Below are 288,358 nucleotides of genomic sequence, written 5' to 3'. Positions count from 1 at the left end.
ATCTGAAGTGGTGGTTTAACTTGCTGGCCACAATACCTACCCTGTTTAGTTCGTTTTAAATCCTAGCTGTCTCTTACAGGTCTTCAGGGTCTTTCCTCTTGATGGTAGCAGGTGTTCTGGGATCACTCCCCTGTCAAAAATCCCTCCTGTGAGTCGGAAAGCTATTACCTGTGACACCGGCATCCATATGAGCACTGGTTAGAGTCCCGGCTGTTCGACATCCCTTCCAGCTTTCAGCTACTGCACCTGGGCAGGCAGCAGATGATGTTCCAAGTGCTTAAGCCCCTGCCACCCACGTGGGAGACCTGGAAGGAGTTCCTGGCTCCTGGCTTTGGCCTGGCCTAGACTGGACCATTGCAGCCACTTGGGGACTAAAACAGAGAATAGTAGATCTCTCTGCATCTGTCTCTCTGTTTCTCTTCCTCGCTCTGTCATTCTGAGTTTCAAATAAATGAATAAAAAAAGCTCTCCTGTGATTTCTACTTCACAGATTGCTTTTGGATTGAAACACTGCCACTCTGTGGGCCAGGGACCTCCACTGGTGCTTCCTTGCTCCTAGGACAGAGCCCAGCCCTGCTCATGAAGGGCTTGGAGCCCCTGGGCTTTTCATCTTCTGATGCATGCCACAAAAACTGTCCAGCTTTGGTCTCCTCATCACATTGTCGGGACTGGCAAGTGGGCTCCGACCCCTCTTTAAGTTGCTTTCTGTACAACTTAAACATTCTGTTCTTTCCTTTCCTCTCTCCTTGCCCCTTTTCCTCCTCTTCCCTTCCTTCCTTACCTTCTTTTCTTCTGGACTGTTTTTAAGGGAAGAATATGTATTTGTTTAAGGCCGTGAGTCCCTAAACCAGTGGTTTTCACTTTTTCAGTGCATTAAGAAAGCATAGGTGCCTGTTACAAATGCAAATTCCTGGGCTCCACACTCAAGAGATCTGAATCCATTTGATGGGGCCAGAATCCATTGTGGGTGGTCTGGGGACCACACATTAAGATACAGTAATTCAATCAGCACATAATTTCTTATACTGTCTTTATGTGTTATTCTTTCTTTCTGGAATATTCTCTTTCCTCCATTAGACCTTTGTCTCTTTCCCTGGGAAGACGTGGTTGGCTATCTTTACAACACACATTCTCACTGAACACACATCTAGGTAATGTAACATAGTTCTATTAGCCAAGCATCTGACCATATGATAGGCGCTGGTTTTAGACAGAGGAACAAGGCATGCGTTGAAAGTTTGAAGGCACGTAATCTCACAGGATGCCTTTTCAACACAGGACTGCTGTTTGTGTTCCCAGACAATAAGCTCCTCCAGCACAGGCACAGTATTTCTTTGGGACCAACCACAGCTGCCATCCCAGGGCTGGGCATTGAGGAAGTGGTCAGTTGTTGCTAATGGGTAGAAACAAGTTTTGGTCCCGAGATTTGTTGGAGAGGGGAAGTGGACTCTTCCTTCTCAAATTCTCCCTCCAACAATAGTCCTAAGAAGGACCTTTCTTGACAATTGCCATTATACCCATTGTTTACAAATCCATCTCCCTCACCTTCACCTTGCTGTGGCTGTATTTGCTTGTACTTGCTGGTCTGGCTGCACAAACCAACTTACCCAAGGGTCTGGGCAGCCAGCCAGTGCTCCCAAGCCCTTCCATGCATTGTGTCTGACTTCCTCTTTGGTAAAAGTCCATGCAATTTTCATGCTTTGGAGGATTTGGGCCCTTCTGAAATCTCTTCTGGGGAATTAGCCACACTGAATTCCATGCTTTGTGTTTGTCTTCAGTGCTGGCAGGAGCCTCTATCATTTCATTCCCACGTCATCGCACTCCTTGGGACGCTGTGATGGTTCAGCTCAAGTTCATTTGGTATTCCCCTCTGAAATGTCACTGAGTTTCCCGCCGTTTGTTCTGCATTAACTAATAACAATGGCGGGAATCATTAGTATTCTGGGAAACATGATCAGAGGCATTGTGGGGTGAGCAGCCAACAGGGACCTCTTCTGGGCACCAGCTCCTGTTGCTGTTATGGCTACCAGTGCTTTTGCTAATTGCAGAATTGTGAAGGAAGGGGTCACTTGCCTGTGTGTGTTGGTCAGGTAGGGGAGATTTTAATGTGCATTCCCACGTAAGCAGCTTCCCTGGGGCATTTCCACCCTTACTGGATTGTCTTCTGTTGGATTTCAAGCTGAATGAAGACATGTTGCTTCCTGCCACTGGCAGGTTGGGAAAGATGTTTTTTCTTTGTGGACTAATTATCTGTTTCTGCAAAAATAAACTTGATTGGAAGAGCTACCATGAAGTGTCAGGCGTTGTCAGGCATTGTGTTAAGCATTTAGCAAGTGAATTAATCCTCCTTCCAAAAGCAATTCTTCAAAATAGATACTCTTATCCTGGGTTACAGAGACTGTAAGAGATGCCTGATGAGGGGCAGAGTTAGATTCAAACCCAGTTCTGCCTCTCTCTGCCACATCCAGATTCTTCTACTTCATGTTCCCTCTTAAGAATGCACATTTGCTAAGGTTTATTGACTTAAGAACTAGCTAGCTTTCTTTTTTTTTTCTTTCTTTTTTTTAAGACTTATTTATTTGAAAGGCAGAGTTATGGAGAGAGATAGGGAGAGACAGAGATATCTACTGTTCCCTGCTTCACTCCCCAAATGGCCACTAAGGCTGGGCTGGGCTAGGCTGAGCTAGGCTGAAGCCAGGAGCCCGGGGCTTCATCTGATTGTCCCACATGGATGCAGGGGCCCAAGCACTTCGGTCATTTTTGGCTGCTTTCCCAGGTGCATAAGTAGGGGGCTGGATCAGAAGTAGAGCAGCCAGGACACACCCATATGGGATGCCAGCATTGTGTGCGGCAGCTTAACCTGCCATGCCACAGTGCATGGCCTGATTTTAGAGTTTTTCTAACCGCCTCTACTGAGTGCGATGGTTTGAGCTCGTGAAAAGCCACGTTCTATTTGAAGTTTCATTCTCTCTGGGGATGAAGGTGGACTCCACGTGGAGAAGGAATCTTCTGAAAGCTGAAATTGATTTCATGTCCCACAGCTTCTGAATGCTAATATCGGGAGCCTAGAAATTCTGGCCTAAGGGTGTCTCAGAAAATTAAGAAGACCTGATCTTCAGTCACATATTTTGCTTGCTGGGGTTAATTGGCCTCAGAGTCTCTCTCGAGGTGCCTCTCCATGCTCTTAACAACACTACAGAGTACTAGAAGAACCACGATGGATATTTACAATAGCAACACATCTGAACCCATACTTGAGTAACAGAGACCATGTGTTTTTGGCCTTTTCAATTTGGAGTCAGTTTATCATCACTGTAAAAACATTTCAGATGAGGATGGAGGGAAGGGAGACCCTGGGGAACTGAGCAGGGTGTGCTTGGTTTGGATGGCTAAATGCTGGCCTGGGTTTGGTTCACTTCAGACTCAGGAGGTATGAAGGGAAGCGCTAATGTGAGCGTTTAATCTGTCTCAGCTGCCTTGGCCTTTTCCCTGAGCATTCCCACCTGTTTCACCGCTGGAATCCATGTGGTCGCTTAACAAATAAAACGTGTGTGTTCTGCACCAGACATGTCAGTTGAGAGAGAACGGGGTTCCATATATGGGCATCTTATATGGGCTGTCTAGTTTCCTTTCTTTTAAAGTTCTTTAAAGATAAAAATAGGGCAATAACTAAAGACGAAATTACTTCATTTTACATTTAAATTAAATGGAAAGTACTGGGCTCAGACTCCTCTTAAAAGAGACACACTCAGGAGCAGAGGAAAATTATCACTTCTGTCCTCTCCAGTTTTCTAGGGACACTGGGTAGCAAATGAGCATTTTAGGTTTTATGTCCTGGCCAGGAGGTCACAGTTGGAGGGAGAGTCTTCTCCTGACAGTAAAGACATCTTCAAGGGAAATGCACTTGCTGACACTTGCTTAGAATAATGAAATCATTTAGTTCTAGACTTGGGTTGGATGTTCGTTTCACAGATTAAAGTCAAACTCGGTGAAGGATCTGGGACTATGGATGCTATTGAGAATCACTCACTTCTGCAGCAGGCATGTGGCCTACTGGTTCAGATGCCCACATCCCTCAACATGCCTGGGTTTGAGTCCCAGTTCCACACCTACAAGTGATGCTTCAAGTACTTGGGTTCCTACTACCTACACAGGAAACTGCAGTTGAGTTTTGGGCTCCAGGCTTTGACCTGGCCCAACCCTAGCTATTACAGGCATTTGGAGAGTGAACCAAGGGATAGGAGCTCTGTTTCTTTCTCTGCCTCTCAAATAAGTTAAATAATTAATTAGAAAGGAAAGAAAAAAACCATTCATTTTTGGATCCTGTCACACTAGAATCTTCTAGATTTTCTCTGACATAAATAGGTCCCTGGAAACGCCTTAGTTCCTTGAAAAGGTCCCTTCTGTTATTGCATCTTAAATGTCAATGACCCCCAGACACATACCAGGCTTGGGAATCTCACTGGGTGGTTCTATCAAAACCCCCTGGTTTCTCTATTTAAAAACTAAGATCCCTCCCCACCCCCAATCAAATATCATGCTCTGCCAACTAAGCTAATGGGTGACCATCCTCCATCAAATCTATATCCCATTGTTTTCTTCTTTTTTTGTTGGACATGAGCTCCATGTATTGAAGTGTTGAGTCAACTTTTTCTTTCAGAAATACTCAAACTTGTTCAAAGTCTTCTGCTTCCTTCCCTTCCTGACCCCTCTGTTCTTGTGCAGAGCAACGCTCTGCCCTGAGCATTGTCTTCCACTTCTTCCCTCAGGTATCCCCAGTATATGAAGGGTCACCAAGTCTCATGGCTCACACCCCTGCATTGCTCTCTTGTATCTAAACCCTTGCCTCCAGGTCCATTCTCTTTTACAAGATTACTTATTTATTTCATTTATTTAAGAGGCAGAGCGAGTAACATAGAGAGCTAAAGTTTATATCCATTTGGTTTATTCCTCAAATGCCTGTAACAACCAGCTCTGGGTCAGACTGAAGCCAGGAGCAAGGCACTCAATCCAGGTCTCCCCCATGTGTGGTAGGGGCCCAACTAATTGAGCCATCACTTGCTGCCTCCCAAATTTCACATTGGTAGGAAGCAAGAATCAGGAGTACAGCCAAGATTTGAACCCAGGCACTCCAACATGGAACAGAAATGTCTTCTTCTTCTTTTTTTTAAGATTTATTTATTTGAGAGGCAGAGTTATGGGGGGGGAGGGGGGAGGGAGAGAGGGGGAGAGGTGGAGGTATCTTCCATAGGTTGGTTTACTCCTCAAATGGCCGCAACAGCTGGGGATGGGCCAATCCGGAGTCAGGAGCGTCTTTCTGGTCTTCCATGTGGGTGGCAGGAGCCCAAGCTTTTGGGCCATCTTCTGCTGCTTTCCCAGGTGCGTTAGTAGGGAGCTGGATTAGAATTGGAGCAGCTGGGACTTGAATGGGCACCCATACAGGATGCTGGTGCCACAGGCGGAGGCTTAACCCACTGTGCCACAGCGTTTGCCTCGGACATGAGTGTCTTAACTGGCATCTTAACTGCTAGGCCAAATGTGTACTGCTCCATGTCTGTTCTTTTAGGGGTGACTAGAATGTTCTTCCCTCTCTCACTCCCTCTGGTTCACTCTGCACACTGCTGCCACTGTGATCACTGATGAAATGTAAGAGTAACCATGTACCTTATCTGTTTAAAAGTCCTCCGAGCCTCCCCAGTGGGGTTCAGGATAAACATCAAACTCCTTAGCTGTCCACAAGGCCCTAAAGCTCTGCTTTAGACTACAGCCTCTAACACCCAAGCTGCAGCCATGCAAAATGTCTTGTTGCTAACAGCAATCACCGAGCTGTTTAGTGTTGATAAGCGCCTGCCCATGGTGCTTCTTTGGCTTGGAATTCATTTATTCACTCAGTTATTGAATTATTTCTTGGATGGATGTTTGTGGAGTGGTTACTCTGTGTTAGTGACCATTCAGTGCTTAGGGCTACAGCAGTGAATGGCAATGACAGTGGTCCTGCTGTCATGACAGGTGCATTCGGACAGATAAGACAGCAAACAAGCAGACAATGCATTTCCTGCAGCTCTATCGGTCATGAAGGTGATGAACCAGGGTAATAAGATAGAAAATACTAGCAGGTGTTTATGAATCTGCAGAAACTCTTCAGAGGAGGCCCTCTGGGAAGGTTCTCCTGAGAAGGCCGTTTTCATGGAGATCTTTGCTGGGAGGGGAGAGCCATGAAGTCTGGGGGACAGCAGGTGGAAAAGCCCTATGAGTCAAGAATGCCCTCAGTATTCTAGAGGGACATCTAGAAGGTCAATGCGATTTCAGTTCAGAGATTGAGGGAGGGTATGGTCAGAGAAAAAAGTGGAGCAGCAGACTGGTGTGCTAGTGTGGCGGTGTAGCAGGTTAAGTTGCTATTTGTGATGCTGGCATCCTGTATGAACATTGGTTTGAGTCCTGGCTGTTTTGCTTTTGATACAGCTCCCTGTTATTGTGCCCAGGAAAGCTTGGAAGATGGCCCCTGCCGCCTATGTTGGAGACATGGGTGGAGTTCTGGACTCCTGGCTGTACCAACATTGACCATTGTGGCCATTTGGGGAGTGAATCAGCAGATGGAAGATCTCTTTCTCCCCTATTCCAGTCACTATCAAATTAAAACATTTAAAGAAGCATGCTGATCAAATAGAAAAGAATTTTAAAAGTTCATGAAAAATGGAACTAAAGGGAAAATTTTTATTTATTTTTTGGCAGGCAGAGTTAGACAAAGAGAGAGAGACAGAGTTATAGACAGTGTGAGAGAGAAATGTCTTCCTTCAGTTGGTTCACTCCCATAATGGCTGCTACAGCTGGAGCTGCACCGATCCAAAGCCAGGAGCCAGGTGCTTCTTCCCGGTCTCCCATGCAGGTGCAGGGGCCCAAGCACTTGGGCCATCCTCCACTGCCTTCCCGGGCCACAGCAGAGCTAGACTGGAAGAGGAGCAGCTGGTACTAGAACCCGGCACCCATATGGGATGCCGGCACCGCAGGTGGAGGATTAACTAAGTGAGCCACGGCGCCAGCCCCTGGGAAAGTTTATTTTGATGTAAAACATAATGAAATACATGTATTTTTTTAAATATGCATTTTCCATGAATTTTTGAAGATCTCTCATAGAATTAGACTTAATAGGCTATGGTGAAGGATCTAATTTTTAATTTAAATAGGTGAGGATTATGATTACTTATGTTTTAAAAAGATTGTTCTAAAATAACATGTGTCGGCAGGATGGGGAGCAACTAGAAAATTCATATATTGCTGGTGGGAATGTAAAATGGTATAACCACTATGGGAAACAGTTTAATAGTTCCCCAAAGCTATCTCATGGAGTCACCATATTCACACCTAGATATGTAACCAAAATAATTGAAATCAAGTATGCAAACATGTATACTGATGTTTATAGCAGCATTACTTAAAATAGCCAGAAAATAAAAATAACCCAGTTATCTATTAATTAAACCATACAATGGCATATTATTTGGTCAAAAAAATGAATGAAATATTGATACATATTACAGCATAGGTTAACTTTGAAAACATCATGCTAAATGAAAGAAAAACAAAGACCACTCATTGTTCCATTTATGTGAATATCCAGGAAAGGCAAATTTATAAAGGTTGGAGGCAGATTAATAGTTCTCAGGGCTGGAGGGCATGGCAAACGGGAAGCGACTACTTAATGTGTGCAGGATTTCCTTTTGGCGTGAGGAACTAGTTGCTAGTGATGGTTGCACAAACTGTGAATGTACTCAATACCACTAAACTATACATTTTAAAATGATTAAAGTGGTAAATCTCATGTTTTATGTATCAGTCTGCTTGGGCTTTCGTAGCAAAATACCATGGTGGCTTGAACAACACAAATCCATTTTTTCCTAGTTCTGAAGTCTAGAAAGTACAAGATGAAGATGGCAGCAGGGTTGGTGCGTGGGGAGGACGCATCTCTTGAGTTGCAAATGGCTGCCTTCTTGTTCCTGGGTGCTCCTATGGATTCTCCTTGGTGTGTGCTTGGGTGGCTGTGGGGAGGGAGAGATGGGAGGAGAGGCAGTTTTCTAATGTCTCCTCTTACAAGGTGTCTCATCCTAGAATATCAAAGCCCCACTGTCACGAGCACCACTTGTCATGCAGTTCAACAAGGCTAATGCGACGTGTTGGAGCACGGGGAAGAATCCCACGGAATCATGATAGTCTTTTCAATATAATTTATTTAATAGTCAATACCACACATCTAAAGGTCAACACCACTCAATATGTCATTATCCACAGGTCATAACACACCTCTAGGAGTAAGGCAACTTTCAGAAATATCCAGCAGTAGTAATGAATATAACACATACAAAGCATAAAAGCATAGCCAATCTAAACACTCATGGCTAAGGATGTAATATGAATGCTGTGTTCTCAAGGTTGTATCACGGTCATGAAAAAGTCAAAGTTCAGAGTCCAAAGTCTCCGTTACCACTTGGAAAGCGGGATCTCAGAACAGTCACTTACGGGCAGGAGTCGTGGAGTGGCTGGCACTCTGGGTGGTAGGCTCGGAGTCCCCAGACGGACATCAGGTGAAGGGGTGGAGAGGTCCTCTGATGAGAGGTCTGGTCTGGCTCTGATATCAGCTCCGGCAGCAGCTGGGATGTCCCGGTGAGGCTGGCTCCAGCAGAGTGGCGAGCAGAGCTTCAGTCGGCGAAGACTCGGGCCGAGTTTCCCTTGCAATGAGCCATGGGGAATGCAGAGCAGTTGTGAGGCTTGCCTTTTCATCCCCGCTCTGGGGTAGGTGGGCAGTGAAGGTGCCCTGGGGTGTCACCAATCACAAACTCATCTTTTGGGGTGTCACCAGATGTTGGTGTCTGGGTGTGACCAATGGTGTTTTAGGGGTCTTCTGGGTATGGCCAATCGTGGTGCAGTAGTGTGGGTGATGTAATGCAGTAGCCAGCTGGTTGGCTGCTTCCTGTGATGTAATGTCCTCCAGTCCCTATCAGGCCTCACCACCTGAGTCTGTTCTGACAGATGGTCTGGACAGTTCCTGGTGCTTAGTGGCCTTAGCTTTAGTAACTCCATTTTGGTTTTGCTTTTTTTTTTTTTCTTTTTGGGTTAGCGGTGCGCTGTAACTCTTCTGGGACTCCTGTGGGATTTCTCACACCCACTCCTTTGACTTTATTTAACCTTAATGACCTTTTTACTCCAGTCACACTGGGGGCTTAGGGCTTCAACCTAAGATTTTTTTTTTTTGAGGAAGCAATTTTGTATATTTTATCATAATAAAAAAAAGATGATTCCAACTACTATGTGGAGCATGAACACAATGAAGTAGGGAGACCAGTTAAGAGACTATTACAGGCATGGAAGGGAGGGGTATGGTGGTGGTATTTGATTGGTAGTTGAAAGCCATTGGTCCACATTTTATTTATTTATTTTTTAAAGATTTATTTATTTGAAAGAGTTACAGAGAGAGGTAGAGACAGAGGTCTTCTATCCGCTGGTTCACTCCCCAGATGGCCAGAGCTGCGCCGATCTGAAGCCAGGATCCAGGAGCTTCTTCCGGGTCTCCCACGTGGGTGCAGGGGCCCAGGGACTTGGACCATTTTCTACTGCTTTCCCAGGCCATAGAAGAGAGCTGGATCGGAAGAGGAGCAGCCAATACTAGAACTGATGCCCATATGGGATGCTGGCACTTCAGGCCAGGGTGTTAACCTGCTGTGCCACAGCATGGGCCCTGGTCCACATTTATTTTTTAAGTTAAATTTTTAATTGACATAAAGATTCCACGTATTTATCTGGTAACATGTGATATTTTGGTACATGTATGCATTGCACATGGTACCAGATAAATACATATCTATATCTCAGTACTGTACTACTTTGTGGTGGGAGCATCCAATATCCTTTCTTCTAGCTATTGAGTACATTATTGTTATGTATAATCTCTACTGTGCAATAAAACACCAGAATGGACTTCTATCTGTGACTTAGTCCCCATTGATCAATGTTTCCCCGTCTCTCTCTCTTCTCTACTTGGTCCACTTTTTTTTTAAGATTTTATTTATTTGAGAGGTAGAGAGTTACAGACAGTGAGAGGGAGAGACAAAGAGAAAGGTCCTCCATCTGCTGGTTCAGTCCCCAAATGGCTGCAACGGCCGAAGCTGGGCCGATCTGAAGCCAGGAGCTTCTTCTGGGTTTCCCATGTGGGTGCAGGGGCCCCGGGACATCTACTGATTTCCCAGGCCATAGCAGAGAGTTGGATTGGAAGAGGAGCAACCAGGACCAGAACCGGCACTCATATGGAATGCCAGCACCACAGGTGGAGGATTAATGTACTGTGCCACGGCACTGGCCCTGGTCCACATTTACTGAACCATCTTATTAATAAAGTCAGAGGATTGGAGACTGCACTTTTTCTTCCCTCTGCTCTCAGCTGCAGCGTGAGATAATAAGCCTGTAGGTCAGACCCAAGCTTTCCACATGGAGTCAGTGCCCAGACTAGAGTGGGCAGGGCTTAGATGAGCAGGGATTGGGGTAGAGAGTGTTAGAGCAAGCTGACTACAAACTAAATGTTTTCCCAGTCAGCTTTGGCACACTAAGGGTGCTATTTAGACTTCATCTTTGAAGCTAACTTAGCCTACTCCAGAGTCTTCAAATCTCAGCTCCAGCGTTACCTTGTCTGAGAAAACTTCGGAGCTCCTCCTCACTCTCCAGCAGGAGGAATGTGCCGTTCCTCTGTTTTCCCATAGGCCCGTGTGCATTCCCCTAGCACCTGCTAAGCCGTACTGCAGTCACTTCGTAAGTGTCTTTTCTGACACAGATAAAGCTGCTGCATTCCACATACCCTTCACATTTCACACTGTTGGAATGCAGCCACTCTAAATATATTCAGCCTTTTACCAGTAAAGCCAGTGTCAATTTCTTCCCATTTCCCACACCTAATATGATGCCCGATATGTAAAATGTGTTCAATAATTCTGGATATACAACTCCAATAGGACATTTAGTATTCCTGGCTCATCTTTCTTTATAGAAGAGTCAGGAAACCTAAGAAAGTCTCCAAATCTTCCTGTCTTACTATCAAAAGTTAATTTGGATCACGAAAGAGATTGGACTCATAAAATGTATGTTGTGATTCAACTTATAGAAGATGTCCATTGAGGTAACTGGAGTTCTTTCACGTTTTTGGTAAACTTGCAAGCGTGATATTCAGCTGAGATCTGTGATCATGAAGTGATTTCTTCTTGGTGATAAAAAATGGGGTATATCAGATTGGCATGTAGTTTTAGTCCTTGGTATGGTGAGAGGTACCAGTGTTCTTGGGACACTGATATTCTTGGAAAAGTAGATAGAAGTACAAATATGACCAGCTATTAAGAGTTTTTTTAATGATTATCATTGAGGTTGGTGTTGTGGCATAGTGGGTAAAGCCACTGCCTGATATGCTGGCATCCAAATGGGCACTGCTTCAAGTCCCAGTTTGTCCATTTCAAATCCAGCTCCTTGCTTATGTGCCTGGGAAAGCAGCACCCACATGGGAGACCCGAAAGAAGCTCCTGGTTCCTGGCTGTTGGGGTTATTTGGGGAGTGAGCCAGTGGATGGAACATCTCTGTCTATTTCCATCTCCATCCCAGTAACTCTGCCTTTCAAATAAATACAATAATTCTTTTTTAAAAAAATGATAGTGATGATGGTAATGATTTGCTATCTTGAGCATACTTTCTCATCTCTAGCTTCCCTGTAACTAGCAACCTGCATGCTTTCTATACTTGGCAGGGCTCATGACTGTGGTCTGTGGCAGAGAAATGGGTTGGAGCCAGCTTGTTAACATGGCAGTTAAATCATTTGATTTGCATTAATTCGATTTGCATTCTCCAGCTAGTGAACTGTCTTGTCACAGATTACAAATAGCCTGAAAATTAAATGCTAAATCTATTTTGAGTTGTCAGACATCTTGAAAAATGTTGGTTGATTATGTATTTCTTAAGATAGTGTGCTGTCTAAAAAGATAAGAAAAATATTTTGTACACTATGCTGGTATTCAAATGAAATATAAGTAATGGATTGTGCATTTCCCTGGCAGCATGATATTTAAAAGAATCTGAGATTAGAAAGAGAAATTTACATCAGTGAATGTCATAATGAAGTGACTGTAATGTCTGCCACCATTGGTATGCTATGTAGGCTTCTGTTTAGTGGAAATAAGTTCCATTGTTGTAGGAGAATGCTGCATTATTGCTCTCTTATGGATCAAATGTAGCCCATTAATATGCATGTCCTTAATTGGAATCAAGATGTCTTTTAGCTACATTTTCTTTGAAGGTAGATAAAATGGTCCTTTTTTTTTTTTTTTTTAGTTTTTGACAGGCAGAGTGGACAGTGAGAGAGAGAGAGAGAGAAAGGTCTTCCTTTTTGCCGTTGGTTCACCCTCCAATGGCCGCCGCGGTAGGCGCGCTGCGGCCGGCGCACCGCGCTGATCCGATGGCAGGAGCCAGGTGCTTCTCCTGGTCTCCCATGGGGTGCAGGGCCCAAGGACTTGGGCCATCCTCCACTGTACTCCCTAGCCACAGCAGAGAGCTGGCTTGGAAGAGGGGCAACCGGGACAGGATCGGTGCCCCGACCGGGACTAGAACCCGGTGTGTTGGCACCACAAGGCGGAGGATTAGCCTATTGAGCCACGGCACCGGCCGATGAAATGGTCCTTGATTGGAGAGGTTGGTGTGAGGCTTAACAGGCATTCCTACAATTGCAGGCAGGTCCATTTCATTGTAAAACCAATTTAAATTAGAAGACACAGAATTAGTCTCTCCAGGAGCTTTTAATATTAATTAATATTAGTCTGTCCAGCTGTGATGGGCAGGCCAGAGCAGTGGTAAAAGGACACTTTGTGTCCAAAGTGATATAGTGTCTTCTAGGTTTTCCACAGAGGCAGTCAGATTTAGAAGGGCCTAGGATTCTTATGTTGTTGTACCCAATTATGAACTTCAAACTTCATTGATTACTGTAGCTTTAACAGAATGGTGAGAAACTTGGAGTTTCTTTTATTGATATCATTAAGTTTCATATCTTCTAAAAAGGGTTTGATGCATTCTCTCTGGCTTAATGTGCAGCTTTTATGAGGGGGCTTCAAAACTTTCACAGAAAAATAGAATTAAAAGATAATATAGGGGCAGGCATTGTGGAGCAGTGAGTTAAATCACTGCTTAGAATGCCAGCGTCCCATTTCTGATTGCTTGAGTTCAAGTCCCACTTCTGTTTCCCATCCAGCTTTCTAATATTTGGCATGGTGGTAGGCAGCAGATCATGGCTTCTACTCATTTGAGAGAACTAGTTGGAGTTCTTGGTTCCTGACTTTAACTTGGCTCTGCCCTGGCTATTGCGGGCATTTTGGGATTGAACCAATGGATGGAAGAGCTCTCTCTCTCTCTCTCTCTCTCTATATATATATATATACATTGCTCTGTCTTTCAAATAAATTAAAATGATAAATAAATTTAAATAAATAAATTTACGATAACTTTTTGGAGTATCCTCATGTTTAAAAATTATGGTGTTGCATCTGGGAATACACAGAAGGAAAGGCAGAATAATCAAGTAGATCAAAATGGAATCAATTGCCCCCCCCTTTTTTTTAGAAAGCTTATTTAATAAATACAAATTTCATAGGTATAGCTTTAGGAATATAGTAGTTCTTTCCCACATACCCACCTACCCACCCATTCTTGTTCCACCTCCTATTCTCTCTCTCTCATCCCATTCTTCAGTAAGATTCATTTTTAATTATCTTTATATACAGAACCAACTCTATACTAAGTAAAGATTTCAACAGTTTGCACTCATATAGACACACAAAGTATATAGTACTGTTTGAATACTATTTTACCGTTAATTTTCATAGTATAACTCATTAGGGACAGAGGTCCTACATGGGGAGCAAGTGCACAGTGACTCCTGTTGTTGCTTTAACAATTGACACTCTTATTTATGATGTCAGTGGTCACCTGAGGCTCTTGTCATGAGCTGCCAAGGCTATGGAAGCCTGTTGAGTCCACATTCCTTCAGTATTTAGACAGGGCCATAATCAAAGTGGAAGTTCTCTCCTCCCTTCTGAGAAAAGTGCCTCATTCTTTGAAGGTCCTTTCTTTCCTCTGGGATCTCAGAGAGCCTTCATGTGGATCCTTTTTTGACAGAGTGTCTTGGCTTTCCATGCCTGAAATGCTCTCATGGGCTTTTCAGCCAGATCTGAATGCCTCAAGGGCTGATTCTGAGGTCAGAGTGCTGTTTAGGGTGTTTGTCATATTATGAGTCTGCTGTGTGGCCTGCTTCCCATGTTGGATCATTCTCTCCTTCTTAATTACATCAATTATTATTAGCAGACACTTGTTCTTATTTATGTGATCCCTTTGACACTTATTCCCATCTATATGATCAGTTAAGCAATTAAAATGATCACTTTAACATGTAAGATGGCATAAGTACCACCAGCTTAATGGGACTTGGAGTCCCATGGCAAGTGTTTAGCTTTAACCTTAAGGGGTAAGTCCATGGGACCATGTGCTGAACTGTACATCTCATCCCTCTGTTTTTACTGGGGTCTATTTTCAGTTGGATTTAAACACATTAATAATTCTGTGTTAAGTGAAGAGTTCAACCAATGGTAGTAAGTAGAAAAAGAAAATAGTAAAAAAAAAAAAACAAACTGTCCCTCGATAGTCAGGACAAGGGCTGATAAAGTCATTGCTTCTCATAGTGTCAATTTCACTTCCACAAGATTTTCTTTTAGGTGCTCTGTTAGTTGTCACAGAGCAGGGAGAACATAGGATATTTGTCCCTTTGGGACTGGCTTATTTCACTAAGTGTGATGTTTTTTAGATTCAACCACTCTGTTGCAAATAACAAAATTTCAGTTTTTTTAACCACTGTGTAGTATTCCCTAGAGTACATAACCTATAATTTCTCTATCCAGTCTTCTGTCGATGGGCATTTAGGTTGATTCCATGTCTTAACTACTGTGAATTGAGCTGCAGTGAACATGGAGGTGCAGATCGTTCTTTTATTTGCCAATTTCTTTTCCCTTGATAAATTCTGAGGAGTGGGATGGCTGGGTTGTATGGTAGAACTATATTCAGTATTCTGAGGTATCTCCAAACTGTCTTCCATAGTGGCTTTACCAGTTTGCATTCCCACCAACAGTGGATTAGGATTCTTTTTTTCCCCACATCCTCACCAGCAATTGTTGTTGATTTCTGTATGAAAGCCATTGTAACCCAGGTGAGGTGAAACCTCATTGTGGTTTTGATTTGCATTTCCCTCATGGCTAGAGATCCTGAACATTTTTTTCATGTGTCAGTTGGCCATTTGGATTTCCTCTTTTGAAAAATGTCTAAGTCCTTAGCCCGTCTCTTAACTGGGTTGTTTGTTGTTGTGGAGTTTCTCATTCTTTTTGAAGATTCTGGTTATTAATCCTTTATCAGTTAATAGTTTGCAAATAATTTCTCCTATTTTGTTGGTTTCCTCTTCACTTTCCTGACTATTCCTTTTGCCATACAGAAACTTCCCAATTTGATGTAATACGATTTGTTAACTTTGGATTTGGCTGCCTATGCCTCTGGGGTCTTTTCCAAGAAATCTTTGCCTATGCCATGTCTTGCATGGTTTCTCCAATGTTCTCTAATAATTTGATGGTGTCGGGTCATAGATTTAGATCTTTAATCCATGTTGAGTGACTTTTTGTGTAAGGTATAAGGTAGAAGTCCTGCTTCATAGTTCTGCATGTGGAAATTCAGTTTTCCCAGCACCATTTGTTGAAGAGACTGCCCTTGTTTCCAGGATTGGTTTTAGCTCTTTGATCAAATATAAGTTGGTTGTATATGTTTGGATTGATTTCTGGTGTTTCTATTCTGTTCCATTGGTCTATCCATCTGTTATGTACCAGTACCAGGCTGTTTTGATTATAACTGCCCTGTAGTAAGTATTGAAATCTGGTATTGTGATGCTTCTGGCTTTGTATTTACTATATAAGATTGCTTCAACTATTAGAGGTCTCCTGTGCCTCCATATGAACTTCAGCATTTTTATCTAGATCTGAGAAGAATGTCTTGGGTAGTTTGATTTGTATTGCATTGAATATTTAAATTGCTTTTGGAAGAATGGACATTTTGCTGATATTCTTCTAATCCATGAACACGGAAGATTTTCCCATTTTTTTGTATCTTCTATTTCTTTCTTTTCTGTTTTGTGTTTCTTGCTGTAGAAACCTTTGACATCCTTGGTTAAATTTATTCCAAGGTATTTGATTTTTTTGCAGCTATTGTGATTGTGAATGGGATTGATCTTAGAAATTCTTTCTCAGCCATAGCATTGTCTGTGTATACAAATGCTGTTGATTTTTGTGCATTGATTTTATATCCTGCTACTTTACCAAATTCTTCTATGAGTTCCAATAGTTTCTTAGTGGAGTTTTTTGGATCCCCTATGTAAAGAATCATGTCATGTGCAAATAGGGATAGTTTGACTTCCTTCTTCTCAATTTGTATCCCTTTGATTTTCTTTTTCTTGCCTAATGGCTCTGGCTAAAACTTCCAGGATTATATTGAATAGCAATGGTGAGAGTGATCCCTGTCTGTTCGCAGATCTCAGTGGGAATTCTTCCAACTTTTCCCCATTCAAAAAGATGCTGGCCATGGGTTAGTCATAAATTGCCTTAATTGTGATGAGGAATGTTTCTTCTATACCCAATTTGCTTAGAGTTTTCATCGTGAAAAGGTGTTGTATTTCATCAAATGCTTTCTCTGCATCTATTGATAATCATTGTTTTTGTTCAGCAGTTTGTTAATTTGATGTAACACATTGATTTTGCAAATGTTGAACCATCCTTGCATACCAGGGATAAGTCTCACTTGGTCTGGGTGGATGATCTTTCTGATGTGTTGCTGGATTCTGTTTGTCGAGGATTTGTGTGTCTATGTTCATCAGGGGAATTGGTCTGTAATTCTGTTTCTCTGCATCTTTTTCAGGTTTAGGAATTAAGGTGATGCTGGCTTCCTAGAAAGAATTTGTGAGGATTCCCTCTCTTTCAATTGTTTTGAATAACTTGTGAAGTATTGGAGTTAGTTCTTAAAATGTCTGGTAGATTTCAGCAGTGAAGCCTTCCAGTCCTGGTCTTTTCTTTGTTGTGAGGGCCTTTATTGCTTATTGAAAATCCATCATGGTTATGGGCGTGTTTAGGTTTCCTATGCCTTCATGGCTCAAATTAGGTAGGTTGTATGTGTCCAGGAATTTATCCATTTCTTCTAGTTTTCCCAGTTTGCTGGCATACAACTCTTTGTAGTAATTTCTGATTCTTTTTATTTCTGTGGTGTCTGTTAAACTTCCTTCTTCACCTTTAATTTTATTGATTTGCGTATTCTCTCTCCTTTTTTTTGATTAGTTGACAATGGTGTGTCAATTTTGTTTCTTTTCAAAAAATCAGCTCTTCATTTTTTGCTTTTTTTGATTCGACTTTGTTCATCTCATTTTAATTATTTCTTTTCTCCTACTGGCGTTAGGTTTGGTTTACTCTACATTTTTTGCTTGTTTTTTGTATTTTTTTTGATTCAATTTTGTTCATTCTCTCATTTTAATTGTTTCTTTTCTCCTACTTGTTTTGGGTTTGGTTTTCTATTGTTTTTTAGATCCTTGAGATGTACTGATAGCTCATTTATTTGGTGATTTTCTAATTTCTTGATGTAGGCACTTATTGCTATAAACTTGCCTCTTAACACTGCTTTTGCTGTATCCCATAAGTTTTGATATGTTGTGTTGTTACCTTCATTTGCTTCCAGAAATATTTTTATTTCTTCTGTGACCCAGTGTTCATTCAGGAGCATGTTGTTCAGTCTCCATGTGTTTGCATATGCTCTAGAGATTCCTGAGTTGCTGATTTCCAGCTTTATTCCACTGTGGTTCATGAAGATGCATAGTATGATTTCCTTTTTTGAATTTGCTGAGACTTGCTTTATGGCCTAGTATGTGGTCAATCCTAGATAAAGTTCCATGCACTGCTGAGAAGAATGTGTATTCTGCTACTGTAGGATGAAAAGTTCTGTAGGTATCTGTCACATCCATTTGGTCTACAATGTTGATTAAATCTGTTTGCTTGTTGATTTTCTGTCTGGTTGATCTGTCCATTGCTGAAAGTTGAGTACTGTAGTCCCCCAATACTATTATATTGGAGTCTAAGTCTCCCTTTAAATCCCTTAATGTTGCTTTTAAATACCCAGGTGCCCTGTAATTGAGTTCATATACGTTTATAATAGTTACATCTTCCTGTTGAGTTGATCCTTTAATCATTATATAGTGCCTTTCTTTGTCTCTTAACAGTTTTGTGTTGAAGTCTATTTTGGGTAATTTTTTTTAACTTTTATTTAATGAATATAAATTTTCAGTGTACAGCTTATGGATTACAATGGCTTCCCCCTCCCATAACTTCCCTCCCACCCGCAACCCTCCCCTCTCCCGCTCCCTCTCCCCTTCCATTTGCATCGAGATTCATTTTCAATTCTCTTTATATACAGAAGATCAATTTAGTATAAAGATTTCAACAGTTTGCACCCACATAGAAACACAAAGTGAAACATACTGTTTGAGTACTAGTTATAGCATTAAATCACAATGTACAGCACATTAAGGACAGAGATCCCACATGAGGGGCAAGTGCACAGTGACTCCTGTTGTTGACCCAACAAATTGACACTCTAGTTTATGGCACCAGTAACCACCCTATGCTCTCGTCATGAGTTGCCAAGGCTATGGAAGCCTTCCAAGTTCGCCAACTCTGATCATATTTAGACAAGGTCATAAAAGACAGGGTGAGGATAGTAACCAATGATCTTAAGAGTGGCGTTAACCAGGTTTGAACAATTATACAGCATTAAGTGGGGAAGAGGACCATCAGTACACACAGGTTTGGAGTAGAGCCATTGGTGGTAGAGTGGAGGTTATGATTACAAAGGAATGAGGCCCAAGTGCACTAGACAGGGCCTAGAACAAAGGACAGAGTCATTATTAGAGGAGCTAAGAGAGGTGCTGTCTAAGCTACAATTAAGTTTTCTGATTGAGAGGCAAATAGAACCTGATAGAAGGGGCTTGATAATAATCTGGTGGGCTTTAGGCCTTGTAAGTTAAGAGGCCCAGACCTATCTATCTCTTCACATGGGGTACATCCTAAGAGAGGTGTGAACCTCCTAGGGGAAGGCACTCTGTTGACTTTCATTACTTGGCTGGCCTGGGAGGAGAGCTGGCCAGGTAAAGGCAGGTGGCATCTCTAACAAGAAATTTACATTCTGCCTTCAATGTTGCTGACCTTGCTTGGCCGTCCCCTCAGCTGCAGTGGTCACTTTGGAAGTTGGGCTGAGTGAAGGGCTTTTCAGCTTAGAGCCAATAAGATCTGTGGCTCTGACCTGGGCATCCTTCAACTCCAGGGCAGGTCTATTTCCAGTAATCCAACTCTTGGCAGAGCTGCCAGGTCTCTTCCCAAGCTGACTTCTGCTGAAGCCCAGGGTTATCACATTGAAAGCCACTGCAGTGGACTGGCCTGTTGGGTCTCCTTGAGGGCAGATCACTGTACAGATCAGCCATTAATAGGCCTGCCACCCATTGCTTCTGATGCCTAGCTTTCTTTTCCTCCTGGTTTTTGTTAAAGCAGACCAGAGGATGCAAGCCAAGGGAGTGCCCAAGTCCCATCTCTAATCTTCGGTGGCCTGAACTACAAGTCTGTAGTCACAGGCATGTTCTGTAGTACTTTTTCTAAGGTAGACAATGCCCATGAGGGAAATTATATTCTCACTTTAAAACTTTCTTTCCCTTTGGTCTGAAAGGGAGGTTTTATCTACTTACTGTTTACTTTGCTGATGACGAAGTAAATCTAGCTATGAGATTATAATTTAAGCTCTTATTTTGGCTATGCTATTACAGAAAAATGTTAGCCATCTCTTTTATAAGGTCCTACAGATTCCTTCATAATAGAATTAGTTTCCTACCTTGAGGAGAATAGAGAAATGAAAGAACAAGTTGGGCTTAGAATAGAGAAATGAGGGAGCAAGTCCTAGATTGCTTGCTGACAATAGCAATATCACATGAATACTTAGCAAACAGTTTCAACCATTAGATAACAACTTAAGAAAACATTTACCAGAAGGTGCAATGCCTTCTATAAATTTTAAGAATCATGTATTTGGAAACACCTCTTAACATGGTGAAGTTTGTTTAACAAGTAAACTTATGCACCAACATATAAAATGTTTTTACTTTCTTTCTACCAACAAGTATAAAACATATGATACAGAGATTCAGGTCACATGAATTAAAATGTATCTTTGATTAATTTTAGCAGCTTAAATTTATGGACAATCTTATCTATAAGCCAATTAAAATAAAATTCTTAATAAAATTTTCCCATGTGGACATACAATATGTACACACATATAACATAACATAATAGACCGATATAGCAATTTTAATAATAGCTTTTAAAATCTTTAACTCTTTTTGTAGATTGCCAATTGATTTGAATTGCTTTTTCTTTTTAGTAACCTCAGTTAACCATACTTTCTCTCAGTTGGTACTGTTAATACATTATTGGCTTCATCTGTTTACAGAGCCATCCCAAAGTACTGAATACAATAGAAGTGGCTGGAAAAAGTCCATAGGAACCTATAGGAGGACAGCTAAACACAGAACCAACAACGCTTTAGTTTTATGAGCAGCAAATCATATATAACTGTGGATGACAAAAGACTAAGTTGCCATGTTTAAAATTATAAACTCATCACTTGCTTACTTCACAGTATTTTTGAAAGCACCTGTAGGATTTTACAAGTATTTAACCCTTTAGGCCTCTGGGGCTTTCTCATTAAGATAACTATCATGTCTAGTAACTCAAGATCATTAGACTTTTTAATTCTCAAACATTTGTATTAATAGCATTTTCCATTATAGAAACTTAAAATTTAGTACCACGTCCCATCTTGACAGTACTTCTAATATAATCCAAATAGCCTGATTAGTTGGTGTCTCTATAAGATGAGAGACATAGGTCCTTCGATTTTTTTTCAGTTGGGCCCAAACTGGAAAAACCAAAGTCCAAGATTTACTGGAAATTTTAGAGTCCAGATTGTTTGAAACTTTGATTTTTTGAATGCCTGTCAAGAATGCCAAGAAGGCTCAAAATCCAAAATATCTGGTTGAAATAAGATTCCTTAAAATCATGACATAATATAGACCAAATTTGATCGTTGTTACAAGGTGATTATTCAAATCTTTGAAAATAAGCACATATTTAAATAACTATTTTGGGTAATTGTTAAGATAGCTATACCAGCTCTTTTATGGTTTCTGTTGGCATGGAATATGTTTTTCCATTTTTTCACCATCAGTCTGCATGTATCATTGTTGGTGAGATGTGTTTCTTGTAGGCAGCATACAGGGTTTTATTTTTTAATCCATTTAGCCAGTATCTGTCTTTTAACTGGGAGTTGAGGCCATTTACATTCAAGGTGATGATTAACAAGTAACAACTTTGCCCTCCCATTTTCCCAAAAATATTACTATTTTTTACTTTGAACTTTTATTGAATTTTTCTTCCTTTACCTTTTTTTTGATAGGCAGAGTTGGAGAGAGAGAAAGGTCTTCCTTCCATTGGTGTATCCCCCCCCGCCCCGAATGGCCCCCAAATGGCCAGGAGCCAGGTGCTTCCTTCTGGTTTCCCATGTGGGTGCAGGGCCCAAGGACTTGGGCCATCCTCCACTGCCCTCCCGGGCCACAGCAGAGAGCTGGACTGGAAGAGAAGCAACCAAGACAGAACCGGCACCCCAACCAGGATTAGAACTCGGAGTGCCGGAGCTGCAGGTGGAGGATTAGCCTAGTGAGCCGTGCACTGGCCCCTTTACCTTCTTTTGTAGTGATGACCATGTGTCTGTGTTTCTGTGTGCAACACATCCTTAAGCATCTTTTGTAGGGCTGGACATGTAGTGACAAATTTTTTCCATTTCTGTTTATTACGGAAGGTCTTTATTTCACCTTCATTAGCAAATGAGATCTTTGCAGGGTGTAATATTCTGGGATAACAGTTTTTTTTTTTTCTCTTAGACTTCGAAAATATCTCTCCATTCTCTCCTAGCCTGTAGGGTTTCTGATACGTCCACTGTGAGTCTAATTGGAGATCCTCTGAAAGTAATCTGGCATTTTTCTCGTGCACATTTTCGAATCTTCTCTATGTTTCACTGTGGTGAGTTTGATTACAATGCGTTGTGGCAAGGATTTTTTCTGATTATGTCTAGTTGGATTTCTGGGTGCCTCCTGTACTTGGATGTCCTTTCTTACTCCAAACCTGGGAAATTTTCTGCTATTACTTCACTAAAAAGGTCTTCCAATCCTTTGTCTCTCTTCTTGCCCTTAAGAACTCCTAAAACCTGTATTTTTTTAAATAGTATCCTGTAGATTTCCAACAGTGTTTTTTACTTTTCTAATTTCCTCATCTTGTCTTTGGTTTGACTGCATACTTTCCTGTGCTTTGTCTTATAAGTCCAATAGGTTCTCCACTGCATTTTTAAATTTGTTTTATTTAATTCTTCATTTCATTTTGATTTCTCTTTAAGATCTCAATTTCATTGGTAAAATTTTCTTTCATGTCCTGTATGGATTTCAGTAGCTTGTGCATTTGCTTCTGATTCCTTTCATGTAATCTTACCAAATTTTTAATTCCATTTCTTGCATTTCTTTTATCTCATCTAGTGTTTTTGGGGGTGTCATGTTATCTTCCTTATTCTCATTTCTTGAATTGGTGCATTTGTTGTTTGGTCCCCCCCCCCAGCAGCTTTTATCATTTATCATTTTATCTGTAGATAAGTAGAATATCTACTTTCTGTGACTCTCTAGAGACTTATAGTGATTGTGGCCAGAGAGCTCTGTTTAGTTCTCCAGGATTAAGGGCATACCTAAAATGACACACTCAAGTTTGGTGTGGTAAATCTCTCTCTTTTTTTAATCAGAAGGGAGGTTTATTCTGGTCAGGTGAATTCCTCTCCTCAGTGGAGCCCAGTGCCTGAGCACTAGCCCTAGTCCACTCTGTGCCAAGGGTTATACCAAGGGTCTGTGCAGTCCTCAGTGTAAGTTCAGATTCCCCAGCAGTGTCTCTCACCAGGTTACCAGGAACCCCCAAGCTTGTGGAGTCTCCCCCGTGACTGTTCAACATCCCAGCCACACTGAGATCTCCCATACACCCTCAGTTTTTTTCACAGTCTTGGTACAGAAGCTCCCACAGTCGCAAGCTTCTATCCCCCTGTTACTTCTCCCCACCAGAGTCAGGAGTCTCCATTTGGCTGGTTGCCAGATACAGACAGAAGCTGGCACAGCTGTTACATCCAATGTTATGTCCAAAATGATGCGCACTCTATTGGCTTGTTACTGGATGCCATTGTAATGTAATCAGGGAGAGAGAAGCGTGTCTGTCCCATCCTTTTTTTTTTTTTTTTTTTTTTTTAATCTCTCCTCTAGTTTGCTGGTACACTTTCCCCCATGGGACTCTAAGTCAGGTTCCCTCTAGGCTCTTCTTGCAGCTTTTTAGCCAGCAGCTTGAATTGCTGGGGTCTGGTCTCACCTCACTTTCCAACGCTGGTGCCTAGACTCTTGGCTGCTGGAGTCCCAAGCCGTGGGAGCCCACACCCTCCATGTGGGTCAACTGTGTCCCTCTAATTTTTGTAGAGTTTCCTCTGCTGCTTTCTCCCTCTTTCCTGAGACTACACTCTCTACACTTTTTTTTTTTTTTTAAACTATCTTCTCCTGGGCTAGAGCAGTAAGCTCCCTCCCTTCACCATCTTGGAACCACAGTTTTCCTATGTTTTTGTAACTCAAGTTTTGAACATTTAAGTATCTGTATCTCTTGAATAAAGGAAAAGCCATTTTGCATTGCTTTCTATATGGGGTCTCTTTTTGAAGTAAGCCCTCTAAATAAGAGAAAATACATTTTCCCGAAAGATGTGCCTTGCAGTTCAAGATTGATCATATATGGAGCACTTGTGAGTACATTGGGGGTTATGCGGGTATTTAGTGAAGAGGATACACATGAGTAAGAAGAAACTCATCCTAAGGGAAGAGAGAATAAAAGGTTGGATAAATACTGAAAGGTTGGTAAAACTCCATGGACTGATTTAAGAGAGAGATTATTCTAAATGTTAATGTAGATGGTAGTTGCTTCAGATAAGCCATGTCAATGCATTTCTTTTTGAAAATTTAAAAAATGTACTTGAGGTAAAGATGGGAAGGGGAGCAGGGGAGAGGGAGGGATGGAAGGAGAGAGAGAGGGAGAGAAAGAGAGATCCCATCTGCTGGTTCACTCCCTCAATTCCTGCAGTGTCTGGGACTGGGCCCAGTCAAAGCTGGGCTCTCAATTCATGTCTCTCTTTGGGTAAGTTACCACTTCTGCCCCCAAGGGTCTTCATTACAGGAAGCTGAAGTCAGGCTAGAGCCAGAAATGAAACCTAGGTACACAGATGTGGACACATGAGTCTTTTTTAATCACTGGGCTAAATGCCCATCCCATCAATGCATTTCTGAGTCCTAAAGAAAGAAGTTATTTCTCAAATGAATGAGAAAGAGTGATTTCATAAAAAGATGTGAGATTTTAGGACACAGACTGCCAGTTATACCGGCACCAGAAAACCAGTAGTTTCAGAAGACATTTTCCTTAGTTAACAGTACCCTCAAAAGACATGAATATTTATTAGGACTTTGTGGCCTTGGAACATAAATAGGTAGACACTTGTAGCAATACTATCGTTGCTGGGAGTGAGCACATCATGAACTTATCTCGTCTTGTTGCCTACTCTCTTGGGAGCTGTTATCAAGATTGGTGACTCAATATGTGCTGGATATTGACAGTGACGATGACAGCCTCTCTGGGCGTTGGTGGTTTTGACTTTGTGATGATTAATTTTAATTTTTAAAGTTTGAGAGGGAGAGAGAGACAAAGAGGTAGAAAGAGGGAGAGGAAGAGAGAAAGAGAATACAAATCTTCCCTCTGCTGGTTCATTCCTCAAATGGCTGCAGTGGCATGCTTAGAACTCCATCCAGGTCTTGCAAATGGGCTTGGACCATCTTCTCTGCATTTGCAGGCACGTTAACAAGGAGCTGGATTGGAAATGGAGCAGCCAGGACTTGAACCAGTGCTCATATAGGATGCTGGCATCACAGGCGGCTGCTTAGCCCACTGCACCACAGTGCCAGCCCTGAAATGCCTGTTCTTGCGATGGTTATTTTATGTGTTTACTAGGCCATGGAATGCCCAAATAGAGGATTAAACATTATCTGAAAGGTTTGTTTTAAACATTTCTGGAAGTGATTAGCATTTGAATTGGTGGACTGAGTAAACTGATGGCTGTCCCCATGGTGGCTGGGATTATCTAATCCACTGAGGGCCTGAATAGAACAAAACAGTGAAGGGAGCTTGGAGAGCTCTGCCTGATGGCTTGGGCTGGGTCTCCTGACTCTCAGGCCTTCACCCCTGCTCTGGAATCCGATTTTCCATGATTGTATGAGCAGTATTTCATAAATCTCTCCATCTCTCTATCAATACACATACATATTCACATATAAGATGATGCTTCAAAGAGGTTGTGAAAAATGGAACTAAGAGAAGTTTATTTTGGTTCAAAATTTTTTGTACAGTGTTTTTTGCAAAATGAATTCCCTATGAACTTTTTGAAAACTCATGCATGTATTTCAAAATCTCTTCATGTCAAAATAAATTTTTAAATGTTATTTTCCATAAACATTTTGGAGTACCCTTGTGTATTCTTTTGGTTGTATTTTTCCAGAGAATCTTAATTAGTATATATTCCATCTGGAATCTTGGCTTAAACTACTATTATTGGAATAAAGGGTTGTAGTAGCAAGCCTGTGAGAGAAGGTATTGTGGAACACATGTGGGAGATTTCTAGGGACGTAAAAGAGAATTGTAAAATATTTTAAGGGAAGCTGGAGTTCTTACACAACTGTTGTAGTCTTCTGTCTTTAATTGTGACCCCTTTTCATCACAGGTTAGAACAATCTAAGAATGATATTTGGTCAGTTGGGGCCAGGTACACAGCTTAAATTTTGGTGTTTGTGGTGTTCAGAGAATCAATGAATAAATCACTCCTTTTCTTTGAATCATTAAATTTTCCTTCTATTCATCTTAAAAATGCTTAACATTTCCTTATTTTTAAAATTTACAACTTTGTAAAGAGGCATTTATAAAAGGAAATATTTCATTTACGGTCTTTGCTGACATATAAAAAGAACATAATGAGGGTGAGTTTTATGCGTGCCCTACGGGCTGGACCCATCCAGATAGGTTCCTCCAAAATACATCATGGCTGTTACTCTGGAAACTGAGCATCACTGCTTTCCATTCTGCCATTCCACTCCTCAGTGGCCGAGTTCCAGGCTGATTGTTAGAATGAAACGTCACCTCCCAGTTTGGCAAACACCTGCGCTCTTCAGTTTAAGGTTAAATCCCATTCTGGCAAAGAAGGTGGCTCTGCTCATTCCAGAAGAGATGGATTGGATTGGGACAGTGTGCATGTCTGCCAGAGCAGCAGGGGTCAGAATGAAGGCCACAGTACATGGACTACGAGAGCTGACCACAGGGATGCAGGAGAAATCCATGGGCTTGAGAACCTGTGTGCTAGCAGATCAAACCTTCACATCTCAAGCCAACAAAACCCAATCATGGAACAATTGTACAGCATTGAGTCTTGGCACATTGCATCATATCCTCTGAAAACACTTAACCATGACAAGGGTTGGTATAGGTCAGTTCCAAATGAGACTAATGATAATGGTAATAATATGCTATCACTACCAGAAATAATTTAGGTAATATTGTATTAAACTAGCCATTACATAGCCATTATGAATTCACCAACTTGTTGCTTATTTGTTGATTAAACTTCTATGTGTTTAGTGATGTGTGATGGTAGCTAAAATTGAAACGAAATGACAACCTCCAGGCAGGTGCTGTGGCACAGCTGGTTAAACCACTACTTGGGACACCAGAAGGCAGTAGATGATAGCCCAAGTTCTTGGGTTTTTGCCACTTACATGGGAAGCTGGGATAGAGTTCCTGGCTCTTGGCTTCATTCTGGCCCATCCCTAGCTGATGCAAGTATTTGAGAAGTGAACCATCGGTTAGAAAATCAATCAATCAACCTCTCTTTTTTTTTCCCCTCCCTCCCTCCCTCCTTTGCAAATGAAATACTGAATAAATAAATCTACAAAAAACAAATTACAATCTCTGATTTTGAGAAGACAAGATATGCTTCACAAAATAAATGGAAGGTAATACAAGAATAAACTGAGTGTTAGAAGTTCCAAAAGTTAAAGATAATTATGAAAAAGAAAAAAACTTGTAAGGATGGGAGTAGTCAGGGAAGGGTACCTGAGTGTTTTGCACATCGTGAGGGAAATGTTTGGTTTTAGTTGGCAGGAAAGAGAGGATTTAGCTTTGCAGCATGGTAAACATTAGCAAAACTACGTAGGTAGGGAAAAGGATCCTGTGTGGATTGAAAGTAAAGGAAGAGGGATTGGGAGCTTGGACAGAGATTGTATTACTCAGTCTTCCTCCTATCATTGCAATCAGTCTGAAACTTTTCTTGGAACTAGTGTTTGGCCTAGTGGGTTAAGCTGATGCTTGGGACACCTACATCCCATATCTGAGTGTTTGGGTTCAAGTTCAGGCTCTACTCCATATTCAAGCTTCCTGCTAATGTCACCCTGGGAGGCAACAGTGGAGAGCCCAAGTGATAGAGTTCTTGCCACCTGTGTGGAAGACCTGGATTGAGTTCCTGCCTCCTGTCATCAGCCTGGTCCCATCCTAGTCATTATGGGCATTTGCAGAATGAACCAGTGGATTGGAGCTCTCTCTCTCTCTCCTCTGTTTCTCTGCCTCTTAAATAAAGCAAAGATTGAATGTTAGGTTCCATCTGATGGAAGATCTTAAGTGTCTGGCAAGGGTCTCTTGGTGATTATCCATCCACTCATTGACCCACGAATTCATTCATTTGATCATCTATCAAATGTCTCTGTGCTAGGTCCTGCAATGCACACAGAGGTGAATAAGAACAGTGCTTGCTTTCAGGAATTCATGATAGAGGAGAGTTGCACATAAACAATCTCTTACAACATGATGATAGCTCTAAAATTGGTCTGCAGAAAGCAGCCTAGTCATGAAGAATGATTTAAGCAGAAGATTGATTTTGCCTGGAATGGGAGCAGACCTGAAAAGTCTTGGGAAAAAGACATGTCTTTAGAAGACAAAACTGATGAAACAGGCTTGTAGGTGCTATTGTGGAATAATCCAGACTGCACAAGGACGGAGTGAGTGCTGTAACGTGAACTGCTCTGGGTAGCAGCTAAGTGGGCAGTAGGAGCAACCTGAAGATGCATTGAAGTTTAGGTGTGTGGAAGATCCAGGTTCGATCTGTTAGAAAAAGGCAGTGACCGCAGACAATTGGAAACCATTGACACTGTGAGTAGAGCCGAATCCTTGGCATCATTGCTATACGCTTTGTGGGAGAAAGCTGTTGGACTCTCACCCAGGTTCTGGTTCATGGAGGCAGCCTTCTGGGTCATTGCCCTTGATGGTTCTCTGTTACTTCTGGCATTTTTTTGCCTCTGAAGCTGAATAGTGTAGCTTATGAATGCCTGAAGCCACTTTCATCCTTCAGATGTCACCTCTGTAACACTAGAGGCAACCTTCACTCCTCTTGCTAAATATTTCTACTTTGCGTATTTGTTTACTCTGGCACTTACATCTTATTATATTTCATCATTTACGTGTAGATCTTGAGTGCTAGATTGCTCATTCTTCAAGGTCAGGAGCCGTGACTTATGAGTTTTCAACATGTTCATGAAAAATGCCTATTATGAAAAAGCTATTTACAGATTTCAATTTTTTTTGCAATAAATAAATAAAACTTATCCTATGATTACATTTCCCTCCAAACTTTTTGAACCACCCTTGTACTTATAACAAATGCAAGGATTGAGCTTAGTCTTGGCTCTCAGATTTTAAGAAACATAGTTAACTTTTTTTTGTTCCACTCTATTCATAAAACAAGGCAAATATTATCTAGCTAATTATATTACTAATCAACTAATATAATATACACATCACCTATCATAGTGACTGGCTTATTGAAATGAAATAAGCATTAATTTATCACTTTTTCTATTCACAATGCTCAGTTCAAAGCTTGATATGTAGTAGAAAGTCAATAAACTTTGGTTGAACTTACAAATGTTAGTTTATTGAATGCTGACCATATTTTGGTTCTGTTCTACATTCTGTAGACATTTATTAACTCACTGAATACTTTCCACAACACAATGAGGAAAGTGCCATGAACAGCCCCATTTTATGTATGTGGAAACCAAGACAAGAATGTAAATACTTCCTTAGGGCAGCCCAGTTAATAGAGGGCAGGAACCCAGGCAGATATAACTCTGAAACCCATGCTTATATCTTAATCATTGTTTTAAAGGTTGATTGTATGTAGTTTGCTTATGATGTAGAATCTTTGGGAAATTTCCTGTTGGTGATTGTCTTCCTCCTTCAGCATTCCAAAATTAGGATTGTAATATCTGTGTGCCTTGTACCAACTCATCCCTAGTATATACCCCAAGGGCTTCTGAATTGTTCTTAAATTCTCATGAGAAATTACTTCCCACAAGAGAAAAAGCCAATTCTGTCACAGGAGCTCCTCCACAAGTATAAGCCTTCATTCAAATTAGTTTATGAGTTGACTAAGTAACACATGCATCTGAGTCGTACTCAGCATTTGCTTGGTTGCTGTTATAGGGAAGCAGAAGACACTACAATTCCCCTTGATGCATAATCATTGCTACATTTCTGCCAGGTACCATTTACTGAGCTGCTATATGGAAAGCAGTGTAGAGTAAGTCCAGTCACAGCTCTGCTTTCAGCCGAGAAAATTGGAACTCCGAGAGGTAACAGATTGGCAGAAGATCACACAGTCAGCAAATATTTATAGCAGGGGCTGTCTGACTCAGGTCCTACTTGGGGAAACAAGAGCAGTTGATGATGGTACCACAGTGGCTTGTCCTCAGCTTGTCTTGGGAGAGGATAGAAGCTAGGGTATCAGTGTCCCCCAGGGAAGAGTTTTCACTAAATATCTGTATGGTATCCTTGGATACTGTATCTTGGGGAAGGAAACAGAAGAAAAAAATTTTTCTCCTCACCTGAGAAATAAAAATTATAAATAAAAAAATGTACACCAAAGAAATGTTCTTTTAATTTTTTCTGGTTGAAATATTAGTGCTGATTTTTAGCTTGAGCTAAATAATAATTATGTATCCTAAAAACTGAAGTTATTTTAAAGTCAGATTTTTTAAGAAAAGTAGATAAAGCTCCAAAGTAAATACATCTTTCATTTAGATGGATGAAAATTTTTCTGTAATAAATTTCACTTTAAGCAATAGGACTACAATAGTTTTCTCTTTGTCTAACTCACTAGGTAATTTTTCAGTTTGTGGGGAAGTCAGAAAATGAATCTCCTTGTAGGAAATGGAATGTTGTATAAATATTTTCTCAGCAGGGGCATGCACAGACAATATTAATTACAAGTGATGAAATGGTATAACCTCATGACATCTAATTTTGGTTGTGTTTTAGTATATTGATTGATGGAATCCAATTTCCTTTTTGCTTCATTTAAACCCATCTGTGTTTCCTGAGCAAAAACCTTAGAACTGAGCAAACATGATAAGTAAGAGTAATGTGCATGAAATATACTTTCCTTTCCAAACTGGAAAGAATATACATTCCTTGTTTCCCTACACTTGGCCAGCTAACTAAGCCCAGACTGCGCTAGTGCGTAAGTCACAAATAAAACCATAAATTTCAAATATGCGATGTTGAGCATTAATTGATATATTTGCATTTCTACTTGGGAAACATTCCAGAAAGCCAATATTAAAGATAAGTACAGAAATGGCTACGCCTCTCTCTCCTCGTTAGGGTCCCCTTGCTGCCAATTCTTTCTTTCCTGTCGGCATCGATGTGCTGCTGGAGTCTGCTAGAGAGAACTGTTCATGTCTGATGGATTGGGAGAGCTTGGGGGCAGGATTTGCTCTATGCTTTTTTATTTTTATTTTTATTTATTTTTTTGACAGGCAGAGTGGACAGTGAGAGAGAGAGACAGAGAGAAAGGTCTTCCTTTTCTGTTGGTTCACCCCCTAATGGCCATGATGGCCGGCGCGCTGCTGCCAGCGCACCACGCTGATCCGAAGCCAGGAGCCAGGTGCTTCCTCCTGGTCTCTCATGCGGGTGCAGGGCCCAAGGACTTGGGCCATCCTCCACTGCACTCCCAGGCCACAGCAGAGAGCTGGACTGGAAGAGGAGCAACTGGGACAGAATCCGGCGCCCTGACCAGGACTAGAACCCGGTGTGCCGGCGCCACAGGCAGAGGATTAGCCTAGTGAGCGGAGGTGCTAGCCTCTATGCTTTCTAACGCTATTGTTTTCGCACAGGATCTGTGTCTTTGTTCCGTGAGCACTAATTCTCAACACGACGAAACTGATCTAATTTTGTGTTTTTCAGTCTTTTTTTCCTTTCAAGCTGAAGGCTGCCTAGAAACAAGTGGGGAGAAAGCACCTGCTTCTATTTCACTGGTACTTCAGTGATTGCGTTTGCATAACTGGTGGGCCCTCAGCATTCCTGGAGAAGATAGGGGCTTGGAGCTGATCAGCACACTGGCCTCATTAGGCTGGATTCCACTCTTCCAGGTCTTGCTGGCCACCAGCCTCTCCAGCTCCCTGCGGTGGTCAGGGGTGTTGAATGGGCTTTCTCCTCCTGGTGGTCCCTTATCTCATGTTGAGCCAAAAACATCCCTCAGCAAAGCTCCCAGAGACCCCCTGTCTTTGATGACATCTCTGCTGGTGCTGCAGCCCTCAGTGCCAGATCCTTTCCATTCTTGTGGGTAGCTATTACCTTCTAGTGCGTGCACTGCCTCAGACTGGTGGGGGTCATGGCATGTCAGCATTTGCTGCACACTTGCCCCAAGGCAGGAAATCTCCTACATTACCTAGGTTCCGTCGCGGTGTCTGGATCCACCCTCCAGACATCCCTGCCCCATCCTTGGGATGGATGTGCCTGCTGTTGTTTTTCCCTTCTTGGGTCTTACCCAGGGTTACACTATTCCTCGTGTTGGTAGCTTTAGTCTTTCAACAGAAAGGGCCAGTCTCCTAATCTTACTTCTTGTAGCTGTCCCCGTTCTTAAATTGGTGTCTGCAAAATGAGATGCATAGGGGAAGGACGGCATCCAGATGGCTGTGTTGTTGGAAAGTGACAGCCTGTCTCCTCTCCCAGTGGGTCTAGGACTCCACTGGGAGTCCTAGTTACTCCCATGCTGGAACTTGTGAGCGGGTAACAAAGGGATGTCATTTAGATCCATATGGGGATGACTGGATACAAAATACAAGGGATCTTTAAAAAGTTCATGGAAAATGTGTATGATGAAAAGACTACACATATATTTCAAAAATATTTTCTTATCCAAATGCACTTGTCTTTTAATTCTGTTTTACCATGAACTTTTTATCCTTGTATAATGCTGCTTACCTATAGATAACTACTTCTGTTCTCAGGTGCTTTCTGAATAGATTACATTTTTTTTTTTTTTAAGATTTTTTTTTTAATCTGAAAGTCAGAGTTACACAGAAAGAGGAGAGGGAGGGAGAGAGAGAGAGAGACAGAGAGACAGAGAGACAGAGAGGCGAGGCAGAGAGAGGTCTTCCATCTGCTGGTTCACTCCCCAATTGGCTGCAATGGCTGGAGCTGTGCCAATCCAAAGCCAAGAGCCAGGAGCTTTCTCTGGGTCTCCCACATAGGTGCAGGGGCCCAAGGACTTGGGCCATCTTCTACTGCTTTCCCAGGCCACAGCAGAGAGCTGGATTGGAAGTGGAGCAGCCGGGACTTGAACCGGCGCCCATATGGGATGCCGATACTGCAGGTGGTGGCTTTACGCACTATGCCACAGTGCCAGCCCCAGTTTCCATTTAATTCTCTTCATGTGTTAAAAATCCATAACTGGAAGCCTGGCATTATGGCATAGTGGGTGCCAATGCCTGCGACATCAGCATCCCAAATGGGCACTGATTCCTGTCCTGGCTACTTCACTTCCAATCCAGCTCTCTGCTAATGGCCTGGGAAAGCAGCAGAAGATGGCCCATATGCTTGTGCCCCTGTACCCATGTGGACCATCCAGGTGCACTTGTTGGTTCCTGGCTTTTCCTGGCCTAGCCCTGGCCATTGAGGCTGTTTGGGGAATGAACCAGCAGATGGAAGACATGTCTGTCGGTTTCTCTCTCTGTCTCTTCTTTTCTCTCTGTAACTCTGCCTTTCAAACAAATAAGATTAAAAAAAAAATTCCGCAGCTGGTTTTGCTTGTCAGTGATGTGATGCTACAGGGATTCACTCCAAAATGCTACCATTCAGGTGGGGTTGTGCATCATGATGTCTTGATGTTGGGGTGATATTTCTCCCTGAAGTACTTAGCCTCATCTCTTAAGTATGCACCTGCTGCTCTGAGAATGAAGCTCTGGTTCTCAGATCTTAAAGGAATCTCCTTCAGTCAGGCTTCTGGTTCTGAGCCTCTGTCAGGAGCCACACCCTGCCCTCTGTGTAGTGAGGGAGTGTTTGCCAGTGTCTGTTCCTCACGATCAGGAATGAGCTGCAGGGAAAACGTAATCATTCCAGGCCAGAGACGAGCTTACTCTGGAAGTTCCAGACAGCTCTAGGAAGGGAAATGGTACTTAGCAGGGATAAAATAGCATTAGCCCATCAACACATTTGATAGTGAAGCAAAGCTTGCTACAGCTTTATGTGCTCCTTGGCGGGGTTTATGATAGTGCTTAAAGAAGAGCATTTTAGGGCAGAATGGAGCCCAGACAGTTACGCATATTGAGACAAGTGGCACTAGTGTTAGATATATAACACCTAGGGCTGTGACGAGTCTCAATACATGACACAACAGAGTGACCTTGGGGTTCCCATGATATGCAGGAACCAGTGTGTAAAAGACTGTGCTGAAATCCTTTGTCTTACTTCTGCAGATAAAACCATATTTAATATGGGGGAATTCTTTCATGATAAGAGGGATGTTGATCAGTGCAAATACTCATGATTTTCTTAGTTTTTATTTTTTGAGAGGCGGTGGTGGGGGGAGAGGGAGAGAGAGAAAGAGAGAGGGAGAGAGAGAAAGCAATCTTACTGCTGGTTCACTTTCCAAGTACCCGCAGCAGTCGGGGATGGACAGCACAAAGTCAGGAGCCCAGAACTCAATCTGGGCCTACTACATGCAAGGCAGGGACACAAGTACTTGAGCCACTACCTGTTGTCTCTCAGGATGCACATTACCAGGAAGCTGGATGCCACTTGGGCACTCGGATATAGGACGTGGGAGTCCTGACCAGCAGTGTAGCTGCTGGGGCAAATGCCCACCAACTCCTAATTCATTAAGTGATACTTTATAACGACTATCATTGAGACATAATTTGCATACAGCAAAAGGCATCCACTTAAAATGAATTGTTGGTTTAAAGGGCACAGCTAGCTGAGTTTTGACAGTGGTACACACCCATGCAGTCACTGCCACAGTGAAGACACAGATTTCCAGGACCCTGAAAGCTTCCTTTGTTCCTTTGAAATTCTTCTCTCCCTGTGTCCCCAGCCTTGGGCAACCACTGTTCTGCCTTTCAGCTCTTTGGACTTGGTTGACATTTTCTAGAATTTTTTGCCAACAGTATCCCATAGAGATGCCTGTGTCTGGTTTCTTTCATTCAGCGTAGTGGTTTTAAGATTCACCCACATAATTGCATAATTGCCACAACCCCTCACCACCTTTCCCTGTCTCTATTTTTTGGCTAAGTATTATTCTATCTACAACCTGTCACAGTTCGCTTATCCATACCTGCTGATGAATGTTATTTTTCACTTTTCATGATTATAAATACTGCTGTGAACATTCACGAACAAGTCTTTGAGTAGACATCTGTTTTCTGTCTCTTGGGTGGATACCTGTGAGGGGACTGGTTGGATCCTATGGAAGGCATAGTTCTCCTTCTTGAGAGATGGCCCTGTAGTGTTTCTGAATGCTTGTAATCATTTTGCATTCCTGCCAGCAGTGTTCAGGTGTTCTGGTTACTCCATATCTTCAGCATTAGGCAGTGTCCATGTGCATCACATTTTCTTAAGGTGTAACTTCATGCCAGTCAATGTGTATAAATATATAAAACTATGTATATTTCCAATAATTCTGTAGAAGTTTTGATTTTAGTGATGGAAGACGTGTTTGAGTCTCCTCTTTCCTGTTCTTTTCTGATGTTATATCAGACAGTTAGGAAAGAAACTTCCTATGTTTCAAGTCACCAGGGAGCCCTTTAACCCATTATGGATGTGGTTAAAAAAAGACATCACTTTTAGCAGTCTGCTATGAAAAATTTTATTTCTTAAATGTTTAAGTTCATCTGGGGGAATGGAGAAGAAAAAACGTGATTAGAAGTTGGGTGTGGAGGAGGGGAGACTAGGTTAGAAGGTGGTGATTCCCACAATAGTTAGGATCGTGTGTGGTCACATTGCTGACCGTAAACTTGAACTCCATGGACAGATTTCAAAGGCTGGCAGCCACACGGAGGCACACCACCCTGGAAAGCCCCTAGGATGCTCTGCCTCAGGTTTCCATGCTTCATAGTTGTCCTGGCCAAGCTAACAGGGTCTTCTAGGAGACCAGGGTTCATGAGAAGTTGGTAGCAACTGTGACGAATTCTCTACTTTGCCTCAAGGCTTTCTTGCTGCCCATTCCTGCCTGTTCCAGGAAGTTAACAGCAACCGGAAGTGGGGCGAAGCAGAGGGGTCCTGGGTGGGTAAGAAGACACACGTGGGCAGTCCCTGAAGTACCATTTGGCTATAGCAAGTGTACTGGGAAGGCTTGAGTGCAGTGTGGGCTCATGTTTAAGAGCACGTGGAGTTAGGATGTAAGATCTATGTGCAAAAGTGGAGGAGGAAAGAAAAGGAGAGGGACAGGAAAAAAGAAGGAAAAATCTATGATGAAAGAAAAAGCTTCTTAAAAATACAAAAACAAGGGATAGACATTCAGCCTAGTGGTTCAATTTTGGTTAAGACACCTGTGTCCCACATTGACGTGCTGAGGTTCAATTCCTGGCTCTGATCCCTGACTCCAGCTTCCTGCTAATGCGGACCCTGGGAGGCAGAGGCAATGGCTTAAGCAGCTGAGCTCCTGCCATCCTTATAGGAGAGTTCCATGAGCTCCCAGCTCCTGGCTTTGACCCAGCCTAGTCTTGGCCATTGTGGGCATTTGGAGAGTGAGTCAGTGAATGGGAGTGCTCTCTGTCTCTCTCCCTCTGTTCCTTAAAAAAATAAAAAGGTGACACACAACAATCTTTCTCAGTTTTATAGGAAAAATAGAAACCCCTCTCTCCCTCAGTATGCCATTGTGAAGATCGGTACAGGAGGGACCTGGGGGACCCGGATGTGTCGTCCCATCTGCGCATCCGTGGGGGAATGAGCCGTGCCTGGTGTGAGTCCAGAGCCTGGCTCTGCTGCTTCCTGACCCCACCTGGTGTGAGTCCAGAGCCTGGCTCTGCTGCTTCCTGACCCCACCTGGTGTGAGTCCAGAGCCTGGCCCTGCTGCTTCCTGACCCCACCTGGTGTGAGTCCAGAGCCTGGCTTTGCTGCTTCCTGACCCCACCTGGTGTGAGTCTGGAGCCTGGCCCTGCTGCTTCCCGACCCCACCTGGTGTGAGTCCAGAGCCTGGCCCTGCTGCTTCCCGACCCCACCTGGTGTGAGTCCGAGCCTGGCTCTGCTGCTTCCTGACCCCACCTGGTGTGAGTCCAGAGCCTGGCCCTGCTGCTTCCTGACCCCACCTGGTGTGAGTCCAGAGCCTGGCCCTGCTGCTTCCCGACCCCACCTGGTGTGGGCCGCGGTCCCCTTATCTGCCTGCAGCAGCGCTAGCATCCACATTGAAGGGCAGCGTGAGGATCCGAATGGCAGCCAGCGCTCACAGTATTGTCACACTTTCTGGTTTTGAAACAACATCTGTGAGAGTTCAATTCTGATCAGTCTCTTAATTGTCATATGTCTTCCAGAGCATAATGAGAAAATAGGATTAAAACAAAAAAAATTTCTGGGTGTCTAAGGTTACCCTTGAAGGAGCAAGATCCTGGTTAACAGACTCATTCCCTTCACTGGGTGACTCTCGGCATGTTTGACTTATCTGCGTTTTAGATTCATGTTACAGACTATGGCCTCAGCGAATTGCACCAAACCTGCCCTTTCCACTTGGAGACTCTGTAGTTTTTACGTAGTAAACCCTCTCATGACTTTGGTTACCAAGATGCCTGTTGTTTCCATGTCTACAAGTCCTGTTTTCCAAACTCGCTGTCCTCAGGCTGGCAAGAGTGAGCTGACTCAACTCCAGAAACATTCAAACTTCTTGCAAGATTAGATGGCTGGGAGCACTCCCACAGACCCTCGGCAGTGTTCTTTGTTAAGGTCAAGGTTTCTGCTTTCTATACAAATGGGATGATTTTCGATAATTCTGCATCTGAAACACAGCATCCATTGGCAGTTTTTCCAAAGCTGCTTCCAGCTAACAGGCCCATTTTCTCACTGTCCTGCCTTTTCTCTAATGCCCTGACCTCCAGCTGCTTTTCTGGTGATCCTAGTTTCCCGAAGTTCTACCTGTTCTAGATGAGCACCTGACTTTGAACTGCCGTGGCTGTGCTTGCATTTGATGGCAAGTCTGAGAAAAGCAAGTTGAACTCTGAAGCATTCTCGGAGGAAATCAAATCGGATAGTGTAACTCCAACGTAACTGGACTATTCTTGGTTATCTCGCAGATACCCGCGTGGCCAGACATCTCCATGTGCTGGTGAGATCATTTCTGGTCGTCTTTTAATCTGCTGGCTGCCGCCTTCTGCAAGCTGCTTGAGAAGTTTTTCCTTTCTCCTTGTGCCAAAGGCAGCCAGCAGTTTTGAAACTTTGCTCATTGGATTGTCATTTTCGACTTTCACAAGTCAAGTTCATTTTCTTTTCTTGCCTCCTTTCAGGCTTTATTTTGGGATAGGAGGTGGCTTTATTTTTCCCCAGCGGTTACTAAGAAAGAATCTTCTCTGTTTATAGACTGCTAACAAATAGTGGCAGCAGAAAGACAAATATGGTGCTGTCCCGGGGGGAGCCTGGGAGACGGCCAGGAATCAGCAGCCCTGGAGAACAAAGGCTCACAGTGAGGCCTTGCAGAGCAGTGGTTGGCGTTGTGGGTCCACAGATTGCTTGACATCTTGTGAAAAGGTGTTTTCCTTGTGCTTTCAGGGACAAATTTGTGTCCAGAAATCAGCCAGGGTTGTGTGACTTGATGGGACTGTCTTCTTTTGGATCTCAAAGATTTTGCTTAACAGGGATCAGAACTCAACATTTGTATCAATTTGCTTTAACTTTTGGGTCAGAGGTTGGGGTGTCAGGAACCCATAAAAGGAAGCCAGGGGTGGGTTCATTCATTTTCACCTCCTTTCCCCTTTGTTTGGCCGGATTTTGTTCATTCTGATGTTTCTAACCTGGATTAGGATGGTGGGGGATTGGACTGAAGTTCAGAAAATCATTATGCGACGAAAAGAGAGGAGGATGGTGTAGTGTCTTTATTTAACATCCATGTGTAAGTAGGTACGGTGGTTTGAATGTGCCATCCAAAGTTCGTGTGTTGGAAACTTAAAGCCCCAGTGCGACGGTGTTGACAGATGGGACCCGCAGGAAGTGATGAGCAAGCGCTCTCCCCTCGTGAATGGATGAAGGCCTTGACTGCACAGATGGGCTCCTGAGAAGAGGATGTTTGGCTCCTTTTCTCTCTCTTATGTGTGCATGTGCTCTCTTGCCCTTCTGCCTTCCACCATGGGGTGGCACAGCAAGAAGACCCTCACCAGATGAGAGCCCTCAACTGTGGGTCGCCCAGCCTCAAAACGGTGAAATATTTGTCCGTGCCTAAAGGTTGTACTGTACCACATAAAAATGACCAAATAAGGCAAACAATTTTAATAAATTATTAATAAATTTAATAAAAAAAATTTTAAAAAGAAACATCTGCTTCTTATATTACCCAGTCTCAGGTAATCTGTTAAAGTAGCATATAACGGACCAAGACAGAGGATATTTGGGTTCTTCATCTTAGAAATACAGTGCTTGCCTGGGACACAATAGAAGGCCCTGTAATGATGCTTATTAAGAAGGAGGCCTATGTGTGGGAGACCCGGAAGCATCTCCTGGATCCTGGCTTTGGATCAGCTCAGCTCCAGCTGTTGTGGCCATTTGAGAAGTGAACCAGCAGATGGAAGACTTCTCTCTCCCCCCCACCTCCCTCTCTCCCCCCCTTCCCCCTCTCCCTCTCTCCCTCTCTCCCTCTTTTGTGACTCTGTCTTAAAAATAAATGAATCTTGGCCAGCGCCGCGGCTCAATAGGCTAATCCTCCACCTTGTAGCACTGGCACACCGGGTTTTTTTTTTTTTTATAACTTTTATTTAATGAATATAAATTTTCAGTGTACACCTTATGGATTACAATGGCTTCCCCCTCCCATAACTTCCCTCCCACCCGCAACCCTCCCCTCTCCCGCTCCCTCTCCCCTTCCATTTGCATCAAGATTCATTTTCAATTCTCTTTATATACAGAAGATCAATTTAGTATAAAGATTTCAACAGTTTGCACCCACATAGAAACACAAAGTGAAACATACTGTTTGAGTACTAGTTATAGCATTAAATCACAATGTACAGCACATTAAGGACAGAGATCCCACATGAGGAGAAAGTGCACAGTGACTCCTGTTGTTGACCCAACAAATTGACACTCTAGTTTATGGCACCAGTAACCACCCTATGCTCTCGTCATGAGTTGCCAAGGCTATGGAAGCCTTCCAAGTTTGCCGACTCTGATCATATTTAGACAAGGTCATAAAAGACAGAGTGAGGATAGTAACCAATGATTCTAAGAGTGGCATTTACCAGGTTTGAACAATTATACAGCATTAAGTGGGGAAGAGGACCATCAGTACACACAGGTTGGGAGTAGAGCCATTGGTGGTAGAGTAGAGGTTATGATTACGAAGGAATGAGGCCCAAGTGCGCTAGACAGGGTCTAGAACAAAGGACAGAGTCATTATTAGAGGAGCTAAAAAAGGTGCTGTCTAAGCTACAATTAAGTTTTCTGATTGAGAGGCAAATAGAAGCTGATAGAAGGGGCTTGATAATAATCTGGTGGGCTTTAGGCCTTGTAAGTTAAGAGGCCCAGACCTATCTATCTCTTCACATGGGGTATATCCTAAGGGAGGTGTGAACCTCCTAGGGGAAGGCACTCTGTTGACTTTCATTACTTGGCTGGGGCACACCGGGTTCTAGTACTGGTCGGGGCGCCAGATTCTGTCCCGGTTGCCCCTCTTCTAGTCCAGCTCTCTGCTGTGGCCTGGGAGTGCAGTGGAGGATGACCCAGGTGCTTGGGCCCTGCACCCCATGAGAGACCAGGAAAAGCACCTGGCTCCTGGCTTTGGATCAGCGCGGTGTACCAGTCGCGGCGGCCATTGGAAGGTGAACCAACAGCAAAGGAAGACCTTTCTCTCTGTCTCTCTCTCTCTGTCCACTCTGCCTGTCAAAAAAAAAAAAAAAAAAGAATCTTAAAAAAGAAGCCTCACAGAGTAGGATAAGCACCTCACAGCACCAGATAAGAGTAGCGATGGATGATGGCTGTGTTGATGACACTGGATGATGTGCAGACAACAGCTGACAAGGTAGCAGGTACAATGCTAAGTGCTCTTGAGAGATACATCAACTCATTCCGTACTCAGGACAGCATTAGCCGATAGGTACTGTTTATTTTTTTAAAATATTATTTATTTGAGAGGTAGAGTTACAGTGAGAGGGAGAGACAGAGAGCAAGGTCTTCCATCCGCTGGTTCACTTCCCAAATGGCTGCAATGGCCAGAGCTGCACCGATCCGAAGCCAGGAGACAGGAGCTTCTTCTGGGTCTCCCGTGTGGGTGCAGGGACCCAAGGATTTGGGCCATCTTCCACTGCTTTCCCAGGCCACAGCAGAGAGCTAGATTGGAAGAGAAACAGTTGGGACTGGAACTGGCACCCACATGGGATGCTGGTGCCTCAGGCGGAGGATTAACCTACTGTGCCACGGTGCCAGCCCCTGGTAGGTAGTGTTCATTATGTTGTTCTACAAAGACACTGTGGCATAATTAACTCATTCAAAACACATAGTAGATGGTGAAGCTGTGGCCTGAGTCCATGCTTTGTGTCACAACTATACTCACAAGCACTGCACTACAATGCCCTCATTGGGATCCCATGGTCTCAGAGGCTGAAGCCTTTTCTTTCTTTCTTTTTTTTTTCATTTTTAGCAGTAGTCCACTACGTTTTTGGCTGACTTAATAGGTTAGAATGCCTTGATTGCTTTTGTGCTTTCCACATAAGCCTTCTCTAAGCATTGATTTTGTGTGCAGAATCCTGGAATGAATTTGCAGGGAACACATGGAACTTTGATGTGAAAAGAACACTGTAGGTTTTAATGTCAACTATCTTTTGTAAGTTTTTGAAAATTGTTTTTGAAAGGCAGAGTGTTGGGGGCAGGGAGTAGTGAAAATCTTTCATCCACTGGTTTACTTGTCAAATGCACACAACAGCCAAAACTAAGCCAGACTTTAAAACTCCATCTGGGTCTCCCATGTGGATGGCAGAGACCCAGCTATTTCAGCCATCATCTGCTGTCTCCCAGCACGCACATTAGTAGGAAGTTGGATCAGAAGTGGAGGCAGGGGACCAGTGCTGTGGTGTAGTGGGAAAAACTGCTTCCTGCAGTGGGAGCATGCCATGTGGGTGCTGGTTTGAGACCTGGCTGCTCCACTTCTGATCCAGCTCTCTGCTGTGGCCTGGGAAAGCAGTGGAAGATGGCCCAAGTCCTTGGACTCCTGCACCCATTTGGGAGACAGAGCAGAAGTTACTCACTTTGGATCGGCCCGGCTCTGGCTATTGCGGCCATTTGGACAGTGAATCAGAGTATGGAAGATATTCCTCTCTCTCTGTTTCTCTCTCTCTCTGTCTCTCTCTCTAACTTTGCCTTTCAAATAAAATAAATCTTTAAGAAAAATAAAAGGCTTGCAGGGCGCTGGTGTTGTGGTACAGTGGGCAAGGCCACTGCTTGTGACATCAGCATCTTATATCAGAGTACTAGTTTGAGTCCTGGCTACTCTGCTTCTTTAAAAAAAAAAAAAAAAAAAGGAGGCACAGGACTCAAACCCAGGTACTCAAATATGGGATGCACATGCACCAGTGGCAGCTTAAACTCGGCCACAGTGTTAACTTTTTAAAAACACAGCGCACAGTATGAAATCTGAGCTTCCTAATTCAGCACCAGATTTCCTTTTCTAACACACAAATGTCTGGGTTGGTTGTTTAGTCTGGGTCCTAAAAGATTTCAGGAGCCACCCCTAGATAAATAGTAGCAGTCATTAGTGGAAATAGTTGGGCTCCTATTGGTCAGCTTTTAGTCTCATGGGAAAGCTGAGCTACACACATGTCAGTAGAAAGCGATTCAGCAAGGTTTGTCATTACCTTCAAAATGCAACTGAGACCCTGCTGGCATAGCCCTGATTTGCCTTTTCGTTCTCTGACAAGTGGTTTTGCAAACATTTTCTCTGTCTGTAATTCTTTCCTGCCCTTCTTCCCCTAGAAACTTGTAGTGTAAATTTTCCCTTACGCCAACTCAGATGAACTAACAGTACCTTACACGTTTATTCAAAGACAACTGGAAGAGAAAAGTTCTGGAAATGGCATAAGCTTCCACGAGCAGGAGACTACTCAACACTGGCACTGTGTGCAGACTTACTTTCCATTTTATAAATCACTTCTGCCATCCGGTTATTTCATAAAATGTGCAGATTATAATTTTAAAGTGGAAATCTAGTTGATGAGAAATAATAAGCCTTCGATTAATTTTCTTTTAAGATTTATTTATCTGAAAGAGAGAGAGAGAGAGATCTATCTGCAGATTCACACCCCAGATGGCCACAATTGCTGGAGCTGTGCTGATCTGAAGCCAGGAGCCAGGAGCTTCTTCTGGGTCTCCCATGTGGGTTCAGGGGCCCAAGGACTTGGACCATCTTCCACTGCTTTCCCAGGCCACAGCAGAGAGCTGGATCAGAAGAAGAGGAGCAGCCAGGACTTGAACTTACACCCATATGGGATGCCACCACTGCAGGCAGTGGCTTTACCTGGTATGCCACAGTACCAGCCCCTCAGTTAATTCTCATTTATTGAACATATCATTTTTGTGGCAAAAATCTGAGTGAGGGTGGCCCAGAAAAGTTGCTCACCTGGGAGATGAGGGAGGAATGGGGTTCCTAGTGTATGAGAGGTGCACCCATACACCAGGCTCTTAGAGAACCTAATAAATGCTCCTCCATTGTAGCAGTCAGGTTAGCTTCTGAGAGCACGGAGGAGGTGCTGGGGAGAAGGATAGGTGCCTTAGAGATTCACAAAGGAGGGAATACTTTGAATTTTGAAGGATTCATTCACTGATTTCTAAAATACTGTTGAAGGCATCTGTATGCTGGACACTATGACAGGTGCAGAGGGGTACAATGGTGAGAAAGGAAGGCCCAGGCCCACCCTCAGAATAGACTCAGGGGTGCTGAGAGGACTGGGAGCTGGCAAGGCTCGGGGTTAGCCTGAGGAGACAGCCACCAGCAGGGAGCTTCATTGCTGGAGGTGTCAGGAGCAGAAGTCACCACTGGCAAAGAGTCCAGTGGGGACCAGTTTTATCCAAGGGGCGCTGATCCAGAGGCCAGCAGAGAAAACCGATAGCTCTCCCTCTGCTGCCAGGAGAACTCCCCAGATTTCCCCTGTACCCAGATCCACTTGGGAAGGAAGAAAGCAAAGGAAAAACAATCTATTAGTGAATATGCTTTAAGTGTAGCGAGTGTTGGCGAAATTAAATTGTAAACTGGAAAATCTGAGCTAAAACTGATGGCTAAATATGAGCTAAAGAAAATTTTTACTGCCGTGCAGCCTCATGGGGGTTGTTAGCATTTTTGTATGTCGTGTAGTGTGTGATTCCATTTGTGTGAAATATCTAAAGTAGACAATGCACAGAAGGCAGAAAGTAGATTGGTGGTTGCCAGTGGTTGGGTAGAAGGAGTGGGGAGCGACTGCTGGTGGGTAATGATGATGTTTGCACAGCTTTGTATCTTAAAACCACCCAATTGCCTCTCTGTCTCACTGTCTAACTCTGCCTGTAAAAAAAAAGTTGTATCTATAAATCACATTGAATCTGTTAAAAAAATTAAAAAAAAACACACCCAATTGTACCCAGAGTCTGTGGGTTATATCTCAAGCAAAATGCAGAAGGATTGGGTTCATTAAAGAAAACAAGGAAGCTATGATTTTATTCACCTGTTTGAATAGCAACACTGGTTTTTCAGATATACTAAACTTGTGCCATGTTGGATGTCAGAGTGTATAAGTTTACATTGTTTCTACTAAATAGTAAAGTTCATAAACAACTAGTAATCAGAACTTGATTAACTCTTCTGGCAAAAAAGCACTTGGATAATTGAAAAAAATCAATACACGAAGCATGTAATCTGTGAGACGGCATGTAATGTAAATCCAAATCCTTGTAGTTAAGTCAGTATTTTTTATATTTTTCATGCTTTGAAAATATGAAATTATGGGCTGGTGCTGTGATGCAGCAGGTTAAAGCCCTGGCCTGAAGCGTCAGCATCCCATATGGGCACTGTTTCTTGTCCCGGCTGCTCCTCTTCTGATCCAGCTCTCTGCTGTGGCCTGGGATAGCAGTGGAAGATGGCCCAAGTGCTTGGGCCCCTGTACCCGTGTGGGAGACCTGGAAGAAGCTCCTGGCTCCTGGCTTTGGATCGGCACAGCTCCAGCCGTTGCAGCCATCTGGGGAGTGAACCAGTGGATGCAAGACCTCTCTCTCTCTCCCTCTCTCTATAACTCTGTATTTCAAATAAATAAAATATGAAATTATAACATTTTCTAAATCAAAGTGCTTGTTTTTTTAAGAAAGCTTTTATTTAATACAAATTTCATAGATACAGCTTTTGGTATATAGCAGTTCTTCCCCCCATACATGCCCTCTCACCCCTACTCTCATCCCACCTCCTATTACCTCTCCCAAACCATTCTTTGGTCAGATTAATTCACAACAGCTAAGACATGAAATTGAGCTACAATAAACATGGAGGTGCCAATAGCTCTTTTATTTGCTGATTTTATTTCCCTTGGGTAAATTCCCAGGAGCGGGATGGTTGGGTCATATGGTAGGACTATATTCAGTATTCTGAGGTATCTCCAAACTGTCTTCCATAGTGGCTTTACCAGTTTGCATTCCCACCAACAGTGGATTAGGATTCCTTTTACCCCCATCCTTACCAGCATTTGTTGATTTTTTTTTTTTTATGAAAGCCATTGTAACCCAGGTGAGGTGAAACCTCATTGTGGTTTTGATTTGCATTTCCCTCATGGCTAGAGATCCTGAACATTTTTTTCATGTGTCAGTTGGCCATTTGGATTTCCTCTTTTGAAAAATGTCTGTTTAAGTCCTTAGCCCATCTCTTAACTGGGTTGTTTTGTTATTGTGGAGTTCCTTGATCTCTTTGAGGTTTCTGGTTATTAATCCTTTATCAGTTAATAGTTTGCAAATATTTTTTCCCATTCTGTCAGTTCCCTCTTCACTTTCCTATTGCTTTTGCCATATAGAAACTTCCCAATTTGTTAATTTTGGCTTTGTCTGCCTGTGCTTCTGGGATCTTTTCCAAAATCTTTGCCTGTGCCAATGTCTTGATGGGTTTCTCCAATGTTCTCTAATAATTTGATGATGTCAGGTCATAGATTTAGATTTTTAATCCATGTTCAGTGGATTTTTGTGTAAGGGTAAGGTAGGTGTCTTGCTTTATACTGCTGCATGTGGAAATCCAGTTTTCCCAGCACCATTTGTTGAATAGACTGTCCTTGCTCCAGGAATTGGTTTTAGCTCCTTGATCAAATATAAGTTGGTTGTAGATGTTTGGATTTGTTTATGTTGTTTCTATTCTGTTCCATTGGTCTATCCATCTGTTTTGTACCAGTACCAGGCTCTTCTAATTATAACTGCCCTGTAGAATATCTTGAAATCTGGTATGTGATGCCTCTGGCTTTGATTTTGTTGTAGAAGATTGCTTTAGGTATTTGAGATATCCTGTGCCTCCATACGAATTTCAACATAATTTTTTATAGATCTGAGAAGATTATCTTGGGTAGTTTGGTATTGCATTGAATCTTTAAATTGCTTTTGGAAGAATGGACATTTTGATGATATTGATTCTTCCAATGCATGAACATGGAAGATTTTTCCATTTTTTGTATCTTCTATTTCTTTCTTTAATGTTTTGTAATTCTCATTGTAGACATCTTTGACATCCTTGCTTAAATTTATTCCAAAGTATTTTTTTGTAGCTATTTTCAATGGGATTGATCTTAGGAGTTCTTTCTCAGCTGTGGCATTATCTGTGTATACAAAGCCTGTTGATTTTTGTGTATTGATTTTATATCCTGCTACTTTACCAAACTCTTCTATGAGTTCCAATAGTATTTTTTTTTGTCTTTTTTTTTTTTTTTTTGACAGGCAGAGTGGACAATGAAAGAGACGGAGAGAAAGGTCTTCCTTTGTCATTGGTTCACCCTCCAATGGCCGGTGTGCTGCGGCCAGCGCACCGCACTGATCCGAAGGCAGGAGCCAGGTGCTTATCCTGGTCTCCCATGGGGTGCAGGGCCCAGGCACCTGGGCCATCCTCCACTGCACTCCCTGGCCACAGCAAAGAGCTGGTCTGGAAGAGGGGCAACCGGAACAGAATCCGGTGCCCCGACTGGGACTAGAACCTGGTGTGCCGGCGCTGCAGGCGGAGGATTAGCCTATTGAACCGTGGCACCGGCCCCAATAGTCTTAGTGGAGCTTTTTGTTCCCTCTCTATAGAGAATCATGTCATCTGCAAATAGGGATTGTTTGACTTCCTCTTTACTAATTTGCATCCCTTTGATTTTCTTTTCCTTGCCTAATGATTCTGGCTAAAACTTTCAGGATTATGTTGAATAGCAATGGTTAGAGTGGGCATCCCTGTCTGGTCCCATATCAGTGGGAATACTTCCAACTTTCCCCCACTCAGTATGATGCTGGCCATGGATTTGTCCTAAATTGCCTTGATTGTCTTGAGGAATGTTCCTTCTATACCCAATTTGCTTAGAGTTTTCATCATGAAAAGGTGTTGTATTTTATCAAATGCTTTCTCTGCATTTATTGAGATAACCATATGGTTTTTGTTCAGCAGTTTGTTAATGTGTATCACATTGATTGATTTGCAAATGTTGAACTATCCCTGAATACCCGGGGTAAATCCCACTTGGTCTGAGTGAATGACCTTTCTGGTGTGTTGCTGGATTCTATTTGCTAGAATTTTTTTTTTTTTTTTGAAGATTTTTGTGTCTATGTTCATCAGGGGAATTGGTCTGTAATTCTGTTTCTCTACATATTTTTCAGGTTTAGGAATTAAGGTGATGCTGGCTTCCTAGGAAGAATTTGGGACAATTCCTTCTCTTCAGTTATTTGAATAACTTGTGAAGTATTGGAGTTCTTCTTTAAAAGTTTGGTAGAATTCAGCAGTGAATCTAACTGGTCCTGGTCTTTTTTGGGAAGGCCTTTATTACTGATTCAATTTCCATCTTGATTATGGATCTGTTTAGGTTTTCTATGTCTTTATGCCTCAAATTAGGTAGGTTGTATGTGTCCAGGAATTTATCCATTTCTGCTAGATTTCCCAGTTTGTTGGCATACAACTCTGATGATTCTTTTCATTTCTGTGGTGTCTTTGTTATATTTCATTTTTCATCTCTAATTTTATTGATTTGGGTCTTTTCTCTCCTTTTTTTGGTTAGTTTGGCCAATGGTGTGTCCATTTTTTAAAAATTTTTTTCAAAAAACCAGCTTCTCATCTTGCTGATTTTTTTTGTATTTTTTCTTTGCATTTGTTTATGTTTATTTCTTTAATTTTGATTATTTCTCCTTTATACTAGCTTTGGGTTTGGTTTGCTGTAGCTCTTCTAGATCCTTGAGATACATTGATAGCTCATTTATTTGGTGCCTTTCCAATTTCTTGATGTAGGCACCTAATGCTATAAACTTTCCTCTTAACACTGCTTTTGCTGTATTCCATAAGTTTTGATATGTTGTGTTATCCTCATTTACTTCCAGAAATTTTTTTATTTCTCTTTTGGTTTCTTATATGACCCAGTGTTCTTTCAGGAGCATGTTGTTCAGTCTTCATGTGTTTGCATATGCTCTAGAGATTCCTGAGTTGCATTTCCAGCTTTATTACACTGTAGGCTGAGAAGATGCATGGTATGATTTAAAAAAAAATTTTTTGACAGCTAGAGTTATAGACAGTAAGAGAGAGAGACAGAGAGAATGGTCCTCCTTCTGTTGGTTCACTCCCCAAATGGCTGCCACAGCTGGTGCTGCCCTGATCTGAAGCCAGGAGCCAGGTGCTTCTTCCTGGTCTCCCACGTAGGTGCAGGGGCCCAAGCACCTGGTCATCCTCCACCACCCTCCCAAGCCACAGCAGAGAGCTGGACTGGAAGAGGAGCAACCGGGACTAGAACCTGGCACCCATATGGGATGCCGGCACCGCAGGCGGATGATTAACCAAGTGAGCCATGGCGCCAGCCCCATGATATGATTTTGATTCTTTTGAATTTTCTGTGACTTGCTTTATGGCCTAGTATGTGGTCAATCCTATAGAAAGTTCCATGCACTGGTGAGAAGAATGTGTATTCTGCAACCATAGGATGAAAAGTTCTGTAGATATCTGTTTGGTCCATTTAGTCTATAGTGTCGATTAAATCTGCTGTTTCCTTATTCATTTTCTGTCTGGTTGATCTATCCATTGCTGAAAGCGGAATACTGATGTCCCCTAATACTTTTGTATTGTAGTCTGTCTCCCTTTAAATCTCTTAACATTTCTTTTAAATAGGCAGTTGCCTTGTAATTAGGTTCATATATGTTTGTAATAGTTAAATCTTCCTGTTGAGTTGATCCCTTAATCATTATATAGTGCACTTCTTTGTCTCTTTGAGCAGTTTTTGTGTTAAAGTCTATTTTGTGTGATTATTAAGATGGCTACACCAGCTCTTCTTTGGTTTGTGTTGGAATATAATGTCTTTTTCCATCCTTTCAGTTTCAGTCTGTATGCATGATTATTGGTGAGATGTGTTTGTATTGGCAGGAAATTGATGGGTTTTGTTTTTTGATCCATTCTGCCAGTCTATGTCTTTTAACTGGGAAGTTGAGGCCATTTACATTTAAGGTGACTATTAATAAGTGACGACTATGTTCTGCCATTTTTCCAAAAATATTACTATTTTTTACTTTTAATTTCCTTTGAGATTTTAGTGAGAGTTTTTCTTCCTTTACCTTCTTTTGTAGTGATGACCATGTTTCTGTGTGCAACACATCCTTAAGCATCTTTTGAAGGGCTGGATCGGTGGTGACAAATTCTTTCCATTTCTATTTGTTATGGAATTTCTTTATTTCACCTTCATTAACAAATGAGAGCTTTGCAGGGTATACTATTTTGGGATGGCAGTTTTTTTTTTTTTTTCTCTTAAGACTTGGACTACCTGCAGGGTTTCTGATGAGAAGTCTGCTGTGAGTCTAATTGGAGGTTCTCTGAAAGTAATCTGGTGTTTCTCTGGTGCACATTTTCAAATCTTCTCTATGTTTTACTGTGATGAGTTTCATTACAGTGTGTCCTGGTGAGGATATTTTCTGGTCATGTTTATTGGGATTTCTGTGTGCTTCCTGTACTTGGGTGTCCCTTTCTTTCTCCAAGCCTGGGAAATTTTCTGCTATTTCACCAAAAAATGCCTTCTAATTCTTTGTTTCTCCATGCCTTCAGGAACTCCTAGACCCTGTATGTTTTTTTTTTTTTATAGTATCCTGTAGATTCCCAACAGTGTTGTTTAGTTTTCTAATTTCCTCTTCTTGTCTTTGGTTTGGCAGTATACTTTGCTGTGCTTTGTTTTCTAAGTCCAATATCGTTTCTTCTGCTTGACTGATTTTTTTTTAAGGATTACCTCTGCATTTTTATTTGTTCTATTGAATTATTCATTTCACTTTGATTTCTTTTTAAGATCTCAATTTTATGTTCTGTTGAATTTTTCATTTCATTTTGATTCCTCTTTAAGGTCTCAATTTCATGGGAGAAATTTTCTTTCATGTCCATGGATTTCAGTAGTTCGTGCGTTTGCTTTTGATTACTTCTATGTAATCTTATGATCAATTTTTGAAGTCCATTTCTTGCATTTCTTCTACTCATCATCTTCACAATTTAGTCTTGAAGTGTCATGTTCTTTTGGGTGTCATGTTGTCTTCCTTATTCTTGTTTCTTGAATTGGTGCATTTGTTGTTTGGCATTTGTGGAGATACTCATTGGTTTCTTTTTTCTTTTTTCTTTCTTTTTTTTTTTTGCTGTGGCATCTTTATCTTTATAATATGACTCTGTAGATTAGTGGACTGTCTGCTTTCAGCGAATCTCTAGAGGCTTGTAGTGGGTGTGGCCAGAGTGCTCTGTTCAATTTTACAGGGTAAAGGGCGTTCCTAAGGTGACACACCCAGGTTTGCAAGGTAAATCTTTTTTTTTTTTTAATTTTAAAGATTTTATTTATTTTATTTGAGAGGTAGGGTTACTGACAGTGAGAGGGAGAGAGAGAAATGTCTTCCTTCTGTTGATTCACTCCTCAGATGGCCCCAACGGCTGGAGCTATGCCAATCTGAAGTCAGGAGCCTGGCATGGTCTCCTGTGTGGGTGCAGGGGCCCAAGGACTTGGGCCATCTTCTACTGCTTTCCCAGACCATAGCACAGAGCTAAATTGGAAGTGGAACAGCTGGGACTAGAACTGGCGCCCATATGGGATGCCAGTGCTATAAGTGGAGGATTAATCTTCTGTGCCATGGCACTGGCCCTTCTTTTTTTTTAATAGAAAGGCAGTTTTTTCTGCTCAGCTGAGTGCCTCTCTTCAATGGAGACCAGTGCCTGAGCGCTAGCCCCAGTTGGTATAATATTTGTCCGCTCTGTCCCAAGGACCATGCAAAGGATCTACGCAGTCCTCTGTGTAAGTTCAGATTCCCCAGCAATATCTCACCAGGTAACCAGGAACTTCCAAGCTTGTGGGGTCTCCCACTGAGACTGTTCAAAGTCCCATCCACACTGAATCCTTCCACACACCCTCAGGTTTTTTCATAGTCCTGGTTCAGAAGCTTTACATAGACCCAAGCTCCTACCCCACTGTTAGAGACTCCTGACTCTGGTGGGGACAACTACTTGGTTGGTTGTGGGGTGCAAACATGAGCTGGCGCAGTTGTTACATATGTCCAAAATGGCACCTGCTCTATTGGCTTGTTACAGGATGCCATTGTAAAGTGATCAGGGAGAGAGAAAGGTGTCTTTTTTTCCCTCCTCTAATTTGCTGGTATACTTTCCCCCACGGGGCTCTAACCTGGGTTCCCTGTAAGCTCTTCCTGCCACTTTTTTTTCCAGTGGCTTGGGCTGCTGCAGTCTGATCTCACCTCACTTTCCAGCGCTGGTGTGTAGGCTCTCGGCTGTTAGAGTCCTGAGCCATGGGTGCCCATGTCCTCCACGTAGGTCCACTGTGTCCCTCTAATTTTGATAGTTTCCTATGCCTTTTTATCCATAACTCTTCCCTGAAACTACACTATCTCCACTTTTATAAAACTATCTTCTGGGCTAGAGAAGTAAGCTCCCTCCCTACTCCCGCATCTTTGAACCACAAAGTGCTTGTTAAAGCCAAGTACATTGTACACTTTTGAAGACAATTTTTATTTTATCTATTTGAAAGGGAGAGAAAGAGAGAAATCTATGTCTCATCTACTTGTTCACTTCCAGTCCCCAAATACTGGTGACATCCAGGGCTAAGCCAGACACAAGCCAGGAGCCAGGAAGTCAGTCTGGGTTGCCCATGTGGTTGGCATGGGCCCAGGTACTTGAGCCATCAGTGCTGCCTCCGCAGCATATATTAGGAAGTTGAAATTGGAGTGAAGCCAGCTCCCAAAGCCAGGCAGGCTGTCCAATACGGGATGGGGGCAGCCTGTCCCACATTGTACTTTTTATTATTAAATATACTGGGTAAGTCAGAACAAATTTTTGTGTTTTTAGCATTTTTCTTCTTTACTTTCAGGCACGTTTATGTTTTAATGGAAAATTTGTATGTGAAAAATAAATGATTGTCATTTGGTGCTAAGGGAAAGATCAGAAGTGGCTTTTTTTGCCTTTATTTAATAAATACAAATTTCATAGCTACAGCTTTAGGAATATAGCACTTCTTCCCCCCATACCTGCCCTCCCACCCTCAATCCCGTCCCACTTCCTGCTCCCTCTCCTGTCACATTCTTAAAATTCATTTTTAATTATCTTTATATACAGAAGACCAACTCTATACTAAGACTTCAACAGTTTGTGCCCACACAGACACACAAAGTATAAAGTACTGTTTGAAGACAAGTTTTACCGTTAATTCTCATAGTACAACACATTAAGGACAGAGGTCCTACATGGGAAGCAAGTGCACAGTGACTCCTGTTGTTGATTTAACTATTGGCACTCTTATTGATAATGTCAGTCATCACCCAAGGCTCTTGCCCTGAGCTGCCATGACTGTGGAAGCCTTTTGAGTCCACAAACTCTGTCAGTGTTTAGACAGGGCCATAAGCAAAGTGGAAGCTCTCTTCTTCCTTCAGAGAAAGGTACCTTCTTCTTTGATGGCCCCTTTCCACTGGGATCTCACTCAGAGATCCTTCATGTAGATTCTTTTTTGCCACAGTGTCTTGGTTTTCCATGCCTGAAATGTTCTCATGAGCTTTAGCCAGATCTGAATGCCTTAAGGGCTGATTCTGAGGCCAGTGTGCTGTTTAGAGTGTTTGTCATACTATGAGTCTGCTGTGTGGCCTGCTTCTCATGTTGGATCATTGTCTCCTTGTTAATTCTATCTATTGTTATCATCAGACACTTGTTCTTATTTATGATCCCTTTGACACTTATTCCTATCTATATGATCAGTTACACACTTAAAATGATCACTTTAACATTAGTGACATTAGTACCACCTAATTTAATGGGATTTGGAGTCTGATGGCAAGTTTTTTAGATTTACCCTTGGGGTAAGTCCGTGGGAATGTGTGTAGCTGTTTCTTTTATAGTTTTCAGCATTCCTGCAGTGCCTGCTTCAAGCCTTGCCCCTCTCCCCTCTATTTCCTTTAATGCCTAAAGCCAACCTGTGGCCAAGTCTTGCTTATTGTATTTTTGTAAAAGCTCTCACATGTATGCCCACCACTGCGGCCCTGACTCAGATGATTGGTTCCCCCACTTGGACCACAACTGCTGTTGGCTTCTTGGCTTCCACCTTCCTTCTTTTGAAGCCTCCGGGATCATCTTCCCAAAATTTCTTGCTGCCTGAGTCACCTCTCACGGGTTCTCTTACCATGTTTGACTGATGAAACCATTATCCCCTGCCCTTTTAAAAAGAGTTTATTTATTTTGAAAGTCAGTTACAGAGAGAGGGAGAGGTGGGGAGAAAGAGAAGGGGGGAGAGAGAAAGGAATCTTCCATCTGTTGATTCACCCCCCTGATGTCCCCCATCAGCCCAGGCTGAGCCAGGTTGAAGCCAGGAGCCAGGAGCTTCACCTGATTCTTTCATGTGGGTAGCAGGGATCCAAACACTTGAGCCATTCCCTACTGCTTCCTCCCAGGTCATCAGTAGGGAGCTGGATTGGAAGTGGAGCAGCCAGGACAGGAACTGGCACCTACATGGGATACTGTCATCACAGACAGTAGCTTTACCTGCTTCGCCATGACTCTGACCCCTGTTTTCTTTTGTCTCTCCATTTTCTCTACAAAGTTACAATATTTTCAGCATGCTCTCTTTCATAGTTTTTTCTTTCTAAATTGAGCAATTCATTGTTTTCAATTACCTTTTCAGAAGAGTGCTTTTAAAGTTTCCTGATCACTTACTGTTCACTTCTCCCACAGAGTGACAGCATCTCTTTTAGCTGCCTGCAGTCTTTTCTGGAGTTAGAGATGTGGGCTCTGGTATCTTCATCATAAATCTTGGTCTTCCCAAAGTTTTATGCCCACAGATTATGTGCAGTGTAATTGCCGCTTTCTGAAGCAACTTGTGTACCTAGAGTATCAAAGTAAAACATATAGAGGCAGTGTACACTTGTGCATGTACACCTGCACCCCACATTAGAGTGCTAACTTCAAGTCCTGGCTACCCTGCTTCTGATCCAGCTTCCAGCTCCTGCACATCCTGGGAGGCAGCAAGTGATGACCTAGGTTCTTAGGTCCCTGCCACACACATGGGAGACCCGATTTCTGGTATTGGCCTGACCCAGACCTGGCTGTTGAGGGCATCTGGGGAGTGAACCATCGGATGAAAGATCTCTCTTTATCTGTCTGTGTCTTTTTCTTCTTTCCAAAATTAAAAAAAAAAAGAAATATCAAATGCCACTGGTGTCTAATTCGTCTTATAAAAATGGAGATGAATCTCCACACAAAAGGTTGTATTTTAGGATTACAGAGAATGGGATAGCAGCTTGACACACACACATAGGGGCCAGGGCAGCCCATGGTATGTTGGAGAAACAGAAACCCTGAAGCTTCATTAGCGGAAGAGAAGAGCTGTGTAAGGTGCATTGATTAAAAATTAGCTGGCACTACGGTGTTGGGCAGAGCTGGTGAGCTCTGGTTGGTGGTGGCCGCAGTCCCTTGGTATGGTTATTCTTAAAGTCCATTGGATTGGGCTTGTGAGACAGTTCCTGGAGCAGGTGTTTGTGTTCTGAATGTTTTCTGCACTGTATTTTATTGAGAATGACAGAGCTACATCAATTTGTACAATCGATTTTCATAAGACAAACACAAAATATTACAAATAAAAGTAGGTGAAGTGCTTTACTTCTTGTCTCTTGATTTTTCTCTATTTTTCAAGGTCAGGTGTCTTCATTAAGTTTCAGCATCCTGCACGTCTCACTTCAAAGCCTTTTCTTCCCTCTCCTGGTGTCACTGTTGTAGCCAGGTCTGTAGTTAGGCTGGCTCTTTTTTCTTAAACAACTGTATAATGGAGTTAAGGCTTTATTTTTTCTCTTTGAGTCCAAAGTCTTTGGTCTCTTCTGCACTCAGCATTCATCTGATGATAATTTTTTGTGGGAGCCAAACCAAAAGAAAGGCCAAGTTAATATTCAGTATTAACATCCTGTGGTTAAAATTAAAAGGATGATGTCAGCTGTTGTCTTGAGAAAGGATCCCTACAACTGAGGGCCATGAGCTCCTTCAAGAGGTTTTCATCATAAAGGAGGCCTCGCATACCTTCCCGGAGTAGGGAGGGTGGGGCTGATGGTTCTGGGGGATGCTAGAAAGATCTAGAAGGAGGAAAGAATGCAGAGAGAGAAATGCCTCTTGATTTCCCTCTGGAGGAATGTGTTTTAAGGTGCATTCATTTCAAGTGCAGTCTGGACCAGAGTCGTTGCAGCAGGAGCTCGGGGATCAGTGGGGTCAGGCAGAAAGGGGGCTGTGGAGTGTAGTCCAGCATGCCCTTGTTCTTCGAGTTGAGAAGTGCAGGATCTACAGGGCTGCGCACAGTGGTAGAGTGAGGTGAGCCTGCGTGTGCTGCCGGCCCAGGGGCTGGAGGAAGGGCATGGCGTACATTCAGGAGTCTGCAGGCTGCGGGCGCTCGCATGAGGCTGAGTCAGCAGGAAGTGATAATCCTGAGCACACGGAGGGAGGCCACATTACCAGTTACACCATGCTCAGATTTCAGCCTTTAAGGCCAAGAGACACCCCGGGGACAAGGAACACAGCCCCGGAGAACAGAAGGGATGGAGGGTATTGTGACCAAGAACCTAGGTTTTCCCCTCCACCATGAGTTTGTTACACTCTCCTTCTTGCCAGTCTCCTGGGAGAAGTTTGGGGAGGAAACATAGGCAGGGAGACTATTCTGAAAGGTCAAGCATTTTCATCCTGATGAGCAATTATTTCCTAATAGTTCCTTCAATCCCTGGGATACTAATTGGGCATTTGCTTAATTATAGTTGATACCCACCCATACACACACACTTTATTTTTCTATTAATCAGAGGGTGGGAACTTGAAAACCAGAGTAGTTAAGAAATTGTATATCTCAGGATTATTTGATTTATGTGTAAAAGAAATATTTGATCCCATTACAATTTTTTTTCTTATGCTAAGGAGATTCTTCTTAATTGCAAAAACGTTGTGTTACTGACCACAAGTTCTTTGGCTGACCTGCAAATAGAAACTAACAAGAGGCCAGTGTGAAACCCAGATAAGGTTCACTGAGGCCTTGTGCTTCAGCACAAAGGAGACAGCACGGTGGGAAGAGATTCTGTCCACTGGCTCTCTTACAGGAGCCGGGCAGTACTTGTATGAGACTGGGGAGGTGTGCTGGGCACCCTGTGGCTCACAGCACTTCGGTCTGCACCCAGTCTGTCATCTGGCTCACCTCCCGCAGCACAGGACACTTTGCTTTGGGCTTGCCTTGTTCTCCACAGGCGCTGTTGGTGTTGCTCACTACTGCCACCCCAGGGAGAGCACACATCGGTCATGTCAATCACATTGGGCTCTTCTGGGCATGTGTCTGGGAAGTCCCTAACCAGGCGGTCGGGGGTCTTCTGTGGTAAGGGTCAGGATGCTCCTGCTTGGTTTGGAGTTGGTGGCGGATCGCAAGGCAGGCAGGGAGATGGATGCATGGCAAGAGGGGCTTGTTCAGTGAGTCCTGCATCTGTCCTATCTCAGTGTCATGATTATGAAGATACAGCCATCGTCAACGTTTCTGTGAACATTTTTCAAGTCTGATTTCAATGTCTATGAAATTACTTGTATTTTACTGTTTTTAACTTACAGCTTTGGAGATTTCGTAGCGTCATCCTGATATACTTGGTGTAGACCTATGTGGGCACATACCCACACCTCACACCATATTCTACAATGTTCATATTGTAGTTTCCTTACAAAAATTAAGTCATATTGTTTTGTGGCTTTTTTTTCAATTAACAATGTGTTTTGAATCGTTGTATGTCATTAAATATTTTTCATAAAGCATATGTAAATGATTGCATGGTATTTCACAGTAAAAAGTGCTGTAATATATTAAGTAAATAATATAAAACATCTACTAGATAAAATACCTAAGTACTCATTACTAGATATTTATATTTTTAATAATTTGATGTCAGAAATAAGTTAATACATATACATATAGCTAAATATTTCAACAAGGTCATAGTTAATTCCTTAAAATAAATATCCAGAAATTACATCACTGGATCAATGAACATATAAAGTTTCATGAATTTTCAAATTTCATTGCCCATATTTCATCAATTTATTGTGGGCATTTAGCCTAGCAAATATCTGTGTCCAAAGTTGGAGTATCCAGGTTTAATATCTGGCTCTCGCTCCTGACTCTAGTTTCCCAATAATGTAGATCATGGAAAGCAATGGTGATGGCTCAAATACTTGGGGTCGTACCTCCCATGTGTTTGAACTGGATTGAGTTCCTGGCTCCCAGTTTTGGCCTTGGCCAAGTTCTGGCAGTTGCTGGAATTTGGGGAATTAATGAGCAGATGGGAGCTCTGTCTGTTTCTTGGTTTCTCAAATAAATAAATACATAAATAAATACTTTATCAATTTATATTCTGATGAATATGACGTGGAGACAAAATTTTGCAACTTGTTAGATCAAAACTATTTTGAGTCCTGCCATTGGATAATTATTCATATACTTAGTTTTTTTTTTTAAAGATTTAGTTTATTTAAAGTCAGAGTTACACAGAGAGAGTAGGGGAGGCGGGGGGGCGGGCAGTGGTGGTGGTGGTCTGGGAGGTCTTCCATCTGCTGGTTCACTCCCCAATTGGCTGCAACAGCTGGAACTGTGCCAATCCAAGGCCAGGAGCCAGGAGCTTCTTCCAGGTTTGCCACGCGGGTGCAGGTGCCCAAGGACTTGGGCCATCTTCTACTGTTTTCCCAGGACATAGCAGAGAGCTGGATTGGAAGTGGAGCAGACCAGAGAGCAATGGGTCTTGAATTGGCGCCCACATAGGATGCCTGCCCTGCAGGTGGTGACTTTACCCTGCTATGCCACAGCATGCCAGCCCCACTTACTAGTTCTATGCTTCTTTTATCTGCATCTTTTCTTCTTAGCAATTATCTCCTCCTCATTTGATGTACTCTTGACTGAACTTTCCATTATGGGCTGCTGAGCTCACAATCTGGCCTCTACCCTTATTTCTCATTTCTAGCCTCTGAATCAGTTTTTATGATTTTCTACTTCTTTAAGGTCTGCATGCAGTTTGCCACTTGGTCTGCTAATATTTCCCATAAAGTTTCATGGTCATATTAGAGAGAGAAGGATCTTGATGATTTAGCTGATCTTCGTTTTGTCAATTAGAATATTGATCTGTTGGCTATGCTATTCCTTTGTCAATGTCCAAGTCATATGTTTAATGCAGGACTCCATAATGCCAGACTCTAGACTTCAGTCCAGTTGTCCATTGTCGCCCCTCAGGCCCAATAGGGCTTCAGCAGCTTCTCAAAGATCAGGTCTCTGCCAGGCAACCATCACAATAGATAACTGAATGGTACTGCTGTATCCATATTTTCAGTTCTATTTTCTCTTTCTCTCTCTTTTTTAAAGACTTATTTATTTGAAAGTCAGAATTACACAGAGAGAAGGAAATGCAGAGTGGGGGAGGGAGGGACAGAGGGAGAGAGAGAGATGAACTACCCTATGCATTGGTTACTTCCCCAGTGCTCACAATGCCCATTACTGGGCCAGGCCCAAAGCTGGAAGATGGATAGTCCATCTGGGTCTCCTGCATGGGTGCCAGGGAGTCAACTACTTGAGCTATCACCTGCTGGCTCTCAGGTTGCACATTAGCAGGAAGCTGGGGAGCTGGGACTTGAACCCAGGCACTCCAATATGGGATGCTGGTGTCCCAAGCAGCTTATGTGCTGTGCCAAATGCTCACTTCTATCTCTTTTCCGTCTTTTGTTTTATCTATTTAAATGTCACTTACTTATTTTTTTTAATTTATTTATTTGAAAGAAATAGTTGTGCAGAGAGGAGAGGCAGAGAGAGAGAGAGAGGTCTTCCATCTGATGGTTCACTCCCCAGATGGCAGCAATGGCCAGAGCTGTGCCAATCCGAAGCCAGGAGCTTCTTTCCGGGTCTCCCACATGGGTGCAGGGGCCCAAGGACTTGGACCATCTTCTACTGCTTTCCCAGGCCATAGCAGAGAGCTGGATCAGAAAAGGAGCAGCCGGGACTAGAACCAGCGCCCATATGGGATGCTGGCACTTCAGGCCAGGGCTTTAACCCGCTGCACCACAGTGCCGACCCCTGTCGTTTACTTCTTTTTTCTATTTATTTTTTATTTTTATTTTTTTTGACAGAGTGGACAGTGAGAGAGAGACACAGAGAGAAAGGTCTTCCTTTTTCTGTTGGTTCACCCTCCAATGGCCGCTGCGGCCGGCGCACGGCACTGATCTGAAGCCAGGAGCCAGGTGCTTCTCCTGGTCTCCCATGCAGGTGCAGGGCCCAAGCACTTGGGCCATCCTCCGCAGCACTCCTGGGCCACAGCACTCCTGGGCCACAGCAGAGAGCTGGCCTGGAAGAGGGGCAACCAGGACAGAATCCGGCGCCCTGACCGGGACTAGAACCCAGTGTGCTGGCGCCGCAGGCAGAGGATTAGCCTAGTGAGCCGCGGTGCCGGCCCGCTTACTTCTTAAGAATTGATTAGCTACAGTGAAAAATTATAATACTTGTTTTATATTTATCTGCTTCAGAAATCTCTTCAGACATTTTGAAGTGCAATATTCCTTATGTCTTCTTCAAACAGTTAGGCTGATGAAACTTGGAAGTGTGGCCAAGAGGATCCCAAAAGTGAATTCAAATCTTGATGCTAATTAAAGTCAGCCAAAATGGTAACCTCAAAAGGAAGGGGAGAGCAGGGACTGGACCTTTGCTTGTCAAGTGCGTGGTAAACAGTTTGTCTACTTTATCTCATTCACTCATCAGGTAAACATTAGTGCTATTCGTTTATTATACCCCTTTTACAAGTAAATTGAAGTTGTCAGCAAATCAGGGCCACATCTTTAGAAACCCAAGTTTGAAAAAATATGAAGGTAATTAAAAACATTTGTAGAAAAATGGAATTGGAAGATAATGCCATACATATGAAGAGTTTTCAAAACAGGTCATGGAAAAATGTGTATTATGAAAAAATTAGGCATTGGATTTCAAAAATTTTTGCAACAAAACAAGCTATCTTTTAATCAATTTTTCCATGACTGTTTTGATGTACCCTTGTATGTTTTCCACTTTATTCATAGGAATTGTATTGGCAATGCAAGGCACTCACTGTCATACTTTTTCTTTTTGTAAACTCTGAATTCCACAACAGTCCTCAAATGTTATATCATTATCAGCATCTACCCAGTCAAAAAAGGAGGATTAGAAGCTTCTGGATTTGAAGTTTACACAGTGATCCTTGTTATTGCTTTAAGTGTTCTCGGGGGAAAAAGGGGGGTGCCAGAAGTAGAAAGATTATTCACGACCCCATTTAGAAACTAGGCCATCTCATCTGTGCTTCATCAGTGTCGAGAAGTGTGCTGTGGTTTTCAATACAGCTGTCCAGCAATTTATCTTTGATAGTGAAAGAAATACCCTGCCCATTAATCCATGAGCAGATGTCTACTAAGCTTTTTGTCATGTCATCTGACAGCTGACCAAAGGCACCAGTGTGTGTGTGCCTGTGCGTGTTGAGAGATGCTGGCTGGCTGGCTGGGAGGTCTCAATAGCTCTGAGCTCAGAGTCTATAATTATTTTGAGAAGGGAGGAGAGAAAAGTGAGTAAGAGTTGTAGTGGGGGAGGGAGAGAGATATTTTAGAGACCTCATAAATACTTTGAACAAATAGTACGTTATAAATACTTTGAACAAATAGTACCAGAATTTTTCCTAGGGAACAGGCCAAAGATAAACTCGCTAGTTCTAGCTCATTTCTGCCTGCCAGTAACCAGCTTTCTTTGCTGAAGGGTTAGGGGAAAAATGCCAGCGATTCTAGGGAGAAGTCTATGATATCAGCAAGTCCGATAAGCTGTCTAACAACTGGTTAGTTTATACAAGAGCTGCCTTTGAAAGGGTCATTCTTATTAAAAAAGAAAATAAGCAGATCTCACGCCAGTAGTCTGGTCTGTGATGACATATCAGGTTTTAAATAGCTTGATGTCTGTGTGCATGTTTTCTTTTGTTATGAATTAAATGTTCTATTGATATTGAGGCACTAAGATGAGCTCAGTGGAATTAGCACAAAAAGGCTTGTCCTGCTGAATCCAGAGCTCTGAGTCCCAGCTTCCAAAACCACTCGGTTAAGATGTTAGTGGCATCCAGTCAGGAATGACTGAGCAAAAATGCTTTGAATGCCAAGCGTGAGTGGAATTTTGGTATCAATATCCTATTCCTTATATTAAAGCACATCTGTAGAAAAGAAAAGCAGAGGCAGAGGTTCAAATACAAGCTGATGTCTTGGAGCAATGACAGTAAAAGTGCTACTGGTTGACATTGCATGACAGACCCAATAAAGTGAATGTTAGTCTAGGAACAATTTTACTCTCTCATTAAAGAACAGTCAATCATCAGAAAGTGCTGCTTGCTTGCCGTTTTGTCCAAGGGGATTTTTCTGGGATGAGTGTTTTCCATAGGTTCCTGAATGTATTGTTCATTGTGGCTCCATCTGTACTTGCTCTCTGGTGAAGAACAATGGTATTTCATATTTATCCAGTGAACAACTTCTGATATTAACTATCATTTCTTTTAATACTTTAGCACTTCCCTAAGTTGCATAAAAGTACTTATATTTTTAATGGCAAATATAGTTTACTAGATGCTTCAATGTCTCCCTCTGTCCCTCGTGAAAGGGAAACTAGCAGCCTGTTAAATTCCTTTGAAGCCTCTTCTGAGTGTGCATTTGAGACTGCTTCTTTAAACCAATGATTAGGGACATGCGTTGAGATAAAGTGGATCAAACAGTCTGGTCTTGTGGAATTAGGTGCCAACGAGAGATCTAAAAGAGTGATTGCCCGAGACACCATCTGAAGAGCTTTGGGAATTCGTTTCCTGTTTCTTTTTGTCTCTTCAGCACACCCTTTCCAAGGAAATGTGCTGTGTCTTTCACTGCTGGTGTGACCAGCATGGAATAGCCTCCCTCACAAATCTTTATGCTACACATTGAATCCTAGTGCTTCCCTCAGATTCATAGGTTAAATCCTAATCTTCAGTGTTGGAGTGGGGTATTTGGGAGATCATTTGGATGCGAGTGGGGTCCTCACAAGTGAGACGAATGTACTTCATAAATGAGGGGCCCAGGGGCCACCTTCCCCTTCGACCATGTGAGGACATAGTGAGAAGATGGTCTGTGAAAAAGTGGGCCGTCACCAACACCCAATCTGCTGTTGTCTTGCTCTTGGACTTCCCAGCCTCCAGTGCTGTGAGAAATAAACATCTGTTGTTTATTAGCTACCCAGTCCACGGTAGTTTGTTATGGTAGTCTGAGTGCACTGAGACTCTTGGGGCTTTGAGTTCTCAACAGTTGACAAGAGAGTTGCTATGGTTTGGATATTGGTTTGGGCGTTGCCCAAAGGTCCATGAGTTGAAGGCATGGTCCCCAAAGTAAACCAGTTATGGAGCTTAGGGATAAGTCCTTTGGGAAATGATTAGGTTGGATTTGGTTGTTAGAGTGGAGCATAACTGATGAGTGACAAGACTTTGCTAAATTTTTACTCTGCAGTTTCCTAGACTTTTCCGTATTATTGAAAATGCCACCAGTCGCATTTTGTTGGGCTGCTGTGTGTCTCTTTCTGTGTAAGGCAGAGGTATGTCCTCTCCATAGAACTATAAACTGAAGTACTCAAAAGGTATTCCCTGTTATCCCTGTTGTGCTTGTGTTCTACAGGAATCCCTTGAGCAAGAGATTGGGGTTTCAGTTATCCTCATCCTACATATGCTGCATATATGTCATCCCTTCAGAACAAGGGAGCAGAGAAGGCAAGGTCAGAGTGAGTGGTCCCAAGAGAAGGACTGTTAGTCTGCTTGGACACTGTAATAAACTATCAGACTTGGTGGCTTAAGCAACACAAATTAATTTCCTCATAGTTCTGGAGGGTAGGAGGTGTAGCTGAAGAGGTGAGCAGGGTTGGTTCCCTCTGGAGGCCTCCTCTCCTTGGCTTGCAGGTGGCCATCTTTCAGACATCTTACGTGGTCTTCTCTCTATGTATCTGTGTCCTAACTTCATCTTATAAGGGCACAAGTTATGTTGGATTAGGGCCCAACCAAATGCTCTCTTTGCACTTTAATTGCCTCTTTAAAGTCGTGTCTCCAATTATGGTCACATGCTGAGGTCTTGGGTATTAGGACTTCAGCAGATGGATTTTGAAGAGTGGACACAACTCAGTCCCTCTCAAAGACTGAGCTCCTGCTTTTGTGTTTAAGTACACAATCACTGTTGATGATAGATGAGAATATTCCTACTCCATTATTGACTGGGAACATAAGTGTGACTCTTATATTATGGATGGTGTGAGTGACTAGAGGGTCGTAACTGGGTCCCCTAAGTTAATTCTGACAAGGTGACAGCACTGGAGGTCTCACTCAGAGACCAGGTAGCCTTGTCATGAACTCTCTAAGGTCTGCGTGTCTTCTAGCAGGAGGTGGAGTCTTTCTGTCCCATCTGAGAACTGTGGCCAGCGTGCTAACAACAGAACCTATCTCACCTCACCTACCTTGCTCCTGCTGCACAGTGTCACCTCGGACTTCTGTGGGGCAGCCTTTCACAGAGGCCGTGTCACCCAGACACATCCTTTGGAGATGGAGTTATCTATAAGCACTCATTTAGTTGGCCTCACTGATGGTCTTACTCCTTTCTAGAAATACTCTGGCTTTCCCTCCAGAATCTGAGCGGAGGGACTGATTTCTCAAAGGAATGGATCTGCCAGGCAAAAGGCAGAACAGAGACCACTATGGTGATGGTACTCAGCTCTTCAATTCTGGATCACAATAAAAAAAAACTTTCCCCAAATGATTCACCATGTGATTCTCTTAGATCATACAAGTTGGCCAGGGCGGAACTTTTGAATTCCTACTACATATATTTAGAATTGGGTAATACTTAGCTGTGGGGCTGTCCTGGGCATTTTGAGAAGTTAGCAGCATTCTGGGCTTCTATACACCGGATGCCAGTAGCAATCCCAGATGTCCCATACATTTCCAAATGTCCCCTTAAAGAGGGACAAATTGCCCTCAGGTGAGAACCACTTGCCTAGGACATTATAAAAATACTTTACATCTAACTTTAATGAAACCTATCTTTTTTTTAAATCTTCCAAAATAAATGATCTGGGGCTGGGATTTTGGCACAGCAAGTTAAGATACTGGCTGTGACACTGGCATCCCATATAGGCACCAGTTTGAGCCCTGCTGCTCCTCTTCTGATCCAGCTCCCTGTTAATGCACCTAGGAAATCAGTGGAAGATGGTCCAAGTACTTGGGCCCCTGCCACCAATGTATGTAGCGGACCCAGATGGAGTTCCAGGCCGCTGGCTTTGGCTTGGCCAAGACCTGGCTGTTGTGGCCATATAGGGGAGTAAATCAACAGATGGAAGAGCTCTCTCTCTGTAAATTTCAAGTAAATAAATAAATCTTAAAAAAATTTATTTTCCTGTGGGCTTGGGTTGAAAACCGGTCACTCTGCTCGCCCTGGTGGCTTGGATGTTGTAGTCTGCAGCTCAGTTTTCTCAGGGTAACTTCCTGCTTCCCTTTGCCAGCCCAGGAGAGGCCTAATGTGTGTGATGACTTAGTGTAGAGAGCTAATAAACATAACTTGATTTTCTACTTCATGATTTCTTTCATTTCTCCACTAATTCCTTGGATTATAACCGATTTTCTAGTCTGATGGTAATTCTGTAATTCTTACCTTGGGTTTTTAGTTAATTTCATTTTCATGAATCCTGGAGATAGACTTTGACATTTCTTTGTTCTTTTTTATATATTTATTTTTGTTTATTTGAAAGGCAGAGATACAGAGAGAAGGAGAGAGAAAAACAGAGATCCACCTTCCATCTGCTGGTTCACTCCCCAAATGGCCGCAACAGCCTAAGCTGAGCTGATCCAAAGGCAGGAGCCAGGAGCTTCTTCTGGGTCTCCCATGTGAGTGCAGGGGCCTAAGCACTTGGGGCAGACTCTGCTGCTTTCCCAGGAGCATTAGCAGGCAGCTGTATTGGAAATGGAGCAGCCAGGACTTGAACCAGCGCCCGTAGGGGATGCCGGTGCTGTAGGCGGAGGCTTAACCTTCTATGCCACAGCTCTGCCCCCACTCCTTGTTCTTTTGAGAGACTGGAATTTAAAACATGATTTAGTCATTTTCAGAGTGCTTCTCAAGGGTAAATGCAGGCTGTAAAGCAGAGAGTTTAGGATGATTCCGTCGTGCCTACATACCATGCGCACACACACACACACATACACATCCATATTTAAACATGTACATGCAAAAAATATTGTGGGAGGATTTGTTGCAAAGTAGGATTTTGTATGTTAAATGAGACTCTTAGTGCAGCATCTGCATTTTCTTGTTCTGCTCATTTGCATTTTCTAATTTTGCTACAACAAGCATCTCCTGCTTATATAACCAAAAAAAGAAGTAAATGTTTTAACAAGTCATTCTCAAGGTTTCTGCAATGTCAGTGCAAGAAACGGTACCTGTCCACTGATGTGAATAATCACATGGATTTTATCTGAGATGGCACTTTGGTTTGGAAGACACAGGCACAATTGAGTCATCCATCGTATTTTAGGGAAAAGGATGAAACAAGAAACCCCAAAGGAACAGGTGAAGATTTGCTAGGCAGATGTTTGTCTTGTACTGAAAGTTTTTTGGGTCAAGATATATGTAAGTCTATGAGCTCAGATGGAACTTTCCTGAGCTACGAGGGGGCTGAATTTAGCAGTGAGCTAAGGCTCTGACTGAGCGAGCCATCCAGGAGAGCATGGCTAGTGTATCCTGGGGCTTTGTGTATTTTAAAGACGTCCTGTGAGCACACGGTGTTCCTAGAGCACACCGCGCTTGCCCGTCTCCAAGGGACTCAACAATACCCAGCACTTCCCCAGAGCACTGCCAGCTGCCCAGCTGACAGCAGCTGATAGAACTTACTGGATCCCAGCTCACAGACAGGCCCGTGTTCAGTTTGAACATGTCAGTCATTGAAATGATGTCCTCACTGGTTACCAGGCATCTTTGGAAAGGAAAGTTAGCAATATTATTGTGCCAGATGAGGCACACATCTTCTTGTCATCCTGTGCACAGTAGCATGCTGTTAGGAGGGGTGGCTCTCCTCAATCTCAGTTTGTGAGAACAGTGGATAGAGAAAGAGGTGGATGTATTCCGCACCAAGCTTGGGCTGTTAAAGAGTGGACACACCAGATTCTGAATCCAAATTCCATCACATGTTATGTATGACACCTTACACATATGGATAAAGTATTTAATCTCTGAGAGCCTCAGTTCCCTCATCTGTAAAATGGGCACACCGATCTCCTCTTAGATTTTTTTGTAAGGATAAAGACACAGAACACATGTAACAGACTAGCATGCAACAGGTGTTCGATTTCTGCTCCTTCGGGTCAATTTCCAAGTTTGTTGCTAACAGTTAACATAGATTGAAGCCTGCACATGTCTTTTCTGTGAAGGGACAGATAGTAAATATTTTAGGTTTCTGTGGTCAGGAGTATATTATATAAGTACTCTCCAATGATTTTTTTTAAAGATTTCTTTTATTCACTTGAAAGGCAGAGACAGAGAGAGGAGGGGAGAGAGAGTGAGAGATGGATCTTCCATCCACTGTTTCACTCCGCAAATGGCCACAACGGCTGGAGCTGGGTCAGGCAGAAACCAGGAGCCAGGATTTTCTTCTGGGTCTCCCACGTGGGTGCAGGGGCCCAAGCACTTGTACCCTTTTCTACTGCTTTCCCAGGCGCATTAACAGGGAGCTGTATTGGAAGGGAAGCAGTCAGGACTTGAACAGGCATACCTATGGGATGCTGGTACTGCAGGAGGTGGCTTTACCTACTGTGCCACAATGCCATTCCCTCTACTCATTTTTTTCTAAAGACTTATTTTAATTATTTGAAAGTCAGAGTTAGAGGTAGAGACAGAGAGTGAGAGGTCTTCCATGCGCTGGTTCACTCCCCAGATGGCCACAACAGCTGGAGCTGTGCTGATCCAAAGCCAGGAGCTTTTTCTGGGTCTCCCACACAGGTGCAGGGGCCCAAGGACGTGGGCCATCTTCCACTGCTATCGTAGGCCACAGCAGAGAGCTGGATTGGAAGAGGAGCAGCTAGGACAAGAACCAGTGCCCGTATGGCCAGGCACTTCAGGCCAGGGCATTAACCCGCTGCGCCACAGCGCTGGCCCCTCCACTGGTTTTTAATTGACTATCAGATGCATTCTCTGATATTTAGTAGTTAATATAGAATACCGAAAAACGTATAGGAGTAAAACAGACATCTTGTGAGTTGATTGTTGTTTTCAGCCTTGTTTATACTCCTGTGCAACTGTGGTCTCCCTGTTAGTCACTTGTTGAACATTATGGTTAGTGGTGCATTAAGCGTGACATGTGTCTGAATACTTGAGAGACAGACATGGGAAAGGGTTGGAACCTATGGAGCACTGAGGGAACAAAGTAGGTTAGGAAGGGTCCAAGCAGGAAAGCCAGCTTCTTACTTGGAGGACAGTGCAAAATGTTTGTGGAAAAATGGAACTAAAAGATTGGCTTATTTTAGTCTCTCCCAAATTTGAAATCCTGGCACAGTTTTTTATAATTCCACATTCCATGAACTTTTTGAAGTACTTATGCAACAGAAAGGAACTCGGTTGGGTGGTTTTTCATTTGTTTGTTACTACAGTGAGATACTCTAGAGAAGTTACTTATGAAGAAAAGAAAGCTGTTTAGCTCATGGCTTTGGGGTTCAAAGTCCTGGCCCTGGGGAGGGGCCGGTGCTGGGTGGTGGAGCATGCACACAGAAACCCTTGCTCAGTGTATACTAAGTTGATCTTCAGTGTATGAAGGTAATTGAAAATGAAACTTGATAAAGGACGGGATGGGAGAGAGAGAGGGGAGGGCTATGGGAGGTAGTGAGGTTGGTGGGGGGAGCCACAACAATACAAAAGTTGCACTTTGTAAATTCACATTTATGAAATGAAAAATAAAAGAGAAAACACACACACAAAAAGGAAAATCATACTGTTAGCTAGGATGCAGAGTGGTTGGGCCCAAACTTAGGTTTTTATAACCACCCTCTCAAGGATACTACCTGCTGAAGGCAGTGTTCCCAATGACGTTAGGGCTTCTAGCCCCAATTCTAATCTACCACATCACAGTAGCACCAGCCTGGAGACCAAGCCTCTAACATATGGAGCTTGAGGGGACATTGAGCATTCAAAGCACAGCAGCAAAGCTCCTACCATAGTGCATGGTTTGCAACTCAGTTGGAAGTTTGTGGGCATTGTAGATGCTGCCATGCCAATGGTATTAAAGCTGTTTAGGGCAAAGATTTTAAAATCTGAGATTGTTGAATTGAGAAAGTGTTTACAATTTCTTGTAATTATTTCCTCCTTGGAAACATAACTGTTTTGAGGCAAAATATTTTAGTATATATTCTTTTAGCTGAAGAGACATTTTTATTCAAAGAATGTTCAACAAATGAGCTTTGGGAGGGGGGTTCAAAAATATTTCTTCTCTGAGTTGATGCTAATATAGCTCTTCATTTGTATGCCACGGGAACATAGAGCAGATGCATTTTCTCTTAGTTAACTAAAAAATTGGAATACAGTACTCAATTTACCTAAGCAGAAATATCAAGAATAAAAACTGAAGGGTACTTTCCAAGCAAAATTTATTATATATCTATTCAAGAAAAACACAATGACCTTTGCTTGTAAGAATTCAAAGTCAATTACCTGAAACCCAGGTACGGATATATTTTTTCCTTTTAAAATCAGATACAGAGGGTAGAAACAGCAATTTTTCTCAAATATGACAGGCAACAGATATTGAAGTCTCTTCTCATAAACTGCATCAAAGAGAACTAGTCCTTTATCAGCAAAGTTGCATGCAGTTGACTTAATTTCAAACCCAACGCCTTTAAAATACAAAGCTGGTTGTGAACTTGACAGTAATCAAGCTAGGCTACTCAAAGATGTTTCTCCACCTCCTTCCTAAAGCAATTCTTCTGTAATCTATATTTATGTACATTTCAGTTTGGCTGCTAGGATCTCTTAAATTCACACACTTTTGCATAAATGCTATCTTACAGAATCATACTATCAAGGACTGATTGATCTGTGAGATAAGTGAAGGATAATCTGCTGAAAGTATTTTAGCTTAGTTTAGGTGAAGGATAAAGATCACATTAGGAAATTCCCCTGTTTTCTCAACAACTAAGTAGTCTGTACAAAAAAAAGAGCAAACATGTACAAAATTCTAGAGTCTACATCTTGTGAAAAGGTCAACCACTGTCCATGGAAGAAATGCCATAAAAAGTTTTATCTATAAGGTGCTCAAAAATCCAAAGATGAATAGTTCTTATGCAAAGTCATAAGAAATACAAAGCTAATTCTTGTGTTAGGTGTAGTTCAGGCACTGTGAACCACATTAAATCTTTCAGGCCCTAATATCATTTTATAAATTTCTGCTGTAGGGCAGAAAACAGAACCTGAATGATTTAACATTGTCTCTAAAAAGTGCCTACTTAATCCTAGGAGATATTTTATACACACCAGGAAAATCAGGCTCAACATATATTCCTGTCCTCAAATGTAGCCAGGATTCTGGGTTCCATAGAAGAAAAATAATTATCATAGTAAAAATAATTGTGTTGATTGCAATCCTTGCTAAAACCAACTTTAATACTTGCGATGCTTCTGAAATATTCTATTTCTATAAAATAATATGTGAGATTCTTCTACATTTCCATAAAATGTACAATGTATCATATGGATTAATGTTCTCATACAATCTCAAATGTGTATGTGTACACACAGTGAAATCTTACCTACGAATATTGCTTACAGATACTTTCAAGTGTCTATGTTAGAATAATTCTTTGCACCTCTCACTAACACTGCTTTTATTGAAATTCTATCAGATAAATAAAACACTAAGAGCTCATTGTTCATGATGCTGATGATTACATTTTAATATAAAATAGCAATGCAACTTTACAACACAATAGCTTTTCTCCCTTGCAGTCTAACTAAGCCTCTTATAGTTTCATGATTACTATCCAGGGTTCTTAGTCACTGTTTGCACTTCTAAAATGTACAAAAAATGTGCAGAAAAAACTTCTATTTGAAAACTCACATCCAGTCAACCAAATCACACTCATCCAAATGAACCTTCCTATTCTTGCTTTAGGTTTTGTAATCACTGTGCATATTGCAACATACGAGTGCAGGCAAACACTAGCTGAAGTACAGTTGTCATATCGTGTAAACCAGGACACTAGGCAAACGCGTGAAAGGGAAATCAACTGCCAAGCTAAGAATGTAAAAATGCAAACCACAGCATTTCAGAATAAACAATCTTCGGGCGGCCTGAGGGGAGAACATCTTAGAGACGCTGCAGGGCAGCCATGTAGCCAGAATATCTACTGGAGACCCTCTCTCTCTCTCCTTTTTTTTTTTTTTTTTTTTTTTGCTTCAAATATTTTACCCTTTTTAAGTATAATGATTTTCTTTCTGATCCCACACATCAACTTTTCAAAGTTGAGAGCAGAAAGCCAGAGAGGAAACCCTTTCGAGAGGAAGCAAGTCTGCCCTGTCTCCCCAGGGTGCACCACGGCAGTTACACTGCTGGTGGTTTGGTAGCAGCAGGTGCAGCAGGTGACGTCATACTGGAAACCATAAGGCATGACAACATGATGCCTGCAGGGATGTTTCAGGCAAGTTTATGCAGACGTGTTGCTGAAATGCGGCATAAATAACGAGGGAAATTGATTCACAGCCTCTTGACATAGTTCCCGGGGAAAGTACCAAAGAATTTGGTTCTTCTTGAGGTTCCTGAAAATAGAAGCAATACATGAAAAGGTGTAACGACAGTGAAGTGTCAGTTTGTATATGCGGGCTGAGACACTTTCCATTGACAAGGCTTCACCAGACAGCTGGTCCCAACAGCGCTCTCACAGAAGAAAGAGAACTCTAGGATGAGAGCAAGACAAAACAGGCACAGACTCAGCTTCCCTGCCTACTGCAGTGGAGGCCTCTTAGGCATACATGATGTGCCTCATCACAGGCTAAACAAAAACCCAGCCTGTCAGTCTGGAGGGAAAGGCAGCTCTGCTGAAGAGGTCAGAGAATGGAGTCACTAAGGCTGCTAAGCAAAAGGGAAGAATCGGAAATAAAGGGGAGGCTGGCAGTGTGAGAGGGGACTGGAAAAGCAGCAAAGCAAAGGCTGGCTCCGGGCAAGAGGCCTCTGACACACGTGTCACATGAAGCCATTATTTGGGACACTGTACCTACAAAACGGTCTCATCTCCTGAAAGATCACATCAATGCTACTTCGTAGACTTAATGGTAGCACTATCAGTCTTAGAAAATCATTCAAAATTTCTATGTTTTATCAAAGTAAAAAGAAGAAAAAGGTTAACCACTATTTGTAAGTGACGGCTTTGTCCCTGGGTGTAATTTCTGATATAGTGAGTTGAACCAAATGTATAAATGGCCATATAATTGTCTTTGATTTCAAATAATATGATTTCTAGGAAATTTGTTGTAAAGTTCGGTGTACTCATTCTTTAAGATTTGCAGTGCAAATAGAGTGAAGAGTCTTTCAACTTTCATCTCATTTACACTCTGAACTGATTGGGAGTGATTCCTGTTTTGCTTCATCCCCATGTATGTAAATCATTTGCTTTTCTTCTAGATCAAAATTAATATAAATAAACTCAGGGGCATGAGACCTCACATGTAGTCTTAGTTCTTCATATATATATTTTTTTCATAAACAGACCTGCCTGTGAGGATCCCTGACCACATAATCTTTTGCTTTTTTTTTTTCCTCCTCTTTTTATTTCTTTTCATCTCCTTCCTGTGTCCTGGTGTATGACACAGTTGACTATAAGGGTGTGTTTTTTTTTTTTTTTCTCAGAAAACCTAAGATGTGAAGAGTGGGATGACCTTTTTTTAATTTTTATTTATTTTTATTTATTTTTATTTATTTTTATTTTTTTGACAGGCAGAGTGGATAGTGAGAGAGAGAGAGACAGAGAGAAAGGTCTTCCTTTTTGCCGTTGGTTCACCTTCCAATGGCCGCCGCGGTTGGCGCGCTGCGGCCGGCGTACCGCGCTGATCCGATGGCAGGAGCCAGGTGCTTCTCCTGGTCTCCCATGGGGTGCAGGGCCCAAGCACTTGGGCCATCTTCCACTGCACTCCCTGGCCACAGCAGAGAGCTGGCCTGGAAGGGGGCAACCGGGACAGAATCCGGCGCCCCGACTGGGACTAGAACCCGGTGTGCCAGCGCCGCAAGGCGGAGGATTAGCCTAGTGAGCTGCGGCGCCGGCCATAGTGGGATGACCTTTTAAGTGGTAAGACAGGACGTTCTCTCCTCTTTTCATACAAATTAAAGCTAAGGTGAATCACTGGACTTTAGGACACACATCAGACCCAGTAAGTGGGAGAGTTGGTCACTTAATCTCACTCCCTCTCAAATTAGATTCTCACTGTGACAACTGCATTTTCCAGGAATAAAGCTCTGATATTTCTCACTCAGGGAACATTTTATTGTTGTTGTTTGATCTTGGGCTTCCCTGGTCGGTGTAATTTGAAGGAGTCTCTTCTCAGTTGAGTTGGAAATGGAACTAGCAGAGAGTCACATGTACCTGAAGCAGTACATACTGACCTACACTACAAATGCAGCGGCCTTGGGATTACACTGTGAGTGTGAATGCACGAATAAGCAAAGGAACCACAAATTCAAAGAGAGCTTGACTAACACAGCAAAACATGCACGTGAACAGACTCAAGCAAATTGCAAAACAGCCAAATTTGTCTGGAAGCAAGGGGACACATACCCACAAACCACCCATCGTCACACTTCTCCATGACGTCGATGACATCACTTTCTCTGAGCTCCAGCTCGTCTTCGTTCCTAGGAGTATAGTTATACAGAGCCTGAAACCTTAAACAGGATAAATGGGTGCATTTAAAAAAACAGCTTTACACTTTTTTGTAACTATTAGAAGTTAGTGCAACATTCATTTTACTTTGGACATTTGTTTTATTAACAGTCTATTAAGCAGTGTAAGTCTTTGGCATGCATGCAAACTGTAAACAAGAACATCTGAGCTTTCATAGAAATTAGACTAACAACATTTTAAAAGTTACAATAAAGATACTCATGAAAATTATAGTATTGGTGAGTTGGATTTAAATCTTTTAACATTTGTTAAGTCGGACCTGCATTTCAATTGTCCATTCATATAACATCTATTTTAAGACATTAAATAATAGCACATAATATATAGTTGAAAAGTGCAAATAACATTTTATAAAACCATGAAGGAATTACCAGGCTAGGTAGCCATAATCATAAGCAAACAATCGAGGCTTGCACATTGAATGTTCAAATGATTCTGAATTAAAATGTACAAAATGTCTCACACACGTCTCCCAAATCACTATGTGATAATAATTATCAAAGGGGAGGTTATTTTTCCAACAGCAAGAATCCTGTAAAGAGGTTTAGTTTTATAGTTACAATCAGAGGATTTATAATTTGAAAATCTGATCCATTCACTCATGATGTTGAATGGATGTATTCTTTACTCAGTTATTATTGAACCAATTCAAACAGTGGACTATATTCACAAGTTCCTTTTTCAGATGGGTTCTGCACACACTGTGATTTAAAAACTCTCTCTTAAGACAGGAGGATTGCTGATAGCATGCTACCACTGTGCTTTCCTCTCTGCCTGAATTTTTTGAGAGCAGATATTATGGTGATATTAATCAGTAATTAATTTAGACATTGAATTTGTGAGATTAAATTGTATGTATTTTAATGAGTATTACTGTGGAGTGGCACATGGGAAAGTAAAGACAGAAATCATAGCAGCAGAGATATTCAGGAAGAATTTGGGTAGGTAATTAACATGGAAGCTTCCTATAGTATTACTGTACTACATTATCACCACTTACTGAGAAGGGGATTTTTAAAAAGTTGGTACATTTTTTTCTGCTGCACTTCAAAGCAGTTTTATAATTGTGCTGCCATAAGAAAATAAAGATCAAATTCTAGGGCACTTAGGATTTTATGAGGCCAATTTTAAAGAGTTCACGATACCGAATACTGCTAAGCAACGTGCATGATTTATTTCTATTTACTTTATTGAGTCAGAAAGCCCTTTGGTAGGCAAAAACTTTTCTAGCCCTTGAAGTCAAATATCGCATCTTTTAAGGCACACAGATCTGTTGGCTTCCTTCCCTGGCTGTGAGCTTTCCAGATTGGTGTATATGGGAACTGTTGGCTTCAAGGCAGGTCTGGGGCAGAGCTGGTGAGATGCAGTGCCTACCACTCTTTCCTAGAAAACCTTCTCTCCCCGCGCTGGCACCAAAGCCTGTAGTCGCAACATCAGGAATCTCTTCTCTTCCCCTGTTAATCGTTTGTCTTTCTAGGAAGCCATTTTGGTCCCTGACACTGTTCTGAGACAGGGCAGGCTTCTGCGGTCTTTGAGAGGATTCTGATTGTGAGGAAGAAAAGAGGACAGAGTCCCGGAGCAGTGGGCACCAGGACAAGGAGGTGCTGACCACAGACATGATCTGATCGGGACAGCTGCATGGGCAGGCTTAGTGGGAGCAAATTATTTCATTGTTCGTGTGAGGGATTAGATTGAGGCTGCTCTGGGAAGGATATCTTTTGTGTACCCCTGGGGTACACAATTTTACACCTGCAGGAGACGTCAACCCTGGGTGGTATTTCCACTGCCATTTTTCTGTTGGGAAAACTGACTCTGCTTGGGCTTCTCAGGACTAGGCTGAGTTCAGCCAGGCACTTCTCCAAGCATGCACGGAGACCGGCCTATTTAAGGCCACAAACTCCAGCTGTTTGAAGAATCACAAGGCCCTGAGAACTAACAAATCAAAACTGGCAGGGACTCCTACTTGGTTTGTGTGTGACGAAAGCCAGCACACTTGTCAAAATGTACTTACCATTCTGATTTAATTAGACCACAAAACAAAACAAAAATGAGACTTTTGGATTCATAAACAAACCTTCTGGAAATCTCTCTCTGTGGGCTTTTAAAATCAGTGCTGCACGACAGGAAATGCAGCCGAATTACAATTAAAAAAATGCTGTTTGGAAGGAGGTATTGGTGAGATGAACGATGGTGGTGGGGGCAGGATGCCTCAAGAGGTTTGTTTTTTAAAATAGGAACTGCTGAGCCAAGCTGGAACCTCTTTCTGTAACTTGCACCTTTCTCTATAATGTATTCACCAAAGTTCTGAATTGTAGCAATGTAACGTTATGTCCTTCCTTGTAAGCAAAACCTGGTTTTTTAAGTGAAAGATTAAGTAACATCCCATGACTGCCAGAGCCAGACAGAAATTTAATAAAGAATGTTTCTTAATGTCCAAAGCAGGACCTTGAAAATGTGCTTTCGCCCATTTGCAAGAGCTGTGGTTTCATAACAACCCAAATGACCATGGTCGCACATCACAGACAGAGGTGTAACGTAGCATACTGCTCCCTTCATAGACTCCTTAAAAGCTGTTGAATGTAATGCATTGGTTATGAAACAAACCTAAATAGCCATGGAATTTACATTTTTGTGGTGTGATCCTATCATTGTCTACATCAATAAGAGCACAAAAACCTTACAATTCTAAGATATACTTAAAGATTTCCAATTAGGAGACATTCAAGGCTCCATTTCTGACTGTGCTCCGTGAGAGATGGTTTCTGAAGAGCATGCTTTCAGCTCTACAAGATGGAAGAGGGCCAGCGCCGTGGCTCACTAGGCTAATCCTCCGCCTTGCGGCGCCGGCACACTGGGTTCTAGTCCCCGTCGGGGCACTGATCCTGTCCCGGTTGCCCCTCTTCCAGGCCAGCTCTCTGCTGTGGCCAGGGAGTGCAGTGGAGGATGGCCCAAGTGCTTGGGCCCTGCACCCCATGGGAGACCAGGAGAAGCACCTGGCTCCTGCCATCGGATCAGCGCGGTGCGCCGGCCGCAGCGCGCCTACCGCGGCGGCCATTGGAGGGTGAACCAACGGCAAAAAGGAAGACCTTTCTCTCTGTCTCTCTCTCTCACTGTCCACTCTGCCTGTCAAAAAAAAAAAAAAAAAAGATGGAAGAGGGATTTCACGGTGATGAAGGCACCTGGCCGCGCACCAGGAGCAGCCAGGAGGATGAGTTTGGGTAGCTTGCTGTGTTCCAGGTGAGCAGTTAGGCTGCAGGTTCAATGTGTGTGCTCAGCTAAGCCAGGTCAGTTTAGGAGCACAGATCCTACTTCCAAGGGTCCAGCTACTAACTCCAGAATGCACAGTAGTCAAAAGGAAGTTGACTTCTGAACATCTCCCATGGGCAACATGGGGTTAAAAAAAAAAGATATGAAAAAAAAAAAAACCAAAAAAACCAAAGTCTTAGAGATGATGTGTAGTATCACCAGGAAAATCAAACTTTAGTTTCAGGATAGAGGGAGAATTTGAAATGAAAGTTTGAAAAGGGATTTTCCTGGTGCTGGGGGAAACACTATGTAACTACATGAGAGAGTGCGTTAATGTTGCCATTTTCAAAAGACACTGAGAGCACACAACTTTGACTTGTCATTAATATCACTTTGGGTCTACCTTTACATTTATATCTGCTTTATAGTGCACAAACAAGGGTAGAACTTGTTTTGTCTTCGAAACTGTAGCTGGTAGTTACAGTAGACCAGAGAAAGAAATGGATTTATAAATCTCAGAAACCACTGTAACACTATCAGGTTTTCCTTCTTTATAAATGAAAATAGTCTCTAAAATAATGTTTCTTTTTAAAATTAGCTTCTAGCTCTGTCATGAAAGATGGGACCACTACAATTTTTTAAGGAAGTCTCCTGTTGGTTACTTTGGTCTTTTTCACTCGTGAGGTTGTACTGTCTCCCGTCTTGGTACATCCACTGCCCCTTGGGTCAAGGTCAGTCCTGAATTTAGGAGATAAGAAGGATACTTACGGTTCCCCCCCACCTTGAATGTTTTCATGAGTAAACACAGGACGCTGTGGCTGAAATGAAATGATTTTCAATGTAATCAATGTTTAAACTGGTGCTAATTAAAAGATAACTTGGATAATGGCATGGTACTTTTCTTGACATTTAATATTTCCTGTTGTAAAAAACCAAGAGGAAGGAAGAAAAAACCCAAAAAGGATTTCTGCAGGATCAATATTTAAAGTGTTTTGAAGGGTATTTTGCATTAAATCAAAATAACCGAGGTTCAATGTTTTGAACACATCTGCAATCTAGCCTGCTCAAGATTTAAGGACAAGTTGGGGTTCAGTCCTATTGATTTTTCAAAGGCCAGGAATATGGCAAGAACACAGACATCAGACCACTAGAATAGAAGGTGCAGACACCTTCCTACAGCCTTGTGCTGCAGTGTGTTTTCAAACAAGCAGAAAAAGAGCACATTTAGCTTAACAGGACGTCACATCCATTCTTTAAACTCGTCCTTCACTGACAACATCTTCACGTACAGTACGGATGAAAAGATCAATAGGCAAACATCCCATGCTACATTTGAATTAACATTCTCTGTTCTCAAAGTGGAGTAGAAACATGCAGTTTTAAAAAGAGAAAACAGAGAACTTTAAGTAGAATGCAACAAACAATATCCAGGTAACACATAACATTTTACCTTAGAAGAGAAATATTGGTAGAAATTCCCAGTGCACTGAACTCTCAAAAGAGTTTCTTTTCTTTTTAAACTAAGCATCAAGACCAGTATCTGTAATAGATACTTATAATATTGGAAATGACAAGCCTTGGCATCCCACAAATCCACATAAATATTTCAATGAATGAAAGTTAATGTGTTTGTTGAATATTAAAACTCAGTATGATTTATATTGACTACCTAAATGTTACCTGTTAGAGGAAAAATACATACAACTCACTCATGATACATTTCAAAAGCGTTCTTTTCTGAGTGATAGTTACAAATGACAAAATCAGAGTTTGCATGGAAATTATAGAAGCATGACTATGGAATTACGTATCAGATCCATGTCCTTAGACCTCAGGACCAGTTCTTGGATTTCTCTAGTTACGAGTGGATATCTGATAGGATGGAAGTATTTTCCCGCAAATTTCACATGGAAACTCTCCTGGTCCAAGCTTAGATGGGGAACTCTAGAGTTTCTTTCAGTTTATGAGTCTATGATCGTCCTCAGCCCTACATTATTTACCCACTCGCTTCCTATCTAAGCTGTCCTTTTAGCATGAGATTAAGTACTTACATTATGAAAACATTAAGCTTTGACTCTATTAATGAGAAGTACGTACTAACTGTATTCTTAGCAACTTACTTAAAAGTTTGTGCATTGAACACATAAACTTTAAAGGACAGGATTACTGGATACCTGCATGAAATAGTTTATTCCTATAAATAAATATGGAATTATTAACAATGTATTAAAAATATAAGATATATTTGAGATTAAGACTAAATTTTTGAGCCATTTCCAGTTATTTAATTCAATATATTATTAAATGAACTTAACTATATAGAGGTATCCATGAGCCTGTATCCTATATTTCAACTTTATATATACATATACCTTTTATACAGAAATAAGGTTTATATATATCAGCTGACATTAACACTATTTTCTAATTTTTCAGTTTACTTTTTTAAAATGACTAAAATAATGCTTCACATGTGTCTATATATCAGTTTTCTTATCCATTAATCTCTTTTGTTTTTGAAGATTGGTCTTTTTTAACTGACATAACTAACAATGCTATAAATATTTTTTGTACTAAGAGCCATTTTGTTCATTTGAACTATTCCTTAGAATACATTCCAGGGAATAAAATTTCTCACCAAAGAGTATGCTTTAAAGCCACATTATTATGAAAATGCTCATGTTAGTGACTCAAAAATCCTGGGAATAAAAATTTTGCGCTTTAAAAAATATACACACCAAGATAGCTATAGTTCTCTCATGAAAACAAGCACAGTACTATCAATGCACAAAGCTATAAATCACAAAATATTATTTGCTCTCAGGAGAGAATGTTTTATAAAATATATCTCATTGTGGTATAAAAGTAGTACGCCTATTCTCAGGTATTTAAGCCATCCTAATATTTCTAAATTGAGTAGAGGTTTTATATCATGACATCCAGTGCTTGCTAAAGCAGGTTGGTCTAATTTCATTGCTCCTTTATGTTAACATATGAATGCAATTTAAAAGATCAAATTGTTCGTTAAGTTGCTCATGTACTTTTGAAGTCTGTATATATCCCTTTAGTTCTCATCATAATTCTTACCAGTGTATTTCCTTCAATTCAATCCAACTTACAAGTGAAAGGACCTATCCCAGTGGTGCTTAGGAAAATTGGCTATTGCTGGATGCATGCGGCTCCTGGAGAATTCCACAGGCCTCTAAGTCTCAGGAACTCGGGCTCCTGGGCATGTCAGTTAGCAAGAACTCAACTTCACTTGCCTTTCCCAACATCTTTCGCCCTCCTTCAAACCCCACCTCCCCTTCCCACTCCAAGCCACCAGTTTTCTGTACTGTTCCTGTAATGAGGCCAAAATCGATCACAACTTTGACTAGTTGAGTTGTGCCTCCCTCATAATGACGAGTTTTGGGGCACGTCTAAGCTTATCTGTCACATGGGTCCCCTTCATGTTAACGTGGATAACTGGGAGCCAGTTTTGTGGACAGATGACCAATTATTTGAATTAGTATGTGAATGAGTTTGCTTTGAAAGCATTTGGCCAGTAGAGGGAGAGATGGCATGAGCAGTTACTTATGAGTGCACATTTGTATCTTTCTGTTTTTGGCAATGGCTACCCCATGAACTTGGGGGTTACCCCTCAGCCTCCTAACTTCTAGAATCCGTGAGTTGGACAAGATGATGATTAAGCTTGCCCCTCTCAGGGAACCCGTAAAGGAATCCACATTTCCACAGATAGGCTTCCTCTGCTCTGTAAACCTGCCCATTGTTAACCTTGCACAATCGGAGAGCTGAGACAAATAGCATTTGCCAGGTGATTCTCACACTTCTTGGTCACATAAAAATAATAATCGTAATAATTCAACCTCATTTTGCAGACTAGGAAACCAAATCCTAAAGATACTGGATAATTTCTTAACATGACAAGTTAGAAAGAACCAGAATGATAATTTTGACTTTCACTATGATGGAATAGACGGCGTAAACATTTACTTGGGGGTTTAGTTACTTTGTCCATTCAGCAGATGTTCATATTCTGTATGGGCATTCAAGAAAATGACTTCAGCCTGCTGGCTTTTGCCTTTCCTCCTTGGTGATAAAACTCAGCGGGCAGACTTTTAAGACGTGTCTGCACCCTATCGCCATCTAGTGGTGAGAAGTGGCAACAACAAGCTGCAAGCTGTTTTTGGCCTTTGATCGGTCTTGGCAAATGCCTTCAACCTGGACTAATTTTGAAATATTTTAAAGACAACAGAGCTACGTGGAATAGTTGTCCATCTGTTTTTCTGACCATGTTCTTGCTTCCCCACGTTTGAAATTTTTGAGAAGGAAGCACCAGTGTTTTCAGTTTGTGTTCATTTCTGTTTTTACCACCTGCTCAGGCATTTATATTCCTCAGATCCTCTTAGCTCGGTGATAAAAATAGAACAATGTACATCCGTGACATTCAGGGAGGCTCCCATGAACTGTGAACTTAAGGCTGTTTTCAAGTCAACACATCCCAAGCACTGTTGGTGGAAATGTTGAGCAAGGACTGTATCACGCTTACATTTCTGCGATGCGTATCAGGACTATGATAAAACTTAGAAAACCCACGAAGCATCCTGCCATTTTTTACTGGATCTTAAATATTTAACTTTTTCCTTAGCAATGTGCTAATATTTTCTTTCCTCTTTTAGTGTAACCTTTTAAGTACACATCAAAAATGGAGACAGAGAAGCCATGTATTTTAAACACGGACTAATTTTCACTGCAAGAACCAACCACAATCCACTGTTTGCAAGGAAACTGATTTGAAATCTTCTTGAATCTTTGGCATCAGTAGAATGCATACTTCTGTTTCTCAGATGGTGAGATGCAGGCTGCCTGAGAGCATCCATTTAGCTCTCCCTCTACAGATGCATCTTCAAAGGGTGAGTGATCTGTAGCATTAAATAATTCTTAAAGAGGGGCTGATTGTTACTTTAAATCCTAACATATACAGGTCTCTGCAAGTGCTATAAGCAGTTCTAAAGTTCGTTCGTTGTAGTACTTGCCACATAAAGTTAGATGAAATAACAGCACCATGTTGTCTTATTTTTCCTTCTTAAGTAGCAAGGTTAAGTAAAACTTTGCAAAATCTAGATAACATAGAATATTTACAGGCCACACAAACGTGTAATCTAACATGTAAATAGGTAATGTAAAAATGTGGCAAAGAAAAAGCTGAAGGTGCCCCATCTTGTTGACCACGGGAATCCATGGATGGGCTTTCTTAGCTGTGGGGAAACCTTTCTGCTTGTGTGGGCTCTGAAGGCCTTCAGATCTCCACAAACTGACATTCCCCTCTCTCTCGGGCAGCACAAATCCCTGAGTCAGCAACAAAATGAGGTCTGCCTGTGCAAGGCAGAAAGCACAAAATGATATAAACACAGAGCAATATATACATTTTTCAAAAAAATAGGAAAAATTCCGTTGACATTGAGCCCTTAAGAACTTGCCATGCAGAACCACAGCTACCCAACAGAGCAAGCAAGGCCAAGCTAGGGTCCATCAAAACAACAGTGGTGAACTGAACCCTGTCTTAGGCACAGATGAGAATTCCTGAACTCCTTGGTTTACTTCCTCAGAATTGAGAGTGCCAGTTGGAATCCACTCATTTTAAAGTACTGTGGGTGTTACAGAACTAAGGACTTAAAGGGAAAGTAAGGTGGTCTTTAAATTTAATCAAAGTTGCCAAGAAATTGGGAGTAGACAGTGTGAGAAAAGGGGAGTGGAATAAATGGCACACACATCAGGGAAACAAAATATTCCAAGACAAGGATCATGGAATTTAAGAAGTCCAGACGAGCTGAATGACACAGAAGCAAATATTACTGGAAGTGTATGAGTTCAGTTTACAAATACAAAAGATTTGTCCTTCGCATTAAAAACGGTGACTAGAAAGCAGTGACTTAATACAGAAACACAGATGGACGTAGAAAACAGCACACCACATCCTTACTTGTAGAGTGGGGAATTGGATCACGTCTTTTGGGGGTTTGGAAAACACACACACGTAATAAGGAAGTGCATTGCTCAAAGACTTAGGGTAGGAGTGCTGTGCTGATTCAATTTCCTAGCTCATGGGCAGTTGGTCACTTCAGCACACAGAAGGGTGCAGCCAGCTCTCCTTGACTGCCAGTGTCCTGCAAAGACACCCATGGAAGAGAAGAGGCAGCCCCTGGAGAAGGAAGGTGGTCGGGACAACAGTGACAACGTGAGGACACTCTGACCCTACCCTGTGGGAACCGCCGAGCCCTCTGACAGGTGAGCCGCAGGATCTCCTAGACATCACTGGGCTACGAGGAGGCTTACCCAGGACAAAGAGCCCGCTTTTTAAATCAGCCTGGAAAAGCCAGAAGAAGTTAGTTAGTTCTCGGCTCCCTCACACAGCCTTCAGGAGTTTTTCTGCTTTGTCTTTTCCATGCACACACAGCATGCCAAGCTCCCGCGTGTAGCAGAGCAGGTTCACAGTCCGCAGAGAACTCCTCTGGAGGCTCCGTCCGTGGCCACAGCCCAGGCACCAGCTGCTACTCCCAGGCATTGCCGAAAAAGGTGTGTAGAGGGAAGTTGGCATCGAGAGGATGTCTGAATGCAAAGTGGATGGCCAAGACTATGTCTAAGACATGTTATGTCTTTAACAGGCTGCTTAGGTTCTTAGGTTCAGGAATCCCTCAGATCCGAACTGGTTTTTTTTTTTTTGTGTGTGTGTGTGTGTGTTTATTGAGTAGGTACAAGGTAGGATCAATTTGCCTTATTAACTTTCATGGAAAATGTAAAACACTGGGGGAAGGTTAAACTTTCTAACAGCATACATAAGAAAATGTGGCATTTTGGGGGAAAATAGTGAACCATAAATTGAATACTGAATATGGCCTTAATTCAAGCTTGGTTGGTTTGGTATTCTTTTGAAGTAAGATCTTTAATATGACAGTGAATAAGCAAGCCTTCTTGTGTGTATATTTTATTTTCCTTCCAATAGCAGATAGGATCTAGCAATGTACTATTTGATATTTGATTTGGCTTGAAGAACTTTAATAAACTAAAAGGCTTTTTAAATAAAAGCATGTGGTTTTCTCAACCTTCATTTAGAAAAAATTTATTATCATTAGTAATGATTGACTTCAAATCCACAGTCTGATGAAATGAACATGTTTGGAAGTCTTGCTCATGGGTTGTGGCAGAGATTACAGCCTGATGTTCTCCAACATCCATCTTCTTCTTTGTTCTCAGTCATGGGACCCCAGTTGGTAGACCACGGCCACTCTGAATAAAGACTACTTTTTCTGGTACCTAGATGTGCTCATGAGATAAAGTCCTAACAGATGGGATATTGGCGACTTCCGGGAAGTGAACTTCATGGGAGAAGGCATAACTGCCTCTCTGTTCTCCTTCCTGCTTAGAGTCGGGAAGGGACAGCTGGAGCTGCCATCTTGGACGACATGTGGAGGCTTCTCACTGGGCACAGCATCTGCTCGGTTCTCTGGGCTGGTGGAGCCACCACACTAGTTCCTGAAGTCCTGCGTTTATGTGTAAGGAAGCTATGTTTCTACTTTGTTTAAGCTGTAGTTACTGAGTTTTCTGGCACTCCCATTATCTGGACCAATACAAGGGCTCTAGATATCAGGACTCAGAAACAGTGATGTGGATAAACAGCTGGGAAGAGCATATGAACATATGTGTATTGGGGGAACTGGGGCCTAATTTCAGGTTATAACCTGTTCTCAAGGGGCTCACCCTCTGATGGACTTACTTTGGGGTGATGAGACTTCCTTGTGGGACCAACAACTGAGCATCTTGAAAAACACCCAAGAGAGAACCTTTCTCTTTCTTCATGAGGTACTTCCACTGCAACTTGAGTCCACATCCTGTCTCTTTTATAAAATATTCTCTTGGAAGGAATTGAAAGCTTAGCTTACAGAAGAGTTGAGATTTATTTTTTTCTGAAAAAAATGTTATTTTAAAAACAGATGCTCAAAAGCCTAGGGAAGATATTGGATTTAGATTTATATACAAAACTCGTAATTCATGTACCATTCAGTTTTCTGTAATCTGTAGAGCAGTAGTAAATTTTACTTTTATGAAAGACTGTGGATTGCATATGGCAAACTATTGTCTTGGAAAATATTTTAAAGGAATGAAATTGCATTGAATTAACATTGGTTAAGTACTCAATGGTTGATAGTTTGATAGAAATGTTATAATGATTTCATACGTATTATTCCTACTAAAATAGTGTTACAATTTAATTTTCTCTTTGCTTTCAGTTCTAGGTTGCTTTCTTTCTTCATAAAGATCATAATTTGCAACATTAAAGAGATGGAAAAAATAGAAAATCTTAAAGAACTGAAATTGGCACAGTTTGTTACTGGGTCAAATCGGAGGTAATAATAATGGCCTCAAATTTGGAGTTGATTCAACTTGTATTTGTATTTCCAGGCATGAATAACTTTAGCCAACTTACATTCTTTTCTGTAACTAGAAATATAGATTTATAAGGCTTTAAAAAACTCAGTGAGATTAAAAATCAACATTTCCTCTCAAATATAATTTAAAACAGAGACAAAAACCATTATATTTTTCTGGAGTTAGTTATGAGGACACTTCAAAAAGTTCATGGAAAACGGAATTAAGTTCTACTGCAAAATGATTTTGAAATCCATGCACTGTTTTTTAATAATACATATTTTCCATGAACCTCATGAAGCTCCCTCATAGCTCATGTAAAGTTATTAAAGAAGTTTTCAAAGACATTTATTATGGATACTTCCAGTCTTTCATTTGCTAACACTTGAAAACTAAGAAATGAATAAAATGAGCTTAGTTTTTGCAGATGAATAGACCCTTTTTAAAATCCTAGTTTTGTCCTTGATACTACGATGGTGGTGATTCATCTGTCTCTGTACATTGGAGAACTATGGTTCTAAAAGTTACTTTCCCACTGATTAAGCTGAAGGAAAAGAAAAAAAAAAAAGAATATGTTGGCCTTAACGATAAAACTAGAGAGGAAAAAGGAAAATTCGTAGACTTAGGTATTATAGAACACATTTTTAAAAATTCCTAGTTATTTTCTGCTAGCTAAGATAAATACTCAAAGAGCAACGAGTGCTGGTTTTTAAAGCATCCCAACTTTTTTTCAAAATTCCTTTTCACACCTAAGTTGAATCTGCATAGATGGGCTACTGCATTGGATGGATATGGTGACAGGGAATTCAAAGACTGTGTAAAGGCCATATTTCAGGCACGGGTGTGGCCTTGTATATAAAGTGGGCTGTATCAGACCCTTAATGTTTAGCTGAGCTTAGAGACTCCCATCTCATGCTCAAAAACTTGAACGTGGGGGAGGGCTACTATTCTGTGTCCATCGCCTTTTGTCTAAAGGAAAAAAGAGCTGCCAGGCTGCCAAGTCCCAGAGATGGATGCTCTGTCAGCTGCTACAGAGAATCATCTTGCTGCGGCCTCCTTAACCTCACTCTGCGGAAGCAGGGCTCAAACACGTGCATGCCTAGATCATCCTGCCACAGTCTTGGAGGAACCTGCTGATGGGCGGGAAATGACGGGAGGGCACCAGCCGACCCAGAAGTGCTGGAGGGTGACCGGCACAAACCTGAGAAGCCTTTGAATGGGGTGGATCTCATGTTGGCTCTCAGCTTTCTTTTTTAAATCTAACGATGTCATTTTTCTCATGATGCAAGCTTTAGTTTATCTGCGATCTGAGTCTAGCTGCTATGTAACCTATCTTTTATGTGTTGGGGTAGAGGCCATGCTGATGATGTTAAAAGTTAGTGATCAGTATTCACAGAGCTTTTCAGATCTTGTAAGATGGGGCAAATCCAAGTGCATAGGTCTAGTTTGTTAAGTTCACTTAAAGACATGCACTAAACCACACTCAGGATGCAGCTACCTTGGAGTTTGGTGAATTGATCTCCTGTTGGTAAGAGTATTTAGGGAGGAGAGGTGGAGAGTAGGGCTGGGTAGGCTGAGAAAGTGTGGAGACCAGGTCAGAAACAGAGGTGAAGGAGGAGTGAAACGGAGGAGAGGAGAGCAGACAGCTGGGAAAAGGTGCAGTCGTTCGATCTCCCGGAGAGAATGAAGATGGCTTAAAGATCGAGGGAAGACAAGATGTGATTATGCTTGGGTCCAGAAAGAGGTTACACGCTTTTCAGAGAATAGCCTTCAAAATCAAATCGCTGTCAAGGTAACAACCCTGAGAGTGACATTCATGAAAAATGTTTGCTTTGCAAGCAGGAACTTTTCCTTTTGAATTTGATTCAAAATTCTCAATTCAAACTACAATCAGCTTCAGTTTTTGGATATACGTGCTAGAGGTGAGAACAATTTTGTAATATATTTATATGATAACTTCTGAACACAAAGGAGAAAAGTATCCAATTTCAGGAAAGATCCCTTGCTTTTTGTTTACAGAGTAGGTCACAAATGTCAGCATGTCACAAAACTAGGACAAATCAGGATCTGTGCATGGTGTGAGCTGGCTGTCCAGTTTAGTTCCGGGTGAGTGCCTCACCTGGGGACTGCCTGCAACAGGCAAAGAGTATTTCCCGCAAGCCAGGCCACGTGTCTAAGCACGTCCTGAAGTTGATTAAATGAAAGGGAAACTCTGTTATGGAAATGGTTGACTTAGAAGTTTCACTTACTGCAGGGGATTCTCTGTTCTTGAGCAGTGCTCTTGCTTTACACCAACCCAGGTGTGGCTGGGTTATTTTGAAACAGGAACCATGGAGGAAAATGCCTTGTATGGTGGCGTAATGTGACCCATTCTTTTCATCTCACGATTTCAGTATTTGCCAGTAACTACATTTGCTCGTTAATGCACAGGAAACACACGTGGGAGATTTAGTTTGGCTTCTAAGAAATTCTTAAAATAGCAACAAGTTTCAGGGTATTTCCCCTCTGGGTGAGGAACCAGCCAAGCCTCAGGATTTTCTGGGTTGTGGGGTTTTGTGGGCACTGGCCATTATTTATCCCCGAGGACACTCTGTTTAGGTCAGGTGCCTTTATATTAATTATTGCTAAGGTCTTAATTTCAAACTAGGGGGTTTTGAAAGCGATTTTTATATTTAAAGAAATCATGGAGGCTATACTGAACCTATTAACAACTAAAAAAAAAATAATGGAGGAAAATGAATTCATGGTGACATAATGGAATCATTGTTTTTATTTGCTAATTTCAATACTTGCCAGGAATTGTCTTTGCTTTTTGAACTACAAGATAGTCATTTTGTTTTCTTTAAAGACAGGTTTACAAGCTAAGGTTTCAGAGGATGTTCTTCCTTTGTTGATTAAAGCCATCATGCAACTGATGATGAAAAATGGAGATACAAGACTCAATTCTTACATAGATTCCTACCTGAGGAAAATGACCTCTTCAGAAAAATCAAAAGGGGACAGACTGGATTACAATTTGATTTCTCTTCTTCGGCAAGGTGCCATTTATAGCAAAGGTATGGTGTATGGTTTTCTTATTCTGGAAGTGGACTAATCTCTCCATGCATCAATCTCTGTTAAAGTGAGAATAATAACCTACTTTGCTAGTTTAAAAAATTATTCATTTTTATTTATTTCAAAGAGGGGAAGGAGGAGGAAAGGCTCATTCATCCACTGGTTCACTCCCTAAATGGTTACAACAACTGAGTCTGGGCCAGGCTGAAGGGAAGATCCAGGAACTCCTTCTGTGTCTCCAACATGGGTTTCAGGAACCCAAGTACTTGAGCTGAGCTATCATCTGCTGCCTCCCAGGCATGTTAGCAGGAAGCTGGATTGGAAGCAGAGGCAGGACTCAGGCCCAGGCACTCCAATATGGGATGCAGGTATCCTATGCATCAGTTTAACTTGCTGTACCATGATGCCTACCCCACCTCACTGGGTTTTGAGAAGGAAATCTGTAGGGTTCTGCACTATGGCGTAGCAGTTAAAGCCGCTGCCTGCAGTGTTGGCATCCCATATGGGCACCAGTTCAAGTCCCAGATGCTCTACTTCGGATCCCGCTCTCTGCTGTGGCCTGCGAAAGTGGTAGAGGATGGCCCAAGTCCTTGGACCCTGCACCCACGTGGGAGACCTGGAGGAAGCTCCTGGCTCCAATCAGCGCAGCTCTGGCCATTGCGGCTATTTGGGGAGTGGACCAGCGGATGGAAGATCTCTCTACCTCTTCTTTTCTTTGTGTAACTCTTTCAAATAAAACATTACAGCTTTCCTTTCCTTTTTTTTTTTTTCTTAGAGTTCTTAGAATAGTAGGGTAGTAAGAGCTCAATTATTAGATATGATTATAAATATTGGAATATTGGTGTACAAATTACAATAACTTTTAAAATACAATTTATATTCCTTAAGAAATAATGAGATAATGGAATTCTCCCCTATAGTTACTCTTATAAGTTCTAATATATATCTACTTGTACATAATATACCCTTTACTCCCTGCTTATACTATGTATTTCTTATAAGGAAACCTGCTAAGGCAATGTCAAAGTAGGTGTTTATTAATACGATCAATTGTACTAGCTAATTTTGGTAAGACTGGTTAGTTCTGCAGTAATCAGGCAACATTAAAATACCTCATTACTGGTTTTTGCTGCATGGCTGTCTTCTTTAGGAATCCTAGGACCTGTGGGAGTGGCTACTGGGTATTTTAAGTGGTTGGGGTTTTCCTCTTCTTCCTCTTCAATGTGCAGGTTTGGCGTCAGCTCTGTACCATCTGGGATGCACCACAAGGCATCTGGTTCATGAGAGTCTTGAAGCCCCCTGCTGATGCCCGGCATGAGCCCCTCCCAGACTTCCTCCTCTTCCTCTCCAATGGCAGGGAGGGTGACAGGCAAGGCGCTCACAGTGGTGCACGCAGAGGCCACAAACTTATCACCCAGGATTTCAGGCACTTTCTTAGGGTCTGAGAAGCCCCTCTTCATTTGCTTCAAATCCGAAAACCTGTTTGGAGCTGCCTTTCTGGGATCCTGATGTGGCATTGCCTCGCAAGGCCGGGCTGCAGCGGAAGTCAAAGGTAACAGAGAAGGCGGTGGTCGGGCAGGTTCAGATGCTGCAGGCAACAGGAGGGGAGCAGGGGGCTCCTCCTGAATCTCCAGGGTGCTCTCCTCTGGGATGTCTGCCTGGGCTTGGTCAGCCGATACAGTTAAAGCACTAAACTTCTCCAGTTCATACAACAAGTTGTCCAGGAAAGACGACCGTGTGGGGGCCACGTAGTTTTCTGGTGGATGGGTGCATGTTGGGGACAGCCACCTCTGGGCACATCCCTGGAGAGCTCCTGGATCTGAGCCAGGTGAAGCTGTGTGCTTGGGAGGAGAAGCTGGCTCATAGGATGCCAACTTAGAAACAGCAGGGATTGTAAGTTAAAAATAAACCAAGAAAATAAGAATGCATTGAGACACAGAGAGCAATGCAGAAAAGTTGTGATAGTGAATATAAAAATAATTGTTTAACACAGATTTGAAGATTTTTCTGAATACAGAAAATCACTTATGTTAATTAGAAAAGTTGCTTAAAAAGCGAAACTCTGCTAGTTTTGGAAAGGGTCTTAAGTGTCAGATGACACAATAAAGGCTTCATCGAGATTATGAGGACAGACAGTAAAACCTTAAGAGATGTAATTGAAGAGTCTACCTCTTTTGAATAATGCTTAAAAGATATTATGGGTTCTAGATACTGATGTAGTAGTGTAAGTGATTCTGAAGGAATGTTAATAGATAATGAGAATCAACAGTGAAGCTCTGTTTGTTCCCTGAACACGTTTGTTTGTTCTTTCTTCCTGCAGTAGTGCCCAGCCTTTTGGACTTCCGCAATTAGCTCACTTATGTTCACAAGGTGATTATCACATTTGGTGTAATAAAGTATTTAGGTCATTATACATTAACATCTTCCTAAGTGACTAAGTTCCAAAAATATTTTTCAAGAAAAGAAGCCCATGATCAGAATGAAATGGAACTTACATGGCTCCTGCTTCAAAGTTAAACAAACCCTAAAACCCCAAGTAAGTGTTTATACACTGAAGGAGATAACTTCTGTTATGACTTCCATTCTCCCTCAAAAGCTTGACATTTTATGTAAACACAAGGAGGTAACATTTATGAAGCTTAATCTCCTGATGTAAAAAATGGCTGTAGGACTATACTTCTGGATATATTAATATTCATAATGTATTTTGATCTTTTACACAAAACAGTAAGTTTAAACTCTTATGCGAATTCATCAAAAGTAATTCTAGAATGCCACCTGTTAACATTCCAATATGTCTATTGGTCCCTCCTGGGATAGAAGACAATGCTACATGCTCTACAAATGGGGGGTCATTGCTGCAGGATCCGTGCTCACACTGAGGACTGGCCTCAGAGAGGCACAAAGATGACCTTATATTTCAGTTCTTTGCAAGTAGATGACTGCGGCTTAGAAAGCAAAGCTCTTTGAGAAAGATTCTGCAGATATAGCTTCTTGTTGATTGTTTTAGGACTATACTTCACACATACAGCTGCCACTCTTGGGCCTCGGGCTGTGTAAGAGCACAGTGTTTTCTCCACTTAACTTGACTTCTGTGTCTTACAATAAGAATGGGGCACTGGCTGAATATTTTTTTTCAGAAAAGGAAATTATGATATCCTGTCAACACAGGAGGGCATAAAGGGCACAAAGTGTCACAAAACTCATGTAAGCATCTTAATACAAGATTTGGGACTCAAGGTTGCTCATAGCACCTGATAGCAAGTATGCTTTGTGACTGGGTGGACAGCAACTCTTATTAAGTCCTGTAGATGTTGACTTTTTAACTAAACATGAATTAATCAAGATACATTCCGTAGTCTACAGCAGTTCCCTTATGGGATAGAGTTCTATTTTTTGCTTTTTGTCATGCAACATGAAAGCCTGTGAAATACATATAAACCAAGATCCTTCCATTTCACTTTTGCTTTCTCTCATGGACAGAAATATTATGTAGATGGAAAAGAATGATCTTTAAATTCCATTATCATCACTGCTACCAATATCACTATTACTGCCGTAGTCAGCACTATAACATGTTAATAAGTTACAAGTGCTCAGCTTTACAATGGACTTGTTATGCTGAAAGTCAAGGTAAGTAACCTGGAATACCTTTGATATAAAAATGAGATACTTAGCTTGTCTTCCGGAAGTATTAGCATTGAATTCTATTGTACTAAAAGAAAAAAAATCATAAGCAATATCAACTTACATTAGTCTCCCCTAAAGTGGAGCTAATATGGCAAGAAATGTGATTTGAAGGTGTCAAAGAGTGATTCGTAAATCAAGTCCCTTCTTCTGTTTAAATATCAGGTAGAAAATAGAATGGATGCATTTAGAGCATTTTTGTGTGTCACTCTATAGAAGTACATGTTTGTCTTTCTGAAAATGGTTGTTGCAGCACACTGAGAACTTTCTTCCATTGAGCCACTGGCATCACAGCGTGGCTTACCAGTTGGCATGAAACTGTTTGCTTCAAATTATGGACTTAAGATTTTCCTCATTTTTTCCATCAGTGAGAATAAGGCACTAATTAATGAAATGTGTGCATTCTATTTAAAATCTGATTTTAGGAAAAAAATGAAAATATATTTAAATTGTATTTGTAATGAAGATTAAAACATTGTGACCTACAATATTGTCATTGCTAATTAGGGCACATGAAAGAACTTTTGAAATGTTAAATAAACCTTTGTAGAACGTGCTTTTCTTCCCTATGTTTCATTTCCACTCACAGGCACTTCTAATTTATCTAGTAATTCTTTTCTGTATTAATGAAGATTCTATCTTTTCTCTTTATCAGGAGAAACTACCAAAGGAAGAATGCTGATCTCTTAATGTTATGCCTTGGAAGTGAAGTAAATATACTTAAGAGATTCTGAAAAACGTCGTAACCAAACACACAAAACTGTATGGAATCAAATTCCTCTGTTACCCAGTGACAGCAATCGGCCACAACAGAAACCCAGTCTTCCAAGAGGATCAGAAGAAATAAAAAAGTAGAGAATTAAAAGAAAATGCCTCTCTTAAGATAGTAGCTTCTTGGATCACTTATTTATGTACAATTTTTCTAAGATTCATTGTCAAGGAGTAGTTTAGGTCACTGGGGTGCTGCCTTGCAAAGGTGATTTCACACTTCAGCAGTCACATCTGATTTATGGCTCCAAGTCAGAGTGCTGGATGCTTTCATTTTCTATGTTTCAATCTTAATTGATACGTTATGGAACTTAGATTTCATTTTAATCTATTTTTTAAATGTTGGGAAATACTTTTCTGATATTTTAGAAGTAATAACTTAAAGTTTTATACTTTGAAGTTAGTGTAAGGAGAAAGAAATCCCTAAATACCATCCAGTAAAAGAAAAACATCACATTGTGAGCAAAGAAAGTAGAATAACCTTTTCCAATTAGTAAATTCAGGAAAGAGATTCTGTTAAATTACATAATGAGAACAACCACTGACTTTAGTTACTAGCTTATGTGAAACAGTAAAACTGAAACACAGTTGTCCTAAAACCAATAAAAAATAAACTTGAGGACTTCTGATAGTCCACAATATTTTCATTCAAATTGATAATTAAACTTACAAGCCCTAATTTAAATATTTTGCTCTATTTCTTATTCCTGTTTAAAAAAACCCCTGAGACTTTTAGAGAATTTGTCAACTAATATCCATTTGTTCTTGGATACACCATTCTGACATATAGTATTGTATGCTGTATATTGATATATTTGTATCCTCTAATTATATGCATATCAATTTATATATAGTCTTGTGATACAAATAAAATTTGCATACATAAAATCAAAGCAAATCAAGTTTCTGAAAGTAAATCCACAGCAATACAAATACATATCATATAAGGTTTTATGAAATGGTTAATGGTTTCTTTCTCTGAGTATTTTAACTTGAAAATGGAATTAGCAAAATCCAACACTAAATCTTTATGCCAGTACCTATTTGAGAAAAATTAAATTACATTGGTTGACATGGCAGTCACACATGTAGAAACATCATATATAAATTCTTTCTTTGCACCAGACATGATGTTCTCATCTAATATCCTAACATCACATACTGGTGATCTATTCCAAGTCCCCAATAGTAAATAGATATGATAGAATACCTCCTTACCTTATTTGAACTTAAGCTGTGTATTCTATCACTGGAGTAGCTGTGGGGTATTGGAGGGTCAGGGTAATCCTCAGGACCTTTTGTGTTCTTCTTGACGACTTCCACATAGGACACAGGGAAGATGCCTTGTCTGTTGGTTCCTGGAATTTTACCTTCGTACCAGTTTTGATCAACTCTCTTAAGAAGAATAACTCTATCTCCCTGTAAAGAAAATTAGGAAAATTATATTTCAAAGGCATATAAGTATAAAAATACAATTTTCATTTTTTTAAAAATGTAGTTTTTCTTTGGGAAAAGTTTTACACCTCTAGATTTTGTTTAATCAGGGGAATGCAAGGTCCTGGTGCTTACTAGCAAAATACAGGATATCTGTATATATGCAATGAAATCATCCACTCATGACATGAGCTCATCCCTCAAAATTCTTGGTTAATGTGAATGGCTTGTATATGTGCTCACTAGTACTGTGTGGAATGATATGTGTAAGTCATTTCAAAAAGCAGAAGAGTTGAACAGGTAATGTCCAATGAGAGTAGCACCATCCTTTCTCTGATAGATTTGATGGAATGAGCTTCTGCAGAAAGATTTAGAAAGCACACCACAGCTCAAGGTGTCAGTGTGTCTAAAACAGGTTGCAGAAATAACCTATAGAAGGGATAGCATAGAACACACACTGCTTTCTTCTTTAAGCTACATGTGTTACATACTGACAGTAACTAAAGGAATTGGCACAAAGGTAGTGCCTACAGTTTCTATAAGCTGTAGCCATGACTGACACCCCCCAGGTCTGGACAAGGACAGCGTAACACCAGCATCCATTCTGGTTGGTTGGTGGCCATGTACTACTGGTCATCATATATTTGAATAGAGCCCTTGGCTTTTGTGAAAATATAAGTTTCTACAGTTTCTACTACTGCTGTCTGCAATGATCAAGTCAGTGCCACAGGACCTAATTTGAGAAAGAGAAAGGGGGAGAGAGAGAATTCCTGTCTACTGATTCATTCATCAAATGCTCACAATAGCTGGTACTGGGTGGAGGCTGAAGCTGGGAACTCAAGTCTCCTATGTGGGTGGCAGGGACCCAACTATTAGAGCCATCACCTGTTATCTCTCAGGTTCTGTGTTGGCAGTAAACCACAGTCAGGAGCCAGAGCTGGGAATCGAATCTGATGTGAGACATGGGCATATTAACTGCAACACCAAACGTCCTGTCTCCCAAGTTTGATTCGAAAGCACACATGGTCCAGAAATAAGTAGGCAATTATTGTTAAACAGCAAAAGTTTCAGCTGCTTTCGAAGTTTGGGCACCTGCACCTGCTAGGATGATAGAAATGGCACAAAACCAACAGCTCCAGTACAATAAGCAGCCCTTCTTCAGGTGCTACTCCAGGTAAAAGTCCTCTTTTGGTCAAAAATGCTAGGTGACTTATTTAAAGTATGTCTGCACCCCCAAGCAGAACATACTAAGGGAAAGTGAATCTCTCCAAATCCTAAAATTGCAGATTTTTAAATGGCTATTGTGTGGTCTGTAAGACGCGTTGGTGAAGGCTTTAAGTAAAATGTGAAACAAAGACGATATGGCACACACATTGCTGTCTGGTCTCTCTGCTGAGTGGTACAGAGAAGATGGCAGAAGACAATCAGTGGAGGATGCAGAGTGAAGACTGAAAGGAGAGAATAGGATGAGGTCCTGCCAGTGGCATACCTGTAGGATTTCTTTTTATTGAGCCTGGCTAAGGATTTTAGCAGAAGGTGTGCAGGTGCCAGAATTGCCCTAAACACCTTGTATTATTACCAACTCTGTCTTGTGGGCAGAGCAGTTACCTTAAACGCTTCTCACTGTTTAGCAAACCATAAAATATTTCATTGATCATTCTCAACTCCGTGCGGTAACAAGATGAAGGAGAGATACTAGAAGTGGACAGGCTGCTAGTGGGTCAGTGTCAAGGCCAAGAGCAGGATGACCAAGGAAGAGCCTGCACAGAGAGCTCCTCTCAAAAGCTCCCCAGAGAGGAAGGCTTCTTGTTACATGATGACCATTACTTGCTTTCAAGATAAGGAAAAGTGAGCTGTGGGAATCTCATTCTTAAAAGATCGACTAATAGGGCAGCAGAACAATCATATTTTGAAGTGTGTTTGAATGCGTTTCCTTTTGAGGCTCGCACATGTATGACTCTGAGTTCAGCCTGAGGCACCCTGGGGAGAGCAGTTGGGGCTAAGTCCCCGAAGGAAGCTGTGCGTCCTACAGATTTCCACATTTCACCTGGAGGGACACAGGGGCCAGGAGGCAATGGGGACACTGGGCAGCCTTCAGGAGTTGTTTGTAGAATATGGGGAAAACAGAAATGGCTAAGGAGGAGGATAACTTATTTTACTTTTGAAAACATACAGTCTCATCAAATGCACTAACGAAGAAAATAGCCAGGCTACCTTTCTCAGTGACAGCTCCACGTTTGTGTCTGCATTGAAATTGTATTTGGCTATAGCTTCTCCGATCTCTCCAGGCTGGGCCGGGGGAGGTGGTCTTGCAGGCTGTGCCTTTTCAGGAGGTGTGAGCTTCTGTGAAGGAAAACGATCATTGATTCTCTTAATTTTAACAAAGTCTCAACATATAGACATGTGCCTTCTTAAAAAAAGTATTTGAAAGGAGAGAGAAAGAGAGTGTTCCATCTGGTGGTTCACTCTCCAAATGCCCACAACAGTCCAGACTGGGCCAGGCCAAGATAGGAAGCAAGAACTCAATCCCAGTCTCTTACGGAGGTGGCAAAAATCCAAGTACTTGGGCAGTCATATGCTGCTCCCATGGGCTGTATTAGCAGGAAGCTGGAAACAGGAGCAGAGCTGGGACTTCAGTTCAGGCACTTGGGTGTGGGTGTGGGCATCCCACGTGCATTTAACCACTGTGCCAAATGCCCACCCCGGTCATTGATTTTTGAAACTTTGATGACTTTTGAAGCCACATTCATTCGCGAGGGGAGGGGAAAGGCCATACCTCTACATAGGAGATGGGAAAAATGCCCACTCGTCCATGGTGCTCTCCCTCATACCAGTTCTGATCAATTTTCCTGAGGATGTAGACAGTATCTCCTTTCTTAAATGATAACTCCCTGGAACAGACACGTTTAAATAGGGTTTATTGATGTACAGCAATTCTTAAGATCAATGCCCACCCACAGGAAATCTCATTTGTCTGGGAAATGTGCTTCTAATATTGAAAAAATCCATTGAATCCAGTGAGACATGAATTTTCCTTGCAACTTCTTAGAATTCACATATAATATTATGTTAGAAGTGATTTTAAAAAGAACAAGTGTAAACATGTCTGATATAAATCACAAGTAAATTAACATGAAATTTAAAGGAGGGGGCAGACTATTGTGATCTAATGCTCAGTTGCTAGAGAAGCGCTGTGAAGCTTTGCACATGATGGATTAGTTTTGTAATGATTTTTTTTTTGTCCTGAAGCTAGTTAGCTACTTATCCACTTCTATCTTTCCCTTTGATGTGCAGAAGTTTATATTAAAGAAAAGAAATTTCATGAAGCCCCAGAACAAAAGTGCCAACACCGGGAACATTTTTACTTGTGATTTGTCAGGATCTGTGATTGACAGATATTTCAGTAGGATATCCTGATAAAAAATTTGAGTCACAAGATATAATTTTATTTTTCAATACAGGATAATGATAAATGTTTTAAGTCCAAAGGCACGCATAAATACTTGTTGTCTTCCTTATAGCTTTTGGTTTTAAAAAGAAATATTTTCAAGACACTTTTTCCATGTTGGCTGTTTCTAGGCAGATAGTAGGTACATTTAGGTAGTTAACGAATTTAAGTTCTGAAGACTATTCATTTTGAATAACTCATGCCTAATTTATCAATCTCATTATGTCAGTTTTTCATGGCTTCCTCACCCAGGTTTGTTCATGATATTGCCTCCAAAATTTTAATTTGATGGAGGGCAATTAGTTCATTTTTCCCCAAGAGTCTCCATATATGCCTTCCTACTCTCAAATATTCTGCTTGGTTTAGTCCATAATTTTCAGCTGGGCCATTTACTAGTTCAGAATATATGAGGTAGAGCGATTTATTTCAGGTGTAGACTATTTCTCACTGATTTAAAGAACTGAAAATTACTGTACATTAAAAGAATCACTACACATTTATAAGTGCTTAAAATCTTCAAATTGCAAGGGCTTTAACGTTTCAGCAATCTTACAAAGACGACTCCTACAGCTTTACATTCAAATATAGTACTTCCCTCTAATGTTCACAACCCAGTAACTATTTATTCTAAGTAAGTTTTACTTCTGGATGGAACTGTTTTTAAATGTAAATTAGATGTCTACTTTTTTTTCCTTTTACATATGAAATCATTTCTATTTGTATGGATTACATTTAAAAATTTGAAGTCTTTTTTTTAAAAAGAGTCTTAACTGTTCCTCATCTCAGAGTTAGAATTTCTGAGCCCCTTATAATACGTTTGTATTTTTTTTGTGCTTGCAATTTTGAATCATGACTGGTGAAGACATTTGGAAATTGCATTTTATGTCTTCTCCATATTTAAAAATTGAGAAATTATGGTTGGTGAGTTATATTTGTTATTAATATTTCTTAAATTTTACTTTTTCTTAAATTACAATTAAAGGGAAATTGCTTTTAAAACAGATACATCTGTCTCTTGTTCACAAGTTGTCAGGCATCAGAAGCACTCGTGTCTAACTATGACATGAAATGACTTCAAATGTGACTGGTTCTTCTGTAACTACTGCACGCTGGGTGTGAGCCTTTTCAAGCCGCACGAGTTATCTGTCATGTTGATTTCTGTGTTACATAGGGAACTGTACTTGGGAGGATGAACAATTGCTCTGTACATTTGAGAACAGAACAAAGAGGAATCTGATGAATTTGCAATAAGATCAATTTATTTATAAGAGAAATGGTTTTTCCTACTACGATTATAAGATGACTTCTTTAGGTGGTTATTTAATCTACTTCACTGAAGAGTTACTCAATTGGTTTTTGTGGCTTTACAAAGACTTGGCCTTGACCTTGAAGAAAGGTGGAAGTGGTGCACACAGCCCTTGTGAAAGGCTGTGCCATTTGTCCTTCCATGCAAGGCTAAATTGCCCTGAGTCTCTGCTGGCTTGGGCAAGGGCCAAGAGGTGGCCCACGGAGGAGGGTGAGGGGCGTGGCTTTCGAAGTACATAAAATCCAGAGGCAGATTCAGCACCCCAAGGACCTTTCCTCTGCACCCCGTGTTATCTTCCTCTTCAAAGCTTGTGAGCCTTGGGGGACACCCTTCCTGTTCTACATGCCCTAACATTTCTTGGGGTTTTATGTATCTAAAGAAGCTTTTGATTGATACAAAGAAGAAAGGAAATATCTGTGCTCTCTATCACTGTTCTACAAAATGAACACGCATCACACATATTGCCACACCATGTCCAAACAGCAGTAATTGTGACCAGAGCGAAGTGGAAACAAAGCAGATGTTACTCAGCTAATCAAAAAGGAGATGTAGACTCTTCCTCAGGACTTTACTTTTATATTGGATCTAAGCCAGGTCTGACCTTTTAGAAACCACTTTTGTTATTTAGTTGATTCTCTATTTCAGCAACATTACCAAATTTTGAGTGACTTTGTTTTTTATTTCTTTTGCCAGAGGCAGTTTCTAGGACTGATTAATTCATATCATAGGCACTTTTATAAACAAAATATCTTGGTTTCATATATTCAAAGAATACAGTGTAATTTAATGGCAATTTACAATGGATTCGATATTTTAAATTCTGATGGAGACCCAAATGTCCTAATAAGTAGGTTCACACGGGCCTTGAGAAATCTGGACAACTCCTTCCTATTTAAATGTTTTCATGTGCTCAGTACTAATCTTTCTCAGCCATAGATCTGACGAACGAGTTTCTAAAGAAAAAAAGTAAAAGAAATAGTGCAACACAGGAATATGAAAACATTAACACCAAAAGACCACAGAACAGAACTCTGCTCAGAGTCACTGAACTTTGAGTGTGGAGAGCTGCAGCTTTTACTGCAGGAATCTCTGTACACATTTTAGTTATCAAAAGAGTAGGGTTTGCAAATGTTATCCAGTCCTCCTGTACGTGTTAGTTAATTCCCAACACTTATCTTTTAATTCATTCCTGACATAGAAATTCTAGAAACAAATGTTCTTAATTTATTTTTGTTTATCCTGTTCTTCTGGACTCATTGTACTCAACATGTTCAGTGCAATTTAAAACTATTTTTTAGCTAAACACAAATGAAAAATAAGCTTTCCCCACCCTAATTAACTCCAAAGAAGCCCTTTAATTGGAGTGGATTGCTGACTTGGGAATTAGGCATTATTTGTAACACATCCCATTACAGTGTTTATCTCTGGAAGTATTACTGACATTCTCATATTTCAATTCACCTTAAACAGAGGATGAATACTCATCTACTTACTTAGATGTCTGAGCCTTAAAATCATAAACAGCTTTTGCAGGCAATTTCTGAAAAGGAAGGTCAATAATTAATACTAACCTACAATTTGAATTTTCCACAAGATAGCAGTTTCTTATACATAAAAGCAAAATGAAACCTCACAGAATGATTAAACACAGAGAATGTAAACCCCTTAGGAGGCACCTTGCAAATAAATCAATTAGTTCTGTATTTGAGCTATAACGAGAAGATACTAGATTGCCTATTCACCATCCTATTTTATCTTAGGAGCTAACGTGGATGAATGCCTAATAGGAGAATAAAATGTGTGCAGAGAGTCTGTCCCAGGTGGAATGTTGGCTGTTCCAAGGCTTTTCTAAGGATAGTTGTGGCAGGTCAATTGCTTTCTCTCCTCTGGGTTGACACAGCTCCTTCTGAAGCATGATAAAAAGATCAAAACTCATGAAGTCCTCATCCCCTTTTTAATATTGCTATATTAATATTTAATATTAGCATTTTAGCAAGTGAATCTTAGCTCAATTATCACTGCGAAGCAAGTTCGTGGCCAAAAGTACAGGCACAATCACCTGGCAGGTGTTGGAGGGTTCAGGAATCCTGCAGCACACGGTCCACCAGCTGCTCATCTTCTACTGTTGATGTAGTGTGAACATGTGACTGTCCTCAAACTTTGGGGCCCAAGAAACCATCTGAGGCCCTGTGTAGCTTATAACTAGCTGCCCAGCTCCTCCTTTCCCACCAACTGATATTCCCTATGCCCCATTCTTTCTCCCTGTGAATCTGATGAATGTTAGGGTATCTGGACCATCTCTGACTTCTTCGGGGTTCTCACAGGCACTGGACTATACCTGTAAGATTTTCCTGGAGTGGCCACTGGTTTATAGTCAAGGTTTGTTTCCAGCAAACCCCTGTGGCTTTAGGGTAGTTTATTAGCAAGAGCTCTAGTCCTGGCTCAGGGCCACGGACAAAGAGTCAGTTGGTATAGGGTTCCCAGGGGAAGTGCCACAAAGACCTGGGGTACTTAAAAGTGTTTTCCAGACATCACCTCCAACAGAGATGTATGTGAATCTGTACTGATGTGCAATATAGTTGGCCTAGGGTTTGCTTCCTGAGTGATGGGCAGGAAACTGCACAGAGGAAACTTCCTGTCTCTACCAGGTGGCCCAACTCTGGACTCTTTTAGATTACTTTGTTAAACCATGGGTGTCAGCTAAAGACCCAGAGAGACCTCCCTGCCAAAACTGGACCACAGCTGGGGAAAACTGGAGCTAGGGTCAGAGTGCAAACTGCTTCAAGCCCTCTGCTCAGGCTCCAGGGAATCTGTTCCTAGTCTCTCAGTTGGATGTCCATCTTTCAGTCTGGGTTCTCTACTGGTTTTGAAATCCATTTGGCTGGCAAGTGCTTGATCACGTATATTAAAGGACTCCAATGTTATTAAACTACCTCTTTTTCTGGAGTTCCTCTTCTTTCCCTCGGTGCACTTCTCCCCAAGTCAGTCAAAGTGGATGAGTAACTTCTAGGGGACTCGCGGTCTATTAGAAAGGACAGGGCCCGTCAGAGCAAGAATCCACTTCATTAAAAACAGGCTTCCTCCACCATTTTCCTTGTGGCAACTATTGCCATTCCCCACCCCCCATATTTGGAGAGACATTTTTCCTGAAAACATGGCTGTAGAACTCATATAATGACAATATTGTGATATGAGGTACAAAAAACCATGTACATTTCAAAAGGAAAAATATTCCAGGTTGCAGAGATTATTATAATAGTTTATATAAATATAATTGTCAAATAGCTGATTAATTATGCTATAGCATCCAGTATAGATAATTCAGTTATAGGAACTTCTCATATCAAAAATTTGTAATACTTTCTATTCTTTTTTGCCCCCAACTTACAATTATTATGAAGTCTATAGAGGATGGAGAATTTGGAAATAGCAACAATAACTTGAGAAACATTTTGTGGAAAGACAATATAACAATGTAGGAATGAAAAAGACAAAATCAAATACAGTATGATGACAGGACTATAGTCATATCCATTCTGCTGATGCTGTACCTTTTACCTATGGTCTTCCCTTCCAACTAGCTGATAAATTACCCTATCAGAGAATAAATACATCTTTCAAGAAATCAAAGAGCTAAGCAGAAAGCATTGTATTAGTGGATAAATTGCTTAGAAATATTGAATTAAAGGATAAGTCATTATATTACAAAATAGTGACTGAATTTTTTAATAGTATGTTATACTTTACACATGCATATGATTTATATGTATAAATATAATGAGGTTAAAAGTATTCCAACAGTCTATATTGTAGGATTTACCCATGTAAGTTAATCAGTTAATTATTTCTTTTATGTTTTTAATAAAATTCATTATATTAGTTATATTAAAGTATAAAATATATATTAAATAGTTCTGTTGAAAATTAAGAAGCATTAAACATGAAATTTTATTATACGAAGGAATTTGAAATTCTGGTCAACAAGAAGAAAACACTATATAGAGATTTTGACTACTTTGACTATATGGAAGAATTAATTGCTTACAAGTGGGATATGACATCTGAAGGGATTTCAAAAGGTTCATGGAAAATACGTACTATGAAAAAATATGCATGGGTTTCTTTTTTTAAAAAAGATTATTTATTTATTTGAAAGGCAGAGGGAGAGGGAGAGAGAGAGAGAAACAGATACATATATATATATATATATATATATATATATATATATATATATATATATCCTCCATCTACTGTTTTGCTCTTGAAACACCCACAGGAGCCAAGGCCTGACCAGGCTGAAGCCAGGAACCAGAAACTCCATCTTGGTTTTTCACACGGATGGCAGGGACCCAAGTACTTGGACCATCCTCCCCTGCCTTCCCAGGGGCATTAGCAGGAAGCTGGGTTGGAAGGGGAGCAGCTGGGACTTGAACTGGCAATCAGATACTGAGGTGAGCATAACCTGCTGTGGCAGAAGGCCCATCCCAACTATCCATGGATTTTAAATATTTTTGCACCAAAATAAATTTAACCCCATTTTCCATGAACTATTTGCAATACCCTCATATACAGATAAATGTCTAACTCTGAGTTGTAAATTCCAAAGTCTGGGTTTAGGAAGGTGACATGACCACAGACTTTAGGTAAAACCCAACCAGTTACGATCATGCATGCTAGAGGATTATGGGTAGTTCACTTGTCATTCCACGTTAATACACTATTATGATCACAGGGCTTTCATAATGATGATGTTTTAAGTTAATTCTGCTACTTAATGGCATAGAAACCATTTTTCACTTGGGTAAACACAGTTGGAATGTAAATATTTTAACAAAAGCAAAATATTCTCTAAGTGCATTTCAAAGCCTTCTCAAATCATAATCCACTCTGCATATAAAATTGATAAGTGATTATGTTAGCATATTAAAAAGCTGAATAAGGTAGTTAATTTATTAAAATTTAGGTCCTGCTCCATCTTGATTAGAAAGTGAGATTAAAGAAACTATAGAAACATTTTTAAAATTTGAATGTATTATTTTTCAAGCATGTTGTATAGTATAAAGGAAAGCAAAGATAAATGCTAATAAGTAAATTCATACAACTGATAAACTGAATCACTTATGTTATACTAATATCAGATATAAATAACATCTCTTTTTTACTCATAGAGATTACATTTGATACTATGGATGCTGAATGAGTAGAGGCTCGAGTCCCCTCTCTGTTCTCTACTATCTATGTGAACTTGGGCAAATGTCTGTCCTTTCCAGGATTCAAGTTCCTCAACTGTAAAGCTGTTCACAGTAGCACACATCCCACTGGCTTATGGCCTTTTTAAATCTGCTGCTCTGTTGGTGACTCAAGTTCCTTCCAGCCTCTTAAAATCTGCATGGCAAACAGATACATTTTATGAATCAATGAAAATAACTGAATAAAAATATTAAAACAGCCTGTGCTTGTAAGTTACCTAATCCTCACAGAAATGGCCTGTTGCTATCCGTCCTAGCAATTCAGGGATGACTGTTGTTTGTCAACTGTGAAAAGGCAACTGAGGTTCACTTTCAACTTGAGCGATCTAACTCACATTTCAATATATGATTGTTTTAGCAGACACAGAATAAACAGATTAGTCATGAGACAGAAAAGAATGTGAGTGCACTGAGTGATGGAAATGGGATTGTTACAGACACAGCTTAAAGATACATTCACAAAAATTTGACCCTAATTGCGTCCTTTAAATAGAGAAAATCATTAAACTAACCCTGGTCTCTTTAACTGTTCAACAATCACTAATCACATGTTTTAGTTTTGCTTCCTGAATGTTTTGATATACTGAAGTGTCTTCTGTGTCGTATGTGACAAGTTTATTTTGTTATTAAATTATTAATGTATTATTAAAACAATTCATTTATTGAGTGAATGACTAAAGTTTTAAAGATAACATACAAATAAAGGCTATTTGGTAAACTATTGACTTTGATTCACTTTGCTATGAAAATAGAACTCTTCAGGATACCAATATTTAATGATAGTTTCGGTCTTTAAATAGTCTTTTTTAATTTGATGAATTGCTTAATTCGCTTAGTCTAACAGTTATTTCAATCCTAACATTACGTTACAAAATGCTTTCCTTTTCGGTTTTGAACGAGTAAATTTTTGTGAAGTGATGATCACTTTAAGCCACACATAAAGTCCAAGTATCACATGAGCAAATGAGAAATATTTAGGAAGATATTTGTACAATGAGCCTTTGCCTCGCAACACACAGCGATGCTGGGTGGTCTCACAGCTCAGGCACGATGAGATGTAGGAATGGAATATGACAGAGCTGGAGGGTGAGTATCGGAACCACAAGGACAAAGCAAGGAAAGGTCATCCACCTTGGAGCCCCAGTGCACTGTCACTGTCGTGGTGGTGGAAGTTGTTATTGGTGGTGTCGCCGTCGTGGAAAGAGGCACTGTGGGGCATTCTCCCACAGTCGTTCTGGTACAACGGACAATGCATAGCACCATCGTGAGGCAGTGGGTGAAAAGGCTGGTGCACGGGGCTCCTTTTCAGAGCCCGGAGGGAGGAATTCCTCTCGGGAATATCTGGCAGCAGTTCACTGATAAGACGGTGCAATATACTGTTGTCTGGCAAACTTCCCCTTCTCTTCTCGGCTTTGATTTGGTCACAGATGTCCTGGAGGGCAGAGTCCAGAGCCTCAAACACAGACGTTTTACATTTTGCCTTTTCGGTCTGTTTTTTGGGTGTTGAATTTCTTTTCCTCCGGAAAGGCACAGGACTGACCAGAAACGCAAGTTTAGACAGGCCAGGGTCCATTTCCCGTCTTCTGGGCTCCTCAGCATGCTCATGTTTGGCTCTTTCATGCTTTAACATTGTGGTAAAGCGAGTATAGGACGCAGGGCACCTGCCTTTGCAGGAACTGACGAGGTGCCGGTGGTGATGGTGGTGGTGATGGTGGTGGTGATGGTGGCTGGACCCATAAAAACTTTCAGAGGAGGTGAAAGAATAGTGATCGAAGTCACTTTCGCTGCAAAAGGATGACCCTTCTACGTGAATGTAGTCGCTGTGGTCGGACACAACTCCATCTTGGTCGCTGTCGGAGAATTCCACGTGAGGTCTCGGCTGCTCGTCACTGGTGACTTCGATATGGATCGGCACCAGGGCTTTGGACTTGTAGCTTCGCTGGACGTGAGAAGGGTGCCTGCCCTGATTCTCTTCCTCCAGCAACGACTCAATGGAAAATCTCCTCTTGGGACACAAACCATTCTGCTGTGCTTCTAGGGTTAAAGGAGATAACATTTCATCTCCTAGATTTGGCATGGACTTTGACTTCTGAATCAGCTTTTCGAATTCAGAAATGCGGGTGGGCACCATGTCCCTGGGCACCTCCTCGGTGGAGGACTGGCTCCACCCGTGCAGCAGGCCCCTGTGTTGCTGCTCCTTTTCGTACTGCAGGATTCTCGACTTCACAGAGCAGATCACCTCTGAGTTCATCAGGTCCTTGCGGTTGATGCGGTGCATTTTCTTGTACATTTTCAGGAAGCCTGGGGCGTCGTGGGCGGACCTGTGTCTGAGTCTGGATCTGCCGTTACCGCGAGTCTCCTGCATGTAGGGGGAAGCCCAGGTGATGGAGCCGCTCTCTTTGGAGTCCTCTTCACACAGCAGGGAGCCCATACTTTCCGACTTGGTTTTCTGGTCGGGGAAGCTCTCGCAGTCGTCGTCGTTGAGGAGATCATCGCAGCTCCGGGATTTGAGTTTGGGGGACACCGTTTCTTCAGTGCTGCTCCAGACCTCTGCGTTTTGCCGGGCCATCTGCCAGCCATTCTTGAAAGTAATGGCCCTTTGGGAGTCCCGCGGGACGTCCAGGTGCTGTCTGTAAGGGCTACAGTACTCTAACTCACTGCAGGGGTGGCCGTTGAGCCCTGCGTAACTGCAAAGGGACGGACACAGTTTGCTATCATCCCCACCTTTTAATCCAGAGCAGCGTGGTGGGAGAGAGACATTTGGAGAAGTTAAAAGGTTCACAAAGAGAGGAGAGCAGGTCAGTAGGCATCAGCACAGTAAAGGGAAAGCAGTTAGTGTGGCTTTGTCTACACACTGATTGTTAATATATGCAGCTTGACCTTTGAGAGAAAAAGGTCTAATTCTAAGGCAAAGTGATTTTTTTCAATGACTGTAGTTTTGCCGATAGCACAGTCAATAAAACCAGTCCAACAAATAATTGGTAGAGCTAATTTACCTCTTTCAATCACACAGTTCACACATCTTTCTGCCAATACCAATAGGCTTATGTACCAAAAATATAATAGTACCTCTTAAGTTAATAGCATGACTTGGTAGTAGTCTCACAATGGATTAAATAACAATCAATGGCAAAACTGTTACAGATTTTTATCAACTTAACAGGGTCAGGATTTGAGTCTCATTTGATTTATAGTAATAGGTTAAGAGTAACTTAAGCTTTACATTTAATTAATACTCCCATAACTATATCAAATAATTTTTATAGGTACTGCATAGAAAAAGCTGTAAGACAAAATCCTTTCCAAAGTTGCAAAGTAAAAGTGCCGTGAACTATTGCTGCTAGTATTTTTCCAAAAAAAAAGTAACAAATGCCTCTTTAAAAAAATTAGTTCACCTCTTAGATGACTGTCTTTACCCTCTCTTAGGGGTAACTGGATATACTGCAAACCTCTCATTGGAGCTCAACGTATTCCTCTTTTCTCCTAGGAGGGGTTTTTAAAAATCATTTGAAATTTGCTAATAGCTAAACTTGGCCTCAGATTTGAAATATCCATTGAAAATGTCTTATTTTGCCTTGCTGAGTTAACTACTCAATTACATGTCGTGGGACATTTTTTTCTTAGTAATAAAACCTTGTGGAGGAAAATCTCGATTGGAAGCTGATGCCTTACAGTCACCCCCAGATTCTTTAAAAGCCGACAGGCACGTTGACAGATACGGGGTGTTGGGGAAAGGAAGTTGATCTACACTCCCTATGGTGAAACAAATATTTAAAGTCATCAGAATCCTTCTAACTCTTGAGCTGTATCCAAGAACAGTGCATTAGTGGCATTGCATGACCTCCTTACTGCATTATGATGTTCATTTGCATAAATGCGTAGACTCTGATAAAGGCCTCTCTGTTAATGGGAGGAAAGGTATAATGGATGGGACTCACTCCTTCTGCACCATCCAGTCAATATTCATAGTTTCTCTAGTTCAGAAGAGGGTTAGGCCTCTCGCCTCCCCCGAGTCCAAGCATCTCAACCAGTTTGTCCTTTGCACTCAAATCAGATACCACTGGGCAACACGTTTAGTGCCTGCTTGTGATCCATGCAGCTGAACCTGTCCTATTTCACTGGAACTTCTGTTAGAGCTCATTTTCTTCCCAGATTTGAAAATCATTTTCTCTTCTGTTTCAGCCCTGATAGACCGCTGAGGACCACGGGTCCCCTAGCTGATGCAGGTCTGGGTCCCTATGGGTGGTGGTCGAGCCTCACTCTCCAACTTGGAAATACCCCTGGGCCAGTGGTGGTAACGCACTAACTGGTCTTCCAGAGACCTGAAGGAGTGACTTGCCTCCTCCCAACCGTTAGCTCAGAGGATCCAGGTCATCTGGAAAATGGCTTTATGACTTCTAAAGTTTATAATTACGGCTTGGAGACAGTTCTCACTATGTTCTGTTGTGAATTGACCCCTGTGTTATATACATGGGAGAATGTGGACACCCTGCTTTCTCTCTTCTGTGGCCATTTGTAATCTCTAAACTACCTATTTCACTAATTTGCTAGTTGTGGTAACATTAGAATAAACATTGGAAAATGTTGATTATATGTAAATATTTGTAACTGTCATCTTCTAACAGCTTGACAACAAATTACTGAATATTTTGAATTTCTTAATAAAGCATTATCTTTTTTAAGGGAAAGGTCTTTTTTTAAAAAATTTTATTTTTGACAGGCAGAGTGGACAGTGAGAGAGAGACAGAGAGAAAGGTCTTCCTCTGCCGTTGGTTCACCCTCCAATGGCCGCCGCGGTAGGCGCGCTGCGGCCGGCGCACCGCGCTGATCCGATGGCAGGAGCCAGGTGCTTCTCCTGGTCTCCCATGGGGTGCAGGGCCCAAGCACTTGGGCCATCCTCCACTGCACTCCCTGGCCACGCAGAGAGCTGGCCTGGAAGAGGGGCAACCGGGACAGAATCCATTGCCCTGACCGGGACTAGAACCCAGTGTGCTGGCGCTGCAAGGCGGAGCATTAGCCTGTTGAGCCACAGCGCCGGCCAAGAGAAAGGTCTTGACAGGTGCTAGTCACAGTGTCACAGTCCTTTATGCAACCCAAGTGCCTTACCAGCTTGAGTCTGTCTGGGTAGGAAGAAGGCTACTGTTCTGACATTATACCGTATTCAGACACTATAGGTAAAACCTAGAACACATCCCTATCACCGGCCTGGCTCTCACAAGGTCCTCTAGGCTAAGACCAAAACCAGTCCACTGTTTGCATGTCCATTATTAATGCTCACCTTTTGCTCTCGATGGGGAAGAAGGAGAGGAGCTAATGAAAGACTTTGTAAGGGTGGTGCTTGATCCTGGGAGGTCTCCCCGACCTGGACTAGTCCTGGCTGCACTTTGCTCCCCCAGCCCCCTTGGGGGCCCCACGGCAGGCTCGCTCTTCCTCCGTTTCCTGAAGTCACCGGCCACGCTTGCAGAGCTGAAAGAAGGAATCGGCATGGGTTTTATTGGTAGAATCCACTTGTGAGCACAGTTTTAGGCTGACAGCAAACTGATAGGGAGTACAGAGTTTATTTATGCCCACTCCCTTTCCTCTTGCACACAGGTTGCCCTCTACTGCCATCTCCCATGGGTGTGTACATTTGTTACAGTGCAGGAACCTACCTTGACACAGCATCAGCCAAAGTCCACGGAATACATTAGGGTTCGTGCTTTGTGTTATACATTCTACGGGTTTTGGAAAACATGTGATGACCTGTGCCAACGCTACTAAAGTATCCTACAGAACCGTTTTACTGCCTTAAAAATCCTCTGTGCTCTGCTTGTTCGTCTCTCCTGCTCCTCTACTGAAAATCACTGTCTCCACAGTTTTGCCTTTTCCAGAAATGCCACAGTTGGAATCATGTAGAATGTAGTTTTTCAGATTGGTTTCTTTCACTTAACGTGTATATAATATACACTTTATATTCACTTAATATACACTTGAGGTCCCTTCATGTCTTTTTGTTGCTTGGATGGCTCATTTAAAAAAAAAAAACTGAATAATATTCCACCATCTGGATGTACCATGCGTTGCTTCTCCATAGCAGCACTTATGCACAAAGCTGCTATAAACGACCACGTGCAGAAGTCTGTGTGGGCCTAACTTTATATTCACCTTTGCATGACCAAAGTCTCCTAGAATGAACTTGTTGTGATGACAATGCAGTGTTGTGATTTGTATCATACATCTTTTCTCTTTTAATGCAAGTTCCAGCAACATGAGTGTATTGGAAGAGGTTTGCCAAAATGGAGGAAACAGCTTGAAAAATGTTAGATGCTAGTGTTACAAATTTCTCTTACATCAGGATTTGCCTGTAACTTTTCTTAATAATCTTAGCTTTGGAATATCTTATGCTGGAAGGCCAGCAATTTCTATTTAACCCAGCAAATAAACAATTAAAGGCTCCCTTTGCCCAATTTTATTTAGGATATAGGCAGTCTATATTCGCAGGGAGCTTTGCATTTGGGTATAGTATCATTTAAGACAGACAGCAATGAATGAAGAGACACAGCGTACTGTGTATCACACCACTGGATAACACTACGTAAACAACAGTGATAGTAGCAACGGCAACACCAGCTCCTATGGAGTGCAATGCTGTGCTTTAGGTTCGATGGTTCTTACTTAGGTTCCACAGGAAACTCACGAGGTAGGCATTGTTATCACAGTTTTACAAGTGTGTAAGCCAAACCCATGTGCCTAGGAGGTACAGAAGTGAGGCAGACCTCAGAATTTACAGTAGTCTTCTAAAGACAATGTCCTATGTCCTAGATCTGTTTTTGCTGTGACTATCCTGTCAAGTGAAGGTGTGTGTCTTTTATAGCAATGCTTAGGTCAGATTCAAACTCCAAAATTCAAACATTTCAGGTGTATATATAGATGCAAAAAAATGGAAATGGAGGGGTTGTAGGAGCTCCTTCCTACGTGATATTAATATAGTGGATGGCACTCATGAATCCAATTTATGAAGGACTCAATTCATCTTCTACTTATGTCGATAGAAATCTATGGAAAGACAAATTCTTGTTACAGAAATATTTGTTGATGATGATCCAATATGGCTGGAGTTTTTATTATTCAGCATTGCTGCTGAATTATATCTGGATGCTTGCCATACTTTATAAATAAAGTGTGATAGTTAAAGCTTACTAACAGAGTTTACCTTGGCTGGACTTGAGGGCAATTAGACCTAGTGGTTACAAGCTTTCACTGGAGCCTAAATGTGAGTTTCTTCAGAGGTAAAGTATGAATAACAGTATTGAACTCACAGCGCTGACTTATGATTGAAAATGATTATGTACTTAGAATGCCTGATACGTGGTAAACCCTCATTTATTGGTAGTAAAAGTATTTATGATTTGTATGATCACAATATAATGAACAAGTATTTGTGTAATGGTTTTTTTTTTTATTTTTTATTTTTTATTTTTTTTTTAATTTTTGACAGGCAGAGTGGACAGTGAGAGAGAGAGAAAGACAGAGAGAAAGGTCTTCCTTTGCCGTTGGTTCACCCTCTAATGGCCGCCGCGGTAGCGCGCTGCGGCCGGCGCACCGCGCTGTTCCGATGGCAGGAGCCAGGTGCTTCTCCTGGTCTCCCATGGGGTGCAGGACCCAAGGGCTTGGGCCATCCTCCACTGCACTCCCTGGCCACAGCAGAGAGCTGGCCTGGAAGAGGGGCAACCGGGACAGGATCGGTGCCCCGACCGGGACTAGAACCCGGTGTGCCGGCGCCGCAAGGCGGAGGATTAGTCCAGTGAGCCACGGCGCCGGCCTGTGTAATGGTTTTTGATTTCTAAATTTTTAATTTCTAAAAATTTTATATATTACCATGAGTATCACAACATTATTGAAGTTTAAGGGATCACATAAACAAGACTAGTGTCTGAAAATACTAACCAATAGAACAAAAAAGGGAGAGAACGATCCAACATGGGAAGCGGGATATACAGCAGACTCATAGAATGGCGGATGTCCTAAACGGTACTCTGGCCTCAGAATCAGCCCTTAAGGCATTCAGATCTGGCTGAAAAGCCCATGAGAGTATTTCAGGCATGGAAAGCCAAGACACCCTGGCAAAAAAAAAATGACCTAAATGAAAGATCTCCGCGAGTGAGATCCCAGTGGAAAGAACAGGTCATCAAAGAAGGAGGTACCTTTCTCTGAAGGGAGGAGAGAACTTCCACTTTGACTATGACCTTGTCTAAATATGATCAGAGTCGGTGAACTCAAAAGGCTTCCATAGCTTTGGCAACTCATGACAAGAGCCTAGGGTGATTACTGATGCCATAAACGAAAGTGTCAATTTGTTAAGTCAACAACAGGAGTCACTGTGCACTTACTCCTCATGTAGGATCTCTGTCCTTAATATGCTGTACATTGTGATTTAACGCTATAACTAATGCTCAAACAGTATTTTTCACTTTGTGTTTCTATGTGGGTGCAAACTGTTGAAATCTTTACTTAATATATACTAAACTGATCTTCTGTATATAAAGAGAATTGAAAATGAATCTTGATGTGAATGGAAAGGGAGAGGGAGCGGGAGAGGGGAGGGTTGTGGGTGGGAGGGAAGTTATGGGGGGGGAGCCATTGTAATCTATACGCTGTACTTTGGAAATTTATATGCATTAAATAAAAGTAAAAAAGCAAACAAAACAAAACAAAACAAAACAAAAAACCTGTGTGATACATAATCCTCATCAGTACTCACTGAATAGCATTTCCATAGGAAAAGAAACCACTGTTGTTGAATATTCTGGTCATGTGATGTAATGTGATCCTTACCTACTGGGTCTTTCCAGGCTTCTGTCATTAGGGGACTGATACACGGAGGCCTGTTAAGATAGAGTAATAGTTTCATGAAAATTTTCACCATGGCAAAATTTCATTTGCCAACATTAAAAATAGCTTTCATAAAAACAATGTCATAAAGTCAAAATTCAGAATACCACGTATGATGCTAATAAAATGCCTTTCCACAGAGAAATCATACCACCTGATTTTGACAATTTTTCTTTTCTACTTTCTCTTCTGATATACAGTAATAAATATTTTGGGGTAGCACACATTATCCACAACCCTAGCATTCATTGTATGGGAAGAAGCAGAAAAATAAACAACATTTTCTCAAGAATATGGAATAAAGCGCTAAATTATTCTATAACATTAACTCCAGAACCCTTCCTATTGAGTTAAAGAGGTTTCATATAAAAAAAGAACAGTTCGATTTTTAAAAAAATTTCTAGCATCATTGAACCCTTGTAAAACATTAATTTTCTCTATAATTTCAATGTTTTAGTGTCAGCTGTCATCTTCAAAGTAGAAGAACTTGGGGTTTCTTTCACCTGTCAACATAGACATGACATTTTAATAAAGCCCATGAACTTTGAAATTAAACTCAACTATCTGGTCCTTTAATCAAGTACAGCTGATATCTTACAGATGAGGAGGTCAGGGTTAGATTAAAATAAATGATCTAATGAATCAAAATACGTCCTTTTTTCAAAAAATGGATTTTAACCATTTTCCTTCATTCTGTATAGTATACAAAATTGATACTAAGTAAAAATAACATAAGAATTTTTCGGGAGTGGTGCTGTGGTGTAGCGGGTAAAGCCACTGCCTGTAGTGCTGGCATTCCACATGGGCACTGGTTCAAGTCCTGACTGCTCCACTTCTGATCCAGCTCTCTGCTGTGGCCTGGGAAAGCAGCATAAGATGGCCTTGGGTCCTTGCACCTGCATGGGAGACCTGGAAGAAGTTCCTAGCTCCTGGCTTCAGGTCAGTGCAGCTCTGGCTGTTGTAGCCAGTTGGAGAGGGAACCAGAGGATGGAAGACCTCTCTCTCTCTCTGCCTCTCCTTCTCTCTGTGTGTAACTTTGGCTTTTAAATAAATAAATAAATCTTTTAAGAAAAGATAATTTTTCACTTTCCATGGCCAACTATTGGTGTAATTTTTGAAATAATCTAAAAACAAGAGAAGACCAGTATTGATCTCCTGAGTAGTTAAGGTGACACTGCAAGATGATAGTAGTTCTGATGTAATACTTTGAATGTGTAGGGAAATGTGTATATAGCTTTGGCTTTGCTTATATTTTATAATGAGTTCCTCATCACAAATAAACTTTGGTTTGATGAAGAGCTGAAATTCTAATTTGAAAATGTTCATCTATGTGAAAGTTTAAAAATGTCAGCAAGAAAGGCAAGATTTGACAGCTTTTATATTCAGCTATTTTCACAGAAATGTTCTAGCAGAGTATTAAAAACTTATACAAAGTCTGTTCTTTTTTTTGGTGAAGTGGTAAATTAGTACTAATTAAAATATTAGATATAATTTTTAAATTCTTTAAGTAGATTAGTCTAACAAGCCCCTGCTATACATAACTGTAAAACTGTTTCTATTAACAGACATCTTAACTTGATTCTATGTTACTTAATGAAAATGGAATTTTGCCCAGAAAGAAACAAAAGCATCTTTCTGCACAACAAAACTCCTCCTTTTCAAAAGAAAAAGTGTATCCTAATATTTTAGCTCCTAGAAAATCATATTCCTAGGTTTCCAACAAATACAGAACTAGAGAAAAAATTTGGTCTGTATTAGTCTGATAAATGCACATAATTATTTCAATTTGCTGCATTCTGGTTGAGAAATATATGCTAAATATGAAAAAATCAAACAGGTAGGAAAGATGAAAATGATCATTGCATGATAATTTAGAAACATTAATTCTACTCAATTGTAAAAGAGCAACACCAAAGAGCTCAGGGTAATGCCACACAATCAGATCACGGCTTCCACGGGACATGCAAACTCAATGATGACCAAAACTGTCAAGTTCAGGGAACTCTTGGAACAGCCTCAGAGAAAGCAGAGATTCTGAACTGCTGGCTTACCAGCAGCCTAAACAATAGTGTGATAAGAATGAAAACATAGCATCAGAACTGATAAATTACTCATGCTTCGAAGTTGGGCAAAGAAACCATGATTATTCTTGCTTGTGCTGGTTTCTACATCACATAAAATGAAACCAGTTTTGATTTTATGTATACTCAGAGACAGTTTAGTATTAAATTATAAGTTAAATAGCAAAAAGTTTATATTGAAGACCAAGCGGGAAACTTGTACAATAATTAAAGGAATGGTATATATCTTGAAATGGAAATTATTTCTAGAAAACAGGTAATACATTTTACCTATCACAAAGTTCAGACAAAAATAATTTTCTGTTAGGTCACCATGTGATTAAACTTTGCTTTAAAACCATCATCTTGGGGCCGGCACTGTGGCATAGAAGGCTAAGCCTCCACCTGCAGTGCTAGCATCCAATATGGGTGCCAGTTCGAGTCCTGGCTGCTCCACTTCTGTTCCAACTCCCTGCTGATGTGCCTAGAAAAGCAGCAGAAGATGGCCCAAGTGCTTGGGCCCCTGAATCCACATGGAAGACATCCAGAAGAAGCTCCTGGCTCCTGGCTTCTGCAGGGGATGGGCCAGGCTGTTGCAGCCATTTGGGGAGTGAACAAGCAGATGGAAGATCCATCTCTCTCTCTCTCCTCCTCTCTCTGTATCTCTGCCTTTCAAATAAATATATAAATCTTTTTTATAAAAAACCAAACCCTCATCTGTTCTTCATTTATGTCTGTTTCTCAAACATATATATATGTATATGTATGTATAGATATATATACATTTATATACATGTATATGTTGTACACAGTATATACTGGGTACTTAATACATGGTAACTAAATTAATGTTTAATCAATTAAATTTTTTACCAGAAATGTTTACAAAATGTTATTAAAAACAGAATACAAATACCTTATGAAAACCTGTTTTTGCTGAAAAACCATGATGTTAAGTTAATAACATAGTCAATGTGCTATTAGAATCATACAAGATCCCCCTTCAATATCAAAGAGATAACAGGAAATAGTTTAACTACTAGCAAAGTCTTTCTAATGAGATTTTCTTTTGTTACTACCATAACATTATGGAACACATAGAATTAAGTTTCTACACTGTGGCACAGTGGCTTAGGTCACCTCTTGCAATGCCGGCATCTCATGTGGGTACAAGTTCAAGTCAAGGCTGCTCCACTTCCAATCCAGCTCCCTGATGGTGCACCTGGGAAAGCAGCTGAGGATGGTCCAAGTGCTTGGGCCCCTGCATCTGTGTGGGAGACCGGAAGAAGCTCCTGTTCCTGGCCTAGCTCTGGCTGTTGCGGCCATTGGGGGAGTAGACCAGAGAATGGAGGATCTCTCTTTGTCTCTCCTTTCCCTCTGTGTAACTCTTTCATATAAATGAAATTAAATCTAAAAAAAGTTTCCATATTTTTATAATGGAGAATTATTGTGTAATATTAATTATCAACACTCATTTCACAGAAATTTAATAGTCAACAACAAATGGTATTAGGTAAATAATTTGTTTCTTAAAAATATGAACTCTAAGTATATCTCTCTCTCTCTTTTTTTTTTTTTTTTCTGACAGGCAGAGTTAGACAGTGAGTGAGAGAGAGACAGAGAGAAAGGTCTTCCTTCCATTGGTTCACCCCCCAAATGGCCACTACAGCCGGTGCTGCGCCAATCCGAAGCCAGGAGCCAGGTGCTTCCTCCCGGTCTCCCATGTGGGTGCAGGCGCCCAAGTATTTGGGCCATCCTCCACTGCCTTCCCGGGCCACAGCAGAGAGCTGGGCTGGAAGAGGAGTAACTGGGACAGAACCCAACGCCCCAACCGGGACTAGAACCCAGGGTGCTGGCGCCGCAGGTGGAGGATTAGCCAAGTGAGCCATGGCGCCGACCTAAGTATATCCCTTTGAATTACTAAAAAGTGTGACACAATGGAAATAGCAACTGAAATAAAAGTTGAGAGACCTGTTTCATTTTTTAATTTTGCCACCATCTTAACATGTGATATTTAACATATATTGTAAAATTGTTATCCTTTACTTATCATAATTGATAAATTACTGAGTTAGATATGGTACTCTCTAATTGTGTTTCAGTTCTCAGTGAGTCAACTACCTTAAAAACACCCTAGAAATATCTGACCAAAATTAAGTTTTGGTTAAACTGAATTTTTGATTAAACTGAATTTCAAAATAAATTCTTGGGTTGTTCATATGTTAAATAATACCCTTTCTTCAGAGACAGAGGTGACATGACATAAAGAATAGAACTGTTTATTTGACTTCAGATTGTATGCCTGGCTATAAAGCATAAGCATTTAGAAATGACTGAATTCAATAACCCACAATGTTCTTGGCTACTCTATTGTAGTTTTAATTAAATATATAAATTTATAATTATTTCAACCATCTCTCCGTATTAACACACACTCTGATGCTTGCCACAGTGGAAATAATTTGAAATTGTAAACTTGGGTACTTCTTCACAGGCTCTATACTTGCAACTCCAGAGGTCACCACCACGTGTCAGCAGTACCTTCTTCAACCAAAGTTTTCTACTGGTTTTGTTTTCTAGTTGTGCATATTTAATTAAGATTTATTGTTACTATATTCACATAAAACCACATAGAAACTACTATGCAAAAACCAGCTTATTCACTTTGTTCCCATCCTAGCTTCTAAAAGTTCCTACAAATAAGCTTTTATGTAGCCAATGGTTAACAAAACAGTGCCATTTTTTTTCATGTGACTTCGAATGAATCCTTTATCTGCTCTCCAAAATAATTTTCTGTTTTTCTTTGAGATTATTTTTGGATAATTTATGCCCTTTTCCCTACTCTTTTTGCCTAATTCAAATAATGATTTACATTACCTGGCATTAATTTTTCACCTAGTTGATTGTCATAAGAGCTCTTTATTGGAGATTATAAATGTACTTCATCTTACAAGCTAGTAACAACCTGTTGTAGTGTTACACTGGATTACAGAGTCAAGAAGGATTAGTGGTGTCTGTCCAGGGTGCTGGAAGTTGTGACGCACATATTTACCAGCCCTGTTCTTGACTGATGATAACATCTGCAAGTCGTAAGCATTTAAGAAAATGAAAAAATAAAGTTTAGGAATATTAGGCACCTAAACTCTTAGTCTGCACCTTTAAACATGATGGTAAAATGGCTCTGAGAAGCCTTCTAACAGGATTTTACATAGTCTATGATAAACAGGTGGTTGGGTTGGGTGCTGTTGCACAGCAGGTTAGGCTGCCACTTGGGGTGCCAGTATTCAGTGTCAGAGTGCTGGTCAAGTCCCTGCTACTCTGTGTCTGGTCCAGCTTTCTGCTATGCACATCGAGGCATCAGATAATGGCTCAGATACTTGTGTCCCAGCCACCCAGGTGGGACACTCAAATGGAGTTTCTGGCTCCTGGCTTAACCCTGCTCCATTCCTGGCTGTTGTGGCCATTTGGGGAGTGAAACAGTGTATAGAAGATCTGTCACTCAGTTTTCCAAATAAGTACATTCATCTTTAAGAAATGACCTAAAATACCCAGGTGGCTAAAAGATGTATTAAACTAATACTCTTGGCTTGGGGTTTTCACCTTGCAGAATACCAGGTCTGCAGAAAAACAGCTGAACAGAAAGGTGTGGTTGCAATGGTTTGCCATCTGGAAGTCAAACACAGCCAACAACACCGGGATAATGAATGTCTAGGCAATGATACTTGATACAACACAATGACACAAAGACAGATTTTTGAAAGTAGCTTGGACACTCTAGTGAATTGTAAAACATGGATATTCAGATTCACAGGAACAGCCTCTAAGGGCGAAATCTGAAAAACATAGAATAATTTGCTTTTACCTCATTGGAAACACCAGAAGACTGATCTTGAACATAGTCCAGAGCCTTTTTAGGAGGCTGCACCACATAAGCAGAAGTGTAGAGATGGAATGGAGGAGAATCAATGCAGCAAGGAATGGACATGTGGAAAAGGTGACAACAGTTAGAAATCGAGTGCCGACAGCATCGGGTACACATAAAGAGTGACATGAATGGAGCACGACGGGGCAGCCTGGGGAAAGAGTGCACTGCTTGTAAATATTCTCACGCACTGGGCACCACAGCTGGTGTGCAATTAGTATATTTGTGAATTCACTTCATCACACCCAAATTAGCACTTCTAGTCTCTGGCCACAGAGCAATGCAAGGTCTATTAAAGAAACATTAAAGCAGTAAGTAGCTAGCATGCTGGTGAGCTTCCACGTGTGGCTGAAGGTGGTTATAGGAAATGCTGATAATTTAAGCTCAGCACAGAAATTGCTAGGGTCCTTATAAACTTTCTGACCAGCAACACAGAAAATAAAGCTTGAGAATGGTTTTTCTTGGAAATAAAATATATTCATGTTAATATTAGGAAGCAAATTAGAAAAAAAGAGAAAATATTCCATTTGCTAGGAACTAGAAATTCTAGGAAAAATTCTTTGGTTTATATTTGTTTACAATCCCTTTTGATTCAGTGATATAATTATAATGATCTAACCAAGTCTTCTATCTTTTTGAATGGACAAAAGGGACGACCAGAACCACTCATATACAACATATGATCAGGCAACAAGTACATGTGTACGCAATACTGTGAAAGAAAGCTTGTATTCTCTGACTTCATGTACAGTGTACTTGGTGTATTATCTAAGAGTTTAAAATTCATAAGACACGTGTAACTGACACACATTAAATGTATGCTGTAGGCATGCACAGTTCCTAAATAAAGCTCGGCTTGATGAAGCATTTGTCACTTAAAGCTCCAGTTGACTCTATCCCAAACAGACAGATGCCCGCAGGTCCAGCCACAGGGCCAGATCCCCTGGTGGGGGTGAGGAGATGGCAGACGGGGCTGTGGCATCCACTAGCAAGCCTAGAAATGAAGGTTGCGCGATTTCTTCATGGTAAATGAGGTATTTGATAGTGGAAATATTCTGGCAGTGAGTTATCATGAGTGCTGCTCAGAATTTTATTTTATTTTTTAACAGGTCGAGGCTTAATTTCTGACTCTGCCATTTACCTATCTGGGCAAATTCCTTAACGCTTCTAGTGTCCATTTTCTTCTATTGTTGAGCATGAGGAGACAATGAGTCTAGAACAGTGAGTACAGAAACAATGAGTACAGAACCCGTGTTCTCCAGGGGCTGGATGACTCCTTAGCGACTGGGAGCTAAGGCAATAGTAACTCTTGACTTAAGGTGCCCGCCTGTTCGAATTAGATCAAAATGGACTGTAAACAAATACAAATCTATAAGGTTGGAATCATTGTCTGAATATCCTAGGAAAGAAACTACCTCCATATGTTAAGTTTGCAATCAATTAGATATTAAGTAAGACGAACATGATTTGGAAAAACCAAATAGGAAGTGTCTGAGCAGGGTTAATCATCTGGTAGGAAGTGCGCACGGGCTAAGCCTCCCAGACACAGCCAGCCTTTGTTCTCCACAAGGCACCTGTCTCGTCTAATGACGGTATGTTGAATCAATCAAACAACATTCTCCTATGGTTCTTACATTAACAGTCTAGCCTCACTTACCGGGCGTCCAAACTCCAGCTCTGAAAAGAATTTATACCAGGGCTCATTTTCTAAATCTATGTCATCTGGAGTTATGCCATCAGTCTAGAGCGGATGTGAAGGAAAAGGGAAGGAAAAGGCACACTGAGCCACGTGAGGGAACCGCCGCGTGGTCTGACAAACACGCGCGCACTCACACGCACCCACTCGAGTCTGACAAACCTCAGCGGGAGAGTGGACTCAGGACAGGGAGGGGCGCCACCTAGGCCCCTGGGGTCTGTCCTGTCCCCCTTCCTAAGGTTCAGCTTGGCGCCTTAGCTTCGGAAAGCCCTCTGGGGCCATGAGATGGACAAGCAGAGCAATGCCAGATATTGGGATGGGCCCAGCTCTGGCACAACCTGCTTCTTCCCCGTGCAAGTGAGCAGTTCCCGGACCACTGCCTGCGTGCCCCTGGGGGGCTGGAGCGGGAGACGCTGGGGGGAGATTCGCGGGGCAGGGGAGCTGACCGATGGGTGCTGGGAGCTGCGAAGGGGGTCCCCCCCGGCACTGAGAATCTGGGGTGTGGGTGACAAAAGGCGCCCCCCGGAGGAGCTGGGGAGTAGCCAGCTTTCGCCCACGCCCTCTTGGCCTTGGGAGCACAGGGGCTACCCCTGAACTTCCCGACGGGAATGAGAACAAAGAAGGCAGGAGCTCACCCGGGTGGGAGAGAGCGCCGGGGCCCACGAGCTGGGCGTGGGGAGGCCACTGGTGGGCGGCGGGGAGGGGCTACGAGGCACCGCTCCGAGTGGTGAGCTAGAGCCAGGCTTCCGGCCAGGTTCCTCGGGAACAAGTGTCGGAGTTGTTGGGACAGGGGGCTGGAAGAGAGAGGGGTGGGGGAGAAACTGATGCATTAGCGACAGGTTCTTGACTGAGCCTCTGGCAGGTGAGGTGGGAGCAGCCCCACCTCTGGACCCCACTGTCTGGACCCCTGCAGAGATCTGAGGCTCAGGGGCCTCCAGGAAGGTGAAGAAGGGTGACATCTTAGGAGGGGCCCCAGGTTCATTTTCTGCCCACCTACTTGAGCTAGAGACAGGGATTTGGGTGGGCTGAGGGTTTTCCTAGTAATACTGTGGGTGGCAGGGGACAGGGGAGGAGTGTGGGATAAAATCCCACCGTGGTTTCTGTGACATCGTGATTTAGAGAAAAAGCCAATCTTTATGACTGATTTGCTCCCCTCCAGTGGTTTCTGAATGTTGCACTTGAGACGGAACAACTAGAAATGTTCATAAAAACTTTGAGAAAATACTTACAATTACTTCATCCTTTAATGAAACAGACACAGCAATATACTAAATATTTCTGAATAACACCTATCTGACTACATCAATTCAGGCTGTTGACTTTATGTGAAAACTGGATGCTAAAGGCACAGTAAGTGACCCTTTACTTCTTTGATAATTATCACACAACACTAATTCAATGTGGTGCCACTGAACAGAACAGCATTTTAAGTCAGAAAAAAAGTTCCAAGAAAAGTTATTTGGTTCCTTAGAAGCCACTCACCCTGGCCAAGAGAGGAGCTGAGACTCCTGGCCATTTTGTAGGAGGGCGATTAAGTGCTCGCTGCCTCAAAGCAATCAATATTATTTCCCCACAAGTCTTGAAGGAACTCAAGTGCATCTACTGAGTAGAATCATCTCAGTTCTGACGGGAATACTCTACAACCCTTGTCATCTTGGGAGCTTGACACAGTTGATATGCCAGCCAACAGAGGGCACTATTTCAACATGGGCATGTTTTAGGGTTTTATTGACTGGGTGCATTTACAACAGTTTTGTTAGTGATGCACAGTCTATGTTTAATAATGAATTATACCAAACCTGTCTTAGTAATGTGGTTTTGTTTCTACATTTTATAATAAAATATTATAATAGCAACTACAGTGATAGGAAAGTTTGAGGCATCATAACAAAATAGTGCAAGGGCCTAAGTTATCCAAAATGCATACTGATTGTAATCATAAAGACTGTAGAAACCTTGGAAGGTGCTTACGATGAAATGCTAAATGACAGAACCAGAATATAATCATGTACTTGCTGGATGAGCACAGTGAACAAATGTATATATACACAAAAGACTAGAAAGGTATTTTGGTGCTGTGACTTCTTTTCCTCTGTGTTATTTTGCTTTATTGTTATAATGTTATTTTTTGCAATAAGCAAAATTCAGAGAGAACATCCTTCAATTAGGTGTGGGAAAATGTTGCAGAGATCTTGACCTAGTTAGTTTACATTTTAGAGCAGCTGTGAAATTGGTAGAGAGAAAATATGCTAAGTAACTAATTTGCCATTTTCTAATTTAAAATTTCATTCAATAGTGGAAAAATTTCAATAGCGGAAAAATATTGAGATTCTGGTAGTACAAAATACTATTTTTTATCTAATTGTTATTTAGATCATTATGGATGTAGCATAATATTTCATGAATGGTTTTGTTGGAGCTTGTTGTTAGGGCAACTGACATTACAGAGAACGTTTCAGTATTTTTCTTGTGTTTATAGAAGACACTGTCTCTTCCACCAGAAAGTAACCTGTGGCTTTTTCAAACTTCATAGTGCCTAATGGTACACACTTAATGATAGTATAAGTCTTGATTTGTAAACTCTGCTTTCAAGTGCAGCATTTTGTTTTCCTAAGGGGAGATAGAAACTTGGAGGCAGTAAGTCTGCTCAAAAACCATGAACAGCAGAGGGCAGTAAATTTACCAAATTAGTATCTGTATTAGTATTATAACTTTACTTTGATTTCTACCTTAAGAAAATATAAAACAAATGGATATACTAAGTTCCAATTTATAGAAATATATTTTTGTGACACAGCACAGACAAAAGAGAAAATTGTTACTCTGCATCATACCTTAGGTTAGCAATTTTCCATTAATTATGATTTTGTTGATTAAAAATTCAATTTACAGTTAAAACCAGCAACTAACTAGAACCCTTGTCAATAGAAATTAGCAGAGAAAACACTTCAAATAATGATAACTGTTCACTATCTTTAACTTTGGGTTGTGATGAAAGGTACACGCTTGAATTGTTAAAGAAAGTATAAGTGACAGAACTAGAATTCTCTCTTTGCTGTGGTTGACTCCCTTTAGACAGACAACAATTAAATGCATTATATAGCAATCTGGAGCCACTGCTAAGGTATACAGAAGCCTCGAATAGTCAGTGATGGTCAGCCAACAGATAGACCAGCGCACTGATAATCTCACCAACTCAACAATCGCCACGTGTAACTCGGAAATTCTTAGAGTTCAGCACGAATACAAACACTTAGAACTCATTTAGGAAACATGATTATGCTTTTCTCAAATTGCTCAAAAAAGACAAAAGAGCAGAGATACTGATACACATCTCTCTAATCCTGGTTTCTTGGTTTGTTTCTTTTCATTTTAGAAACTGCAAACTTCTACTTAAAACTGATGTAGAAGATCAGTGCAAGAGGGAGTGCTTAAAAAAATTAAAACTAAATTATACATGATCTTTATTTAAAAGCTACCGGAATGAACAATTTTTAAAGTATATTTTTAATAGTTTAAAACTATTTAGTTGCTTTTTTGGTTATAGAAGTCTCACTGTTCTCACTGATGCATATGTTTTCTATTTGTTGTTCCAAACAAAAGAAGTGTCAGTGTATTTTGTTCCTGAAAGTGTATGCTCGTTAGATTTTAATGCTTCAACAGCATTGCTACCATGCTTTATATGTATTGTGGTTTCACAATCATTGCTATGTACATTGCAGGTTGGGGTAATTCTTTATGGTTCAGGTCATTAGATGAAACTCCCCCAAATTTTATAGCTTTACCTTTCAGTAACAATCGTTATTGATAAAGAAGCTTATGTTCACTGATTGTTAGATTGCATTTCAATTCTGTGTGGTAATCAATGCTATCTTCTTCTGTTTTTATTATTATGCGTGTGTTTGGTTAAAGAATGGTGAAATATTCATATTATTTATTTTATCAAGCACAGAAAAGAACTCAACAAATGTCCTGTTCACCTTTTTTCAAATTTTAACATTGCTCACCTACAAATTCTATCCAATCTAGAGATGTAAAGTTTTTACATCTACAGAGTTTGTACGGTTATCTCTTAGAATAAATTAATTGTGGAAATATGGTTCTGATTTATGGCTCAAGCCAGCTAAAAAGATCCTGGTGACTGCAAAGTGCTTTTCTAGATCCAACACTAGGCTCGTTTAGTCAACATTTCTAAATTTATAGTCAAATGAATATTTATGAGCTTCAAACAAGTGCATTGACTTTTGCTCTCCCATGAAAGAACATGAATGCACTTGCCATTGATTCCCAAGGAGAAAGAGAATCTTTTTGTGAGACTCTGGGGATCATGTTTTGTTCAAATAATACTGCCCCTTCTACCTCTTTTGCACCCCAGGGAATGAGGGAATCGGGGAACCTACGAGCCATGGAATGTCTCATGCATGCTTCCACAGAGCATGGGCTTTTGTCACTAGGAACATACAGACATTATAGATGAGCAATAGAACAAGGACTCAGTCTCTCTCCAACCTCACCCACTACTGCAAGGATAGACTCTGTACTCATGCATTCACCTAGGCATCCAGGGATCATTCACTGAACACCTGCCATATGCCAGGCTTTGTGCTAGTGTTGGGGATACAACTGCTGTACCAGACATGACCCCTGCCTTCAAGGAACTTAAAATCCAGTAAAGGATATAAACAAGTGAGGAGGTCATTACAATTCAGTGTAGCAAGAGCTTGAGCCAGAAACAGGGTATGCCTTGAGTACATAATGGGGGGAGCCTTAAACCCAAGGCTGAGCAGTCAGGAACAGGTTCCTGGGTGGGGTAGGACTCTTCTGAGAGCCGAGAAATGAAATGGGATTTTTTTTCATGTGCAGGGAGAGGCCGTAGGAAGAGCTTCCCAGGCAGAGAGAATAGCATGTGCGAAGGCCCAGGCCCAGCAAAGAAGGAACTGGAAGTTCTCTGTGTAGCTACAGCCAAGTGACACAGGGAGGGCAGGAAAGGAGATGAGGCTGGAGTGGTCAGCTGGACCAAAGCACAAGGTGTATGGTTTTTTTTTCTTTTGATAGAAAATTATGTTAAGTGATTTGTATTTCATTCTAAGGACAGTGGAGAGCCAGGAGAAAGTTTTGAGCTGGACGTTTCCTGAAGATTTTCTGAAGACGGCTCCAGCTGTGGTGGGGAAAGCAGATTGGCGAATTTGGGAAATGAATCAGGGGCTGTCACTGTCAACCAGGCACGGGACAAATGTGAGCCAGGAGAGAGAGGTGGCTGTGGCACGTCTCCCAGTGTGTGGGGTTTGAAGCTCACAGGAGGAGATGCGAATCCAAGATGATACTCGGGAAAACTGCGCAGATGGAGGAGTCAGCTAGGAATTCAAAAGAGCAACACAGACTTCCCTAGCTGTTGGGTGTATCTTGCAAAAATTCCAAATGAAAAGAGCACAGGAATGCTCCCAAACCATCTTGCAGGAAAAAGACATGTGGGCGCAGTCATTGTGCTTGAAACCCTAAGTGCCGAGTCTTTGCTCTTCTGTCACTTTTGTTGGCCAACCTGATCCTTGTGCTCTGTAGCCTGTGTGTATTAGCTGCTTCAGGATCTTCTGCAAACTTCATCAACAGAAAGCCAGTCTCTGCCTACCACTGCCCACTCAGCCTCTGCAACACTGCTGCCTAATTCCGACTGAAAGAAGCAACTGGAACGAACTGAGGACTGATTAAAACGAAAGGTAACAGACTTGTCCTTTAATGATAATAATGACAAACTTGTCCAAAATGATCCATATGATTGCATTAAATCATTCTGCATAAGGCTGAGCCTCAGCAAAATTGTTTAGGAGAGACAGAAGTTTGGATTCTTTCTATTTTTCCTTTAGATATTCATTCTCATTTCCTTCCTAGTTGCTAGGAAGTTTTCCTGTGGCTGCAGAAACCTAGCCACACCCAAATCTCTAGCAAAACCCATGACTCCAGCTGTTTCTCCCTCCTTAGAACTAGTTAAATATACTGGTCTACTGGTCTTGGGTTGGAACTATGCAAGGCCTAAGTTTCGGGTAAAATAAATCAAGTACACTGATTTATTATAAATTAACCAACAAATAAACTAATTTACACTGCAACTATAGTCAAAGTAGTTAAGCTGATAATACACTTAATAGCTAATTTCGCCACTAGCTGCCTATGTTTCCCACTTAGCTAATCTGGGTGCAGTTGTACCATTGTGATTATGCTACATAAGGCTATGTCTGGGCTCAACTCCTAGGTCCAATTCCCAGCAGCTATGGAACCAAGGTAGTTAAAATCTGCTTCAGTCTCTTCATCTGTAAAGTGGGAATACTATGCTTATACTTCATAGGGCTGCTGGAAACATTACACGAGATAAGCATAAATGATCAACTATAAGAATGGCACACAGTAAGTGCTCAATAAGGATTTACACTATTATTACAGCTGTTATTACTGTTTTTTTTAAAACTAGGAGCCTTCAAAGCTTTATCCCAAAGACATAAGGAACGTAGGAATTTCACTCATAACAACAGGGCCCATGAACGGACTCTAGAGGGGACGAAGGGAGGGTTCTGTCGGTGTGCCTCTGTTTTAATCATGTAAGGGGTGGTTCACGTTGCACACATCAGATCTAGTCTTGCATACACATTAACTGACAGACTTGAAGTTCCTCGAGATAGAGACGGTTCCATTCACGATGGTGTCCCTAGCACCTAATACAAAGTCTTGTACACACTTGATTTTGCTAATGAGTAAATAATAAATATATACTGATGAGAAAGCTTCTGTAATTAATCCTGTTTCCTGACACCACAGTTACAAGTGTGAATATAATTAAGGCGTTCCTTATCCTAAGATTCTTGTAAATTATTAGAACGATTATTAAAGGTTTGCTGTTTACATTTGAGTCTGAGGCTTATTATTTTGCTATTGCAGCTTTATGCAGCAGTGACATTGTGGTTCACTCAGTTCTCATCTTGGAAATATCCAAGGACCATGCTCTTCAATCATACGGCCTAGTAAATGGATTATATGTGTCTGCAAACCAGTGATGTTCCTTTGATTTTTCATTGAAATCCTTTGAAATGAGTCATTTGAAGCAAAGCAAAGAAGGCTCAGGTAAATATATTTGAATTATGTGATTATATTGTTTTTGAACACGCTTCTCACACACAATCACAAATATAGGGTTTCAAAAACCAAATCAAGGACACACACACAAGGTGTGATGGGATAATGGTTTCCTATTGAACTTCAGGCATTATGTAAAACAGCAGAGGGATTCAAAAAGTTTGTGGAAGATTGAATTAAAAGATAAGTTTACTTTGGTGCAAAAATTTTGAAATCCATGCATAGCTTTTTTCATAATATGCATTTTCCATGAACTTTTTGAAGATCCTCCATAGGATCTTTTTGGAGACTTTTGAAGGTGCTAAGAAAGAAAATTCTTTTTCCTGTTTACCAACACCTAAAATTCTCATAAGACAGGAGGAAAGTAAGTTGCAATTGAGACGTTTTCCTAGCTGTAGGTGTAGGGAGTCAGAGGAGTGCAGAGTGTTGAAGAGATTCTGAGGGTACTGAACTTGAGGGGAAGGAAAGGAGGGCTAAGGAAAACACTGCTGGTTAGCTTGCACTTCGAGGAGGCAACCAGTCTTTCTGAATTTTTTATGTATCTTTTTGTTTGCATATAATTAAAGCAAATGGAAAAATACTGCAAAGTGAGCTATTATCTTGATCCATTAGAGTGACAGTCAGGAAGCTTGAGGCTTGGTAACCTGAGAGGATTTAATGAGAGTCAATTAAAACAACTTTAATTAAAAGGGCATTTGGAAAAATTTCCCATTATGTGAACGAAATATTAAGAAACCAATATGAAAGTCTAAGAATGGAGCTGTCTGAGTCCATGTGTATTGGGAGAGTGATGAGTAATTTTCCATATTGGCAATCTAGAATGGCAATTAAGTTGCATTTATGAATTTTTTTAAAAAATTAAACTCAGGTTCTTATTAAGTACAGTTATAGTTATATGTAATGAATCATATATATATATATAATATATATTTGGTTAGCAGGGACAATATATTAGAGTACATCTTTCAATTCTGAGATAAGATGTACACCTCACAGTGCAAAATTAACATGATTTAAAAATAATACTAAATAAATAAATTACCTTTATAACAAAACATTGCTAAATGATATGAAATCCAGGTTTGTTTGGGAACCCTGGAAGCCTACTGAGTTGGCATTCTGTTTAATGACAAGTGCTTACTGGTCTTTCATGCTGCAGAATTGATGACTTCCCAGGTTCATATTCAAAAATACTCCTTGGCTCAGACCGAAATTTTCTTGTGTCCACTTTTCTGTCTGGAGGATCCCAGTCATGCCTAGAAATAAGCAACAAATCACACATTAAAATAATTCTGTACACTTATAACAGTTGTGCAACACCACGCACTATCTGTTTGCAAAGTTAATTTTAGTATAGAGCTTTTACAAAATCTCTTGGGATAAAATGTTAATCTATGGAGATCATCACATTTATGTTTTTGATTTACATAAATGATCTAAAGGGAGCCATTTCTTTTATTTCATATATCTTCCTCTATTTTTTTTAAATAACACTATCTTTCCTTTTGGCTCAAAAACCCACAGAAGAGGTTTGTAGCTGTGCAGTGACCTGTTAGTAAAACCTCTAGGTCACTAATGGCAGCTGTGTATGTTTGTGTTTAAAGAAAGTGGAAGGTTGCTCCAGGAAGCTCTGTGAGCTTAACCCCCACTCTGTGACCTGATATCCTTGATCCAAAGTGACAAGGAGTAAAGCACACACCATGTTTGATCTTATTTGTAGCAAGTGGCATCACTTGGTCTGACACGCATAGGAGCAAGCTGTGTGACTGCCTGCGAGAGCATCTTCTGATGTTACCTTGGGCAAACCAGCCAGTTATCTGTCTCACTGGAATCAGCTCTGGTATCGTTTAAAATGCTCTCAAAGAAGCACTTAGACTGTAAAGCTCTCGAGAAGGACTTCACAAAGTTAGGCGCCTCCAGATGGCTTGTGCTGGAGATGAAGGCTTCCATTGGCTCCAAGATTTTTGAGGAAGGAGAAGTTTCTGACTATAGATTGGGTGATTCTGACCCCGTGGAATGGGGTGAAATTCTGATTCTGTGGTATGCTGGAAACAGAAGGGTCCCAAGAGGCAGACTTAGGGACAAGTCCCAGCTTTCTACTGAGGACTGACATTGCTGTACCCTTAAAATTTCTCTTAGTTCTCCCATCTGTGTAAAACACAGGAAAATTATGTCCTTTTCCTTGCAGAGGTGTTTTGGCAAGATACATGAAAGCCATTAGGAATGTTTAGGCAATTAATATATTTCTTTGGGAAGATTAATTCTTGTTGAACATCCAGGGCAAATAAAACATTTAAGTCAGAGTTCACCTTGGTTCTTTTTTTATGGCCAAGATAGCATTTTGTGTATAGACAATTATTTCCTGATTTTAAGACATCACACATTCTAAACACACTGATTCATCATGAGGAGATTGATAAGAAAACGAGAAGCTCTTCACACACAATCTGTGTCTATTTCCAGGGTATGTTGTACTCTATATGATCATCATTTACTGTTAATGAGGTGTTGAATATAATTTTTCTGGGATGGGCATAAGGCATGATACAAGATAACCAGTATGAATAAGGAATAATTTCTATGTCCTCTACCTATGAATTGCCAGTATAGCATAGGCTTTGGCTATAATCAGAGCTGAGTGTGAATCCTAGCTTGGACATATTAGCTACATGAACTGATAAAGTCACTTCAATTTTCTAAACCACAATTTCCTTCTCTTTAAAATAGAACACATCTCATTGGTTTGTTCTCAGAATCAAATGATCTAATATGCAAAGTGCTTGGCTCCCAGTGACCTCTTAATAAAGGTTACTTGTAAGTAGTAGTGTTAATCATAACCCTAACAAAAATGATCTAATGCAAGTGTATTTATACATTTTTATTTTAGTGGCAATCATTTCTCTAAAAATAATTTCAGGGAAGAAATGAAAATTAGTGTCAGCTTGAAAGGTGGTAGAAGTGAGACACAAATAGACATTTTAACTAATGCTTTATTATTTATGTATAATATTCTCTGCTTTCAGAAAGATATTTTATTAGTAGCCCTAACATTTCAAATCTAAGGAAACTGAAGACTATTCATGGTCTCTAACCTGCTATACCAAAGGAAGAACCTATTTCTATGAGGAAAAATAGAATTAGAAAAGATCAGTTTATTTTGGTACAAACATTTTTTGCAATCCATGCATAGTTTTTTATACATTTTCCATGAGCTTTCTGAAGACTCCCTGTATGCATGAATCAATACGATTTTATATATCTGTGTATCCTAGATATATCCTCTCACCAAAGTAGGCCCTGATCTGTCCACTGCCTGTTGTGGGGCCTTATTTTTATCCTTAGCTGCCCACAGGCCGCAGTTTGGGGACCATGTCTTACTTCTCTGTGGGAGGTCGATCTCTTGGTCTCAGAGGTGGGACTGGAGGTGGCGGAGGCACTGGGGAAGATGCGTCCTTGAAGACATCTGTGCCATTGTCTGAGTGGCTTTTGGACAGAGGTCTGTAGGTCTGGGTCTTCACGGCGGGGTGTGACTGTGCACTGTAGGGTGCGTTGTATAGGCCTAGCATAACCAAAACAAAAACAGACAACGAAAAATAGGTGTGAACAACATTTGAAGAATGAGTTAAATTATTTTTACTTCTCAAAATAGCCAGTGATTTTGCCAAAATTATTATCCAGAGGTATATTCATAATGCAGACATTGAACAGTACATAATTTGTTAATATTATTAATTTACTAACCACCATTAATTAATTAATTCTGTATACAAGTACTAAGTACAGTAAATCTGCATCAATATATTTTTTGGAGTTAGTAATGATTCACACTGGTACTAGGAATACACTTACAGATACTCAGTTCTCCTTGTTCATGTAAACTAATACTCATGTTCTCCTTGATCATGTAAACTAATAACAGGGTCAATGTTTTATAGTAAGATTAAAAACACTTAGAACTGTTTGCAAATATCTTCTAGTACTTAAAAAGTTCTGATGGGGGCTGGCACCGCGGCTCAACAGGCTAATCCTCCACCCGCGGTGCTGGCACACCGGGTTCTAGTCCCGGTCAGGGCGCCGGATTCTGTCCCGGTTGCCCCTCTTCCAGGCCAGCTCTCTGCTGTGGCCCAGGAGTGCAGTGGAGGATGGCTCAAGTCCTTGGGCCCTGCACCCCATGGGAGACCAGGAGAAGCACCTGGCTCCTGCCTTCGGATCAGCGCGGTGCGCCGGCTGCAGCGTGCCAGCCACGGCGGCCATTGGAGGGTGAACCAACAGCAAAAGGAAGACCTTTCTCTCTGTCTCTCTCTCTCACTGTCCACTCTGCCTGTCCAAAAAAAAAAAAAAAAAAAAAGTTCTGATGGGGCCTACACCGTGGCTCACTTGGCTAATCTTCCACCTATGGCATCCCATATGGGCGCCAGGTTCTAGTCCTGGCTGCTCCTCTTCCAGTCCAGCTCTCTGCTGTAGCCCAGGAGGGCAGTGGAGGATGGCTCAAGTGCTTGGGCGCCTGCACCCACGTGGGAGACCAGGAGGAAGCACCTGGCTCCTGGCTTCGGATCGGCGCAGCGCGCCGGCCATAGTTACCATTTGGGGGGTAAACTAATGGAAGGAAGACCTTTCTCTCTGTCTCTCTCTCTCTCTCTCTCACTGTCTAACTCTATCTGTCAAATAAATAATAAAAAAAAAGTTCTGATTTACAATGATAATCAACACATTATTGTAATCAAACAAGATACTGAGGTAGCTGTATGTTTAAGGAGCTGTAGAAGGCATAAGGAAACATAAATCTCCAATAAGCTTATAGTGCATCTGCAAAAATGAGACACAAATAGAATTATGATTGGAAGTTATTAGTAATATTTAAGAAAGAGCAAATGGAGAAATTATCTTAAGAATGTACAAGATTGTGGAAGGTAGTGTATTGGTCAGAGCAGATATTGTGGCACCCAAAGGACTAGAGTTGGTACTGAGGATTAGTTTGGGTGGGTAGGGGAAGAGGGAGTCAGGGAAAGAATAGAAAAAAAGGCAGACATAAAGCAGTGGGATGTTGGGTTAGTAGAAAGGAAGAGACTAGTTGCAGATCCTTTGACTAATTAAATGATAAAATGTGTAGGGCTCTACAAAGGTAATATGTAACTGATGCTAATTTTACTAGTACTCATGTGACAGAAACTTTGATATTAAAACAATTATAAAAATTCAGAATTGGGGTGAGTGGGCATAGCAGTTAAGACTCCACTCGGGATACCTCATCACTTATTGTGGAGTGCCTGCACTCGAGTGCTGGCTCCACTTCTAATTCCAGCTTCCTGCCAATGTGCACTCTGGGAGGCAGCAGGCTCAAGTAGTTGGGTCCCTGCCACCCATGTGGGAGACCCAGATTGTATTTCTGGCTCCCAGCTTTGACCTGGCCTAGCCCTGGCTGTTGCAAGTGGACGGGAGACCTTGTGTCTGTCTCATCTCTCTTTCTTTCAAAGAAAATAAATAAAAATTTTAAGAAAAATCATAATTTCCCTTAACTTCAAAGTATATTTGCACTTCATCTCTTAAAGGTCCATGAAAAATTTCAAGGCAATCTAAAAGAGAAAATCTGCACCTATGGTTTTCCCTTGATTTCACAGTCAGACTTCAACTTTCAAGCTAAATAAAGGAGGTAAGTTTGTTATATGAATGACCAGGAATAAAACTTGAGGGAAATGTCTTAATAGATCTCCTGATGTCATTTAGGGGAGCCAGGACCAGCAACCAGAGCTCTCACAGCTTGAAAGCTTGTTTCATTCAGTTTTGTTCTTTCTGTCTTTGAAGACTGGTAACAAAATGACTAACAGTTGGGGGACATGAGCGCTGGTCTTCAGGCGTGAAGGAAGCGAGAGCCTCAATCTGTTTCATCGCCAGGCTAGCAAGGAGGTCTCTAAGTGGCAGCACAGAAGCTGAAGAGGTGGGTCTGAGTCTAGGAGCTTGCTTTAAGTTAAGGAAAAAAAAAAAAAATGTGCACCAGCCCTGAGCAGGAGGCGGGGCAGTGAGAGAAGGCCATGCTGGAACTCCCTGAGGCCAGGTAAAGGGGAAAGTGTTGAGAGGAAACTGTTCTTAGGAACCCCCTCACTTCAGCTTGCAGACCTGTTCACAAGATACCAGTGTGCTCAAGCAAAGTAGAAATGCCTGGAATTGAAGTGATTTCTTGGTGACCAGCCAAATAGGATTTTTAAAATCTTTCAATGAATGGTTGCTTTTTGGAGCAAAACCATGGACAAGGTCACAAAACACTTTGCTTGACTTGTTTTTTGTGAAGGTATCTGAAAGATCTTACACAAGCAATTGTAATCACTCTCTGTGCTGATAAAAGAAGATCTTTATCTTATTTTGTACCCCAGGTTACAGTATGTTCTTTCATGATGTCCTTCACACTTTGGTTAAACATTCCTGAAGCTGAGAATAAGCTAACAGTGGGAATGAATGAGACAGAACAGTATTAGTCCTCATTTCCATGAGAAAAGATTAATCGTTTTGTTATGCATGCTCTGAGAGAAGAAGAAAAAGCACCCTGCTAATTATATAAACTGCTCAAACATAGTGGTTAAAAAAAGGGGAGGGGACAATGTTCTTCCAAACATTGCTGGGAATAAAAATATTCATCGCAAGCAAGGAAGCCCATCCTACCTGCATTATATGTATAAGGAGTATTATACATGTCTGTGTCGTCATCTAGAAAATGAAACAAATATTATGGTAATATCGATTTGGTCACCACATCATAAGAAGACAGCAGAACTTCAGAGAAACAACAGAAATCTGTTAGAAAAACAATTCAGTTTTCCTAGTTCAGGATATCAACTTTTATTTTCAAATATTGTTTATGGCCAGGTCTCTACAGAACCATCTTTCTGTAACATGCAGTTACTTCAAAAAGTTAATGACAAAATGGAATTGAAAGATAAGTTTATTTTGCTGCAAAATTTTTCGATATCCAATGAGTTTTTTCATATTATGCATTTTCCATGAACTTTTTGAAGACTCCTGGATTTGGGTCTTGCTGCCCTCAGTGTAGCATGCAAAGTTGATCCCTGGTCTTCTCTTCCCGGGGCAGTTATATCTCTTCTGGATCACGAACTTCCTTTATTAAGTGCTTTAAATACCTCTTGCCAACTGCTCCGAGCAGGCTGTCAGACCTACCAATAATCACTGTCTCGAGGCAGACAGGCAAACAATGAGTCTCTGCTCAAGGTTTAAGCGGAGAACACACCAGTTTAGACTATGGATAGTGAAGGACGGAGGCATAAGATCAGAACACCTGGCAGCCCTCCAAGGGGCACCGCTTAAGAGGCTTCTTGGCAGCCTGGAGTGAGGCAGAGACACAGAGATCTGAATCTGAGGGGAATAGGGAGGGATGTTGTAAGGAAAGAGGGACATGCATTTGCCTGGGGTTCTTTGCTTTATGTGTGAACAAAACCTACACAAAAGAGGAATAACTATTCTCCAACCCACAAAGACCTGATCATAACACCGAATAGCATACATACCTGGCTTGTGCACCATGTGGATCTGCTTGAACATGGTCTTGTACCAGTCCTTCGGTCGGTCTACTGTCTATAAAAAAGGATGCCCCATAGTTACCAAACTGGTTTCAAGTCAACATTGCTCCTCAGTGTTTTTGTCTCTATATTTTATCTTTTTAATAATGGATTTCCATTCTATGATAAGAATGTCCTGACTCTTGACTCTTACTTGATGGTTATCTCTGCAGCTAGTCAATTTCTATGTGCAAGTCAGTAAATGTCTTACTCCAAGTTTGCGTTTAGGTGGAATTTGGAACATTTAATGCTATTTTTTTTTTTTGACATGCAGAGTTAGACAGTGAGAGAGAGAGAGAGAGAGAGAGAGAGAGAGAGACAGCGAGAAAGGTCTTCCTTCTGTTGGTTCACCACCCAAAGGGCCGCTACGGCCGGTGCGCTGCGCTGATCCAAAGCCAGGAGCCAGATAACTCCTCCTGGTCTCCCATGTGGGTGCAGGGCCCAAGCACTTGGGCCATCCTCCACTGCCTTCCCGGGCCACAGTAGAGAGCTGGACTGGAAAAGGAGCAACCGGAACAGAACCGGTGCCCCAACCAGGACTAGAACCCGGGATGCTGGCGCCACAGGCTGAGGATTAGCCTAGTGAGCCACGGTGCCAACCGATGCTATGGTTTTATTTTTTAAATCACAGCTGTACCCAGAACTAGAAGGTGTGTATTTGCACAAATGTATTGAATAAAATGCATTGAGTAAAGGCTATTGTTTTAATTTGCTTAATTCCTTTTGGTGAAAGTTATCATTATCCTTAAAAGCTTTTTATTGTGTGTCTGTCAACGTTATTTTTAGAATTAACTAAGGAATATTTTTACTCAAATTGTATTCTGACCAGCTGAAATTCAGACACTGATATTTGATATTTAATAGTCTAAGTTGCTAAAATACTGAATGCAGGAGACAATTCAGAATCTTAGAACAAATCTAAAACTGTAGTTAAAAATTTCAAAAATTTAAAATTATAGTCATAGGGTGTACAAAACATTTGACTTGCTAAATTGTAAGTTCTCTCAGAGAAGCACCTTGTTCTCCTGAGTTTTGACATAATAGAAAGTCAGCTGTAGTGGAAAGAGGAAGTGGATGTTTAATATTGAACCAAGATTCAAATCTTGGCTCCCTTGATGTCTACTTTCCAGCTACAAGAATTTGGACAAGTTGTGTAACTTTTTTGAGCACCAATTTTCTCCTCTTTAAATGGAAATGACAGCTACATCATAGGATGGTTATGGAAAGTGAATGAGGCAATAAATACATAAAGGCTTAGAAGAGGGCCTAGAATAACATGAATGCTATATTAACAGTAGGGACCTTCAAATATTTGTGGAGTGAAATAATGAATGAATAGCTTATTGGATGAAACTCTATTGTACACCAATAAGAGAAGACACACCCCTTTGTCATCATAATTAATGATTTGTTTGGCAAGATCATTATCCCAACTATTTCAGAGTTACCAGGTCAAGAAACTTGACTATTCTGTGTATAGTAACCAAATATACCCGATTTTCTAAAATCATTTTCTTGACTTAAAACAGGATTGCTACAAAAATATTCTAGTACTTGTTTGTTAGACTGAAATTTGGTTTAGCTTTGATATCATGATTTTTTTTCTTTCAGAAATGTGGTCATTACATTTTTCATCTGGAAACTGATGGCTCTTCCATATCTAAATTTATTTTGATCCTGAAAACATAAGATTCTGGTCCTCAGCACAATATAGATTCACATGAAGGATGATTTGAGTTTGTTGTGAACCACCGCTTCATTGAGGCTCTTTCTACAATGGAAGAACCGAGGGAATCATTGAATATGCACTCAACAGTGGGAGTGAATGGAAAGGAGTGCAGTGTGAAGCAAGAGAATTTGCTGATTCAAACAAAGTAGCTGAGCACGTATTTCTTTAAGGCACATTCACTTTAATAAAAATCAACTTCTGTTTCTTGAAACTTCATTTCTCTTGTAGTGTTAAAGCAGAAGAACCTGTGACAGCGCTTTGTGCAAAAGTGCTTTCCGACCATACCTGGACACAACCAATGGCTACAAGGAAGCCTAATAAGTAAGCTATATCTCTGTTTATGGCAATGCATCGTGACAGACAGGACTTTTTTTTTTCTTCACTTGCTGGAAGGCCTATATCGGGCAAGGTCTCAGAGTTATGCCATCTGCTAGCTTTATATGGGGAGCACAAGATGCCAGGGAATGCCCAGGCTGTTGGCAAAGGGGACTCTAAGACTGGTAAAACGGGAATGCTAAAACTCCATGTCCTTTTCTAAGAGAAGTAAGCATTTGAAGTTCCTTTTATAACTGCCATCAGGGACGCTGCTATGCCTAATACCGAGATTAAGAAAATAGCAATTTACTCAGAGTTGAGGTAGTTTATTTTTGTGTGTGTCCTTCAAAGTCATTTTGTGTGGACAGCAGCTACATGGTTGTTTTCTGTACCTTCACTGAAATGACCTAAGTCTTTACATTCCTACTGGCTTGCTGTGGAGAGATCTCCAAAAAGGAAAAAAGACACACTCTACACACTATCAAACAGTGATTCTGTTTTACATGTCCCTTTCCAGCTTTGAAAATGCTCAATCTAGTTACATGTGAAAGAGGAGAAAAGACTCCTGCACTTCACTTAACTAGTTGTCCCTAGTGACACAATCTCAGGGGACCTGAGCCCCTGTGGCTTTCACTGCTGTTTTCAAGAGTGGCAGTAAAAGGCTAGTGCAGACATCCCAGGTCACATGAGCCTGGCTCCTCTTTATTCCAGTCACTCAAAAGTCGCGTTTACAGACCCGTGACTTTCCAGGCTGTTTTACAAAAATCCTGGTCCTTGAAATATGTTGGTCATCTGCAAGGACATCATGACATGGTACATGACAGCAGAACTCTTTGTGTACACACTGAACAGAAGGCTAGAGCGAAGCAACTGGAGTCTGCCGGATGGAGAGGGAAAACAACCTTGGAGATTCTTGGCTGCCGTGGCTCCGAGTGGCCCCATTCCACATTTATAAACACGGCTATACTTGGGGATGTGCTATGCAGGGCTGCCGAAAAGCCCACGGGAGCAACAGGAGCCTGCGCAGACCTGTACTTTCTTTGTAAAGTTTTAAGCGCCTAAGTCAGAGCACAACTGCACATACAGATTATGGTTCCTTATAAGGATCTGCCAGCTTGCCTATATTGTATTTTCTATTTTAAACAAGGGAAACTAGCAAGCACTGTTTAGTGTATGTGTTTACCTATGCATATCTAAGCTTATGCACAGCCTTGCTTATGCTTTTGATTTGACAGTAGATAGATGAATAATATAAAACTATCAATTCAGCTTTTCCTTAACCATCTCCAGTGTTTCAGGTTTGTTTTAAACTAAAGAAGTTCTTGTTCTCTAATGGAAATTATGTCTTGTGGATAAACATAAATGGAAATGGTTTGCATGCCCATTTTGAAATGTCATTTATCAACTTAAAAATGGACCTAGAGGTTTCAGATACATTTTTTTCAGCCAGAATCTGTTATTGTACAGAATCTGGGAAGTCTTCCACTTGTGTATATACCATATCTCAAGGGTCCGTAGACAAAACCGCCGACACCATACCTGGCTGACACTGTATCTCTACATTATTAGGAAAAAGCTGAGAACTAGCTATTTTTCACAAGGAAATCTTAAAAGACAAATAACAATACCACCAACAGAATCATGCAAGCATCACAAGATTAAGAATCTTCATCACGGCCCCTGAATTATGACAGCCATCAGTTCCCACACAGATTTTTAGGATTTATATTTACTTTCAACATTCCCACAATCTAAGGAGTCTAAAATCCCAGCACCTGCTACATTGATCTACTTATCCACTTCCACTTGTAGAAGCTTAGAATAATCAATGTTTAAATGTTCTCTTTGTATATAAAGCATGCAATCCACTTACAATAAATGCAAATCAAGAAGAGAAGAAAAACCTCACACTTTAGCACTCTTTGATACTTTCCAATCTGGCCGCTGTTTGTTTCCCTGATATCTTTGCCCCTGGCAAAACCCCGGCTCTGTAGGTGGAGGGTGCAGGACAAGTTCATGCAGCCAGAGCTCCATTTGTGCACCGCCCCCAAGCTTCACCTGCAAAGGTGCCGTGGCTCTCATCCTGGCTTCCCCAGCCTTCCTTCTCCGGCTAGCACAAGCCTCCTCTTCCACTGCACTTGGTCAGCAAGCAGCTGCCTGCTCAGCTCTCCGGAGCTGCCTCTGCCACTGCTGATCCTGACCAGAAGGGGCTGCCCCTGCACGCTGAGCAATGCTTTGGCAGAGTTGAAAAAAAAAATCCTAACACTTTCATTTATCATTCCCAGAGAGCTCTCAGCAGGCACAGCTGAGGACAGGACATTAAAATGTGTATTCTTCTCCAGTTTCTCCTTTCCATGACATTCACTTCCTTCGCTCCAATCATCTCACCTCCCAACCAATTCACAGCTCCCAGACTCCCAGTGTTAACACATCCATTTCAAGAAACAAATCACTGCTTTATGTGCAGTGTGCATGGGAGTTCACATTTTCTGGTTCCTTCTCTTCCATGACCCTAGCCTTCCTTACGGAAAGGCATAACACAGGGCAACCCAACAGAGTTTCACCTCTTGACACAATCATAACGGTCATGGTTTTTAATTTAAACGGAAACCACAGAGTGTGGAGGGCTCCCCGTGCACAGCTCACACTCGCTTTCTCTCTCTGCCTCACACAGCACCATATTCACGAGGGCTCAGATGCCACAGAGGGCAATCCTCATTATATAAGACCCTAGGAATGCACAAAGCCATGGACAATCCATCCTTTGTAGAGTGCGTGCCCAGAGCCAGAGAGACGCACACGCAGGCGTTTCCTACCGTTCTGATTGCTGTGGGGATGCCGGACTCATCCACCGGCCCGATTCCCGGGTAGTGCGGGGCTTTGATGACAGTCACTCTCTTCTCTTCCTCCGAGGATCTGTACAGTGGTATGGAGCCGCCGCCGGTGCCGTCCAGGGTCTGCGCGTGCTGCGGGTATGGCTCTGTGGAGTCTGTGGGCACAAGTTGGTGAAATGCGATATGCGAGCATTTGACGGACAAGGGAGCGTGACCGAACAGAGCCTCTAGGATATTTATGCCTGCATTTCCGGGCGGGAGCGGGTCTCACAGGGCAGTACCTGGGTTCCAGACTCACCTCTGCCTCCTGCCTCCAGCTTCTGGCTCCAATGCAGGCTCTGGGAGGCAGAGTGATGGCTTAAGTACGGAATCCCACCGCCCACGTGAGACACCCGGATGGATTTCGGCCTGTTCTGGTATGGGCATTTGGGGAGTAAACCAGAGCATGGGAGTGCTCCTTCGCTCCCTGTCAGCCTCCCACCCTCGCTCCCTCTCTCTAACAAATAAGCAAGTATGAATAAAAATCGAAAGCAACCCATGTTCCCATCACTAGAGTCTCTTTGAGCTCATTTACCGTACGGCTGAGGCCCTCGTTGTGTAGGTGAACACATTGCAATAAACGGGACCTGACTACTTATGTAGAGGGCCGAGGGGAACGTTTGTTGGATGGCTGTGCAGCAGCAGCCACGGCAGTCAACAGCATCTTCACGTGCTCTGCCTCATCTTATTCTCCCAGGAGTCCTCGGGGCCGGGGAGGCAGTGGGCAGAGGGGACAGGAATCAATTTGGTAGTTGAGGGGTGCGATGGTTTGGGTATGGTTTGTCCTGACTCAGGTAGGGGGGCCCGAGTGCAGCCGCGAGGGAGGTGGGGCTGAGGGGAACTGTTTTGGTCTGGAGTGGAGTTTCATTCTCGTTGCACGGGATGAGCTGGAGAAGGGTGGGTTGTTAAGTGAGTTCAGCATCCTTGACTTTCTCTTGCTTCCCTGCTGCATGTGCCTGGTTGCCCTCCTCATCCCACTGGGAACTGAAGGGGCGTGAGGCCCTTACCAGAGTCGGGGCAGACACCGCTGCCATGCTCTCAGACATCCCAGCATCCGGAGCCATGACCAAAGGAAACTTTTCCTTACTAGTTGCCCAGTCTCAAGTGTTTTTCTTATAACAGAAGACGAACTAGGACAAGGGGGCAGAAGCTGAAAGACGCTTAGTAGTGACCCTCAGGTCATAATTCACATTAGCATTATTCTTGTGGGACTGCTGACAGCCATTATTAAAAAGTACTGGCATGTACTTTCAGATAAAAGATAGGACCGTCAAGTCAATGACAGTGGTTTCATAAAAACTAAGCACAAACAGAAGTCACTTAAGAATTCTTTACATCCGAACATATGCTTAGATGGGAAGGCTTTTGGATAAATGAATGCTTTACATAATTATATTAATTAGTTTTTTATTTTAAAAGTTATTATGGCCATAATGTCTGTGGTTTTTACATTAAAATACCAAGAGCCATGAAATTTTACTCCGTGAGGATAAAAATTGCTCTAAGGATATAAAGGAGATGAGGCTTATTAAGTTCCTATTTTCATGTCATTTTTATTAACTTGAGTATAATTTCAGAAGCAACAGAGAGTACATATGTGCACTATATATGCTACTTACTCTTAGTTTAAAAGTTCTTTTGAATATGAACATTACTGGGCAGGCATTTGGCCTAGAGGTGAAGATGCCAGTTAAGAAGCCTGTGTCCCTTATCAAAGTACCTACGTGTGAGTTCTGTTCCCAACCCCTGCTAATGAGGATCCTGGGAAGCAGCAGGTGATGTCTCAAGTAATTCGATTTCTGCCACCCATCTGAAACCTGGATTGAGTTCCTCGCTCCCGGCTTTGGCCAAGCCCAGCTTTGGCCATTGGGTGCATTTGAGGAGTAAACCTGTGGATGCGAGTACTCATTCTCTTTCTCTCTCTCTTTCCCCTGCCCCATTTCTCTGCTTCTCAAATAATAATTGATAGAAAATCAATATAATTGCCATTTATTTGGTTCAATTAAATTACAATTTCCTATTTTGCTGCAACTAATTTCAAAATTTTGGTGACCAAGAATGACACTGTGTTTATACTGTTTATACCATGGCTTGATAGATGTGCCACTCAGAAAGTTCTTTCCTATGTTTCAAGGTAGCACGTGTGTGTGTGTGTGTGTGATATATGAAGGGGGCTTTGAAAAGTTTATGTAAAGTGGAATGGAAAGATAATGCAGATTTCCCATGAATATTTTGAGGCTCCCTTATATTATATGTAAGTGTGTTTTTCTTGAATGTTTTGCATAAAATACCACAAATAAGCTTTATAAGAAGTATAACTTATCCTCATAAGGACAGAGTTAAGATCTCTTTAAGGTAAAACCACTATATGATTTGTAACTGCCATCATCACTATTATGGCTATATTCAACTTAATTTCCCACACAAAAGTGTTTCCAATATTTTTTATGGAGAATAGATTAGGCTAGGAATAAAAGTGCCTTCTGTGTCAAGCTACTCAAATTTAAGTAACATTTGGATTCAGACTGACTTTCCATTTAATTCTAAAAAAGGATTTGGATAGGCAATCATAAGATTAGTATTTTCATTAACAACAAACGGTTTTTGAACACCGTTATGTGCAAAATCTTAGCATCAGAAAAGTCTGTCCTCATAAATAGTCATAAGATTCTATGAACCTATAGCTTATGCAATAGTTATCCCTTTCTATCTTTTCTTCTCTCACATGGTTCAAAAACTCACAAACTTTGCAAATTTTTTGGCCTCAATCTAAAGATCATTTAGGGCAGGGTAGGCTCATATAGTCTCCTCAGAACTCATCGCAGCACCTGCCAACTGGAATTTTTTGTGTTTGTAGGACTTTTTTTCCACATAGCATAAAATCTACTCACTAACGTGTTATAAAATCAAAGCCTGTCTGCATGTAAGTATTTATAGTTTTTGTTTGGTTGGTGGGGGGACAGATTGAGAGGGGCAAAAGTTTGCTCACTGTGACAGACAATGAGACAAAGAATCAGACTTTGATAGTAATTATTCAGGAAAAAGTTATGGCTAGGATTACTTGTGGAGTTTTACTTGATAAGCATGGTAATTCATAGTGCCTTTACATCACTCTGGGTATAGTGGACTCCCATTTTTAATACCACACTGTGGCGGATTGTTAAAGGGCAACGTTTTGGCATAAGGACATTCTATTTTCTTATACTCTAAAATAACATCATTATAAGATTCACAGATGATCCCCAGGAGTAGCCTGAGAGTAGGCACAAGTATATTTAGACTTTTCTTTAATGAGTCCCATGGCTACAAGTACAGACCTAGAGTAATCAAGGTTTTGTTGACCACAGAAACTTGAGTTCTACAATATGCAAACTGGACGCTGACATAAAATGTCCCTTAGTAAACGAAGGCCATCAAAACATGAGTCAGTGCTGTGGCCAGGAGGTTGCTACCTGCTGCCCAAGAGGAAACGGTAGCTCAAGTCTCATATTCTAGTTTGTTTTTCTCTGGCTTGTGGCAGCCACAGGATTAGTCCTCTCTTTTTTTCCTGAGAGGTGTGTGGCAGCCATGTCCTCAGCTTTCCTGTTTTGGAAACTTTCTAGTTAAGCAATATCATGGAAACTTTTTCAGCCACAATTTGTACAATGGTTCAATTTGGTAATTTTTAAAAAATATTTTGAGTTTTACAAAATTATATTTTTAACCTAAGACACACTTATTATATCATTCTTGAAACTATCCTAATATGTCTTGCCATATAAGAATGTTTCTATCATCACAAAGCTCAGTTTCTTTTCCAGGAGTCTTCAAAGAGTTCATGAGCCCCACAGAATTATATGCTAATTTTTGGTGAATGTTCACATGCTCATTTTTTCTCCTGGGGGACAGTTATATTTTTCACAAAATTGCTTATACCTAAAGAATTAAGGTCTCATTATAAAATTACTGAATCATCATTCCAGGGGACCTTGTTTCTTCTGTTGGGCTTCCCACTACCGCAACCCTGACAAGTTCTTCTAGCTTCAGTTTGAGTATTAGTTTACTGCTTTATGAATCAGTAGCTTACTACTTTACTACTTTGGGGGGCAGACTGTCATGATGATGTAAATGTTAAACAATTATTTCATATACGAGAGGTCTTCAACATTTCTTAGAAGATGTGTATTATGACAAAACATGCATGGATTTCAAAAAAATTCTTTGCACCCAAATAAGCTGAACTCATCTTTTAATTCCATTTTCCCATGAACCTTTGTGAAGTACGGCCACATATACACCAAAAGAATATTCCACAATGAAAGCTCTTCCACAGAGAGGAAGCTGCCTCAATGGAGAAGAGCTACATTCACGTGGCTCTAGTGGCACAGACTCTTCTTTCCATAACTAGCTATCTTCTTTTTCTTTCCAACCCCCCACCCCCCAAATACATCTAACAGCCAACCCGGATGGAGTGACCATCTCAGATAGCTGGGTACCAACTTTCTCTCAACTAGAACCCTCTGCCTCAATTCCTTCTCTTCGACCACATCATTCAACAGTGGAGTGCTGACCACTCCCGCCTCACTTTGAGGCCTTGTGTTTCCTCATCTCTTCTGTCCTTGACATAACAAAATTGTCATGAAAGTCACAGTGATCAAATGACTTACCGAGTGATCTGCCATGCTGCATGATAATGCTTGAGTTGAGTGAGCCCGGGAGAGAATACGCGGATGGGGAAAACGGCCTTTGATAGTAACTCATCGGACTCACAGCACCACCAGAGTTTCCGTTCACTGTTATCTGGCTCTGGGGAAAGTGCAGAGGCATCCTATTAAAGCACACAGCCCCCTGTACATATCACTCCTTTAGCTGACAATAAAAGGCTTCCAATCACATGACAATGATCCACTGCCAGGTTTTCATGTATTTTGAGCACTCTTGTCTGAGGGGCAAGGTGCATTTTTTTCAGAGTCTCTTCTCTCTTCCTTTCTTGGTGAAGACCACTCCCTTATTTTAGCAGAGAGTGCAGGAGGTGGTTAGGAAGAGTGGAAAAGGCTCCCCAGTGGGCACGTCACTCTGTCATCAGAGATGCCAAGTGGTATCAGTTGGAGGCACCACCAAAGGAGAAGGGTGCACTGTCTCTTAGAATTGTGATGCTAGTGGGCAGGCGTTGAAGTGGATGTTCTTTGACATGACACAAAGCCCTGGTCCTCAGACTGAGTCAAGGATATTGTCTAGAAGTGAATGAAGGTTTCCAGAGCAAGGTGACTAAGGTAGGGGACATAGCCCTCTGGACTTACAAATCACAAAGGAACAGGCCAATACCAGGTAAAGCATCAAAAAGATGTTAAAACACCTGCTTCTCCCTACTTCAGCCTTATTTAACACTTTATGGACATTTAATCTGGATTCTTCATTTACTATTTTGATTGTTTTATATCTGAGTCTTTTATATCTGCAGTTACCACTTTTATATCTGCAGTTACCACTCAGGCTTCTTGTTGGAGATGCATATATATATATATATGTATATGTATATGTATATGTATATATATATTTCTTTTACATATGCATTCTTTATAACACACAAGCTGTTGCTAATGACATAGTAGAGATTCACTAGATACTCTAATTGAGTTGGATCAGCTTAGTTCATAGGGGTGGCGCTCGGGACTGTTAAGCACACCTATCTATCCACAGCACAGCATCAGCACTATGAAGATTACATCATGCAAATGAGACAAAACATCAGTAAGAAAATTTAGGTCCAATCAACTTACAACTAAATACACACACATGCACACAGATAAAGAACATTAAATTAGGAACTTTCCTACTTATTTAAAAACAAAATAAACTTATTATAGAGGGTCAAAACATACATGGACAAGTAATTGCATTATTTCCATGATTTTACTTTAAAGTAGGCATGTGTCCAAATGACTTAAAATAAATCTAATTGTATTACTTTCTGGCCTAAAATCAATAAGCACTTCATTGAAATGGTGATGCTTATTGATTAAGCATTTCTCTAAGCTATTAAAAATTCTCTCATATCATGACCTACCATGCCTTCAGAAACTTCTATAAAGGAGAACTGGACATTCAAAGAAATAGGAGGCACATACTTGCCCAGATGCTCCACAGCTAATGTGTACCTCTGATGAATGAGTCGAGGCTATTTTTGTCTCCTTGTTTAAATGAAGTTTGATGGACCCATGTAGATATAATGTTAATGCTATTATTATAATGTGTTATAATTAATGTTAAACACAGGACAATCTTTCTTATTAAACATGATCGGTGGCAGGCATTCAGTTAAGATACTGGTTATGACACTTGCATTCCATATTAGAATACATAGGTGATCTCTGACTTCTGATTCCAGGATTCTGCTAACATAGACCCTGGGAGGCAGTGATGGTGGTGTAAGTAACCAGGCTCCTCCCACCCACAGGGCAGACCTGGACTGAGTGCAGCTCTGGCTGTTGGGGGCCTTGAGGAGTGCACCTGTGGGTGGCAGCTCTGTCTCTCTACCTCTCAAATCAATTAAATTAAAAGCCCCAATCAGGTTACTACATGACTAAATTTAGGGAGTTTTCTGTGAATCCTATTTTGATATTTTCAACAATATTGATTAAGGATTGAAACAAAAAAACATTGGAAGTAGATTTACCCTTTTACCAGGTTAAAAAAATCAGGATTTTACTAATAAAGTAATATCATTAGAATTTTAGAAAATACTTTCATAGCTAGAGTCAAATAATTATTAGAAAAAACATCTCGTGGAGGAACCATGTTCAATTTTTAACCTATAATTGAAATTAATTTCATTACAGACAGCCTGTAAGACTGCATGTATAACTCAGGGTACTAAAGCATGTTGAAAACAGAAAACTGAACATTGTATTTTTAGTTAAAAGTCCTGATAATGCTCCTTAAAGTTTTCAAATGCTAAGAACCATTTACAGCACAGTAAGACGTGGAGGAACCCACATCTGCTAAGCTTCTCCCCAGTGGCTGGCCACCTGCATCAAATGGGGCACTGTTGGCTGCCTTAGCCCTAGGAAATGAGGTTCCTTCAGTAGCCAGTCCCTGAATGGGACACGCCAATACAAAGTTTTATATCTAGGCATTGGATGAATACCAAATCCCGCTCAAAAAATACTTTTCTTATCTGTGATTGCAGCTTATTATAACATTATAGTATTTTTCTATGCGTGAAATTATGACAGATAGAGCATAGAAGCTAAAAGGCACAAGTAAAATTTTATGTGTATCTGGAACTTCATCATAATATCAATTTTTGAAAAACATTTGTTTTATTTGCCTAAAGTTGCATGCATTTCAAATGGAAACCATTATCTATATATTATATGCAATTGAAAATCTGTACCATAACATTTTAAAGCACTTCAGCCATTCATAAGTCATTTACTATAGACTGCTTATCATATATATTTAAATTATATTATTATATGAAAAACTATATATAATATTATAAATATAATTATTTATATATAAAAATTAAGAATATATTCATAACAAGAATTCAACAAGATAGAGCTAAAGTTTTGCAATGCTAATTATAAGTATTTGCAGCCTTCACTCCTTCATGAGGGATGAGTTCAAAAGATGCAGTTTCTAGTGAACAAGAGGAACTAGCATCATGCAGGCAGTACGTATGAGACACACAAGGATATATAAATTATTTACACAGTACACATTAATATAAATGTTATCTACCAAATATAACACTGTGTTAAAATTTCGGATTTTTCCCTATAGTCTAATCATAGCAGTATCTAAATTTCTGAGGTAACTTCTTATTAAGGCAAATCACTCCATAAAACATTAAGTACAGCAATATGATAAGCCATGGGTAAACCATCTGAGAGTAAGCGTAAGTAATTCCAGAATGAATGAAGAGACGATGTGAAATTTGCAACCCTACATAGACTTATGAGGATGAGTGGAATGGTTTTCCCTGACAGACAGAATAGAACTGATTTAGTAATCAACACCTATGCAAATAAACAATATTGAGCTGCAAAACAAGAAGGCAGTCATGAGTTCAGTTCTTTATAAAAACTGATGGAGGCAAAGGAAAGAAGAATAATTACATGAGTGGCAGCAGGGGTGGCTAAGGTGGTGCCATCTGTCACAGCAGACCTCCGACCCCGGGTTGGGGAGGGCGTCTCAGAACGGTCACTGGTGTTAGAGCTACCCATCTGCAGCTCAGCTAGGATGGCTGTGGAGGACTCGCTCTCGGAGTGGGAGCAGTCTGTTGTGGGAGAGCCCGTGTCCTGGCTCTGGATAAGGCTTTCAGGGGCTGGGAGAGGGAGTTTATCTAAACGATGGGAATGGCTCTGAGGGTTACTCTGAAGTGGAGGGCCCGGATCATCAGGCGGAAGCAGGCTAAGTGACCTTGGGCTGGAGCCACTGCCTGACGAAAGAGTGGCTTGGCTAAAAGACACCATGGAAGAAGGCCATGAAGAAGAGGCTTCTGGGGTGGTTTGTCTGGATATCTGTGAAGCATTTACCTCCAACACCTTGGCAGTTAAGTTCTGATTTCCAAGCTGAGTTTGAGGAAAAAATAATAAGAGAAACACATTATCCAATTAATAGAAACATCTTTTTTTTGTGCAATGTGGCAGAGAAAGCAGAGCATCAGTTTTATTTGCAAGCACTTGAAGGAAATACATTCAGGTGGATTAGGAGCCAACCACACAGTAGAAAAAGCAAGAAAAGATAAAGAAAAGGAAGCCAGTCAGTGTCTTTTGGAAACAAAATTAGTTTTCACACAGCACTGCAATGCAACTTTGAGTAGGAGAGGGGCTAGAGGGGATGGGTATAGTGACACTCTTTCCTCAGGGGTTGTCGTGTTTGTATTTGTGACAGTGAAAGGATATCAGATATTGGTCAGAAAAATTAGCTTGACCTTCACTAGACAAATCCTCTAGCATACTCTTCTGCATTGCCTCCTCTCTGTCAAGTGTCCCCAAAGTAGAAAGCCATTTGCCTCCCTTATTTTCTGACTTATAGATGTAAATGTTGATTAAACCCCAAAGTATTAAGTGGAAAGGGTGCTATGCTTTCTTTCCACCCACTGAACCTGTTCTTGGATTTAACTGCAAAATACTAAAAGAACTGAATTTTACTTTTTAACTTAGTGGCTTATTTATTTTTTGAGAGGACACATTTTTAATTTACATTATAGGCAAAGGTTTAATGGTTCTACTAAATAAGAGTTCAACAAATGAAAAGTAAAAAGCACAGTCCAGCAGGAAAATAGGCAAGGGCCATCAACAATAATCAAGTGAAGAGATGTTAAACTTCATTCAAATAAAGTAAATTTTTACATAATTAAAAAACCGTTAATGTTATGGAATTGAATTTTTAAAAAGTCCTAGCTGTGCAAACAGAGGTACTTAAGTATGAGAATTAAGTTAAAATGAGAACCAGCCACTGATAATGGTTAGAATGAATCCTAATTGGTTAGAACTAGTATTGGTATTAATTTTAGGTAAAGGAGAAAGAAACTAGGGAAGAAATAAGGTTCCATATACTTAAGGCCATATACAACCCATGATGCTAAACATGGTGAAGAGATCATCCATAGATGCAGGAGGGTAGGTGGCCCATCTTAAAGTTTTCAAAGCCATTGCAGTTCAGATATGATGGTAAGATCCAACTCAACAGCAGTGACTGTGGATCTGAAGCCAACTTTCTCCCTTATTCTCCCCACTTTCCAGAATAGAGGTTTTTGTGGTGGTGTTTGAGGTGGCGTGACTTGTAAAATAGACGACTAGAAAAGTTATAGGGTATGAATACAAAGTTGGGGAATGAATTAATGTGAACGGTAAATCTTAAAAACATTGCCTAGTGAAGATGTAAGTGGTACCATTTGGCGTTCTTGGCCAACTGCAAAATTTTCATAGCAGGTGACGTCATACAGGCTGTTGGCCTCATAAAAGTTACAAATAACTTTTTTCCCTCAGGCTTTTAATTGAATATTTCAAAAAATCCCCCATATAAAAAGTTCTCCCCGGGGTCATAGATGCTTTAGAAATCTGATGAAAGCCATTGATCTTTCTCTTAGGGAAAATGCACAACTGACATACACATAGCGTTCTGCATATCTTCAGAGGTTCAGATATTCTAAACCACATCCTAATCTAACAGATTAAAAAGCTTCAACTCTGGGTAAAAACACAGATTTCCTTATCCTACTTTTATTTAATAAGCCTTACTGTTGTGTTGCTTAAACAGTCAATTTAAATATAATACATCTAAAAAGCATTTAGGACTTTAAAATTTCTAGAATTAACTGACAGAAATCTTAGTTCACAGGCGCTTAAAATGTTTTAGTATGAATGCATCCTTTTTATTAGTAAATATTATAATTATTTTATATTTTATTAAAGATAAACTTATAATAGTTAGAATTTAATGTATTGAAATTTGGCTCAAGTCAGAACCGAATATAGTATAAAATAGCCTCTGGATAGTGTCAATGGAATTTCTCATAGCAATGCAGTTTCATTAAGGTAGCTTCCCTGGCACATGAATCTTTTAGATCTGCTTATGCTGGTGAAAATTCTGTTAAATAACATAAATCACACAACAACAGAATCTCTCTGCTCAAATGAAATTTTTCCCATTTTAAAAATGAAAACAAAGAATCTAAAGACTTTATTGCTCATGGGATTGATTTGTCCATATCCACTGACCTTCTACATGTTAAAAACTAAAATACATTCTTTCTGAAATCACCACTTTCATGGGTGATATGACCATCAGTTTGCTTGCTCAGCATTGTGTCTAGGAATGCTAGTCTTTATCCAATCATTTGTTCTTCCAAAGACAGTGTCCACAAAAATCAGAACTATTTCACCTTTTTAATTTCTCTCACCACTTTCTGACATGCTCATAATTTTGTCTTTTAATGTGGAGGCATTTGTGTGTGTGTATGTGTGTGTGTAAAACCAATGAAATGCTCCTTGGTGAGTCACATCACACTTAAGTTTCTATAGATACAGCTAAGAAATTCAGCCCCCTATTGGTCATCTAGGAAAAAGCTTTGAAGTCTCACTATAAAAATTTCAAATACTTCTTAGACTGCTTGGAGTCACATGACCCTGACCTCCACATTAGAGTAATGCCCACTCTATACAGGAGGAGAGAGAACAACACTATGTGGGGAGAGAATTAGGGAATGCATGACAAGGGGAAGAAGGAAGTCGTTCCTCAATATGGACTAACTTGAAGTAGGAAAAAGGTAACTCTAAACAAGGGCATTCCCCCTCCAACCAGTAACCTGCATTTTGTGGCAGACATGCCTGCAGAAAATCTCCCTAATTGTTTTATGTCTTCTCCTTCCCAAGACTACATAAGGCATTTCACTATAGGCCAAAGATCACTAACTTCTTGTGAGTATAATAAGCTACATGAAAAGGAGTTTAGAAACACCAGCTTTCTGGTGTATGAGGTACAAAGCAAAAGGCACAGCATGTAAACTGTAACCTACTTAATATTCCAAGAGAGACCACCTAGTTATTTGAAATAGCATGGAGTCTCTTGGTGCAGATGAATTCAACCCAGAATGCTAAGGAGAACCTGAGGATGAAGGTGCTCACTGATCAGGTTAGGACTCTCTAAGGAATGAAGGAGCAATGGCATTTGATGGAGGGTGAACTTCATAAGAAAAACTAGACTGGGTTGGATATGCTGACTGCAAACTCAAGTGCCTACCATGGGACTGGAATGTGTAAATCAAACCAAGTATCAGATAGCAGGGAATAATGAGAACTGCAGGAGAACTAAGAAATGTTCCCCCGAAGGCAGAACTGCTTTGTCTATATCTCTTGACTTGACAATTTCAAAGTTAAAAGCACATTCTCTCTAAATTCACCAGTCATGGGTCTTATGACTGTAAATTAGATCATAAAGTAACTTAAAAAATAAAATTAACTCAGTGACAACAATAACATATCTATTGTTATAACTCCCAATCTTAACTCCAATCTTATTTTTTTTTTACTCACTTGACATAGAAGGGAGAGATGAAAAGCGGGAAGTTGGATCTAAGCGTGTAATGAAACTGGTATACTAAGAAGGAACACATGGTCCTGAACACGTGGGCTGGCAGGGTCAAGCTCAGAGTGAGCTGAAACTGATTTCTGTGTAACATTTAATGGAGCAAGAAAAGCTCAGCCTCCAAGTCAATACAATTTTAATGCATTCATAGAAAAATATAAGCGCCAAAAAATCCAAAATATAAAAATTTAAATAATGACCAGCACCATGCCAAGTTATATTGGAGCCCGAGGTAAAAACAAAAGTTTGTGTGGGATTTTTAATGGAAGTAAACCCAAGAATAACAGTCTCAAAATCTGCTCTTTTTAAATCTATTTTTCAGTGGAAAAGAGTGCTATTTTTGACAACTTCCACTTGACCAATGATGATTCTAAAAATTTTTCAGTTAACTTAAGATGAAGCAAGTGTATAGTAAATTCTGTTTTGGTATAAATAAGATATTTAGACCTAAAATGAAAGTTTTAATAAAATCTACATTTCAACTTTCCAATACTTTTAAATTATTTAAGTGCTCTAGAAAAAATGATGAAAATTTATAAAAACATACCTATGGGGGATATATTTCTCCTTCTGCCCCAGTCTTCAGTTGCTTGACATGGCACTGTGGTACAGGATCTTAATAGTTACCTCATTTCTCAAAAAACATGCAGAATATTTATAAAATGTTAAGTGAAGGGATTAGGATTTGGCAATTTTTTTGTTCTCTGTTTTTTGGTGGAGTTGACAGTAGTAAACTTGAAAAAGATATCTAGGAAGAGGTTATATACAACACAATCTAGGGCCAATGCTGTGGCGTAAAGCCACAGTCTGCAGTGCCAGCATCCCATGTGGGCGCCAGTTCAGGACCTGGCTGCTCCTCTTCTGATGCAACTTTCTGCTATAGCCTGGGAAAGCAGTGGGAGATGGTCCATTCTTTGGACCCCTGCACCCAAGTGGGAGACCCGGAAGAAGCTCCCAGCTCCTGGCTTTGGATGGGCACAGCTCCGGCTGTTGCAGCCATTTGGGAACCAGCGGATGGAAGACCTCTCTCTCTCTCTCTCTCTCTCTCACTCTCTCTGCCTCTGTCTCTCTGTAACTCTGGCTTTCAAATAAATAGATAAATCTTAAAAAAAGAAAACAATCTTTGCCATTCATGCCTTGTCATCTTGTATAACAGGCTGCTTCCTTTGTCTTCCCTAAAGGGTGGAGAGGAAGTGGTGTTGACAGATGGATCTGTTCTAGACAACACTCTGTTTATTGGTTTTTTTAGATTTATTTTATTTCTTTGAAAGACAGAGTTACATAGAGTGGCAGAGCCAGAGAAAGACAGAGGTCTTCCATCTGCTGGTTCACTCCCCAAATGGCCGCAATGGCCAGAGCTAAGCTGATCCAAAGCCAGGAGCCAGGGGCCAGGAGCTTCCTCTGAGTCTCCTATGTGGGTGCAGGGGCCCAAGCACATGGGCCATCCTCTACTGCTTTCCCAGGCCATAGCAGAGAGCTGGATCAGAAGTGGAGCAGCGGGTACTCGAACCAATGGCCATATGAGAGGCCGGCACTGGCCGGGGCTTTAACCCACTGCTCCACAGCACTGGCCCCACTCTGTTAACTGTTTAGCAGGGGGAATAACTGAACTAAATTGGCCAGTTCTTCCTGGGAATTTTAATGGTATGACACTGCATGCCCCTGTCAGGTAGTTGTGGGATATCTAAATGCAAGGAACCAGAGAATGTCATGGAAATCCACAGGCAACCTGAAGTAACAAGAGGGCAGAAACTAGGAAAAGAGACAGGGCAAAGTGTTGCAGCTAAGACTGAGGGAGCCAGAGCACCACCTTTGTCATTCTCCAGTTTCCTTACTTGCCTTTTAATGATACAAGACTGACCTATAACCTCATAAGAAAACCACCATTAGCCAGAGATCTTAACAGCCACATAGTCTCCAACCAAGACCTGGGTGACAGGTGATTGCAAATAGTTACACAGATTTGAGCACATTGACAGACTATAGCATCAGAACCAGGGAAATAAATATTTCTACTGTCCTATCCATAATAGGAGTGCAAGTTTGTGTCTGGAAAGGTGTCACATTTTAAGAAAATAAATTTAAAAAATAATATATATTTCAGTTTCCCTACTAGATGCATAATTTGGAAACATGGTAAAAATTGAACATTTAATAACAGCTGTTACATGTTGAGGAATTACTGTGTAGTAGGCATTATGTCAAACTTCTATGCATTATCTTACTCAGACCCATGGGAACTTTAAGAGATGAATGCTATTATTACCCCCATTTTACAAAAAAAGATGAAAGAACTGACTCAGGGAGAATAAATTCATCATCTTATGCTAACCACACCTTGAAAATGCTGATTGCCAAGTGCAGTTCTCTCAGTCTTCAACATACTCCAAGAAAGTCCCCCTTCCCACTTCTAAGTCAGTGGTAAACTTTCAGATCTCTTCTTACATTTATGCTCTCTGCTGCATTGGCACAGTTAACAATCCTCTTTCTGCCATACATTTTCTGTAGCTGGCTGTAGGGATGTCATATTTCCTGGATTTCCTCTTCCCTTAGAGAACACTGATTCCAGGCTCCTTTGCTGGGTCTTCCTCTAAATGTAATGATTTACTTGGTCTCAATTCTTGGGGGTGTCCTCTGATTTCTCTATACTCCCTCCCTGGTATCCTCACTCAGTTTCTCGACTACAGAAACCATCTAGAAGATGATGCTTTTCTCTCCATCTTGGACCTGTCCCCTGAACCCAGACTTCCATATCCTCCTGCATACTTGACCTCTCCACATGGGCATCTCAAACTTCTCGTGTCCCCAAACTGCTCCACCCATGGTTGTCCAGTCTCTGCTGATGGCAATTCCATCCTCCCAGCTGGCGTCAACCTTGACTCTTCTCTCTCCTCCACATCCCACACGCAATATGCCAGAAAGTCCTACTTGGTGTCCTTTCGCTATATATTCACACCATCTGATTTCTCACCGCCTCCATTACTTCCACCCTGATTTGAAGCAACATCATTTCTCTCCAAAATTATTCCAGAGTTTCCTAACTGGTGTGCTGCTCTAATCCCTGTCCCACGGTAATCTGTTCTGAGATGCCAGCATAATTCACTTGGAATAGTGGTAGCCTCAAAATTCTCCAATGACTCTCATTTTTCTTGAGAGTGAAAGCCAAAATTTTTGTAAGGGCTTACTAGGACTTCTGCCATCCAGCCTCTGTTACCTCCAACATCCCCTCTGTTCCTCGATACCTTACTTACTTTCTCTCCTTCCTCACTGGATTCCTTGTTGTCCCTAGAAGAGCCCCCAGAATGCTTCAGTCTTAATTAAAGCCTCAACACTAGCTGTTCCCTCTGCCTGGAGTGGTCTTCTTCTCTTCAAAGATGACCTGTCTATCTGACTTTTGAACTTGGCATCTGTTCTGTAAGTCTCTGCTTAGTATGGCAGGATCTAATTTCCACAGAGTAAGTTCCTTCTGATGTATGGAATTTTGCTTAATTTTTATTAATGTTCACCCTCTCCAAGTACACCTACAGCAGTTTAAGTATAAATGGTTTCAGATCCAACTCTGGGTCTAGGGCAGACTTGACATAAACAAACAATTATTTGCTGAATGAATCAAGGTGACGTGGTCTTAAATTTTAACACTCAGGTCATACTGATACTCTGGGGATTGTATAATTAAACCAGTGGTATCTGCTCAGCCTGGATTGTAACAAAGCTGTGGAAAAGGATGGTTGTTATCAAAGTTATTCTTTGAAACAAAATAAAGCCATTTGGAAGAAATGAAGCCACTTGGGCTAGGTTCCTCTAAGTCCTCCTAGCCCTGCCTCCCAGAGAGGCACATCCTGGCGCACAGGAAAGTCTGCTCTTGACTGTGCTTCCTCAGAACATACAGGCTCCTGAGTCCCACATAGGTGTGTCTGCCATTATGTCTCCCATTATGCCACGGCCTCATGTCTCCATCTCACAGTGAGAGGTGGCGCGGTGGTTCAGAGGATGAACTGTCCACCAGACTGCCTGCATTTCCATCCTGGCTTTGCTCCTTACCGGCTGGATGACCCCGGGGGAAGCAACTTATTTATTATTACAGTGACAATAATGGGATTGTGAAAATTAATAGTAAATATAGATAAGTGGGGGAAGTGCCTGTATATGGCAAAGTCATAAAATTTGTTAGTTGCTCTTATTGTCATTGTTATTTTATAGAGGTTCTCAGAAGATATTGCCTTACATGAAGAAAAATGCTCTGCTGAGTGAATTTTGCATATTATGATTTGCTGATAAAGAAAATCTTTTAGTAGAGATATGAAAACATCTGCTTGCTTTTGTGATTATCCTTGTTTAAGGTTTCCACTTCATGAATGGGGGTGGGGATCTTCATGTTAATCAGATATCTGTGAAAGATTTTCTACAGTTTAAAAAGACATCTCTTCAAGGTGGTCTTTAGTAATAACTCAGCTAGAGGATATAATAGTATACAAATTATTTATTTAGGCACTAGCATTTTTCATACTAGCAGTATTGCTGTTGCTGCCAGTATTTTATCTTTTATTAATGGCTATCATTTATCGAATGCTTGCTGTGTTCCAAGTAATTTACTTTTAATAGCTCACCAGTCTTTACTGCAGCATCTGAATTAAAGATGAATACTCTCATTTCAGTTCTTAATTCAGATGCAAAGAGAAGTAAAGTTGGATGCCCCATCACAAAGGCAGTGATGGAGACTGGGTTAAAATCTATAGTTTATCCTTAGAGTTCATGCTCTTGACACTGCATTATCTTGTGGAAAATACTGTGAAAGTTGACTAATGCATGCTTGGTGAGATGATAAATTGATCAAGTTTCTGTAAAAATGAATGCTGAGCCATGAAGTGTCATATAATGCTTGAAATTAAGATAATGTTACCTGGAAGAAAGAATTATTGGCTGTTATTTTATAAGGTTTTTTTTTTACACATAAATAAAAAATCTAGGAATGAAAAGTTCTTACAAGAAAAATATTTCTTTGAACCTTAGAAGTATTTTAAACACTGAAGTGGCTTTCAGGGTCTTAGGTGATATCTGACTGACTAATGGTTACTAATAAAATCTAAAAAGAAGAAACTTTTAGACTTCTGTATAAAATGTGCATTGATCTATATCAACTAAATAAAGGAATAGACATATTTGGATTAAAGAATAACCTAAAAGTATACTGATGAATTTAGTAGGTGGTTTCTTTCTCCTTTCCCTTCCTTTCATTCTATAAGAGGCCCAAAAACAAGCGAATTAGCCTCTCTGGGCCATGTGTGAGAAGCAACTGGGAAGCATAATGTACCACGTGGCAGTCTGAGGACTGAGCGGCCACAGCAGGTGCAGGCTTGTGTCTCTCGGGCTGAACAGGTATCTCTGCAGACTCTGCAGGAAGCTCAGGTCGCTGACTGTGGCTTTCAGGGTTGTTTCCTGAAAGCGGAGCTATGTGAATGGAAAGAGATGCTGTGTGTGTCTCAGGCACTGGGTTAGGGGGCGGTGAGCAAGATGTTTTGAGAAATGATGGGACTTCAACAGGTTTGGGACACTGTGGGGTGGTGAAGGGGAAGGGACTTCCTGGATTCTGGTTATGGGTTAGTTTCAAGGTAGAAATTCTCCGAGTCTGAGAATCTTGTGTGTAGTCCTCTAGTAGAAATGGTGCAGGATTTGTGTCAGAAGCTGCTGGTGGCGGATGAGTGATTTTTTGTGTATAAGATACGGTTGTGTTAGACTCCTCGGAATAGACAATTGTTTCGCTGGAGTCTTCGTCAGCATACATGGCTGCCTGGACAGGTTTCCTGTTAATAAGGTCCTCGGTAGAGGAGGGGATTAGTGTGTTAGTCACTGATTGCTCTAAAAGGTCACCCTTTGTATCATTGGTTATGGAGGCACTACAGAAGTGGTTTTTTGGGGCTGGGGGAGGGGGTGCCTGGATTGTCAACTGCAGCCAGAGAAAGAAGTAATGTTGAAGGAAAAACAGAGAAAGTTAAAGTTAGTCATGAAAGAAACCAGGTCAACCATGCCCTCACAGAAGGTAGAGCAATATCATACCTTTTTATTACGCTATGCATTTGGCTGGCTACATCGAAGGATCATTTTCCTTCTATTTAGAATGTATTTTAATTTATTATCAGTAGTTGCCCTCAGGGGAGCAGCTGTTTCTCTAGAGTATGCATTATAAAGTTTGTTTCCATCTACATTCTTGATATACTCAAAGTGAGCATATGTTCTTTCTGTATATTTTTAGATCTTGAAGAATATATGTATATGGCTCATTTGGTTACATTGTTTTGTAACATTTTTCATGCTTGTGGCACAATTTTACTAATGTCTCTAACACAGAGTCTCTTTAGTTAACATAATGTACAGTTGCAGAACTCATATTTATTGAATATATAATGTATTGTTGACCTCATAATTTTGAAATCCAAAGCATTGGCCAGCTGTCAGCTTTTTAAGAGTTACAATATGTCCTAAGCATCATGTTGGAAACTGACCTATTTTTATGTGCTTAATCAGGGGAAAAGAAAGACACCTGTTTTGAACTTGAAGCTTATCCTTTGTGTTGTAATACAAATGCAAAAGCCACACATTACAAATAAAAACATGTTTCAAAATTTGCACACCGGAAACAGGCTCTAAAATAATAGTCTAATAACCACACGTTAAGATCACACAATAGACAGGATTACCTGAGTTGGTGATTTTTTTTCTTGGAGGTTTGGTCGAACGCTCCTAAAACCTTTTGCTGCAAGAGAGGAATATGTAGCATCTCCGTTCAGTGTCTCTTGATTTCGATCATTGTAAGTTCTCCAAGCTTTTATTAAGGGAAAACAAATTGGATACAAAAATATCTACGTTCACTTACACTTTTTCACATAATTTATTGTTTAATTCTAAAATTGAAGTGTACTTACTAGACATTAATTTTAATATGCATAACAGTATATGAAATTTAAGCTTAACTTGAAGTCAACAGTGTGACTATGAACATGTTGAACAACATGCACATAACAAAAGCAATAGTTTTTCAGAATATCTTTTCTGTACCTGAATCAGGTGAATGAGAATCACGTCCTGAAAGAAAAAAAAAAGTTGAAATTAAAACTACAGTGAAATAAACTATCCAGTAATAATCACCTTGCATTATTTTTGCAAATGTTATCTTAGCCCTAAAACTCTGAGCATATGAAGCTTATACATGGGAGGTTTGTCCATTTATTTCTCCCCCAATTAGAAAGTCATTCATTAAATATTTACAATATATGATTAACACATACATCAAACACTGATTTTTCCCCTCAATAATATTGCAATCATTTAACTTTAATCATCATATTGCTCAATACAGATAAATGAACTTCTAACTATCAAATTAAAGGATCAAAAGTGATCTGACTTATAAACAATGAATATTTCTCCTAGCATTAAACGAAACCACTTGATCCTCTTAGTTAATGTCCTGCTGTCACTGAACATATTTATCTCATAAGTTAGATAGAATCCAAATTTTTTTGTAGTTTGCTTTTTTTTTTACTTTAGGAAATCATAAACATGACTACCATATTATGTGATGTTTGCAAATTATTCTGTAGACCTTGAGTTTTTTTCTTATTGACATTTAAAGGCATTTTATATTCAAATATGAAGAAGTAGTTAGCAAATCATTCCATTGTCTTTCAGTTAGTAAGCTATGGAAAACAAATTTTGGTATTATTAAATTACCTTTGGTAATACAACTCAGTAATATAGTCATCATCATTTTTATTGGAATGGTATACTCAAGAATCTTCTATAGATAATTTGAGGTGGTCAAGTTGTATTACCACATGGTTTACTCAGTTTAGACTGACAAAGCCTGGACTTTGGAAAGGTCCAGGGGTTCATTTAGCCTAAACTGCTGTCCACTTTCTACATGTCTTCTACATGTCCCCTGATATCATTTTTAATTGCTTCAATACCTAGTGGAAAATGATTCTTACATGTTAAAGCACTCTTCACGTGCCTTATACTTCAGGAATAGTTATTTGGAAGTCTGAATCCATGAATTTGGAATAATAAAAGTGTATTGAGAAACATGTTTGATTTTTAGATAAACTGGTTGATATGGATTCTTTCCAAATCAAAGGAAGAAAAACAAATGTGAATCAGCTTAGGTACATCAGAGTGACTCCAGCGTGGGTGAGTTATAGAAGACTAATAGGTTCTCATCCTTTATGCTATTGATAATTATTTGCTTGAGAATAGGGAATTTACTTTACTCTTGGTTTAAATGGAATTGAGATCAGAAGGTTGGGTATGTAATATGTGCTGGGAGGGAGGGAGGGAACAGGAACTATCTGCATGGAGGTGCAAGGGGTGCAGGTATGGCAAGGAAGAAGAGGATGTACTGAACAGGTTTGAAGGAAACTTGAACAACGCCCTTTAATGTATAGTTCGTAGGAGGGCAGCTTTGTTCACACGGGTGACCACACTGGGGATTATAGAATCTCCAAAAGTTGAGTCACTTGGCTCAAGAATGGACCCCTCCCTGGGATGCTGGGCTGAGGGATTTCCAGAGGAACTTGCTCAACATTTGTAGAATTCAGAGAAAAGAGAAAAGTAGTCATGAATCAAAACTTCTGGATGGACTAGTATTACCTCTGGTAATATAACTCAGTAAGATAGTCATCATCATTTTTATTGGAATTGGAAATGTAATGAAGCTTACATAGATGATTAAAGTCTACTTTTGAGTAGGTGGCTCTTTAAAGATACTGAAGAGTACAACAATTCAGACTCTTTAAAATAAATCCATTTGTAGGGATTTTAAAAACGTGGTCTTGATTTGCTTTTTTATTACAGCCTTTAGAGAAAGGCACTGAGAGACAGATACCTTCCCACATGGATACCCTTCCTCATAGTCCTGCTTTTATTTGATTTCTGCTAGGAAAACTTGTGAAAGGGAAGATGTGCATGGTTTGAAGCAGATAACAGAAAGTACCCCAGGTTCCACATCAAGTAAAGAGAAGATCATTACAAAAACAAAATTTCAGCAGATGGATGGGGAAAATGGTTTTGCCCCAAATCTTGAACATTACTGACAATCATTTGATTGTGAAAAGACAGGAGTAGAATTCTAGGCATCAGAGTCCTTCGTTTCTAATACTGTTTGATCCATAGTCATTGTTCCCCTGAAAACTTGAGAATGAACACGTAGGATGGGTTTATCATTCCCCTGGTTTGGTGTCAGGGATTGGACTGGGTGCCTCAAAACTTGTTTCCAACTTTTTGATTCTAACATCACAGTTGTTATGTGGCTATTTCTGATCCCTAGCTTCCACATCATAATCTCTGCTCTCAGGGTTTATATAAATTTCTTTTAACTGTTATGCTATATTGACACCATCATCTGTATTTTTCTTGAAAATAATTTTAATTCTTATAACTTGTTTTGAGTTCAAGTGCATTGCAAGAGTTTAAGTCCATTAATTAAATGCAAGTAAATTAATTAAGTGCCTACTGTGTTTCTAAGTACTGCAGTAGGCCTTTTCATGAATTTCCTTCATTAACCTTCATTTAATTCTGACAATCCTTGTGAGCTTGGAAACTGATTAAGTTCTCGGTAGGAACGTTACAAACAAATTCTGTTTCTTTTCTTTTTTTTTTTTTAAGAAGAAAACTTGAGGTATGGCAGACTTATTTTCTTAAGGGCATAAAACAGGCAGGTTTTGGCAAGCTCCTGTCTCTAATGCAGATTCCTATGTTGCAGCCAATCACTCTGAGCCACGTTCACTGGCACCGCCAAGTGTTTCTGTGGAATAAAGTGAACTTCGATTGTTTCTTTATAGTCATTGTGTTGGTTCTAGCTCAGGTTTGAGATATCAGCATATGCTGTGATGAACTGTCCAAAGGGACTTCTAGTCAAAGGGAAAGAAAGATTGCTGACTGGGGGACCAATAATTGCTGGCTTCTATTGACTTTCTGGGCTAGGAGGGGAGCAAAAGAGACAGAATCTTTTGTGGAAATTGTCTCATCTTTATGTAAAAGCTGTTGCATTTCAGTCATATCAAATTCAATAAATATTTGTTATTTCTCTTTTGATTCATGTAAGTTTTGATTCAAGTAAGTTCTTACGTGATTCAAATAAGTCTTTATGAAAGCTAGTACAGAAAAGGCATAAAAGATGATGATTTTTTTCCTTAAAATGTAATGAAACCTTCTTTGAAAATTATCTCTTCTGGGTCTAATTGACACAAGAGGTTTGTTTCTAAAGTCACAAGTAAATCCAAAATTCAGGAGATTTCATTCTCTAGAAATCTTACTCCAGTGATGTAAGATGTCAAATAGCCCAGGCCACTACATACTCTTGTAACTGAAAAATATGCCATACTTCTGAGGTATTACACTTTTCTATCAAATAAAATGCTATGACATTGCTAATATTGTCATTTGGCCCTCCAAAATGGCAATGTCTAATTCAATCTAACACTGCTCCTTTATGGGTAGTTTTATAAACAACAACAAGCCGGCATTTTGAAGCCTGTACCATTTCCTAGCATGTGCATCAGTGGTCCACACCTGAGAAACCTGGACTGGCATTTTACCTTATCAACAATATTCGTGGCAGGGATGTTTCAATTACATGAGGAGCCCCATCTTTTATTTATTTTCTTTCTTCCTTTGATTTCTTTTTTCCATAAGGTATCCAATGTAAACATGTCTATAGACCTTCTAACATGTTTTCATGTTCATATACTCATGAGCAAATATGTATAAATACATTTTTTAAACCACAATGAGATGACACTACATTCATTTCAATGCAACTTGTATTTTCTTTTAACTCAATATATTATAGAACCTCCTGACTTAAAATTTATACTTGGACATTGACATTCGTTTGTGTATTGGGGGTGGTAGATGGAAGTGGCATTATTCACTTGGAAGTTGGTTTTTCCTTAATGGATCTTGGTAGTTTAGGACAAAGGGGCTTTAAAGTGAAATTGAATATTTAATCAACTGCTAAATGTATGCATGTAAGAGACTGTGATAAGCACAGTGAGAATTAAAATTACTTAAAGACTCTCCATCCCCCTTTTACTTCTGCTCCAAAACCTATTATCTTATACATAGGAAATAGGGAACCTCTATCTGCAACTAACCAGTCAACAATCAAACCAAGCAACCAAGCAGTCAGCAGAAGCTCTGGGTCTATTTTAGAGCTAAAGATGGGGGGGGGGGGGAGTTCAGCTCACTGGCTTGCTTTGATTTTCTGCCATTTCTGTATCTCCTCTTGATGCGGATGCTGCTGGCACGCTTGGGTAAATCGTTACAGACATTATAAAGAAGCCCATCACTATATTCTTAGAAGTGTATGTTTGAACTACATTGGTTCTGTTTTATTTGTATTAATATCACACTAACACGAGAATTGATGAGAATTGTATTGTAATAATTATCATACATTTGCTGCGACTCCAAGAAACTAAAGAATTAAGTAGTTAATGAATTACTTTAAAAAGAAAGGTTATATAACTTACCTACTAAGTTTTAAAATGCAAATAAAGAGACCCATGTTGGTGAAGACTGAAATGTCATACTCTCAAATAATTTCCAGAGTATATTTGTATCTGTGCATGTCACTCTTAATTAGTCAAGATTTTGGTATATTTTAAAGTATAGATTAGAAGGATTTTTGCTGATTGGATTAAAGGAAGGGTAAAGTCTTACTCAAAACTAATATTCTAAAATTCTGTTTGCAACCTTTGGTGAAGAAGGGAATTAAGATTCAGTTTCCAACAAATCCCTCTTGTTGATCCTTTGTGTTCCTATTCCACAATAGTGTTTAGGCAGAAACTGACAAAAATAACATGTGAATTATCTTAATGAAATATTATGTTACTTTGGTTCATGAGGTAACAGAAACTTAAATAGTTATTAGCAGTTACTCAACATATTTTTGGCAGGTGACTGTTGTTTTAAATTAGATTTTTTAAATGTTTTCTACAAGATATCAATTTTCTTGACTTCTTATTTTTAGTACAAGAACAGTCAGGAGGGATCAGAGCTATTCTTGGGACAAGAAAAATAAGAACTCTTAGGGGTATCTGAAAGGTATTTCCAGCTATTTGATTTATCCAAACCAGCTCATTCTGGAAAGAGAGAAATGTCAGGTAAAGCCATTCAAGTGTGACATTCTGTGAGTTAGTGATATTATACCTGCAGCCAATAGGTTTGGAGAACTTTGAACTCTCTTCACAGATGTTAACGTAACAGACATGGCGGCACGTTTGCGAGCACACCCACCGCTATCTGGAAGCAAAAAAATGAAATAGCAGAGGCCAAGGCAACAAGGAAAGCACATGCAACATCATGCGTTTTAAGTGAGATGTGCCAGACATCCATGAGAAAGATGAACAGTCGGAATTAGTAACCATGGGACACAGCTGCAAATTTCATACCTACCCCCAAACTAAAACAAGCAATACAAAAGAAAAAAACCAATCTGTCTCAGAAATAGATGCCAGTGCCTTAGTAAAACAACAAAAGATTTTATAAGTAACATTTTATGGTTTTCCTTGAATGAGAACCGAGGCACAGAACTTAACTCTGTTTCCACTATTTAAATTCAATTCATACTAATCTACATGTAGTGTAGCTTTATTTCAAATGAAAATTTAGTGTGATAATTTTTTATCTTTCATTTAGATTTTACAGCATTGTAGATGTTGAGATTTCTGAAGATAGTTTGAGTATTCTTGAAGTAAAAGTTATTAACCAACATAGGCATGATACATTGACATAAGATTTATAAAACACACATGGCATTATGGAATTCTGTGTCTGCAGTTATTATTAATAAAAGGCAAAAGACTTATATGATCTGAAGAGAAACCAGAGTTATGGAAATAGACTGATAAAAATCAAGGAATATCGATATATATAGCATTTAAATGATGTCAAAAGAGTAATTTATTGCTTTCATATGTTTGAACAATATGTGTAGCATGATCTATATATTTCCAATTATTCAAATCACAATGGGAAGTGAATAAAGTGCAAATGCGTGTCACTTTAATGTCAGAAATTTAGACTTCTAAGTTTGGAAGGCAGGTCTTCCTAAAATTGGAAGGTGAATGTTCTAGTTATAAGTAGATTTGAGTTCTATTTTCACATTCCTTTTTAATATGACATATGCAATAAATAGTTTTCTTCATTCCTATCATTGTGCTCATTAAGTCAAAATAAGTTCAAATAAGTCTTTTGGAAGTTATGATAATAAAGACAAATAATATGAGTAAAATCATCAATATGAGAACATCATGATCATATATTGTCACATATTAATTCTACCTTTTCTTTAATTCATAAGGAAAAATCTTGTATGTTACATATGAGAGAATTTAGATTAGAAAAGATGCTTAAAGTAAAATATGAGTAAATTATTCCTAAAGATGTTAAAAATAATAAGATCAATGCATATCAAAATTGGTGAGTGCTTCTCATATCAAAATATGATAATATCTAAAATAACAATTTCCTCACATAGAAACCAGAAAACTTACTTGAGCAACAAAAAAGAAGGTAAGCCAAATGAATTACACACTGTAAGTAAGAACTAAAAAGAAAGGCACAATGGTAGAAACTCACAAAACCCAATAGATTTTCAGCAAATTAGACAAACTAAAAACAGATATGAGAGACAAATATGTCTGCTGAAGTGGAGGTAAGGATAGTGGGCACATGGTATTGAGTAGCTATTGACTGACCTCAAAAGGGTATATAGGCAAGAGCGTTGAAAGTGAACACTAACAGTGCTCTAAGGTGGATTATATTTCCTAGTTCTTTTAATTTTGAATATCTGAAAACAAAAAGAGGGATGAAAAGGAAAAATTCCAGAAAGAAAAGATCCAGGGTCACTGGTCAAACCCATGATGCTCCAACTGAGCGCTAACACGCCTCCAGACCTCAGTGAATTTACAGACCTGTAGGGGGATATTTCATGTTTTTGGGGAGAGCAGAGTGATATTGTTGGACACTGCAGGAACTATTAGCTTGAGGTAGTTCAATTTCAACATAAGACTTGGTGCTGTATTCCTTTTGATTACTTCATGTTTTTGGAAAACTGCTTTTGTAATGGTTGCTATGATTAAAAAAGAAAAAAAAAAGCGAGTATACTTAAAAATCGTTTTGGACCAGCAAATGAGAGTGTCTATGGACAATCTAATTCCAAGGTCTGAGAAGATTTCAGTGAGCAACAGGAGCACTTATACCACTATTAAGTAATTGTGACTATAAAAGATGAAATTAAATCATTGATTTTCTCTTAATTTAAGTGTATTATTTTGTCAAGCGGTTTCTAAGTTGTTAGGACACAAATGCTCTTCCATTGTGCCATGAGACTCCGGGAAACTATTTCTACTGCTAGAAAACAATCATGGGTAGATCACAGACAGTGATGTCTTTCTGCTTTCTTCAATAGTGGAGATCTGTCTTAGAAAACAGTGGTCACAAATTCTTGGAGAGAGATACAACTTATTTTGTCTATTTTTCTACATAGTTTAGCTTTCCACTATGAGCAATGAACCACATTCTCCTTTGCCAAATTTATTATGCATTTGACTTAAAGCAAAACCCTAATTTAAAAGAGAGATTTAAATCTTGGTGACTGATACACGCATATTTAAGCAGTGATATAACTCTTTAATTTTTGATAGGTGGATAATGAAGGCCAATTTTGTGTCTTTTCTATTTAAGAACCAATTTCCATTTTCTAAATACAGTGGCAAAGTCTCTAGCTTACTCAAGCAATATTTATATATACATATACATTTTAAAGTGGTATGTTTTTATAGTAACATAGTATTCCTTTGGAATTGTAAACAAAGGGTTTTAGTCATTTCTCATCACTTTCATGCATAATTGTGAATATCATATTTTACATGAATTTATATATAAATGTAATAATCCTATGAAAGTCAGCACTCTTTCCAGAGTCAAGCTCACTGACAGGATACCTTACACTTGATCTTAGCCAAAAGGCCAAGAAGCGATGACAGGATGCCTTAAAGGATTATGTTCATACCACTACGCAGTAACTTGGCTCAAGCACTCAGAGACTCAAACAAATTTACCAATGTCTGTATGCCTACTTTGCTAATAGGAATTGAATTACATGAATAATATCCCTTCTAGAATATCTTGAATGCTATAAATATAGTATATATAGTACAATCAAATATATATATATATATATACCTCTTTCATAATAAAATAATAACTGATGAGGTCTTCACTAATTATATACTGAATTGATCTTCTGTATATAAAGAGAATTGGAAATGAAAAAAAACAACCTGGTGTTAAATTGGAAATGGCATAGAAAATTAATTAATTTTTTTAAAAAACTATTATGTAGGATCTCTGTCTTTAATGTGCTGTACATTGTTATTTAATGCTATAATTAGTACTCCAATGGTAGTTTTTTCACTTTATGTTGTTATATGGGCAAACTGTTGAAATCTTTACCTAATATGTACTAAACTGATCTTCTGTATATAAAGAGAATTGAAAATGAATCTTTATGTGAATGGAAGGGGAAAGGGAGCGGGAAAGGGGAGGGTTGCAGGTGGGAGGGAAGTTATGGGAGGGGGGAAGCCATTGTAACCCATAAGCTGTACTTTGGAAATTTATATTCATTAAATAAAAGTTTAAAAAATAATAAATAGTTAAAAATTACTCAACTAAATGAAGGATATTGAGAAGTCATCAACTTCAGTCTTCATGATGCTGCCTTGGAACAATCAGTATATGTAACTTCCTGATGTAGGCATTCTGCTGGAGTAACTGTAGTGCCACAACATGGCTTACCCTGCTCTGGCTGTGGGCTCCACATTCTGTTTGTTTTCTTCAATCTCCTTTGCCTAATAATATTTCTTATTTCACTTCCCAGGTCTAATGCTGACATCTCCAAATGTCAAAATGCCTCGGATTGATTCATTCCCAGGATTCTCATTTCTCATGGTTTCTAAGTCTTCCTCACACCCTTTCACTATCTTCACAACCCTCATCTTGCCTGTTGCTCTACACATCTATGAGTCAGCTGCATCATCGAGATCTAGACAACGTAGCATCTGTGAGGTCAGTGAGAGCAGGTCTCTGCGTGGGGGGCAGCATCGGAGGATGTGCTTGGCCAATGTCTCTATACTTGGCCTAGGGATCAGATACTAGTTTTCATCAATGGTTAGTAATCCTCCCTCTAGGTATGTTGATTATAATAAGTGTGAATAAAAAGACAATGAGCTTGATATAAGCTCTCTTCTGCTATGGGGCAATTGCCTAAAACAGCTTTCCAGGGGTCCTTGTAGATAGGAAATGGTATCATTTGAACACAAATGACAGCATTTCAATGAGGAAGTATTTCCCAATTAGTTAATGCTGTATATAAAAATTTAGGGGTTTGAGGAGGTAAAATTATAAACCAAAGTATTTCTACTATAAAAAATTCATATATACATAGAATATATCATAAATATTTACAATTAAGATTAATTCTGGATTCAGTACAGAGTTCAGAACAATGATGTTGTTGGGCTACTTGGAAATACTGTTAGCACACTTAAAAATATAAAGCTTATGACTAGATGTGTATTATGCCTACATATTAATTAAACTGATTTTATATAAAGCTTTGGCATTCCACCTGCAAACTTTGTCTACATAGAGTTTATAGAATGGCAAAGTTTAAATATTTTCCATTGGAGCAACTTGCCTAAGAATTTTAGCCTATATGGAATGAAGCGGTTCAAGTGCCTGTATACAAATGATGTAAATATCTTCTTAGAATTCATAGGAATTAATTTCCAAATCTGATTGGAGGAAAAGGGAGTAAGATGACAGAAAATTCTTCTTTTGATGACTGTGAGATTGGAGCACAAATCAAAGAAATAAATTCATGACTCTAGACTACATACCTAATCAGAAGCCCAACATCACATTTAGGATCAGCAGAGAGCTAAACTAATGATTGAGGGCAACGATGATTTTGAGAGAGCAAGACTAAAGAGTTTTTAACTAGCAGAGACAGCATACCTGTATTCATTTTGACCTTGGAGGGTTTGTTATTAAGGTCTTCAGTTTTCCTGTAGGGAAAAAATGATGCATAATTTGTTCACGAGCATGTGGAACAAAATATCATGAAGGTGTATTTTTATTTTTGTTTTTGGTGTAGCAATAAGTTAGTATCACAATAACATTAGTCTTATTTAAATCAGGATTGAATAAGGTGCACAGACCTTAAAATTCTTTTCAAGTTCAACCAGTCATTATGGATCTTATGATCATGAATTTATGTTTTTGTTTGTGGTGACCATTAGTAGAAGATTGTGGAGAAGAATTTTTTTTTATTTTTAAAAATTATATTTCTTTTGAAAACACTTATATGAATGTTTTTGTCCTTTAAACTGGAATATATCATTGGTTATTAAGTGTCCTCTTCCAGAAATTTAAAAGGTCCCCTGGTATATTGTTGAAGCCATCACCTATGTCCATGCATTACCAGGGAATATGTAATACATTTAATGCATAACCTGAAGACACAGTCAAGAAAGATGAGATTTGTCTCTTTTTGTTTTTCAGACAGAGAAGTAAATGACTACTACAAGATCTGGTTCTGTTTTAGTATCAGTCATTGTGCTTTTTCCTAATGAAGTTGAATTGTGCTTTGCAACTGAGGGTAATACATTAAAAATGGTGCTTCTCTCAGAGGAAAGTTTTTAACATTGTGTATTTGATTACATGTGAGATGTCAGTTATTTCCATGGCATTTTCTCTGAGTCCATTTTTAGTCCTGTATATTTATCCATATCCTCAGACCAAAGAGGAAGGGCATTCTTACAAGGAAGCAAACCTTTTCAGACCAAGAGCTCTGAAGAGATGTTTAACCTCTGCTGTTCTGCCTGTCTTTAAATATCCACATAAAGTTCCCCCACACAAGGCATTCACAATTTACATACACATTAGCACTCTAGCATCTAATAATTCTTAACATTTATTCCTTATGGAGGAGTAGAAATAAGGTTGTAATTAAATCACCTGTCATGATCACTTGTTGAGAAAGTCTTTTGGTAAATATACTTATTTTTTTTCAGTCTCTTAGAAGAACGGCAGCTGATTTTTCTGGCTCTCTTGTCTTTGCCAGAGCTCTCACTCACTTGTGCCCTTTGAGCACTCGCCTGTGTTTATGTGTTCTGCTCAATTCCTCACCCACTATGTTGTTTCACTATGGCTACTGAAGTTCATCTCTTGTACAAAGTGTGTCTTTGCTCATTACCACTGTGAAATTGTCATAGTAAAATCAAAATGTGAAATCCAACTAAATATAATAATATCTACCTGTTCTCCTGGTAGGGGAAAAAGGATGAAGTAAATATGATATGAAATGAAAATGATATGAGATATAATTAGGGACCAAGAGGAGTAGGATCTCTCTCTCTCTCTCTCTTCCTATGTCTCTCTCTCATTCCTTTTGCCTAGTTGAATTACTAATACCTTGGGGTTCACTAAACCAATGAACATATAGACATATAGGATGGGTAAAATCATACTACTGATTTTCACCCCAATGTATTTTTTAGAGGTATAAATTGAAAACAATTCAGGTGATATCCTCACCATGTAGTGTTTAGTTTTTGGGTCACCTGATTGTGTACAGTGTCCATCTATCCTGGAACAATACTGCAGTGTGGGAGAGTCTGGGCAGAAAGAATTCTTAGAGCCTCCACTCCACTCCCGAGTAACCCTAACATTATTGTGAATTTTATAGGGAAATATCACGGGCTGATTGACTTCTACAGTGATTAGTGATTCTGATACTTTTCACTGTCTACGAATAAAGAGGCATATTTCTGCTTTTTTTTTGGTTCTTTCCAGGATTACACAGGCAATGCTGCATATTTCTGAGAAGCTGACACTGCAGTCTTCACGTCATGTCACAGGGACACCAAGGAAGCCAGGGAAAAGGGCAGTGGTCAGTACAGGAGCTTTGAGAAAGTTCTCTTGAATGTTATTTATTTTAATCTCTCACTAGCAAAACTCCTAATATGTTATCCTTAAATGGACAAAATAAATGGAAAAGCACAGCCTCAGGGGATGTCTGTGACCACGGCCCAGGCAACTTCTAAAACAGGAAGGGCTAAACAACTTCCAAAAAATGAGGACTAGAGGGACATTCGTCAAATTCCACTTTATCACTCCTTTTGGAACCAGGCAATACTTTGTTTATCACTGCTGTAGGTTTTTAAGCTGAATGACAACGATCGTATTTGGGCTGATTGAGAAAGAAAACATCATCATTGAAGGAAGGTTAAGTCTGAGAGGGCAGAACCTGATCATATAAAATAACAATGTTTTTATGCCACATTAGAGAATTAATGATAATATTTATTGTTTGGATTCAAATGCAGATATTTACAAAACATCCAACACTCAAGAAAATAGGATTAAGGAGAACAAAGAGGCGCCACAAACCCTTGAGCTTCCCATCTTAAAGAGATGTATCTTGTTACTTATAAGTGTAACTTGTGAGGTTTTTAAACTTTGCATTGTTGCAGATGTCAAGATGTGAAATGACGAACTTCCTAATCAGCCAAGACATTTTCCAAGTTGCTGAAAGAAGAGCCTCAGTAATTGCACTCTCAAGAAGAACCTGAAACTCAAAGGCTTCTTGGGTGACTAATAAAAATGCATGATTCTATTTCCATGATTTATACCAAAGCTATTAACAAATCCAGGACTGAACATTCCCTTTAGACAGTTTAAACTAAAGTGAATCTAATCTCTTTTGTTCTGCTCTGAAAAAGTATCTTTGTGCTTATGTAACAAGCACAGATGATTCCGGAAAGCATCAAATTCCTAGAGAGTTTGCATGTTACTGGAAGAAGACAGTATTTCTTAAATTGTATTAGACAGTGTTTTGTTAAGTTGTAATTTAACCAGGGCCAAGACTATGAACACTGGCCATAAAATGCAAACTACTTTGAAGTTCAGTAGGCAATCCATAGAGCAAAGAATTCTCTGTACATTAGGGTGTCAAAATGATTTTCAATGGGCCTTGTGAGGCTGTTCTTACTTGAATTCAGTTCTTGCCCAAGTTTTTCATAAAAAGCAACTTCAAAAGTATACTGATTTGTGTATAGCCATGAGTTGTTTTATTTAGGGGTCAGAGTAGACTTTCTTCCCAATATGCACATGGCATTAGATTATGTTGGTTGTTCATGCAAGGGCAACAATACAACTTTGTGTCTATAGACCTTAATAATTTTACCTGAGTTTCTTTTGATCATAGACCATCTTGTTTTGGTGTTTTTTTTTAAATTCCCCCCCTTTTTTTTTACAGCAGCCTTTGTTCCCAAGCATACATCAGAGAATAGATTGGTATTTTAACATTTGAATGAAAGTTCAAAGAAGTTGGACCTCACAGTGAGCACTAGTGTGACTTTGTACTCATAAGCACATGCTCATGCTCACATTTGATTATCAGGCATCCCATTCTGCAGAGAAGCAGAAGATTCTTTTCTCAATTTGGGCCAAGAGTTCTAAGTCATTTTATTTTAATAGATCTGAATTTAAGCACCAAGCCATCTATAAAACTAGAGGACTAAATTTGAGCTCAGTTCACGTGAGGAGTTGCCCAAAAGATTTTCCCTGGAATAATTTCAATTCAATAAATTTATATGGTTATTTTGAAATTAACCTATTCATCATTATATTATTCAATAAACAGGGCACATAGTCTAAGTGGTAGAAAAATAGTGTAAGAGATTAGATATTTTGAGATTTTAAACACAAGAATAAAAATATGGTGCAAGGCGCTGTCATTGTGGCGCAGTGAGCTGACCTACTACCTGCAAAGCCAGCACCCCATATCAGAGTAGAACACTGGTTTGAACGCCGGTTCCTCTACTTCACTTCCAGCTCCCTGCTCATGTGCCTGGGAAGGCAGCAAAGGATGGCCCAAGTCCTTGGGCCCCTGCTACCCACGTGGGAAACCTGGATGGAGCTTTACTCTGCTGATGTTTCTGCTCAGACTAACCCCTGCCGTTGTGACCATTTGAGGAGTAAATCAGAGAATGGAAGATCTCTCTTTCTCTCTCCCTCACTCTCTAACACTCTGCCTTTCAAATAAATAAACAAATCTTTTAAAAAAATGTGATGCATGTGAAGGTTGTACATCAGATTTTCACCTGAATTTACTTTGAATGGGGTCATCTGTACTCCTCTTTCTGGATAAACTGACACCAGTGCATTTCTCTCTCTCACTCTCCAGCAGTGATTAGAAGCATCCATAAATGCTGAATGATTTCATATTTCAATTATAGTCCAATGACTTAATTTAGGTTGACATTCATCTTTCGTTATCTTTTCAAATATGTCAACATGCTGCTTTGGAAAAGTCACAGGAAAACTGCAAGTGGTTTATGGTGTCCTTTCAGTTCTGAATTTAGAAGCACAAGAATCTACCTCAACCTCATTTCTGAATCATCCCCCTCGTTGGTAGCCTATACGTGATGCCAACTCAGAGACTCTTCCGCCTCTGAGGGGTATGGACAAGAAATATCACAGGACTGATTGTTCATGCTCACAAGAATGCTGAATCCCTCCCAACACTCCGGAGTTAATGGTACCTGAAAATGAATCCTTAGTTCTCAGAACCCAAATTATCCACAGCATTTATACATATATTCTGAGGCCTATATGATTTCTAGGAATTAGGGGAAAAATCATTGCTGTCAATATTAAAGAAACAAAAATGCATGAAGATATTGATTTATTTTATAAAAATATACAGTGTTTTTTTTAAAGTATGCCAAATTTACTGATACCTGGAAAATTTTCCTGAAAAAAAAAACCCACTTTATATCTTTCAAGGAAACTAGTAGCTTTCCTATTGAGACTTTATAATGCAATGTTCAAAACAAATACTTACAAATTTTCCTTAGAGACTGTATTGGTGAGATGATTCTCTTCCTGGTGTTATTCCAAAGCCCAAAGTCAGCAAATCACGCTATTAAAGAATGCTGATTTTTTTTTGCTTTACATGGTTATATGACTTAATACTGCTCCAGAATTCTGCTTTTGTTATGTCCCTCACTTTTCTATAGCAGTTCTTAAGGATAACTACAGGGCATAGCCACACACAGGACATATATACAAGTGCATCTTTGTTTTCTAAGACAAACCCATTTGTTCAACTTGATAGTACAGTGCCAGGAAAATTCCATTGACTTCTATGATCAAAAGCTAAATGAGTTCCTAGAAGAAATAAATCAGATCTTCAATGAAGATCTTGTAAGCCAGACACTTTATCAACGAGCCATGTCAGTAACTAATTAGAATATTCCTGTAACACATAGTTGAGTCATGGCATCAGGAAAACCTGGATTCAAATCCAAGTTTTGCCCATTTCTAGGCATCTAAACAACTTATACCAAAGTCATTATCTTCTTCCAAGGCAGAGTCAAACCTATCCCTCTCACCCACAGACAGCAAATAATCCCCAATGAGACAAACTGGCATCATTCTCACTCAGCAGCAATTCTAATTTTTTGAAACAGACCTATCCCTATGGCTGAGTCTTAGACAATAATCTTGACTTTCTTGGAAGGACCGGGAACATTACTACACTGCTTCAGATTGAAGCACAGTTTATCAGGTTGTGTGTAAGGACCCTTCCAGCTCTCGATCAACCCATTCCCTCCTTAGCAACATGTGGAAATTAAAAAGGAGTTCTGCCTTCCAAGCAGCTTTTCTTTCTTCCTTAATCAGATCCTCCTCTTTGCTAAGGTTTCTGCCTCCACCCCACCCCCCTCCATATTGCGGTGAGCAAGAGGAGACAGACCTACCGAAACAGCTGAATCAAACACTTGAACACTTGCCTCCCGGCCCAGCTCTAGTCAACACTACTGAGTTAAGGGAAAGTGACACTCAAAGATGGTGCTGATAGCTTTTACAACAATCGTTCCCATTCCCTTTGACAGCTTGTAACCCACAGTGATGGTTGGAGGAAAAGAGCTGTCTATAAAATGTCACATAATGAATTGTGTGACAAATTGCAGAGTGATAACATCCTGATATGGCAGCCATTCTGCTTATTCACTGAGTGGAAATGTTTCTCCTTCTCTCTACTATTGTACAGAGAGGCACAAATATCTATTTTTTGTGTGGACAGGGAGTATTATTTTGCACGATTTCATTTCTTTTTAATATATTGGGACTTTCTTTTTTTCTCTCAAAAATGCATTTTTATGTTGAGAAAATGCTTGATTTTTTAAAAGAACTATCTTTAAAATTCAGTACTCTTCTGTTTCTCCTTTTTTGTTCTTAATTTGAAAGGCAGGAGGAGAGGGAGAGGGAGTGGGAGACGGGGCGGGGTGGGGAGGAGAGTGAGAATGAATTTGCTGGTTTGCTTCTCAAATACCTGGCTAGCACTGGCCAGGCTGAAGCTAAGAGCCCAGAACTCAATCCGAGTAGCAGGGACCCAAGTACCCGAGCCATCACCTCTGCCTCCCAGGCTGCACATTAGTAGGAAGCTGGATGGGAGGTGAAATGAGAGAGTGAACCCAGGAACTCCGATGTGGGATGCTGGTGCCTTAACTGCTGTGCTACAATGCCTGCCTCTCCCTCCTCTTTTAACCTAAAATGTTCATATGTGGATACCAAAAACCACTTGATATGAGAAGAAATCATGAACTCCAGTTTTGCAGTTTTCCTACTTGGAAACATTAAACGCTCTGATAGGAATACAGAGATCATTTTATCTGCATTTTATTTCTTGAATTCCAGCTTCTGAAAGGGGTGTTAAAATCAATCACCTTATTTTTTCAAATTCAGACATTTGAAAACAAGAGAAATAACTGCCTCAGGACCAAACAGTAACAAGCAGACAATCAAAAGTCAGCTCAGCTACCTTGACTCCGAGAGCAGGCATCTTCCTGTAAGAGCCTTAAGATGTCGTTTGAATCAAGATCACCCCCCTCAGAACTTGACAGTACAGTGTGTGCGTGGCGAATCACATGAGGTGTTAGGTGAAATAACAAAATATTGGAGGAAAATGTGTGAGAAGGCTAAACTGATTGATGAAAAAAATAAAGATGTTAACATAGGAGCAAATGTTTCTTCCTCTGCAACCAACAAGGAAATAATGGATTTTCTTTGTCCAATTTTTGCCAAAGTTAAATGGAAAGTGTTATTCAGCTATTGCTACTTTTTTCCTAAAAACATCTCAGAACCAGAAGTTAACCAGTATGTTTACTTAAAAGTATTTCCATGGCAATGGTATTTTATGAAATTACTAGAGTTAATTTTGCTTACTGTTAATTGCCTGTTAAACAGTCAGCATTTTCTTCATCTGCTTTCTGAACACCTGAGATAATGTTTATATAACTTACCAATGTCAAAGTTTATTGTATACTGTCAGCATTATCATAAAGTTGTATATATCTCAGATATGCAATGGAGAAATTCCAATTGCTATGGGAATTAGAATTGTGTGAGAGAGGGTGCTACAAGTTTGCTCTAATTTGGTTTTTTGGCCTTAAATAATACATTTTTGGGTAAAGTTTATCCAGAATGAAGACGTTGTTATCTTAAATCATTTAATATATATCTAAAGGTAATTTGACTCAGAAAATACAAACAAGAAAATAAAGGACCAATGGGGGAAAACAGTGTCTTTAAGGATACTTGCAATTTATTAAAACTTGAAACTTCTGATTGATTTTTAACAGTGGAAATTTATTATACTATTTTTTGATCTAATAAGCATGAGCAAAGCAACTATCTTCTATCTTAGTTATTAAAATTATTGCTATCAGAAATATAACTATTATCATTTATGTACTGCTACTCTCAGAGTACAAGAATCACTAGATTTTAGCAGAGAATTAGGCAAAATTCTTCATGATGATTCTATGTACTAAAAGTAAAAGTGCTTGAAGTAAAGACAGAAGAAAAATAATTTTGGGGAATATCTTCTTCTGGCTGCATCTCTTCAACATTTTTATTCTGGGGAAAAAGAAGTATCATTTTTATTGATTCTAAAGAAGGCATACAAACAAGAGAAGAATAAGTATTATTTGGATAACCATGGCAGCATTAAACTTCAACAGGGATAAGAATGAAATCAGTATGCAATTTGGATAAACCAAATTTCATGATGGAATTGAAAAGACTTCTCAAAACCCTCTATGAAATAAATACAGAGGTTTTGTGGACTGTGAGCACATGTGACTGTTTAAAAGATACACTTAAACTGATGCCCAAATGAACAGTGGGTTCGTAAGTCAAGGAATATTCTGGCCCCACTTTAATGGCCATGTAGAGTTCTTATTGCCTCACTGTACAAATGTCCTCCCCATCTGTGTTCATCCATATGCCAGTCTGGCAGGAGTCTTAGTGTCCATCCAGGCTTTTGAGCGTCCTCAATACTAAAGGGAGCCAGATGAGGCCACAGAACAATATGATAGAATCACTGTAGTGAGTGGCCAGGTGAGCACTAGCAGCAAGAGAAATTATCAGTATGTACTCAAATTTTTGTTTTGTTTTGTTTTGTTTTGGTTTTTCACCTCAGGGAACTCACCCCAAGGACTGTTAAATAATCCAAATTTATGCTTTGAATTTATTGGATTCCAGTTGCAACCAGAAGCTTCATATATTTCCTTTAAAAGTACCTGAATTTAAAAAAACACCATGATATCCAGAGGAGGCTGTATCTAAATGCTGAGTTTTTAAATCATCTGGGTTACAATTATCATCAGAGAGAATGTAAATGAGGGAGCTGATGTTGTGGCATAGCAGGTTAAGCCTCTGCCTGTGGCACTGGCATCCCATATGGGTGCTAGTTTGAGTCCTGATTGCTCCACTTTCAATCCAGCTCCCTGCTATGGCCTGGGAAAGCAGCAGAAGGTGGCCCAAGTGCTTGGGCCCCTGCATCCACGAAGGAGACCCAGAAGAAGCTCCTGGCTCCTGGCTTCAGACTGGCCAGTTCCAACTGTTGCAGCCATTTGGGGAGTGAACCAGCAGATGGAAGATTTCTGTCTATCTCTCCCTCACTCTGTAACTCTGATTTTCAAATATATAAATTAATCTTTAAAAAATAGGATTGATATTTATTTCTTTTTTGTTCAGCAAAATGCCAACTTAAATGACCTCATTTATAGTTCTTACCCATTTAAATGTTCCCGGCATTCTTCATTTTTTATACCTAATATAGTCCCTCATACTCTGCCACTATTTAAAGCTAAAACTTTCACGCAATCCACCAAAAATAGGCAAGAAAAACAACATACAAATTTAAGCTTAAATTATACATTGGAGAACAGTGAAACTTATTTCAACACAATTTTTCTTATTTCATAACACCTTGACTTATTTGACATGGTGAACAAACCTAGAAATAGTTGGTATGCATTTTGCTGTGATTGTTGGGCATAATTAAATCATATTTGATCTGATCTTCATTTTTCATTCCTCGCCTCCCCCTTTTGTTTATAGAAATAAAGTCTCAACTTTCTTTCTTTCATTTTGAAGCTCTAAGAAAGGCAGAAGAGATTTCTTCTTGACTCCCTAAGCACATGAAAATTTCCAGGGCAATGTGGCTTCATGTGTAGGAGAGGTGGTTGCCACGGAGGATGTGGTCATACACACACCAAAAAAACCCCTACAGATCCAACCTGAGTTTCTTGTTATGTGGAGTCTACTCCAGCATTCAGGGACAGTTCTACTTCAGGTCCACAGTATTTGGTAATGGAAATCCAGAAATCATTGTAGCCATCTGTGGTATACTGATTCTACTCAAATACACCCAAGGACAGCAATCACTGTTCTCTGGTTGAACGAATCACTGATGAGATGTTGGCTACATGCCGTTCCTTTGTCAAGATTGAGGGTAAAATGTCTGGCTCCAATTGGAAGGGAGAAAAAGATAATGGATGGACAAAATGTGAGCCACTTTCTCTTTTGTGGGAGTGCTAACTTCAAAACTATACACATACTGGGGAAGATGTTTGGTGTAGCATTTGACACTACTTGAGACACTCACATTCCATTTCTGAGTGCCTTGGTTGGAGACCCAGCTCCATCCTAATTCCAGCTTCCTGCTGAAGTACACCCCAAAGGCAATGATATGGCTCACATAGTTGGTTCTCTGCCACCCATGTGGGAAATCCAGATTGAGCTCTGGGCTCCTGGCTTCTGCCTGGCCCAGTCTCAGCTGTTGTAGTAGGCATTTGAGAAGAGAGCCAATAGATGGAAGATCTCTGTCTGTCTCTCTTTCAAATAAAATGAAAATAAATAAAAATTTTAAAAAGAAAATACACATATACACATGTCAAGAGCAAGAGTCAGGATTCAACAACCCAGACTTTAGGGGACATTCAGGCACATGTTCTTAGCATTACCTTGCATTTTTTGTTGTACTGAAGTTGGTATCAGTATTAAGCCTTATGTATGAATATCTACTCAGGTATTACTCCAATTCTGTGGGCCCGAGATTTTTAATTTATAAAATGAAAATCTTATTTTAAAATACAAAAGCACATACTGTTCTTTTATGATCTGAAATTTTGCTAAATCTATTGAACTTTTTATTTATTGAAATTTAGGAGCAAACCATTAAGCTTACTTGGAAGTCAGCATTTTTAAGGTCTGTTTATATTCATTTATTTATTTGGAAGGTTTAGAGATACATGGAGAGAGACAGACAGACAGAGATCTTCCATTTGTTGGTTTGCTCATCTAATGCTGGCAACAGCCAGAGCTGGGCCAGGACAGGGTCAGGAGCCAGGAACTCCAGTCGAGTCTCCTGTGTGTTGGCAGCAGGAGCCCAAGTACTTGGACCATCATCTGCTGCCTCCCCGGCACATTAACAGGAAGCTGTATCAGAATCAGAGGCAGGACTTGAACCCAACAATCACTCTTATATGGGATGTGGGTGTCCAAAGCAGTAGCTTAAACCACTATGCCAGACTGCCCCACAGAGGGCAATATTTTAATGGTTCATTTATTAAAATTCAGAAGAAGTACAATTAAAGACATAATTCTGATAGCACCAAGATGAAAAGCGATATGGATGAACTCAAGTCATGCCAGATTCCAAGAACGTCTTCCTCCTTAGCTGCCTAGTTCACTTAGTTCCAGAAAGAAGACCTACAATATTGTCTGGGTAGAAAATGTCTTTCCATCTATCCCAGTTCCCTTTCACTAGTAGTCTCAACATTAGGATTTGATCATGACTAAAGAATATCTATTTTATAAATCTACACCAAAACAAAACTTCAGTCCATAATTTGTCACCAACTTTAAAAGTTTTTTTTCTATCATGGATGGTGGTGTAAAATTGGAGTGACAAGAAATCTTTATACTAAATTGATCTTCTGTATATAAAGAGAATTGAAAATGAATCTTGATGCAAATGGAAGGGGAGAGGGAGTGGGAGAGGGGAGGGTTGCGGGTGGGAGGGAAGTTATGGGAGGGGGAAGCCATTGTAATCCATAAGCTGTACACTGGAAATTTATATTCATTAAATAAAAGTTAAAAAAAAAAAAAGAAAATCCCCCCCCAAAAAAATTGGAGTGACAAGAATCATCTATTTTATTTTTTTTGGATTAGAATTAGAATTTACAGTAAAGAAGACCTTCAAAACAGATAAATTACAGATGTATCTTGGTATTCCAAATGTTATATTCTTTTGCATATCTCAGAGGAAAGTCTGTTGAGCTTTGAAGAAACAAAAGGCTAAACAATCTAAGCACACTGTGTTACTAATCCATATTTTCATCACATTTTCTTACTGGCTCAATAAGTCATGTTGCCACTTGTGAAATTACAATAGCATGGGGAGTTTAGTGATATTTCAAATGATTTTTCATGCGGATGACAGCTGTTCCTTGCTTTGGTTAGTATTGAAAAATCCAGAATCAGGCTCACAAACAATTGCTAATCAGCCTGTCCCCCTTTCCAGAAGTTTGGAAATCGAATGTCTACTGACGAATCAATATTCTTGGCAATTTTTAAAGCTACCATGTAATAAATGTATGATTAGTGTAAAGTGATTGAGAATGATAATCTGAAATACAGAAAAGTATGAATTATAGAATGTGAAGACACAATTTGTTTTTCTTTAAAAATATAGATTACCGTAGGTTCAGCAAATAATGCCAAAATGGGTCCTATAGGGTTTTATTTTAATGAACACAGAAGAATCATTTGTACAAGGGGCTGGTGCTGTGGTGTAGTGGGTAAAGCTGCTACTTGCAATGCCAGTGTTCCATATGGGCACTAGTTTGAGTCCTGGATGCTCCATTTATGATCCAGCTCTCTGCTATGGCTTGGGAAAACAGTAGAAGATGGCTCAAGTCTTTGGGCCCCTGCACCTGTGTGGGAGACCTGGAAGAAGCTCCTGGCTCCTGGCTTCGGATTGGCCCAGTTCCAACCGTTGCAGTTATTTGGGGAGTGAACCTGTGAATGAGACCTCTCTCTCTCTCTCTCTGCCTCTCTGTAACTGCCTTTCAAATAATTAAATAATGTTTTTTTTTTTTTAAAGAATCATTTGTACAAACAACATTAACTCAAATAGAGTAAATGTTTTTGAAAGGTTTATTTTATGTAGTTTAAATATTTACAGTAACACTTTGCTTAAGAAATTAGCCTTTAAAATCCTTGAAAATAAGTAGTTAAGACTCATTGAATAAATCTAATCTTTACATTGGTATGTCTAAATTACAATTCAAATATAATTCATATTTATTTGCCATTTCATGCTTGGTTCATAATATTTCCTTCTCTCCAAACCTCACCTCATTTTCCTAGCATTCCCTACCTCACTGACTACTGTCATTCATTCATTATCTAATTCATTAATTAACTATGTTGAAACCACTCTTATTTCAGGTATTGTGTAAGTCAGAACCCAGGGTTTATATTTGCCATTTCCTTCTCTCTCAACTTTACATTCTTCAAAGCTATTTATTTATTTGACAGACAGAGTGATGGAGAGAGAGAGGGAGGGAGAGACAGAGTGAGAGAGGTCTTTCATCTGCTGGTTCACTCCTGCAACAGACAAGACTGGGCTAAGGCAAAGCCAGGAGCCTGGAACTCCATCCAGGACTTCCATGTGGGTGGCAGGGGTCTGGGTACTTGTGCCATCATTTGCTGTTTTCCTGGGCATGTTAGCAAGAAGCCACAACAGAAGCAGAGCAATTAGAACCCACACCAGCACTCATATGGGACACCAGTGTTGCAGGCCACAGTTTAACCCCGTGCACCAGAATGCTGGCCCCTATGCATCTTTTGAGAAGTAAAACAAGAGACACTTATCTCTGGAAAGATCAATCGGATCCTACCTCTACCCCACAGTTCATTTGGCTGAGGGATTTGAGTGTGAGAGGACAGTATCAGCTTTACGGAGGCCGGTACAGGTGAAGCATAGTGTGACACAGAATGGGGGAGATGGGCGTTCAGGATCGGTTCACGGTGATCTGGGGCTGATATCATCATTTCAAAGCCCATACAACAGCAGTGACCACTAAATGAATGATTTTCCAGTGGAATGTAGGTAGAGAGCAGCATGGAAAATAAAAGTAAGAGAAAAAATAGCACGCACACATGCACACCCAAGCATACAGTCACTGTTTCTGCCCAGTAGTCTTGGGCCCCTGTCTATGGATATTTTTATCTTCCTGGTGGAGTGCAAGACCACTAAAAATCGGAGGGTGTGAAAGCCTCAAAGAAAGAACCATATCATCTTTTCAAATTTATTATGCAGCCTCTTTTTAGTTGTAGCACAAACAGTTCAAGAATACACTCTTTTCTTTACAAGTTCCTTTAGACACCCTGAGTATCATGGTGTCCCTAGATGTTAACAGTCTGACATACGTCACTCAAGGAATCTCTGTGCTTTAGAAGTGCCAGGCTAACAAATTCACACCCATTCCTTCAAATCACTGGCCACGTTGGAGGCTGACTGAGCTGATATTTTGCCAGCCGACAGGATGTTTTTGTTTAGAACATGAAGCACACTTAAGAAGTTACTTGGGATTCCTCCGTACCAATAGTAGTCATGAAAATGCTCCACTCACTGATTTAATCAACACACTCCATCTCTAATTTGTGTCGTAGAAAGAAAAGCCGTGAACCCTGATGTGACCTGTGAGTGGATTTTAGAAAAATCCTCAGTATTGGGTTGCTTACATGTATCTTAACTACTTCTATCGCAATCACAATTAGGTCATTGAAAAGAAAACAAGCAGTCTGACTCTTTCCTCTTTTAACAATCTGTAATTCACGTGGGATTAATTATAACAAGGGACAAAGATCTCTGCTACTTTGGCAAGGGGGCTCAAGTACTCACAACTGGAAAAATCACCTTCCTCCCTCTATCCCATCTTTCCATCACTAAACATCTCCACATGCACCATCTAAAACAGCAGACAGACAACTTTGACAGTGACCCACATCTAACCAGATGTCCTGTGCCTCTATAACCACTCTCATCTTGGTATACTTGAAGCAAGTATCATTCCAAATTCCATGCTTACCATGCTCTCAATGAAACTTTTGTATAGTTTCATTGTATTCATACATCATCTAAAAATAAATTTCATTGCTTTTAGTTTTATAATGATGTCAGTATGCTCCATAAAATTATAATCATTCATATCGTTGTGTATTTCTAGAGGGTGTTCATTTTGCCTCCTGTATAACACTTCCCTATATAAATATACCACAGTTTACACATTTGCTCTTCCAATCAGGGGTCTTTGAGTTGCTTTTAGATTTGCATGGTTTTAAACAGTGCTGCCATGAGTATTTATGTACCTATTTCTTTTTGCTTTGCTTGTTGGTTAGCTGCTTGCCAGAGAACTTAAAAGATAATAAATTCCACTTAGAAAGTACTTTTGGTGTGCTAAATATAATTTACACAAATATTAATTTGTACAAACCTCACAACAACCAAAGGAAGTAAATGCTATTGTTACTCCAGTTTGCTGAGGAAAAACAAAAACCTAAAAACAGAGGGTACTTCAAAAAGGTTTTGGAAAAATAGAATTAAAAGATAAGTTTATTTTGGTGGAGAAAAAAGGTTGAAGTCCATGAAGAGGTTTTTCATATACACATTTTCCATGAATGTTTGAATACCCCTGGTATTATTACAGAATAACCCATGATAAATAAACTTGGATAAGAAAAATCTATTGTCAGAGAAACATGGACAATATAAAGGCAGGAAGGATAGGCAGCATTTTCTCATTTAGCACAGACCAAAGCCTGTGACTGGACTAGAACCGTTTGTGTGGTTCCGGTAACTTTTCTTCATCCCGATTCTGGATGCTTGCTCTCGCGGGGAAGAATGAGCCATCAGATGGCTGAGTCATATGTTCGTTATAATCACAGGAACACTCAAAAATGAAATCATTTCATTCAACTGAGTGAACTTATAAAAAGTAAATTACTTCATATACATGTGCATGAGGCTAATCAGCTTTTCTGAGCTCTTCCTGGAATTACCTCATCCATTCCTTCCTCCCTTCCCAGGGCACTCCTGGTCCTGCTAATGAAAAAGAAAAGGAGATGGAAACATGTGTTTCTGACAACCTTTGAGTCATTATGGTAGGGGAGAACAATCCCTCAAAAGGTAATATTTGAAAAGTGATAGTTTTTCCAAGATACAGATAAAATGTTTGCAAAACAGGGTAAAGGCATCTTATCATCATTTTACAGTCTACTATTTTTGAAAATGGAATTAAAATATTTCTTGTTCTTGCATATTCAGTTATATCTATCTCTATCTCTATGCATGTGTGACTCTATGAATCTCTCCCTTTCTTTTCTCTTTCCCTGTATATAGATTTTCAGTATACACCAACAATGAAAATAAAAGCTAAAGCTGATTTTTGTATAAACTGAAATCACTCTTCTGTTTTTCAGAAATTTTAATTCAGTTCTTTTGAACCCAGAACTCTTCAATTTTTCTTTTTAATAAAAGGAAATTAAATTCTTAATAAAAGAAATTGTGTTTTGCTGAAATTAATGGCAAGACTAAAAGAAAGACAAATCTTTTGCATTAGATAGGGATCATTATTAATGAATTTTTTTCCTCCAATTTTCTGAGTATTTGTAGTGCGATTTGCTGCTTTTTAAATGGATTTTTTAATGATACAAAAATGGCATATAAGTAGATCATAGTATGCACGTATACACCTATAGTTGAAAGAGTATATCCCACAGGTAAGACAGAAAAAATGAGCTTCTCTTCCTTAAACATCAGCCTTCCTGCTCCCGTTAATAATGCTGGTCAGCTCTGAAGTCTACTTCTCTCATCTAACCCCCCCTCACTTGCTTTCTAAAGTTCAGTGCAAGCTCTTGGATTTATTACCATAGGGTTACTACAGGTGCCATTCATCTACCCTTGTGCCATTCCTGATGCTATTATACTTCAGTTAACTTTTTATATGCATTGCCTTTCCAGTTACATTTTAGGTACCTTACCTGGACAGACAGGGTCACTTAAAGCCTCGGCTTCACCTTCACATTTTGTTAACCCCGGCATCTGTAATTCTTTTTTCCTGAGACTGAAAGTCCACTTTAGCTTTGCTTTCACTAAGCTTTCCCTAACTCAGAGATCTTAAAACTCAAACTAGAGAATCGGAGTGGTTCTGCCTTAAAGCTGCTGTGGATGCCCTATTATTTCCCATTTGGGGACATAAAATAATAGCATGATTGTGCCCCAGTGGGCATGAAGTGTTCAAACTCGCACTTAATGTGGTTTAAAAAAATAGGCAAAAGAGAATTGTTCTACTGTTGAGTGGTATTATTTCTTATGTTTTTTATTAGATCTATATGTACCCCCAATTTTCAAGAGAGACTGAACATGTCTTCCCCTCTGTTTACTGCTTAAGTTCTTTGTTACATGATACTTGCATTTGTATTGTGGTCCTTAGATTCCCCCACCAAAGGGGTTTTTGTCTTTGCCATTCTTGGTGTGAGATACCTTTTTTTTTTTTTTTTTTTTGCCACGCTATAGGAGTCACCTTCTTACCAGTTATTGCACTTGCGTCATGCAGCAGCAGTTGAGGGCTGACGGTACAGTGAGCACTTGCCAGCCTGCTGCCCACACTGCATGGGAGGCCAGTGGGTACCCGGAGAGCCCAGGCTGCCCACTGGAGTGTGGAGAAGCCTGGCACTTGGGATAAACACTGATGTGCTTTTACAGGCGCAAAACTGAGTCACAGCTCCATTGGCAAATTATGAATAAGTACATCTAAAACATAGCAATGATTCTACTAATGAGATATTTAGAATAATTTGAAAATTAAATGAATGCTTTCTACAACTAGTGTAACATATCTAGACAACTTTTTAATAAAGATATGTAACTCTCTCCACTTCAACTCAAGAGATTTGTAGAAATTACAGATCCAACCAGTGTTTCATTTCCCTTGTGTCTGATTGTACAGCATCATCCAAGCAAGTTCTAAGGGTCAATGCGCCTACAGACGCTGCAGACCAGGTGAAGCTAAACTTAGTGCCCAACAGTCTCCTTCTGCATTTTTATTTCCTGTTATTGTTTTGCCTGATTTTCTGTCTCACTGCAATCTGGTCTATACAATCAAAATTAATAGCATGTTGGGGTTTAGGCAATCATGCCGGAGGCAATTGCAGGGTAAGATATGAAATGTGCTTGAAAGATGGGTTATTTAATCCAAATTGTAGCTATTTGAAGGTTCCTAAATTTACTTGAGTCCTGACCTCTCTTCAAAATGCCACACTTGGAATATCCTGGATGTCTGACAGGCACGTCACCCTGACCTCTCAGTCCACTCTACCACCGCCTTCTCTTCTTACAGGGTGTCCTTTCTCTGTAATCCGCACAGCCATTTTTATGACCCAGCCCCAGATCATGGACATCGTGTTTGATTCATAACTCACCTTACTGTCTGCATTTACATTTGCCTTTAAAATATCTTCATAACCTAATTCCTTCTCATCACTTCCCCATTCCCACTTTGTCTGAACTATGCCAGTAGCTTTAGGATTAGTCTTCCTTCCTCCACTTAGTAGATGCAGCGATGCAACCTCTAACATCTGACAGAGATCACTCTTCTTCTGTTCAAAATCCTCTGATGACTACCATCTTCCATCCTTACCACAGTCTGCAGGGGCTTCCTTGACCTGGGTCCTCACCATTTCTCACGTTACTGTTACCATTCTCCCCCTTAGCTCACTTGGTTCCGGTCCTGCCGACCGACTCACTGCTCATTGGACAACCCACAATCATCCTAGAGTCTTTGTCTCTGCCTGGAACACTTTCTCTATACACCTCCAACTCTCTCCTTTAGTTTTTCAGGTCTGTGCTCAAACTCCACCTTACCAAAAAGCCCTTTCCAAACACCCATATAAAACAACCTTGTCTGTATTTTCCTTACTCTTTGAACATTGTTTTTTTTTTTTTTTTTTTTTTTTTTTTTTTTTTTTTTTTTTTGACAGGCAGAGTGGATAGTGAGAGAGAGAGAGACAGAGAGAAAGGTCTTCCTTTTTGCCGTTGGTTCACCCTCCAATGGCCACTGTGGCTGGCGCATAGTGCTGATCTGAAGCCAGGAGCCAGGTGCTTCTCCTGGTCTCCCATGCGGGTGCAGGGCCCAAGCACTTGGGCCATCCTCCACTGCCTTCCCGGGCCATAGCAGAGAGCTGGCCTGGAAGAGGGTCAACCGGGACAGAATCCGGCGCCCCGACCGGGACTAGAACCTGGTGTGCCGGCGCCGCAAGGCGGAGGATTAGCCTGTTGAGCCACGGTGCTGGCCTGAACATTGTTCTGCAGAACACTTCCTCCTGCCTCTCATCTCACCTATTTTCTTGTTATCTTCTTCCCACCTTAGCAAAATAAACGTGATTCAGAGGCAGGGAATTCAATCATGGGATGGGGCCTACAAGAAGGCACAGCTCACTTACTGGCATGGTAGTTAGGGGAAGGAATGAGTATGACGAATTGTTGAAATCAGTGCTTGTTTTTCCTTTAGGAAATTCAAGAGGTAGTCAACCACTTGGACTGCTGTGGAAACTTAGTCCTCTTGTGGATGAGAGTGCTAGAGAAAGTCACAGCGAGCGGAACCAGTCAATGCTTTAGACTTGGCAAATTCATTATATTATGTTGTAGCATTGCATGAATTAATGTCATGTGGTCAGAATGAACACCGTTATTTGCTTCTGTTATCTTATTCGAGACCAGATAAACATCGTACTTGAACTCTGGACAGATCCTGGGAAATGATTCTAAACAATGCTGAAGCAATTCAGTGAAATTTGGAGTTACCTCTACTACTTGTGATCTTAATTTTCAATTTTTTAAATGGGATGGGATAGCTGCTATCCACCCTCAAGTATAATGAAATAATTACCTTCTTGGTGATAATGACTTTTGTTACCTAACTGGATTTAGGGATGATTTTTTATCTTACATATAATTTCCTTGGGTTTTGTTAAAATTATGAGTGATGAAGTATTGCTTTATCAAAATGACACATTTACATTTTAATAGGTCTTCTTCAATGTTTACCCAAAGACTATCTTGAATAATGGAAGGAACCAGCAGGCTGGGCCGTAGGATGTTTCAGAGTCATGTCTTGAGGGAGCCTTAAATACACTATTGAGCCTCAGCCAGCCTTCTGACTCTATACTTAATTGATAAATGATTTACACTTTAATTTCATGAATACACAAAGCTAGCAGCAAGTGGAAGAATGGCAGATTATATAAATTTAATATGTGTGTACTTTTATTTAAATTTGCCTTAGGCTTTTTCCCACCTTATCAGCACACACTATTTATAACCCCAAGTTTGTGCTGAAATAATTTGTTTAGAAATAGCAAAAAAGCAATACAATTTTGCTACATCAGTATCTTAAATCATTCTAAACTTTCAATTAACTAATTCTAAGAATATATGATACTATTAAGAGATAAAGATTTGTGTTTTGGACTACAAGTTAAAGGCTCATCAATCATTTTGTTTAAATATCTAGGTTATTGTGGCATTTTTTCAGACAGGAATTGCAAAATGTCAAGATTTTTCCAGTAAATGTGCATAAATTTATTTTTAAATAAGAAAAATATATTTAACCATTCATTTTATACTGTTTTTGGATAGCATGACTACATAATTTGTCTAAACTGAGTGATGTTCAAAGTAAAAAAGATGTCATTAATATTTATATTGACCCACCAGGCATAAAATGGGATTATCTCAGGCAAGAAGACAAAAAAGGATGACTAAGAAATTCCTTCTGTTTTAACGTTAATTTAGTCTCCAGCAGTTTACAGCTTTTTTCTCTGAGATATACTCCTGCACTCCAAAAAAATGACAATGAGGTTGGGAAAGGCATATAACAGGGTCAAAGGGATAGATGTAGAATAAAGTAAAACAACTTTTTAGCTTAAAAACGAAAAAAAAAATTAGCCTAGAATAATTAAGGCTGAAGAAAAATGTGAGTGAGATTTTAAATTCAGAAATAGCACTGATAAAATTAGCTCTATGTTTGCTAACTCTTAACATATCAGGGTTAAAAGTTATGCCCATGCACTTCAAATATTTTTTATAAATGATGATTAAAAATAATTTTATGTAGTGAGTAGATCTTTTCTGGAGCTTGATCATTTTAAAATCCAACAGACTGAAGACACAGAACCCAAATCCTTCAGAAATGTGCATGAGTGACAACTCTATTCAGGCTTCCTTCCTTTGACTATGAATGATTTAAATATAATGATCACAAAAAATGAATGAACAATATTAAATGCACAACAAATAAGAAATACCAACTGCTCAATAAATATCTCTGGAATATGTGACAGAATTTTTTTCAAAGAAAGCAACTCATAAGAATGAGGCTCCCTGAACAATGCCCTATGATGCCTCAGAAGGCTGAGGACCCTAAAATCTGTTATTTTTCTTTGGTCTGCTCAGAATGGGCTACATACAAATAATTATATAATGGGCTATATAATTATATACATATAATACAATATTATATATAAAAAATGACACCGTAAGAGACCTAAGGAAAGAATAGAATGGAAATGGACACAATTTTTATGTCATCAGAGGGTTTCACCGAAAAAATATTCCTTAACAAATGTTTATGACCCCGAGCATGAGCTATGCCTGGGAACCCTGGCATCCCCTGCAGCCTCCGGTTTCTGGACAGAGGTGGGGACGGTACACCATAATGCCTACCCCGGGGGCAGGCCAGCACCGTCATGAAGAGCACAGATGCTGGGGCCAAACCCACTTTGTTCAAGTTCCATTCTGTCATATCCAGATGGACAACGTCAGAGAGTTATCCTCCCTCTAAAGCTGAGTTCCCGCCTGTAGGAGCAGGGAGGACAGTGGTGCCGACCTCCCAGGACTGCTGAAGGGCCCGATGGGTTAATATACCGAGAACACTTAGAAGTCAAAAATGTTTCTACTGCTGCTGTCAAAAGGTGAATGATTCCCGTGACTAGTGTTTAAATCATTTCTATCATAGTTCCCTTTCTTGGTCATTCATTCAAACTACTTCTCTTCCCAGGTTGTCTTTGTTCTGTGTATAAATTTGAAGCGGTGTACTAAATCTTGGTTTAAACAGATGAAATCCATTCTTCTGGAGTCACATTTGTTTCCTTGCTGCACAGATGGCTGAGCTCAGTCTGTGATGATTGCACCTTCCTCTGGTGTGATAAGGCTCAAAGGCAGCAGCTTCCTGGGGCTGAGCAGGAGCTGGGTTTGATTGATTGGTCTCACCAGCACACCAGACTCAGGGGCAGATAAGAAGCCCACCGGGAGAAAACCCCAGGGAAGGCGAGGATGGTGTCATGCAGTCCAACCCTATGTGACAGATGTCCCTTTATATAAAAGAGGTGCAAAACAGGCTTTGGCAAAGGCAAACAGCAAAGTAGCTGGGTGATTTTGATTCTTAGTGACATTTAATTGCCGTTAGATTTTTAACAACAAAAAAAAGATAATATACTCTTCAGTCTTTTTTCCCATAAAACTGTCCATGCTGGGGACATTTTAATCCTCATTCTTCCTGAATGGGTCATCAAAAACAGGTCCACTGCATTTGCAGCACACCAAGGAGAGTTAACAGGCAAGTTAATGCTAGCCTCAAACTTAGGACTCATATGCACTCACATTCAGTCACATAAATTATTCCTTGGGACTAATCCTCAGTGAGTTACGAGGAGATGACGGGTTTGTGTTTTCCTTTGATTACAGGGCATAACTGCCCACTGTCAAAATGCCAAAAGAAAAAACAAAAAAAGAAGGTAGTGATTGCTTAACATAATTTTTTATCCTGTTACCTGAAGGGAGATTTTAAAACCCAGACTGTTTTACACAAAGTGAGGAGACTAAGGGAGCCATGTGGATCTCTGTAGTAGAATTATCAGAATTGTTATCTAAGCAAGGCCAGTATCCTCCAACTGAGGTCCAATATTCAACATATTGTGTCATCAAATGGAATCATATCTTTCAGTAATTCCTTCAAATCATAGTATTATGCACAGGTATGGGAGTGGCTTATGGTTTAACAGAAGTGTGTACACATCCATGTAGAAGCCTACTGTGGATCAAAAGAGGTAACATTCCATAGACAAAAGACTGTGTTAGATCAACCCCTGGACTGACATAAGATGGAAAGAGAAAACATTGTACTCTTTTGGCCCCAAGACCAGAGCTCATGTGATGAGCTCATGTGATGACCAGCCTCAGTGATGAGCTACAGAATGCTTTTTCTCTGATAGAGAAAAATCCTGATGCAAAGTGACAACCTGCATTAAATCATAACTCTACCACTTACTGGCTGCCTGACATTGGGTGCATGTGTTGCATGCCCTGGGCCTCAGTTCCTACAACTTTAAATAGGATAGGGTCAATATAGGCAAGGAATGAAATAATATGCACATTTGGAAAAATAAATGGCATACACACCTACAAAAAAGATTAAAGGCACATAAACTACTTTCACCAGGATTATTGGCATTATTTTATCATACCTTAAATGCAGCTCAATAGCACCCAAGAGTTTAAGCATCAGGTGTCTGAAACTTTAAACCGTTGGATGGGCTGTTGCAAGTTTAGATAAATAGGAGAATCTAACCCAAAGCAGGCAAAGTTCATGGAAGCCAAGGAAAGCTGAGAAGGTTTTCTTAAGTGTCTCGTGTTACTTGTTGTTGATCACTGGCTTATTCTCAGGGAAAGTTATAAATTTGGTGCATTTCTACTGGAGGCTGCCAAGGCTGGGTACTCAGTGAGCATGTCCTGTGCACCGGGCCACCTCTGCTTAACCCACTGAAGTCTTATGTTGTCCTGTGTGTCAAGCAGCGTAAAGTGTAATTCTCTAGGAGCTGGGGTTCCAGATGCCGGTCGTTAACTGGGTGGATGTTTTCAAGTACCTTTCTACCTTTGCAGACTTCTCCTTCTGTATTTGTAAAATGAAGAGAGTCAGATATGTAGAGTTACTTTAGTATCTACTTTTTTATAACGCTATGATCTATGAGTATCTTTGTAAGGGCAGCTGTGTGCTATAATTCCTTTAGCAGGTTAGCTCTAAGCAGAGCTGTGACACGCAAACCCAGAGTTCTACACTGGCAAGAGATGGTTCATGTTTGTTTCACAAATTGACTGTACTTTCTATGAAATGATTATCAGAGTCTATTAACTAGCAAATTTGCCCAATGACTTTAGAACACAATTTGTTCAAAAACTCAGCTTCTCTGTTGTATAAAGAAAGGTATGTGATGGAGTTGTTAAGTGTTGCATTTTTAAAACTACTCTTGTGATTGAGTTTCTTAGAAAGATGTGACATAGAAAGGAAAAGAAATATTCTGGTTTGGAGAAGCAGCAAGTGCCAGTCCCAACTCTGGAACCGAAGTTACAAAATTTGAAGAATGAGATGTAAATAGACTTGCTGGTATTATTTTTACGGAAACTCTCAAACCAGTGTGAACTATGCACTGTCATTAATTATTAAGTGTGATCCCAGGCAGGGCACTCTATACTAACACAACTGAGACATGTTTTTCTCTCAGCATTTGCTTTATCAGTTATGTGATGTATAGAGTAACAGCTAAAAGGATCAGTTTCTGCAACTCCATCCCTCAACCTACTTTTTTTTTATTGTAAATAAACCAGATGAAGGGGAAAAAAGGCAAAGAGAAAAAGGGCCATGTTTCAAGAACATTTGTCTTGATATTTTAGTCACAAGTCTGATCAAATTAATTATATTTGGCTCTCACTAGCTTAGCATAAGGTGTTAGATTTTAGCTGCAAATGAGTAGCACTTGACAAGGTGAGAAATCTTCCTTCAATTGAAATCATCCAAGATGCATTTCTAATTTACGTTTTGAAAACAAAAACCCAACAGAAGAATTCTTTTTTCATCTATAGCTGGGTTCTGTGGCAGGCAGTTGTAGCATGGATTCTGCACATGGCAAAGAGAACTCATGATCCTCCCATAGCCAACCTCTCCTTTCTCGTTTATCATGAAAGTTTTAGTTGAGCACATAGCTTAGGCAGGCTAAGATTTTATTTCTCAATTCCTTTGCTTTGTGATCAAATTTTAGCCAGTGGATATGAGGTAAAATGAAGCATGCATCCTCCTAAGAGACCATGGCCTTAGAGAAGGGGCACACCTCCCCTCTTGCCTTTGCTTCCCTTTAGTGGGCTGTAGTGTGGACCTGATGCGAGGATCCGGAACAGCTGTCTGAATGTTGAGGCGGGCACAACAATAAACGGAAGAAGCATAGATCTCTCAAAATGGTGGAGCTGCCTAACTAGCCTTGTCCCACCAATGTATCTTCACGTGCACAGGCAATGCGCACCTCCCTTTTTTAAACTGCAATTAATCTGGATCTCTGTATGAGCAGCTGAGTTTTTTCCCAAAGACTGTACTACCACAGATGGATTCCAGCTAATTGTAATGATCTCATTAAATGCACACTTATGCCTAGTTGTAAGGAGAAACGTCCCAATGGTACACTAAATTTCATTTTTCTCCTGTCACAGGTTGAGTGAAATATTGTTATTAACATATTCTTGTGGCACTTGTTTTCCTTACTCATAAGTCTAAGGCATTTCTTGTGGCACTTGTCAGCCAGTAGATCGTGCCCTTGCACCTGCTCTCTCTTCCTCAGTATCACCCCACATCACTGCACCTCTTTTAAAGATCGTTATGTCCTTCTTTCCTCCCTGCCTCCTGCCTGCCTGCCCTTTTGCCTTATCATCTCCATTGGACTGCAAGTTTCTTGAGGACAGGACCTGTGTTTCATTGCTTTCTATCTTATAGACTTAACATAGTGTGTTGCACATAAAAAAAAAACTCTTAGCCATTCTTTGTCCTTGAAAAACTCTAAAGAGATACACAGAAATGTGTTAGATTTCAACATTACCATGATTTTAATTTGTCTGAATGAACAGCTTGATACCAAGTGGCCAAATAAGTAAAATATAACCTTAGGGGCAGATATTTGACACAGAAGTGAAAACACTGCTTGTGACACCCACATCCACATTGGAGTGTCTGGGTTGGAGGTCCGGCACTGTTCCTGTTTCTAGCTTCCTGCGAATGAGCACTCTGGGAGGAAGTGGTGACGGCTTGTGTAGTTGAGTCCCTTGCCACCCACAAGAGCGATCAAGATTGAGTTCTTGGCACCACAGGATTTGGAGAGCAAAGAAGCAAATGACAGCTCTGTCTGACCACCTCTCTCACCTTCTCTCTCTCTGCCTCCCACATGAATAAATAAAAAATTTAAAAATATATAAGATTTACTTTCTGAGTTGCCAGCCATTATTAATCACTAGCAGTAACAACACATTTAATGAGACATTTCAGTGGAGTTCTAAGTGACTCAATACTCCAAGAACCAATTTTAGGCACAAAACCAGTAACATGGTGTATGTTTTAATAATATGGAAGTTTTAAGTTCATGAGGCCTTTAAGGATCAAGTAGTTCAAATCACATATTTATTCCTTTAGTGGTTATTTCTAGGAAAAATTATCTGATGACTAAGAGAGCCAAAAAAGCATAAAAGACTAACAAGACAAAATATCCATGGAATGTCTTAAAGGAGGCAAACTGATTCACTCTGAGTGTTTAGAAAATAAAATGAAAAAAATGCTTTAAAGTTTTTATTCTTCCTGAATTCTTCATTTTTCCTGAGTTGATATAATAGTATAGATTCTAATTATTTACATATAATATGAATAGTCTTTATAACTGGAGGGGGGATAGCCTTAATCAAATGATGAAACAAGTTGTAATTTGCTTTGTATATGAGGGGATCTTCAAAAAAGGTCTTGGGAAATGCATATTATGATAAAACTATGTAGGATCTCCAAAATTTTTTGCATCAAAATAAACTTGATCTTTTAATCTCGTTTTCCCACGTTTTAGAATACTCTTCTATAATACATTGCATATGTAGTGCATTCTGTCTTTACAATCTACAAACATGGACAAAGTTAAGGTTTCTAGACAATTTCTAAAAATTCTTCAGAACCATATCTCAGCAGAAAACAAAGCACATACACATAAGCAGAGTCTTCTGTGTCTCCAAGAGGTTGGCCTTGGCCCTGGTGGTCCATTTGTTAATCCATCTTATGTGAAAACTACACTGAGAGCCAGAAGACACTTTGCTTATGATGCTTTGCTTCTGAGACCTTGGGAATGCATTTCCTAAATTTTTTTGGAAGACAGTTGAGTTGTCACACCAAAGAGAACGTTTGCTATTTTTTTTCTGCAGGGGGGGGGGTACTGATAACCCATCCTTTGGAATAGACAGTGTGGGATGAACAACTTGAAACCCGAGTCAAACGCTTAGAGTCTAGCCCTCGCTCTGACAGTTGTCATATGACTTTGTCTCCCTGGGCTTCAGCTTTCTCACTTCTGTGGTAAAAATGATGCTTGGTTTCCAGTCTACCTGCTTCATGGGATTGTTCAGAGGAACATGTGAGACAGTCTATGACAAAGCACAGCTGTGAGTAAAATAGTCAATTACAATGAAAACTAACTCCCTAGGTCTTCTTTTCCCCTACTATTTAACTATGATGAATATAAATGTTTGATCTGTTAGCTATTTAGTGACAAAATTACCATGGTGATTGGGTGATTGGGCGGATCTTCAGGAAGCCCCACTTCCTGTAAGAATAACTGAACAGGTAGCAATGAATGCTTTGAAGTTGTGAACTTCGAAACTTGTGAGTGCAAACTTCCTGGAACACTCAGTGGAATTTTTTATTTGGATGTAAAATGAGAATGGGGCTGAAGCCAAATACAAGCGAGACTTTTGCTTGTTTGTTTTTTTGGTATAACCAGAAGATGAACCCAAGACTGCAGTTTCAAAGAAACTAACTATTTCACCATAACGTGGAAGAAGAAAATACCCAGATCTTGCTGCACGGGGAGACGGTTTCTGTTTGAGCATGCATTGGGAGGAAGAGAAAACCAGAAGCTGCTCCAGGGGACCAATCAATTACTGGAGGCACGGCGTTGTGCCAGAGGGCTGAGGTCTTCCTCTTAGAAATTATACTTTTGTTCCATGTAATTAGGCTGTGTGTTGCTCAACTTCCAAAGAATTTAGAGAAATTAACGTGAGATTATAACTTTTTACCAAAACAAACTGAATGTGTAGCAAAATATGGGAAGGGGAAAAAAAACATGGAAAATTCTTTAATGTTTATTTATCTGTGTGTGTGTGTGTGTGTGTGTGTGTGTGTGAGAGAGAGAGAGAGAGAGAGAGCGAGAGCGAGAGAGAGAGAGAGAGAGAGAGAGACTGACTCTCATCTGCTGTTTTATTGGTTCACTCCCTAGATGCAACAGCCAGAACTGGGCCAGGCCGCAGCAGGCAGCCAGCAACTCCTTGAAGGTCTCCCACTTGGGTGGAAGTAACCCACTCACTTGTGCCATCACCACTGCCTCCCAGGGTCTGCATTATTAGGAAGATGGAGTCAGGAGACACAGCCAGGAAATGTACCCAGGAACTCCACTGTGGGATACGGACGTCTTAACCACTTGGCCAAATACCTGCCCCTGCTTTTCTGCTTAATTAAAGGCTAAAGCACAGAAAACACTGTTTATCTTGAGTGTATACTAAGCAGAAGCACATGAGCTTTTCCTAAAACTCTTTTAATGTTACCCCAAACCTACCTAAAGTGCCTAGAAAAATAACCAGTGTTCCAAGATTCAGTATAATTTTATTGTATTCCATAGCTAAAGTGGGCCAGAGGTTGAATTCATATCATCACCGTGAAAAGAAGGAAAGCATGTGAGAAATTAACAAGCCCCAGAGTCACTAAAGGGGTATTGTATTTGGGGCACAGCTCTGGCCACAAAAGCAAGCACCTGAAATAACACAGGCACCTTCGTGCTGGAGGTGCAGGAACAAGTTCACCAAAAACACAGACAAGGACTCTTTTGCTCTATCTCCCTTAAGAACTTTGCAAATTACCTTATGTTTATGGAGAGTAACTGCTCATTTAGTTGGTATTATGGACCACATAGAACAGGATATGTTTTAATGATTTAAAACCTAGCAGAATGTGTTAACAGAGCATCTATTTCTAGGAGGATTTTGAGAAAACAGAACTCTTAGGCATCAAGTGAAGCCAAGAGGGTTTTTAAAAAGACCCAATATACAGGTCCATGTGTGTTCACATAACCAGAAAGAGCAGAGACATTGATTTGCTTGAAGCACTATACAGAGTCTTATTCTATTCATTAGAGTAATTTCCAACATTTATTAAGGCTTAGAGAATTTGGGAGCTCAAGGTAGGGAGGGTGTCTAATTACACGAGAAATAGTACAATTTCTAGTAGAGTTTCATGTTTCTTTTTAAAGTCTGCAACTTCTAGTTCAACTACTTCAGAACAGTGAAAGGGGAAACATGAACAGGACACTGAGCTTCTTCCAGTGAATGTCAGGGTCTTGGGCTCATCAAGGAAGAAGGGGACAGCAACTGCAGTGTGTCGATCCGTAGACTTCAGGAGCTCTGCATCTACATGGTTTCAATCACTTTATTTACTATAAGGTTTCCAGGTGTACTATGCACACCAAGGAAGACAGTTGAGAAATGACAATTTTCAGTGTTAGCATGTACTTGTTAGCACCTGATACTCCAAGTTATTTAGCTCCTCTGTTCTGTGACAGTTTCTTTACAGCTGGACAGCAGGGCACAGTTTCTAGGGTATAAGTTAGGCTTTTGGTGTTTTAACTTCCAAATGAAGTTAACAATCCAAGAAAATTAATATTTCGAAGACTCTGGTTTTTTATCTTACAGAAAGCATCTTGGGCTTTTTCTTTTTTCAGGCATTGGCTGTTTTTTTGGAAGGTGCATGGAAATTTTGGGGTGAGAGGACCCTGTCAATTTAGATCTTAATTCGAGATAAGTTTTGTGTGTTTTAATTGAACACTTGGGATATTTTTGTGAGAGAGTAACAAAAGACAAAAAAATGAACAACTAGTTAATAATCGTCATGCCACCACCCGGAGTAACTTATCCTTCAGTATCAATTATTTTTTAAAATTTTAACTATTTTTATTTATTTGACCCAACAAGGGCTGGATCAGGCCAAAGCCAGGAGCCAAGAACCACCCACTTGGGTGACAGGGACCAAAGTACTCCAGCAGTCACCTACTGCCTCCTGGGGTGTGTCTCAGCTAGAAACTGGAATCAAGAGCAGAGGCAGACTTTAAACCCAGGGAGTTTAATTTGGGATGCAGGTGTTTTCCAAGTGCTATCTTACTTGCTGCACCAAACACGCATCCCAACGTCAATTATTTCTTAGAATTTTGTGATACTTGCAGAGTTACCTTCCAAAAACAGTTTCCTAGTGAGCCAATGATGATCAGATTGACAGTTGGCTTTGAAGAACTCAAATGAGAGTAACCTTACCTGACTTTCCCATCTCTCTTCATCATTGTTTATATTATTGCCAGAGGGTCTTCCTATAACCAAGATAAATTATGCTGTTCCCCTCCCTTCTGGGGGACCTGCTGTCAAAGAGGTCAACTTGCAACAATTCAATTAGTGCAGGCCTTCCTGGGTCTGACTCCACTGTCCTTTGTCTGTCTCATCTTCCCTCCCAGCCTTCATCTCAGCCCTGTCTGCAGTCCAGCACGACCTTTGTGTTATTTCCCAAATCTGGAGGAGGAATGCCATTAGCCTCTTGCTGTACCAAAGTCCTACCCGTCTTTCAAGGCTTCCTTCCCCTTGAACTATTTGCTCATTATTTCTATGCTCTCAGAAAGGCTTTCCTTGAGTAGTGCGGGAATACTTCCTTTCTCTGTTCCTCTCGCTATTATTTCTGTGTGATTAAGGACAAACCCTTTTTCACCATTTACCTCTCACTGCTTCTAGCTGAGCACCCTGCACATCGTACTTGTTCAGGAAGTCACCAAGGGGGAGGGGAGAAGGGAGGAAGAGAGGGAGGGAGGGAGGGAGAACGTATCATTATATTATTGGAATTGTAACTATGAAACACATTGAATCTGTTCTCTTTGTATTAATACCACATTAACATGAGAATTGATGAGAATTGTGTTATAATAATTATCATGCATTCACTGTGACCCTGAGAATCTAATGTATTACTTAATCCTTTAAATAAAATAAAAAATAAAAAAGAAGTCATACGTAAGATTGTGTTAACCAGTTTACATGTTAATGAAGAGCTTTATTTTTAGCAACTGCAGTAAATCTTTGACTAGTTCCATAAAAAGATTTAGACAGATCTATTTTTGAGCATTTCTCCTGTTAATATTTACAGTGAACTTCAGCCTTTTATGGGTCAACAGCTACAAACCGTCATAGCGTGCTATAATCCAATGTTTACAAAAAAGTGAGATTATCCCAGAAAAAAAAAGCGTCACACTGCAGAGATCCTAGTTTCTAATGATTACCACTGGCATAAGATAATCTAGCTACTCACTTTCATTCAAAGGGGAAAAAAATGTCATTTGACAAGACTTCTCAGTGTAGGTTTCTGGCACCTACATGCGGAACTGTATGCTAGAGGGTCAAACACACATGGATACTTTAAAAAGTTCATAGTCAATGGAATTAAAACATAAGTTTATTTTGGTACAAAAAAATGATGGAAACCTACACATATATTTTTCATAATACACATTTTCTATGCAAGGATTTCCAAAATATTTTCCACCAAAATAAGCTTATTTTTCTTATTTATTTATTTATTTGACAGAGTTAGACAGTGAGAGAGTGAGAGTGAGAGTGAGAGTGAGAGAGAGAGAGAGAGAGAGAGAGAGAGAAAGGTCTTCCTTCCGTTGGTTCACCCCCTCAAAAGGCCGCTTCAGCTGGCGCGCTGTGCTGATCCGAAGCCAGGAGTCAGGTGCTTCTTCCTGGTCTCCCACGCAGGTACAGGGACCCAAGCACTTGGGCCATCCTCCACTGCCCTCCCAGGTCACAGCGGAGAGCTGGGCTGGGAGACAAGCAACTAGAAGACTAGAACCCGGCACCCATATGGGATGCCGGCACTGCAGGAGGAGGATTAACCAAGTGAGCCACAGCGCCAGCCCTAATAAACTTATTTTTCAATTCTAATTCTAGAAACTTTTGAGGTACCCTTATATATGTCATGCAGTATGGCATCCAAATGTAGCAGAGCTTCTTTGTGGAAGTTACTTAATTTCTCTAAGTCCCAATTTCCTCATCTATAAATTTGGGAGTAACAGATTTCTGTGGTGAGAATTCCAAGAGGTAACAAAAATTCTAACTCCATGTTTGGACATGGGCACCAATCATAAATATTACCTACTGTTGTTGTCTTTATCACTGTTTTTGCTGTTGTTCATATAGTACTACTGTTGTTGTTAATTTTAACTTCATTGTTTCTGCTATTTTAATTTCATTTTATCAAATAAATGATCACAATTTTTTCATTGGTTTTCCAATCCCTATACTGCACCCCATCTCTCAAACCTAAGCTGCAGTTGCAAGTTTAATATTTTAAAAAGGAACAGTGACTTTGCACTATCTATTAATAAATTACAAACCAAGCCCGGCATAATATGGCCCCAACCCAATTTTCAAGACATTATGCTCCATTTCCCTTCTCATATTCCGTTCTTTATCCAGCTGGATTCTCTGCTTCTCCCTCTTATCTACATTCTATGTTTTAACCTTCACCTGAGATTAATCAGCTCATCTCAACCAGCTACCTGGTTAGACAGTTCTGGGTCTCAGGGATGCTAGAATAATCGGAACAAGTTCCTGTTTTCTAAAAGCACATGACTGGCATGGTGAAGCAGGTATGATTTTTAGTCATTGCTTGTGAGATGATTTTCCATTGGGATCACTCCTGATTGATTTTTAAATTACACATTCTTAGAAGCCCATCTCAAAGTAACCATATGAGAAAACTACATATATTTTTCTTTCTCATTTAAACTAACAGACTTTGTTGTCTGCATGGCTTCATCTTGTCTTACTTTATACTATTTGTGTTTACATTTCCAAGAGAGCAGGTGCTATGCTTTATTCATTTTCATGTTCTTCATTGTCCTTTATACATACTGGGCTCTCAGTAAATATTTGCTGATGCACGAATGAATATAATAGTCGAATTTGATTTTAAATATAAAAATATCAAAGTTCTCACTGGCTATTTCTTAAATGGCTCATTCCCATTAAAATTTTTCATTAGTCTATAAAGCTTAATTGATATGAAATCGATTCTTCTTGGACTGAACAAATGAAAGTTTTAGAATCACATTTAAGGAGATATAAGAATGTCTATATATAATATCTTTGTGTGTATATATATATATATATAGCTTTTAACTGGTTAGATCTAACTTGAATTTGACTAGACTTAGCTTGAATTATTAAAGATATTGATTGCTTATTTTCTTGATGCTCTTATTTCTTCTTATACTGTTTGTTCTACAAGTATATAAGTATTACTATATTAGAAAATTATGGAAACAGATGCAAGAAAAATAGAAAGACATAAATATAGTATGGGAGCCTGGACATAGACCAGGAATTTCAGAAATAGAAGGAATAGAAATGTGTCTGGGTGGAAGGTTTGTTTTTAGCACACTGGGACATGCATCTTAAATATGAGACACATTTCTGGAAGGAACATAGGGTCTTGTAGGTCAAGTATTGGGTTGCCTTGTTTTATATTTACTTGAGACTATTATAGAGAATCAACAAAAGTGTGAAGGGAAAGCAAAACCAAAATGAGCTTGCTCTCAGGGATGCTAAGTATGCTTCTACCAGATTCGAAGCCCCGAGCAGATGTTTCCACAAAGGCAGCGGCATCTGGAAACCCGCACATACTCGTTCCCCTTATCCTTCCTGCCACTATTTCCATGGTTACTAAATGAATCACTCATTTCAATCAACACTGATGTGATCAAAATAGCTGCATCAAAGCAAATTTTCATCCCCCCTGTGGAGTGGACAGATTATTAAGGAATGTCTACAGTTTGCATTAATGATCCTAATGCTCATGTGGTCACAATGACAGCTAACTAAATAGATTCAGAGCCAACATATTTTGTTAATGACCTACCACCCAAGTCATAATACTCACATATAAGTGGAAGTTAGGGATTTTAATAAATTCAGCAGTTGGCTTTTTGTGATACTCTCATGGAGGGCATTTGTAATTAGCAAATCTTATTAATTTCAATACTTTTGACTGTTTTGAAATTAATGAAAAATTAACAATTATGTTGCCAGATTACCAAATTAAGGCTTTTACTAGATCATGTCTACATTAAAAAAGAAATTACTGGGGCCAGCGCTGTGGTGTAGTAAATCCTGGTAAAAGCCAGGTAAAGCTGCTGCCCGCATCCCACATGGGTGCCGGTTCGGGTCCCCACTGCTCCACTTCCAATTAAACTCCATGCTAACGTGCCTGGGAAAGCAGTGGAGGATGGCCCAAGTCTTGGTCCCCAGAAGAAGCTCCTGGCTTAGGTCTAGTCCTGGCCATTGTGGCCATTTGGGGGGTGAACCAGTGGATGGAAGATTCTCTCTCTCTCTCTCCCTCTCCCCCCCCCCCCCTTCTCTCTGTAACTCTGCCTTTCAAATAAATAAAATAAATCTTGGAAAAAAAGAAAATCCTGAAGAATTAACTTTTTTCAATAAACTCTTTTAAATAAGTATTTTCATTAGAAAATGAGCCTTATTGATCAAAAAATGTCCCATAATTATGGTTATTTTATTTCAATAAAACCACATTTGTTAGACATTTTAACACAAAGATGAATAGCTTGTTCAGGAAAAATAATTGAACCCCAAAAACCCATCTCAATCACAATTTTGAGTTACTGGTTAATATTTGCCCCCAAGTCTTCTCCACGCAAGTTTTATTCTTGATTAATTTCTTACCATTAGTTTACTTTTTAGTGAACTTATGGAGAATGACTTCTGTGGAGACCACTAAAACAGTCTAAAAAAGATTTTCATTTAAAAAAATGATGTTTGCTTTCTGGGCCTGGGGCCTATTTAGCCAGCCCAAGAGTAGGATTCGGTTAAGGTTCCATTTTCCATTATGGAGAGCCAGTGCTGTGTTCCCCAAAGCCTACTAGCCCAGTGTGTTGGAAGGAACCTGACCAAGAAGAAAGTCTTCAAGCCTTGGCTCTGCTGTCATCTAGGCAAATGTTGTCACCTGCCTGTGAGTTGCTAAGGCCTGTTGGCTTGTCAGAAAAAATGTACTCATGGAGGGGAATCACATGAAATATTTTCTATGGTCCCTGTCCTTGCCTTTCTAACTCTGATCTTCTGTGATTAAACAAAGTCAGCCATCGGACTCCATGGGTTCTGCACCTTCAGGTTCAACCGATTGTGGATTGAAAATATTTGATCATAAACATGCACACCCTTTTTTCTCTTGTTATTCTCCCCTAAGGAATACAGTTTAACAACTACTTACATCACATTTCCTTTGTGTTAGGCATTTTAAGTAACCTAGAGATGATTTGAGGCAAATGAGAGGATGAGTGTAGGATATGTTCAAACACCACACCATGAAGGACTTGAGCATCCTCAGGTTTTGATATCCACCGAGGGCGCCAAGAACCAATCCCTACAGATGCAGAGGGACAACCGTCTGACAACACTTCTTTCACGCTCCACTGTGTAAGAACAGTGGTTGAAGAGATTATGTCTGGTGAAGTAGCAAAACTGCAGCTTAGTTCTTCCTCCCTTCCTTCCCTCCTTCCTTTTGCTTTACTGCTTTCTTTCTCTCTCTCTCTCTTTTTTTTTTTATTTATTCGTTTGTTTGAAAGTTATAGAGAAAGAGAGAGAGGGCAGAGAGAGAGAGAGACAGAAGAGAGGACACACAGAGAGAGGTCTCCCATCCACTGGATCACTCCCCAAATGGCTGCAACAGCCAGGGCTGCTGAAAACTTTGAGGCCTATCTATTTGAAAAAGAAAGGGAATCTAGTGTCTTCATTGACTTTCTACCCCTCTTCCTCTGGGCTGGCTCAGCAAATCCGCACTCATCCAGGGGACTCTCCTCTAAACGATGACAGAATTTTCCTCTCTATATCCATGTTCTGAATAAGAGAAGAACTAGGGCCTTCGGGCTTTCTCTGCCTACCTCTTCCTGTATTAAGCTGATCGGGGAGCATACCTCATAGCTTTCAGTCAGTTGATGTCCATGGCCCTATAGCCACAGAAATCAGGAGTACCCAGAGTCAGTTAATTTCAGAAAATTATCCAAGCTAACTTTTGCTTTGGTTTCTAGTTCGCAGCCTGAAATAAGAGAAATAACGCAGACCTTCACTTTCCTGGGAGAGTTACAACTTTCTCTCCTTTCCTTTTTACTGACTCTAATGACTCACATTCCAGATGGTTCTGCCCAATTTTAGAATTATGATCTACTTCGTGGAGAAAAAAATATTTTACTGTACAGTAGAACTTATGTAATTTGGGGAGGGGGTGAGTGTGACTGAGAAAAGTACAGCATTCAGTGGAAAAGAATTTCTGGCTCCTTTGAACATCAGAATATAACTTTTAGTATTCGATTACTAGGATGTATTCTATTTTACTTATTTATTGTCTAGTTCCTTGTCTAGATAATGAATTTACATTTTAAAGGATTTTTTAATGATAGGAAAAGTATCATGTCACTGAACTGAAAGTACAAGTACAACCAGTATAGACAGTGTAATTCCAATTATTCTTTAAAAAGTCAATATGAAGGTTTTTGTACAAATATTTATTTTATCATCTGGAAGGTAGGTTGAAGTTTTGTCAAATTTAATTTCTTCATTATAGTCTAGAATATTAAAAACAGCTTTTTCTTTGGTGTCAAGAAATGGTAGAAGGCCTGGCATTGTGGTGCAGCAGGCTAAGCTGCCACTTGCAATGCCAACTTCCCATTTTGGAGTGCTGGTTCAAGTCCTAGCCACTCTCCCTCTATCTGGCTTCCTGCTAATGCTCCCGGCTGGGCAGGCAGTGGAAGATGGCCCAAGTACTTGGGCCCCTGCCACTCACATGGGAGACCCAGATGGAGTTCCAGGATTCTGTCTTTAGAGATGCCTAGCTCTGGTCACTGTGGCCATTTGTGTATTGAACCAGCAGATGGAAGATTTCTCTGTCTTCTCTCTCTGTCTTCTCTCTCTCTTTCCCTCTCTGTCATTTTCCCTTTCAAACAAACAAACAAACAAACAAGCAAAAGTGAGTAGAACACCAAGTTGAGAGCCTGAAGCCCTCACCGCTATGGATCACACCACTGACATTCACAGTCACTAGGGACAAGTCACCTTGCTTCTACATGCCTTCTCCCACTCACAAAGACAACTGCCAGAACAACTGAGAAAATTTGCTAAGTCATATGTTTCGGCATTTAGGAATTTTCTCACAATAAAGGCAACATATGCATTCAAAGAACTGCCACAGAATGCTGATGACATAGCATTTCTTGTGTTGAGAAGCCCTTGAACAAGACTCTTTTTAGTTGCTCCAAGAAAGATTAGTTAGACTTCTGCTGTGAAGTTTTGCAGGCCTTTGGGATGGGAGACCAGGTTGAAGTAGTCAGTTTGCACTGGGCCATTTCAGAGCCAGGACATGGGAATGGCTAGATCAGTTAAGGTCCTGGACTTGAGTAGATTCAGGATTTGAATGCTGCCCCACCTTTGGAGTTGGGCACCCAGGCACCTGGCCACCCTGCTGGCAACAGGTGAACAAATATCAGCCATTGTGAAGCCTGAAAGAGGCTTCATCCTGGCCTAGCTGCATATTAATCTTCCACTCAAATTCCAATGTTACTGATAAAATGACATGTTGATTTTTTAAAAAAATTGATAATATATGCTTACTATTTCTTTTCCATGGAGAACATTAAATAGGGTGACTTTCTTCCATTAGGGAACATATGACTCAGGCCATTCCCCATTGTATAGGTTTTTCTCATGGTCAAGAATCCATGCTCTTTTAATGGCTTTTAGAAAAGCCAACTTGATACAAATAATTAATTTAAATCCTGTTTGTTTTTTTCATCAATGATACAAAGAGATCACTTGAGTACACAGCCTTATCTCAAATGCAGAGGCTGTAGCACTGCCCACCTAAGAAGGGAGGAGCTGGAACTTAGAATAGAACATTCTTCCAAATGGAAAGGAGCTCAGATGGTTCATGCAAATGAGGAATTCGAGTTGGCTTACATGTATCATAATGCAAGATATCCAGCTCACAAATCACTCTCTCTTTTATCTGTTCACCAAAATATTTATATAATATCTTTACACTGTCATACCTAACTAAGCCTCTTGATATTTATTTCTTCAGTAACATTCTTTCTCTTTACACAAAGTCTGATGTAATAACCAAACACCTGCTTTTAGAAAGTTCTCTCTTTCTAAATATATATACATATATAAAATCATATATAATTAAATCAATGTGCAGACCTTCAGAATATCAAGTAGGTCATTAGAATCAGAGATTGCAGACAATAAATTCCACAATATGATATCTGTGCCCTGATAGCTAACGTTCTTTCTTGAAAAATATGCACATGTAAAAGCAGATTTACACTCTAGGAAGTCAAACTTCCTGTTGAAAGCAATATATCAGCGGAGACTGGTGATCTTTTAAATGTTATGGGAATAACTCCACAGATCTCCAAAGTCAGAACTATAAAGAGGCACCTCAGGCTTTAGACGAACTCATCCCCTTAGAGGAGAATCTTAATACAGTGTCTGAATAGGAAGAACATTGAAGAGTGACAGAAAGGATATCAAAAAGGAGTGGTCTATTGGTGAGGTAGACCAGCTAGGAGAAAATATCCATGTAGAAATACTTAGGGGAAGCAAGTAGCAAGCTTTTGTAGCTAAGCATACAGATGTTCTCCCGGGCTTTAGCAATTCCCACTCTCTCTCTGAGAGAGACCAAAGTGCCTGGGTGAAAGTGAGTGGTGATTACACTGCTGTGTCTGGGCTCACTCAGAAAGAACCTGGAGTCGACAGGCCAGTGCTGCCAGGGAAACATGAGGCCACACCCTTTCTTGGCCTCTGGAGAGCAGGCCAGTTCTACAGATACGGGAGATGGTGACTGCTGATTTAGGGCACTGGTGGCTGTGCTTTGAGCTTGCCACACATTCTCTGGAGGTGCTTCTTGCTTGGAAATGACCCAATATCTAAGAGAGGGTTTTGTGGGCAAAAGATACATTGAAGTCCTAACCCCCCAGTACCTATGAAAGTGATCTTCTTTGGAAATACGATCTCTACAGATATAAACAAGTTAATCCAGGTCATATTGGAGGAGAGTGAGCTCTAAATCCAATGACTGGGGTCCTTTTGAGAAGAGAGAAATTTGGAGATGGACAGGCACACAGGAAGAAGGAGCATCACATGATGACAGGCAGAGACTGGAGCGATGATGTCATAACTAAGAAACACCAAGGACTGCTGGCAGCCATGAGAAACATGGGAAAGGCTGGAAGGACTCTCCTCCAGAGGCTTCAGAGGCAATGCGGCCCCGTGGACCGCTCAATTTCAGAGGTCTAGACTTCAAACTGTGAGATAACACTCCTATGTATTTTGTTTCAACCAACCTGGTTTGTTGTACTTTGTTACCCTTGAAACTACTACAGTGACTGAAACCTAGCTGCCAGGCTTTTCTTTCATAATCTCAATAGTGCACCTGACTGATGTGAAGAAGTAAGAGAACTAAGTCAATTTGTTTGGAGGGAACAGTATACCCAGGATATGGTAGAGTTAAATCCAGACACTACACAGCCAAGGCAACGTCAGACAGAAAAACAGCCAAGAAGCCTGTGCACACAGCAGAAGCAATCCAAGTCACCAGCAGCAGCCGACAGTGACATCCAAAGCGAGTGGGGGCCACCCGGTCCTATGCACCTCTGGAGCCCATTTGAGCTGGGCAGGTGGAGAGCCAGCCAAACACCCAGGCGGCTGGAGGGGCTTAGGAAAGCCACTCTCAAGTGCATGCAGTGATGGGAGCATTGCTAGACTCCTGTGATGAACCAGTGAGCAAGATTCTAGAAGAAGTAAGGTACAGATGATGTGGGGATGGCTGTACTGGGAAGGATGGGGCTCAGTTATGGTCTCCTGACCCTTTTCCTGGGACCCAGAGCATGATGCTCTATTATTCAAAATAAATAAATAAATAAATAAATAAATAGCACAGTAAAGGACTCTAGCCACAATTTCTTAGAAGTCCCCACTAGCTCCTTGGAAATCAAGAAGCTTACATCAAGGTTTCCCACGCAGAAGCTCAAGACTACAATTCTGCTTTGAGTTTCACAGAATGCAATGTCAAGGAATGGTCAGAGCACTTTCAATCTTTGGGGCCCACTGTCTTATTCCCTTAACTTCAGCGAGAAGTCTGGTGTTAAAGCTCATGCATGAAATTCTTCCTGGCCTTGTCAGTTCCAAGCCCAGGTGGTCGTGGTTCCCCATGAGGGTAGCGTACCTTCTGAAGAAATGCACCCAGATCAGAATGGTATATGAGTCTGTCCTATTCTGCCTCTAGAAAAGAAATGTTACAGTAAATAGGTGGGCAGGATCCACCCTACACTCCCCCCTAAACAACCAAAATTGCAGCGAGATCACACTTGGGAAAACTTCACTTAATTAGGATGTATTTTTTTTCGAAGTTTGATAGCAACTTCTCAGGAAAAAAAGAAAAAACTAAAAAAGGAAGCTGTAAATACTAGCTATTATTTTTAGTTTGTTACATACCACAATTACATAGTCACCATTTGGTAATTCTATTGAAAAGAGTGAGCCAGGTCTGTTTCACCCAGGGTCAGTCCTGGGGAGGGGCGAAACAGCCAGTGTGACTGGTGGCTGTCGATTTGTTCTGCCGATTCCTGTCCTTTCTATAATACACAATTCCTCTCGGAAAGCTCTGCGTGTGATTCGTGTTCCAACAGCATGGAAGCGTGCAGGGCAGCAAAGACTCTGCTTCCAAATGCCAACTCCTTTCCGAACCCACAAGGAGTGGGGCAGGAGAGGAGGTAGACAGAAGGGGCAGCGGGGAGGCAAACGTATCTGGAGCATGAAAAGCCAGCTCTCCACCCCATCCCCAGCTGGGTGCTAGGATGCCTCCCGCTTCCAAAAGCCAATGCACTGTCAAAGAAGTCTCCTTTAGGTTCCCTTTGTCAAAAAACAAAGTAAGACGAGACTAAAATACTTTTCTTGATGCTTATGCCAGTCCTTGAGGGTCCTTTCTTTCTTAACAACTCTAATGACTGTTTCAATGTATTACTTTCATTTATTGAAAAATCACCTTTTGGGGATGGGTCTCTGCAACTTACAGGGGAGCAGTAGCTTGTGTGATCATTTAAGATTCTACAACACGCTCACAGCTGACACACTCTCTTCTCTTCAGTAAATGATGACATGTTTTAAAAGAGTCTTTGGATTTTCTGAACACAGGATGGACCCCCACGACAGGATTTGAGACCAGACAGGAAGTGTCATGGGATATAGGGCAGGTACTTAGGGGCTGGTGGGAACTTGCCAGGGTCCCTGTGTCCCTTCATGGAGTACTTGCCTAAATTGTCTATTTCCAGGCATGGCCCTGATTTTATGGAGAAAAGCAATGCATGCTTCTGCAAATAAATCAATCCTTGAATAGCAATAACTATTCCATTTTGACATCCTAGGAGATTCGCTTCAAGTGAATCACAGGGAACTATTTATTTTGCCTGTCTGCACAGAATATTATTTGCAGATATCTGCAGATTTTGGAAGAAAGCTTTTCTCCTACATGGAAATACTTGAACAACAAAGGAGAAAGGGCAAACTGCACATGCACGCTCATGCCACGCTCCCCCTCAAATCTTCATTCTGTGTAAAATATGTTTATTAATAATATTGGGTTGCAATCACATTAAAATGCACCAGCTTCTGTGCTATACTTTTGCTAAATTGCCATTCAATTACATCACTAAAATATTTGACTGTGTATTTGTAATCATTAACCAGTGACAGATCAAAGTAGTTTACCTACAGAAAACTGAAATTCTGCACATGTGCCTGGATGAAGGTCAGCATATTTAACTATTGCAATGAACAGATATCCTGGAAGATGTTTAGCGATTAATATTCTAATACAATCCCAGTGTTGCTGAGTTCTCAGGAACAGAATTATAGCATTTGTTGCGGCCAACACACACCTTGATTACTAGAGTCAAACTGTTCTCTGAGCACTATATTCACTCAGGTTATCCTCCCAATAACACACAAGGTGAGCCTGTTATCTTTCCTGTTTGTAGATGGGGAAGTAGAGCCATAGACAGATGATGCCAAGTTCTCCAGGCCTTTGTAGTGGGACACAGCACCACAGGAAGCCTGACTCCAGAATCAGGGCTCAGACATACTCTGGCACTGCCACAGTGAAAGGGACTGATTGTCCTAGTCCCAAATAATTTTCCTTATCATAACTTCTTGACAGCTTGGATACTAAACCAACTAAGAAGCAACATCAATAATCTTGGCAGTTCTGTCATCCTCAACAATGGCTAACCTTCACCATGGTGTTGTACTGCACGTCTAGGCTTGAACTAAACCAAATTAAAAAAAAAAATCCTTGCATCTAAGGCATTTATAGGATTAAGACAGGCAAATTGATATTCTCATTTTAAAGGCTTCTTTGATCTGTGAGTACCATGGGGATGTTCGTGTGAGAGATGAAGTCTGATCTTGAAAGAACCGGATATTTTGGAGGTTACTGAGCTGACTTTAGGACCCACAAGAAGGTAGGAAGGGGAAGATGGATTTCCAGAAAAGATTGAAGCCAGTGGCATTTAAGGAGCACAGCTTTAATTTCTGTTTTTCTAGTAATAACAGTCCAGAATGAGCCTCAGACCAACCAGCTTTCTCAAAAGGAGCCAAAGCTCACTTGGCCACAGGCAGGAGTAGTACTCTGGGTAACACCAGCCCCATCAGTTTTCCAGGGTTGCTCTTGGTGTCTCCGTCAGCCCAGGGCCACACTAACACAGCTCTCTCAGCGACACCAGGGTACTGAACACTAGCCTCAAGGTTCATTCACTTCTGTTTCCTATTTACTTGTCCCCCAACCAGTGCAGAGTGAAAAGATGTCATTGCACCCAGCTCATCCTCTGCTGTGACTTGGAAAATCAAGAACTACAGTCCGTATTTAGATAAAACGGAAGGTGCCCATTTCCCCCAAGAATATCAGACTTACTGGCATCATTTCTCCTTTTGCCCACTGCTAACATTTTTATTCCAAGTTACTCTGTCTAGTACAGCACCGTAAAAATGCTTGAGTTCTGAGTTGCTCTTAGCAACAACTATCAACGAGTGCTTCTAACCTTCTTTACTAAAGAGCAGTAACCAAGGTAAGATCTGACAATGTTCATTGGCCTCTAGATTGCCCACAAATTCTCTTATCAGCAATTCTTTAACTGCTTTTAAAACACCATATCTTTCACTGTTTTTCAAGGCAAGATAGAAAGACAGGTTGATGTTCAAGTAATTGTTCTGACTTGGAATTTTGACTGAGAATTTCCACCACTTCTGATTTTCAGGTTTGAGGCTTAAAGAGGCTTGGTACAGGAGAGTCCAGCCCTGCCAGTCAGTGGATGTCTGCAGCAGGAACACAGAAAGAGGAAATGGCAGAGGACAAGAGGGATGGTCAAAAATTGGTATCTGGGATGGGTGTTTGACATGGGGTTAAGAGGTTGCGTGGGACACCCACAGTCCATACTCAGGATGTCTGGGTCTGAGTCCCAGCTCTGCTGCTGATTCTAGCTTCCTGCTAATGCACATGCTGGAAGGCAGCGGATGGCTTAAATAACAGGGTTCCTGCCACCCACCTGGGAGACACGAGCTGAGTTTCCTCCTCCCAGCTTTGGCCCAGCTCAGATCTGGCCATTGTGGGCATTTGGGGAGTGAATCAACGGATGGGAGATCTCTCTGTCTTTCTAATAAATAAACAAAGTAAATTTAAAAATTTTAAAAGTTGATTGTCTCTTCTTTCCTCCATCAGTGTTAAGAATTTGTTGGCTCCTTTAATAACATTTTCTTTCCCTAGACTGGCTGGACTGGTTGACAATACAGGTGCAATTCTAAATAAATTAAGCTAAAAAAAAAATACTGGGAGGAAAGGAGGGAAACTCTGCCATAAAAATGGAACATAAAACACTGTCTTGTCCACGCTAATGCTCTGTAAGACCTCAAGAGTTTGGAAGTCTTGATTCTGCAGCATGACTGGGAAGCTTAGGTGAGGGGTTTCATGCATCTGATGCCCATCCAGTGGTAGAGAAGAAGGGGAGGTATCTTCTCAAGAACTTACATGTTATAAGCGGGAGGGCAGCTGTGAGGTATATACAGGTTTGTTCTTTTTTATTGACAAAGCAACAATTTCCATAAATGAGGTCCTTTCTATTGTTAAAATACCTACACCTGATGTGGAGCTCTCAGGCAAAGTGGAGAAACAAATATAATTGTACTGTGAAGTTTCCTCTCAGTAAACACACCTTGCCATTCTCAGCTTAGCATGTAGAAATACTTTGTTGACTCCAAATACAAGACCAATGAGTGCAATGGTTTCTTATTTAGAAGAACAAGTTCAGTAGTCCCTTAATGAGTTCTGTAAAACCAGGAAATACAAGAGTACTCCCACAACTTCCTGGAAAAATGAAATTAAAAGATACATTTTTGGGGTGCAAATTTTTTTGAAATTCATACAGAATTCTTTCATCAGATACATTTTCTGATAACTTTTTGGAGTACCCTTAAATACTACATATTGGGACAAAGAACACTGAGAGAAGGAAGCTACAGCCTGAAGAAGGAATGTTAACCAGTATATTATTATGATTTCCATGTCTTCTTCAACATGTACCTACACTTGGAACTTCATCAAGGCAGCCTGTTACTGTGTAGCTTTGAGCACACACAGATATTTTGCTGACCCTAGAAGAACACATTATCCACATTAAAGCAATTTTCATGTCAGTGATTGCGCCGTTAACCCTCAAGGGTCATTCAAATATTTTCTGAGAAACTGGCTGCTTTGAGTTCTTTCTTAAGATGCCATGTGTTTTGTCTTTGTGCTGAACAGCTGACAGGCTAGGCATTCCAACAGGAATCTAGTTAATTTGACCAATTCCCGTCAGGAACAGTGAAGGGATAGGATTCAGAGAGCCAGCCCCAGCCGGGGGATTTTCCTTCTTCCATAACAGAAAAAGCAAAACATGCTGTGTGGTTTTGCAACCGGGCAAGTTTGGAAATATTTTTTAAGCTTTCGGCTTTGCCAAGTGTTTCACAAAAAACTATTTTCTTTCCATTGCATGCCAAAAAATGTCACCCCCTAAATATTTTTTCCCATATCTGGCCACATGTCCAAGATTTTTTTTTCTCTTCTAAGAATAAATAATTTTTCTGGGTTATAAAAATGCCACTTGCTCCATCAGATTAAATGTATCTTTATATAGAAAAAGCATCTGAAACATTCTACCAGTTGGTCTAAGGCAGGATTCTTAATATGATTTTGTTAAATTAACTTTGATTAAATATTAAGTCCTGAATTCTTTTTGTATCACTCAATGGAAAGTTCAGGCTTGTTTTATAACACTCTGAATTCTACTTTTGCTCTCACTGTCCTCTACTTTACTAGAAAGCATTAAATATGAATTAATTTCTTTGACCAAAATAATACCCTGCAAATGACACCAATGCAAAGGAGCTCTCTGGGCTCCTTTCTCTATTTGCATAGCTAGCTGGAGTTAGAAGGGCTCAGCTGTCAGCAGCTCAAGAACTCCAGCATTAAAAAGTGTGAACTTGCAAATTAGCTGTCAAGTTTAATAGAAAGTGAACAATGCAGCCCAGAGCTGACTTGCTTCCATTCCTGGTGTCCTATTGATCTTGCTGCTAGGTAAAGCCCAGGCACATAAGAACACTGAAAAATAGCAATTTGTAAGAGTTGGCTTAGTACTTTCTTTTTTCCTAGCTAAAAATGGTAATTACAGTCATAAAGTCAAAAAGCTGAATCAACAGTCTTGGAGTCAGGAATAGAGGGCAAAACAAAAACACATTTGAAAAAGCAATGATAGCTGTACCCCTAAATTGTGATTAATATTCATGGAGCTATAAACTGTAGGGCATTAGCTCTCCTAAAACCACAAAGGACCTCCTCTCATGCACTACAGACAGAAGGCTTAACGTTATGCAATTTAAAATATGGTCATTAGTTATTGATGTTTAACTGATCATTGGAAGCAAGCCTATTGTAAGCAGTAAGCATTCAAAGTTGGTGTATAATGTTCTTGCACCATAGCAGGTTAATTTTTAACATCTCTCTGTGTGTGTTAATGTGTGAAGACGTGTTGTGCTCAGGGTAGGGGAGGGAGCTCCTAGTCCTTTATTAACAATTCCCTCTAAACTTCCTGGTTTGCAAATCTTTATGACTCTTTTTAAAATCTAAAAATGCCAGCTAGTTGTAGTTAAAGAGCATGAAGAGATAAGGATGGGCAAACATTTCAGAGACTGCACACCCGTGGCAATGGGATTCTGCAATGCCACCCACATGCTCAGAAGAAGCCAACATTTCCTTCAAGATTAAAGCTATGTGAGAAAGGATGTAGCAAATTATTTTCTTGTCTTCAATCCACTGTCATTCTGCCACAAATCATACTCAGCAAAATTCCCATCCCTCCCTCATCTTATTCTTAACATCGCCCTCTCCCCTCATGCATGCAGAATTTGTTACTGACATTTTGAAAATATAAAGTATCTGAAAACACTTACGTTTGGTTGAACCAGGTCTCCCATGGTAAAATGATAAAACCTAACAGACTGAGTTGGCTTCCTAGGGACAGCAAATCTGCAGCGTGATGCACCCAAGCCAGAAATAATACCCTTCATTTGTGGCAATTGGTTTAGTATCAGTGCTATAAAAAATAGATGATGGAAAACCGGAGCCCTGGACAGAAATACAAGTCTGCTGTGTGTAGCTTGTACGGGAATGGAACAAGGGGTAGCAGTGGTCTTGTCTGTACCTCAGACTTGGGCTTCACCGATGCTGACAAGCAGACACACGTGCACAGAGTACCCACACTGTCAGGGCATTCACCTCTGCAGGCACAGGCCACGTTTGATTCGATTTATGTAAATGGCAGCGAGCTAAACATACACACTCCTGCAAGAATTCAATTGGCACAGAAACCTGAGCCTATGGAATATCACTGTGTAGTGGGCAGGCCAAGTTATTTATGGTGCTTGGGTTTTCCTCTTTGCTTTTGCAAAAGGGTACTTTCTATCATGAGTATGATCTGTGGCTTTGGCACAAAGAAAGCTGGAAGTCAATGAAATAAAGGCTTGACAGTCACCCAGACTGTGCTGCAGCACGGAGTGATATTAGGAGGCCAAGATGCAAAATAAGCAGCTCAGACCAGCACTAAGCGCACTACTTGGACTGATTCTTTGGCATAGACTCAGGGTTCAAACATGTGTAGAGGAAGTCTGGAAGCTGGAAGTAGAGGCTGTGTGGGATGGGAGGTAATAAGCATTTAATAAGAAGCTGGAAGTCAAAGACAAATGGCAAAGGGAGGACTTGTGGTCCGTGCCTTGCTGAATACATCAATCTCTGTGAACACAAGTACATGCAACATGGCAGAAAGACATTAAAGGGAAACCTCTTACATTACCTAAGAGCAAGAGGAGTCAAGCAGGAGAAGGGGCAGAGAACCACATGCATGGAAAGTACTGCTCGCATCTCCAGTGCTACCGTCCTCTAGACCAGCGTCACACCGGAGACCCGCCCTCCTCCTCATGCATTCTGCATCCTTGCTGTTGTGGCTCTGCCTGGGTACAACACTAGAATCTACACAAATAAACTGAAAAACAAGTTCATGTTCATTAGCAGTTTTATTTCTGGTCCACTAAACTGGGCCAACCCAGTCGTAAATTATACCCCTACCCCGGCCAGTTGACAAGTGCAAATGTTAATGCTTAGCCTTTGAGGTGATTATTCAAATGCTTATTACCTCCCATCCCACACAGCCTCTCCCATTGGTCCTGTATTCGCCCTATCTTATCACCTGCTGAAGCCTCTAGAGCTCAAAGGTTGGGGGCCTTCTGTGATTCCCTGACTTGCTTTTCTTTGACGTTGGTTTCTCAGGTCCCTTGCATTCTTTCTGATTTACCTTGTCCAGTGACTTCTTTTCTCAGATAATTCTTGGTGAAGACAGCCATCCTTAGCTGTCAGAGTTTAGGTATGAGGCTGGCACTGTGATGTAGCAAGATTAGCCTCCACCTGTGTCACTGGCATTCCCTATGGGCGCCAGTTTGAGTTCTAGCTGCTTCACTTCTAATCCAGCTCCCTGCTAATGCTCCTGGGAAAGCAGTGGAAGATGGCCCTAGCATTTGGGTCCCTTCACCCACATGAGAGACCCAGAAGAAGCTCCTGGTTCCTGGCTTTGGATCAGCCCAGCCCCAGCCATTGCAGCATCTAGGAGTGAACCAGTGGATGAAAGACCTCACTCTCTACCTCTTACTCTGTCTGTAACTCTGCCTCTCAAATAAATAAATAAATCTTTTTAAAAAAAAAGGTTCAGGTGTGGAGTTGCAATATCCTTTTAGGATCTTAATGTTCAAGCCTGGCAGTTGGCACTTTGGGGCTACTTACTACCTAAAGCAAGCAGTGAATAACAGCAAAAAACAAAACAAAACAAAACAAGACACCTGACTTAAGTAAAGGGAATACATATAAAAGGGGTCCTCGAAGATTTTCTAGAAAAATGCATATTATGAAAAACTATGTATGGATTTTAAAAATATTTCATACTAATTTTTTATAATGTGTTTGAAGAGGATCTAGTTTGACACATTAAGAAAGATGAGTCATCAATTTGAAAAAAAACCCTATCAGAAAACAGGAATTCTGGGGGCCCTGGCCTGAAGCGCTGGCATCCCATATGGGCGCCGGGTTCTAGTCCTGGCTGCTCCTCTTCCAATCCAGCTCTCTGCTACAACCTGGGAAAGCAGTAGAAGATGGCCCAAGTCCTTGGGCCTCTGCACCCACGTGGGAGACCTGGAAGAAGCTCCTGGCTCCTGGCTTCAGATTGGCGCAGCTCCCGCCGTTGTGGCCATCTGGGGAGTGAACCAGCGGATGGAAGACCTCTCTCTCTCTCTACCTCTCTCTGTAACTCTGTCTTTCAAATAAATAAAATAAATCTTAAAAAAGAAACAGGAATTCTGCTCAACTGATGGTGAAGCTTGAGTAGAAGAATGGTGAAATTATTGATGCTTCACAAAAAGTTTATGAAAACAATGTCCCAAAGAAAGCCATTTTAAGGAGGGATGAGATCATGTTCAAGATGAACCCAGCATTGACAGACCATCCACATCAACTTCTGGGGAAAACAATTAATCTTGTTCACGCCCTAATTGAAGAAGGCCAAGGGATAATAGCAAAACCAATAGCCAACACCATGGACATCTCAGTTACTTCAGCTTACACAATTCTAACTGAAAAATTAAGCCAAGCAAACCTTCTGCCTAATGACTGCCAAAGCTGTTGTTGGGCCAGCTGCAGACTAGAGCAGAGCTTTCATCGGACATTTGAAACAAATGGGATGAAGATCTTGAAGCATTTATTTGAAGAATTGCATCAGGAGATGAACATGCCTTTACTAGTCTGATTCTGAAGATGATCTAAACAATGGCTACCAAGACGAGGAAGTGGTCTAGTCACAGCAGAACTGGATTGGTTAAGAGCAAAGATTGGGGCTGGTGCTGTGGCTCACTTGGTTAATCCTCTGCCTGCAGCACCGGCATCCCATATGGAAGCCAGGTTCTAGTCCCGGTTGCTCCTCTTCCAGTCCAGCTCTCTGCTATAGCCCAGGAGGGCAGTGGAGGATGGCCCGGGTACTTGGGCACCTGCACCCGGGTTGGAGACTGGGAGGAAGCACCTGGCACCTGGGTGGGTTTTAATAGAGGAATATTGATAAACTATCATTCCTCAGATCACTACTTTACCTCAAGCCAAATAATAAAATGATGTCATCTTGCAAACTATGTAAACAAGTGATGGTACTAATGAGCCCATTACCTTAGATTTATCTTTAAATTATCAGAATCCCAGAATGAGAACCTTCTACAAATCAAACAATGTTTGGTGGACTGGCAGCATGGTCCATTCAGAGAAAAATCCTATCATGACACAAGGAGACTATGGCCATGATACATGAAAGATCTTAACTGCTAGAGGCAGGTGTTTTTGGTGCAGTGGTTAAGATGCTACTTGGAATGCCTACATCTCACGTTGGAATGCATAAGTCTTGCTCTCATTCTAATTCCAGCTCCCTGCTAATGCAAATCCTGGGATGTGATAGCTCAACCAGTTGGTCCCTGCCATGCATGTTGGGGACCCAGATCAAGTTCTGAGCGCCCATGTTTTGCCTGGCCCAGCCCTAGTTGTTCCTGAAATTAGTAGCATGAACCAGCAAATGGATGATCTCTGTCTTTATCTCTGTCTTTGCCTTTCAAATACATTTTAAAAAATGTAAAAGATCTAGGTGCTAAACTCAAGATTTCCCCCCTTCGCCTTTACATTCACCCTTTGACAAATATTATCCATGGTGGATCTGATCCCCTTTATAATAGAGACTCAGAAGTGAGAGACTTTAGAATTGCCTAAATTGTTCCTTTACCCAAACTGCCAGTGGACACTTGTTAGGCAAGTAGGGCAAAGGAGATGGTAAAGAAATTAAAGCACATTTGTGACCCGGGTCAAGGACAGAGAGGACCAGGCAGCTCTCGTAGTGTGCTGCAGACGGTTTGTTTTGAGGTGAGTAGAGCATTCGGGGGAGTGAACATTTCCCCATTGCAGCTGGGAAATTGTTGAAGCAGAATCAGGGACAGAGGAGGGAGGAGCTCCAACAAAGATCCCCAAGCAAGTGCTGTCAATGGTGGGTTGAGAAGGGGCATCTCTACCCAGGAATAGACGCAGGTGTTCAGAACGGCACCATTGTGAACAGGAGCAGTAAGAAGAAAAGTCGGCCTTTCCAGAAACACTCCTGAAATAATGAGGGCTCTTGGACTGCCCTGGCATTGAGTTCTCACACCTCTTAGACAGACATCTTGAAGAGCATTGGGTTCAGTTGTATAGAGGAGTTAACCCGTCATGTGTCAGACTTTGCTCAGCTAGACATGGGAGGCCAGGGGACTTGGTTGGCTCCATTGTACTTCACACCATGCCTTCCTCACAGCACCTCTGTAGCTAAGAAACAGCAACATCTTGCAACCATACTGCATTTAATAGCCCTATTTAGTAGAATACTTAGCTTAATAATTGTGGAGAATTTACATTTGACTATTATTATCTGGAGCAGGCATTTGGCCCAACAGTTAAGACACTGTTTAGGACAACTGTATCTCACATCAGAATACCTAGGTTTAATCCCTGGTTCTGGCTCCTGACCCTGGCTTCCTGCTAATGGAGACCCTAGGAGGCAGCAGGTGATGACCCAAGGCCGGGTCCCAGCCACCCAGGTTGGGGGTCTGAGTTGAGTTCCTAGCCCCGTCTTTGGCTTCCCTGCCTCTGAGGGCATTTGGGGACTGACCCAGTAGATGGGAGCTCTTTGTGTCTTTATCAAATAAATATATTTTTAAATTGCCTAAAAAAAGTTACTCTTAAATAAATATTATTATTCTGGGTATAAAAGAAGTAGCAACAAACTGTATTGGGGGTTTCTTTAACTGCTGTATTTTTTATTTTTTAAAAAGATTTATTTATTTATTTGAAAGTCAGAGTTAGAGAGAGAGAGAGAGAGAGAGAGAGAGAGGTCTTCCATCTGATGGTTCACTCCCCAATTGGCTGTGATGGTCGGAGCTGCGCCGATCCAAAGCCAGGAGCCAGGAGCTTCTTCCGAGTCTCCCATATGGGTGCAGGGGCCCAAGGACTTGGGCCTTCTTCTACTGCTTTCCCAGGCCACAACAGAGAGCTGGATTGGAAATGGAGCAGCCAGGACTAGAACCGGCGCCCATATGGGATGCCGGCGCTTCAGGCCAGGGCGTTAACCCGCTGTACCACAGCACCAGCCCCTGCTGTATTTATTTTTAAGCATATGTTGCCTCGTTCCCCTTGGGCTGCTTGATGTCTGCTGTGATGAAAACCCATTTTATTGGTCCCCACAGTTACTATCTCTTGGCCAAGACCTTTCTTGCGATTTGGGCTTTCCTGAAAAGCAGGTTAGATCCAGTTGTCACAGGTACATCTCCCTGGTCATACATCAGCAAAACCCTAACTATCTTTCTATATTGTGAACTATGGAAAAAAGAGCAGAGGAAGAAGTCAAGGACAGAAAAAATATCAGAAGCGTGAGGGGAGAAAGAGGAAGAGGGTTTTCAGCAGTGTGGTCTCCCGGTAAAATTCATAAAGGAGAATTGTATACTCTCTGCTTGAAGAATTTGGAAAGTTATAGAAAGATGATCCCTGGTGATCTAATTCAAGTACATTTGGTTGTGTCAGGAAGTGCTCACCAATATCACGACCAGGAGGGCTTGTAGGAGTGTTTCTCAGAAGTGTGAAGGGATTCTATGGGTCAGCACAGTCCCTTTAATTTGACTAGAATGACTTTGGTGAGAATGGAGAATAGGCTGGGACAAGCCACAGTAGGCTCAGAACTTCACCCTGGGAGTGAGGTATGGCGAGGAATATTCTTACAGGAGGCATAGGCCATGCAGGAAAATGTCACTTGGTGGGGCCCGAGTTGAGGTGCTGCCAGTTAACCTGCTACTTACACCACTGGCATCCCATAAGGGAACGTTGGTTCGAGTCCCTACTGCTCTGCTTCAGCCTGGCCCCGGCCCTGGATGTTGAGGCTATTTAGAGAGTGAGGCAGCGTATGAAAGACCTCTGTCTCTTCTCTCTGTCACTCTGCCTTTCAAGTAAATAAGCCTTTTAAAAAGAAGAAAATGTCACTTGATAGGAAGAGCTCCCTCCCCCATCATTTAGATTGTCCCCTAAATTAGCTGCAGCCTTTTGATAAGCTGTTGTGTCCTCCACAAATTCCTATGTTGCAGCCCAGACTCCTGGTGCCTCAGAATGTGACTGCATTTGGAGACAGGGTCTTTGAAGAAGGAAAAAATTAAAGTAAATGAGCTCACTAGGGTGGGTCTCAAGAAGAAATTCGGATAGACAAAAGTGACACCAGGGATGCAAGCACACAGAGGAAAGGCCATGTGAGAACGGATGGGAAAGGGGCCATTGGCAAGACAGAGAGGTCTCAGAAGACAGCAAAGCTTCTGGCATCTGGATTCTGGGTTTCTAGCCTCCAGAACTTTGGGAAATAAACATCTGTTGTCCAAGCCCCAGTCCCTGGTACTTTGTTATGGCAGCCCTGGCAAAGTAACGCAAGCCTATGACTTTGCACCCTGAGTAAGGGACGCAACTTTATTGCAGGTGTGGTAATTTGTTGCTTGAGTGTGAGCTTAACCAGGCTTTCAGTGATCTGACTGGAAAGGACTAGAGGGCTCTGGCTCGTGGGCACTGACCCCTTGGTAAGAGCCCCTTACAAGAAGGCAGTGTGGGCCGGCGCCGTGGCTTAACAGGCTAATCCTCCGCCTTGCGGCGCCGGCACACCGGGTTCTAGTCCCGGTTGGGGCGCCGGATTCTGTCCCGGTTGCCCCCCTTCCAGGCCAGCTCTCTGCTATGGCCCGGGAAGGCAGTGGAGGATGGCCCAAGTGCTTGGGCCCTGCACCCGCATGGGAGACCAGGAGAAGCACCTGGCTCCTGGCTTCGGATCAGCGAGATGCGCTGGCCGCAGCGGCCATTGGAGGGTGAACCAGCGGCAAAAAGGAAGACCTTTCTCTCTGTCTCTCTCTCTCACTATCCACTCTGCCTGTCAAAAAAAAAAAAGAAGGCAGTGTGGCCCTCTCAAGGACAGCCAGGGGTCCCAGGACAGCACCACTGATGGTCCCCCTGAGGCTCCAGACAGATGAGTCAGACCCACAGCTGGTCAGCCCCATGGCCCTTTCCCATTCTCCCTCTGCACAACTGCTCCGTATCTGGAGTGGTGAAAAACTGGCCTTGATGTGTCCTGGACCCAGGATCCTGGCATTGTCCCTGGCTCAGTGTAAGCTGTGGTAGAAGCTGGTAACAAAACTTGCTTTTACTGGAGGTCCCTTTTGTGAATTTTCAGGTTGCTCATGCTGAGGAAGAGAGGCCTGCCCTCCGTGGAACTAGGAAATTAGCATTTAGCTCTACAGCACTGGGACATGTGACCTTGCCCTCATTAGTTGGAACCTGGATTTAATGAAATAAACTGTCACTCGGGACCTCAGCTGCTTGGAATGACTGGCGCCATTATCAGAAACCTCATATACCCACCAAGGAAACTCTTTTCAAATCATGCTGGCTCCAGTTTATGCAACACATTCTTGAAAATATTTTCAGAGCTTACTCTCTGTCAATCACCCTTCTGTATTTACATATGCTTCTGGAATTTGGAGTAAGCAGAGCTCGGGAGCAGGCCTCCAAAATCTCTAAGGATTATACAACTCTCCAGGCACATTAAAGCAAAAGCAAACCACCACCAAGCCAGGTAAGCAAGGGAGGGCTCTTGGGCAATTTGAAGGAGTTCAAATCTAATGGTGAAAAGAGGTTTATTACAGTTTCCGTATTGCATTTTTGACATGTTAGGCATAAATAAAACATTTACTTCCAAATAACTTTCCCACTCAGTTAGATTTTGTTAGTGAACATATTCATCAGTTTGTGATCCAAGAAATACACTGGAAAAATGACAGCTAATCTGACTTACTCTTAGATCTGGTTTGCACTGTCCATTGGACGATGACAGGATTTCCCTGGGTTACTTCTGGAACCTGTTTTATTGATGAGCTTCTGTGTCCTATGCAAGAACCGGCATCTTCTCAGAGGAAGAGAATGAGAGGCCCCATCCGCACCACTCTTGAAAGGACATCAGCAGAGGACCCCCGTGCTAGCATGGGGTTCTGTTCTCAGAGGATGGCACACAGTGACCACACTCGTGTTCTGAAGTATGGATCTGCTACAGATGAGGCCTATAGCTTTTAAAGCACAGTTGGGGAACTCTGAGCAAATCTCTTTTCATAAAGACTATTCTTTGATGCAGTCATGGACTCTCATAGCCACCTGGGTGGACCAGGGGGTATCTTGCTCCTGGCAGACCCTTGGAGGCGGTACCAAGGAGGACTCTGGACCCTGAACACCTGGTCTTTATGGGACACAGAGGGAACCCAGGCCACCTAAGAAGAGGGGGAGCGTGGGAAGAGCCGATGTCAGTGACTACTGTGAAAGCTCTAGCCTCGCCATGATCTCTGTAGCCTGATGAGGACCTGATATGGTTGCCAAGAGCAGCTCCAGGAATCGCTCCTGCTCTTCAGCCACCTCTGGGTATGGCAGAGCAAGATTAATTGCTTTGACCTTTCTGCCTTCTTGATATCCTATTGAGAGTCAGCCTTGAGGGAGAAGGAGATATGGTATTTATTTTTGCATTAAGCAACAGGGATTAAAAAAAATCTTTTCCCCTGAAATCTTGATAGGATTGGACATCAATTAATCAGTGCCACAGTCCACTGACTTCTGGCCATTCTGGCTCAGTTATGGAGAAAAATGTGTTAACTTGTGTAACCTTGGAGTCTGTAGACTTTCAGATCAGTATAATTTTGCCAAGGGAAGAAACCATAAGGATAAATTAATTCCATGTGTGCATTTTTTATGAGGAAGTAATTTAGGTGGTGTTGAAGAAGCAAAAGCAGAGCTGGCCAGAAGAGACTAGTTTGCGAGAGATTAAGGATCTAATGGAGGAATTTCAGTTGCCCATTTAGACAAAACAAATACAGAAATGGACACTAAAGCCCTTAATGCAATCCTCCTCCCCCACCAAAAACAAAACAAAACAAAAAACAAGGAAAGAAAAAGAAAATGCATGCCTAGCAAAAGCAGATCCACTAAGCTCCTTCCAAACACACATCAGAAGGTATTCTGCTGCCCCAGCTGGGTGCTATAGCTTCCTTTGCTGTCCGCAAACACTGGTTGCCAAGTGTAACCACTGGGAAAATATTTAACTGTTCAAATGCAAGCACTTCTAGATCTATACAAATACCACCCTCCAACGTCATCAGTGTGCTGCTGGGAGACACTATGCACTAGCACACTGATGCTGGATGCTGGAGTGTCCCACACCAGGGTTAGACTCCCTGCTCTGCCACTCACTAGACAGCTGACTCGGAGCAAGTGTTGAAATCTCTCGTGAAGCTGTTTCCTGTGTCTCAGAAGAAAAAGTTGGCAAAGCGTCGGTTTTAAGTGTCGACTACATATATCAGTTATGCACAAAGTATAAAATCCTGCTTAATTTCATCATTGTCAGACTGTGGGATGAGAGCTACTCATAATCCAACTATGCTGCTCCTATCCATTTGGAAAATATCCAAGAATTTAGAGCAGATTTGCATTCAGAATCCACAGCCCTTGCTTGCAAGTTTGAAGAGACTGACAAATTCAGTAGCATCAAAACCTAACAGCCAGATTATCAGCCTGTGCGTCCAGTCATATCGCAGAAGAGAAACTTCCAGAGTGAATCAGTTGCTGCTGTGGAGTTCCCAAACATTTGATCTTCACTGGAGGCTACTGATTAAGTTGGTACACTCTTTATATAGTTATTTTGTACCACATAGAAAATGCACTGGGGTGGTGCTGTGGCACAGGTTAATCCTCCGCCTGCAGCGCCAGCATCCCATATAGGTGCCAGTTCTAGTCCTGGCTGCTTCTCTTCTGATCCAGCTCTCTGCTATGGCCTGGGAAAGCAGTGGAAGATGGCCCAAGTGCTTGGGCCCCTGCACCTGCATGGAAGAACAGGAATAAGCTCCTTGCTCCTAGCTTTGGATAGGTGCAGCTCCAGCCATTGCAGCCATCTGGGGAGAGAACCAGTGGATGGAAGACCTCTCTTTCTGTCTCTCCCTTTCATTGTAACTCTACCTCTCAAGTAAATAAATACAAATCTTTAAAATGAATAAATTAAAAAAAGAAAATGCATCAACTATTTTCAAAGTAATAGGCACCACTTTCAACCACATTCAGTTGCTCTGTTTGAAATAAAATGTTCTTCATTGGTGCAGTGAGTGGTACAGAATTTTAATGATAAAATGGGGCTTTATTTTCTATTGCCTGACAGCTACATTTGAAATCTGGGGGTAATTTACAAGCTATTTTGGAACACTTATTCCTTTCTCTCTTTTTTTCTCAAAATATTATTTCTCTCCCTTCTTCTCCTTGACCTTAGGTAGGTGTTTGAAACCAAATCACTTGAAAAAATAGCAGTGAAGTTCCCATTACATAGAAAGCACTTCAAGCATTACAAAACATTTTACAACATAGTTTTGTTTCATAGCTTATGGTCTTATCTGGGGAGACAAAACAAACCACATGAATAATTCAAAAAATCCTAGAGGAATTGTTACATGTTTTGAGCACCTCTATTTATTGCTAAAGGAATGCAATTAGCACTAACTACTATATGAATTTGGAAAAGAGAGAAACCTAGAACTTTCCAGTTAGAATGGAGGTAGAAGAGGGAATTTATCTTAGAGTTGGTTAAAGCATGAAATGTTTGAAAAGAAGGTTGGGTAGCTAAGTCAGTTTGAATATGAGAAGTAGTTCTGAAAACCAAGAGACGAGGAAAACCAAAGGCAGACTGAAACGGGACATGCCTGACAAAAAGGAGAAGGAACAGGAGCTTGCTGGTCATCTTTGCCATTTTGCTAAATTGAGTGGCAAAGGAATGAATCAAAGTGGATACATACTGCCCACAACGGAGAGAAACTGAGAGCGGTACACAGGTGCAGGCACAAGTAACAGGGAAGAGAGATAGAGGAGGTCAGGGAAAGGCATCTGACATTCCACGGAGATGTAGGTGCAGGAGCACAGTACCCTGGAGAAGGGTGCTTCCTGGAATCAGCATCTACAAACAAATTAGCCACCTCTACATTGAAATGTAGGAAGATGTTATCTAACACAGTGGTGCTCAGCCATGGCATTTGTGCTCCCCAGGGAACATCTGCCAATCTGGAGGCATTTTTGGTTGTCCCAACTGGGCCATGGGGATGCTAACTGGCATCTCATGGATAGAGGCTAGGGATGCTGCTACACATCCAACAGCCAACCAGGGAGTCTCACAAAGTAAAGAACTGGCCGGCGCCGCGGCTCACTAGGCTAATCCTCCGCCTTGCGGCGCCGGCACACCAGGTTCTAGTCCTGGTTGGGGCACTGATCCTGTCCCGGTTGCCCCTCTTCCAGGCCAGCTCTCTGCTGTGGCCAGGGAGTGCAGTGGAGGATGGCCCAAGTGCTTGGGCCCTGCACCCCATGGGAGACCAGGAGAAGCACCTGGCTCCTGCCATCGGATCAGCGCGGTGCGCCGGCCGCAGCGGCCATTGGAGGGTGAACCAACGGCAAAAGGAAGACCTTTCTCTCTGTCTCTCACTGTCCACTCTGCCTGTCAAAAACAAACAAACAAACAAACAAAAAAAAAAAAAAACAAAGTAAAGAACTAACTAGCTCAAATATGAACAGTGCCAAGGCTAAGAAACCTAATTCAGACACTGTATGTGAAAACAAAATATCTTTTAAAAAATGTTACCTTGCTTGCCTGCAAAAACAGCATTTCTGTTAACAACAGGCATTAACTTGGAATAGATTTTAGCAACTGTTATTACTGAAGTTATATTTCTTTAATGTATACATGTGCTAATTGCAGCAGACTTTTAAAAGAATATATTCAGCTTCATCACCCTTTTTAAATAAATTGAAAAACTTCCATCATAATCACACCAATGGACAGCCATGAAATGCTGCACACAGTCCTTTTGAGAAAGAATTTAGATACAGTGAGTGGAAAATGACCTTACAGAAGAGAGTGAAGGAAGTGACAGCTGCAATAAACCCAGCCACTGGTCCGATTACACATTTATCTTTCAAAACTACTAATAAATTCTGACCTATATAGCCATTCCAAATATGGATATTCTGGAGAATCTGTGTTCCTTTTGAAGTACTTAATGGCTGTGTATCAGATGAGAACATATTACACATCTATTATTCATAATATCTGAGCTCCAAATTGGCATTAATATGCCACATTAGAGTGCCAGGGGAAACCACAGCCAAACAGAGAGTAGCTATTGAGATGAAAGACATTCCACAAGGAGGGAACCAATCTCAGATTTGGTTAACGCGACCATGGGCACCACAGAAGTTGCTACAGCACATTAGCCACAGACAATTTCCATCCTAGAAAGGACACTCAGTGCAGCTACTGGTGCATAATAAATATTTGATCCTAATTAGACCTAATGAATGAATTTTAATTCTGTATTCACCACACTTTTGTAGGACACTGACCCACCCATGCAAAAATAAAAATAAAAGGTTTTGGAGAATAGAACTATAGCTTTTTTAACACCACCACTAACATTCTTCATTGCCTAAGTCACTTAATTAATGATGATGAAGAATTGTTTGGAATATTCTTTTAAAAAATAGATGTAGTTTTAAAAAATGAGCAGGTGACTTGTACACGGCATAACAATAAAATGCAATATATGCTGCACTGAATAAAAATGTTAATTTTGTTTAAATTAATTCGTTGAGAAGTTCAAGGTAAAATATGTGTCCTAAAATAGAATCTGGTAAGTTTTGATTGGGGTACTGATTTAGAATTTGACTAGTCAAGTTTTAAGTTTACTTTGAAAGATTATTTATTAAAATGGTCCTCTAAGAGGAAGTCAAAAGGATAATAATTTTGTTTGGGGGGATTAAAAATCCAGATCTGTGCATTCTTTAGTTTCACTGGAGTAACTCTTATCCTCTTAGGAGGCAGAACTGTTTAAGCAGCATTGGCCAAAAGACATGCTGTCTATGTAACCTAAATGTTTTCATATGGAACAGAAAACTAAAATTCTCTTTTTTTCCCCATTCTTTTAAAACCAGAGTACCAATGGATGTGAATTTCTGACATCATTCTCTTATTAAAAAAAAATCCTTGATAAACATATCTTCATAATCATCAAATCTACTAAGGCATATTATTAAGGCATATTTTTAAGTCATATAGTTCTAGAGTTTCACCAATGGTATAAGGCTGTCCAGCTACTGTAATTCTAGTAGCTTAACACTATGCCCAGTGCAGGTCTATGGGGGATGAAGAAGCCTTTGTTCCAAGCAGTCATTTAGGAATGAGGCTCCTTTTCTCTATTCTTCCACCATGCCACAGGGGCTCAGAATCCTCCACATTTCTTGAATCCAGTTGGTGGATGACAGCAGAGAGAGAGCACAGAGGATCATGCATAAATTTTACCAAGCAGATCTGCCAGGGGTATATGCCACTTCACTGTACAGACATCAGTATGTGGGTCCTCCCAACTGTAGAGAAGGCTGGGGAATATATTCCCAGGAGAAAGAGAAATTGCATTCATTGAAATACATAGCATAGTTTCTGACAATTAAACTGGTAGAATACCCTTCTCCCAATTTGCTTTTTCTCTATGCTTGATAGATATATTATCAATGATCAATTATCTTGCATTGACAGAGCATTGATCTGAAGTATAGTTTTGAACACAGCCAATAGTGGCTGTATCAAGATGGTAAACGTGTGTCTGGCAAACTGGTCATGACCCCAACAATCACTTCCCCCAGACCACTGCCCTATCTTCAAGCAACCCTACCCCTCTTTCCACCTTGTCATTGACAGCCTTGTTTTCTACTGCAACTATGGTCCTCGGGAAAGATGTGATTAATGTCACTTACATCTTCCTGTCATCTGGAGCAGGACCATAGATTCCACTATCATTAGACTACATCAGAATTATGCTCCTTTCAATTATGTGGAGGGAAAAGTCACAAGAAAATAATAGGCATCAGACACAAACACAAATAGGAGGAGTATGGCATGAAAAACAGTCTTCTACTCATAAAATGCATAACTTCAAATCTGGTCTAAATATCAGAGATTGAATAAAGTCAGTTACATTTTTACTGGCACCATGAAAATTTTTATAGAGCTTGGGGTAGCAGCAATTCATGAAAATCTAGATTTGCCTACCAATCAGGAGCAGGCCACACTGCCAAGAGCCAAAGGTCTTACTTTGCTCTTCTTAGCAGTCAGCATTTAGAACTGGAAGAATAGGCATATTCATTCTTTCAAGACCTTTCATTCTAATTATATATAAAAAGAAAGGAAATGTCTTCCCATTCTTTATATTTTGCTTGACATAAGATTTGTTTGTTCAGTGTTTGTTCATCTCACTTTGTTGATCTCTTATACTCAAGTTTATTAGAACAGATTTAAATTTGTACATCAGAAAACTTATCCCAACATCAGTTAAAATGCAAAATAAATAACAGAAATTTTAAAAGTCTTAGAGTTGTACAAAAATTGTCTTAAAGGAACCAAAAAATTAAGGCGGCCTGATGGAAACAAATGAAGACATCCAAGAATTTTTAATAGCATGTGAATGATTTTGACTGGCAGTTGGCAGAATATACATGAAATAAACTCTTCATTTACTGCTTTTGAAGAAACGATGTTCCAAGAAGATCAAATGGTAGGCACTCAACAGAAGTTCTCTGTCCAGCTCATGACTCTTTTTTATCTATGTCATTACAAGTCACTAGTCACAGTAGAACATGTAGCTCTGTGGAATTTAATTCTAAATAAAATTTACATTTTTTTCCTTTATTCAGCTATGACTTGGCTGTTCACATCATATTTTTTAGAATTTTCACTTGAGACAGAGAGAGGGTTCCCATCCTCTGGTTCACACCCAACATGTCCATATTGGTTGGGACTGGAATGGGCCAATGCCAGGATCTGGGAACTCAGTTCTGGTTTCCCAAGTGGGTGGAAAGATTCAACTACTTAGGCCATCACCACCTTCTCCTAGAATCTTCATTAGCAGGAAGCTGGAGTCAGAAGCCAGAGCTGGGAATTGAATCCAGGCACTTTGATATGAGACTTAGGCATCTTAACTACTGTATTATCTGCTAGACTAAGTGTACACCCTTATACTAATTTTAAATTAGATATATTTTCCAAAATCCTAGGCAGTCAGTTCAATAAAGAGAATATTTCACAAAGTTTACTTTGTCTTAAGATCATGGCCCTAGGCAGCTCATTTTCCAGATAGAAATTATACCTGCCAGTTCACAGATTTTAAAATATATATATATATATATATATATATATATATATATATATATATATATATATTTAAACCAGGTAAAAATTTAGGTAGTATTCATTGTTGAGAATAGCTGGAAATCTGCATGGTTTTCTCATTGAACTACATGGAAAAGCAGGCATCTGCTCAGGGGCCCTGATCTGGAAGATTTAAGGTGTTGTCTGGGCTAGTTTCCTTCTTTTGGACCTCAGTAGCTTCTGAGATATTTAATGGATGCAAAACCCCTTGGAGAAACATGATTTTATAAAGTTATGGGTATTTCCAGCCATACTCAACCATGAATAGTACTTGAATTTTCACATGACTTTATAAAGGGCAGCATCTGATTTATCATGTTGCCATTTCATAGCTAGCTTCTGAAATGAGATATAAGATTAATCAATGTGAAAAGGTAGGACAGGGCAAAGTATCCTTATTGATTTTTAGATTTTGATTTCTGAGTAGGAAAAATAACTAAGCCTTATATAAACTTCTAGTCTTTAAGTGTGCATTCTAAGTTGCAAAGATTCTTGTTAATGTTTTTCTTCATTGATAACTTCACCTGACACTTAAGAAACTTTAGTAACCTATGTCTTTATAAAACAATTTCAAGATAATACACTAGCAGGTATCTTCAGTGCCAGTTGTTTGTACCATTATCAAACATCTGTCTTCTCTCCACCCACATGTTTACAACTGGATAGCAAAAATCAGGGTTAGATGATTAAAAAATATTCAAATAATTTCCATAATGGTGGCTCTCCCATTTGACTCATATTTTGGAGTTACTTCCAAGCAATAGATTAAACAAATTGGTAGACGCATTGATGTGATTGAGTGTAATAAAAGGAAATTGCTACAGACTGTCAACATAGAGATGAATGGCCAGGATGTAGACTTCTCTACCGGATGTATGCAGAGCTGGGTAGAAGCTCCTCTTCAGGGCACTGCTGACATCACGGTACACAGTTAATCAACACATTCAGTAAGACTAATGAGGCAGACACTTTCAGGTCTAAATAATAATTTACAAGTAGCCAGCAAATTAGCATAATTTTTCTTGTGTTATACTTCAATTTTTAAAAAATCACACAAAGGACTTTCTAGAATTATACCACCCTACCAGTTGCTCGCCAGTAAGCAATTCACTGGTCAACTCTAAAACATCAATACTGCCTCACTTGATCATGCCCCCATCCCCTTTCTTCCCTTGGCTTCCAACACCCAACGCCATCTTGCTTTATCTCCTATCTTATCTTCTCGGTTTCGTTAGTTGGTTTTTCTCTTCTCCTGACCTCTCAATCTTGCAATGCCCAGGACTAGGTCTTCTTTCCTTTCTACACTCACCACTTCATTCAATCTCATGACTTTATACATCACGGAGAACCATCCCTGCTTGCCACCTCTCCTGTTTCCACCTGTGCCAAGCCGTCATCCTTTCTCCCCTGGCTGTTACATTAGCCTCCCTGTGTCCACCCTCCCCTACCCACAGACCACTCTCACCACAGCGGTCAGAGTGATGTTTCACAGTGTAGGAGATTCTCTGATCTCATCTTCCAGGGCGCTCCCTTTCTTCCTCCTGAGTGCAGCTGTACCGGCCTCCCTGCTGTTCTGCAGCAGGGAGGCTGCTCCTGCTTAGGGTATTTGCAGAGGCAGCTCCCTCTGCCTAGAACACATCTGTCTCAAGGAAAACTCAAACAGCATTGTGGGTAACTCCCTCACCTCCTTCAAGTTCCTTGCCCAAAACTGAAAATTCCAAGTTGCACATTTCTCAACACAGACCTTCCCCACATCCTCTCCCCTGCGATGCTTTTTGAGTACTATTTTACTTTCTTACCCGCTACATAATTTCTTACATGTTTATATTTTGTTTCTCCAATGGAAATGTAAGCTCTCTGGGGGTTGGGATTTTTATTGAGGTCGTTCATCAATGTGTCATAAGCATTCGGAATAGTGCTTTGCTCTTAGAAGCTGCTCAGACTGTATCTGCCTGAGTGAATACAGACACAGAATGATGAGGACACCTTGAGTGATGGAAATGCCAGACTTTACCACACCCTGTGGTATTCTAAAAGCTTGCAAGAAGAAGAATCACTTCTTGCTTGAAGATACAAAGTAGGAATTGAAAACTCTAATATAATAAGAACATCTTTTAAATATCAGCCTCAAAGAGTTGATTGCTTTTTTTCTCCATAATTCTTACAATGCACACACCATCAGGCTCTGTTGTACTTTATCAACAGGTGAGGGTAAGGAGCTCCATTTGATATATCTACAAATAGAATAAAGTTTGTGCATGGAGGAAGGAAAGGGATGTCTTTTTCAAAGGGTTGAGTTAGATGACTATATTAGTTATCTTTTTGTCACTACAATGAAATACTTCAGACAAGTTATTCATGAAAGAAAGAGAGGTTTATCTAGCTCATAACTTTGGAGAATGAAAGTCCAAATGGCATAATATAGGCTCTGGTAAAGATCCCCATGGCTGGTAGAGTTTGTGCAGAGGAAGAATCACATGGTAATCCAGGAAGGGGAGAGAGAGACAGAGAGACAGAGACAGAGAACAAACACAAGTTTCTATAACAAAGATCTTGCAAGAGTTATCTCCCAAGGACACATCCTCAGTGATCTGAGAATCTTCTGTGGGTCACATCCCCTAAAAGTTCCTCTCTTCCCAGTAGCACCACTCTAAAGACCAAGCCTTTAATACTTGGGACTTTGGGGAACATTCAACATTCAAACAATAGCAATGAGCATATGATATAGCACATTTAACAGTAGCAAGTAGAGAGAACATAGATACAAGTATTCATTAAGTCTCACAATAGTGAACGAATGAAGTGCAGAAGACATAAAAAATACCTTAATCAGATGAGTTTCCTAGAGGTTGAAAAGGGTTTTTTTTTCCACAAAATATGTGGAAATTGGAATAATTTGGTAAGATTTTGCTACATTTTGGATAAATCCTTTAAGAAGGCATCTTTAATCTTTAATTCCACATAGAATGCAGTAGAATGAACTTGTAAGATTCTTTCGTTATAAGTCTAAATCATTCCATTGTCAAAGCTTATCATATTTTGAAAAATCTTTACTTATTCCACTATTCTTATTTACTTATTCCACCTTTAACAATCAATCAATGTTAGGTCTTCAACTTCTACAAAATACTCTGTACCATAGCACTTTGATATTCCCATGTGGGAAATCTTTGTTTTCCACTTCAAGTTGGCTCATTGAAATGGCATCGACTGAAGGATAGCACAGCCCAGAGGACACCAACTGCCACTTTCATTCCTGAACATATTCCCAGTCCCCTTCTATGCTTAGATTTCCTAGCTCTCAGGCTCAACTCTCATATCAAGAATAAGTACGTGTACTATGTATTGGAAATGACTAATTTTTTTATTATTGTCCATGATTTGGCCAAACACGGGGGATGAATATTCCGGAAAACTAACAAAATATGTCTATATAGGCAGGCATCCTATGTATAATGTATCTGCACAGATTTTGTGACATTAGTAGCATTTGCTAGAGCAATACTGATCCCTGGAAAAGAAATGTCAGAAAAGAACTCATCTGCTGTTTACAAGTGAGTTCTTGAACATATCCAGAAAAATAAAATGTGCGGTTTGTTAAAAAGTGCATTTGTCTTTCTTAGGTTGCATGTAGATATTTTTATGTGAAAATATTGACATTTAATAGAAGAAATCAACTTTGCTGCTGACTTTAAGAATGCAGGTGAGTAGGAGTTGTCATCAATCTTACTCTGAACATTTGTCACCATACCAGTAAAGCAGCATGCATTTTTTATAAATGATTGCTATTTCAGTCACATAGTAAAAGTTAATGGATACAACTCCAAACACAAGATTTAATTCACACACACATGCACAAACATGCTCGTGTTGGTCTACGGAGAAAATATATCTTTTATGTTAAAATTGTGTACTTCTTTGAAATGTAGTTCAAAGCAAGGAAGAAAATTTTAAACATTTTCTTTCACATTTGGCTCCTTAAATGTCCCAAAGCAAACACCTGAACATATGTTCAAACATTGGAATTCATAACCACAATCAGTCATGTCTTTATTCATTGAGATTTTTGTTTCAATATCCTTCTGTTAGATTTTTCTTGGATGTTTACCTTGAAAATCCATACTGAAAGTTCAAAAAAGTTTTTCACTAAAGTCACATTCACAGATCATTTCATAAATAATACTTCTTTGATAGTTAAATCCACATATAGTTCACATGTACCAATGCAGACAGCTATCATTGTAAAGATATTCTTGCTCACAAAGGCCATTACATTAAATTCACTTGTACTTAAAGAGTAGGTGTTCATGGTTAGGGAGTGTTTTGGGAGGAATTGTAACCTATACATCTTAATTTCTTGGACTCAACTATGCAGAAAAGGGGCTCCCAATGTGTCACAGGGCAATGCCTTTCCTGACTCCTACACTAAAAAATTGACCTCCCTGATCATTTCACTCAGCGCAGATCTAGCAGTCCTTTTGTCACTGACCACTGGTTCTCCAAATTATAGATTCTACATCATCATTTCATGGCTTTTGTTACAACTTTAATTACATGATTACTTGGACAATTACCTTTCAAAAACTGGCTCCCTTCACTGTGAGTTTCTCAGAAGATGTCCCCAGTGAGGGTCAGAGAGGCCACTACACAGTACTGAGTAGACCCTCAGCTGATGATTGCTGATTATGATACAAAAACCAATGATGCAGGAAATGCTGAAAGAGCCAGAAGTTTGCCATTTAGAATTTTATTCTTCATACGATGCTAAGCATATGTTATATCTAAGCATAAGTTCTATTTATTTTCATTATGATAATAATTCAGTGTGGAAATGTTTTACTATCTCAGAATATGATTCCATTCCTTGTTTTTATATTTTCTGTTAAATGCCACATTTGCTACTCAGTCATGTTCATCAATTTAAGAAGAATGATCTTACGTATAAACCAGAATGGACAGAAATTTGGAGTTTACTAGTAAAACCAAATAACGTTTTAAGTGAACAGTTAACTGCTTTTAATGCTTTACGTAGTTTCACATTCATAGAGCGAAATATTGTCATAAGGATCTCTTTTTGTTCCTTCAGTGATTTCTTTCTTTTTTTTTAAGATTTTATTTATTTATTTGCCAGGTAGACTTACAGACAGTGAGAGAGAGAGAGAGAGAGAGAGAGAGAGAGAGAGAGAGGTCTTGCTTCCATTGGTTCACTCCCCAAATGGCCGTTACAGCTGGTGCTACGCCGATCCGAAGCCAGGAGCCAGGTGCTTCTTCCTGGTCTCCCATGCGGGTGCAGGGCCCAAGGACCTGGGCCATCCTCCACTGCCCTCCTGGCCATAGCAGAGAGCTGGACTGGAAGAGGAGCAACTGGGACTAGAACCCGGTGCCCATATGGGATGCCCATGCCGCAGGCGGAGGATTAACCCGCTGTGCCATGGTGTTGGCCTTACAGTGATTTATTTCTTAAAGCTCCTTTCACTATGATAGATGAATAATATGGAATTTGTGGTTTCCAATTTTGCAATGTGAATACAAACTTTTTAACACAATTTTTAACACTTAACATTTCCTCCTACAGTCACCACATCAGTACGTAGTAAGTGGCGAAGAAGCAATTGATTTGTGAATATTGTCAATACTGCATCAGACAGAGAGTCTGAGGAAAAGGGTTCTTTGAGGGAAGTATCAAGGCTGACATTGGATCTCTGTCCCACGGCCAACACAGCAAGCCACACCCTTTCCTTACTAATGAGCCTAGAAACATTGCCAGTCCTGCCCTGCACTGTGGAGAACACAAGGCTTCTTATCCCTCAACACAGTGTACTGACTTTCCTTCCACTGCCTGGTCCAGTCACCTCGCCAGGTCCTTAAATCCAGACTAGGAGATAGCAGGGCTGCTGTCTCCTAAGACAGTTTGGCAGACGGGAAGTCAGTTCGCAAAGCTAGTATATGTGGGCGATAGCTCTGGAAGGCAGAGAGAACGATGTGAAGAGTAGTCAGGACTCTACTGTCCAGAATTTCAGTCTTCTTCTAAAAGAAGAAATCTTTTAGGGTCAGAATTTCCATTCTAATGCCATTGAGATGATGGTGCTTTGATTTATGCAAAAAAGCATTTTAATTATAGGGACTCTTGAAGATAATGAGTAGGGAAGTGGTTTTAAATTTTGTTGGTTAAAATTGCATTGAATGCAATGCACTTATTTTAAAATCTAATATGACTGTAATTGTGAAGACTACATGCTTGCAAATATTTGCCTACATTCTCATTTCATATGCAGGTGATAAAGGTCAGACCAATGGCTGCATCATAGGTATGCTTCTTATTTCCTTTTGCTCTGCTTCTCTGTATGTTGTGGAAAATAAAAATCTGGCAACATGCTTCAACTTTGTTGTCTTTTTGATGCTTTTTTAAAAACATATTTATTTATTTATTTAAAAGGCAGAGAGAGAGAGAGAGAGAGAGGTTGGTCGGTCGGTTGTCCATTTGCTGGTTCACTCCCCAAATGGCAGTAATAGCCAGAGCAATGCCAATCCAAAGCCAGGAGCCAGGAGCTTCTTCCAGGTCTCCCATGCAGGTGCAGGGGCCCAAGGACTTGGGGCCATCTTCTACTGCTTTCCCAGGCCACAGCAGAGAGCTGGATCAGAAGTGGAGCAGCCGGGACATGAATCAGCACCCATATGGGATGATGGCACTGGAGATGACGGCTTTACCCGCCTGCTATGCCACAGCACCGGCCCGGCCCCCTTGATGAGCCTTTCGTCAAGATACATGCTTAGGCGAGAAGAGCAGGTAGGGGGTGGGAAAGTGGTGAGTTTTAGAAAGACAGAGTTTTGGGGCCAGCATTGTGGCACAGCAGGTAAAGCAGAGGAAGCTGGCCCAAGTGCTTGGGCCACTGCACCCATGTGGGAGATCCAGAGGAGGCTCCTGACTCCTGGCTTCAGCCTGGGCAACCCCTGGCCATTGGGGCTCTTTGGGGGATTGCACAGCAGATGGAAGATTCTCTCTCTCTCTCTCTCCCCCCTTCCCTCCCTTCCTTCCTCTCTCTCTCCCTGTGTGTGTGTGTGTGTGTGCGCGCACACGCACTCTTCTCTCTGTGTAACTCTTTCAAATAAATAAATAAATATTAAAAAAAGAAAAAGAAAAACAGAGTTTGAGGTCCTCAGAGGCATTCAAACGAGTTTACCAGCTGCTTGGAAATGTGAGTCAGGAGCCAGTGTGACAGATCAGGGATGAGACTCAGGTTTTGGGATCATCATCAGGGAGGAAAGAGGTGCACTCAGGGAAGATAACGGAGACTGAGACTAGAGGGACAGAACCCCAGGGACTACACTGAGGCTCAGCCAAAGAAAGAGGCCCCTGCAAGCGGAATTCAGAAGGCGAAATCAGAGTCATTGAAGGAAAGTCAGGAGCTGCCAGCGCCACAGAAGGCAGAGGAGAAGAGATGTGAATGCAGGTCAGGGATTCACCAGCGTCTAAGGCTGGCAATCTAAGCCTTTCCTGCTTGCATCCATTTCCAAACGTTACTTCACATTGACTAACACATTGCCTCTCACCTTTAATAACATTGACACGAGGAAATTAGAAGTTATTCTTTGAGTTATTAGAACTGCATAAGTTCTAATAACTTATGTTAGGCTTACTGTTTAATATTTAATTATACACACACACACATCTTCATGGACTTTACCAATGAAACGGTTCAGGGCATGTCAACCCAAATATGCCCCATTGGCATACTGACTATTTTAGGTTAAAGGTACTTGTCAAACAGCAGATGTAAGAAGTCACTATGACCTTCCTTCTGTTTCTTAAAAGCAGACGGGATTGTGTTGGGAAAATGTCCTCCCCGTGCCAGAAGGAAAGTATCGGTCTTATCAGCAAGGACTAGAAACTGAGGCTGAGGGAAATCGGTACCAACATGCCTGTTACACTGGCCCGCACCTTCCCAGCGACTTCTCCACCGATCAACCACCCCGGCCTTGTCACATTTCACAATTCACTATTCTTGGTCTGATTCAGTATGCAGGTGTCCAGTTCTAACTGCACTTTGGAGTCTTCATTTCCAAATTCGGACATCTCTGGTTCTGTTGATCTGTCTTATGTTGGCTTAATTCTCAGGCCCAGCCAAACAAAACAAAACAAAACAGCAACTACTACTACTATTACAAAAACACACCTGGAAACGTGGGAAGTATCTTTTCTTTGAATTCAATGATTTTAAATTTGAACACTTCTGGCTTACACTGAATTTTCAGACTATGTGTGAAATTACTTGTAAAAAGAACAGAAAAAGATATTCAACATTATCCATCGTTTGTCAAAATTTTAGAAAAGATGGTGATGTTTACCAGCTTTTCCATTTCAACATATCAGAATTCCTCCATGGATAAAACGAATACAAAAAAACATGAATGAATATTTTCAAATTGAACATCGATTTTTGCCAAATGGCAATGACAATTTACTAGTTTTGATTCTGTGAAATCAAAGTGTCAAGTGTAAATATTAAGGAGCAGATGTGCATATGTAAATTTTATGAATAAATCAAATTAGAAGAAATGTATTAAGTTAAAGAGTAGAATCTCTATGTTAAAAATAGGCAGCCCCATGGGCCGGCACCGTGGCTCACTTGGTTAATCCTCCACCTGCGGTGCCAGCATCCTATGTGGGAGCCAGGTTCTAGTCCCAGTTGCTCCTCTTCCAATCCAGCTCTCTGCTGTGGCCCGGGAGGGCAGTGGAGGATGGCCCAAGTGCTTGGGCCCCTGCACCCACGTGGGAGACCAGGAAGAAGCACCTGGCTCCTGGCTTTGGATTGGCACAGCACCAGCCATAGAGGCCATTTGGAGAGTGAACCATTGGAAGGAAGAACTTTCTCTCTCTCTCTCTCACTGCCTATAACTCTACCTGTCCAAAAAAAAAAAGGCAGTCCGCAGTCGGCCCTGTGGCATAGCAGGTAAAGCTGCCGCCTCCAGTGCCGGCATCCCATATGGGCGCCGGTTTGAGTCCTGGCTGCTGCACTTCTGATACAGCTCTCTGTTATGGCCTGGGAGAGAAGATGGCCCAACTCCTTGGGTCCGTGCACCTGCGTGGGAGACCCCAAAGAAGTTCTTAGCTCCTGATCGGCACTCCCGTTGCAGCCAACTAGGGAGTGAACCAGCGGATGGAAGACCTCTCGCTCTCTCTCTCTTTGCATAACTCTTTCAAATAAATAAATAAATCTTTAAAAAAAATAGGCAGTTCTTGCTCTGCACAGTTTTATGCTAACGGGAACCTGTGCATAATGAATTGTATTATCACGCTGTCCTGTGACAACTGAGTGGACTGCCTATCTATTGTAGTCATTTTCCATAATTTATTGCATAAATCTTAAGACAAGCATCATTTTTTTCTTAGTCTATTGCACCTCTAAAGAGGTAGGAACATATATGCTTATTCACTGTTAGATTCAAACTTCATTATAAATTTTCATAAAGTATAGTGAGAAACTACTTGGTAGTTTAAAGAGCATTCATAACAAAGATATATGCAAAGATACACACTACAAAATTACCTTGAATGTAAGTTTGCAAAAAGTCTTGGCCTGATAAAGAACTAAATTCATTTTTTTTTATTCTAATTCACCATTTATAGAAGTTTTGGGCCCTACACAAGAATACAGAAATATAGGCCAGCCATTGTATCATCTACTGGGTCCTTTTCTCTTTGTAAATGTTCAGAAATTTGGGCTACTTTAAGTAAAAAGTTAATCTTGTCTGTCAATGTTAGCACTTGGGCCATATAGTTATAATTCATTCTGTATATGGACTACATCTTACATCTAGGTCATGGCAGGTAGAGGAAAAAGTCTTTTCATGCAGGCTTCTTTTTTCCCAGACATTAAGTCATTAAAAAGAATAATAGATGTCCATATTCCCACATTTATATTAAAGTAGAAGGTATAAATTCAATTAAAGCCCATTGTGCACCTCTCTAATTGAAATCTACTTCCTACCTCCAGAGTTAACCAAAATTTAATTTTTATATTCATCGGTTCATATATTTCTTGACACTGTTATGTAGGTTTTTAGAAAGTCCTCTCTTAAATGGTAAGGTAATTTTTAAGGCGACTTTATGACTTTTTTAAAAAAGGATTTATTTATTTATTTGATAGAGTTATAGAGGGAGGGAGAGACACGAAGAGAGAACTTCTAGGTGCTGGTCTATTCCCCAAGTGGCCACAACAGCCAGGGCAGGGCCAGACAAAGTCAGGAACAATGAGCTTCACTCGGGTCTCCGACATGGGTGGCCTTGGGTCATCTTCTGCTGCTTTTCCCAGGCCAATAGAAGAGAGCTGGATTGGTGGAGCAGCAAAAACACAAACTGTCGCCCTTATGGGACGCTGTTGTCATAGGTGGCAGCTATACCTGCTATCCCACAGCACTGGCCCCAAAGTAATTCTGAAATTTGCAAGTTTTTATCTTGATGGGCTATTCTGCATTTTATCCATGTTTTCTGTATTAATTGATATTGATGTATAGTCAGAGTGTAAAGTCTTAATACACAAACCCCTGATTTATATAAAATGGGGAAGGAGTCTTTAGGAATGAAATTATTGAAGCAATATAAAATGACCCTTATGACATGTAATGGGACTTTTAATTGCTTAGGGTATTAAAACTAGTTATTTGTGCTCATTTAAAAATTATTTGGTTTTAGTAGTAATCCCGTAATTGCCTTCCTGTCTGTACTTAAATTAATAAGTACATCTAAGTGTTAAATATAACACACCATAATTTTCATTAAAAGAGATAGAAAATGATCTCTGCTAAATGTTTGTACACATACATTTTTATTTAGTCACTTAAAATACTGAGTCAGAAAAAGGAAAATGTGAATATATGAAATGATGATGTGGACACAAATAATTTCTAATCTTTAATGCATTTTAATTTTAATATCAAAAATAGATAAGATACTGTCTGGAGGATAGAAATCTCACTGCTATCAAGTTTTGTCACCATAGCCTAAAAATTATCAGTTTGTTTTCAGACAAGTTTTTACAAGCTGTGGCTATTAAGAGATGGATCTCACCATGTGAGACAATGAAAGCACATGTGCCAAGCTGAAATTAATTTTGAGACATGCACTGATTTTCAAAGGAAAGTTGTCAAAAAAAAAAAAAAAAGAACAAAATGAAATGTATTTGTATAAAGACCAGTAACCATCATGAAAACTTTTTTGACAAATGATAACTTCTACTTCTATTGAATTTACCTTTTCACTAAGTTTTTCATTCTTTTTCTTGGTTTTATCATCATTACCCAGAGTCTTCCTTGATGCCAAAATAATGTTTAGAAATGGTTTACATCTAATTTTAGTCTTATATTATCTTGAAAGAAAATCATTACGCAGATGTAAAAAGAAGAACATTTATTTAGCTTTATGTTAGGAATACAGTTTGCTTTCTTATTTTAGCTCCACCATTAAGAGGTGATGTTCTGTAAGTTATTTACTTCCCTGAAAGGTTAGGGTGTTACTGCCCTGTACAGCCAGGGAAAGGACCATTTCCTACTTCACAACGTGGCCTGGGTCTCTAAGTCTGACGTTAACACTCTCCCTGAATGAGCACTGACCTCCCCACTTTATCTCCAACACCGCCCTGCTGAGTCCTTCCTTACAGGCTCACTGTCTGCCCTATCCTCCGATGGGCACGCGAAGGCCAACTGAACACAGAGCCATCCCTTCCAACACATGGCTCCATGGGCATCACAAGCGTGTGGTTTTGAATCTAACTGCACATTTAGACAGCCATATTTGTTTTTGGATAGTCTTAACCACTCTTAACTGTGGTTTTTAACCTTTTTTTAAAACAAGTGGATACCCTCTTACTAAAAAAAAAAAAAAGGAATAGGAAATATCTTTGAGCAATAAATCAAAACTAATTTGGAGGCAATATTTGATTGCATATTCATTAAATTCATATAACATGGGCCCATATGTAAGTTTTTCAACATCCTTGGAGTGTTTTGAAAATTAAGAATTTGTTCTAAATCTTGAATGTTGCATAGTTTCAAAGTATTTCAAATGTCAGTTCAAACAAAATTTCTGAATACCACATGGAGCTAAACTCAAAACCAACCAAATATCTTGGGTTTTCAAACTTGAGTGAAAGAATTCTCAGCTGAGACGCTACACCAAGTAATCTGATATGGGATGAGAGTGCCCAAGTGGCAACTTACCCACTGCACCAAATGCCCACTCAGATATTTTAATAAGTTGGTAAATAACACACTTTAAAGATCTTGACCTAAAAGCCAATCTCTCATTTGCTATTTTTTTAATAATCTACAAAGCATGACAGAGGTGTGGGGGGTGTTTCACCAGGCGGTTAAGACCCCTGCATACCAAATAAGAGTGCCGGCGTTCTATGCCTGCCCCAGCTTCTAATTCCAGCCTCTTGCTAACGCACGTCTTAGAGGCAGTGACGATGGCCCAAGTGACTGTGTTCCTACCACCCATGCAGATCTGGATTGGGCTCTCAGCTCCTGGCTTTGGCCCAGCACAGCCCTGTGCATTTGTGGACAACAGATGAGAGCCCTCTTTCTCTCTCAAATAAATTAATAAGTAATTTTTTTAAAAAAAGGATGACAAGCAACTTATCATATCAGTGTAACCACCTGTACAATGGGGAACATACTGCTTGAAAGATCAATACCTCCCTACATTAAAATAGATAATTATAGAAGTCAAATTGTTGAAAATGAAATAGTCATGTGTTTGGCGAAAAAATATACTAACTGATGAGACTGAACACTAACTAAAATTATAGGTGCAGCTATTTTGTTGGTCGTTTTATTTTCTAGGACAAAGTCTACATTAAAGACAACGAAAATGAACTGCCCTGGTGCCTTATGCTCTGCGTCTGTTGTTCACCTTCTCTTTGCATTTCTACTTCTCTCATCCTGTCCCTGTAGGGACTAGACAACGCTTTCTCTAATTATTTTGAAGATTGCTCAAAACTATTATTACCACATGGGTCTCATTGTGAGTCTTTGGTACTTAATAAGTAAAAGTAAATGCTAATACCTAAAATACTATCACAGGGGCATCCCTATGTTTTTGCTCTATGTAATATGTAACATCTATATATTGCCTGAGTACTGGGTTTTCCCTCCTCTGAGTTGTGAGCATGGTCATCCTATTCTACCCATATGCCCGTTTATCTAATCTAAAATCCCAATTCCAATACAGCTTTTTCTCTATGATAATACCTATGATTTCTGGTCTAATCTATGCCCAACTGCCAATCTAAGCCCTGTGCTCCAGCAGTACTGGGGACCTGTACATTACCATCCTCTTTGACCGAGTTATTGCTGCTTGGATCAATGTGTTGTACTCTCTCACCAGACTATTCATTTGCCTGTGGCACAACTCTTTGCAAACAGGGAGTGGAAACAGAACAGAATCTCATGCATGTTCATTTAGTGATCTTGACTGATCACAATAATGTACAATATTCTCTGATCTATTGGAAGAGGCAATAGCAAATTTCTACTTTCTGCATCCAACTGTTAAAGACTACATTGAAGACTGAATGGCTCAGTAAAACTTATGATAAGCAATTTTTGATCACATTTAATTGAATTTGTTTCAAAAATGAGGGAAAGAGGCACATGCAAAAGCAAAAAGGCAAGAAAGATTATCCTTAAATACCATGTGAAGGTATTATCAATTAGAGAGTGAAAATTCATAAATAAAATATTTTTCAAGTGTACAATATGGTCACATTCAAAAGCAAAAAAGATTATCCTGCTCTTTATCACCACTACCTTTAACAAAAGTGAACAGAGCTCCTTGAAGAAACGGCCAATTTTAGGACTGAGACAGTAGCTATACAAAATGTGCCTGTTACATCTCGCGGTGCCAAGATAAAAAAAACTCTAAATATTGGGTGTTTGTCAAAGGGGATAGGGATTCAACTGAATGAACTACCTACATATGACCAAAGCCGGAACAATTTGAACAACAAAATAAGTAAAGTAGTATTTGATTATAATCCAAAGTACAAAATAAATATCCATGTGTTCCAACTGATATGAGTAAATGATTGAATTTTGAAAACTGGGAGAGGGGTGGATAGACAAATCTCCCATGTAGAAAAATTCTAAATAATTTATGCAAATGCTCTGTGCTCTGCCCCAAAGGAGGAGGAGTACAAGTCCCCACTCCTAACATGTGGGCTGCACACAGTTGCTTTCTCCACAAGAGTACAGTGTGGGAAAGAAGAGAAAGTAACTCCGTAGGTAGAGAAATCTGACAAACACTACCCAGATAGGTGATCAAAGTCAACATCCGTAGTGATTTGTCATGCTGACTGTGTGTATCCTTGATATAGTAAGATGAGAATGGCACTTTTTCTTGTGGTCTTCCACCCCCAAGCCCATAACCTCAGTCTGATCATTAGAAAAATTTCAATAGGAGGGCATTCTATGAAATACCTGATAACATTTCCTCACACTGTCAAAGTCCATCTAAAGGAAAAGAAAAAAAGGAAAGGAAACTGTCACTGCTAAGGGGAGCCTTAGGAGATATAATTGACTAAATGTGACATAGTATTCCAGATAGAACCCTGGAACACATGGTGGGCATTAGGTGACAATCAGGGAAATATGATTGTTCACTATAGACTTTAATAATAATTTGTAGATATTGGCCCATTAATTTTAACAACGGTATCATATGCTATGTATGATATTAATCATAGGGGAAACTTTGTGTGGGATACATGAGAACTCTTGTCCTATATTCACAATTGTTTTGTCAATTTAAAATAGTTCTAAAAGAAAATACTGGGTGAACCAAGTTAACTAATAGAGTAACTAAAATATAATGTATTCAAATGAAATGGACACTTTAAAATTTGATGATTGTTTATAGGCCTTGTCTCTTCCGTTGAGGAACAGTGTTTTTTTCCTTCATACTTGTGTTGAACTTTTTACATAGTGTAGGGTTAATTATATGATTATTAAGTAAACTGAAAATCGATCTTTGTAAGAATTAAGAGTGGGAATGGGAGATGGAAGAGGAAGAAGGGTTAGAGTGTGAGTGGGTGGCAGGTATTACTATGTTCCTAAATCTGTATATATGAAATACATGAAAGTTGTATAACTTAAACAAAATTTAAAAAATGAAAAAAAACAAAATATTACAATGGATATTTTGTTTCTGACCTAAAATAGTTTGTGTTTAAAGTAAAAGAATATTTTTGTGTGCAAAACAGGAAAGCTGAATTTAATAACTGCAATAATTCACACTGGAATACAAATAAACTTGTGATCTGAGAGAATCTCTTTGTAGGAGGTTCTGAATTGTTTTTTGCTTACATTCTCCAGAACCTCCATTTAAGTGTCTGCCCTTTCTCTGCTGATTATACTTAATTTGGGGACATCAATTCAGATATACCAATAAATGCTACTCTTTGAATAGTGAAGTTGGTGCCAAAATACAGCTCCTACAAATAGGAACTCCAGGTTTTGTTACTGCTAGTTTTCAAATGCTTTATCCAATAACCAGATCAACTATCATCATTTTGCTAAGATTAAAACTGTATCTTAAATAAAAGTACATAGTATTAAATAGAATAGTGACTATAAAATTTTCAACATGAAATCTGATAGCAATTTAATTTTCTAGCAAGTGTAGACTACAAATCTTACTAAGTTTAGTCTGTTTAAGGTGTTAGTGAAGTAACAGATTCATTTTTACAACAATTCTTCAAGAGAGTTTAGAAACCTTCCCACTAAGCAAAGAGCAAATCAGCTCTTAGCTTCCTGGGTGACTTAGCATCTAACAGCAGCCAGAAGACGACGAAGCTCCTTCAGAGACTGACTCATGCGAGTTCATCTACAACTATCTAGGTCTCTCCCAATTGGTCATATTTTCATTGGATATTATTTACTATGTCTGGAATCCTAATACTTGGGAGTCTTTAATGAGAACAATAATACCAAAAAATGCAATGTGCGGCCAACACAAATTTATATGATCAACAAGAGAAAAGAATGTTTTCAGATCCTCGACTTGATTATTTTTGTTTGATGTGACAGATTTGCTGAAAAAGCTTACAAATCCTCTCTTCTCCTCTCTTCCTCTCCACCTGCCCCTACCCCCACCAACATACGCATACACACTACGCACACACACCATTTCACAACAACGTCCTATCTAACTGTTAACACACACGTCAGCTCTAGGCTGCCAAGATTTTGAGGATAATTGAGTCTACTGAGTACTCATTTATTCTCGGTATACACTACATTACAAGTAATAGTACTGAACTTTGCAATGCTTACAACGTTCCCTAGGAGTATGTCAGTAAAACAGGCAAAAAAAAAAAAATCTAGAAGTTTATTATTTTTCCACCAGTACATTTAACACCACCTTTGGAGAGTGAACAAAAGGCACAGTGTCAAGTAGATAGACCTGGACAAAATGCTACTGTTTGTTCCTCATGAGCACAGGGGCATATTTAAGCACGGAAAGACATTCCGTGGGTCTCCTGGGACTTCCTTCTTTCAGCTGAATTATGCCAACATGTTCACACCACTGTGGTTCAGACTGTGTTGGAATTTAAAATGCAGACATCTATTTGCCAATGCTTAAATACCACAGCTATAAAAACTCATATTAGGATTGAACTTGGACTTAAAAACTATCATGGAACAAATGGGAGTTTATTGGAGGAAAAAAAAAGTGTGTCCACATGAAATTACTGTAAAAAGATATGGAAATAAGGAATGTCCTTGTTTGACAGCTTCTATACTTATACAATGAAGCCTCAAAGTCACCACAAGTCACCTGGCTTTGGATTATGTTTCAAATCCGGGCTCACTGACATTCATGAAACTTTTGGCAAACATGGGCCAAGTTTCGAGCAAGGCTGGGTAGAATACTTCTTTCATGTGGGACCGGTGTGAAACTCAGAGGCTTTGGCTGGATTTCCCCTCGAGTTTCACATCCAAACAACCCAAAGTTTCAGAGTTAAAATTAAAGGGGTGACAAGTATCAGAGAAAAGAAAACAGCAACAAAACAGGAGAAGAAACAGCAGTGGAATGGCCATCTACCATCCTTGTGCCATTTGATTTGGAAATGGAACTTGCAGTGCCTTTAACACTGCATTTCCACCGCACACTGCTGAGCCAGGGGTTCCCAGTACTGATGGAGCTTTCTAAATGCCCAAAGCACATACCTAACATAACTGAAGGATTTATAATGGTGATTATACACAGAAAATGTGATGATTAATATGCTCCTTCCAGGACAGATTTGAAGGGGGGAAAGTAGCCATTAAGTGCCAAGTTTTAGAAATAAAAAAATTCATAAAAATGTTTTCCAAACATTTAAAAAATTATTTATTTAATTTAGTTGAAGAGACAGACGTGGAAAGAAATAGAGATTTCCCTTCTGCTGGTTCACTCCCCTAATGCCCACCACAGCTGGAGTTGGACCAGGCTGAAACTAAGAGCCAGGAACTCCATCCAGGTCTACCACAATCACCGTGGGCGGGGAGCCAACTACTTGATCCATCAACTGCTGCCTCCCAGGGTGCACATTGGCAGGAAGCTTGAATCAAGGGAGGAGCTGGGACTCCAACTGAGGCACCCTGGTAGCGGGTAGCGGGTAGCGGGTAGGAGCATCTCAAGAGAGGTCTTAACTGCTACAGCAAATGCCTGCTTGGATTTTTCCATGCTAATGAGAAGCCTAGAGATCATATTGCAGGAGCCCCTAACCCAGATGGAATCTCTTCCATAGCATTCACCATAGTTCCCACCTTTTCGAAGTCTTGTGCTGTAGCCGGCCACTTGCTTCCCGTTGTCCTAGCAAGGTGCAGGATATGGGACGCAGACTGTGACAGCTCTGTGGAGCCACTGTCATTGACTGGCACTTCAACAGTCTCCCAACAGCATTAGATAAATCCTATTCCTAACCTTCAGCAGAGTGCACGGGGAACACACTTTCACTGGGCAACATTCGCTTCAGTATCACACTGAAGGCTTTGAAAAGGCCCTGTGCTTGAGGCAGGAAAGAAAACAAATCTAAAACACACATGAACTGTCCTTAAAATAAGAGAACAGTTCCAAGTGGATCGAATGACTAGTAAGTGCTATAATTTGCCCATTTTAGGAAATACGGTTTTTCTTTTTCTTTTTTTTTTTTTTCATTCTTTATCCCTCACACAGCAGAAGTTCCACTAGTAGAGTACACTTTTGGCTACTGAGGTTTGCTTTTTTTTTTTTTTTTTTAAATTTTCCTTTGCTTTCTTTTTTCTTTTTCCTTTTTTAAAAAAAAGATTTTGGTTACACAAAAAAATCACTATGCATTTAAAATGCATGTTCTTTTGGCATGTGGTTTGTGATAGCAATGAACTCCTTTAGAAAAGAAAAACCTTTAAGCTTCAGATATTTCAGTGTTTATGTTAAAAAAAAAAAAACAGCAGCAAGACACATGGTAATTCTGAGAAGCAGGACATGCAAGTTGACAGAATCAGCCTGGGTTCTGTGCGGTCACTTGCTGCCTGCTTTCACACATCTGCTTGGAGCAGAGCAGTGAGTTGTCAGAGTCTAAGTGGGGAGAAGTCTAGCCAGCAAGCCCTTTTCTCTCGGTTAAGGGTCCCCACAGAAGTAAAATCTAAGGCTCATCAGTGAGAAAGACCAAAGCCCCAATAAATTATTTAAAAGAAAGGCTATCAAAGCATGAAACTGAGAAAGAAGAAAAAAAAAGGCTTTTAACTGAACATAGTAAATACCCACAATCAAAGTAAACGTTATGTTTGAAGTTAAAGTCCACAGATCAAAGTACTTTGCAAAATGCGAAGTACAAGCAAAAGAAGGGAGAGAGGGGAGGCTTGGAAAACTATCCCAAATATTTTATTGTCACATTAGACAAACTCGCCAGCAAATATGCCTAGCAAAAGATTAGCTTAGGTAAGATTCGGCTTGAGAAAGAAATTCTCAAAACTGAGCCACATAAATTGTGCTAAGGATATACAAAACAATTAAAAAAAAAAAAACTGAAAACAATCTCCCCCCTCAAAACAACTGTTTTGATTCCACCCTCATGAACAGATGAAAACAGAACATATAATATAACTCTTTGTCTTTCAAGACTATTACTAATCTATTTTCTTTGTCAGGTGTTTGTATCTTTTTTTTTTTTTTTTTAAAAAATGTCCTTAAAAACAAGAACATAGCCTAAACATCAAAATTACGATGTCTGAAAAGCCCTCTGGCTGCATCTTGCAATGAGGCTTAATTAGAGTCCTGAGCCAGCGCTCGGTCAAAGTCAAGTCTATTGCAGGTCAATATTACAGAGAGCTTCAAGCAAAGTTTAAAATTACAGCCACAAAAAGCATAGATGCTACTGCTGTATTCTGTAACACAGTATTTACCTGGAAATCGTTCGGAGCCCTCCCTTATTTTCACTATCATTAAGTTATTTTGAAAACACTGGTCATGAGTGGATAGAAAAACAGTTAAATAATTCCAGAATAAAAACCTTACCTACAGGCAGCTGAGTTCCACAGTTGCGCTCAACAGAGGAAGTAGGAGTCAGTGGCCTTTTACATGTAGAGATTGTTTATTTAGCCCTTTTTAAAAGGTCTTGAACTCCAGAGGTTTAAGATTAAGTCCAAACCAAGTGTCTGAAGGAAAAAAAAAAAAAAAGGCAGAGAAGGCAAGTAAGAGAGGGAAAAGAATCCCAGCTGCTGGGTGGTGCTACCGTTCTGAGAGCTTTTGAGCTATTTTCAGCACGAACAGCAGCCAGAGTTGTCTGCAATGGATAAAATGCCTGGCCAGTGTCGCCACCCCCACCCCGCAGGGGGTGTGTGTGTGGGGGGGACACCAGCCAGGAAACCCGCAACAACTTGGTTCATTGTGCAAATATTCCCTTAAATTTTGAGGAAAACTGCTAGCATGATTGAAAACACCAAACCAACTAGTCTGGAATCTTAAAGAAACACAGTGCCTTGCCTTAGTCTTCAAGTTTGCAAAATGCTTTACCTGAATGGCTAAAAATACCAGGCTCTTATTTATGCTTTACTGAGAATGAAGAGTTTTCTTCTGATATTTTTTAAAAAAAATATTTTTGATCTCCCAATGGGACTATCTGTCGTCAGTCTATTCTTCTTAAGGCTGAAGACAAATGGTTTCTTTCTAGCTGGCACCTAAATTTCCAGTTTCATCAACTATGCTATTTTTGAAAGATACTGGGTTAAGCTGTTGACATTTCTTATCTGTTGGCAGAGACCCGGGACCATTCAATGACACAATGCAGACACCCCTGTTTCTGCCTTCCGAGGTCAGTGAAGAAATAATTCAGATGAGGTTACCAACAATGACTGGCAAGATTTGAGTCTTCATGTAGCTTCTAGAATTACCAACTAAGATCTAGAAGTCATAGTCATTCATTCATCCATTCATTCATTCAACAAATATTTGTGTGGCGTGCACTCCTGAGCCGCCTGTGTCCCATGCACTCTGAGAACATAATGGCTCTTGCCATCAGAAGCTCACAGCACATACATGCAGAGAGAATAAATAAAAACAGAATTTGTTACACTTTTCAGCCTCTTTTTCACATCAGATCTCTTTCTGCTGTGACTGAAAGAGGATTCTAGGCACCATCAGAACAACTTCTGTAGTTTCATTATTGCCTTTTAAACAACATCACTATGAAGGAAAATCAGTTTCTCTGCCAAGGAAATATTTGCACAATTTTATAAAGGACTTATTCCCCACACCAGAGAACCCTGTCAGGAAGTCCTGCTGAAGGCTTGACATGGTCCAGCATAAAAATCTCCTTGATACATTTTATAATTAATACTATGAGGGATTAGATGCTCATATCAAATCCATTTCTTTCTCCCCCATTAAAGCAAGAGGCTGGGGTCTATGTTGCGGCATAGCAGCTTAAGCCCCTCCTGCAGTGCAGGTATCCCATATGGACGCCCATTCCAGTCCTGGTTGCTCCACTTCCAACCCAGCTCCCTGCTAACGTGCCTGGGAAAGTAGGCAGAGGGTGGCCTGAGTCCCTGGGCCCCTCTACCCACGTGGGAGAACCGGATGAAGCTCTAGGCTACTGGCTTCAGCCTGGCCCAGATCAGTCCTAGCTGGGGAGTGAATCAGCTGATGGAAGATCTCTCTCTCTCTTCTTCTCTCCCTGTGACTCTTTTAATTAAATAAAATAAATCTTAAAAGAAAAAAAAAACTGAAAGACACTGAAACTAGTTAAATAAAATACTGAGGATTTTTTATGACACGTAGAAAAAGAGTTACATGACTAATCCGAGTACTAAGGTAAAACAGCTAAATCCTCAGCTCACTACACCTTACATTGAAACTATTACATTAAACTAAGATTAAAACGCAATACTTAAGTTTATATTTCAAAAAACTCTGATTAGATACTTAAAGTTTGTTTTAAAAATATACACTGGGCTTAAAAAGTCACTGTGGAATAAAGAGCTTTTCTGTACATTTATTTCAAATTGTTACATTTTAATATGTGTTAAATACCTTCCAGTTTAAAACAGGACATTTGTTTTACTTGGTCATGATACTGATCACCAATTCTGCAGGCAAAATTGAAAACCTGGCCTCAGCTTCTTTTTTTTAAATCATTTTTACGTATTCCTTCTTAATTTATAACAAACAGGAAAATACATTTGAAAATAGGCCTTCCTTGAGGAATTATGAATGGTTTGAAGCAAATGAGATTAACTGTTCACTAAGTCAGCCATTATTTTTAAATTGCCAGCAGCCTGCTTTCCACAGCGATCCTACGGAAGTCTATTGCCTTGCTTTTACCTGTCAGTTATATTATGTCAAAATCTGTACTTGAACCAACAGGTGATGACCTTGCTGGCTGCTTCCACTTAGGATGAACCCTATCCTGCCCACTCACTCACCAAGGTCTCCTTTATTCCTCCAGGACCCTGATGGTACAAACAGCCTGTCCATAAGCACCTTTCCACAGACTTGATGTCACAGAAGAGTACAGGTTGACCCTTAGGCATATTTGAGAAGTTAGATGATATTAAAGTTTCATTATTCTACTTACTCAACTGCCATGACTTTTATCGAATACTATTGATGTCTTAACAATTGTATTCAATATTAATGATTTATATACATATATGTGCTTTCATTCTTTCTTCCATAAATAAATTGATCCAAAATTACTGGGAAATACCTGCATTGGAAGGGCTTTGGCATAACCCCACGTTGGTATAAAATAGAAATAATCGCATCAATGCACAGCGGGCTTGTGCAGATAAAATGCTTAACTGAGTAATGCCTGATACACAGCAAACATTTGATAGAAATTAATATCATTATCACTGTCACAATCTAGAGCTATGCTGTCCAGGATGATGAGCACGTGTGGCTATTGAGTTTGTAAAGTATGGCTAGGCAGAGCTGAATCGTCATGCAAGCATGAAACGCACACTGGATTTCGGAGACTGAGTATGAAAAAAATGTAAATTATCATATTAATATTTTTATTTTCATTACATATCGAGTGACTATTTTGGACAAAGGGGTCAAGTAAGATATTTGGCTAACATTGATATTACCTGTTTCTTTTTACTTTTTGAAATGTTACAACTAGAAAAGTTTAAGCTACATATGTGGCTTATGCTGTATCTCTATTGGGCAGTGCCACCCTGGCAATGGATCTCAAACTGCAGTGAACACTGGTCACTGGAGACTTCAAGAAACACAGATTTCTGGAGCATACCCTCCCAGTTTCTGATTCAGGAGGTCTGAGAAAGGTCCTGAAATGTTTCCCATCTGGTAAGTTCCTAGATTATTCTTGAACACACTTTGAAATCACTGGTCTTGAGCCTTGGCACTTAAAAAGCAACTTCTGGGATGGGGGGTGGGGTGGGGTGGGTAGTATTTGGGTCAGCCATTGGGAATCTGCTTTTGATTCGAGCTTCCTGTTTACACTCTGGGAGGCAGCAGGTAATGGTGCAAGTATGTATGTCCCTACCATACATATTAGACACGAGACTGAATTTTGGCCTACTCCAGGGGCATTTGAAGGGTGAACCAGAAGATGGAAGATCTGTGTCTCCATCTCTCTGCCTTTCAGATAAGCAGGGGTGGGAGGGTGGAGTGGGGGACAGAAAAGATCCATGGACCACTGTTAAGTTATCCCTTGGGATCTTGTCTGGAATGCAAAAATCTCAGGCCCCACCCTGACAGACTGAATTAACATTGGCATTTCAAACACATCCCAGGCTGCCTGTAGGCTTGTTGGCATTAGACAGAAAGTGATATAGAGCAGTGTCTCCCAATAGAGTTTGATTTTATCAGTCTGGGCAGGACCCAAGCATCTGCATATGTAAAAGGCTTCCAATGTACAAGCAAGGTTTCAGAGTTTTTTGGGCAGTGGGGCTCATCAGAACAGCTGTAGAAAGGCCAGGGTCTGGGGATCAGACACTCCTGGGGAGGGGCGGATGCCTGGGAATCGCCAGGTGCTAGGAGGACAGAACCTATGCAGAGGGTAGAGCTGGTGGAAACCTCAGAGCAAGGGCCAACGAGAGGCTGTTGCAGCCTGCAGGAGGTAGTGTCGGGGTCCAGGAGCTCCCCCAGGATATGCACAGGTTTGACTGAGGTTCCAGACTGCTCCAATTTTGGAATTTCAAAGGAAGATTGGACAAAGCAGAGCACAGCCTTAGTCTCAGAGGAATAAGAATAGCAGACAAGGTAGGATAAGATGAGAAACTTGCTACAAGACTTGATGTAAGGTGCCAGTTCAAGTCCTAGCTGTTCTACTTCCAATCCAGCTCCCTGGTAATGCACCTGGGTAAGAAGCAGAGGATAGCCGAAGAGCTTGGGCCTCTGTACCCACATAAGAGACGTGGATGAAGCTCCTGGTCCTGGCTTGGCATGGCCCAGTCTAAGACATTGTAGCCATTTTGGATGGAAGATCTCTGTCTCTCTCTCCCTCTCTCTGTAATTCTTTCAAATCAATAAAAATAAATCTTTTTTTTTTTTAAGAAAAAGCCTTGGTATAAGTCAAGAGCAGGATCAGTCACTGTGTTTGCCACGTTTCTTAAACTCCACATAACCACAGGAGAGGCTTCAGAGGCTTGAGAATGGAAAGAATATTTTTCAGATGGGAACGACGAGGGGGAAAATGGATGAAAGTGTTGGGAGCCAGATTTATTGTATTTTTCCTTCTATTTCCTTCAGTATACAATAAAAATTGATACAGTTCTATGCGGTGGTCCAATTAAAACAATGCACATTAAGGCCTACCTGACATAGCCCAAACCATGCCAGTGGGTACACACATCCCACGAGAGACTCTCATCAACCCAGATCACTGGATCGGTGGTGGAGGGGAGTGGCCTTCTGTTCTCTCGCCTCCGCCCTGCCAGGGGAAGTGAGCACGCCAGTTCTGAGAGTTTGTCAGCACAGCGTCCTCATTATGCCAAATGATCACCTGTACAGGTGGCACCCCAGTGCTATGTGCTCCAGGGGGCTCCACAATCATGAAATCCTCCCTGGAGGAGAGAGCGTGGCCCGGACTGGCAACGGCGAAAACCCCCAGTTCTGTACACATGCAGAAGCCGTCTGTATTTACTTCTCACTTCCTTGGTTGGCTGTTTGGAAAAATGCTTACAAGATGAAAGTCTAAAGGCAGAGTGCCTGGGCTTACGTCCTGGTGTCCTGGTCCTGCCACTTACGTGTGACTTTGGACCAAACACTCGCTCTCTTTGTGCCTCACTCACCTCCGCTGTCACAGTCCCTGTCTTACTGGGTTGGTGTGAAGCTTAAAATTGTTGTCATCTGCAAGAAATGTGGAAGAGTCTGGCTCTTCATAAGTCTTGGCTAAGAAATCAAAATATATGTGAATAACTGTATTTCTAATTGTAGCTAAATCCAATATTTTTAGACACCTTGGTGAATTCCAAGGAGTTTTATTTGTGTGCTTTTTTGAACACATATATTTGGAGGGCTTCTTTGTGTGTTGTTTCAAATGTTTTTTCCCAAGAGAACTCAATTGATTCCTCATCACTTCCCATTATTTGAGAGGATCTCAGTAGGAAGGAAGTGAATGTCGTTTTCCCAGGAATATTGTTTTCTAGAGTGCATTCCCCCCTCCCACTAAATTCCTTTGAAAAGTGAGTTGCCCTGTAAATGTTTGACGACTTCTGTGGCCCAGGTCAGTGGAGTAGCATTGTCTAATATTCCAGGAGAACAATGCGTCATTCTCTTGGTCGAATGTTTTGGTGCTTAGGGAGAGGGAGCAAGACAGTCTGAAAGAATGGCAGGAGTTCCCAAGATGCATTGAAAAGGTGGTCAGGTTCTCATTCCATGGGGACTATGAAAATCAGGTAATGCTGGCTACAGGAGGGCTGCGACACTGGAGTCAGGCAGGCTCATGAGAAACAAAGGCTTGATTAAGCAAAAAACAGTTTTTCTGTTTGTTGGCTTCCACCGCCCTCAATAAAGGGAAGTATATGCAAGAAAATAGTGATGCTTTGTAGCATCATGCACTTAGTAAATATCAACCAGGCCACAATCCAAGAGGCTCAGTCTGCTGCATGCTGAGCAATGTATACACACATAGAACGGGGGAAGGAATGCTGAGGGCAAGTTCAGGTTAGTCATGGGAACCCTGTCTAGTCCTGCCCTAAAGTGTAGGTGAAGGAACTGGACCCTAAGTCCCCTATTAACTCAAATATCTGTGCTTCTGCTCAGGCTTGTACTATATTCAGCTGGCCCACTAATGCACATGTGCAGTGTAATTATTTGAAGCTTGTCAAATCATACATCCAGTTATGTACACCGCCTGGTTATCAATGTTGAGCGATTGTGTCTTTAGAGGCTGATTGGCCATCACATGTAGCAGTATGCTATCTGGGACAGGACCTTACCAAATAAGTAAAAAAATTTTTAACAAGAGCTTAAAGAATAATTATCTAATGCAAGAGATCTAGAGAAATAACTTCCTAAGACCTTTGTTAAAACTGAATTTTCTAGTTCAAACTATTTTTTAACCTAATGCTTAGGGCTTGGTGCTGTGGCATAGCAATTTAAGCTGTCACCTGAATATTTTTAAACCAGCTCCCTGTTAATGCATCTGGGAATGCAGCCGATGATGGAGTAAGTCCTTGGGCCCCTGCCACCCATATGGGAGACCAGCAAGAACCTCTTAACTCTTGGCTTCAGCCTCGGCCAGCCCTGGCTGTTGTGGCTACTTGGGGAGTAACCAGTGGGAAAAAGCATTCTGTCTGTCTCCCTCTCTTGTTCTCTGTCATGCTGTTTTCAAACAAATAAATAAATATTTTTAAAAGATAAACTTAGTGGGTCCAGCGCTGTTATGCAGCAAGTTAAGCCTCTACCTGTGGTACTGGCATCCCATAAGGGCACCAGTTTGGGTCCCAGCTGCCCCACTTCCAATCCAGCTCCTTGCTAATGTGCCTGGGAAAGCAGTGGGAGATGGCCCAAGTGCTTGAGCCCCTGCACCTGTGTGGGAGACCTGGAAGAAGTTCCTGGCTCCTGACTTTGGATCAGACTGGCTCTGGTCATTGAGGCCATTTGGGGAGTGAACCAGTGGGTGGAAAACCTCCCTCTCTCCCTCTGCATCTCCCTCTCTCTCTGTGTGTAACTCTTTCAAATAAATAAATATTTTTTAAAAAGAGATAAACTTGGTACCTGAGCTCCATATGTATTTTTAAAAATATATTCAAGAGCCAGTGAGAGAAATAGAGAGGGAGAGAGCGAGCGAGAGAGGGCACTTCCCCCTTTTGCTTGTTTACTCCTTAGTGGTCAGAAATGGGCCCTGGGGTCAGGACTGGGCCCTGGGGCCAAAGCCAGAAGCCAGGAACTCAATCCAGGGCTCCCACATGGGTTATAGGATCTCAGTTAGCTGAGCCCTTATCTGCTCCCTCCCAGGGTCTGCACTGGTAGGAAGCAAGGATCTGGAGCCGAGCTCAGGTCTTCTGATATAGGACATGGACATCTTAACTACTAGACCATAGCTGTCCTTTCATATGTTCCTTAAACGTACTTCTGTTTCTATAACTGTAACTTACTTTCTCTTGATATTTGTTTTCTATTTGACGTAAGCTTATGCAACAGTTGCTAATTTTGATATCAAATCATTAAGATAAGCCTTCTTAAAGTGGCTTTATCCAAGGCCTTCCATGAGGTGGTATCTTCCAGCATCTCCACTACACCTTCAATACCCTGCTTCTCACCCCAGCTTCTCGGGGGCCTTCATCCAACCCCTGGAATGCGCCACATGCAGGGTCTTGGTATGTCTGCTGCTCTGATTGCAACACCGTCCCTCTCTGTCAGCAGTCAGTGCTGTGCACGCGTGGGCTGTCAGCCGAAGGACCCCCACCATCCAGATTTTTCATTTTCAACTCTTTAAGCATCACATCGCTCATTCCCTCCAAGTTCAAACTCAGGTGCACCTATTTGAGTGATTGCGTCAATGTTTCTCTACAACCCATAACCTCCTGCTTGTCCCTGATCCTGGATTCCCCACACATACAATGTATTTGTGCCTGAATGTGGAGTTGTTGAATATATAATTAAAATAAATTCTTCACAGGGCTTTAATCCACACAGTACGCTTTTGTTACATATTTATCAGAACTTGTGAAATAACAAGTATCTGATCATGTAAAAAGCAAAAACATTGTGTATTCTAACTAGGCAGCTGTTTCCAACCAAGATGATTCTCTGAAATAGATTGCTTTGTAGTTACACACTTGGTCTGAAAGATGTTTTCAGTGGGAGACTTTTTCCCCCCTGAGGATATATAATAGATTTTATGATCTTAATAATTGTCATTTATCTTCTAAAATAGTTTTGAAATAAGTCAGTTCTCTGTTCTCATACAACCATCTCCCGACTTTCCTTAGCACCATGTGACACTCTATTCTGGAGTATTAATCCCTCAGGATGAAGTCCCTGATAAATATTTATTCTGATTTGCTAGACAGCTAAAGCAGTGAGTTCTCTTCAAGCTATATCTAATGTTCTTTGTAATACAGTTTATGAGTGGATAGGCAAGCAGGAAGTGTCCCTACCAATGCTACCTGGTCACATTGTCATCATTTCCATGGTATGAAACTTTTCCTTATGTCCATGTTGCACACTAGTTACACACACTGATGAGAAGCTGGGATATTTGCAATCTTGTTTCCTACCAAAGGGCCAGGTGATGTCAGGAGGAGAGGAAAGGGGAGTTTGAGCACTCTCAGCCACAGAGCAGGAGTTGAAGTTTGGAGCAGCAAGGGGACAGGTCTTTCCTATGTTGATGTGCAGTGCCTTCTTTCACGACGTGGGCACAGGGATGCTTGTTACAGCCCAAGACTGTCATAAGATACAGCATTTTGCACATGCTCTTTGTAAGTGTGCACAACACTCTGAAATCACCAAGGCACTCTGTGAAAAATACCTTTTCTGATGCATTCTAAAAATGAACTAATTAACCCAACAATCTATGGCACATTTCCATAAATGTTAGCACAAAATTTAATTTTGCAAGGATAGTGCCACACATACATAATACTCAAAATGCTAGAAAAAAGTGTCACGGAAACTCAAGAAAGTGAAGAATGAATAAAGAACAACAAAGAACGGTTGACCAGCATTCAAGGTTTCAAAGGAACTATATACTTCTTATATTAAGTGTACAAAACAATTTCTTTCTAAATAAATGCAGGTTGGAAATGGGAACCTTCAGAAACTGAATATCTGAATATTTTCCCTGTCAGCTATCCTGTAATCCAGACCTGTCCCACCTCTTATCTGTGTGGCTGAGGTGGGTGCCACGTGCTGCCACCATACTAATTCCCCCAGTTCTCGGGGGCCAGGTGAGGACTAGGGTGGCTGGCGTCTCTGGACCAGTCACCTCTGGCTTTAGCAACTTCAGCTGTTTCCCGCAGTATTCTCCCATTCATGTATACCATATAACAGAAGCTTGGAAGGGAATGCTTCAACAAGCAAAGTCAGTCTGCTAAAAAGAGCAACAATAGTCCCAGGCACAAAAGGAAACATAGAAAGTAGGAGGTTGCAAGAGGTTTGTTAACAAGTGAATAATGAGGTCTCATTTTCACAGGAAAAGGTTGGTGGACCTTTGTCCAGACCTTTGGGGTGGAGACAGAACTGGCCTGGCTCCTGGGCTGGGTATGAAGGGCCTATCCTGCCCGCAGTGATGGGCAGCATGGGTTCAGGCAGTGGGTGAGGAGTTGACCCCTAAGCAGTAAATGCACACATTTCCTCCTTTGAACAAGTGCCCTCCGTTTCTCAGCAAGTATTCCTTGGATGGTTATTTTCAGCTGCAACTTCTCCCTGATACATTTTATTTTATACTCAGGTCCCTGCTTCCACCCTCCTTGCTCTTTAAAATAAATAAATTCCATGGCCCAGTGATGGTGGACCCTGCTCTCTGCTCCCATGGTACCACTTTTGCTTTCTTCCTTACTCAAGACTGTAGACAATAAGCCTAACTTACCTCCCCAAGTTTCCTGGTAACTTATCCCAACCAACAGAGTACAGGCAAGACACTTTTTAACAGCATCACACACAGGACCACACAAAGCCTCCCTCCTGACAAGGTGACTCTTTGTCCTATGCCCTTTAACCTTGCACTGCTCCTCTTTGTGCTGATGGAAGGGCAGAAGCGGTTCTGGGAGGCCAGGCTCATGGGGAGATGGAAGAGTTGAGGCCACCCTGGGATGCCTGGCCCTGGGCTCTTGTGGTCTGAAGCAAGGACTCAGCTGGTTGAATGGCTGTATGGGGGTCATCTGTTACTCGAAGCTCGAAACTTAACTAGCACAATCATCTAAAAATGACTTTATCACATTAGGCTGATTGCAAGACAGCACTAGACTATTGGATCTGCCATTAAGATAACATGCACAAGAGTTTCAGATGTTCTGAATGAACAGGCCCTTGACAACAGTGTGATATTGGGTTTTTAGCCCATTTTCACTTCTCAGTGCAGTAAAAATTATCATGAAAAAATAGAGCCCAAATGCCTGAAATCTTGGGAACTGAATCACTGGGATATTTCTGGCTTTACATATAGTAAAAGTAGTTGGCTCTTTCCTCTACAACTAACAATTAATGATCAGTGATACTGAGAGAACTAAGAACACAGCAATAATCTGCAGGAAATACAGAACAGGAACCCACTGTTTATCCTGTTCCCAGTGTACACTGCCAGATCATTGTTCAGAAAACTTTGAACAAGGCCACTTCAATGTGGCTTACACAGCTTTTAAAATCTAAATTGAAGGATGGAATTTGTCCTTGTTACAGAAAGAGCAACTTTGAAGAGATTATTAAAGGCTGATAATGTACTGACTTTGAGTATTAAAAAAACCTTTAAGATTTATACTTATAATTTCTTGAATGGTGAATGTTATCAGTCGTCATTAAAGTGAAGTTACATTAGATAGAAAGTCAATAATTTTCCACATTGAAATAAATTTAAATATATACATGCTGCATGAAATGACTCTAAGCATTCTTGTTTCATGGTTTCTGATTAAGGACTGTAAATTGAAGAAATGACTGTAATTAATAACACATCTGATGTTCTAACAGGCCATCACATGTGAATCACAGCAGTGTGTGACTCCTTGAGGATGAGAATTAATTCACTTGATACAAAGCCTTTAAGACAGGCTCTGATGCACAGTAGGCACTGTATAATTTTCAATTTTTGGGGCTATCATCATCATCTCAATGACACACTGCACACACAGTTAAAAGCCTGTGCTTTGAGGGTAAATAGATCTGAGTTAATTTTCTGGATTTGTCATTTATTTCTTCCTTGTTTGGGGTATGATCTCTTAGCCTCATTTCCCTCATCTGAAAAATGGGGATAGCATTAATTACCTTAGAACATGATTAAGAAAATTAAAGAATATAATGTACACAGTAATCACTGGATACTAATAGTTAAAATTTCATTGCAAACATGTTAGTTGAGCTTCAGAAATATATTTACTTTTATTTCACTGATGGGGAAAATGAATTGGATTAGACACACCCAGATGCTGAATTTAATTTACTTGCAATTTATTTTAGATAGCTCTCATTCAGAGTTCTATGTTTTTGTTTTTTGACTTTTTTTTCTATTTTAATGTTAAGTGAGAATTCATGGAATTGTCAAATAACTGGATTAAAAAAATCTCATCTCTGCTAATAACCTTGTCTAATGGTTGACATAAGTTTTTTTTAAACTTTTATTTAATAAATTTAAATTTCCAAAGTACAACTTTTGAATTATAGCAGCTTTTCCCCCCATAACCTCCCACCCACCCGCAACCATCCCATCTCCCACTCCCTCTACCATCCCCTTCACATCAAGATTCATTTTCAATTATCTTTATACACAGCAGATCAATTCAGTATACTAAGTAAAGATTTCAACTGTTTGCACCCACACAGAAACACAAAGTGTAAAGTACTGTTTGAGTACTAGTTATGACATAACAGTTTCTTTAAAACAGCAACACTCTCATCTCATTTGGGAAGCAGAAGAAGGTTGAAGAAGACAAATGTTTACATTAATGGAGTAACTCAGAAGAAGCAGAGAAAAACTGACTTTGTAAGGCTCTGTAAGTGTATCTCATTCTCTTAGCCATGGGAGGATCAGACTTATAATTCTATCCATCTTGCTACAAACACACACTAACTTACGTTCATTGACTATAATTATAATGAATGATAATGAAAGAAAGATGCCTCTATTCCAGCAATGATTACATTGCAAGAAAAAAATAAGCAAGACTTTGGAATCAGAGGCTGCGTTGTGGTGCAACAGGTTAAGCAGTCACTTGCAACACTGCCATCCCGTGTCAAAGTGCTTGTTCAAATCCCAGGTGCCCCAGTTCTGATTCAGCTCCCTGTTGATGTGCCTAGGAAAGCTGAGAAAGATGGCCCTGCTACTTGGGCCCTGACACCCACTTGTAAGACCTGGACAGAGTTCCTTGCTCCTGGCTACGTAGTGGTTATTTGGAGAGTAAACGAGCAGATGAAAGAATCTCTTTCTTACTCTATCTCTCCCCTCTCCCTCTGTCCCTCTGCCTTTCAAATAAATAAAATACATCTTTAAAAAAAAAAAAAAAGTCTGGAATCAGGCAAGACTGACCTTAAGGGTTAGCTTCTGCTTAGCTTCCCAGTGGTAAACCATGTCTCCTTGGAAAAATTCGTGTTTCTGAGGCTTAATTCCCTTAACTGTAAAACACAGACAATATCATCCACCTATTTGGAAGCCTTTCCAAAAGATTTAACGAGGCTCTGTGTAAGAATGAGTTAATCAGTCCAGCGCTGGCTGCAGACAAGGGGTTGACTATATCCTTGTTGTTTATCTGTTTTGTTTTGTTTTGTTTTCCTACTAGACTGCAGGCTCCTTGAACACAACATTCCCTTTAAACACACAAAGGCAACCAGTTCCTAGCACAGGGTCTAGGGTCCAGTTGCTAGAAGTTACTGAGTGAATATATATTAAGTAAAGCAAGGTATGGAAACCCGGAATGGAAAACAGTAACATATAAAAGGCTTGACTGGTTCAAGTGAAAACAGCCAAGAGACAGGCAATGACAAATTGAACTGGGGAACAGATTTAAGCACAAAGTAAACAAAAGACAACAATTTCCTCACACGATTTTATCGAGAAGGGAGAAACAAGCTAGAAAGGACCAGAGCAAGGTTGTCACACGGATCTCTGTCCTACCTGAGGGGATTATAAATAGCTTCCCCTGGGGCTATTTCTATATGTCATCTACATTTTCTTATTTTATGGAAAGATGGTAATGACCTTAGGTCCTGGATTTCTATGAGCTCTGACTTCTTTTTCAATAGACAGGAGTTTTTAACAAGAAACTCAGGTCTACTTGAGTTCTCCCTGCCCCATCCCCCATCCCATTTCTTCTGATTTTGATAGTGTCTCCACTTTGGGGATTTGTGGGTTTTACTTCTGATTCAAGTGATGAAGATCCCAGGTGGGCAGGTTCATGTCCTGTTCCTACCCCAGGTCTCTGTCTACATTTCTTGGATATGCAAAATCTGAAGACTTTCAGGATCATTTCTGGGCTCATGTATTTTTTAAGAAATATTACATTATTATAATAAAAGCCAGTAACATCAGATGACATTCAAAAGATACTAGTCCAAATATTCACAAATGAACAGACCACGATGTGTCATGTGATTTTCGAATGACAGTGTACCTCATGTTATGACCTCCACTATCTCTCACTCTCCATCTAAGTCTCACACCCCAGTGGCTGCTCACACCTTTTTGTTGGCATAAACTGCACTCAGAAGATGCTTTGGGGGCCGGCATTGTGGCTTAGTGGGTAAAGCTGCAAACTGCAGTGCCAGCATCCCATGTGGGTGCCGGTTCAAGTCCCGGCTGCTCCACTTCCTGTCCAGCTCTCTGCTATGGCCTGGGAGGGCAGTGGAGGATGGCCCAAGCCCTTGAGCCACTGCATCCATATGGGAAACCTGGAAGAAACTCCTGGCTCGTGGCTTTGGATTGGCACTGCTCCAGCTGTTGTGGCCAATTGGGGAGTGAACCAATGGATGGAAGACCTCTCTCTCTCTCTGCATTTCCTTCTCTGTGTAGCTCTGACTTTCAAGTAAAATAAGTAAATCTTTAAAAATAAAAAGATGTTTTATTTGTCTTCTACAAGGGCTTTCCCTGCTGCCTCCCATACTTCCTCTGTGAAGAAACAGATTCTCACCAAGTATAATTTCATGTCTACTGCTGTATTCCAATATAATATACTAAATTTTATAAGCCTAGCTTCATTAAGATGAAATTAAACAAATGAATACGTTGTCAAACTCATCAGATTATACACCTACGATATGTATTTCATTACATATGAATTTCATCTCATAAAAAGGTAAATTATAAGATTGCAGACAAACCTTTTTGCTTTAATATTTTAGACCTTGGTCATGCATTGCTGCCTAATCAGGAGAACAGCCAAGCCCTGAGAAGCCCGAGAGGAGACAAGCAGTGGGATGTCACGACTGGCATCATTTTCAGTACGTTCACATATTTCTTACTTTCTACTAAACCTTGATTCACAGCTGAAAGACACACTACAAAAGCTCCCTAAGTATCTCAGCACATTTTGAAGATTGGGGTGCCAGGGATGATTTTATAGGAACGTCTCTCCTGAGATCAGGGTCTTGGAAACATCGTTCCAGTGGGGGTGAGAGGGGAAAGCAGCCTTGACAGCAAATTCCACAATGAAGATGGGATACGAATTCTCCTGGGGTCTGTCTGTACCAGGGGCACCAAGGCTGCCCCAGTGCCAACTGCTGCTCTCCTTTTCCTGGGAGCAGCTTGGATAGACTTTCTATTCAAACCCTTGCTGGATTAAATTAGCAGTTAATGCGCCTCACAATAGCAGGCTCATTTAACTATCAGGTGATAGCTTCCACTGAGTAACAAAAAGAGGTTTTTATAGAGAAAACAAAGCAGGCACGAAAAGCAGAGAAGAGACCTGCAGTAATTTTAGTGAGAATGGATTCAGCAGGGGAAAGAAATGAATAGATCACATTCCAAAAAGCATCCAAATGTGGAGTGTCTAAGTTCAAAATTAGGCACAGGTAGTCGAGGCAGAGCCAGATATTGGAGAAGTGTAACATGATCTCAGAATCAATTAAATATCAAAGGAGAATAACAATGTTTACAACAAATAGAAAACTGACTCAAGAAATGAAATAATACTCTAGAAATAAATTATTTTTATTAATGCAAACTTTGCTTAGCAAAAACTCTTCTGAAAAAGAAAAAGAGAAGTGTATATAGTATTATGTGAAATTCATTTTACAGTGTTATGTGAAAGGTCATCAGAAACTTCATGGAAAAAGATATTATGAAAAAAACTGTGTTTGGATTTCAAAATTTTTATCCCAAAATAAACTTCTCATGTAATTCCACTTTCTGCGAACTTTTTGCAGTTCCCTTACATTAGGGTCAGCTTATATTTTATAGTTATACCCTGTAATGAATCCTGCCTGCAAAGACAGATACAGATGATTAGATTTGCATATAGGAGTAAAACACTAGGCAAGAGAAGAAGGAATTGGAAGGAGCTCAACAAATGGTGCCCATCACAGCAGGCCAAACCCGAGCTATAAATGGCAGCAGCTGTACCATTCTGCAACCTGAGCTCTGTTTTCGTGTTACTGATTGAGATCTATCCTCCTGGCCTCTTTTTAAAAGATTTGCACACATTTGAACACGCCTTTAAGACACCAAATTGGACTTCTGTATCTCACTCTCCTATTCTGGGTGACCACAAAAGTGCTGGAAATTTCAAGTGGTAAGGAACACCCTGACCTACAAACTTCAGAACAGGAGCAGGTGGATAAGCAATTCCAGGCTACAGAGCACACCCAGCCTTGGGGTCCAACCATTCTTTGGGGTGTTTGACTTGCAGATCAAGATCACAATGGGCCATCTTTGTTTTGATACATTTCCTCCCCCAGTTAACAAAATAATGCCTCCTTTTTCCTGCTAAAAAAATCAGCAAGTCATTAGCCTGGCAGATAAGATGCCAGTTAAGACCACATTGGGTGCCCGGGGTTAAATTCCCAACTCTGACTGCTGACTCCAGCTTCCTGGTTCTGTGAATCCTGAGAGGTGGCAGTGATGGCTCAACTGGTTGAGTCCCTGCCACCCACATTGGAGAGCTGGACTGAGTTCCCAGCTCCAACTTCAGCTGGTTCAGCCCCATCTAATGTAGGCATTTGGGAGTGAACCAGTGAACAAGAGCTGTCTGCCTGTCTCTCTGCCTCTCAAATAAATATTTCTAAAAAGTCAGCTCACAATCAATTTTTGAAGCTTCTGTGTTGCCTTGAGATCACCAGTAGATACCTTCATTATTCATGGGAAATGAGACTTTAATTTCTTCTACTTTTAACTAGTCCTGTAGAGAAATTCTCATTCTCTTTTATCCTAGCTCATCGTATCCTGATTTGGACTAACTACAAAGTTATACAGATTCCATGTTCTGTACAGGTATAATGTAAGTCAAATACATTATAAATTACACTTAAAATAATGTTACATATTATATAATTATATAACATACATAATTATTTATACATTCTGTAAGATATATTCATAATTAAATGCTTTAAGAAATAATAAAAATTTAATTTCTCAAATAAAGTCAAAATTGTATTCTATATCCTCTTCTCTTTATTTTTAAAAGCATAAATGTGGGTGATACCTTCAGAATATATTAGTTTCTTAAAACAGAATCAGTCAAGAGGGGTATCATAAAGCTTAAACCATATTAATTTTAAAACAATATTCCATCAAACTTTAAGTATAAAAGTTCTTAAAAACCTAGATGAAAAACTGCTATGTAATTTTGCTGTTATTCTTGCTGATGGGATATCTTTTCACTGCATTTGAGAATAAATTCTAACCCTCACCCTGAAATTTCTTCCTTTCTATATAATACACAGACTTTTTTAAAAAGAAAATCTAAGATTTATTTATTTCTTTGATAGGTAGATTTACCAAGAGAGGGAGAAACACAGATCTTATATCCTCTTGTTTACTCCTCAAATGGGTGCAAGAGCCAGGGCTGAGCCAGCCTGAAGCCAGGAGCCAGGAGCTTCATCCAGGTCTCCCATGTGGGTGGCAGGGACCCAGGCATTTGGGCCAGCTCCTGCTGCCATCCTTGGCAATTAGCGGGGAACTGGATTGGAAGTGGAGCATTTGGTATGGGAACTCGTATTCATATGGGATGCTGGCAGCTTACCCCACTGAGCCACAATGTCAGTCTCTAAAATACATGTAACTCTTACATTATTTCCAAATCAAAGTGAGTAGTTTCTCCTTGGGCTGCATTTTGCGACTTCTATCTCATTGAGAAACTACACATCTACCATCACTAACAGGTTTATGAAAAGATATTGCTAATTTCTAGGCTGGTAAAACATGGCTCTCATTTCAGAGATTCCAAGGGAGCAAAGAATTCATGATTTTATTTTTTATTTGCACTTATGTCCACTCACTACTTCTGTGGTTTCCTTAACTTTGTCCTGAGAGGAACTAGGGCTGGGGTGACCCTCAAATAATGAAGTAAGTCAATAGGTCTATTAACACATACTGATTAGCATCCATACGCAGACACATTATAACTCAAACATTCCCGGTTCTCACTTACATGATAACCATGGTGGCTACACAAGGAAAATAAATGGATCTTTGTCACTTCATCTGTTGGATGTGTACTAATCGCTTCTCCCAAGTGGATAAGGACCATAAACTTCAGGGATTATTACAAGACACCTGAGTAGCTGGGAGACTCTACAATTGGAATTGTTTCCCCATGAAAAAAGCCAAGAAATCTCTATTTGTGCAGCCAGTCACACTTCCAGATGGTCTTTTCATGCAAAGAAGAAACTTTCATATTTTCCTGTTGAGAATATTAACAACTTAATTCATACAATAGCCCCTTTGTCTGGTGGAAATTATCTCTCGCTTCGCAGACAAATGATTCAAATCTGTTTGTCGATTGCTTTATAAATTAAGGGCACAAATCGAGATTGCCTGCTCACATATTCCTGAAACCAGCTATTTTTTAAAACTCTGCATTGACTCTCTACCATTGAGATTGCTTTCCCCTCCACATCACACACACGGATACAGGGTGACTGGGGCACTTTGTCCTGAATATCCCATAGTGTCTGTCCTCTGAAAAATCTCAACAGAGAGTTGAAAACCATAAGTCTGGGGTCTGGGGCCGTGGCTCAGTGGGTTAATCCTCCGCTTGTGGCGCCAGCATCTCATATGGGTGCCGGTTCTACTCCCAGCTGCTCCTCTTCCGATCCAGCTCTCTGCTGTAACCTGGGAAAGCGGTAGATGACCCAAATGCTTGGACTCCTGCACCCACATGGGAGACCAGGAGGAGGCTCCTGGCTCCTGGTTTGGGAACAGCACAGCTCTGGCTGTTGCAGCCATTTGGGGAGTGAACCAACAGAGGGAAGAGTTACTGTCTGTAACTCTACCTCTCAAATAAACAAATTTTAAAAAAATTATAAAAAAAAAGAAAACCGTAAGTCTGAGGCAAAACCATAGAAGGGCATCAGTGTGTTTTTAAGGTCATAGCAGTGCCATAATTAAAAATAATAAAGATTTCTCTCAATGCTAATTCTAGAAAGTCTGCAAGTTATCAATACAACTTAGAAGCTGCCTGGGTTTAAATTAAAATGAGCACACTTTTCCCATATGCCATATTTTATTATCTTCTGATGGTATGTGTAAATTAACCAAGTAAAGGAGTACATGGTGGGAACTGTGGGAAATACATTTACAAATATAGTAAAAATGTAAGGAAAAACTTTTTCACGTCTCATGCACAGACATGTTTTGTTTCTATAGATTCATATAACCAGAACAGGGCAATTCAGCTCAAAATAGACATACACCTTGAGAGTCTAAGCTCCCTGAGAGCAAGGATTTCTGTTTTGTTCAGGTAATACAGTGCTAACTCACAGAAAAAGCTTGCCTCACACCGATGGAACCCCCATATTGGAACAACAGATGGACAAAGCCAGCCAAGGCAAGGCCATGCAATGTGCATTGAGCAGCGAACATCTTCCAGATGACCTTTGAGCTGTTTTTTTTTCTGCTCATTTTTCTTAGTGCGAATTATATGAACTCGCACTCTCACCAAGTGTTTTAGGACTTCTCTATGATCACAAAATTGTGTGCTTGTGTTTGCTTCTCTCTTCAAAATATGAAGAAAGAGCCATTGCCTTTTCCAGAAAATATGACTACATGCTCCGAGAGCGACTATTTTCTCCTTTAGAACACAATGCTGTGGTCAACAAAAGGAAATTGTTCACCATGTACGCGGCCACAAGGCTCTTGATCCTTTTTGAACTCCAATTGAACTGTGTTTGGTTCCAAAGTAGAGCTAATCGTCCTTAATCCGGAGGTAAAAGCTTCCAGGCTGGTAAACAGACAGCCCCAGGGACACTGAGCACAGAACGTCAAGTTGGTGATCAGTTTTCCAATGGCACATCTCTTAAAGAATTTCTCCCATTAAAGTGGTTGAAAGTTTTAAGAATAAAAAAGAGCTAGCTGATCATTCACATTCAGAGAACTTCATGTTTCATAATTACATGTCTGAAAGTCATTAGTGCTACATGAATATGCTTTGATGCCCATCTAGGTGTGTCTCTTTATTTTAACAACTTTCTAATTTGAAGAAGATTTAGAAAATAAGATAAGCAAAAAGGAGAAAGTAAAAACTGTCCACAATCTCATAAAACTCTGTTACTGATGTCCTGGTTCTTCCTCCCTCCCACTCTTTATTATTGTGCTATTTTTGATCTTTAAGAATAAAGACATCTGATGTTCACTTATAAATGTTTGCCTAGAGCCCACAAGAAAAAGTATAGAGAGAAAGATAAAGTGAGGACCATAGCATTTTCTTTTGGCCAATCTGTGGATCCCACAAATGGGTAGCCTAGAAAAACGTTGAGAGCACAGGGCTGGGCATGTGGTCAGCCCACATCTGAATCTGACTTTCCCCACATGTGTGACCTTGTGCAAGTTGTTTAACTTTTCTGAGTCTGTTTCCTCTTCTGTAAAATGAGAATAATACCCTCATCAGAGTGTTTTTGTGAATAGTCAATGAGAGGTATTTAAAGAATTTGGCATGCTGCCTGACACAGTATGCGTTGAATGAATAGTAGTCATTATTATTATTTATAAGAACACTTACTGTTATTTTACATTCCTAAATAACACTGCAGATCACAAAGCTATAAAACTACGTGACATGAAAACTAATTTAGATCAGCCTAAGAAAAACATAATTAAGTCGGTAAATCTATTGGAAAAAAAGATCTTACAATGCCTCCTCAAGTACTTTAGGACTATGGTTTCTGTTAGCATAGTCTATGGCAGGATGGCTGTTCTTAGGATTTGGAGTCTTTACAGAAGGTGAGGCTCTGCATTTTATCCCAACAGCCTTTTGCAATGAATCCTCTGCATAATTAATCACCAGAGGTAAGCTTGCCTCAGTCTGATGTGATCCAGTTATGAGCAGAGGATCTGGAAGAGTGCTGTCACACTCTCACAGAAGGTTCTTCGAGTTTTAAATTGGACTGTACTCAATTCATGATCATTGAAAGTCTGCTGAGTGTTATAGTAAGAAACGTACTGAATTGTTTCTCTATTGTGGACATGTATTTTTATTTATGGAGTTTATTGTTTCGTGCCCAGGCTTTATTATATTCTAGACCTCTGGGAAATCCCCATTTCCTCTTCATTCCAGGAGATTTTTTATAGTTGACATAATTATGATTTGCAGTTTGTGCCAGGCACTGTAGAGTGTGTACTTCTCATTGACTGTTTCACAGAACAGAACTGACGGTAATAGGATCTCGGCATAACATCCTCATTTTTCACATACCAAATCATGGGGCTCAGGATATGCTACCCCAACTATGGCACTTGAGAAAAGAGCAGCCATGGGAAGTTCTCTCTAACCTTTCCTGCCCGTCTCCCCTGAGGCTAATTGTACTGTCTGATGCTTCCTTGAAGTGGGTCACAAGACCCTCAAGTGACAGAGAGGTGAGCTCACCCTATCCCAGGAGGAAAAGAACACCTTATCCCTGACAGCACAGATAATCAAACAGGCTTTGCCGAGTTCCCTCAGTGGATTCCAACAGATCAAACCTTCTTTGTCCATCATTTTTCTTCACAAAGATCCACTCTACAACCCACTTAGCATAAAAATGCACAAGTTTCTTTGGGTCTTCATTTCTGAAGGTTCTGTGTCATGTAAAATTTATTTTAGGGGTTGGAACTGTGGTGCAGTGGGTTCAGCCACTGCTCGCAAAAAAAAAAAAAAAAAAAAGCTGACATCCCATATGAGTGCCAGTTCCAGTCACTGCCGCTCTGCTGCCCATCTAGCTCCCTGCTAATGCATCTGGGAAAGCAGCAGAGGATGGCCCACATGCTTGGGCCCTGGCCACCTATGCGCGAGTCCTGCATGGAGATCTGGGCTCCTGGCTTCGGTCTGGCTCTGGCCATGGTGGCCATTGAGTAGTGATCTGGTGGTTGAAGCTTGCTCTTGCTCTCGCTCTCTCCCTCTCTCTCTTTCTCTCTCTCTCTCTCCCCTCTTCAAATAAATAAATCCTTTAGAAATCTCATATTAAATAAATTTATATACTTTTATTCCCCAAACATGCTCCTTCCATATCTTAATGTCCTAAGACAAGTCAGCCCCCAGCTCCCACCCCTAAATGTCTTCTAAGTATGACTGATTCCATTTCCATGATCTCTTGATTCCAGACCCATTGTCCTGAAAAGCTGAAGTTCTCGCCATGGCCTCCTGGTCTAGTGCACTGACCTGGGTGGAACCCTTTCCTGCAGTCTCACACCTCCTCAGCAGCTGGCAGACCACTTTCCTGCTTGCAATCTTTCAGCACCTTCCTGTCTAACTCGGTGGGACACACTGACACTGTACCCAAGCTCTGTTCTCCTTGTCCAACTTTGCTTTCTCTCTCTGCACATCAGGCACCCTACATTCCAGCCATACCAAACAGCTTCCGGTCTCGGAGCGAGCGTGCTCCTCTGGGCCTGGGTGCTTCAGCACACGCTGTTCCTGGGTGCAGGCAAGCTAAACACAGGACAAGGCAGACATCCACCAACTCAAAACATTTCCTTAGAAATACCTCAGAAGCTCGCCCACAGATTTCCCTCACCTCTGTGCCCTCCACACATCTTATTAATGCAGTCTTCCACGGAGGTAGAACTGTCTATTTTAAAGGCGGCTTAGCAGGCACTGTTTCAGATGCACCGGAAACATTTAGAAGGGTGACTGATACAGACTAGGTCTTAAGCTCCTGCCTAGGTTTTCCTCTTCCCTGAGATATTGAAACTGTCTTTCCACAACCATTTCTTGTGCTCTTTATTTGGTTGGATAGACCGTTATCAGTTACAATTTTTTTTGTAATTTTTTTTTTGGCTTTTCCCACTGGATTAAATTCCAATGGTCCCCCCCCCCTTTTTTTTTTCTAAATGTTATCGTTAGCAGGATGCTGGTGCTACGCTGGTGATAAAAACAGGTGAGGCTCCCACTCATTCTGTGTCTCTGTTGTGCCAGGTGCTACACCAGTCATTTTGCAATGAACTTATTTAGTCCAAATGGCAATTCCCAGAGGCAAGTGTGGCTGCCTCTTCTCTATAGGCAGGGAAATAGAGTTCTAAAGGAGCCCAGGGCCTGTTCTCCTTTGTGGAGTTCGCAATTATAGAGCTGGGAAGGACTGGGGTTATGTGTAACTGATAATCCCTTTATTCAAGCCCCTACTATGCCAGACCCAGTTCCCCCTATTGTTCCCACATTCCAGACTCCCAACCAGTTTCCAGTGTGCTTTCATGCCCTGTTTCCCTGCACGGTGTGTTCCCTCCATCTGCAGCCTCCACCTTTGCCTTAATGGTGTCTGACATGGTCCAGGCAGGGTCAAGCCCATCCTATTCCTTGCCTTCCCTCCCAGTGCCTGCTCACCCCTGTCTTGGGGCTTGTGACACCGCGTGATTATTAGTGTCCTTGCCCTTGGCCCCAGGGACTGTGAACAGTCCTCAAGAGCAGCATCTCAGCTGGGCGCTGCTGAACTCACACCCAATTGCAGGTGCACAGTAGGAATGCACAGCACTTCCCTGGAATGAGAAGGATGACGACACTTGCTAGCATATTTGAGCATCTTCCACATGCAAGTCCCGCTTTACACAACTAAAATTCATAATCCATTTAATCCTCATTAACCTCTCAATTTATAATTTAATCCTTTCTTATTTTTCCCAGAAAAATTAAAGTGGCAACACTTACAAATCTTTAGGAGAAAATAAATGACTTTTGCTTATATCAACTCTACAAAAAAAAAAAAAAAACACCCTGATATTTGCTTAATATGCTAATTTTTGGTAAATTGACTATCTTTTTCTTAAAAACTGCATCTGAACTGGTCAAATCTACGTATCTTTTTTTTTTTAACAAAAAATTAAGATACTATTATTTGCTTTTAAAATTTACACATAACCAATGGGAAAATAAAACTGGTGGAGGCAGTTTAGGTCTTGTACTAAGTGTACTCAGCAACTGTTTAATAGTTTAAAAACTTCCATTTTAAAAAATGTGGATTTTTTCTGCAGTGACTAAAATACATCATTGGTCTTTTATTGATTAAATATGGTTTGGAGAAAAATAGCTTTCACAGGAGTAGTATATATTCTGAAGCTCTCCATAGTCACCGGCCTATATCTATCTTGAATTTAGCTATAGCTGAGATCCTGATCCGTCCCTGAATCTGGCTCACTACTCCATCTAGATATTTCCAACAAATAACTCAAGTTGTTCCTGTTTCAACATGTTCTCCTGAATATCAAAAACCAAGCAAAAAAAGTCTTCCTTGTTCCCAAATTTTCTCACAACAGCATCTACCCGGTTACTTGATTCCCCATGAATCTCAAGTCCTTTAACACTCCAGCCCCATCCTCTGTTGGACGAGCATTATAGAATCCCTTGGCAATCCCTCAGGCTGAGATTTTGCACGTGTGGCGGCTACTAGGCTCTCACCGAAGTGGGCAGCAGCAGTGTTCCTTCAGAACACACATATGCATGGCTTCACAAGACGGTACAGGACCCAGAGAAAAGTGACTGGAGCACAGGCGTTTGGAGCAAAGTCTTGCCATATACTTCCACGAACAACTTTCAACACTGGGGCAGCTGATACCTACGGGATCCTTCTTTATCTCGGGTGCTGTGTTCTAAACAACACACAATACACGGAACTTTAATGCCCACCATGGTTACACCCGTCCCAGCTGAGGCAACCACAGTGCAGAGGGTTTCCCTTCTTGCCTGACTTTCCCGCAATCAGGTCGCAGAGCCAGAACTCACACCAGCCATGGGTGAGTCCTAAGTCCATGCTTCTAACTGCTAGCCCCAGGCCAATGACACAGCATTTCCAATTAAAAATACTGAAAGTGAGAAATCTAACCTGTGCCAGACAAAGTCAAATACGCTTACATGAATAATACTTAAACACTTATCAATACTTAGCTATCAGGAGCCAGTACTTAAAGGAGGAGAGTGGGTGCTACAGCTTCTGATCTGCACTGCCTCCTGGGCCTGGCTCCTTGGGCTTGAGTTCCATCTTTGATGCCCCCTGGTGATTCATTGCCACAGCCAGGAGGACAAGGCCCTTGATGGCTTCATACCTCCACTCCACCTCACTGAACCTTTACCCCACAACCCGGAGTCACCCTCTGGGACTTTCTACAATGTCCTTTCTGGCTCAGGAGTTGACTTCATTTATTCACTTCACCCTCCTGCTCCAGAAGACCGAGTATCCCTCCATCCTCTGAGGTTGGGCTTTCCCTAGCCTTGGCTCTTGTCTCTTTGCTGCCCAATCTGGGTCTCACTGCTGCAGCCTCCTTTCCTCCTGCTGGTGCTTTCTCTGAGGCCATTAATGGCTTAGCTCTTTATCATCACAAATACCTTTCTTCTGGCTCCCTCTCTCCTCTTCCCTTTCTACTCTCTTGGCTGGGGCCTGTTCCATCCTTAACTAAACCATATCCTTAAAAAAGCATTTTTTTTTCCCTCTAACTTTATTTTGAAGTATCACTGACAAATAGAATTGTTTATATTTAAGGTGTACAACAAGGTGTTTTGCTGTAGGTACCTATTGTGAAGTGATTATCATAATCAAGTTAATTAACACAGCTATCATCTCAGTAACCTTTTTCAATGGTGAGAACACTTCAGATTTACTTTTTGCCATCTGCAAGTACACAACACAGTGTTATTAATCATCCTCCTGTACATCAGATTGCTAGAACTTCTTCATCCCATGACTGTAAGTTCATACTCTTTGACCCACATTTCAACATTCCTGCCACCCTGGCAACCACCATTCTGTTTCTAACAATTCAATGTTTAGTTTTCACATATAAATGTAATCATGCAGTACTTCTATCTCTATATGCTTTTGAAAAAAATGCTTATTTATTCTTCTTGTCTAACTGAAATTTTGTATCCTTTGGCCAACATCTCCTCAGCCTCTCAAATGACCAAATTTCTTTCTTTTCCAAGGAGAATAGTATTCGAATTATGTGTGTGTAGGGGACGTGGTTTCCTTTATCTTTTCACCCGTGGACAAACACTAAGGTTGCTTCCATACTTTTTCATTTCCTTTGGATATATACTTGGAAGTGGGGTTGCTGGATCATAGGAAAGTTCTAATTTTAATTTTCTGAGGACTATTTTGCATAATGGGAACATCAATTTATATGTCCATCAACAGTGTAGCAGGATCCCCTTTTCTGCACAGCCCCACTGACAACTGTTATCTGTCCTGAAAGGTATGAGGTATCAACTCCTTGTGGTTCGGAGTTGCATTCCCCATACCTTTTGTCCATTTATTCTTTGCTCATTTTGCAGTTGGATTATTTAGATTTTTTTGCTTTGTTTTAGCTATTGAATTGAAAAATATACTCATTTCTTGAGCTTTTGATATGCCTTTATCCCAGTACTGGAATGAACAGCTTGCTATAAACTCAAATAACTCAGAACAAACGAAACCCAATGAGCCTTTCACTGGACCCCAGTCTCCTCCTTGTGCAGCATGGTGATGATGGCACACAGTGCACCGAGTGGCAGTGTCAGTGGAACGGCTCATGTGAAAGCACCAAGCAAATGACAAGTAAACGTTAGTTATCTGAAATAGTACCTTTAAAAATTATCATTTATTTATTTGAGAGGCTGAGGGGAAGAGACAGAAAGGGAGGGAGAGTTTCCCTACATTAGAGCTGACCAACAGCAGGGCTGGAGCCAAAGCTGGGAGCTGGGAACTCAGTTCAGGTCTTTACATGGCTGGAAGGAACCCAGCCACCTGAGCCATCACCATTGCCTCCCGGACTTGGTACCAGCAGGAAGCTGGAGTCAGTAGCTAGAGCTGGGCATGAAACTCAGGCACTGGGACATGGGCTATGAATGTCTTAACCACTGTTTTAACCACTAGGCTAAATGCCTGCTCCTGTTTAAAACAATTCTTGATGCTACAAAGTTCCCTTTTGCAAGCAATTGCCAAAATCCCATCTCATCCAAAGCTTAACGTAAATACTATTTTCTCTAAGTTATCTCTCCTGATTCTCTAAGAAATCTCCCTTCTCTAAGTAACTTAATGTCATTTTCTACAACTTTCTATTTTTAAGACAAAGTTTTTGCTGTGTATAAGTTAATTTTTTGCATGTCTTTTTTTTATAGAAAACTTTTATTTAATAAATATAAATTTCGAAAGCAAAACTTTTGGGTTATAGCGGTTCTTCTCCCCATAACCACCTTCCCACCTGCAAACCATCCCATCTCCTATTCCCTCTCCCATCCTATTCTTCATCACGATTCATTTTTAATTATCTTTATATACAAAAGATCAACTCTGTACTAAGTAAAGATTTCAACAGTTTGCACCCACACAGACCCACAAACTATAAAGTACTGTTTGAAGACAAATTTTACCATTAATTCTCATAGTACAACACATTAAGGACAGAAATCTTACATGGGGAGTAAGTGCACAGTGACTCCAGTTGTTGATTTAACAACTGACACTCTTATTTATGACGTCAGTAATCACCCGAGGCTCTTGTCATGAGCTGCCATGCAAGCCTCTTGAGTTCACAAACTCTGACCTTATTTAGACATGGCCATAATCAAAGTGGAAGCTCTCTTCTCCCTTCAGAATAAGATACCCCCTTCTTTGATGGCCCCTTCAATTTTTTGCATGTCTTTTCAAAGAAATAAACACTTGTCCTACCTCCCTTATAACAATTTATCACCTTGTATCTTCATTAGAATAGTTAGCATTCCTGAATTATTGCCTTCACTAAACTATAAGCCCTTTCCATGGCTTGCTGCTATATTTTCTCATTTTTCCCCCTATTCTAAACATATAGTAGGTCCTTAAGGGTGTGCTATAAGTAAATAAGTGAAAGCCTAAAACTTTTGTAAAATGTTTATATAAAAAGTCAAATAACATTTGAATATACATGCACAACTTTGGTATTTACATTGGGATCTGGTCTCTTCTTATATTGTACCCAGAACTTGGGATCTTTCTCATTCTCTGCTTCCTTTCACAAGGCCTTCTTTTCAATACTAGGTAAAATCAGAAAGGACATGACCATAGCTTCTATTAATACATCAATCACTGAGACACAAACTTGAAAAGCCTGGACGAGGAGATTTGGAAAATCTGCCATTGCACTGTCAAACTCATCTACCAGAAAGGTAAATCCAGAAGTTCCAGTCCCCGTGGCAGCCCGGAACTCAGGGCACTGATATGCTTGTGAAGCAAACAGTCTGATGGTGGTGTCAAAAGTATGTGTTGCCTGGCATTATACTTCCTGAAGACATTCAGGTTTTATTTCCTGAAAGAAGTTACTGGCCAATGAATAACCTATCTTTTTAGAAGTGATATTTCCAACGTCAATCAATATGGGTCATGCTGGCTTCCTTGGCTAGATCAGTATTTTTTTTTTTTTTCACTCTTTCAGATACTTTAGCTGGAGCACATACAGATTGCTCAAAAATGCTTTATTTTTGATGGAAATTGAGACACATTTCAAATCAACACTTTTCTTAATTCCTTCTGAACTCAAAAGCTCTTTTGGTTGAGTGACCTTATTGGGACAAATACTTTGAGGGCTTGAGTCCTTTTGGACCCTGGTCATTAAGCTTCTGTTCTCTCCAACTTATAGGCTTTGTCTGCACCATGGAAACCCAGAGGCTCTTCTCACAGACCAGTTAGAAATGAATACAATAAAATCACTAAGGAATCTGGGAACGAGGCAGTTCATGAGTGGCTCATTCCCCAGGAAATATAATTTTGTGATCATAATCTTTTAGTTCCTGACAGTTGCATAATTAAATACCAGAGCTAAAAACAGTGAACTGGAGTTTTGAGGGCATGTTTTCCTAATTCACCCCAAAGGAAGCTAAAGTTTAGGGTTCCAAATGATTATGATGTGATATCATACCATGTCATAGTACACAGATTAAGTGAAATTATTTCATCAGATAACTGTCAGTGTGAGGCACTGTAAGGACCTTTGGGACTTTGGGTTAAATGAAGGTGATTTTAAATTAAGCTAGGTTATTCATGACTTTGATTACCATTTGCTTTTGTGAAATGCAGGCAATAATAATTCTCTACTAATAAATACAAAATTAACTTAAAATGAAGTCAAAATGCTTTGCACACTCCAGAAGGAAGATTCTTTAATTCAAACAAAAATTCATATTAATTATTATATAAATCAGCTATGCTAGTCTCATAAATTAAATTTACGGTGGAAAGGAAGTCAGTGATATAATCAGATTTCAGACCACATGTTGTATAAAAAGTTCTGTTTCTAAGGAAAGTCAGTGTCAAAGACCTCCGAATGTTTTATCAGCCATCTGAGTTATTGACCTAAAAATGCCCTTTTCCCAAAACAGACATGTTTTCAACAAATGAATAATGGCTTTTCTGGTAAAGATGATTATGCCTTCCCATATTTTATTGCTTTCTTGATTGTTAGATACAACTACCATATAGTTAAGTTACCCAGGAGATTAAATTCTAGAGAAAAAGTCTGAGTGATTTCAGTGAACCAAGTCATTTTTGTTTGTGTCATGATTTCCTCTGTTAAAAAAAATAACACTTCAACAGGCAGAGTTAGACAGTGAGAGAGAGAGAGAGACAGAGAGTTATAGACAGTGAGAGAGAGACAGAGAGAAAGGTCTTCCTTCTGTTGGTTCACTCCCCAAATGGCCACTACAGTCGGCACGCTGCACTGATCTGAAGCCAGGAGCTGGGTGCCTCCTCCAGGTCTCCCATGCGGGTGCAGGGCCCAAGGATCTGGGCCATTCTCCACTGCCCTCCCGGGCCACAGTAGAGAGCTGGACTGGAAGAGGAGCAACTGGGACTAGAACCCCGGGGTGCCGGTGCCGCAGGTGGAGGATTAGCCTAGTGAGCCACAGCGCCAGCCATGATTTCCTCTGTTGAAGTTTTGATGACTTACAAAGGATTGTTCTGACATTGAGCCCAGCATTTTACATAAAAGGCATGCTATCCACAAACAAAGCAAACAAACATTTAAAGATATATGGGCTGAATTATTTATCTCATAATGAAAGCTACATTGATTCACAGTTTACATTACTTTGACAAGGTTTTCTCTTTGGTGTAAATTTTATTTGTTAACTTTTTTTTTTTTTTCTTTTTGACAGGCAGAGTGGACAGTGAGAGAGAGAGAGACAGAGAGAAAGGTCTTCCTTTTTGCCGGTGGTTTACCCTCCAATGGCCGCTGCGGCCGGCGCACCGCACTGATCCGATGGCAGGAGCCAAGTACTTCTCCTGGTCTCCCATGGGGTGCAGGGCCCAAGGACTTGGGCCATCCTCCACTGCACTCCCTGGCCACAGCAGAGAGCTGGCCTGGAAGAGGGGCAACCGGGACAGAATCGGTGCCCTGACCGGGACTAGAACCCGGTGTGCCGGCGCCGCAAGGCGGAGGATTAGCCTAGTGAGCCGCGGCGCCGGCCTTATTTGTTAACATTTGATACCTCAACCTTGGTTTGATCATCCAACCAGCCTTCATTACTCTTGGCCATGCACATGGTAACATAATGAGGGTAAAAACATAAATGAAACATGAGTACTCTCTCTTGGAGTTCACTTTCACATGGAAAGATTAGATGCATCACCAGAAATACTGTGTCTTATTTGTGCATCTTTAAAATTATTTTTTAAAGATTTATTTATTTATGTGAAAGTCAGAGAGAGAGAGAGAGAGAGAGAGAAAGAGGGAGAGACAGAGAAAGAGGGAGAGAGAGAGAGGGAGGGAGGGAGAGACAGAAGAGACAGAGAGAGAGAGAGGGAGAGACAGAGACAGAGAGAGAGAGGGAGGGAAGGAGGAAGAGAGGGAGGGAGGGAGAGAGAGGGGGGGAGAGAGAGAGAGAGAGAGAGAGAGAGAGAGGGGGTAGAGAGAGGGAGAGATATTTTCCATCTGTTGGTCCACTCCTCAGATGGCCGTAACAGCCAAGGTGGGGCCAGGCCAAAGACACAAGCTTCTTCTGCATCTCCCACATGCGTGGCAGGGGCCCTCTACTGCTTTCTGAGGTACATTAGCAGGGAACTGGATCAGAAGTGGAGCAGTTGGGACTCAAACCGGCACCCATATGGGATGTTGGCACTGCAGACGGTGGCTTAATCCACCATGACCCCAGCCCCTACATGTTTATTTTTAAAAGTTATTTTGATCTACTTGAAAGACAGAGAGAGGGAAAGAGAGAGAGAGAGACAGAGATAGAGACAGAGAATAATCCCCCATTCATTGCCTTTCTCCTATCCCCCTGCCAAGTGTTCTCAATAGCCAGGGCTGAGCCAGACTGAAGTCAGGAGCCTGGAGCTCCTTGCAGGCCTTCCATGTGGGTGGCAGGGACACAAGCATATGGTCATCATGTGCTACTGCACAGGACACATTAACAGGAAGTTGGATTGGAAGTGGAGGAGCTGGGCCTGGAACTGACAATCCAATTAGGTATGGGGGCATCACAAGTGACAAATTAATACTTAAACCCACTGTGCCACTGCCCCTACATGTTACTTTAAAAAATAATAACATTTTCTTAAATTTTCATGTTTTTCTTCTGTGTTTAGATGATTTTAAAAAATTGAGCATATTGCTAAATTGTCACATTATCTCTAATTCAGACTACTTTTTGGTCCTGTTTTAGCATTAGACAACACGCAGTGGAGATCAGGTTGCTATGAGCCCTCTGTCCATTCATCGGATACTGGCTGAATATTTCATATGCCATCCTGCTGTGGAATGCCTCCAGGGTTCCAGCTGCTCTTAGAAAGCAATTTGAATTTTCCCTGTAACTGCTGTTCTGCCTAAGCAACCTGTATCTTGTCCTTCCCTCTTGTCACTCACCATTCTCCTGGCCTCGCCTCACCTAAACTGGTTTAAGCTGGTGCTCCAGTTTTAGGGAACAACCCAAATCTATTCACACTGTAGCAGCACAACTAAATGGTTCTAAATTTTCATCTTAACTACTAGTAAGCTATGCTATATAAATTTTCCAATCTATGCATTGAGACATTTCTTTTAAAAGTTGATTATTGCTCACAGGAGAAAATGTGTGCACTAACATACAAGTCAGATAAATGTACTTGTTTCAGAAAGTGCTCCAATTGTGCACCAGATGACAAGATGACACAGCACAGCAACAGCTGAGGGCTTTGTTATCTCATTTCCCTTGTTAACTTTAGCACAGAGAACTGCACTGATTAGGTGTGAAGGCATCTTGATAAGCCACAAGAGAGTCAGCTCACTTTTAAGCAACCACATGTTGCTCTCCTAAACTTCTGTTTTTGATAGTGGAAAATACAAGCAAACTGTATAACGTACCTCGGGCTGGAATTAAAATGAGCCAGTGGGGCAGAAGTAGCTGACTCTTTTCAACAGGTGGAGGACGATTACTCACGCTGTCCAAAGCTTAAGCGTGTTCCACAGTGGTCACCTCTTCAGAGGACCAAACACCCCTGAGCAGCGAGCTATCTCCAGCTACAAGTAGGTATAGGGACTTCTCAGGGGAGCACAGACTGACCATTTATATTAACACAGTATTCCAGTGTGACCAGAATCTCACAGCATTATGCCTGTTTCTTTGCATTTAAAAACCTCACCATTCCTGCTGGTACACTTGGAGGAGTTTTACAAGTGTTGCGGCCAGCTCTTGGGTAGAGGCCCAGTTTTGTTAGTTTATTGGATTCCTTATGTCGGATTCTTCACAATTATATTAGTCTCTGAAGAGTGCCAAATTGGGTAGAACATCAGAAGATTTGGAACCTAAGAGGCTTATGCTGGTCCTGTCACCATATTCATCCATTCCGAAAAAAATTTATCAGAACAAGAAATGTGAAAAGATTTAGTTCTGCATGGATTGGACTAACTTTCCCATTCAAAACGGAGGGTAGGGTTCATTCTAAGAAAGTATTTGTGATATATAAGTTACAGTCATTGAGAAAACTTGGTAGAGGAAACAAACGTCTACGTTACATTAAAAAATAAAAAGTTTCAAAAGCAGGCAACAGTACTCATGAGCAGAAAGAACACAATATCATTAAATTTATAAATGTTTCTTAATAAAAATAAATTTTCCTAGATCATAATGTTTATAAAAAGAATGAAGGAAATATATTTAGAATACTACTAGGGTTTTATTTATTTATTTATTTATTTTGAGCTGGGAAAATTTTCTTAGAAAGTAAGACCTTTGGTTAGGTTCAGGAAAAGTGGAAGCTTTCTGATTTTTTTTTTTTTTTTTTTGCTGAAATAATGCTTTTCAAAGGTGTAGAATTAATTCTGGGGATAAGTATACCTGAGTTGTATAGGGAAGAGGAAATCACTGTGTTTTTGGTGAACTGGTATTGTCTGCTTTGAAGATGAGGGTATAATAAGTGTGGCATACCTCTGTGAGGGTGTGTCATCTTGCCAACCCCGAAAATAAAAACCTGTCTTTGCTGGTTCCCTGTTATTTATTCAACTAACATTATCTTAACTGCGTTTAGGCTGGAATGGGTGTTTTCATTTGGTATATTTAGAACTCAGTTATAGAAGTGTTTCATGAAATGCTCAAGTATTAATTTTTACAAAAATGATGTGAAGATATTTTTAAAATGTCCATGTAATTCTTTGGAGTGATGGTATAGGATTTAATAGGCTTATCCACAATGAAATTATTAGTATGAGTAACTTCTAGAAAATTATATAATACTATCGCATATGCAAAATGCGAAATGGAAAGGCAACTCATTTCCTTATACAATCAAATATAGAACTTTAAAAGCACTATTTTGAAGACCCAATTATTTCAATCTTCAAAATATACTTACTTAAAATATAAAATATTAAAAATGATGCAGATATATTATAGAATCATGTTTCCTAAAATGTAATTACTGTATATAAAAGAATTGGTTAAACATGATTAGTTTTCAAGATGATGAGAACCACATTCAACTTTGTCTATTATTTAATCATAGCATGTTCTGCATTAACATATCATAGCTAAGAGGAAGAAGTCCAAATTTTGGAAGGCAGCCAAAACGAACCTTTAACAGACGCTTGCTAATAAAGAAATGCTATTTATCTTATTTCTATTATAAAACTCAAAGCTAGAATGTAATATGAAAACATGTAAATTTATACGTTGTGAATTCCCTTTGAAAATTCTGATCTATTTATTATAGGACATTTATAGCTTTTATGAAATCAAGAAACTGAAGCCAGATTTTCAAATCTGAGAAACTGAAGCCTCATTGTTTTTAAATGTTTTGAATTTTTCTGATGAAAGGCAGTTTTAGGACTTGTATTACGAGGCCAAGAATACATTTACAGTAACTAATAAGAAAATAGTAAATCCAAGGCTAGTGGTACAACGTCTGCATGCTGAGTTCTACACACCAAAGCACTGTAGAACTAGAGATCTTGAGAAGTCTGCTAGCGGAGAAGAATGTAACACGATGCAGTAGACAGAACTAACTACAGAGGGAAAACTCAGTCGTAGCCACAGGAGGTGGTAAGCGACAGTCTGTGGAGCTTGAAAGATACATGAGTGGTGGCTGCCACTGTGGGGAAATTTTGAATGAAAATCTATTCAGTGGGTACTGCATTTGCAAATATTCTATATCGTGTGCATTGGAAGCTACAAAATGCTTGTTATTGACAGCAGATGAGTTGGAAAGAGGCAGAAAGTTAAGGATCCAAAAACAGTAAAAAGCAAGGTGCAAAGTCTTTAAAGAAGGGGACTACGTCTTTGCATGTTATTCTTGAAATTTTGAACTAATAACTACATAGAAGTGCTGTATGAAACTGGATGGAGAATGCTCTATTTCATAGCATATCACCTAAAAATGTTATTCATGTGGGAAAAAGGTCACCCAGCTATAATGTTTGTGTGTCAGGCTTCCTGTGGGCTAACTTGTCCCACGTGACGCCATCACAAAGGCAACAGGGCTAGGCAGTCAGGTGTGTCTTAGGCATTTCTATACCGTTCTCTTCTAAAAAGCTCCCCCATGAAAAATTAATCCAGAATTATTTTCTTGCTGCAGATCTTGTCGCTGTTTAATTCTAAATAAGCTCCTGCAGGGAGCTAAACCGCAGAGCTGTTCTGCCTTGCATTTTGTTGCGAGAAAATTCAGTTACGTGGAACCTTGATCTACAGAAGGCGTCTTCAACCCAAGTCTGTGCCTGTAGTTTTCCTTTGAAAATTAACCACGAGTGAAGTGCATTCTCTCTCCTGTAACGTTCTATACCCATATAGGCAGATTTCTATTTGTTCTTTTCGAATGTTTGGGCGTGATTCTCCACAGTGAGATTTCCTAGCCTGCATCTTTATTTCTTGAATGTGGGTAATATTTGATGCAGAAGTTTAAAAAAAAAAAAAACTCTTCAGATGCTTCATGATTCTCCTGAGGCCACATTAAGATGACTGTATTTCTGAAATGAGTGATTCATGCTTGTACAAATCAATGGAAATGATATTGCACTTACAACTCTAAGGGGACTCCAGAGTTCATCATAGTTTTTAGGAAAAGGTATCAAATAAAAATACATTTCTTAGAAGTAAACCTCATTGCTATATAAGCTTCATGGTAGATTCCATCCTTCTTGGAGGTTTAATTCCAACTTTTCAACCAATTTTTGCATTAAATATTTTTAATATCACTATAAATGAACTGACATTTCTGATAGACAAACAATGAATTGACTTAGAGCCAAAAATGTTCTGTTGAAACAGAATGTAATCATTACTTGGTTATTTCCTTACCAGGGGTTTCGATTTGACTGACCAGTTTCAATCCACAGTAACAGCTTTGTTCCTAGGAGACTGTAAATCAAAGGAACACTCACTAAGGGGCAATTCCTGTTGCAATTCAAAGTCTGTGCTATTATCACAGAGCAACTGACAGCAAACACTCCCGGCAAAGATTAGCGTGCATTCGGATGAGGTGTGTGGTGTTTTTGGTTTCACTCTCTACCTCTGCAATCTGCTTGTGAGAAAAACTGGTCAATAAAAGAAGTTTTAGCACCACACACTATAGCCCTGCTTGAACTCACTTCCTTTCTTCCCTTGCATTCTGAGCCGGGGGAGCACAATGGGGGTGTTGTGCTCTGGGCTACCCTGGCATGCAGGATACTCAGACAGGAGGTGTGAGCAGCCTCCAAGACCTACACTGTTTGCTTTACAACTGCCCCAAACTCAATCAAACAGCACACACCAGACGCCGGGACCAGAAAAAGCAAGTACGAAATCCACTGGTTAGTACCACCTGGACAGGGAATGAAATTTCTTAAAGGTATACCTGGTGTTTTAAGAGTGAAATAAATCCTTTACAAAGCTTCAAAGCAAACGCTTCACAACCTACATGCCACTGGCATTCCACGTAGCTCTCTTCTACATGTCAGAGGGCAGGTCATAAAGGAGTCCATTGTTTGTCGGAGGGGAAGGTTGCTGGCCATGCAGTCTGTTTAGAACAACCAGCCGCCACAGTCTGTCACAACAACAAATATTGATTTTAAACCCCAAGGCGTAGCAGTCTTGTTTTTCGATCGTACAATTTCTAGAACCTGAATTCCCTGAAACAATCCTCCATGTGTGCCTCCGACACTATTTTGTGGAAACAGGCATGTGTGCTTGCTAAATCCAGACCACACAACCAAGGGAAATCGCTCAGGTTAAGTTTTTGCTCGGAGTTCTTTCCACACTGTGTTTTTGAAAGGGAAAAAGAGCTTACCTCTGTCAGTCAAGTGGGATGCCCAGGAACCCCCGTCTCTGCTTCGGCCTCAGCGTGCAGGCAGATGCTCTGTGAGCCAACAATCTGTTACCAGGAAGCAGGTACACCCGAGAGCGTCCGCCTGCCTTCCAGGCCAGTGCCCATCTGAGCACACCTGCTCTTTCAGACCTGCCGCTCATAAGCAGCAGCCACGCACAGGACTGGTGTTAACCGAGGGCGACACCCTCCTTCTGGATCACTAGTTTTCAGGGCAAGCCGTGAGGGAGCCGCTGAGATGATACTGCAGGGGAGGCTTGCCTTCCCCAGACAAAACCCCTTTCTGCTGCCTGGTAGCGGATATGCAGCATTCTCACTCTGCATTCCACGCTCTCCAATCAGCTAATTGCAACAGCAGTCAGCAGCTCCTCCAAACGACAGCTTGCAGGCATGCGTGGCTGGAATCATTGTATACTAACATGCCTATTGCCTCCTGCTTCTCTGAATAGATCTGGGAAAAAAAAAAATGCTTCTTCCAGGGTGAAGCTCAGCAGAATATGCCACACTGTTTTCCATAAGTAAAATGGCTGGTCCTCTCAGCCCTGCCGCAGACAGCTCATTGGGTTCCACTGGCTTTCCGTAGCCATAGCAACAACCAACAGACAGACTTAGACAGCAAGCATGGCTGATCATGTGCAACACCCCACCATACAGCTTGTTAATTTCTTTCCTTCCAACTCATCATTTTTTTTCCTGTTATCTTTCAAAATATTTCACTGCTAGTGCAAGCGCTCTGATTTCTTGGCTCTCCTAAGGAACTTGTATTGTATTGAGCCGGTGCTGCATATGAAATCGAGGAAGTGACGCTCTGTGTCTATCCAGGTTAATAACATGCAAATCACTGGAGAGACACAGACTGGAATCTTTGTCAAAACAGGCTCTACCTTCCAATCATAGAATGAGAGTGAAGATGATTGGCAGGTGGAAGCAGTTGTGATTTTTGTTTCTAATAATAATCTTGCAGCCTCTGTGTTGAAACAAAGCCCTAGGATTGTTACACATGGTCAAAAGAATGACCACAGTAGACAGAATATTTTAATTGGATTTTAAAATACCCATCTATTTATGGGTTCCACATATCTTATTATTTTAATATGCTTTGCATTATACAATTTAAAGTAAAAATATTCAAATTCTAATTGCTTCTACTGCAGAAAATGATTCTTTAAGTCAACATCTTATTTGTAATTTAAAAATGCGTTAACAAAATCCAAACCAAAT

At 40.6% G+C, this 288,358-nt stretch overlaps 2 protein-coding genes across 11 annotated transcripts; both read right to left on the bottom strand.

Annotated features, from left to right (window-relative positions):
- Positions 1-69,219: 69,219 nt before the first annotated feature.
- Positions 69,220-287,563, bottom strand: SORBS2 (sorbin and SH3 domain containing 2). 10 transcript variants are annotated; one of them, XM_062212711.1, is made up of 26 exons: positions 287,102-287,563; positions 250,709-250,848; positions 169,462-169,511; positions 164,590-164,682; positions 159,439-159,465; positions 159,081-159,205; positions 144,954-145,092; positions 140,251-140,423; positions 135,340-135,406; positions 134,480-134,524; positions 131,204-131,384; positions 128,967-129,081; positions 121,339-121,497; positions 120,665-120,748; positions 118,948-119,004; positions 112,969-113,018; positions 109,433-109,620; positions 105,286-106,878; positions 101,839-101,927; positions 100,399-100,445; positions 96,928-97,042; positions 96,366-96,494; positions 93,936-94,136; positions 77,550-77,599; positions 73,410-73,516; positions 69,220-71,400 (listed from the first exon to the last, which is right to left on the bottom strand). In XM_062212711.1, the coding sequence occupies exons 3-26, from the start codon at positions 169,469-169,471 to the stop codon at positions 71,339-71,341; spliced, it is 3,906 nt and encodes a 1,301-aa protein (XP_062068695.1). In that variant the 5' UTR covers positions 169,472-169,511; positions 250,709-250,848; positions 287,102-287,563; the 3' UTR covers positions 69,220-71,338. The 10 variants fall into 10 exon arrangements, with proteins under 10 accessions (XP_062068695.1, XP_062068699.1, XP_062068700.1 ...); XM_062212715.1 differs by lacking the exons at positions 105,286-106,878; positions 287,102-287,563 and having other exon boundaries at positions 250,709-250,994; XM_062212716.1 differs by lacking the exons at positions 105,286-106,878; positions 120,665-120,748; positions 287,102-287,563 and having other exon boundaries at positions 250,709-250,993.
- Positions 79,224-91,024, bottom strand: LOC133774834 (uncharacterized). The gene is made up of 3 exons (XM_062212722.1): positions 89,375-91,024; positions 86,707-86,901; positions 79,224-83,148 (listed from the first exon to the last, which is right to left on the bottom strand). The coding sequence occupies exons 1-3, from the start codon at positions 89,777-89,779 to the stop codon at positions 82,903-82,905; spliced, it is 846 nt and encodes a 281-aa protein (XP_062068706.1). The 5' UTR covers positions 89,780-91,024; the 3' UTR covers positions 79,224-82,902.
- Positions 287,564-288,358: the final 795 nt, after the last annotated feature.

The sequence above is a fragment of the Lepus europaeus genome, chromosome 16, assembly GCF_033115175.1.
Source record: "Lepus europaeus isolate LE1 chromosome 16, mLepTim1.pri, whole genome shotgun sequence".
Classification (NCBI taxonomy): Eukaryota; Metazoa; Chordata; class Mammalia; order Lagomorpha; family Leporidae; genus Lepus; species Lepus europaeus.
Note: the sequence above shows the minus strand (reverse complement) of the source record. Positions and strands in the feature narration are given on the sequence as shown.

Coding starts and splice junctions, on each gene's coding strand:
- LOC133774834 (XM_062212722.1), bottom strand. CDS start 89,779: ATGCCACATCAGGATCCCAGAAAGGCAGCTCCAAACAGGTTTTCGGAT. Junction 86,902..89,374: donor CAGCAAAAACCAGTAATGAG/GTATTTTAATGT, acceptor TCGATCTTTAAG/CCATCTTCATTCTCTCCGGG. Junction 83,149..86,706: donor TCAATTCACCAAACTCCAAG/GTAGCTGCATCC, acceptor TGGCTTTTCCAG/GCTGATTTAAAAAGCGGGCT.
- SORBS2 (XM_062212711.1), bottom strand. Junction 159,466..164,589: donor TCCAAACCTATTGGCTGCAG/GTATAATATCAC, acceptor TTTTTCTTTCAG/GACGTGATTCTCATTCACCT. Junction 109,621..112,968: donor AGCCTGGAAAGACCCAGTAG/GTAAGGATCACA, acceptor TCCTTCTTTCAG/CTCTGCAAGCGTGGCCGGTG.